This window comes from Camelus ferus, chromosome 5, assembly GCF_009834535.1.
Source record: "Camelus ferus isolate YT-003-E chromosome 5, BCGSAC_Cfer_1.0, whole genome shotgun sequence".
In the NCBI taxonomy this organism is placed as follows: domain Eukaryota; kingdom Metazoa; phylum Chordata; class Mammalia; order Artiodactyla; family Camelidae; genus Camelus; species Camelus ferus.
The window spans coordinates 88515980-88759772 of record NC_045700.1 but is presented as its reverse complement, the minus strand read 5'-3'; the positions used below and the strand labels follow the sequence as shown (position 1 = coordinate 88759772).

General features: G+C 41.5%; 1 protein-coding gene and 3 long non-coding RNA genes across 5 annotated transcripts; 1 reads left to right on the top strand and 3 right to left on the bottom strand.

The window, feature by feature from the left end:
- Positions 1–1174: 1174 nt before the first annotated feature.
- LOC116663787 lies at positions 1175–10444 on the bottom strand. Of its 2 annotated transcripts, none has more exons than XR_004320118.1 (3): positions 10355–10444; positions 8407–8575; positions 1175–2142 (listed from the first exon to the last, which is right to left on the bottom strand). It is a non-coding gene; the product is annotated as an uncharacterized LOC116663787 (long non-coding RNA). The 2 variants fall into 2 exon arrangements; XR_004320119.1 differs by lacking the exon at positions 1175–2142 and adding an exon at positions 7929–8101.
- Positions 10445–12852: 2408 nt separating this feature from the next.
- On the top strand, positions 12853–219296 carry PID1 (phosphotyrosine interaction domain containing 1). The gene is made up of 3 exons (XM_032480416.1): positions 12853–13217; positions 111390–111536; positions 217011–219296. The coding sequence occupies exons 1-3, from the start codon at positions 13188–13190 to the stop codon at positions 217485–217487; spliced, it is 654 nt and encodes a 217-aa protein (XP_032336307.1). The 5' UTR covers positions 12853–13187; the 3' UTR covers positions 217488–219296.
- On the bottom strand, positions 110112–133313 carry LOC116663786. The gene is made up of 3 exons (XR_004320117.1): positions 133176–133313; positions 127592–127596; positions 110112–110124 (listed from the first exon to the last, which is right to left on the bottom strand). It is a non-coding gene; the product is annotated as an uncharacterized LOC116663786 (long non-coding RNA).
- LOC116663785 lies at positions 156371–174361 on the bottom strand. The gene is made up of 3 exons (XR_004320116.1): positions 173858–174361; positions 160846–160851; positions 156371–156381 (listed from the first exon to the last, which is right to left on the bottom strand). It is a non-coding gene; the product is annotated as an uncharacterized LOC116663785 (long non-coding RNA).
- Positions 219297–243793: the final 24497 nt, after the last annotated feature.

The window sequence follows — 243793 nt, the reverse complement described above, 5'->3', positions numbered from 1 at the left end:
CATGTTGATATCCACCTTTCCAAGCCTATTGCTTGAGCCTGGATTGGAAGAAGTTTTCTGCATGGGAGCCACATGTGCAGTGGAAATCCCAGTCTAAATTCCCGTCTCCCATCCCCCACCCCACCATCCAAAACAAATTGGAGAGTGGGCCACGTAAGTCAGTCGCTTCAAATTCAGACAGAGTCAGTACATGCTTCAAGTCATCATTTATCCCATGGTTTCCACATGAATTAGCAACTAATAAAACCTCTGAACTGTCATGTCGACAAGGTGAGCCCACACTCACTGGCGCAGGAAAGCATCTAGCAGACACTTCCGTCTCGACCCTGACGATGCTCACTTCAACTCCAAGATCAAAAACTCTGGGGAATTGCTCTCAGAGAATGACGTAGGATACAATTTCTTCATGGGAAAATACTGTCCAGGAAAGGGGCACCTCCAATCATGGGGACCTCCCATGCCCACACCCCGCATCTTCCCCAGCCCTCCATCCTCATTCCCTTAGAATCTGTAGCCACTAGAAAAAGCAGAGGTCCCAAGGTGGCACTGCCCAGTACGGTAGGCACTAGCCACATGTGATGATTTAAATTTAAATTAATTAAAATTCACTAAAATGTAAAATTCAATTCTCTGCCATACTAGCCACATTCCAAGTGCCTAATTGCCACCTGTGGCTAGTGGCTACTCTACTGGACAGTGCAGATAAAAAACACTTCCATCACTGAGGAAAGTTCTATAGGTCAGCACTGTTCTAGAACAGTGGTTCTCAAATGTCACTGTGCATAAGGACTGCCCGGAAATCTTGTCAAAGATGCAGATTCTCAAATCTCATTCTCAGTAGGTCCCGGGGGTACCTAACAATTTAAACAATTACATTTCAGGCACAAGCAGTCTACTAATCAGATTTTTGATAAATACTGTCCACTAGGGTTAAAAATATTTGCTATTTTTTGGAACAGTGTTTCTCAAACTATGGTGAAACACTATTAAAAATTTTTTTTCTGGTCCTTCATGGACCAGTATAATAATAAGGAATTACTAGAAAAATAAAATTTAAAAATAAAACATACAAAATACAAAACCTATAAAATATAAAATTCCCTTTTATTATTAGATTGAAAGGACATAGAATTGCACTGCAAACATGTTCTACCAGTGTCTAAACGCTTCCTTCCAATTTCTGGACTTGTCTGTTCTCGGATCTCGGTTAGAGAAGCAGTGTGCAAACTAAACAAACTAAGGGATCTGCATTAATAAAGGAACAGACCCAGGCTTATTCACTTTTCCAATAAAGATGAGGGATAACTCAGGGATTCATATTTGCTTCTTGTAATCTCATATTTTTTCCATTAAAATTTTTAACTTCTGTTTCGATTTCTTACATCACTGAAAAGAAAAAAGTCTTGTATGTGTTTGTTTTTTCTAAGATGGAAAATAACCCGAATAGCTGAGTTTTATTATACAAAAGCCAAGAAAGAAATTGTAGGAGGAAGACTAGGTGGTGGATGCAGTGAAAGAGAACAAGACCCATACCTCGGGGACTTTGGAAAAAGGAAGAGGAGGAGAGGAAGAAAGATAAGAAGAAAAAGAAAGTGGGAAGCCACTAGGGAGTTGCTCCTGAATCTACCCAGGATACTGGTCCATTTGCTGGTAATTTCCCCAAGGCTCCAGGTGTTCACTTGAGCTTGAGTCCTCTGAGGATGCTTGTGGCTGATGGTGTCTCCTTCCCCTGGCACTTGCTGGGTAGGCTCTGTGCACCTCTGGAGGATAAAGATTCAGACATTTGTGATGATGCTTTTAAAAGCGCTCGCTTGTGGAAGTTACAGAGAGCAGAGCTGTCCGCCAAGCGGCCTGAGGGGAGGGAGGAGGCAGGAACAAAAGGAATGGTAATTTCTTAATGGCATCAAAAAACTAGTCAGTGTGCACATTTCCTGTGTGCGTCAAGCTTTCAAATCAGGGTCTAAAAAAGTCACACGTTGCATTTGATTGCTAATTTTCATAAGTCTCTTTTCATCTGTAGATTTCCTTGTTATGAATCTGTGGAAGAAACCTGGTCATGTGTCCTGTGGTTTCCACATTCTGGATTTTGCTGGCTGCATTCCACTTGTGTTGCTTAACATGTTCCCTTGTCTCCCACATCTCCTGCAAAACAGTGGTTAGATCTAGATCAGCACTATCCGATAGAAATGTAATGCGGGTCACATATGTAATTTTAAGTTTTCAAATAGTCCCTTAAAAAAAGACAAAAGAAACAGGTGAAATTAATTGTACAATAACTTTATTCAAGATAATTGACATGTAATAAGCTGCACGCATTTAGAGTGTGCAATTTGAAACCATCACCACAATTAAGATATTCAACATAGCCATCGTCCCCAAAAGATTTTTCATGTCACTTGGTAATCCCTTCCTTTTGTCCTATACTTTTTCACATTCACAGACAATGACTGAGCTGTCTTCTGTTACTGTAGATTACCTTGCCTTTTCTAGGATTTTATAGAAATAGAATCATACAATATGTATTCATCCTTATCTCTTTTCACTCCACATAATTATTTTGAGGCTCATCTGTATTGATGCATGTATCAACAATTCATTGCTTTTTTCCTGGAGAGTATTATTCCATTGTATAAATACACTGAAATATCACAATTTGTTTATCCATCAACCTGTTGATGGACATTTGAGGTCTTTCTAATTTTTAGCTATTGCAAATAAAGCTGCTGTGAATTTTTGTGCACAAGGATTTTATTGACAGATACTTTCTTTTCTGTTGGGTAAATTTCTAGGAGTGGAATGACTGGGTCATGTGGTAGATGTACGCTTAACTTTTTAGGAAACAGCTAAACTGTTTTCCAAAGTGGTTGTACCGTTTGACGTTGCCATCAGCAGCAAGTCAAATTAATTTTTATATTATATTTCATTTAACTCAATATATCAGAAACATTATCATTTCAATATATATCAGAATGTTATTAATGAAATATTTTACTTTCATAACACTGACTTTGAAATCCCATGTGTATCTTGAACTTACAACACATCCAAAGAAGAGAATAATACAATTTTAAAGCTGGAACAGAGCTTAGAGGTAAACTAACCCAAATAATTTATTTTACAGGTGAGAGAAGTGATTCCAGGAGAGGTGAAATGACTTTCTCAAAATCACACAGTGGCGGGGCTGGGGTTAGAACCCAGGCCTGGGCACTCTACACACGTTGGTGTGGAGGCTGAAGACCTTAAGCTTTTCTGCATTTCATGATGATATCATGGCGAAGGTTTTATTTTTCCTAATGACTTTCTAGGTCTTAGTGCTTCATGGCTCTTACAGTTTATAAGAAGAGGAAATCCTCACGATTAATCTTAAAGGCAGCTTTTAATGTCTTTGAAAGCCTGTGTTGGTCACAGGTTGAGGGTGGCAACTACTGTCTGGCCCTTCTGTGTTTGCAAAAAACAGTCTCATTACCTAAGGACAGTTCTGTCCTGGTATGTCCTCTGTCCCAAGGCCTGTGAGTTAGCCTGTGAAACAGTTGGCTTTTGATGATTTCTCAGTGTGATTGGACAACATTCTCATTATTTCTTTGCTTCTCTTAGGAGTGAGCTCCAGAAAGACTGTCTTTTGTAACTTGAATCTGCACAAGTACACCTATGTGGACCCACAAACGTTCCCATTAACAGAGCGGCCACTGCCCGAAAGCCTCTACCAGCAATAATGATACCCTTTGCTTCTTTGAAAGACTTTGAAAATTAATGTTTCTCACTATAATTAAATAACTGAGCTATTTCTTGTCATAAGGAGAAAAAAAAGCAAATAGTATAAATAGTTTTAAAACACAAAACAGGACAATGTTAGAGGCACATCATGTACAAATTTAAATTTCTGGAAGCTTCCAGGAACAGTCTCTGTGAAATACTGAATTGGGCCTTAGGGGCTGCTCGGGGTGGGAAGGATTGGGGCAGAAATAGTTGCCTTGTTCAGGAAAGGACGTGGTGATACCACCCCAGCAATAAGGGCTAATGCGGATGTAACAAGAGGGAATCAGTTCCATCAAATTCACATTTTTTACCCCTTTGTAGCTTCAAGGTTATCTCATATCTCAGGTTAGATTCTCTGGGAGACAGACTCTGAAGCAGAGACTTATGGGCAGGGGGTTTACTGGGGAGCTCTCTAGGGAGCCCACCTGCAGGGGGCAGAAGCAGGGAGGGGCAAAGGAAGAGGTTACACAGTGATAGAGTTGTAACAGAAGCCTGGCTGACCCTGGAGGGAGCTCTGGAACTGGATGGCTCTTTAGAGGTGCCCCTGCACTGAGATAGAGCTTTGTGTCCTTGCATTAGTCATTGTACAGGGACTGTCTCAGGAGACAGGACATGGCCTTGGACAAGTCAGCCTCCCTTGGCTGAGGACAGAGCCCAAAGCAGAACCCAGCTGTGAGCTATCAACAGTCATGGCGGCAGGAGCAACGTCGGGGCTTCTGAACTCAGCATCCACTACCAGCCACCCCTGCGTGGCTCAGCTCGACTTCCTTCATAGTCAGTTCAGCCCTTCCAGCTTTTTCCTAGGTCTCTTCCCCTGAAGAAGCCACCGGAGAAAGGTTAGTGGGACCAAGCACAGCCTCGTCAATGCAGCTGGAGTCAACGACCCACTGATGCTCATCACCTCCCTCCTCCACCACCTGCTCTAGATTCCATTCACCCTGGACCTGGCCACTCATCTGGTCTTAGCGGCTTACTTGGTGAGATGACCATCACGCCTGAGGGAATCTCAACTCCGGATCACCAAGTCCTTCTCAGGCCATGGCTGCTGCACTTATCTATTTACCCTAAAAACTGGGCAGAGGAGTGCTAAGAGACAGCCCAGTGCATCACACGGATGCCAAAATGTATCCTTCTCTGCCCCAACCTGTGAGAGCAGCCCCGCACCTGCTTGATGATGCAGGTTGGTTACCTCTGCAGCAGAGTGAATTCTTGCCTTGAGAGCTGATTTCTGGGCATGTAGAATCAGAGGTGACTGGGCAACAGCTCTCACTTAAATTAAAAAAAAAATTAAACTCTTTCGAGCTCCAGTTTATGCAGGATTAAATGCATGTGTATTAAAAAGTATACAGTTTGACAAGTTTGGACTCATCACCACCACAATCGAGAAATAGACTATTTCATGCCAGGAAACTTCCCTCCTATCCATTTGATTTCAATTACCTCCCCCCAAACTAGGAAACGACTGACCTTCTTTCTGTCATTACATGTCTGTAGGTAAGCTTTGCCTTTTCTAGAACTTGATGGAAATGGAGTTATATAATATATAGCCTTTGATGTCTGGCTTCTTTTGCTCAGCAGAACACTTTTAAGAGCCTCCGTGTTGCCCTAGCAGTCTGTTCCTTTTGAGTGCTGAGTATCCCACTGAAGGCCATACCACAGGGTGTTCAATCCTTTACCTGTTGATCGATATTTGGGTTGTTTCCGGCTTGATCTAGGATAAGCAATGTTGCTGTGAACCCTTATGTACAAGTTGATGTGTGGATGCAGGTCTTCATTTTCTTGGGTATCTCTTTAGACGTGCAATTGCTGGGTCCTATGATAAGCATCCGGTCAACCTCAAAAGACACTGTCCAGCTGTTTTCGGAAATGGTTGTGCCATTTTATCTCTCCAGCAGCCATGTCGGAGAGTCCCAGCAACTCTGCTCTTTTTTCCCCAGATTCTTAAGGTAGAAGCTTAGATAATTGAGTCTAGACATATTTTGTTCTCTAAATATAAGCCTTTAAGACTGTATACTCTTCTCTTAAGGTTGCTTTAGCATCATGCAATAATTTTGAGAGGCTGATTTTTATTGTTCTCTAATTAAAATATTAAAAAATATCCTTTGTGATTTCATCTTTGATTTACACATGATTTAACAGTGTGTAGTTTAATTTCCAAATATTTGTGGATATTCCAGGCATTTCTTTGTTAGTGATTTCCAAATTAATTCTGATTTGGCTAGACAACACATTCTGTATGATTTCAGTTCTTTTCAAGTTACCAAGGCTTACGTTCCAGAGCAGTATATGAGTATATGGTCTGTGTGTATGGGTGAATATTCATGTACACTTAAAAAGAATGTATATTCTGCCGTTGTTGCAGGCAGTATCATATGAAATCAATTACATTAAAATAGTTACTTTGCAAAGCAGAGTTCAATCCATCTTGATTGAGGAGGGCAGCTCTTCTCTTAGCTCAGGGGGCTCCCAGAATGTGGGAATTCAAGACTTCCAAAGGCATCCATCTGTGTTCCCCACCCAAGCCTCAGGGCCTCCCTTCTTCACAATCAGAGTCCTGAACTCTGCACAGCACTTTGTAGAGTGGAGAATTCAACCTTCTCCGGAGTTTCACTCCTCTTGTAACTAATTTCTGGGCCTGATCTCAGCCTTCTCCACCATTTAGGTGCAGGAGATGTGAGTCTCTTTATACATTGGAAAGGAGGCACCCGGGACGTAATCACCTGCTGCGTTTGTCTTTCTCCAGTGCATCCACAACACTCAGCAAGAACCACCTGATTCCATAATCCTCATAATTACTGTTTCCCCTAAAACTCTCTAGTGCCTGAGACACTGCATCCATCAGCGCATTCCCTTCCATTTGTATCCCATGTCATTCACCCCCAGTGACAGTTTTAACAATCACGCAGCCACCAGCATCCAGAAATGATCAGTACTGTATCTATTGCCATCTGGTCCTGCTCTCAAATCCTCACTTTGGAGGCTGTAAGCAAGTGAGGGAAACATGTCTGGACCAGAAGAGAGGTTGAACTGTGAAGCAGCGGCAACCAAGGCTTTGGATGATCCAGTCGGAGGTGCTGGGATAACTGCCTTCTGATGAGATCTTTGAACCCCACATTGATCGGTTATTGGAAGTGGCCTGCCCCCGGGGAGGGGACATATTGGGCAAGAAGACTCCGCAACGCCAGGAGACGGACTCAGCTGTGGACCATGTGCTCATCCTCCCGTCGGTGGCCAATACTCCTTGTTGCTAAGGCAACGAACACAGTGAGCCTGAGGCGGGTGTCCGGAAGGCACATCAGAACATCCACTGCACCATCACTGACAAATGGTTCCTGAATGTTGTCTACGCTTCAGAGAGGTCATCTCCTGCTCCTCTTCTCCGTCACATACAACCCGGCCAGTAAAAACAGAGCACGGAATATAGAGCCATTGTTTCTGTAGCTTCACCTGCAACCCCACGTAGAGTTTGTTAAAGATGAGTTTTCAGTTTCCTCTTTACCTCTCTCCCAGTTCTCCATCCATAAGGCCACCGACTTGACCTCTGCCACTCCCTGACACTCTCCGGATCTCTGGGGGAAGGGCCTCCCTGTCCAGCAGAGCAGGTTTTGCATTGCAGACATGTTCTTGGGCTTTGAGTTAAGCAAAGGCCAAGACAGACCAGGAAGCATCTTTCTTTTCATAGAGGTTCTTTTCTAGATAACCTCATTTCTACAAGTTAGGTCCGGCACATTTCCTGTAGGTTTCAGGATTGTAATTCTTGGCTTTGATGATGGAAGTGGGAGGAAAGAGAGAAAAAAATAGAAGCAAAGAAAGACTGGTTTTGTGTGAAATCAGCTCAGATGGAGAAGTGATGAGGTGGGAAGATAGCAGAAGGTGTGGTTTTGTACCAGGCCTGAGGAGAATGTATTCAGGATCACATTGCTAATCAGTTAGTCAGGACTGCAGCAGAGAGCGACAAGGACCCTTAGAAACCAGGTCACAAAGAACAGGAATAGTATAGCGGTGCCCCTTTCTGGGGAACAGATCCAAGCACCTGGTGGAAAGAGATCTAAGCCCCATTATCCACGCTCTCAACTTCCCCAGGCTCTAGTTGGAAAAGGAGCAGTAAAAAGATGGGCAGGTGGTGATTTATGAAGACAGGGTCTCAGAAAGAATGAGAAGGGCTGTAAAAAAGCAGGTACCTTCCTGTTCATTGCAAGTCGTGCTGGAGAAACTCTGCCCTGGCCATGATCTAGTTGGAGCCCAACTAGATTAACTGTCTTCCTTTTAGAGGGACTTGCTGGAAGAATTAGCAGGTGTGGCCTGGCAGCGTGGCTCACAATCTGAGAGAAGGGCAGAGGTGTGCCTGAGGGGATCAGAGAACAGGAGTGAAACAATAAAAAAAGGAAGTAAGTCTTCATGTGAGACTATTAGGCTTCATTTTTGTGCCAAATGTGATACATTGGTTGTTAGGAAAGATCGCAAAAGATGTGACGTTTAGCAGGAAAGACTAATATGTATTAGTGATGTTTTTGTGTCCATTTTCTACTACTACCTAAAAAGCTAACCCAAAACTTAGGGCTTAAAAAAATGACCATGTTATCTGCTCACGATTCTGTGGGTCAGCAATTTGGGCTGTTCTCCACCGAGGGGTTCTTCTGCGGGTCTCACCTGGGTCACCCACGTGGCCACTGTCTTCAAGTGGTGTGACAGAGTGGTCAGCTCATTCATGTGCTGTCGGCTTTGGCGTGGCCTCCCTCTACGTGGTCATGATCTCCAGGAGGCTGGTCTGGGCTTCTTTCTGCCATGATCTCAGGTTCCAAGAGGGTAACAACAAAAGCTGAAAGGTGTTTTGGGATCCAAGCTTAGACGTGCCACAAAGGCACTTGGGATTGATCTAAGTAAGTCCCACGTCCCACGCAGATTCAAAGGGTGCAGATAAATTCCAACCGATGATGGGAGAAATGGGCAAGCCACCGTGCAAAGGGCACAACTTCCGAGGGGGAGTGGAATGTTTGTGGGCGGCTTTGAAAATAAGCCACCACTTTTCTAAGACTGGTAGGGGTATGGGGAGGTCTGAGCAGGAGAAAGACAACACGCATCCTGGATATTAACTAGGGCCGGATCATTTGCCTTTTAACTAAGTTTGCAAAGGCAACTGTGAAGAATTCCTTTTAAGGGAGGGAAAGGGTTATCTGAACACCTTAATACATACCTATCACTGTGTAGGGACCAGAGCCAGTGGCCCCATCACTATAGGGAGGTTTAAATGGTTTAATGAATTTCCTCTACTGCTCATCTACAGCTGTTTTGATGATTTGCAAATAAAATTAATGATACCAGAAGGACATTCCAACACTTGCTCTGCTAAACATGAGACCACAGTAAATTTTGTTGACCATCTGATTAAATTCTTAATGTAAATAAGCTTTAATCTGGTTTATCACTTTTAGGTAAAAAACTAAATCAAATAATTGAAGTCCACAGACGTTTCAAACGGAAATGACTGAACCACAGGAAACATGGGCCCCTTTGTGAGAATTGGATCATTCAATAAGATAAAGGGGGACAAAGCATCAGGATGAAAACTAAAGTTCTCTGCACACCGACTGTGTGCCAGGCACGCTATTTTTGCACACATTGACTCATTCATGGCTCCCAATAAGTTTAATTATTAAGTAATATTATCACCCTTTTTAGATGAGAAATCTGAGATTCAGCGAGGGAAATGACTCGCCCAAAGTCATCACTTAAATAGTTTAAAGGCTGGGATTCAGCCTGTGCCCTCATTCTCCTACCTCCTTTCCAGTATTTATTTATTTAGGTTTTTCTGGGGGGGAGGAGTAATTAGGTTTATTTACTTATTTACTTTTAGAGGAGGTACTGGGGATCGAACCCAGGACCTCATGCATGCTAAGCATGCGCTCTGCCACTTGAGCTAGACCCTCCCCCACCTTTCCATTATTTATTGAAATTAACACATCTTTTTTACATGTGTTAAAATTATACACATTTTAGCTTACTTTAAATAAATCTATAATAAGCACTTTACAGCTGCAACCCAGCTTCATAATTATCCTCTTTAATGGCTGCATAATACTTCAGTATTTCTGTGGTATGCTGGACTGTAATTTAACTCACCATTCTCCATAACTTAGGGCTCAGTGTCATGAACTAGATTCAGTTGGCTTCCAAAAATTTCTAGGGATGATTGTACTTTTTATGGACAAAATGTTGTGTTTATAATTCATCTTGGCCTTGCCAATCTTTTTTTTTTGGGGGGGATCATTTTCCTTGAAATGGTATTTATTAAAAAGATTATAACTACTTAGATAATTACAGGAGATTAAATACATGAAATTATGCACGTACTTGTGTGTCTAATATTTCTACTCATTGCACCAAAACAACTCCTGCTAATTTTAGGAATGGTGGTTCCTTGCTCAGAGCAAACCTGTTTACACACCCAGACTCACTGGGCGGTTGGAGGTTGCCGTGTCCCAGAACGGAAGAGAGAGATCAGGATGCACGTCCTGACTCTAGCCAGTAGATGTCTCTGTTTCACTCACCCTCTACGGCGGGTTCCTCCAGAATGGGAAGACTTGGGAGCAAAACTGACCTGTGGGGAGGTTGTCCCATTCCTTCTGCCATCTTCCACCAGCCTCCACCTCCACTTCACTCCCCTGCCCTAGTTTCTTCACTCCTAGCCTAAAGACATAAAAACAGGACCGTCATTTGAGTTTAAACACATCCTCTAGTTTACCAAATCTGTTTGCAAAGTAGAACTGGTAACTGAAAGCAATCCGTGCAGAGCCCAAGCCTTTTCTCCTTAAATAGCACCATACTCTGAACTAAAAGCCGTATTACTGAGTCATAACAATTAATTACACTCGGAGGTGAGAAGACAGGATTTAACGCTCTAATGCGATTTGAATTTAGGCCGTTATCTCATCCCTCTGCTATTTAAAACAAAGTCACTTTTCCATGGAAGCATCTGCAACTAAGGATGGTTTCAGAGCTTAAGTCGGAAGACATCCCTGGCAACTGAATATTCCTGTTTTAGCTTCCTGAGAGGTTTAATATGCACATTTGGGTATTCTAGATTTTTGTAATAAAGTATATCTCCTTCTGCTTTGGGATTTTACAAAAGAAGAATTAGGAGGCTGAGAAGGTCTATTATGTTCATTGAGAATTTTCTAGGTGTGGGAAGTGTGCAGGATGAGTTATTGGAAAAGTAAAAATATCATCTCAAAACAGAGATCACATGAGCAAGCATCTGATACATGTTTCCATGTAGGGTGACGTACCGACGACTCATCAGAAGGGAGTTATTGACAGGTCCAGAGCAGGCAGCAGGGACTGGGGGAGTAGCTGAGAAAGCCTGTGGTTTTCAGGCAGGAGTGGGAGGGTCCTGTGGTCATCAGGGGAGATGTAGATCAGCTTCTCAGAAGCATCTCTGTGGCTTTGCCGGAGACTCCAAGGGCATTGGGGGTCTGGCCCGGCCTGGGTGGGTGGCACCCACCAGCAACTGTGTAGTCTGGAAGGAGATGCTGCCTGGAGCTCTGGAAAAGAGCTGTCAACAGGCATCGCCACTGGTGACTCTCCTCTGGGTGACTCCGTGAATCGAGTGCTCCCTAAGCCTTAGGAAATATGGGTTTCTGTCCCTCGGAGAGTTTCAGGGAGGACCTGGTGAGCTGAGGGCCAGATTCTGAGCTCTTTGATACCTGGAAATCATTCTGTCTATGCAGGATGATGCGCAGATCCTTCCAGATATGCGGTGTTGATTTTGCCAGTGCCCGAGCAGCTCAGGACCCGGGCTGTGCACGTGCAGTTTGGTGTGCCCTCAGACCCTGCCAGCCCACTGCCTCTCGGGCCCGCCTCTCAGCAGCTCTGGGCCCCCACATACACTGCGTTCTCCTTCCTTCCTCTCTGTTCCTCTGTCCCTTAGCATTTCCCACCGCCTTTCCTCCCCCATCTTCGTCAGTCCTCCAGACTCAGCTTAGCCTCCCCATCCTGCCGAGCTCCCCGATCTCCAGCCCCAGATGCTCTTTCCCCAGGACGTTTTCATAGTCAGAGCAGTTAGACGTGCAAGGTGAAGAGTTCCAGTTTCGAAGTCATCTGAGTGTGTACTCGCGAAGCCACTCACTGGCTGTGTGAGTGGACTGTCATCTCAGTTCTGCAAGCCTCGTTTGCTTCATCCCTGTAACAGGAATGTTAATACCTACCTGGGCCAGTTGTCAAGAGGGTGGGAGGAGCTGGGTTTGTTTAGGAAAGGTAGTTATTTCATGGGGGCCAACGCCACCCTCTGTGCTTGGGACCCAGGGTGGCCCTGGCTTATCTTTGGGTTCCCAGAGCCTCCTGAGGCTCCTGGCAGAGCTCAGGATGGATGAAAGATGGGAATTCTGTGCTGCCCTCCTCAGCCAGGTAGAGGAGCCCCAGTCCTTTGCCCACAGGTCACCCCTCACCTGGTCCAGCTTTCCCTCTTACTCCAGACATCCCCCAGGGCCCCCACCTAAGAAGCTCTCCTCTCTCTTCACACATCAACCCTGTTTTATTTTCTTCTCAACGTTTCTCACCCCTTGACCTAGCACCCTTTCAGGTGTTTTTCTGCCTTGTTGACCGTCTCCCCTGACTAGAACGGAGCTCAGGAGACGAGGAACATTCTCTTGTCTTCAGTTCTGAGCCACTGTATCCTCAGAATCCAGCACAGAGGCTGGAGCATAATAGATGCTCAGTTAACTCCAGTAGGAGGGATGCATGGAAGTCTGGGGCCCAGCATGGGGCCAGTCAAGTCCCAGGCCATTCAGAGATCCCCGCTGACTGGAAGCCTGAGACCCCAGGGAGCTACGGACGGCTTCTGGCTTCAGGAAGCCCCCTCTCCGGGTCCTTTCCTCCTCAGCCAGCCTGAGCCCTGTCCCGGACCCCATCCCACCCCCGGCTCTCTCGGGTAGCAGGGCCGCGGGTTCTGGCCTTCCCCACGCTCCCCTCGCGGGGATTCGGGGCTTGCCGCCGTGCGCCCCCAACCCTCGTGGCCCGGGATGCAGGCTCCCGGGCGGGCGCCGGCCCCGGGCATGCTCAGAGCGCGCAGGTCCGGGCGGCGGCGGCGGCGGCGGCGGCGGCGGCGGCGGGGGAGGAGGAGGAGGGAGCGGTCGCCGCCGCCGCCGCCGCCGCCGCCGTGCGCTCGCGGCCCCGGGCGGAGCTGCGCAGTCCTCTCGCAGCTGCGCCAGGACAGCCGGCTCACGGCCGTGCCCACAAGTTGCCGGCAGCCGAGCGCCGCGCCGCCGCCTCCCGCTCGCAGCCTCCTGCGCCCACCCAGCGGCCGTCGCGGGCTCCAGGACGCCCACCCCGCGGACCCCGACCCCAGATGTGAAGCGGGACCGCAGCACCTCGCCCCCCGGCGCGAACGACAGAGTCCCGCCGGCGTCTCCTCTACCAAACCCCGCGGCTGGAAGATGTGGCAGCCGGCCACGGAGCGCCTGCAGGTGAGGAGCACAGGGAGGCCGGGGGCCAGCCTGGAGGAGGAGGTGCGCAAACCCGAGGAGCAGAGCTGACGCCTCTGACCACTTGCAAGCATTTGCCCAAAGCGATCGTGTAAAACAGAAGGATTAGAACCTGATGCTGTCGGCATAGCCCAGCGCCGGGCACCCGGCCGGGGTGAGGGGGTGATGAAATTGACGAATGCATTGCTTCAGGCTTCACAACTTTTGGCTTGGGGGTTAGTGTGCTTGTTAGTATATACAAGGCTAGACTTTCTGACCAGCAATTTAAATTGCACTCCACACAGTTTACTGGTCTGGGGTTAGGATTTTTACATCCAGATTATTTTTTTCTTTTTGTCTCCAGGAAGGACAGAACAAATGATTTGTGAAAGCATCTGATGGCCAATATAATTTGGAAATATCAGGCTTCTTTTGGCTTGGTCATACTATGCCACTTATTTTATTTTTTCCTATTCGTTGGCTCTCTCCCCTCATCTGCTCTGAACCCCAAGTTCCCCCAGGTATTTGAAAATCAAAAGTTCAGTGCAGCCAGGAATAGTTATGCCCTGGGTCATCCCATCTGAAGTTTTTCACTGCTGTCTACTGAAATGCCAGACTGCCTTTAATTTGGATTCTGAAGCTAGCAAGATGGGAAGGGGGTCAAAGTAAGAAACGGGCGTTTTCAGAGAGGGGCTCATTCAGTGACAGTTGGGACCCTGGAATCACCCTGACTGCAGGATTTGCTGACTGCCTTCTCTCAGAAATATTCTAAGGAGGGAGGGCAGCTACTCTGCCAGATAAAATCCACGGAATCCTGCAGTTAAACTTTTGGCAGGCTCAGAGCCACATTGTTTCGTAGTAAACTTTGAAGAAGTGTTTAAGTAGTAAAATACAGCACTGTTGGAGGCTGAGTGCGTCTGAAGACTCAGGACTGTGGAGGCCAGGAGCCCTGGCTGGCTTGGGAGGTTTGTCAATGAAAATTCAAAGGGCCAAACACAGATTGTATCTCATGCTGGGAGAGGCTAACCTTTGCCCGTGAGTTTTCATACTGAGAACTAACCTACAGAGGGCATTGCTTTTAGCAGAAATAGACGCTCTACAGTCCCTTTCCAAGCCTCCCTGGGCCTGCAGTTTTGGGAAGTGGGTTCATAGTAAGAGCTTGAGACTCTAGGCCTATCCCTTAGGGTCTCAAACAGACTGATCAAGAAAAGAGATCTTTGGCTCTGAAGATAAGGAGGTGGGTGACCAGCCTCCCAACTCCCTCCTTTTCTTATTCAGAGGATCAACATCGGGCTCTGGATGATTGGCCACAAGTGATGTAAATGCATTTCAACAGTGGCATCCCATACCAGTCGTCCATGTGCATTTTTCCTTCAGTTCACGGCGTGAATTTATTCTAAAGGAAGGAGTAACTGAGCGGTGGGTAGAGAGTTCCTCGAACCAAGGGAAGGGGAGCTCTTGAGGTCCTTAGAGAGATGAGGCCAGAATTCCTGGCTGTGGCTTTTATGGCCTGGGAATCCGTGCCTCTGCAGAGTTTGTGGATTTTTGTCTCTTGAAGTTATTTCTACCGGCCTGTTTTATGTAGGGACTCCTGTGTGCTCCAGAGCACGTGACCCGTGGCAGGAGCTCGCTCTGGCTTGTGTTCAGCATGGCGATCGTTTCTTGCTAGAAACGTCTTCCTGGCTCTTCTGTGAAATGTGCACATGTGCATTTGGCATGCGCCTGGTTTATTACTGTATGCCTTTGCAATGCATTTTTAAAAATTTTTATTTAGCAATGTCATATTGAAAGAGCTGGGGTTTTTGGCTTTTGAAAGCTCAGGTAAACATGGCTTATCGTTGACTACCAGCCAAGTCACCGTTAGAAGGTACTTATCGACACAGGGCATAACTTCTTGCTCCCCAAATTTAAATTAGCAGACAGGCCTGGTTCTCTTTTAAAAGTATGCTTCGAGCTTTGTGATTTTAAAAGTGAGCCACAGGGAGAAAAATCTTCGTAGTCATGGCTTCTTCCCCAGTAATCAGTCGGCTCTTCTTTGAAACACAGTTTGTATGTTTTTACTTTTTTGCCCCTAAAGGAGCGAGTTGTTGAGGGTGAGGTGGTGAGTGAGTAGCTTGTAATAATATTTTATTTATATTCCTTGTGGTTGTTTTTGTCACGGGCTCTGTTTGCTGTCTGGGATTTTTTCCTTCCCTTTTTTGCCCTCAAGGCACCACCGTATAGGAAAGCTGTTTCCGACTCCTCCGTGAGTGAGGTGCTTTCCTGTGCCCAGATGCTGTGGCCATGGAGACGGGATGGAAAGGGTGTTCTGTGCGAAATAGTGATGACCTGCACACTTTAACTGAGTCCAGCCCCACCCTCCTCCTCACACAAATCCTTTTAACCTTCTCCTACAACCTCATTCATATTTTTTTCTCATTAACTTTTAATGCAGACATTCTAATTTAAATGAGCTTGAGTGAAGACAGTGCTTCAGGGAAATGTTCCAGAGCTTCGTAACAGGACTAAGGAGTCAATTTGTTGTACACATACCTAGAAACAAAACGGATGAGGGAAGAAAAGGACATTTTTCCTGAACTGACTTTATTTGTTCTAATTAGATGACACCCATTCAAAGGGTATGGGGCCCAGGGAGTGGGGCCGAAATTTGTTTAGACCCAGCAGTCACCCTCAAACTACTTTGAGTCCAGGGAAAAGTTCTCTTGCTCCGGAAATGGTACCTTTGATCAGGTTGGATGACCGGTATCAAAACCCACTTCTTTGCCAAACAAAATGATGCAGATATTTTCCGATTTGAAGTTTTGCTGTTTGACCCAAATCCAGTACAGGCGAAGCGACCTGTTGCCCCGAGCAGGGCTGAGCTGGGTCATTTCTCATTCAGTCACACAAACCGCGGCAAGTTCCTCTGCTCCCCTGAATGTTAAAACTTCTGTGGCATCCCACTCAAGCCCTCGCCGGGAGCTTCTGCCATTAAAAATATAATAGGATCAAAAAGGGTGTGAAGATTTAAATTACCACTCCAACTTTTAGAAATGAATAAATATGAATTCTTTCCTTTTTCCTTCTCCTTTGCACAGCAGTTTTTTTTTTTTTCCTTAGAGGGGATCCGGGGAATTACACATTTTTAAAGAAGCAGATTTGAAACATGCTCTTCTCAGAAAAGTGAAAGGGGACTCTTCAGTAGAAAAGAGGCTAAGTATTGGTTTTTTAAAATAGAGATGAGCTTACTTCTGGCCTTGTTAGTTTACAATTTGCATGGGTCGCCCAGTTGTCTGAATTATTGGTGCTGTACTAGAAGGGAAGGTTGATTCATGAGAAGTGCATTCCCCCAGCGTGTGTCTCAGGTGAGCTACCAGATACACTTTTCTGGAAACCTGGAAAGGAAGAGAGCAGGAGAAAGATGACTGGAGACTGAATTTGGAACAAAGGATCCAAATGCATCCTGGTGTGTGGTGTAGTTATTAGGAAAACGGAGGGGAATGTGGTGGTAGAAAGGTAAGGGAAACAAGTTCTAGAAAGTTCTAACCGTGGAGTCTGTGTGTAACCATCTTCTCATGAGGCTGTCTATAAAGGTTCCAGTCATTTGCCCATTTTCCCTGAGATTACAATATCTCTGTGGCAGATCCAGAAAACAGAACTTTTATGCATAAAGCTGGCTTCTGGCTTCTCAGCCTGGACCATGCGTTCTCCCTCATCATTTTCTTTTTCACTTGCATTTTGGTCAATGGCTGAACATTAGAACCTCTAAGAGGGGAGGGAGGAAGGGTAGAGAGGAAACCAGGTCCTGAAGAATCTTCTTTCGGTTTCTTGTTAAACTTTTGGCTGATAAATAGATTGACGTTTTTCATTAATTAATATTTGGAGATTTTAGGAGGTAAGAGTTCTTCTTCCTCTGAGACTCTCTTGCCCTTTCTCTGCCTGGTCACATCGGTCTGATCTTGCCTTGGCTTGGAGGGTGAACTGCTCTCGACTTATTCCTCTATTATTATCCACGTCTACTTTTCCCTTGGGAAGGGAGGTGGAAGAACCTTGTACAAGATTGGCTGGAGACTGTTAGACCAGACCCATGAGGCAGAGAGAAAACCTTGGCAAATCTGACACTTTTCCAGGCAGACAAAATTGATGGAAGGAAAACAGCCAGGCAGATCATGACAGTGGTGGCTTCACATGTGACCTGCGCTCGGAAGTCCTATTTGAATTGTCTAGCTCATGTACCACCCGTGACCATTTTTATCCCCATTTTATAGATGAAGAAACTGAAAGCCGGAGACTTTAATCTGGCCAGGGTCCAGCCGCCAGACGTGAACGGAGCTGGAGTTTGAACCAGGCGGTTTGGCTTCAGGTCCTCTTCACCCCTGTTCTGCCATTTGGAAGGGTCAGGGATGCAGGATGCTCCACAAGTTTTGGGTGATGTTGTTTCTAATAAAGAGAAGGGGGACAGAGCTGCGCTCATCAGCTCAGAGAGGCCACTGTCATATTGCTTGTTGAAGTGGTGTGGTTGCCTGTGCTGACTGAGGGCTACCCAGCTTTTGGTGGCCCGGATCTCTGGGGGAAGTGAGCTGCTCAGTCATCCTCAAGCTGAGATTCCCAAGAGCCATTTATTTGTCTTTTTGACTAAAGCGCATGACATTTATCCAAACTAGAGACCTTGAAAGCTGGCTGTACAGCCCGATCACATCTGCAGTCATTCCCCATTGAGACCAAAAATGAGGGGAAGGGAGGGAGGAGGTTGGAGAGTCCAAGAGCAATTGCTTAGAAATAAGCAATAGCTGCTCTTACAGACACACAGGTCTCTCACTCAGCCAGTTCTGCATTTTGCTGTTCTGTTCATGCCCCATAGTAGGTAAGCACAAAGTGTTAGGCCTTGGCCTTCATGAAGAAAATTTGCACTTCATCATTAATTTGAGGTCTCGTGGAAGCAAAATGCTATCTTACCCCATTGGTTCTCTCTCCGAGTTTGTCAGCAAAATCTCTACCAAATGACTTGCAAAATGCTAGCCTTCGGCCAGGACTCCCTGCCCCTTGGTTATCCATTGCCTAATGGGGCCGTTTCATGTTGTCTGTACTAGCTTATCTTGGAGCATTAGGCAACATCTGCATTTTGTTTGATGTTCCAGGTTAGCTCCCCTCCCCACCCCGCACTGACTCCATTCCATCATATAAATCTGTCCCAAAAATTGGATCCTGGAGCAGCTGGCCCTAGGCTGCCCCACGGCTACTGGATCGGGCTCCCTCGTGCAGGGCCATTTGAGTCCTCGAATAGCCGCAGTTCCGGGACTCGATAGCGGTCAGCAAATAAAGCCAGTCTAGAAACACTCAATGGCTGCAGTGTGCTTCGCTCAGCCCCCTTGGGCACAAATCTAAACGGCGGCTTTGTATGAGTAGAGCAAGAAGAAATAGCTGAGAGTTTGTCTAAGGACCTCCTTAGAGTCTAGTGGAATTAGTTACTATCATTTAATGTTAACTTAAAAAAAAAGTTTTGATCCCAGTTTAGCTGCTACCCAGTGATAAAGCATCAGAATATTCACCAGGTTCCAACTCTCAGGCCAAGAACTGGAAAAGGGTGGTGTCAAGGATAAAGCACAGACTTGCTTTGTGCCTGTGGCATATTTCAAGGCTACCAATGAGTCAGCGAGTTCTCTCACTTATTACTGACGCCATGTGGGTCCCTCATCTTGCTGAGGTGTTCTTTCCCACGTCTGATGGCCCAGGCCTCCTCCTCCTTGCCTCATTTGTTGTAACTGAGGTCTTAATTTGATAAGGGAGCTTCCAGCAGTGAGAAAAATATCACCTCCTTCTGCTCTTTGAAGCCCGTGCGTGAGTTGACTCTTATTATTTGTACTTCTTTTGGCTTTCCTAACTGGCGTGGCTCTGAAGGGACTAAGATTCAGATTCAACAGATTCAAACCCTGGTCTCTGTGTTACTCATTGCTGTGCGTTGAGTTGTTTCCTCCCAAAGATGTGTGGAACTCCTAACCCCGGGACCTATGAATGTAGCCTTATTTGGAAATTGGGTCTGTGCAGATGTGAGTGAGTTAAGGTGAGGTCATACTGACTAAGGGGACTCCCGTCCTTATAAAGAGAGACTTGAAGACACAAAGGAGACGAGAATGGAGAGAGGCTACCACAAGGTAAGGGAAGCCAAGAATTGCAACCACCAGGAGCTGGAAGAGTCTAGAACCTTTAGGGGGAGGATGGCCCTACCGGCACCTTGGTTTTGGAAGCCCCGCCTCCAGAACTCTCAGAGGAATCTGTTTCTCTTGTCGTAAGCCACCCCATCTGTGGTGATGCATTAGAGCAGCCCTTGGAAGCTAACACGCTGTGTGCGCTCGTGACACCTGTGGCCTTTGACTGTTCTGTCACTGTACTTCCAAAGGCTGGGTGTGCCTGGCTCTCCCGTCCTGGGACTAAATCAGTGTGTCTATGTGATATGCTTTTTTTGTGCTGAGTGTTTGGTTTATGGTGGATTTAAAAAAAAAAAAATGAAAACAGACTTTAGAGAACAATTAAATAGCTTCTTCTTTCTCCCTCGTTGAGTTGACTTCTGGTCAACTTCCTGGGAAAACAGAGCAAAGGCCCAGAGGAACGTATGCCCTGTGGCCAAGGGACGGCCTCTGGAAAACGCAGTAAATGGGCAGGCTGGTAGTTAAAACTATGGGCTGGGATGTAGAGGACAGTCACTGAGGGCAGATCTTAGTGCCACTTCTCCTGACAGGCAGGACCGAGGGAGGCCCAGGGTTCTGTTCTCAAACCAACCGGGGTTGCCAGCCTCTGGGATTTGCCTTTTCCCAGTTAGGACCGCGTGTAGAATGATGCTAAAATCCATTTCCATTCAGCCTCCAGGACAGCTTCAGAGTATGTCTGGTTGATTATTTGTAGCTGGTTGGGTATTTTGTTTGGTTTTTGTTTTTCACTTGGTAACTGTAGGAATTATTTTAATGAAGTACCTATTCCTATTCAGGAACTCAGTTTTAAGACAAAGCATAAGTGTCATTAGGAGTCATAAGACTCACTTTCCTGGGCCAGTTCTTCTTTTTATTTTATAAAGTAAAAATTTAAAAAACCTTTTTATTGAAAGTATAGTTGATTTCCAATGTTGTGTTAGTTTCAAGTGTACAGCAAAGTGATTCAGTTACAGAGATGCATATGTAGATATTCTTTTCAGATTCTTTTCCATGATAGGTCATTACGAGATATTGAATGTAGCTCCCTGTGCTATTCTTGTTGTCCTTGTTGAAGCTCCTCTGTTTGATACAGTAGCCAGGCTGGCACAGAAGTTTCCTCTCCTGGGGAAGGTAAGGAGGCTGGATCACTGCACAGCTGCTCTTGGCGTTTGCACTTCTTTGAGTGAAGAGTCACTCAAGGTTTGCAATGCTGTTTGACTTTTTCCTCTCTTCCTCAGTAGGGAGAGATGCTGCCTGGGCAGGGAAGGGGGGTGGAAAGTTGCCAAGAGAAAGGGGCTCCTTAATTGTTATCCTTTCTTAAGAGCAGATCCACCCTAAGCCTTTCATGACAAGCCCTTCCTCGTGGTTTCTCAGTAATTGTGGGTCTGAGGATAAACAGGCAGATTCCGTAGCCCCTCCTGCCCAGCACACGCTTTGATGCCTTTACATCAGGAACTGGCCTTTCTGCAGGTGTGCGCGACATCCTGGTGTTCGAGCCACCTACCGTGTGGGACAGTAGAAGCTGCTGTTTACTCTCTTTGTCTTCCAAGGATGTTCCCTCGGTGCTGAGCTGGGGCTGTGGGACCAGGTACTGATGAGTGGCTATGTGGCTTTGAACTTAACTTCTCGGTAGCTTAGTGTATTAGTTTCCTGGGGCTGTCGTGACAAAGGACAAGCAGGGAGGTGTACAAGCTGGAAGGCGTTGAGTAACAGGAATGTATTGTCTCACAGTTCCGGAGGATGGACGTCTCCAATCGAGGTGTTGGCAGGGTTGAATCCTTCCGAGGGCTGTGGGGGAGAATCTCTTCCAGCCTCCCTCTTCGCCTCCAGAGGTTGGCTGGCCATCTTTGACATTTCCTTGGCTTGTGGTAGCATCACTGCAGGCTTTGCATGGCGTTCTCCCTGTGGGTTTGTCTCTCTGTGTCCAAATTTCCTTTTTCCTAAGGACACCACTGGTCATCTCAGACTAGGGGTCCACTCTAGTCCAATATCATCTCTTTCTAACTTAACTGATTATATCTGCAATGACCTGTTTCCAAATAAGGTCACATCCTGAAGTGCTAGGGGTTAGGACTTCTACATATGAAGTTTTGTGGGACACGATTCAACCTATAACACTTCGTGTGGGAGTTTAAAATTTTTTTAGTATCCTTCATATATCAAAATAATTCTCTCTACCTGAATCAACTGCCAAAAGGAAAAAAAAAATGTATTTTCCAAGTGGTGGCCTAGATGTGTACTGGAGTGGAGTGGAGGTCTTCCACATGTCAATGTCATGGCTACTATTTTAGACTTGATTTGATTAAAAAAATTACCAAATAATTTCTGCTTAGGTAACAAACTAACACATTAGATAGTTTAAAAGTGTATAAAGAAGTTAATAATCTTGTCTCTCCCCTCATTCTCAATTCTGCCCTCGAAGGAACTTTCCCTAGGTTTTTTGCAAACACATAAAAATATATATATATACACACACTTAGGTTTTTCTCATGTATTTAAATCATATAATCATTATATGATTTTTTCTTCACTTTACAAAATGTTTCTTAGGTTATGTCTTCTGGTCAGTACATGTTGCTCCAACTCATTCCCTACTCCCTGCGTAGAATTCTGTGATGGAGCTGGATGGTAATTTATTCAGTCCTTTCTCTGAATATTTGGGCTGCATCCATCTTTTGTTTGTTTGTTTTTCTCCTGTAAATAATACTGCTATAAGGATCTGAGCACTGTCCTTGTGCTTGTATTTCTTTAGACAGAACTGGTAAAACTGGTGTTGCTGCCTCAAAGAGGATGCATGTTTTAAATTTTAGTGGCTGTCAATGAGGGCATTTTTGAGAGTTCATTAACGTGATCAAATGTTAATGTGGTTTTGACAAAAGTGCGAAGAAGAGTTTGCTGGAGAAAGGGTAGTCCTTTCAACAAAATGATGCTGGAACAATCTATTTGCAAAACAACAGAATCAACAGCATCAACAACAAACCCCAAACTTCAGCCCCTGCCTCGTACGTGTCCTACACAGAGATTCCCCCGAGATGCGTCCTAGACCCGCGTGCGCCATGAAACCATGAAACTTCTAGACAGAAACAGCAGAAAGTCTTTGTGACTTTGTATACATCTCTGTAAACATTACTACAATCAAAACTTTCTTTGGGTTGGGCAAAGATTTCTTAGAACAATGACAAAAACACATACAAAAAATAAAAATTGGGTAAATTGGACTTTATTGAAAATTGATAACTTCTGCTCTTTAAAAGATATTTATAAGAGAATGAAAAGATAAGACAGACTGGGAGTAAAATACATGCAGATTAGGTATTTATAATAAAGGACTTGTATCTAGGGTATATAAAGGACTCTCAAAACTCAATAATAAGATAAACAACTGGATTAAAAAAACAAGCAAATGATTTGAACAAAGAAGTTATATGGAGAGGAAATAAACACATGAAAAGATGTTCAACATCATTAGTCATCAGGAAAATGTAAATTAAAAGCACAATGAGGTACAGAAGAGCTAAAATTAAAAAGGCTTCCACCATATCAAGTGTTGGTGAGGATGTGGAGAAACTGGAACTGTCATACGCTGCTGGTGGGGATATAAAATGATTCAGAGCAGAACTGTAGCTGCCTGAGCCTGGAATAAAAAGAAGGGACTTGAAAAAGGCTTGAGGAAACTTGGGGGATGATGGATGTGTTCAACGTCTTGATTATGGTGATGGTTTCATGGGCTTACATATATGTCAAAACTTACGGAATTGTGCTGTGTATTGCATGCCAACATACCTATATAAAGCTGTTACAGTGCACGTGAGATTTTCACTGCATGCTGCACACAGTACTAGGTTTTGCGGAATTAAGTGATACATAGTTTTTTCTCTCATTTTTGCAGATTCTCTGTAGCTTTCATTTTCTTTTAACTGGAAATTAAAATTCTAACCCAGAATGTAAATAATAAACTCTTATGTTTTTCTTAGACTTGCATTCTCTCCTTTTCACACATTTCTTCATTTAGTTCTTGAGATAACATTTTCCATCAGCCTCAGTTTTCCCATGGATCTGAGTGAAGCTAGTAGTTGAGCAAGGGAAGAAATCTAAACCGAAAGATGGAACATTCAAGGTGATCCTTTGCTGATTCTTCCTCGTTCAGGTTGACCCTTCCTCCCATCCTCCCATCCGCCACCTCTTTCTAGCATGTTGGTTTTCCAACTGACGTTCTTAGTTGGCCCAGTCCTCTGTGGTTCTTTTTAGCTCTGTATCTCAGCTCCTGGCTCCTGCCCTAGTGGCTGGTCGATTCAAGAGATTTTGCTGTTGAAAAGGTGAATTTCTGGGATTGTGACCCCTGTGGCTGGCCGGGCCATCTTCCTGCCATTTTTCTTTCCCTGGTAGAAAACACAGAAAGGATACAGGTTGCAAAACTGGTAGTGGGTCTTGACTCTAGTTTGTGGGTGTAACATGCCTAGCAGATATAGGGTCTGGGGTTCTTATAAACAATTCCTTTTCTCAAAAAAATGGCAACTACAAAATTTAGATAAGATGGAACAACTTTACCAATGGCCACTGAACCTTAGTAAAAAGCTACTGAGAAACATTCATGAAAATAACTTCAGTTTAGAGAATGTTTTTTCCCTCGCAGGGAGGAAAACATGAGGAATTTGACTTAATCTCTTTTAAAGTAAAGAGCAAGGAATATAAGACTTTGTTCAATAAATACATAATGAGATCATGTGACCTATTTTCCAATCTGAGGTCCTGTTGGGGTGATGAGGACACTATTAATAATTAACTGGAACAGCAGGTGCGAACTGTGATTCAGTCTCCTGGCAAACCAGGATGCGTGGTCACCCCTAAGTGTGGCATGTGAAAATGCTAGACTTCTGTTCCTATGTTCACTTTGGGGGTGGCAGAAAGAAATGAAATGGATTGAGGTGTGAGGGATGGCAGATGGGCAAGAAAGCTAGGAAAAGGGGACACGGGGGAGTTGAGGGGGTAAAAGATGTGCAGACACAAAAAGAGGAAGAAAGGGGAGAAAGGAGGAAGTCACATGGGCACCTAGCGCCGTCCCTGGCGGGTATGCCTGCTCCAGAGAAGTTAGCTGTCTGTCGCGTGCTCAGTGCAGCTGCTGGCTATTGGCTCCTGATACATGATTCCTTTGAGCAGAGACATCAGATGCTCACACCTGCTCAGTGATGCTGAGTGCTTTAGTGGATTATTTGGCTCTATCGGAAAAACAATGCTTTTCAGATGAGCCTGGAAACTTCGCCGGGGGCTGGGGCGGGAAGGTAGATCCAAAGCCACAGGGGCGGGCAGTTAGGGAGAAATGGGAGGTAATGGGAGAATGCAGTGGGAGGGGGCATTTGTTCCAGGACCCACCGTGGACACCAAAATCCGCGGATGCTCAAGTCCCTAATATAAAATGGCACAGTACAGTCGGCCCTGTGTATCTGCTTATGCAGAACCTGCGGATACGGAACCCGCGGACATGGATGGATGGCCGACTGCCTTTAGGCTACAAGTCAGGCTGCCCGTGGCCCATAGAGGCTACTGAATAGTGGAAAGACCAGGGGTTTTTCAATCAAGTGCCTGTGGATACAAATCTTGGCTGCTTCACTTATTAGGGTTTACTGCAGGGCCTCTGATTTTTTGGTTTTTTTTTTTTTCAACTTTAAAGTGGGGATAATAACATTTAGCTCCTGACCATCTGTTGAGATGTGGAATACAGAGAGCCTAGCAGGTTGTTGGCAAATTACTGGGAGTCAGTAAAGACTAATTTCTTCCCCAACTTCAGATCCAAAGGCAAACTGAGAACAGCGGCATAGCATTTTGGAACCAGGAGGATGAGGAAGGTTTGATGTTTCCCAAAGTGTGTTCCGTGAAACACAGGCTCAGCGAGATGCTCACTGGAGTCTTGCCACAAAAGGTTCAGTCTTTGGATGGGTTTGGGAAGTGCTTGGTGAAGCCAGTGCTTCAGTTTGTCAGCTTTACGTTCAAGTTCTGTACCGAAGCACCCTGACAGCAGGTGCTCCTTTACAAAGGGACAGGGTTTACTTCCTCCCCTCGGTAGAAATGTATGGGGCATTGGCATCTTAAAGGTTACAAGCAGCCAGTGACTCAGACTCTCTTTGCTCGATACAGAACTTGAACTTAAAGTTGACAAATTGTGGGCCTGAGGTTTGGCTCTAGCCTGTAAAAATGTTTCCTTTGGCCCCCGTGGTGTGTATAAAACTTTACAAATTAGTCTCCAGGATTGAAAAATTAGAGGAATTTATAATGAAAGCTGGACTTTTCTCTCAAAAACTGGGAGGGTCAAACCACAGGGGGCCTGGATTCTCACAGTGACCAAACCCATCCAAAGACTGAACCCTTTGTGGCAAGACTCCATTGAGCATCTCACTGAGCCTGTGCTTCACGGAACACACTCTGGGAAACATCAACCCTCCCTCATCTGCCGGGTTCCAAAATACTATGCAGCTGTTCCCCGTTTGCCCTTGGGGACCCCAGTCTAGTTCAGCTCCTTCATTTGGCTGATGGGAGAACTGAATCCCAAGTTCACTTAGGATTGGAATCAGGACCAGATCCTTGGTCTCCTGATTCTTAAAGGCCAAGGCAATAAATATGTATGTGGCTAAGTTTATTGTTTTAGCACTGTCCAGGCTCTCCAAAGCTCACTCTGGGAGCCTGCCCTCAGCCCCAGAAGCATCCTTGCGCATCCCGTCTTCTGCCCTTGAGCATGTGGGAGGGCTTCCAAGAGGAGGTGGGAGGCTTCGTCGACTTTTTAACCAAAAGCAGATCATTGTTTCCTATGTACCCCACGCCAAGCAGCTAAAATTTCTCATTGTTACGGTGTTGGCTCTTTTGGGGCATTTTCACTGCCAAATATTGGAACAGATTGCCTCCAACAAAAGGGGTAAATTTAGAAGGTGGAGAGTAGTTTTAAATTGAATGGATTTCCACATTTCCCTCACAGATTATAGATCTACGAAGAACCATTCAAACACTAGTTTAGGAATCCCAAACTGAAAGGCATCCGTAATGGTGGCAACGCTTTTATGATTGAAGATCCCTGTTTCCACCCAGAACACACTCAAAAGCTTCTGGCAGGTGTTTTCTGATCATCCTGGAAGCAGATTGGCTGCTGCTGACAGATAACCTTTCCAGGTAGGGCACCGTTCTACTTAACTCTACCCATTTCCTGTAGAGTTACGGGATTCTGATGATTTTCATATGGAAAGTTCTTGGAATGAACTCAGACAGTGGCTTGAGCTATACACAATGAATTAGACCTCCCACCCTCCACGATCTACTGGGTTCATGAAAGCAGAAACGCTGTGCGCTTTCTGGTTCCCCAGATTTCCTTCATCCCTCAGAGTTAGGGTATAGGTTTGACACAGTTCTCTAGTACTCTTCCATTTGACCCCCTTCCAATAAAAGTTTATGAAGTTTATTGATAACTACTCTAATAATTATTACACACTCTAATCAGAGCCAGAGTTAGGTCTGTCTGTCTGTCTGTCTGTCTATCGATCTATCCATACATCCATCCTTCAAATTTATTCTAATAGAATCTAGGAAAAAAGGAAAGGATGAGGTTGACTGCAGAATACAAAAGTCCTGGCCCATCTACGAGCTCAGAAAATATAATTACATGTTAAATACTTATATAGTCTTGAAAAAGGTTGACTTTTGGTTAGCAAGGAAGACAGTTCAAATGCTTTCGAAGTACTTTTCGATGAAAGCTACTTATACCTTTGAAACATTAAAATAAGACTGAAGTAAAAGCCCTCAGATACTAGTCATATCATGAAGAGAGAGATTTAGTTGTATCTGAAAACCTAGACTATGGATAGCTACTGCTGAGCCTAAAACTCTTAGCTCTGAGCTTCCTGGCAGCCTGAATGAGAAGAGAAACATGATGAGTTACTTGGCCCTCATTACTTAATAGAAGAACATCAACTCATCTGGAGCCCCAAACTTTTTTCTAAATTGAAGACCCTGGACATTACCATGTGGGACATCATAACACAGACTATTGAGCAATAACATTTTTTTTGCCAAAGTCGCCCTTAGAAGTTGAAGAAATAAACAATTCAGTAGGAATACAAAGACTGTTTATGTGAGTTAATATCTGTGTCTTTTCCTGCCTGTCTTCATTTCTCATCTTCTGGAATCAGCGCCCCGATTCTGCCTTTGGGAACTCTTCTACCTCCTGTGCAGTGGAGGGACTCCACTCAGTTCAGAGGGGACAGTCAATCAATGTCTTTCTTTAGCTGTGAAGTTGAGGTGTACCCCAGATGTCCAGATTAATCAGACAATTTCTCCCAGGAGTGGGGATCCTGAGCAGGGTGGCAGAAAGGCTGAAAGTAGCCCCATACTAGTAATTCTGCTCCCCACGAGCTGAAGGACTCTAGTTCTCCTGCATTGACCCGGGAGCAAAGGGATCCCTGTCCTTTCTGAGCTTGGTTCTTCTGCCCTCCTTTTAATCCAGCATCACCGCAATCACTTATTATTATTTCTTTTTCTGCCTGAATGAGCCATAGTTGGTGCCAATTTCTTGCAGCCACAAAATGCTGATTGATACACAGGTGGATTTTTGTTTTTCTTGAGCGCATTGGTATTCAGTCTTCAAATTCTGTTTCACAAACTGTGATGTATGGAGCAGAGTGAGGGATCCATGCTTGAAGGATCTCCAGGATACCAACTGGAAACCCACGGATGCACTCAGGTCCCTCCTTATGGGGACACCTTATAAAAGGTGTGCCTGCTTAGTGAAGAAAGGATGCAAACATTTTGCCCCCTGGGATTTCTTCTGGACACACCCTTTCTTTAGTAAGCGCCACTGAACAAAAATACTCCTAATTATCCTGTAGTCCTGGCCCACCTCGTCCATGTTCTGGTCCATCGCTGGAGAAGAATTTTTGTCCTCATTGTTTATAAGGGCGTAGCCCTGCTATTTGGCATCTGCTATAAATCTGAAGGTTTTTTATAACTTGGATGTCATTTTCATCTTCCTGCCAAATCTCTGCACTGAAAAAGCGAAGTGTCATGTTAAGTAATGATCCTTTTGCTGCATCCAAAACAAATAAAGTAATTTTGGTACACATCGTAAAGTGAACCCCTCTTGTCTCTGAGTCTGGGGTAGAAATGGTGTCAGGGACGCAAACAGCTGTTTGGGCCAAAAGAACCAAAAAGAAATGGTCTCAGGCTGTCTGAACCTCAGTTCTTGAGAAACATTTGTAATCGTTGGTGAAAAATGTGAATGGCTCTGCTAAGTTCACTCTAGGACAATGTGGATTCTTTAGTGCAGAGAGTTAAATACCTCCAACTTTGACAGTCCTGACCTTCTGAGCAGAGAACGTAATTCCCTAGTTTTCAAGACCTGCTTTGCCGCTTTGATTTAATACAAGGCGGAAATCTTCAAAACAAAGCGCTCTGGATGCAGGAAAAGTTCATCTGACATCAGTTAGCTTGGGCCTCCCCCGCCCCCTTCCCCAGCCCAAGCCCACCCCCTGGTCTTTTCTCTAAGAGCTTGATGCTTTGTAGAAAATGAATGGCTTTGCAAAAGTGCAAATTTGGGAGAGTGTTTTACAACCAAAGAACATTCAAATCAGGATTCCCCCCTGTGGGAATCCTCTTGGGGAAACTGAAATTATATTTTAAATACTCATTAAAGAGCCAATATCTGTTTTAGGGTGTTGAGAGACTGTCTGAATGGTACAGCTCAGTGGTTTTCTGGAAGGAGGGCAGTCTAGAGAATGAAGAATACGGAATCTAAAAAGACTTCTAATTGATGTGTCCCGCTCTCTGCTCTGTGACTGGTAAACAGCACGGGCTCAGTGCCGATTTCGTTACTCCTTGGCCCAGAGAACTGGCGTTTTCCTTCCTGATGTAATTGAATGTCCTCGTTGAACAGAGGCTGACCTGTGAGATATGTGTGTGCTCTGAGGGGAGGGGATGCGTGCTGGCAGGGCACCCACGGACAGGGCAAGCATTCAGTGAAAACTTGGAGGGAGTGTTTGGGAAATAAAACTCGATTTGCAGGGACCTCCACTGTACCCGTGAGGTAGGCTTGCTCTGCGATTCGGGGCCACGTCTGTGTTTTCTCTCTTCTTCTCTTATTTCTCTCCTCCTCCTTTCCCTACAATTAATGAGAGTGGAGTTCTTTCAATTCCTGCGTTTCTCTGAACTCTTTGCTAACTGCTGAGTCTTTTAGACAGTTTTTTATAGCTTTCCCAAGGGGCGATCATCACCTGTCCTTTCTCCTATTTTCCTGTTTCAGCGATGATGGGCTTCTGATTGGCAGGAAGTCACAGCTGAAATGGACAGAACCAACTTTGGCTGTGGCTTCAATGCCATTATTTTGGGGGGTTCTTTTTTTTTTTCTTACTTTTCTTTCCTTTTTTTTTGCTTATGGTTAAGGGGCATTATCTTTGCATTAGATAGTCATCCAAATCCATTTCTTGGATTGTGGCTGAAGAGGACAAATGGGTTCATTTTGATATGAAAACAGGAAGAAATGGATATATTGTTGATTTCTTGTAAAATGCATTAAAAGTTCTCTCTTGGAACTCAGAAGATGCCTGCCTTCATCATGTTAAAGAACTGATGCTGTTGATATGTATATTTTTATTTCAACTCTTGGCCCCTCTTAATAGGAAATTTAACGTTGACGTGAAGCTCTTAATGCATAATGGTAAATAAGAAAATGTGTGCCAGAGAAAATTATTCTTTATCTCTTGGATTTCTGTGGGCCTGTCAGACTCCGGAGAAATTTTATGTAGCATAACAATTTCATAAGTGTTAACATTTTTTTAACTTCACATAAATAGGAGCAGAAGCCTGCTTCAGGAATTTAAAACTAGATTAAGGTTGGTCAAAGCAGAAGGCGAAGCCATGGTTCCGTTATAACTCATATCCTTGGGGTTCTGAGCAGCGGGCTTAATAGTGGAATAAACTCAACAAAAATACTCTTTCTGTGGATGAATAATTCTTGACCTGTGGATCTTGGAGCTCCAGAGGGTCATGGAATTATTTCAAGATATCTATGAACCTGATGTGAATTATGTGTTTCCTATAGACTCCAAAAATACACCGTGCCAAAAATCAACTACTTTTAATATCCTGCATGCTTTATTTAAAGCAATATTTATTTGAAATCATTATTGATTCGTAGTGGCTTGGCTTTTGGACTTTATGCATATTTTCAGTTAGTGGGTACACCAGAGTCAGTGCGAGTTAACAGCATGTTGGATTTCAAAAGGATAATGATATTTGAAAGAGTTGGGTGCTGTAGATTTGATGAATACCAAATACAGGGGTGAAAAATAGGCCGAGTGTCTGAGACTTGTCACCGTGCTTCTCTTCATGTCCCTTTCTTCCAGGTTTTACTTTCAACAAGTGTTTATTGACCTTTTATTTTGGGGTGAGGAGCCACATTAAGTTCTAAGGTGGATCTAAAAAGAGGGGCTCAAGAAGGTTGCAGTCAGTTAAATACTAATGAGACGGTTGTTATCACAGAGGAGACGTCCATCCTCCGATGCTGTGAGAGACAAAAGATGAGGGCCTTTGTTTCTTTTTTTTTTTTTTAAGATAGATCCATCTGTTTTTATTGAGTATAGTTGATATACAATGTTACATACATTACAGGTGTACAATACAGTGATTCACACTTTTAAAGGTTATACTCCACTTAAAGTTATTATAAAATATTGGCTCTACTCCCCGTGTTGTACGGTACATCCTTGTAGCTTATTTTATGCTTAATAGTTTGTACCTCTGACTCTCCTACCCGCTCCCTCTCCCCACTGGTAACCACTAGTTTGTTCTCGCTATCTGTGAATCTGCTTCTTTTTTGTTATATTCACTAGTCTGTTGTATTTTTTTAGGTTCCACATGTAAGTGATATCACCCAGTATTTGTCTTTCTCTGCCTGACTTATTTCACTTAGCATAATGTCCTCCAAGTCCATCATGTTGCTGCGGATGGCAAAAGTTTGTTCCTTTCTCTGGCTGAGTAGTATTCCATTGTATATGTATACATAGTCTTGATCCATTCATCTGCTGATGGGCACTTAGGTTGAGGGCCTTTGTAATGAGTCCTTTTTAAGGAATGTAAGCGCTTTCACTCAAGTTTTACTCAGGAGGATTCTGACATCTCAGGGACGAGGACTGTGGCACGTGGTCACACATTGCCAAGGGAAGAGCAGATATTTTAACTCGGCACATTTTTGCCCCAAACTGAGTTGGAGTTCTGTTGCTATGGCCAGAGGGAAGAATGGCAGGCAATGCGTCATCTCTACCACAGGTGCTAAATTCAAAATAACAGCGGACATGAACGATCTGGTACCCCAGACTCTGACTCTGTGCATTTCTTTATTTGCCTTAGAACATTCATGCTTTTCCTCCCTGTGGTTTGATGTAATCATACTGAAATCCGTGTAGCTCTCTGGCTTGAACACTCAGTTGCTGCTGGTCTAATACAGTATGAGATGGTTTTCTAGCCCATCTTTCAGTGAAAGCATTTTGTCCAATGGCTTGTGTTGAGAATTGCCAAGATACTAAGAAAGGAATGTGATTACAATGAAAATCACATCTGAGTGTTTCGAAGTTTAAAAGTTTTATGTTTGTTTGGACAGAAGCTATTTGGCTAATTTTATTTGGGAAAATGTCATTTGGTTGACATTGCATATCCTTTTTTTTTCCCTCCTCTTTCTACACACTGGTTGTGAAAAAATTGTATGGAATGTGGCCAAATGAACTCAAGTGTCAGGGATTAGGCAGAGCCTTTTCCTCCTTCCCTTCTGTGGTTAGTGTTTGAAAAGAAGTGTCCTTATCAGATGGTAAGGAGCTGCTTGGAGTCTTTGGTTCAAGTTCATATATGATCTTCATCTCTCTCTGCATCTTTTGATGCATCCTGGACCATTTTCCACAGTTTTGTATGTTTTGGTATCTGATGTCTTTGCTAATGTTGTTTCCTTAGTTTGAAATATCCTTCCCTGCCTCACCTTCTCGCTCTGCCTGGGGGATCACACTCCTGCGATACAGATGAAACGGACTCTCTCCTGCCTCCCCTGATCTCCAGTTGCCATGAATCTCTCTCTTCTGGGTGTCCACAGTTTGTTCTTGTGTCTCAGTTATCCTCCTTACCTCATTCTGGCTTTTCTTTTTATTAGATTTATGTGTGGACTTCCATCCTCTCAAAGCCTCCAAGCTCTAGAGGATGGGGACTAGGTCTTTGTTCCTCAGTCTGTGTCTGATTGTACCTGGTGTAACGCTTGGAATATGAATCTGGGAACACAGTACAAGCTCAGTAGGTATAATTTATTAAACAGTGCTTCAGTGAATTAAAGATATTTTGTAATTTACTTGCCATCTCTCTTAATTTCTGTGGGAGGAGAAGAGAGAGGTAGTATGTTACGTGTATCACTGTAAGTCAGTGAGGATCCTAAGGGTAGAGCCTGTCTTTTGTATTGAAAGAAGGGGGGGGGTGGAGAGACTCTCTCTTGTGTTTATCTTTACTGCCAGCTATTAATGGGGAGGCACGCGATTCTGTGTGCCTGTATTAAGCTCTTTGGAAAATGTCCTGGATCTCCTTGACATTTGAGTCAAAATGTCATACATACATTGTATCTCTCTTGTGACTAAGTTCTTGCCTGCTTACTGCCGGGATATTGTCTTTGTTATATTTAATCTCAGGAATGCAGGAGATGTCAGCAATCAGGGCTGTTCATAATAACCGATAATTAGTTGAAAATATAAAGAGTAGAACCTGCCTTGTTTAGAGTTCCGTCTGTTTCTTGGTAATCGACTTGGTGGAGGGTTAGATGGTAGGAATTTTCAGGTTGCTTTTCCTTAAGTAAGATACAGTGGACTCCAGTTGGGCATCTACATCGGGAAAATTGGAGGCATCTGGGCATGTGAAACACGTTATTTGTTGTGCTAGAAAATTCTCAAAGATAGTTATTTCCAAAGGATACGGAAGTGCAGAAACCAGCTTGGCTTCCATTGGCCAAATATGGTACCATGTTGAGCCTCAAAATAAATAACAGTTTCTGCGGATCATATATTCGTAAATAAAATTAGAATCTATGAAGCCATACTGATAGAAACAAACCAAAAAACAAAGAAAGAAATAGGTGATGAAAGAAAGTTCTTCCTTATAATAAAATACCAACTAATAAATAAAGCAGGAATGATAGAGTTGGAAAATCACGATTTTGGAACCATGATAGTAATAATCAGTCCAGGCAAGAATTGTTAGTGAATACCAAAACTAGCTGATGAAACAGGATATTTACATACTCTCAAAAATGTATCTCTCAACATTTATCAATTGAAAAAGAGAAACGAGTAACTTTTCAGCAGAGAAATAGGGGCGGGGAGGTATCACCTTAAACAAATAATCAAAGTTAGCGTCACCCAGAACGGGGCAAACCGTTACCACTTGCTTCTCGTGCGGTGCTCTGAGGAGGACCGCTTGCACACTCACTCTTCCTGTCCCAGGGGCATGTATTCTGCAAAATAACTGGCTTGCCCTCTTCAAAACTATCAATGCCAAGAAAGGCAAAGACAGACCAAGGTACTGTTGCAGATGTGACAACCAAATGCAGGGTGTGATCTTGAATTGGATCCTGAACCAGGAAAAAAAAATTTCTATGAAGGATTTCATTGAGATGGTGATACATAATTTTCCTATGGTCAGACAAGAGAATATTGTTGTTCTTGGGAACTATAACCTGAGGTTTTTGGAGGTGAAGGGGGAACGACTTCTGTGGTCTGTATCGTATTCTCAAATGCATGTGAGGGGGGGATGGGAGGAGGTAGGGAAGAGGGAGAGATAGAGAAAAGGGGGGAGAGGCAGAGTAGGAGGGAGAGAGAGGGAGGGAGAGAGGCAGGAGGACGTGGAGAAGGGGAAAAAGAAAGGAAGGAGGAATTGAATGAATGAAAATGAGAATATATTATACAGCAAATGTGGTTAAGTGTTGATGGTTGGGAGATCTGGTAAAAGATATAACTATCCTTTTTCCCCCTGGCTTTATTGAGCTATAACTGACACATAAACATTGCATAAGTTTAAGGTGGTAAAAACATGTTGATTTGACACATTTATAAATTGCAAAATTGTATTGCTGCCACCTCCATCCCTTCACATAGTGACCATTCCTTTCTTGTGGTGAGAGCATTTACGGTCTGCGCTCCCAGCGACATTCAAGCATGTGATACAGCATTGTTAGCTATCATCACCATGCTTGAATTAGCTCCCCAGACTTGCTAATCTCACCATTGAAAGTTTGACCTTGGACCACCAATCTCTCCCATTTCCCCCACCCCTCATCCCCTGGTAACCTCCACTCTACTCTCTGAAGGTGTGACTGATCTTGCTACGTCTAGCAAATTTGAAATGATTTTAATGTAAAATATTAAAGGAAAATGCATCTGTATATGTGCCCATGCATGTGGTTCCCAGTGGTTTTGGGGAGCAGGGGTCCCTGGACTGTCCAAGCACGAGGGCGGGGACTGTTCTGCTTTGCTTCTCACCGCGTATCCTGCGCAGAGCTGGGCAAAAGCAGGCAGCTCAGAAATATTTGTTCGACGGTTGCTTGTACCCAAGGGCCTCGAAGTCCCTCAGGCTGTGCAATATTGATCTTTGCATAATTGCAAATGCCAGTTGCAAATGCTTTTTTTTTTCTTCTATTTTCGGGTTCTTTTGGTTATATAGTTATATAGAGTTATGGTTATATATAGTCAGTCATGGCCATGGAACAAGTTAGTTATAGCCAGAGGGATGTAAGCAAAATGGATCGTAAAGGGAGGATTCCTCCTTCTCTGCCCTTTCTTCCTCTACTCTTGTGGGAATATGGATGTAATGGCCGCAGATTGGGAGGCCCTTTTGGATCATGTGAGGGGATCCCTGGGCTGAGGATGGGAGAAAGATAAGGGGCTGGATCCTTGATGCTGTGCTGGCCCGAGGCTGTTTCCTCCAGACCTCATTTCTGTGAGACAGAAGTAACGTCTGTCTTCTTGAAACCACTGCTGTTTTGCTTTTTCGTTCATTTGCAGCTGAGGCGAATCCTAAATGACACACTGTACTTTCTAAAAACCATCACTATGGAGTTTTTGTTCCTCTGTGGAGGTTCGTATTCAGTTCGTCCCATACATACATTCACTATGGAAATTCTCTGGCTTTCTTCTTCTTCTCCTCCCCTTCTTTTCCTTTCTGTTTTCCCTGAGTGGGCTTTTTCTCATTGTGGAAAGGATTCTCTTTCTGACTGAGTGGGTGGGTTAGTGTCTGTGGTTTGGGGCACTTTTCTGGCTGAGGGTGTCCTCCTTCTTCCTCGGTCATGACAAACCTTCTCCGTTTTGCAAATTGCTAACTGGGTCTGAGAAGATTGTGAGGACTGGCTTTCCTAGGAGATTTTTTGCCCCAGCAGACCCAGCTGGAGCCCCGATGTACAGAGGTAAGCACTTGGAATAATCAGAAAAAAAGAGGAAATTTTAACTATTTCCAGTTGCCAAAAACATTTTACTTCAGTTGAAGGATTCGGAGCAGGATTTTAAAATGCTCCTTCTGTCTGGTGAGTTTTGTTTAGCAAATCTTTGTCCTTTTTGGAATCCACTCATGTTTTGACTTGTTCAGTGGAGAGTTCTTCCTTTGAAACTGTTTATTGCCACTAAGGTTTGTGGTGTACTCATTCCCGCAGATAATAGTTGGGTGTGTGTACCCACAGCACAACGTGAACTGACGAGCTGACTTTCAGCTTGTTTTCTGTTAGACTGGTGTGTAAGCAGTGGGGCTTCACTCCTCAATTCCATGTAGGTGTTTCTGTGCACTGAAATTCAGGAACTTGAAAATGAACCTTGCAGGGATATTGCACAGTGTTCAGTTACTTCCTTTGAAGTATTTATTTTTTAAATCTTACATGAATGATGATTGTATTTACTTGCATAATTGCCATAATGTTATTTCATGACCTGGCGGCTCAGCTCTGTAGCTGGAAGCATACTCTCCTTCTGGTGGATGGTATTGACTGCAGGTGCCCTGGCTAATATAAATCTGAAAGATAATTGACAATCGCTTGAATGTGAAGGATTCTATTTGGCATTGCCACAGGAGAGGTTTTCCAGCTCCTTGAACTTCAGCTAGCCTGGGCAGGAATCAGTGATTGCTACTGTATGCAAATTTTTATTTTATTCCTAAAGAATAAAGGGAACATATCACTTACTTCTGTTACTCACATTTTGGTCTGCAGAACAAAACAAACAAAACAGCAAAGGAAATAACAACTAAACAAACTAAAAGCAAAATGCAGAGGGAGGCATGATAAAAATGACTTCAATACTCCCCCGGCTTAAGTGAGCCCAGTGTAATGGGAACATGGCAGGACTAGGAATTAGAACATTCTCATGTAGATTTCAGCCCCACTGGGTACTCGCTATATGACCTTGGGGAAGGACATGAACTTCTGAGGCTCAGTTTCCCCATTCAGTAAAATGAGTCCAATAATAGAATTCTTCTGAAGGTGAAATTAGATCACATATGTAGAAGTGTTTTGTAACCTGCGATATATTCCAGGACATTTCAGCAGTCAGCTAATTAAAGGAGGGGTTTACTTTTACCCAGACCTCCAAGGCTGATTTTCTTGGTCTGGAGTATCCCTAATTTGTGCTCCAGGTAATAGTAACTATTAAGAATTCATCAGAATTTTTATGCAATGTGCAAAAATATACTCAGATTAAAATGAGTAGCATTTCCGTACCTTCAGGGTTATTACTGTTAGTGAAAACTTATGGGAGGGAAATTCGGCAAATAAAATAAGCCTCCTTTTCCTCTTGCATTTAAGCGCATGGAGACAACTGTGGCATTTGCCAAAAGGCTTGGGGTGTCACAGGAAGCATCACTTCACCTTGGCCCTGCTTGGAATAGAGAGGCATTTGTCCAAGAGAGAAGCTTTACTAAGTGGTGTGTTCAGACAACACAGAGAAAGGTAGTGCGAGAGACTTGAGCAACCGGTGGATTTTCAAGTGTGTCCTGGAGAAGATGCAAATGCCATAATTAATCTGGACACCTCTTTTAAGGGTAAAGGAAAACATGCCTATTGGCAAAGATGGGCTTTGATACATGGCAGATCTATATGTGGGACCTTGATCATAGACAATTGAAAACAAGTAATGAACCAATTAAATTAACTGAAGCTTCCGGGTATAGAGCCTTGGAATTTGCCAGGACAGTTTCCCTGTTTCTCTAAGCGCCACAGTGGCTCATGGCCATGGCAGATGTCACACCTCATACTCCCAGAAGCAAAGCATGGGTTGGGGAGGACGTTGCAGGAAAGCTCTGATGGGAATTCAGAGAGCGAAGTTTGGGAGAGGAGGCACTTCTGAAGAAGTGAGAAAGGACGAGTACGTGATTTCACTTTTAAAAGAATGGAAATTGCTTTTGCTGATTAGACAGTACGTCGAGATTACGAGGATGGAAAGGGGTATTTTGTGTTTGTTATAAACACAGTATTTGGGGAATACAAACTGCAAACCAAAAGGAGGAGGAGATAATTGATCTTCTTAGGAGAGATTACATAATTTTGACTGACTTAAAATAAAGAAAAATGAAAGAATTTTGAGGGATTGACCTTTTTTTTAATGAGGTGTTCTGCGGAGTTTGAATTTTGGGAAAGAGGGTCATGAATATTTGTTGATGAAAACAGTCACGCGTGGTAGTTTTGAGGGGCTCCCTACAGACAGACTTCATCCCCAGTTGTAGTTTTCACAGCTGGTTGCAGTTGTTTGGATGATGGTAAGTCAGGGATACTTGGTTCTGTATCTGGAAAAAATGATGCCGGACTGCTTACGCATGTGATTGGAAAACGGCGACCGAGACTGAGGCTCCTTTGGGCTAGGCTGAACACGTGACAAGGAATTCCGATTCCCCTGACTTATATTAAAATCCCAAGTCTCATTGAAACAGTGGTTAAATGAAGTTGCACTGATTTTCTGTGGAGACCTAAAAAGTAACATATTTTGTTTACGCATTGCTGGTTTTTGCTTTACTTTTATGTTTGTATTAGAAATGAGCAATTCAGTCCCAGAGAAAGTACACGTGGGGCTTTCTGCCAAGTTCCAGTGCCAAACGTGCGTTTTGTGATTAAAGTATCCAGTGTTCATCTTTGCTTGACAAAAACCAAGTTAAGATTTTTTTTTTTTTAAACTTTACATGATCTGAGAAGAAAGCATTGTAAGTAAAATGTGTAAGACCCAGGACAAGGTGAGAGGTACTAAACTAGGCTTTGACCAGCATAGCCATAACTTTGATCTTGTAAAGAAAAGATTTTCATTCCTTTTGGTACTGGAGGAAGGCAGATAAAAAATGATTGTGATTAATACGAAATTCCCTTGTTTCTTATTTACTTCGATTGTTGTCCTGAGGTGGTGGGATTTGCTGTGAGGAAAATATTTTGTTCCATTCTTGTTTTTCATCTCTGGGTTTTAATATTCAAACACTACACATCTGTAGAATGCTAGCTACAGAAATGAAAAGATGATATTCATTGATTAGTAAACCAATGTTTATTGAGCACCTACTATGAGCCAGATACTATGCTGAGCTCAGAGTCTTGAGGATGTAACAGACATACAAATATGTCAATTATGGTACAGCGCATACGTGCTGTAATGCAGACAGAGGGCAGTTATGAACCTTGTGCTAGATGGGAGCCCTTCCCAGAGGAGGGGATGCAAGCTATTCAAGGATGAATAGGCATTTGCTAGGTTGAGAAGATGACCCTAGGCATAGGAAGGAATGTGCACAGAGCTGGAACTCAGGCTTGTCCAGACAAGGGAGAACACGGTAGGTGAGGCTGGTGGGGGGTGGGAGAGGGGCTGGGGTAAAAGAATGAAGAAGCCTAAAAGTAGCTGAGGCATGTTTGGAAAGGGTCTTATAAGGGATATTTATGAGCATAGACTTCATCTATTAGGCAATGGGGAACCCCTGATGGCATACAGGAGACTAAGGACTCAGATATGTTGGTCTTAGGAAGATTATTCTGTGTGTGGCATAGAAAATGAATCAAGAGCAGGGAAACGAAGACGCTGTTGGAAATGGTGCAGAAAAAAGGGGATGAAGATGTCAGTGACTGCCGGGGGTGAGCAGGTGGCAGAGGGTTTGAGGGAGAGTTAGGAGGTTGGATTGATAGCAGATTAGGGAGGAGAGGAAACGTGCTATTCAGGTACCTAGCCTGGGCAGCTGAGTGGAATGTCATGCTGCACGTGGAGCCCGCCAGGTCTTGTAGTGGAAGGAGCAGATTTCAGGCGGCGGTGGGATAGCATGGGGGTGGAATCACGAGTTTTTCTTCCAGACCTATAACCATTTTAGCATGTGGGTATGCACTTCCAGTTGTTATGTGCAGTATGCTGAGTCATAGCAAGTGGTGTGAGTTTTGATTTTAGCTGGTCTCTAATTAGGCAGAACAGAAAAACTGTATTTTAGTGGTTGGGTTAAAGTTTTTTTCCACCTCATGATCTAAAGGCAGAAGTCTGTGCCTTCAAAAATAACTACTGAGCAGTAGCTGTGTCTGCCGTTGTGCTTCAGAGGTTCCTGTTGTGAATTTTCACAGGCGAGGAAATGCAGAGGTTAAGAAGCATGCAAAAAGCAGTGAAGGTGGAATCTAATTGGGTGCGTATTACAGGCAAGCATGTTCTTATATTTGATTCCTGAACAATGATAAGCTTTTGGAAAATTTGTTCAAAAATAAAAAAAAGACTCTATTTGAACTGCAGCAGGTAAATTGTAAGGCATTTTGGTTCTTATATGGTCATTTAGGCTAGTCATTGAAACTTTTCTGCCCATGTGGTGAGAATAAAGCTTGACTTATGCCTGCCATGATTTGTGTTTTACTTAAAAGCTCACCAACTCTTTAGAAAAAAATATAGTTGGAATACCTTTCAGGATTATAATGGAAGAACTGGACACCTTGAAAACCTGTGCTCACATGAAGAATGCTCTCTTTCTGTTTTCCTTGTGCAACACTCAGTTTTCCTTTGACTAGGTGAAACAGTATTTTGTAGATTTTTTTTTCTTCTAGGTAAAATAATTTTTTTTTCTCTTGGATTGACGGCAAAACTGAAACAGATCCAACATACCAAAGTGTAAAAACCAAGCCTCCACAAGTTCAAGGCTATCAGCTAGTAACTTCACTGCTTTTTACAGCAAACATCAACATTCTTGTTACGACAGAATGACAACAGAATCCAGAGTCTTAAAATGTGTCATCCACCGTGTTCAGTGTAGAATAAAAAAATTCTGTCAGGAAAATGTAACAGATAGCCAAGGGAAATAGGAGTCAATAAAAACAGACCTCAAGAAGACACAGATGTTGGAATAGCAGGAAAAGACTTTAAAGCAGTTACTATAAATATGTTTAAGGAACTCAAGTTTTTGTTACAAGGAGTGAACAGATGGAATATCTCGATAGAGAAATGGAAACTTACCAAAAAAAAAAAAAAAAAAAAAAAAAGGAAACCCTAGCACTAAAAAGCAAAATATCTAAAATGGAAAATTTTGCCCTATGGACTTAATGGCAGTTGAAAAAGGAAGAGGAAAGGGCTGGTGAACTTGAAAACCGACCAACAGAAGTGACTCCACCTGAAAAACACAGAAGAAAAACATGACTGAAAAAAAAACTAACAGAGCCTCAGCAACTTGCGAGAGACATCAAGCAGTAAAAGATACATGTAATTGCAGTCCCAGGAAGAAGGAAGAAATAGACTGGGACAGAAAAAAAAATTTAACACATAATGTTTTAAAATTTCCCAATTTTAGTGAAAGATACTGACTTATGGATCCAAGAACCTTAGCAAATCCCAAGGAGGAGAAACTCAAAGAAAACGACACTCAGGCAGACTGACTACAAAGCGTTTCATAGTCAAAATGCTGGAAAAAACAAAGATGAGAGCAGTCATGAAAACTGCATACGTACATACAGAGGAACAGCGGTAGGAGTCATCACTTGACGTCTCATCAGAAATATTGGAGAGGAGACAGCTGAGAGTGACTTCTTTTAAGGACGGAAGGGAAAGAACAGCCTGTCAAACCAGAGCTCTGTATTTGGAGGAGATGACACCCTGTACCTGAAAACAGGAGTTTATGCTTCCTTGCTTAGTTTGGGAACTTTTGAATCAAAGTTAGACAGGTTTCAGTACTATATGACTTCTCAGTAAGTTGAGAATTCCCACAAAAAGCATAGCATCTTTGCCACCGTTTCCAAACTTTTTTTTTTTTAACCATAAATCATTAATTCACAGAATGTCTCAGGGGATTAGTTTTATTTGTGAAACACTTTGAGAAATACTAAACTTTGGGAATGGAATTTGATATTATTTACTCTTCATTTTTATAATCGTGATCTCTCTAGGATGAAGTGATCTGGGGAAGTAATTGGCAGTGTATCTGTTTGTGTCTCTAATAGTGAAAATGTGACATTTTACCCACCTTGCAAATTTTCTTCCTTCTAATAACACATTTTTGGGCGATTGAGTGGCTTGGGGCTGTTGCCAGGTGAAATATTTTCCAGCAGGGCTGAATTGTTCAGTGTTGCCTCCTTAGACTATTTAGCTATAGCTGCAAATCGAACTCCCCCTGGAGTTCTCCATGCATATTCTATGAGTATAACCGTGCCAGGAATATAGGTTGAGTTGGGGTGCAATGAAGTTGTCATCTTTCATGTCTCTGATGCGTATTTATGTGTAGTCTCATGTGGAGTTTAAACATTAAGTGTTGTAAACGAATGCTTCCAGAAAAGCAAGTTGTAAAGGAGATCCAGAACTACACTGTAAATGACTTAAGCCTTCTAGCTAAAATAAAGTTTCAGTTTCTTGAAATTATTCATTGAAAGACTAAGTGACAAATTTTGTTGCTGCTGAGTGACATGAACTTCTCTTTTAGGATAACTAGGAAATGGAGCTGAAGAGATCAGTCAAAAGGTGTGTTGTGAATTTGGTTGCTGTCCTCATCTTCCCTTCCTAAGCCTAGTCACAGCGACCCTAGAACTCGAACGTGTTCCCTGTCCATGGCTGACTCTGAGATCTCCACTTGGACCACTTGGAGGCTCCCATTGCATTGACATTGATTGACATATGGGATTTTGCTTGTCTTCTTGCTTGTGGCTGTCCAGGATGTGATGGAAATTTGTCTCTCTCTGGTTTCTCATTTCTTCCAGGAATTTGTGAATCTCAGTCTCTTTTCTTTCCAAATCAAAGAATCCTAACCAAAGACTATGAATTCTTCTTATACCAGTGATTCTCTCATGGGTGATCCCCAGATCTTAAGCATCAATCACTTGGAAACCTGTTAGAAATACAAATTCTTTCTTTCCCCTTCCACTATGTACTAAGTCTGAAACTCTGGGAGTGGGACCCAGCAATCTGTGCTTTAACAAGCTCTTCTGGTGAGTAGGTTTTCCATCCTGTTAGTTATTCAACAACAAAGGTAAAACAGAACTCAAATGTTCTTGGTGGTGGTTGTGGCAGGGTGTTGGCTGAACCTCTTTCAAATCAAGTGAAATATTTTAAACAGTAACAATAATAACAATTAGCAGTCATCAGAAAGAAATAACAGAACCTAATATTTACCGAATATTTTCAGTGTAGGTCAGACCCTCTGCGTGCCTTATCTCCATTAATTCTCATAATTTTTCTGAGGTCAGTACTCATGTGATTGCTGTTTTACAGTGAGGAAACAATTTAGGGAAAAGGTTGGCCAAGGTCAAGATGTTTAGTAGGACAGCCAGGATTATGATGCTGGCCAGACTAGTACTAGCAATAATGTCATGACCTGCTTGGTAAAGCTATCTGAGACTTCAGACAATGCCCGTCTCCTTCCATCCCTGCCCATACGTCCCATGTGATGCTAGAAACCTATTTGTAAACGCAAGAAGTGGAACCAACGTTCAAGTCTTTGCAAGCTTGTGTCTGTCTTGCTCATTTCTGACTTACCCCTTCTCCCAAGTTCATAGCCAAAGCTACTTTGGTCAAGTAGAGTCAATGTTATACTTTATTCCCTGTGCAAACAAATTTTTATAGCCTGTTTTCTTTCAGAAGTTTATCTCCTTCTGGAAGTAACCAATTCACTGACTTTTTATCTTTGGGCTCTAGTTTGTGGTTTTTGAAGCTTTCCAAGATCAACTGAGCAATGATGTGGTTTGGCAATTTAAACAGTTAATACAGTATCAAGCTGGATGATTTTGAAAGCAATTAATGCTTGAATGAAGTCCTTATCCTTCTGAGTTATGGTCCCCGCCCCCTCCCTTAAAAAAACTTTATTGGATGATTGGAGGCAGGTTTTCAAATTCCATTCCTGGTAATTGAGGGGTTTATTTTACCTCCAAGATATTTTTGCTTTCTGGATCAACAAGGAAATAGAATGTTTTAAAGAAGTAAGACAAACCATATTAAATGGAGAGAAAAGGGCTCTCTAAGATTGAAATTTAATGTCACCGTTTTTAAACATGAAAGTAGAAACAAATGAACCTTCAAAGGTACTAATTAATTTGATGCTGGCTCCCACCCCTCCCACCGTGTGGATTCCATTTAGTTGAGGACTCTAAAAGAAGGACATTAATTAAAATTGGAATGATTAATTTTATTATGTGTAAGTCAGAATAAATTAATTCCAATGTCAGTATAAATTAACTCCAGTGTTGATAATTCCATAGACTTCCTTTCCATGGTTTGCTTCAGTGATTGAGAGTTTGTCAGACATTCCTAAGAATTCAGAAATACTTGTGTGTTTGGCAGGGGTGGGAGGGGGAGGGGATGAAGGGCATAAAAATGCATAGTTACTCAAGAAATGTCAACTTACACTCCAGATTTTATTCATGTTAGGGTAGCCTTTAATTTTAAGCAAAAACATTTATTGGGAGTGAGCAAAGTTTCCCCTCATCCTCTTCCTCTGTGCCTGGATCCATTTCCCTCTCTTTTTTTTTTCACGTACTACATACAGGTTGAAACACATGAACAGCTTTGTACTTGCCTGAGATTCAAAGAATGTTCTTTTTTTCTGTTGCGCAGTGGGTCATTGCAAATTGTTGTTACCTCTCCAATCAAAACTGTGTGCTTTCTAGAGAATAATGCTTTCAACAGGCACTTTGCCAATATGTTTAGGGGGCACTCTTAAATGAACATAAATGGTAAGTGGAAGTGTTCATATGACATTTGTTTACTTTGTTCTTCTTTTCCGTCCAAGTCATTCAGACCTCAAGTGCTGATTTTATGGGTCGATTACATTCTGCAGCCCTGACTGGTGTTAATGACTTCCTGTTTTCTCCTAAGTCCTTCAGTGTAGTCACAGAATGAGTAAACATTTGGGTCAGATTTCCTTTTTCGTTCTCTGGATGTAAAAGGATTCCTTAGTTTCCGCTGAGGGTAATTCTCCTTGTACATGACCTGCCAGCGATTCTTCTGTTTGTTTTAATGTATTCATATTAGGTGAGATTTTAATAATATGCTAAAAACATTTAGATCATCATCTCTGTTGGGGGCAGCAGTTTGTGTGTGTGTTTGCAAAGGGTCAGGCAGTTAGTCTTCGGGGCTTTGTGGCCCACACTCTGCTGTAACTCTGCTCTGAGGCTGCGGGATGGAAACAGCTATAGACAATACGTGAACAAATGGACAGGATTGTGTTTTAATAAAACTTTATGCATAACAACAGTTGGTGGGTTGGTTTGCTCTGGACTGTAGTTTGCTGACCCCTGCTCCGTACTTGCAGCTGCAATTCATCCGTCCTCTGCCACTTGCCTCCCTTCCCGTTCAGCCTCTTGACTCTTTCCTTCTATTCACAGAGGATCCTGTATTTCCTTCCCTTCTTCCCTTTCTTTGCTCAAGCTCTTCCCCTCACCTTAGCCTGCCTTCTTATCTGCTCAAGGGGATTGCTGCTCCTTCAAGGTTCCTAGGATGTGACGGGGACCTGGCTGCATCCTCTCTTCCCCACTGATGACCAGGGTTTATTTAGTTGCTCTGACCATCAAGACCGGCTTCTCCTTCCTCCGTTACCATTCCAGGAGGGCCCCTGTGGAAGCTGCAGTCCCAGTGGAGAAGGGTGACCTTCTCAGATAAAGGCGACCGTTTCTTGGGAAGGGGGAGGGCAGTGGTTTTGCTCCCTGACACAGCGGGGCTTATGGGAGAACTCCCTCCAGGAAGCCCTGACTAACCGCTTCATCTGGAAGTGGCCTTTCCTGCCCCTCCGAATCCCCTAGAAGTTTTTGGACCTATCATCATGGGTGCCTCCTGCCTCCTTCCTCTACTTTCTGTTACTTGCTTCTCTTTGGGGTGAGTTTATGTTACAGAGACTCTGTTCTTAGAAGACGGCCTCTTTCGTAGGAGTTTGCACCTGAATTGACCCCGTCAGTGACTACCTACACGTATGTCATTTTCTTCAAGGTGGACACACATCACGAATATGCTGATAGAGTAAATTGTTTGCAGCCTTGTACAGGTCACCTTTGGGGTAATATATTGTCCCCAGCTGTCATGGAGTCTTGTTGTGAGATGCTATTCAGACTTTTCCTCCAAAATACAGACTTTGGCTTCTACTCCACTGAAGAATTATGAAGAACTGTCTTCATGCATTTTTCCTAGTTTGCTGTGAACTGCCTCTTGCGTCCAGCTGAGCTTGAGTTCCTTTCCCTCTTGCGCTGCAGATGCCTGGACACCATCACGTTGACTCTTTCTTCGTGGCGGTCCTTCTGGCCTAGGTTTCCCCACTGCAGTGACAATTACCCAGTTTCCTTGAATGGTTCTAATCCCGCATCCATCTGGGCCATCCATTTGACGTACCTGATAGGATTACAGTGTTACTGTCACGACCTCACGACCTTATCCCCTTGCTCAAGAACAATGCTAATACTGGTCAGTTACCACAACAGTGGAGGAAGGGGACAATGCCAGTGTTCTAATGGCTATTTCAAGGAGTAACATCAGCATTAAAAAAAGAAGTGTTCAGAAGCCAGGAAAAAAATCAGTGAAAATAAATCTTAAATGTCAAGTGAAAAAATTCTGAACGTATTAGAAAACATCCATGTGGCCACCGTTGGGCTTGCTGCCTCACTCCCTCCTACCCGGTCTCCGTGGAAGCTGCCGCCTGCAGACGTCTTGGGCGGCAGACTTCAGGACTTCCTGCAGAGCTGCTCCCCTGCGTGTGACTTTCAGAACCACAACCTCTGGGCAGCTCCTCCGCTCTGCCTGCTGCTCCGAGTGGGGCAGTGGCAGTTTTGATTTATTTCTCTTCCTGAACTCGGTCTTTTCCTTTAATCCAGTGGGAGACACACTGCTTCCAAGGGCTGCTCCTGCCACCAGTGTCAGTCTTTTGAGGACAAGGGGCTGGGGTTGGTGAAATGCACGTGTGAGCTGAGTGGTAAAGAGGAGCAGAGAAAGCTTAGAGGGGGTGTTGAGGATGGGAGGGAGGGCGAAAGCCTGGGGAGGGTCAGGTGTGTGTGGGAAGCTGTTGATCAGAGTATGAAATAACAGTATCATGACAGGCATTTCAGTACTTAAAGCATGGTGTCCTGGACGAGCAGGGTGCAGAAAGCTGGCTTGCAATCACTACTAATGTAAAAATAACCGTTAATGTTTGTTGAGGGTTGTTATACATCAGTCCTGTGGTAGGTACTCAAGATACCTAATCTGTTATAATAAAATGGCTTTTCAAAATAGGTCCAGTAATATGGCCATCAGAGATTCCAGGCTTGCCTACCTGGTCCTGTTCGTTTGCTACTCAGTAAAAGAGATAAACACACACCTGTCGAAGACCAAACGCTCCTCCTCCCCGAAATTCTACACCTTAGTACCTGAAACTTGATAATGTTGGATATGTTAGTTTCCTCTTATTGCTGTAATAAATTATTACACTAGTGGCTTAAAAGAACGAAGAGTTACTATCTTACCGTTCGAGATATCTGAAGTCCAAAATGGGTCTCAAAGTCACGTGTTTGCAAGGTTGACTTCCTTCTGGAGGCTCCAGGGGAGAATCTGTTTCCTTCTCTTTTGTGGCTTCTTGAGACTGCCTGCACCCCTTGGCTCGTGGCTCCTTGCTGCCTTCAGAGCTGGTCAAGACCTCCTCCTATCGCACCCCTCTGACACTAACTCTTCTTCCTCTCTCTTCCATGTTTAAAAGACCCTTGTGATTACTTTGAGCCCACCCGGATAACCCAGGCTACTCTTTCTGTCTTAAGGTCAGCTGATTAGCAACCTTCAGTCCACCTGCCACTTTAATTCCCCCTCGCACTGTAATACGATGTATCCACAGGTTCCGGGGACTAGGACATGGACACCTTGCGGGGGTTGGGGGACATTATTCTGCCTGTCACATTGCGAAAAAAGAACTTCGCAGATGTAATTAAGGTTATGACTCTTAAAACAGGGAGACTATTCTGGATGATCCAGATGGGGCCAGCTGAATCAAATGAGACCTTAAAAGCAGAGGACTTTCTCTAGCGGAGTCAGGAAGATGTGGTGTTAAATGACAAACACAGCTTCTGATTCAGCTCACACAGTGCTGCTGGATGGATCTTTCTGAGTTTTTAAAAATTCCGTCTCTTTTTTGTCCAAGAGCTGCCGTGGCTCTCTTTCATCCTTCCTGAAAGCTCAAAGTTCAGCTTCAAAACCTAGCAGTCAGAGCTCACCTATCCAGCTTTGGATTCTGTGCCTGTGGTCCAGCCAGCCTCCTCGTGGTGTTTCTTTTGGGGCTCTCATGGCTGTGTGCCCTTGCTGTGTTCCCTTGATTACCTACAAGATTGCCTGTCTTGTCTCAATGTCTCAAATTTTCTTTCAAAGTTAAATTCAAGTCATACCTTTCCCATGGCAGCTCCAGGCCATAGGCTCATTTCTCCTTGTAGCATTTATAATCGTTGACATCCAGTGTTCAGCTTCTTTATTAGGCACCATGCATTATTTTCTGGTCATTTCTTGCAGAAGTCTTAACCCTGCAAAGTATATGCTTCTTGAGAGTAAAGACATTTTTCTGGGTCTTCCAGCACCATGTGCCATAGCTAACACGAACTATGTGTTTGCTGATTGACTTAACTGTAAGTGATTCTGTAAAAATAATTGAGACATACGCTTGGTACTAGAGGTTTCCTCATTGCACAGTAGCCACCGCAAATCTCGCACCAGGGGTACTTTTGGTTCCCAAGACTTGAAGACCTTCCATTTCTAAGACTGTTTCTCATCTTGGTCCCCATGTCCATTGCCCCCCCACCCATTTTGCCCATGTACCTCCAGTAGCAGTAAGTGATTCAAAAGCCTTGTGATGGCAGGCTGGCTGGCCTGTCACCCTGCGAATTTTCCCATATTACACAATTTATGATTCTTATCCTCTCGCTCTTCCTGCACATCTAAAACGCCTCATTCTAGCTTCAAACAAGCAATCTGAGTAGGATAATTCCTATTATATTATGAACAACTGATAGGCAATTTTAATTCTGGTTTTTTTAATAACAAAAATTTTGTTTTAAAAATTTAAACTGAGGGATTGTGGCTTGTGACGAAATCCGCTGTCCCTCTTGCCCTTCTTGTTCGTGAGAGTGTCCTGGCCTTTCCCCTCTTACAGCTCCGCCTTATTGACAAACGGAGCACACATTTGTTTTAGTGGCCCTCTGAGGCTATTACAAAGTGGACTTGTAAAACGCATCCTCCAGTCTCAGTTCAGAGTGATTTTCTGCTGCGTTGGTTTGTGTTTCGTATTTCACATACATTTCTCAGCAATTTCTTTCCTATAAGCGTGAGTAGAGGAATATACACACGTGTGTATGCATATATTTCTGTTTTTTTGGTGGAGTCGGGGTGGGTGAGGTTGAGCGTGGGTGGGAGAGGGTGGGAGGGACTAAGTTCTGACTTCCACCCCCACGCGCATGGTTAAAGAGGGTTAAAGAAGAGCTGTGGGAAGCGGGTTATGTAACATGACACCCCGCATCTGGAACACTGAGATGCCTCGGTGTCAGTCTGCATCATGAAAACACGATGCTGGGGGAGAACTGACACAGGTCTGGGGACTCCTCTACAGCTGACGGTGTGCTGCTTGGAGCCACACACATCTGGGTTCATTCCTGGCTCTGCTGTTGACCAGCCGCATGACCTTGAGCTGGTGTCTCAGGGCACCTGGGCTCCTTGCCCTCACCCGACAGCCACAGCAATGCTTGCCTTGAAGGGTTAGAGAGCCCACAGGTTACACGCCTGCTGCATGGTGGATTTTAAGTCACTGGCAGGCATTGCTTTGTCTTGAAGGCCGATGTGATGTTTTTGTGTGAGCATCTATCCCAGGATGACTTAACGTGCAGAAGGGTCTGCGTGAAGGAGGACAGGAGCATCAGAATGCGAACATCACATAAGGTGGCCAAATACGGGGCATGGAGGGCAGTTCTCCACAGACCAGAGGGGCAGGCTGAGCCTGTTTTTTGGGTCTGGGGCTGTGTGCTTTGTTTGAATGGCTCTGGTCTGCTCACGATTCAGCCTCACTGGCTGCCCATGGACTGTGGGAGTTTGCCACAGTCCCCTGAGCCCTCTAATCCGCTCTTGAGCCAGACAGGTGAACGAGGGTGCGGATGTCTCGTGCTGTTCCTGACATATGGGGTTTGGGTTTCTGCAGGAACGTTGATGAGGGTAAGAACACAGTGCCTGGCACGGCTGTGATCCCCCACTGCCCGGCAGCCCTCGTAGCTAAAAAGAGAAGAGGAGTTGACTCATTTCCACAACTGTCTGATGAGACGGTATTGATGAGACTTTTCAGTTTAAGAAACATTGCTAAGTGTTACATAAAACAGAGGAACGGATCAAGGGAATTGACAGCACATGGCATATATGTATCTATACACAAGAGGGCCTGCATAGGTATTTATTTATGTTTGTAGAGTGTATATATTTGTGCAAGCAAAATACATCCCTTCGGAAATTATAGTGTGCTATATTTTGAAAAGTATTTGATTTGATATAAAAAATGAAAGAAATTCACTTTTTTCCTCCCCGGTAACTCCCACAAGCCTTCACAAGCAGATATTACAAAAGCCCCGAAGGCAGCAATAAATTCTTCTTGTTAATTGAAATCCCATTAGGGTCCAGGCTTGTGAAACAAATGTTGAAATCGTCCAGCTGACAAGCCAGACGACTTAAGGGGGCTTTAGACCAAAGGGGCTTATAGAAGTTATTCACAGAAAAACTGCCATTTGTGAAAGAGATAAACAAGCTTTGGATCTGAGTGGTGTTTAATCTGAGTGCGCAGTCGGGGCCAAGGAGGGTTCGTACTGCCAAACACAGGCCTTACTGAAGAATTTCAGCACTTTAAACCCCTAGTGGTCTCTGCTTCACTGACCGAGGTTTATTATTTTTGTCTTTCTCCCTTCTGTCCCTCTCTCTCTCTCCTTTCTTTCTAATGCTGGCGTGCATATAGTACCTGCTTTTAGCACCAAATTACAATTCCAAACATCTTTAGTTTACCTGCGGATATATCTAAAACTCCTCTACCATGTATTGGAAATAATTATTCTCTTTTAGTTTGACACCTTTCCCAGGCCAGGGTTAAACGTTGCAATTACTCAGAGAAGTGTATAAACAATGAATTAAGGTGTCAGAAAAATATCAAACGGTCGGGGGCATGGAGTTGTTTTCCTTCATAAAGTCCTAGAAGAACCTTCTCCCAGCAGCCCCATGTCTTTATAAAAGTCTTAGTATGTACTGTATGTGTAAATTGAAGAGCTAAATAAAACTGAATAGATCACCTGGGTCAAGTTATTGACTAAAGCATCTGCTTGAAGCCGAGTTCAGATGTGCTCTGTGTGGAATCAGCATATCATGATGTAGGGCACCCGAAGCAAAGAGGGCCTCTTCCTTATGAAATTCTGGAGGTTAGATGAACTCCTCCCGGAAAGAAGGCACCCGTGGGAGAAGTCAGATGGATGACAAGAGATGCCCGCCTGAAAATCTGTGGGTCTTGATCTGTAGGTATACATTTGATTCTACAGTGGAACATTTTGATATGAGGAAGATGCTACAGTAATTTATTTATCACCAGATATTGTCCTTAACATTGCTTTAAAATATTCCTTTTGTTTAGGACAATGCAAGGGCATGCGATCAACTTGTGAGTTGGGATAAAGTAAACATGATGCCGAGCTGCAGAGAGCGCAGTGTGACGCCTCAGAGACAGTGGCGCCTTCAAGGTTAGCTTGCTGGCAGCCTTCTGAGGCCAGGGGATACTGTTGGAGGAATTTTGTGTTTATTGCTGGTCATTCATTCATTTATTCATTCACTCACCAATCGTTACTCAGCTCCCACCATGAGCCACAGTTTTACCACCCCCAGAAACTTAGTGATGGCCCTCGGCTGTACTAGGGCACACTGGAGACACTGGGACTAGGTCGACAAGGAACTCAGTCAACCGTTTCTCCAGCATTCCATGTCGATGAGACTCCATGCCATTGCTTCCAGAGCGATATTCTGCTATTTCTTTGAGATAAGGTATATTTCCCACACCAAGTAATGTAAAACACCAATGAGGGATACGTTCTCTCCTAAAAGAAAATTATATTTTTAACAGGCTTCAAAGCTCCTGTTTTGCTTAAAGCCAAAGGTATTAGTGATGATGAGATTTAAGGCACCAACACATGGTATTTCTGTTAATAAAGGGACCATCCCATTAATCTCTAAGCTCATTTCGGGAAAACACTACCAACATGGCTTTTACAGATACCTTTTTGTTTAAATATGACAGAGTGTGAGAATCTCTATCCACATATGTTTCCTGAGTGTTTATAAACTGCACATATATACACACACAAGAAGAGTATGTGCTCATTAAAGAACATTTTTAAAACAGCAGACTTAGCCATATGCTTGCACTCAAAGAATTTGCAAAAACTCTTCAGGGTATTGCTATTTGATCTATAATTTCTCCTACTTTAAAAATAGGTCTACATATTTGCTATATATATGCACATATTAAATAGTAGTGTAGATTTTAATTAATCAAATTTTTGGTGATCATGTTATCTGCTGAAATTGATGTATGCCTTAACATGGAAGTAAATATAAACATTGTTATTAGCAGTTAGACTGCTCCAGACTTAATGATTCCAGCGACTTCGATGGTCTTAGACCTCAGGATACTTAGTTGACTGGACCTCATCACTGTAGACTGGTGACTGTGATAGGAATATGACTGCTTCTACTAGAAATGCTTCTAACAGTGGCTTAAACAAATAGGGATACAATTCCTCACATAACAAGTGTGGAGACGAGTGATTGGTGGTGGTGTTTTGATTAGCTCCTCAACTATGCCATGACAATTGCAGGTTCTTTCTGCCTTTCCATTCTCTTGAATTTGGTGTGTTGCCCTTTATCCTTATGCATTTGCCTTTTGGTTGCAAAATGGCTGCTGCAACTCCAGTCATCATATTGGTGTTCAAAGATGAAGAAGGAGCAAGTTACTTATCTGCCAGCATTAAAAATGTAGTTGTGCTTCGTGCATAGGATGAGGTCGTTTGACTCAGTGATGTCAGTAGAACCTCCTGTGATGATGAAAATGTTTAATAACCTGTGCTGTTCAGTGTGGTAGCTTCTGGCCACATGTGGCTGTCGAGCACTTGAAATGTGGCTCTTGCGATGGAAAGACTGGTTTTTAAATTGTGTTGAACTCTAATACGTTTAAATATAAATAGTCATATGTGGCTAGGCTAGTGGCTACCATGTTGGGTAACACAGTTTGTCCATTAAACCTATTCGAATAATTTTGAGGAGCAATGCTTACATTTGAAAGATCAAGCCCTTTTGTGGTTAAGTGTGTTTTTATAAAATTACATATTTCAAAAGGATTATTTCCTCGTGTGTCTGTATTTCGTATTTATTTTTGCTTTATAAAGGTAGCTCAATGATCAGTTTCTCTGATCTAGCACAGATTTCTTTAAAGGAAATTTCTATTCTGGAGATTGCTTTTTTATAGTTAAAAAAGTATGACACCATTGCAAATTAAAAGCCAAAATCTGAACACCCCACTTTTGTCCACATCAGCACGATGGCAGTAACAGCAGAACAAAATAACCCTTAAAGGGGGTCATTGTAACAGTTTAGCTCCTTGCCGTCTGCTGTTGTATGACCTGTAAATGTATTCCCCTTCCACCGTGAAGTGGTCCCAACTTAGGAAACATGTGAGTTTACTTTGGACTGAATTTTTCTCCTGGCGAGTTTCATGAGAAAGAAATGTTGAAGACCAGGGAGTTTTCAGGATTGGGAGTCCTCCCGGCTCTGGTTTCCTTGCACACATGGGTGTTGGTGGAGGTTCTGGCAGTGCTCTTTGACCAGAGCTCCGGTGGAGTGAAAGTGTCCAAGCTGGAAGACCTCATGTGTGCCAGTGGGAAACTGTCACGGGGGCTCGGAGGTCTGGAATCCTGGGTGAGTCACGTGGAATGGGGGGTGCCATCCATGCTAAGTCTGGTCAGGAGATGCAACAGCAGCTTGTCTGTTTAGCCTCCAGGTTAGAAGGTTCATGTGACTGCGGTTCAACAGCAACACGTCCTTTGCTTTCTGTGACATTCACAAGTGATGACATTCTCTGACATGACATTCTATACCCTTAAAACTATCATTAAACTAATTCTAGATAGTTGGGAAGCAGAAGAAGTGCTTGCTTTTTGACTGGGCCACACACTTCTCTGGGATGCGGACACTGCTGTGGACATGTCAGGCCTGCGGTACTGGAAGGGCTGTGACAAGCTTGCTCATCAGTGAAGATAAGGACTAAGATTTGTATCGGTGTCCTGGCTGAGAAAAAGACAGAGTACTCAAAGGATTCACTGTGGTGACATTAAGAACAGACTGTCTCCAGAAGGGCGGACCGGGTTAAGGGGATGTGGAGGAGATAATGAAGCACCAGAGACCACATCAGTGGGATGCTGGAAAGGGCCTTGTGGAGCCCGGGCTGCAGAAGAGGAGCTTGTCCCTGGGAGGACCAGCAGCCACTGCACAAAGCCTGCCCTGGAAGAGGGTGAGAGAAACAGTAACACACTGGATCTCTCTCCAGCTGCCTCGCGTCCCCTTCCGATGCTCCTCTGGGCCTGGCACCCCTCAGAAGCCCGAGGGCAAGTGAAGAACACAGTCCTGGGAGGGTGGAAAATGGCTCTTCAGGGTCAAGAAGAAGAACCAGCACGTGCCTATCGTGCAGCTGGGGCTGCACACACCTTAGCCAGCTCCATCCCCTACAGTCTCCTCTTTACTAAGAAGACTGAAGCTCAGGGAAGCGAGGAGAATTTCCTCAAACCCAACAGTGGGTTAATGACCAAGTCAGGAGTCCAAGCTCTTTAACTCCTCTGCCGTGGGCGGGGCCGTGGAGATGTAGCAGGAGGTGAAAAAATACGGAAACCAAACCTTCGGGTGACGGTCATAATCATAAAAGTGGCAGGAATGTCCCTGCTTTGTATTTCCAGACGTCATGGCATCTGACCCTCTTACTAATATTCTTGGGAGTTTAAAAGGTTGGGTATTATCATCCTGACTTTCCTAATGAAACATAGCAAAGGCTCAGCCAGATGACTTGCCACAAAACAGCAGCTCAGTCCTGGCACCTGAATATAGGTGTTTTTGATTCTGAATCCATGGGTGAGGCAAGTAGACAGCATTGCTAATTAGAACTTGCTGGCAACAGGACAGTTTAATTAAATTCAGTCAAAAAAAAAAAAAAAGCCCTCAAATGAAAGCCATGTTATATAGACTTTTTGCTTAAATATTAGTCTCCATTTTGCCTTATGGGTCACTAGTTAATTTTGCCTATATTGAAAAGCTCACAGTGAGGGGCCATTATAAAAAAAGTAGGGAAAATAACTAATGTGTGAATCAAAAACAAGAGGGAGAAAAATAATATTTGAATGATAAAGTAGCAATTTCTAAAAAAATTAAATTCATATTACATTCCAAATATCAAATTTAATTCCAGACAGGCTCCAGAGTCTGATATAAATGTTTAACGTGGAGCGACGGCCAGGGGATGATGTGGTGGGAGTGGGTACTGCTGTTGGGTGCTGTGCTTACTGGATGCCAGGTGCAGTGTAGGGACTTTCAAAGTGTTACTCCCCACTTCACAGATGAGAAAAATGAGGCCCAGAAACCTGCGTGTGACCCCTGGCAGACAGCATTGCAGCCCAGCGCCTTCCTCATTCTGACTCAGGTTCAGTGCAGTTAAACACCATGGGGGTCTTAGCATCACTTCCGTCCTCCCCACTAGGGTTTCGTGAAGGAAGGCATTAGCGGTTTCTTTTCCAGAAAACCTGTTAGATTTCCATGAAATGAACAACAATGTAGCTGAAAGCAAACAGTTAAAAGCAGCCGGGAAAATATCTGCATCATTTATGACAGTCAGAGGGTTATATTTTATAACAAAGAGTTTAACTGGTGCATAAAAAAACACTAGGCAGATAAATGGACAAGGGCTATGAATTAGAATGCGCACATTAGAATGTGCTTATGTAGACAAATTTGCAAAAAATTAAGCTTATTAATAATAAGAGAAGTGCAAATTAAAATGATAATGAAGTGGTATTTTACATGCTTCACATGAATAATAGTTTTTGTCTGTTTGTTTTTGTTTTTTAAGACCGAAGCTGGGGAAATAATGAGGTCACCGGTGTCATGGTGGTGGGTTTGATGGCCTCTTTGAAAAAGCAATTTGGCGACAATTATAAAGAATCATAAAATTTCCACACCCTTTGACCCAGCCATCCCACTCCTGGGGATTTATCTTGAGGCAGTTACTAAAAGGACAATGAAAGCCATGTGTGAAAAGGTATTCCTTGCAGTCATGTTTGTAATAGCAAAACATTAGAAGCCACCTAAAGGTCCCAAGGTTCAGTAAATTGTGAGTCTGCAGAGCCATCAAATTAACTATGGAAGCTATACAGTAATATCAGGACACTAATGATGTTAATTGAAGAAGGAATTGAAGAAGGAATGCCTTTAACTGCAGCAGATAGAGTCCATCTAGGGATCGGCATTCAGAGTAAATACAGAAAAAGAAAAATAGTGGCTGTAACACGATCGGGAGGTTAGAGGCTCATCTGAGCGCCTGAACGCATGAGTTGCTTGTGGCGCTGGTGCGTGGGGTTCTGGGTGTGTGCAGGGGAGTGTCCCAAGACCCGGCTGCGTGGGTGTGTTGAAACCAAGCTGGGGACGGTTTCAGACACCATCATAAGGAGCTCGAACTTTGTCCTTCGAGGCACTGAAAAGCCACTGAAAATGCCCTAACTCTGTGTTTTTGGGAGCTCTGACAGCACCGAGGGCTTCCAAGTGGTGAGGAGAGCCTCAGGGCAGGGCAGGATGAGAGGAGCAGAGGGAGCATCCTGAGAGCGTCTGTCAGCTGCTCAGACGCGGGAAAGTGGGAGAGAGAGGAGAGGCAGAGGATGCTGCTTTCCTAGCTCGGATGGGGATGCTGTTGAGAGGAGTGGGCAGAAGGGCAAGATGCCGGCTCCACTTTGAACATGTTGGGAATCTGGTCATTCTGAGGGGTCCTGTTGGGCAGTCCGGGGATACAGGTCTTGTCCTCAGTAGAGAGGGAAGGGTTGACAGTGGAACTTGGGCATGTTGGCTTGTGAGTGCAGTTGCAGTTGGAAGAGTGAAGGGTGCCCAGGGGACATTGGTCCCACGAGAAAAAGGGGTGGCTGAGGGCAGAACCCTGGGCAGGTCCGAGGTCTAGAGATGGATGAAGAGAGGAATGGAGGAAGCAGCTGGAGAAGGAGTAGTTGAAGAGACAGGTGGAAATGGAAAGAGGAGAGGGTCTTAAGGAGGGAGAGGGTGGCGGAGCTGAGTGGGACTGGGAATCCAAAAGGCTGAAGTCTCGTTGGAGGCCTTTGCTTGGGTTATTGGACCTTGCAGTTCAGGTTACAGTGGAACGTGGATGGTGAGGGACGGGGAAGAACCCAGATAACAGAGGTGAGAACTCAAGGGAGGTGACTTAGAAGTGTGACTCTAAGTTACGCAAGACTTTAAAAGGCTCAAAGGTAGAGTTTTCCTAGAGCTTGGAGCATTCTCGGGATGCAGAACTTTCAATGTCCCCATCGGGAAAGTCCCTGGGCCAACCGGGACAGGCTGGCCACCCAACTTACCCCAAAATGTGTAAGCTAAAACCTCTGTTCTCTGAGAGCAATTAGAGCTGGACAAGGGTGCCAGAGGGACGTACACAACGCAGTTAAGGAGCAACACCAGGGAACAAGGCTACACCGAGCTGCCAATTTAGTGGGATGGAGAGTTTGGGAATATTTTTGAAAATATTTTTGGGTTGAAGCAATCTGGTGCGATTCGAGGAGAAAGCAGTTGCTTTTCTTTTAAATTTTTAGTTCAGGACAGAAAGAAAAACAAACAAACAAACAAGTCAGAATGGCACAATAAACCCGTAGACAGTAAAGCACTGGCGTAAACATTGACAGTTTTACCCTAAATGGCTTCCTCATTTTCCAATTACCGTTTTATTTATTTAGTTTTGATTTTACACCAAGGGGAAGAAAAAAACCTATAAGCACGCCTCATTGATTTGCATTCATGGGGAAGTGGTGTGCTGTTTGGTAAGAGAAAGCACTGAGTTTAACAGCCCCTCAGTCCTAGGAAAGACCAGGTTGTCTAGTGGAGCTGACGGTACATGTGGATTTGCTGTTCCCCGGGCTGCGCCCTGACTGCCGCCACCTCCTGGGTGTTGGAGTCCCAGACCCCTGGTTCAGCTCCCAACGTCACTGCCTGCTGGTTCCCTGGAGAGCGTGGGCCATTGGAGTCCTGGCTTCCAAGCCCTGGGGGCTTGGGATCAACTTCTGGTTCTCTGTGACTCCTTTTCCTCATTCGTTGTACAATCTTTTCGTTAGAATTAGATACAGTGTTTGTGAAGCAAAGCTGCTGCTCCGTCTGGGGTTCTTTCGCCCGGCTCCTTGCCATTTGCCAGGGCTGTACGTGTCACCCGACATTTCTGGGCCTCAGCTTTCTCTGTACAAGAGGTTTCAAGACGCCGCGTGGGCAGTTCAATGCCGATCACGTGTACAGAGTGGCCCCTGCCTGGGCTAATTATCATCATTAGTTGTGTGCCAATCACTTGTTACCCACGTGGCCTGCGACAGTTCTCTCACCCTCCATTTCCTTTTCTACAAAAACAAGGTCTGAACTGGTGATCTCTGAGGTCCTGTCCAGTTCTTGAAGTCATTCATTTTTCCGAGTGTTGTTTGAAGCTTGGACTGAGATGAAGAATTGTGTTGTTTATGTGGTGACTTGAGAGACTGACTTTAAGAGAAGGTTTCAGTTGAACACATCCTGACGCTTGAAAATGAGAACTGAGTCGAGGGAAAGAGACTTGAAGAAGGCTGCGGAGAAGGGAGGGTGGATCCGATAAGTTAGTCAAACTGGAGGAAGATCTGTACAGCAAATCAATAAATCAGGCAAATGTGGGGCTTTTGGCCTGCGTCCCTGCTACCCACCTTTCTGTCTGTTACTGTGGCTCCTTCGCCCCCACTTCTCAGTCTGGCCTGTGCTTTGAACCTTGGCTGCCTGTCCACTCCTCTCTTCTCCCCAGAAGCTCAGGGCCTCAAACCTGGAATCTGCTTCCAGACGGGGCCCTTCCAGTCTGTCCCAAAGCCTGACTGTGCAGTCTGTCTGCTCCTCTGTCCTCCAAGACCCGTCTGCACTCTCCCGCCTTTGGGTGACATCTCTGCCCTCTAGGTCATTAAGGACCCTGACCTTGGCCTTTATGCTGCCCTGATCTGTCACTGCCTAAGCTGCTTTCTGTAATTGATTTTTAAAAGTATGTGCAGCCAGAGTTACCCTGTGAGTATAACTCACACCACTTAATCGTGTGTGGACATGGGAACAAAAGGAAATGAAACAGGGGAAGACCATCAGTGATTTCTGTTCTATTTTTCTGTTCTTGTTATGATTTCCCACCCCCCGCCCCGCCCCCTCCCCTCAGGGAGTTCATTGCCAGTATCAGCATTTTTGGATCAGAATCTATACAAGCGTATGTCATGAACTGTTGTATTCATTCATTTCTTTAAAAAATGAAATATAGTCAATTACAATGTGTCAATTTCTAGTGTACAGCACAATGTCCCGGTCATGCATATACATACATATATTCGTTTTCATATTTTTTTCATTAAAGGTTATTACAAGATATTGAACATAGTTCCCTGTGCTATACAAAAGAAACTTTTAAAAATTATTTTTATATCTAGTGGCTAACATTTGTAAATCTCAAACTCCCAAATGTTTTCCTTCCCACCCCTTTTCCCCAGTAACCATAAGATTGTTTGCTAAGTCTGAGTCTGTTTCTGTTTTGTAGATGAGTTCATGGTGTTAATCGTTTGTTTTTCAAGCATCTGCTCTATCCCAGATGTCTCAGGCCCCTTTTTGGCCACAGAGAAGGAATTAGGACTTGAGTCGAGGAGAGAATAATAATCAGGTAATGAAAATAAAGGGATATGACAGAGGTGTGGACAAAGATTTTGGAGTGCGCAGCAGAGGAGACAGCCAGCTGTCTGTAGTGAGGCTTGGGGAATATTCCCAGAGGGAGTGACATTGAGACCAAATCTTGAAGGACATTCTAGCTGCAGGAAACAGTATGGCCAACAGCTTGGAGGATTAAAAGCCTCCTTGGCATCTTAAGGAAATGGCCTGGCTTGGGGTGACTCCAGGGCTTGTGAGGAGCCGTGGGAGAGGAGGCGGTGGGGACAGAGCTGGACCAGGCTGAGAAGGGCCTGGGGATGCTGGGGTAAGGGCGGGTCTGGGGATGACCCAGCCTTATTGCAAAATCCGAACGAGTTAAGTCTAAAGTAATGAGAGTTGACTGTGAGGAGCTTGCGAAATAACTACTGAGAGGTTCACGTTGGATATTTCAGTCTGATTTGAAGCTTTCAGAGGTCTCGTTTATAAGCCCAGTCATCCGGCTCTTCTGCACAAGCCACAAGCTGCGACCGTGTCTTGACCTTCTCCGCCCTGCCCTGCGCTCAGGCTGGGTTTCATCGTTTCTTTGGCGGCCTCCCTGTCTCCAGGTGGCCTCACCTGCTGCCTCCTCCCTCACTTCTTTGACTCCCAGGGAGATGAACGAATCTTGTTCACATCAGAGCCAGGGCCGAAGGAGAGACTTTGGACAGATCAGTTCTGACTGTATTTCTTCTCTGTGCTGGTTTTCTCTCCAGAAAGGCCCTATAGTTTAATTAATTAGAGCAAAACAAACAAAGCTAATCCTAAACAGCTGAGCTTCATATTTTCAAAGACCCATAAACCTCATCAGCATAAAATAGATTAAATTTGGAGCTTAGCTGGTGCAGACGTTCATTTTGACGGAGTGCTCCCTGCTTTGCCTTCCTGTCTGGAACAGAGTTTTCTGGAGTCATCTCAGAGCTCTGATGGGTCACCCCGTAGATCCTGGGTAGAAATGGGCTCTGTCCCCAGAAGGCTGCTCCAGCAGAGAGGCTAATGGAAAGTGAAGGACACTTGTGACCAGCCTGTCCCAGGAGACTGGGGTATAGACCTCTGGGCTGTGGTTGAATCATGATTTTTATCTATTTGTCTGTTTAAAAGTTAAATCTGTTTGTACATTTCACTGTATGTAAATTATACCTCAATACAAATTCTAAGTAAAAAAAAAGTGTCTGTTTATTTAAAAAAAACTTCTTTTCTTTAATAAGAAATTTGAAGTGTCTTTTTCAGGAGAGGATCTTGAAAATCAAAGGGACAGTGACAATAATAATATTATTTGTGGCTTTGGATCAATTTCTTTTATTTTTTGTGTATCAGTTTCCTCCTTTGAATAGTTGCATGCTAGGTTTTTGGTTTTACTTCCAGGTCTTGTTTCTGGTTTATTTTTCCTCCATAGTGGAAATCATGTTTAATAAATACTTTGTAAGAAAAAGTTTGCAATGTCACAGCAGCAAGAGTTATAGTTATTTGTGTTGAAAGATTTGCCTGAGGATTACTCCCACATTTTTTGAAAGGTCAAAATTGAAGAGCTTCATCCTTAATTCATAGCATATCTGTCAGTTTTCTGTTCTCTTCTCCGGGTGATCATTTAGATGCTGGCCATCTTGATGGTGGGATAGTCTTCCACCCTGTGTTGCTTTCTTATCCACTCATTTTGGAGCTAAAGCCATAGAACCCATAAGCAACAAGGATGCTAAATGTTGGGGTTGAGAAGCAGACTGGCAGTATCACGCTTTGAACTTGGAGGAGGAACCCTCAGAAGAGCGTGAGCACCTGCTTCTCCTGCACAGGAGCGTGCATGGCCCCTGGGAATGGGAGCACATGACAGGCAGCATATTTGCTGTTAGCCGTTTTTAAAAGTTATCTTTGTATTTTGTTCTTTTGCTGCTTAGGATCTTGCAAGCAGGGTCACAAGGCCAAGCTTTAAAGATTTCACCTTTTGAGAGCTGTCAGCCGAGGAGGGCTGACTTGGGGTTCTAGTAGGTGAGCGGCCCAAATGAAAAAATGCTCAAGGAGTTGCCATACTGCTGGACAGACTTCTGCAGGAGAAACCATGGGGTTAACAACACTTTATTCTATTGCCACAGGGTGGAGCGTGCACCTGTGTTACACCTGTCCTGCTTTTATCTGTTCTCTGCCAGCACATGCGCATTGTGAACTTCTTTGTTCGTGAGGCTTACAAAATATCTCTAGCACATGTGTACTTCTATTTTCTTTGTTCTAAATCTTATATAATTGATGCATGCGTACAGTCATTATTTACTGCATACTACAAACATGCTCTGATCGTGGCCTTGGGTCCCACTGCCTTAACTCACCTCAAGGCCAGCTCACAAGAGCTCTTTTTATTAAAGCCACGTGTCTGGCTGTCAAAACTGAGAGACAACTGGTTATGGAGGCACATATCCTCTTCCACAGGAAAAGGGGTGTTCTGCTGGCTTCTTCCTGGTGTTCAGTGATTTCCAAACCACATTCAGCAGAGGTGATTCAGGGTTTATTTCCACTGCTTAGAAACCAAAGTAACAAGGCAGTACAAATGGTCGACTGTGTTACTGATTCCATTTTAACAGGTTGGAGACCACGAGTCTGTTGATTGGAGATCATGAATATAAGTTCAACTTTTTAATTTAATTTTTTTCTGTTTTTACAATAAAATTTCTCCTGTTATGTCTATGTACACATTTAGATTTAGGATAAAACTGCCCCTAGTTAGAAGTTAGCTCCACACAGTTCATTTTGGAACTCAAGCCTGCGCCTGTCCAGACTCATGACCTTGTCATGAGAACACCTGATGGTGACATGATTGAGTGCTCAATTCATGCCAGGAGGGCCCAGATGCCCCTGCTTGGTCCACACTTTGCTCACAGTCAGGTGGTTTTGTGAGAATAAAGAGACATGCTGTAATCTAGAGTATTGATTAAGTATTTCAGACTTTAAGGCGGAATTACCCTAAACATCACCAAAAGATAAATAACTCACTGGGGAAAAATGTGTGCAAAACATTTGACCAACAGTCTATTTTATTAATTTCAAAGCACTTTCACGATCAATAAGGAAAAGAGGAGCAATGCAGTAGAAAAATGGACAAAAGACTAATAAATAGGGTCGCAGAAAGGAAGTATAATTTCCAATAAACATGCAAGAAGATGGTCAGCCTCATTCAGTTAAAGAACTGGACAATGTAGCGGTAGTCAGAGTCTGTCTGCCCAAGAGTCAGGTTAGTGGTTTCAAAGTAAGATAAATCCCAGTGTATTTGGAGCAAGCTTAATCGTCTCTTTCATACCTCATTTCTGTTTGTAGGTCTGTAAATTGCTGCTGTGAGCTTTTTGTGGGGAGGGTTTGGGTGATGTGTCCAGAAAAGTAAGGCACCTTCTTTTGACAATAGCCATTTCCCATTTCCTTTCTATAAATTTAGTTCGCAGTTGCCCCAGATATGTGTACTTTTCTATGTTGTTTGTACACTGTTTGTAATAGTAACAACAATGTACCCAAACTGGGAGAAACAGCCTAAATCTCCATATGAGATTAGTGAAATTATGGTGCCATGATTTGATGTAATGGAACACTATAGAGCTTAGAGAAATGAGAGAGAGAGAGAGAAGGAGGAAGGGAGAGGAGAGTGGGAGAGAAAGATAGAGACGGATTAGATGTGCTATGTGCTGCTGTTGGGGATATGTTCAATATATAGTAAGAGAATAAAGTAAGCTATAAAATAATAATACAGTAAAATAAATAAGATTTTTACTTATATGAAAAAAGGAAACAGAAAAGAAAAAAATCTTCTTACGCTTATAACTGCATTGAAAACTGGAAAGAGATGCAGAAGAAAAACGAAAAGTGAAACAACAATAAAATTCTGATAGTGATTGACTCCAGGATTTGACATTGAAATTCAGAGACGGAGGTGGGGTCTTTCATGGTTCACTGTCTTCCCTTCTGTGTGAATTCAATTTCCTTTTTCATCCTGAGCGTGTGGATCTTTAGTGATAGGGAAACAACTTAATAAAAAAGCCCTCCATTCTTTCTCTGTCATTCTCTGGTAATGCCCTAATCCTTCCCAATATTTGGTTCTAGAATTCTTTCTTTTTAGAATCTGAATATTTGTAGATTTTTTTAATTGACCAAGGCTTCCATAGCCTTCAGATACACTTATTTATTATATTATTTAATTATTTTACTTTGATGGAGAGGAAGTTAATTAGGGTTATTTATTTTTAGAGGAGGTACTGGGGATTGAAACCAGGACCTCATGCATACTAAGCATATGCTCTACCGCTTGAGCTATACCGTCCCCCCTCAGATATACTTGTTTCTTAAGAAGTGATTACGTTTTAATTGACTTGTCCCAACAGCTCGCTGGCTCTGCAGGTGGACTGGGCCAGGTGTAAGAACACCAGGCTTACTCCCTGGTGAGGGAATCCACGCCACAGGTTCTCAGTCAAGAGGAAGGTCATGGAAGTGGACTCCGAGTCAGATGACTTGGGTTTGTCTTGGCCTAGCCGGCTGCTAGAGACATGCCATTGGGCCAACTCTTTAGCCTCTGTTCTGCATCTGTAAAATGGGGCTATTAATAATACCAACTGCATTGGGTTAAATGAATGAAAAGGCGTACCACCTACAAAACACTGAGAAGGGAGTCTGGAACATAGTCATAATCACATCAGCTATTGTTCTTTCATTTTATGTTTAGAGGCATGTTCACCTCTATGTTTCAGTTTTCTTATCTTTAATTTTAAGCTGGTTGGACAGAATAAAATGGAACAACTTTCCAGTTAAAAATTTGATGATTTAACACCTGCATTTCTGGTTTACCCCTTATGAAGGCCTACATGTCTTTCAGTTGTATATAGTTGTCGCCGTGTTTGATAGTAAATTTACTGGCTGGATTTTTTTCATCAAGAGTCTTTGGCTAGCTTAAGTGATGCCACATTATATGATTTCTGGTTTTTTTTTTTCCACTGATAAAAATCATATATGTTCTGTACCTAGTAGGGTCCAGAATTTGTTGTGCTGAGGACTAAGAATGGAGAGAAGACATAATGTCTGCCTTTGAGAGGCATGAGGGCGTGTGACTTGGAGAATCTGGAGGAGGGGCTGCCCATAAAATGGAGTTTGTCAGCTAACATGTTATTGGCTGAGAAGGTGATTGGAGGAAAATTGTGAGCAATTTGTTATTCTTTCGAGGGGCCCTAAGAGCTTAAGATGGGAAATTGCCCTTCCCTGAATCAACATGTTCTCTCCCTTTTTGGATTCTAAGTTTTGCCTTTGTGTTTGGCTCAGATGCTCTGAATTTAATTCTCCTAAGTGAAAAAAGCCAACTCTTGAGGCAGATGGATGGTGGGGACAGATGATCCCTTGAGAGCAATGAGCCCTGAAATGGTGAGAGAGCCTGATGAGTTGCAGGAGGGCTGTGGTTGGGTGGGGTGTTGAGGATGGAGAGGGGCTGCCCTCTGCATTCTGGGCACCCCAACTTGGCCTATTCATCTCACAGATCCCTTGGAAGCTGGGCATTTTACCCATGAAGAGTGGAGGCTTGGAGGGGTTAACTTGCTTGCCCACAGTTACAAAGTTGGAAAGTCACAGGACCTGGATTGGATGGGGTCCAGGTCTTATCTGCTTAACTCATATATATTTTTTTCTCTCTCCCTCTAGTCTCCTTGGTTTATTTTATTTCAAGAAGCACAGAGTAGGTACTTAATCTCTTCCCCTGGCGTCATTAATTTGTGTTGTTGGTTACAAAGGGGATTGGATTTGAGAGTGTTTGGAACAGGAGCTCAGGGTCACGAGGCCAGGGTGAGGGGAGAGCTTGTGTTTGCCGGTGGGTCAGCTGGGAAGCCCAGGTGAGGAGGATGACTGTGATCTGGGGGTTGGATACCCGGCTTCTGATTCTGTCTCTAACACTTGCCTTGCTGTGCTTTGGGTAAGTAACTAAGTCTCAGTTTTCTCATTTGTAAAAGGAAATTACATTACCTGTCTAGCAGGGTTTATGTGAACAGTAAATGGCAAAAGCCTATAAAATGCCCTACGTAGTTTTGGCCGATTGCATGTGCCCCTCCTCTACTTAATAGACCTTCAATGGCAGCAATAACCATGTGGTCCAGCCCTTGGAAGAGAAAGCTTCTGGAATATCTTTGTGGCCTCTTCCTATTAGCGTTTTTACGAGATCATCTTTGCATGGAAATAGCACATTGGAAAGCACCCCTCCCTGAATCGAGCCCCTTTTCCAGCTACAGGAGGCACAAGGAGTGCTGCTTAAGGCCCATCTCCAGTTCTTAGTCACATTCTCAAAGGAGCTTCTGCCATTTGGGGATCCGGGCCGTATTTCCTTTGACAGAGGAGGAAAAAATAAAGAAGTCATATAACATGTGACAGCTATACAACATCCCTCTGACGGCTCACTGCTTAATCTCTAGGTGAACTTCAAAAAGCTGTCCTTTGAAAGGGAATTATACATTTCTCCAGAAGAAACATTTGGACACCTGAGTCAAGGGTACTGAGGTCGAGTCTATTTTAAACATAACCTAGGAAGCACGCTGGTATAGGAAAGAAGAAACCAAATAGGTAGAACTCTTAACCAGGTATTTCTTCTTTGCTTTCTATTTTCCCCCCATAAAATACAAATTCTAAAAATAAAGAGGCCATGATAAAGGCTGGACTTTAAAACACAGACTTAGTGGGTCTGGGGTGGTGATGCACTTAACTAGTCTGGCACCTTCTATCCTTGAAAACCTGTAAAATTAAAATTGATTTCCAAAAGGAGACCCTGAGACCCACTAAGTTTCTTATTCATTAGAGAAATCATCAGTTACTTTCAGAATTGTATTCAACTTCAAGCTGACTAAAATTTTCATTTAATTAAAATGTATAATTTTCTTAAAATTCATATTAGCAAAAATGTGGTAATAGCGTCAACCACTGTGTGACCTTGCTGTTGGAGGGTGTGTATAAAACTGCACTGTGATGCTCTCTCTCTCTCAAAAAGTTACTTTTCTGACAACCTCATCCATCCAGAACACATCCAGAGTCTGGCCCTCAGGCATTACAGCCCAGGCATCATATTCTGTGGACGTGACAGAGCGCTCACAACTGTTTGTGGAAAATATAAATGTGGTACAATGTGCCTTAGGGACAGAGAATCGTACATTTCCCAATGGCCCATGGGAGCATTTCTCCCCTTTAGCCAAGCAGTATAATTTATGTCCACATCAGAAGTAAACGTTATCAATAAAGAACTGCATTTTACTTACACTTTGTTTAAGAAAACCACAAGCATGCAACTAAAGATGTTTTGTACATCACAGTCATCTAAAGATTTGGCACTTAGAGGCATCACTTTGGTATTTGGACCACTTTCCTCAGAGCAGTTCCCACCCATGAATGTAAGGAATGAGTAAATGGGTGCAAGACATAAGGAGTATCTCGATTATGCAGAAACTGCATTTCTCAGATGAAGGGTTACGGAATTTCGAATCTAGTAAATGCTCCTTTGCTCAACCCTCTGGTTTGTGGATTTCTACCCCCTCACCAACCAACCTGCCATATTTGTTCACATATCTCGTTGTGTCATCTCTTTTATGTAATCACGTCACCATCCCCTGCCCTGTCTCCTTCCCCAGCTTTTGAGGAGGGAATACAACATCACCGCCCTAAGTATTCCTTCTTTGTTAGGCAGCTTTATTTGCAAAGGGGTTTTAGAAAACCCTAGTTAATGAAATTTTCAGCAGGGGCTGTCTGCAGCCACAAAAAGCATGATTTAATTTTAATTAAAATATACTTAATTAAATCCTATTGGCTGAAAGTGCATGGAAAAAGTGATTAACCCTCTTTAACTGTTTTTGCCAAGCTTTTAGGTGCCCTGCCTGGAGGGGACTGCCTAGTAGCAACAAAGCCTGTCTGGAAGGATGGACCTTACTCCCTGGCCTGCCGTGGTTCACTGCTGGCTTCTAGTGCCATATTGGCCCATGGCCTTCAGCCTTTTTCTCACTTTCCCGACAAATTATCTGCACATAAAGAAATACAGTTATAACACCAAAGCTCCATTCTTTGAATTTTATTTCTACCTGTGTAGCAAAAGGTATTGGAAACAGTGCCTTGATGTCTTCTGGCTTCTCCCACTTCGAGTTTTTGTGGCGAACTCTTCCTTCTAATCTAGAATGCCCATCTTCCCAATGTCCTTCCATATTTTAACCATATTTCTTCCCTTAGTGATACTAAACTTTCTGGTGGGGTGGGTGGGCATCTCAATTGGAAGAAAGGGCAATAAGCAAAAATTTAGGGAAGGGGACTCTATAAAAGGTATTGGGAGATATTTTGTGGTTCAAAAGAAGTGTTTATTTGAGAAAATTTTCAAGGTGTTTGTACATTTCCGTCTGTAGTAACCTTTCCTTAATAGAAATGTTAAGATAATCCTATTTCTGAATCTGATCCTAAGAAATGTCGTGATAATCTTGTTTCTGAATTTGATCTGATTCTGCGGGCTCTGGAAAATCATAATTTCTGCCCTTAAGCAATTGGTCAGTAAAAATTCAACTAATCTTAATAGTCATGGAGGACCTAATGCAATCAGAATTAAAGACAAGCATGTCTATGAGAGAAAAATGAAAGCATTCCACTCACATTTGAAGTGAGGACATCTCAGGGATGACGAAGGCTCACTATTTTTCCAAGTTAAAGGTGAGACATACCGGAGTCTGTGTTAAATCAGTCAGGCCTGGCTGCAGTACCAGAGTCCCTAGAATAGAAAGTGCGTAAAACACTGTAGATGTTTGTTTTTCTAACCCACAATCGAAAGCCGGGCTCCTGGACAGTGGGTGGCTCCCTTCCACATGGTGATTCAGGGACCCCTGCCTCTTCCCTGTTTTGGTTCCACTGCCCTTTGGGCTGGCTTATTGTTGTTCGTGTGAAGTGGGAAGGTAGCATGAGGAGGCACAGCTGCCTCTTTATGGTCTCTGCTCATGAGAGGCACATACATTTCTGCTTAGATTCTATTGGCTAGAGCTCAGCCATCAGTTCATCCCTAATTCCAAGGAAGGCGGAGAAGTGTGGTCCAGTTTAGTCCCCAGGAAGGAGGGAAAAAACAGATTCTGGTGGCCAGCCAGCAACCCTGCCACAGAGACCATCTAGGTGGAGGTTTGCAAGTGGCTGGCCAGCAAGCCACCCTGGCCTCGCTGGTGTATCTCCCTTGGCCAACACAGTGCTTGTAGAAGTTTTAAATTGCAGCAAATGCCAAAAGATAAGGAGATTTCATATAAATATCTTGCCTTCTGGCTTCTCTTGGAAAATTTGACTCTTAGGCAGTGTTTACCTCCTCTTCTTGCTTCATTGTTGTCCAGAGTCGAGTGGAGGGCTCTGCATTTACAGCGGGCATGTGTCCTTTTGTTGCCGCAGTTCTTGCCACTCCCTGTTGTCCCCCAGAGGATGCTCAGCATCAGTTGCCTGCTTCTCCAATTCCTGCACAACTCTCTGGGATTGGAAACCAGAACACCGATTCACAGCCCCGATCTCTCTCTCTCTTTTTTAACCACTTACTTGTCTGTCTGTCTATGTATCTAATCGTCTACCTCTATTTCTCTATCTCTCTGATTGTATCTGTATTGTATCTGACTGTATCTGATCAGGCACTGTATTGTATCTGATTGTAAGAGACACTCACCCGTAATTTAGATAGGTCTAATAATATTATGTTTGGTGAGGAGTGGCTTCAGCGAGTTCATAGAATTGCAGATGCTGCAGAGAGGAAGGAAGACGGGGTTGGGGGAGGGAGGATGAGAAATGAATGAAACAGTGAAGGGGATGATTTCTATGATCTTGAAAAACAAAAAGCCAAATTCTAATTCTCTGCATAAAACTCAGCCGCCTTCTGCATAAATATGTTCTATTAGCTTTATTCTATCCTACCTGAGATTTGTAATTGGAAATGGAATCTTTATCCTCTAAAACTGGAGCGGAGGGGTATATGTTTCTTTTTGTGATATTGTTACTAGGATCACTTACAAGCACAGATGGGAAGTGGGCAAAGAGACAAGACACAGCCGTGAGCTGCGAGAAGATCCTTCTCTTCTGACTGAGAAGGTTCTTCGTGGGAATTCACGAGGCCACGCCCCAGGGATGCCAGTGGCTGGGTAGTGATGGGGCGTTTGTCGTTCTGCTTTACAAAGTCATGTTGGAGGAAGCCTGAGTCCGGAGGCCACCTGGCGGGGCTCACTCACTGAACTCAACAGGCAGGAAGACTCAGTGAAGGTATCTCCATCACAACCCAGTTTGTGGTGGTGATTAAAAGAGGAGAACACCAGGAACTGAAGCCTGCAATTGCTTTTGATCCAGATACAACTAGAGCTGTGAAATGGGGGCGCATGCAGGGAAGAGATGCTTACAGCCGAGGAGAGTCACTGTGAGTTCATTCTTTGAGCCTGTATATGAGGGTAGAAATGACAACCCGGACTTATACCTGGTAGCAGTTGGCTATTTACTAAGTAAGCTTTGTTTAAAAAACCCCAGCGATAGGTGGTCCGGCATCGTAATCCAGGTATCTGAGGCTCTGAAGATGAAGACTGTGGTTTCTAGTCCCTGCTATAGAGCAGAATCACTATAGAAGATTCTAAGTTTTTATCTCAGACTTGTCTGAAAACAGCTCTGCCTAGCTGGCAGGCAGAGGACTCTGAATTTTTATCAAGTGATTATTATACAGCCAACTTGGTGCGGGTCTGACAATCCACATCTGAGGACCGCTGGGTAAAGTGATTTGCCTGAGGATGGATAGCTCATAAAGAGCAGATCCAGGTCCAAATCCAGCTGCATCTTTTCCTCAAGACTGAGCTCATCTGCTGGAGCCAGCATTAAGCTGTTTGATGTGTTTGGTAATGTTTGATAATAATCGAAGGCAGCAAGAAGAGACACTCACATTGGCAAAGATCTCCTGTGCTCAGGCAGTATTCATGTGTTTTTATTTCATCCTGGGCTAAGACTACAAGGTGAATATTTTTCACTCACATTTTGCTGATCAGGAAACTGAGGCCAAGAGAAGTTCAGTTCTGCATTTATGGCCCCATGGTTTTGTTTAATGAAAGAGTGGAATAAAATTTAAATCCAGGTCATCAGCAGGGCAACCCCAGTCCAATGCTATATAAGTATTTCTATAGATTTCTGCACTTTAAATCTTACTGTAAATTAAACCATGGTTTTAAATTTTATATTTATTAATTTAGTTTAAGTTAATATATTAGTAACAGGAAAAGCAAAATTAAACAGAAGAGTTTCCATTTCATGTCTAAAAGAGGACCAAGCTATTGATCTCCCAAGCCATAGTCAAACATGGTCATCTCCCACCTTGCTTCTCCAAGGATGGGCCAAGGATGCAGTATTAGCATCACCTGGGAGCGCAATAGAAATGCAGACTATTATTAGGTGCCGCCCCACACCTGTTGATCCAACATCTGCATTTGAACAAAATCTCCAAGTGATTCTTCTACACATAAAGTTTAAGAAATTCTGAACAGTTGTTGGAAACCAGATACCTCGTGGAGACATGGTTAGACTCATGTCTTGTCCTTGCCAGTGCAAATGTGAGAAGTGATGGTTGACAGGGCACTAGATGGTCGGTAGGTTGAACTATGGGTACCAGTACGGACAGGAAAATGTTGGATTTGGTTGCTTTGGTAGAGTTGTCAGCATATTTATTTAACTTACAGTGTCAGGGTTAAAGAGCTAGAGTTGGATCCATTTACCCTAAAACATAAAATCATACAGCAGAGTACTCCTTATGTATGAGTGCGTATCCAATGCTTTTTGACCGTGAAGAGGTTTCTTGTTGAAATTCTGCTGGGATGTTGTATAGACTGAATTTAAGAGACTTGTCAGGACATGGGGGCTATTTAACTCAAATACATTTTTTATGCCCTGATTATCATTTTCTGTTACTCATATTCCTTTCCTGACTACTCTTGTATCGAATAGATTGAATATTGAAACACTAAAAAGCCGTATCAATCATTGCTATTATAGTTCTTAGGACCTTTGGTATTTTTTTTATAGTTGTACAAGCTATGACTTATCAACAATAATTGTTTCTTTAGGCAGTAATTTTTAATTTGTTTTTTATAAGGACTGTCCCCAGAGTGTGGCTTGCAGTGGAATCTAAGCAGTAAAAATCACCTTGGCAAATAATTTTGTATATACTTGTATTTTTCGGTCTGAGTAAGAAAAATCTACTTTTTACCCAAAGCACACAGGATCTATTTCGGCATGAGCCTGATAATGAGACAGTAATTGGTGTGTAAGCCGTTCATTCTCCAAGGTTTCTCACGGGGCATAATTTGTCTCTTATTTGTCAGGGATGGGTTCTGGGAAACAACAGTCCCATTCATGATGGGCAAAGCAAATGGACTAAAACATTATCATAGCTGGAATTAATGGGCCACTATGGATTTATGTCAAGAATGTTAATGATTTGTTTATGAATAATTGGGCCTGTCGCATGGTGAAACAGGAGCCTGCAGAACTGCTGAGTGGACAGTTTGCTTGCAGGGGATTCTTGGAGGAAATAAACGCTCTTGCCAGGCCCTTTGCATCTCTGAAATCACTGCTGTGAATTGACTTTGGGGTTTGAAATGGTGGCATTTACCTTACACGATCCCGGGCTCGCTGTTGCTGGTCTTGTGACTCTAAATTTTCCTGAAACAGCATGGAGAAGGATTACCTTCTTAGGATTGAACATAATTTGTTTCTGGTAAAATATTGTGAGAAAATAATGATTTAATTAAATCTCTCATTGAGTAAAATCTCTCCACTCCCCCTCTACCAGATAATGTGTTCTTTTTCGAAAAGCACGTTAATCTGGAAGACATGAATTTGCGGTAGATTTTAATTGGCAGATGAAAGTCAATGATTGCTAGGTAGAGTTTAGGAAATGAAAAATAAGCCAAGATTAATAGTGATTTGTATACACTCATATGTGTGTTTTCGTGTGTATAGTATGTGTGTGTGATGGGTGTGTGTGTGGCTTGCGGTGCAAGTGTTTATGATGTAATTTGATGATGTGTATGTTGGCTGCTTTTTAAACATCCGCCTTTTTACAAATGATGATATTGGCTTTCTCTTAAGAAGAAATTTAAAGTTAACTGTTATTCTATTTATGTTAAAGAGATTCATTTTTTTTTTTCTTTTTGCTTTGGGATAGAATTAGTATAGTCAAAATTTTCTTGACTTACGTTCAAAGAGTCTTAATAACTTAAGTACCAAAGTAACCGTATATACACTTCTAATTGCAATCTGAGAAGTTTCATACCCCAAATATGACCTAAAGGGTATTAACATACAGACTTCTATATCATTAGAAAAAAATGTGTAATATTTGTCTCATGAAAGTGCCTTCTGCATTTTCTAGCCAGAGGGCACCCATAATGGTTAATTTGCTTGATCCTTACAGCAGTCTTGGCTGTTCTGTGGTTATAAAGCCACGGAGTCAAGTCTCAAGTCAAAATTACTTGTGTCCAGGTCTCAGGTTCTTTCTGCTGTATGATATCGCAGAATCAAAACCCATGTGACCTCACTTCTTGTATCCCCTCTTCCTTCTGTGTTACCGTCGTGATTGTCTAGGTAGGCGGACGAACGTACCAAATGCTGTTGAAACAAGATGGTGGGCACAGATGGGCTTCCAGGGATCAGAGGACCCCTTGACACAGTGGGGAAGTTCTGTCTACATCTTGTGCTTCTTGGATTTTCTCTGACTCCTCAAGTGCTCCATGATCTCTCAAAAGATAATTTTTTTTTCTTCTAGAAAATTATTAACTTAGCCCATGTCTAACTGGAGAGCCCATGTCTAACTGTAGACCCCATGTCTAATGGGTTGGATGAACATGGGTTGTTTCTCATTCTCATTATCATTTTTTGTATAGTGAACGTGATTTGGAAATTAAGAAACTGGTCTTCCTAAGTACTCACTTATAAGTTGTTCTCATTCTTCTCTAATAGTAGTAATACTCTATGTGAATTATACTCCACTCCTAACTGGCAGCTTTGGCAATAAGCAGCAGATACATAGCTTTGACCTCTTCCAACCATTGGAAGGTCCATCTTAGAATGGACTGAGTGTAGACAAGTGTGTATTGATCAGGGCTCTTCCAGAATTAAGAGAAGAACAAGTACGGTTTGTCAAATTTCCAGCTTTATTCAATTCTATTTTAATATTATGATGGGCCTCCATGAAGTCTTTTATCATTAGGCACATGGTGGATGTGGAATAGAGTTGTTAGCAAAGACAGGGCAGACTTAAATTCAAAGGGTACTGTTGAACAGCCATTGTAAACAAGGCATTATTTTCCATGCTTGGGGATGAGAAGATGTGTGAGGGCTGGGCTGGATGCTGAAGGAGCTGGGTGTGTCCATCTACGTGTAGACTGTGGTCATGATTCACTCATGTGCAGGCTCCTTTGTGTTCCACTGCTCACATTTGCATCCGTTGACCGTTAGCATGTTAACCATTTCAAGGAAAGAACCCTTTACTGGAAATGCTACAGTATAGTTGTTTAGCATAGTATTTCCGGTATAGAAAGCATATGTAGTTACATGATTTATTTTTCTTATATGTGTACATCTTGGATTTAGGATTTCCTCCCTCATCCCCTCCACAGATGTGATGATAGTAAGACTGATTCTGCAGACAGCTAAAAACCCATCCCATTACCTTGCAGCCCCGCCTTCTCCATCTGGAATTTTTCACCTGGCTCTGTCAACTTCAAGGTCTGTCATCCTCTAGGACGCTGGCTCTCAAGTCCTCGTATTCATTACAATCACAAGGGCTTTTGTTAAAAATGGAGACGCCTTTCTCCTACTCAGAAATCTCCTACTATAACCAGCATTGCAAAGGATTCTGACGTAGGAAGGACTCTGTACATGGGCTTTCTAGAGGGATCATCAACAACCCTCTGAAACTATTTTCCACATTTGGATTCTGTCATTTTTCTGGGGACAAGATGCAAAATTTTGTGTAGATTTTCAAAAGGGTCTGAAATCCAAAAAGATTTTGTAAGACATTCTTGGGGCTGAAATGAGGACATTAATTGTAACCATACAGTTGTTACTTTTTAATTTTAATTCTCCCTTTCTGTGGGTGTGGGCTGTCTTTTCACTTTCTTAATGATGTCCTTCTTTATTGAACTATAGTTGATGTATAATATTATACTTTTTAAAAAAATCTTTTTTCCCCTTAATGGAGGCACTGGGGATTGAACCCAGGACCTCACGCACACCACGCACATGCTCTGCCACTGAGCTGTATTCCCCCTCCCCTACTTGTAACCTTTGAGCTTGGCAGGTAAATGGATTGAATTCATAGGCAGTGTGATGGAATCATATTATAATGAGAAAACTATTAGAATAATTCATTTTTATTTTCAAACTAAAAAAGTACTACTTCTGGAATACAGTTTTCTGTACTTTGTCAATAACACTTAAAACGCAATACTAGCTTTGATCAGGTGACTTTTATGGAAAGATAAAACTGATGTTTATAGGTGCAGAAGTACATTACTTACACCTTACCTGAGCCTAGTGTGATGGACTGCAGACACCTGACATTCTTTTAGTAGAACAGGCAACCTGAAACCCACTTCAATTAGCCATCCCAGCCCAGTACCCCTGGAAGTTCTGCAGTTACGCTGAACACCTCATCTACCATTCATTTTCACAAGGATGTGGTGGTAAGAAGGCATTAATAACTCAGAGCAGACGTGGTGTAGATGAAATAATCATGTTATCAAAGTAATTAACTTGAACTCCAAGAAAAGTCCCACTTTGAGGTTCAGAGAGAGATGTGAATAAAAGCCAAATTGATGCCTGCCCTGGATTCAGAGCTTCGTCAGTTCTCTGAAACTTCTGGGTAATGAGGACTCTTTGCAGAGTAGTGTTAAGAACCTCGTATTCTTCAGGCATGTTTCCTATGCTTCCAGACAGTCAAATTAATAGGTAGTTTTTCTTCAGGGATTAGATGTACTTTTCTTTTGAAGAAATATTTGACAATTATTCCCTGGGATTGTCAGGGTACTCTCTGTGAGTGAAGATACAAATAATTTAACTACCAGCTTCACTTCTCTGTCTCTTCACATAATAGCAGGTGGCAGAGAAGGAGCCCAGCTGAAAAATACCATGGGAACTGGAGTGGTGTGGCTTTGGCTGGTTAAGACAGGAAAGATTTTTCATCTTCAGAGTCAGAAAAAAATGCTTCTGAAGCAAAAATATCATTAGGGAAATGCAAATCCAAATGATGAGATACCTAACCCCTCAAACCCATAAGGATGGCTACTGTCAAAAAGAAGAGAAAAGAACAAGTGTTGGTGAGAAGGTGGAGAAATTGGAACACTCGTGCACCGTTTGTGGGACTGTCAAATGATACAACTGCTGTGGACGGCAGTAGAGCTGTTCCTCAGAAAATTAAAAATAGAATTGGTAATTATTATCCAGCAAATCCACTTCTGAGCCCATACCCAGTAGAACTGAAAGGAGAGTCTTGAAGAGATATTTGTGCATGCATTTTTATTGCAATGTAGTTTACAATAGCTAAAACGTGGATGCAACCCAAGTGTCCATCAACCCATGAGAGGATAAACAAAATGTGGCATGTACATATGGAATGACATTCAGCCTTAAAAAGGAAGGAAATTCTGTACATACTACAACAGAATGGATGGACCTTTAGGACAGCCTATGAAGTGGAGAAAGTCAGTCACACAAAGACAAATACTGTATGATTCCATCTACATGAAGTACTTGGAGTAGTTGAAATCACAGAGGCAAAACGTGGAAATGCTGGGGACAGGGAACAGTGGAGGAGTTAGTGAAAGGTCACAGAGCTTCAGTTGTGCGGGATGGCAGGAGTTCTGGGGATGCGTGGTGGTGGTGACGGCACAACAATGAGAATGTACTTAGCACCCCCGCACTGCATACTTAAAAGTGGTTGAGATATTACGTTTTATGTCACTATGTGGATTTTACTAGGATAAAAACGATTGGAAAAAAAAGAAAATGATTTAAAGATGTTTTCAAACAATTAAAAACTAAGAAAGATATTCTTTCTTAGTTGTCTGTCTCTTGTGGGCTGGAGACTAGTTTTATTTTTATTTTTTCAACATTTAATTAAATGTATTGTGGCAATCATTTTGCAAATATAGACATATTTCAAGTCATTACGCCGTACACCTTAAACTGGTACAGTGTTGTGCTATGCCAATTATATCTCAATACTGATGGAAAAAAATTCACTCCTTTTTATGGTGAAATAGTATGTGGAGACTAGTTTGAAGTGAAAATGCCAAGTGCAGAGATTTGGGTCAGGCTGAGGTCTGCCGGTGGAGACGCCTCAGTGAGCATTCGACATCGGGAAATGGTTAGCCCATTTATTTAACAAATGTTTGTTCAGGGTCCCTCCACGCAGGGTGTCGGGTGATGTGCGGGAGATGGAGCAGCGCTCACACGCACGTTTATTTCTTCTTCTTTTTGAACCTGATGGTTCTCCCAGGTTAAATATGCCTTTACCCAAATAATTGAAATAGTCTAAACATTTGTTTTTTGGTGTTTTTTTTTTTTGTTTTTTTTTGCTTTGACAACTGGTATTTTCATAGTAAGAAATTTATTTCATGGTATAGAAAAGTATGGAAAAGAGAGCCAGGTTCTTAAAGACTCTGCTGTTAATGCTTTGGCATCTGCTCTACATTCCTTTTTCTATATATACGTACTTAGGCGCACACATGTGCTTGCAAAACAGGAAACAGGTGATACATTCTGCTTTGTGACCCTCTCGTTTGGCTTAATATATGTCCTTTGACACGATTCCATAATGGTATGGTAAGTTTTCTGTTTGTATTTTCAATGGCCAGGAAGAAATTTAAGAGATTTTTGGATGTTTTGGTGAACATCATGTCATTATAATGGCGGAGGTAAAGTAAGTCATGAAAAAATACCAGCGTGGTTGACAGTCCTGAATGCAAGGAGATGTGGGTGCTGGACAGTCACCAGCAGAGTGGGAGCTGCGTGGTGGGTGTTGGAACTGAGACTGGTCATAGAGGCAGTGGCAGTTGATGACCACGGGAAGTTTGGGGCCAGGAGACATTTCAGCAGAAGCCTTGTGTTCTTCTTAGATGCTGAGCCTGGCGGAGTCTGATTCGGAATTGTTTATTCACTCCATAAGCATGCCTTGAGTGCCTTCCCTGGGCTAAAATGTGCTGGTTCCTGGTAATCTTGGGTTGAAAGGACCTATTCCTTTTCTCTGAGGAGCTGCTGGTGTGGTGGGGGAGGCAGATGCAGCCAGGCTACAGTGAGGGGTACAACATGTAGAGATTTGGACGAGCTTCTCAACAGGTAAACTCAACAGCCACCAGGCCTCAGAGAGGGGAGTGTTCCTTGACGGCGCCTTTGTGGGCGGGGACCATACTGATGTTACTTCAGCCATCTCCTCTTTTCTCAGAGCCTTTTTGGTAAAAAGAAAAAAGATTAAGTATCTTTGGGCTACACGTCCCTGGAGCAGCTCTCTGTATGTATGCAAGTGATTGTCTGGCCCCAGTAAAGCAGGGAGGTGCGGGCTGATGCTTGCCTGAGGAGTTACAATGGCTTCACCGGTGGCCGTGGCCTCTTTTCCCGCTGGACCCGGCATGAGGTGAGGGACTGAAGCCGCAGGGTTACCGCTCAGTTAATTAAATAACTTCACAAGTGAATCAATTTCCCTTCTCCAAGGTCTCCCTAGTGGTGGAATCCTTCCAGAATGAGGACAGGTGGGCATGAGTTTCAAGCTGACTTCCTAAAAGTGTTGATGGAAATTATGTTAGTGTGTAAATGAGTGTGTGTGTAGTGTATGCAGGAACGTTTTGCTATTTGATTTCAAAATTACATTTCTTTGATTATGATATGTGTTTCATTATACAGTCAAGCTCTGACTTGCAAAATACTGAGATACTGTTGGAATACTGCTTAGAATTGATTGGCTTTGATAGAGAGACATCCTTATTTTTATATTAATTTTTTTTACTTTGAAATTTTCCATTCATTTTAAAGAGATATATTCCATACAACCTTAGAGCAGCTTTTGAAAACTCAGTGATGGAAATAGCTTATAGATTTGATAAATCTAAAACTTCCCTGCTGAAGGAAGCTTACCCTAATTAACCTCAGGTGTACTTAATTTTATTATCTGTCTTTATTACTTGAAGAAATTAATTTCATTGTTTTGTTATAATCAACCACAAAAATGCATATTTATTAAAAGTCTTCTATGAGCCAGGCACTGTTCTTGGTACCAGAACAATGCTATCAATACAACTGTGATGGAAAACGAGAGAGTTCCTGCTTTCCAGGGGCTGCTGTTACCATGGTGGGAGACATACAATGCACCTGCCAACAAACAATGAAAATCTCAAATAACATAGTACAATAATATAATGTAACCCAATGTCAGGCCGTGCTAGTGCCGCACAGAGGATGAAGCGAGGTAATGTGATACTTGGCGGAGAGCTGCGTTAGCTCAGGGGGAGGAAGCCTCTCTGAGAAACTGCTCTTTGTAACTTGAATAGTGAAAAGGCAGTTGTCTCATGAATGTCTGGGGAGGGTATATCGTAGGCAGAAGCAACGGCACCTGCAAGGGCTTTAGGTTGGAAACAACCTTCGTCACAGTGGCTAGAACAATGTGAGGGAACAGGACAGAAGAGGACAATGAGATTGGAAAAGTAGTCAGGAGTTAGACCTTATAAGCCATGGTAGGGAGTTTGGAATGTCATCCTATGAGTGATGGGAAGCTGGTGGTGGACCTTAAACAGAGAGTTGACAGGTGATCTATTCTTAAAGAAAGAGGATGTCTGATGGTTGTTTTTTTGGAGGATGGATTTGCAGCAAACAAAAGTGGAGGCAGGGAGGCCAGTTATGAGGCTGTTGTACTAAGTCTAGAGAAAAGATAGTGCTGTATCAGTGGGGGTGAGCAATGGTCGGATTTGGGATCTATTTTGAGTAGACAGTAGAATTATCAATAAGTAAGGTGTAGACTTTCAGAGAAAGAGAGAAATCAAGAGTGTCTCCTAGGGTTTTAGCTTAAATAAATAGGTGAATTCACTGGGATGTGAGGGAGGAGAAGGTAGAAAATTTCTTTTTGGGGAAAGAGCTGTGTATTCTGTTTTGACCATAATAATTTTGAGATACGTTCAGACATCAAAGATACTAAGAAGGTAAGTGTATATATAAATCTAGATTACAGAGGAGCGGTCTCGTCTACGCATATGTTTGAGAGTTACTGGGTATAGCTGGGATGGAAAACCACAGAGCAGAGTGAGCTTGCCCAGGAGAGAATGCGGGGAGACACGGTTTGAGAGCAGAGCTCCTCTTCTGGCTTCTTCTGTACTAGACCTTGAAATGTTGTACTACCATATCAACTGCTGCTGAGGACAGATGTTGAGAACAGATTATTGCCATACACTCTGTGAATATTTGAAAGCTATTTATGTTGCATAAATGATCCTCTAATAAATTATGAAATTTTCATGGAAAAAAATCTCATGTGTTTTGCTTTGTATCTTTGTAGTACAATGGAAAGGATGATAGATTTGGAGAGGATTTGTGCAATAGTTTCCAAGAAATATTTGAAAATCTGAGATTGCTTTCTTAGTGTTCCAACATTTTATAGCCTTCTGTTACTTTAAAACCTGAAAGCTATCAGGATTTTTTATTTGTAATTGGTTGGGTTTGCACCAAGAACTCAGAAAAATTTCATTTCAGCTGTTCAGTGCTACCAACTCTTTATAACCTTGGATCTTAAGCCAGAGTACTAGAGGTTGAACTGAGTTTTTCAGAGTCGTCTTTTTGTTTTTTCAATAAAAGAAGGAAATGAACTTGAAATGGTAGTAAAACAGTCATAAAGGGAAAAACGATGATCCAATAAATATCAGTATTCCATTATTTGAAGAATTACAAAGAAAATATTCAGCTTGTGAGTCTCAGAAATCAAAGCAAGGTGAATTTTATTAGCTGTCCTCTGTTACAGGTAAGAAATTTTTACCGTGTCATGGTACCACGGTGTAACTGTTTACCATTCAATACTACATATTTACCATTAAATGTGCACTGTTTCTATAATTTTAATTATGTTGTATTTGACATGTCTAACGGCAAATTTTGTTTCATCTGTACATTAAAACATGATTTATAGTATGCAGTTACATAAGACAGGGTAAAGTGTAACTCCTAATTACTGTTGTTAAGTGGTGCCACATGCTTATAAATTATTTTTGAGTTTTTTAGAGTTGGATTAGTATATTAATGCCTAATAATTTTTCACTGGATAACGGGTATAATTTCTAGGAGGCTTTAAAACAAAAAATAATATCCAAAAAGTTTTTCCTTTCCTTAGTAATTTTATTATATATACTTTGCAAAGTTTCCATGTACCATGGAAAAATACCAATTCTGATTTATATCAATTAAATCAACATTATTATTGTTATTTTTTTAACTTTTTTTATTGAGTTATAGTCATTTTACAATGTTGTGTCAAATCAACGTTATTATTTATATAATTGAAATTCTTTGTGTGCCTTTTTTTTCTGCCTTGATTCCTCCGTTTCTGAAATTGGATTGTTAAAGTCTCATAGTATTATTTGTCTGTCATTTTTCTTTTGCATTCTAATGTATTTTGTGTTACATCTTTGGATTGTATATTATTTGACACATAAACGTATGTGATCATTCATTTAAAAACGGTGCTCTTTGTCAATATATAATAATAGCTTTTATGTTGTGTTCTACAGTTGATATTGTCTTACATTTTGTCTACTTGCCCATCCTCTTTATTTTTAACCCATTTGTATAAGAGTATATCAATGTTACTCAAAGTAAGGATTCAATAAAAGATCTTTGTCAGCCTTAAGAAAGAAAGCTTTTCCAATCCTCACAGAAACTTTGGGAGGTAGGTAGTCCATTGTAAGGGTGGAGGAAGTGGAACCTAAAGCATAAACATGACTTGCATGGTACTAAATAATTAATAATGGTAGAGCTGAGGTTTTAAACCTGGTCTGTGTGACCTAAAGTTTGCCTTGTATTGCCTGCAGGCAGTTTTATGAGCAGTATGACACTGCATTGTATGTAGCACAGTCTGAGAAACTGTAATAAGATAATTTGATTCATTTACATTTATCGTTATAACTGATCTACTCATGACCATTTTGATCATCTTGCTGGAGCTTTGTTTTTCATATGTTTCCATACCCTACATGTTTTACTTAATTTTGCTTAATTTTGTTTTCTCTAGTGATTTAGAAATGATAGATAGTTTTTTTTTTTATCTTTGAAGGTATATATCCTTTGGCTATGTTTGAAGAATGTTTTTGAAAAGCTTAACCTATACTTTTTTCTTATTAGCATTAACAGTGAAATCGTATGATTTTACTCCAAGGACAAAATAGAATTCAGCAAAATTCTATTTTCTTCTCTCCTTCTACTTTCCAGTCTTTGCAAATACAACCTAAAGGTTTTATACTCAGACTATTATTATTGAATTCTTATTTTTTACATTATTCACCTTCACTTTTGAGAAATAATTTTGACTTTTGTCTTCAGTGTTGTATCAATACATCAATAACTTTTTAGATTCTCCTTAATATTTAATTGTTTTAGTGATCAGTCTTCCTATATCACACCTTTACTATCCTTGGATTCTTAAGTTTGGTATTTCTCTCACTTTGCATCTTTCAGTACATTTATAAGAAAAGAAGGAAATCGGGGTATATTCCAAGCACTTGCAATCTATATAATTGACTTATTGAATGGATTCTTGTTTTTATCAAAATTCTGTATTGCTCTGGCTGAAAATATAAATTGCATAATCCCAGGGCTGTACATTGCAAGACTGTATTAGCAAAAGCCTGGAAATATCTCAAAATCCATAAGGAGGGGACCAGTTTAATAAACTATAGAACACACATGCTCTGAATACTATTCAGTTATGAAAAGAAGTTAAGAATTATCTCTAGGACATATTGCTAAGCTAAAAAAAAGTGGGGAAGATTGTGTGTAGTATCCTATTATTTAAGGAAGGAATGGAGAAATATGAATATATATGTATATATATGTAGTATATATTTATGTGTTTATATGTGTTGTGTGTACATATATACATGATAAATCAAAGAACTACAAAATGGGGTTATTATAGAGGAAGCAGGGACAGGATAGAGGGGCTAGATACAGAAACTAGAATTTTCTAAATATAGAAAAAAGTTGCAGAACTATATAAATATAGGTATAATAATACATAATTATACATAAAATTAAAGCAGATCAAAATCTGTATTCTCTAAAAACTGAGGGAAAAATATAAACAATGAAGGTTACTCTGTATCAAGTTGGTGATTTAACTTCATGGAGAAGAATTACTTCAAATGATTGTAAAACATTTTCATCTGTCCCCCCAACGCTGGTGAGATATAATCTAAAAACAAAGGAAAAATTTGCAAAGATATATTAAAATGTTTTTGTTAATCGTTTGTTTTACTGACCTTTTTAATGGTAATAATATTGGTATTGTTATTCTGATGTGATTACATGTATATATGTGTATGTATGATATATACATGTATTTTATGCATAGTATATATGTATATGCATATATTTATAACACATGTATAAATATGTATCTTATTTGCACAGTATCCTATACTGTATAACTAATTTACTTTATCCCATGTGTTCATACCCTCACACTCACATATGCTAACACACAAATAGTAGGGTATGTATTATATTTTGTTATATATATTCTATATACATCATAAAATGAACCAAATAAGTGATTATGTTCATGTCACTAAGGAACCAAGATTTTAGTAAGTATACATTCCAAGAATTAAGCATAGACCCTATAATTTAAAATTTGAATTGGAAATACCTCTGTATTTAATGTAATCTTATTTTTATTTTATTTTAAAAATTCATATTTTTCTTAGTTTTTAAAATCCTTTGTTTCTTAGGGGTGATGTCATTTTATATACTATTGAACTTGCAAAATGGTTTTCTAAAATTTTCTTCAAGTTTCTATAGTAAACAGTATGTGAAAGCCTGCCTCTTCATCATACTTTTTAGAATGACATCTTCTTTCTCTTGTTCTGGGATGTCTTTCAAAGGTTCTGTGTGGGTTTCTTCCTTTTTTAAGGGAAATGCCTAAATTCATAAAGATTGAGTTAGTAATAAATCTTAGGTCTTCTCTTGCTTTAATCCAATTATTTAAGTTTTTGTGTGTGTCTTTTTTTTTTTTTAAACTTCTTCTGAACTTGAGATTAACTAGTCATTTCAAAATAATTGTTTGAAGACTCAGAAAGTTCAGTATACCCTTGGAATAGCTGTGGGTCTGCTCAAAGCCCAGAACAACAAATTAAATTTAATTCCCTCTTAGAATTTTCCTTAGGTTTTCTGGACCATCTCTCGGTGGCGAGGGACTGGGGATTATGCTTCTTATGCATGGAGGTGATAAGTCCTCTTTGACAGTGTCTTTCCATTTTGCAGCTTCAATGCCTCTCCGCAACATTGCCTGCCCTCTTGGGAAGCCATTTTGAAAATAACATATGGCTCCCCTTTCATTTTGTGAAACCCAGTGTTTAATTTGGCTGGGAGCAAAATTGTACTTGACATCAACGTTACTTGTTTTTATTTCTGGAAAAATGACTCTGAAAGGTCATTTTCCAATGAGGCTACAATATAATTTTATTAAGTGCGTCGTATTTATTTATGACATGTTAAGTTCTTCACACACACATGCACACACATTCACACGACATGAGACGTAACAGGACAGAGCCCTTGTTTGTAATACCCCAGAGACCTGACTCACAAGAGCAGTAATGTCATCAATTGTATTTACACGAGGTCTGTGTGGTGGACGAACAATGGCTGCACATTTGTTCCTATTTCTCCCATGGGAACGAGGAGTCTAATTTCAGCCGCCTTTGAATCTGAGTCGGCTTTAGTAATGTCACCAACAGGATGTGGCAGCAGTGGCTTTCGGAGACTTCTGAGGCTGGGTCAGAAGAAGCCTTACTGCGGCAGCTTCCGCCCTGGCCTTTCAGAACATGCTTTCTGGGAGCTCTGAGCCACCAGCTAAGAAGTCTACCATGAGTTCATCCTGGAGAAGCCACATGCAAGGGTCTGGTCAACGGTCCCACTTGAACCCCGCCTTCTAAGCCATCCCTCCCAAGACACCAGACTGAGTGAGTGAAGCCTTCCTGACCGAACCTGTCCACCAGCTGAATGTCACTAAGCCACCCTACTCAGCAGCTTGTGGAGCCAGAGAATCACCCAGCTGAACCCTGCCCAGATTTCTGATCAACTAAATTATGAGATTTGCTTTAAAAATGACATTGTTTTAAACCACTAAATTTTGGACTAATTTGTTATGCAGTAAGAACAAGAGAACCAGAGTAGAATATATACACTGATCTCTTAAATGCAGTTTGAATGTAGTGAATAAACAGCACATGGAGGAAACAGCAAGGACAGAATGGAAGATGTCTCGGTTCCAGTTTCTTCCTAATAACCTATGAGCAAATCGACTGATCTCTTTGAGCTTTATTTCTTTTTTTCAGATATGAAACAATTACAATAAGAATAATAAATCTCAACATAATAAAAGCAAGCACTTACTGAATGCTATTGTACAAGACACTGAACTGAGTGTTTTAATGCATTGTTTCATTCAATTCCCACTCCAACCCTGTAAATTATAGTATTATTATTAGTATTTTATCATGAATACCATCTTACAGATGGAAAAAAGGGCTTAGAGAAATCAGGGAACTGCTCATATATGCTCTATAAAATGTATTTTTAACCCTAGTTTTCTATTATTCTGTTTCTAAGGTTCTTGTGAATTAGTTTCCCACTTGTTAGAGCTCAAGAATTTCTTTTTTATTGTACTGAAAGAAATTTCATAGTTTTAAAGTCAAATCAGTTATGAAAGGAGATCGCCAGAGTCTAGTGAGATTTCTCCCCATACTGTTTGTATATTGGGACAATGGAAAGAACTAGAAACGTCAAAAAGTTCCTCTTCTGGTCTTCGGTCGTGTTGTAAGGAAGTCACACTAGAAGGTAGGGGTGCTCCTTAGAAGTGGAAATACACACTGGTCACAGCAGTTGCCACAATCATAGTACTTAGCGATGGATCTTGGCAGAGAGCATGAAAAAGTTTCTTCAGTGAGAACTGGTGAGCTGTCTTGTGTATAAGGGACTATGTCTTCATCTTAATTATTAGCAAAATATCAATTACCCCTACATTTTTAATATTTTTTCTAGTTTTTGGTCTTCCATTTTCTTCCAGTAATTTTCTCTTTATTTTTATACTTGTTATAAAGAGTATGTGTTCATGCTCATTGAAAGAAGGAAGGAGGGAAAGAAGGAAGGAGATGAGTAACATCACTGGTCCCCGTTGGGTAACTGTGATTTGTTAGGCATTCTGCCAGGTGCCAGCATTTGTGCTGTTAGCGTAGCGCACACGTGCTATTTCAGATTTAAATTTTTAAACATTCAACGTTTAAATTTTGGGGATTGATTGGGTTGTTCAAAGCCACATGGCTAGTGAAAAGATGGAACTGGGTTTTGTATCCATCTCCTAAATCCCTGTTTCTGATACATAATATGTCTCACTATCTCTCCTCAGCCTACTCTTTAGTTGATGAGATTTATTTTACTTACGTTTGATTTACCAATTCTTATAAAAATCCTAATCCAATTTAGGAGTGCTGATTCCCATAGTGCCTAGCGTTTCCTGGTGCTCTGAACCTATTAACTTTGGTTGAAGTGTTAAAAGTGTCTAACTATAAGCTCATGAATGAACTTGCTGAGTGGATTGAAAAAATACGTCTAAACCTTTTCGGTCTTAGTTGCAGGGTGTGTATTAGCTGCTGGACTCCCATGTGTTCATGGTGAAGCCCTCTTTGGGGCACTGATGGCTGTGTCATTTTGTGTGATTCAGTGAGAGTTGCTGGGCTCTGCACCACGCCCAGTGAGCCCTGGGAGAGGAACCTGGACACATACAAATTTCCTTCCATTCTCTTGAGAGAGGATCTTCACATCCTTGGAAGCTCACACTTCTCAGAGCCCAGGGCCAGGTGTCTGAGTTGCTGGCTACTTGCATTTGATACCTGTCAACAGTTTCCTCTAGCCCAGCTGTTCAGTAATGGGGGCAGGTTTTGCCCTCCTCCCAGGAGATATTTGGCAAAGTTTGAAGACAGCTGGGAGATGCAACAATCATCTAGCGGGTGGAGGTCAGAGATGCTGCTAAACACCCAGCATCTCCAGGACAGCCGCCACGGCAAAGAATGAGGTGGTCCACATATCAGTAGTGCCGAGGTTGCAAAAGTGGAGTAGGGTTTCCCCACACTGTTTTTCATCATTGCCCCTCAGGAGCCTTTGTAGACATTTTCTTTGAATAACACCCTCCCCAGTGAATTTTAATATACTGTACTATGTAATGGTTTATATACTGTAGTTACATCTGAGCTTTATACATAAAATGTGTTATTTTTAGCCATCAAAACCAGTTTTTGCCCTCAGTTTTTGCAATGTGGCTCCCCATGAGAGTGCATGGCTCAGTGGACTACCTCGGGACGTGAAAGGCTTGTAAAGCACCCAGTTCACAATTCCTGAATGAGACAGGACAGAACAAAGCAAAACAAAAGACAAGCAAACCAAAAAGCCAGAAAGTCTTCGAATTGTTAGGAATGCTTGGAAGCAAAATGTCTGCTCAACGCGGTGTCATCAACAGTCAACTATGAATTGTAAATAGGTGGGCAAAACAGAACCTTAGTTTCTCTTTCCGAGACCTCTCGGTGGGCAGAAAAGCCCTCAAATTTTCCCTCCACACAAACAATCTACAGAAAACTCCATCTTCATAGCCTCTCAGGATGTGCCCATCTCCCCTGTAGTAGTTGGGGGATGAGTGAGCATCTCTGTTGTCCTTCGCTCGTCCTAGCAGGACCCAGCGACATCGGTTTTGTGTCTGCCAGTGTGCCAGATGCTGAGAGTGCCCTGGGGACAGACAGACGTGGGCCCATTGCTCCTGCAGCCTGGGGTGGAGCATTGCTTGCCCAACTCTTGTTATTTGCATAGTACAATTAACGGCATTTTGATACCTTATGCCACCTCCATAATTTTTACATAGCTATGCTAACTGAAGTATATACTCTCTGTTGTCATTAAACTGACACACCTTATTAGGTGATCCATTTAGCTTAAAAGAAATATTTATGTCATTGCCTTACATGGGAAACCAATAGCATTGCCATAAACAGACGGGGACAATAAAAATAAAGTGGGAAAAATCCTTGAGCTGTTATGTTGCTTCCTGAAGTCTCTGAGCTTGGATCCGGTATCCTTTGGGCTAAAAAGGAAGATTGGTGTGGAAGAAAAAAGGTGTTCAAGATACACCCACACCGAACTGAGACTTTCTCCCTGACGTCGTTTGAAAGAGAACTGAAGTGGGTACAACTTTCTCACGCGGTGATTGAATGCTGTGCAGTGCTGTATCCGTGTACTACCTAAAATCATCTCATCTCCTGTACGTCAGGGGTCTCACCTACATTTTGGTCACAGTGGTCAGGCTAAGCCCAGTTCATTTTCTGTCTTTCCCTTTTCTGCCCCTTGACTGTCCTGCCCCGTGCAGTATCATCAACAGCCAACTGGAACCGTTTGAGGTTTCTCATTTCCCGTTGTGTTCTAGTGCCTCCACGCAGAGCAGCAGCTCCATCTTTCTCTGCCACTTGCAGGATGGAATGAAGATGTGTCCCCATTGCCTGTGCACGGCCCCAGGTAGTCCACAGGTCAAGTCTGTGTGAAGTAGGGTTGGGTCCAGCTTCCTGGGTGTGTACCTGGTGAGCAGAGCTGCCAGTGGATTTCTGCCTCCACCCGTCCTTGGCTAAAGGCTGTTCTTGTATTCTTAGGCAACCACACCCAGCTGCTCTGTCTAAAGGGAAAGGAGATGCTGGTTGCTAGCTATGGAGAAGACTTCTGCAGGTTCTCTTCAAGACTTAGGGGTGAGCAGAGAAGCTCAGTTTTGTCAGGTGTGCCTTTGATGCTGTTCTCTGATCTGAGGAGCACTTGAGGAACAGTTACCAGTCATTGTCATGGAGGGAAATTTAAAATAGGAGAAAAATAGTCTTCACATAAATATTTAAAAGCGTGCTTACTAAAGTCCGAGGGGATTTAAAGAGCAGTTATTTCCTATGATCATCTTGTGTTCAAGGATATACAAATGACTATTTCTTTAGCAGAAGAGTGTTCTGAGTGGGGCTGCTTTCCTTCCTTCCCTTCTTTATTCCCTCCCCTTCTCTCTCCCCAACTCTTCCCTTCCTTCTCGTTTCTTTCAGGGGAGAAATAAATGCACCCCAAAATCTCCAATCGTGGAAATGTTTTCCTCATGGGTGAGGAACTGGGAGACCATAGCCAACCACCAGGGAATGAATGGAGGACGCTCATAGAACATTAAGTCAAGAAGGGTTCCGAGTCAAGTCTTAGCATCTCTGTTTGAAAGATGAAGAAACCTGGAGAGAATGAATGACTTACCTGAGGCACACTGCTTGGGGGTCGTGAGCACGTGTGTTTCATGACATGTAACGTGTGCTGTGTCTGAGGTCACATCCACAGGTCCCAGACATTAGGACTTCGCATCTCTTTTTGAGGGATGCAATTCAACCCATAGTAGGAACCAAGACCCTCAGCTGAGGATGAGGATGGTCAAGAGGAGAGACGGGGTCATATAAGAGAGTAGGAAAGTTGATGATTGATGAATTGCAGAGAGTGTTTTTCAGGCTGAAGTGCCTGCTTGTGGTTTGTGGTCATGAGCTGCGCGTGAGACCAGCCTGCTTGGATGTGTGGACTTTTCCAGCTGTGTGCTCTCTGTGTGTGTAACTTTGGTTTGAGCACAAAATTGACATTCTATCAGTGTTGGGTTTCCAAGGGAGTTTGATGAAGTTGTCATTAAGGTATATGAATGGGAATTATTATAATGTATGACCTTGGATATTAAGCTGGGGAAGGAAGGCAGGGAGGACATGAGATGTGGGTTTTGGGGAACAGGTGACAGATGAGTGTGTTGAAGTCCCTGTCTCACTGAAGATGGTGGGAGTCACAGGGACTAATAAGAGATCATGGTCAGAGGTTAGGTTGCTTAAAATGGAGCTGCGGGCTAGTGGCCTTTAAATACCTAAGATCTGAACTACGTTTCCTAAAAATCACCTAACTCTTGTTCTAAGGAGTGTCTTTTACTACTTTTAACTATGGCACTCAGTCTCCTTGCCCTTGGCAAATTCAGCGGGTTATTAATTTTCATTATGCAAAAGCAATCTATTCATACAGGTGATGCTTGCTATAATTCTTGCCTTCATCATGTAGGTGAGAAGTATCTCTGGTAATGTCTACCAGGAGAAGTCAGAGCATCATTTCTGAGCTGATCTATTATGGTTCAATGATCCAGGACTTCTAAATGCAAAATTAAGATGCTAAGGATACCGTAATTTATGAATTGGAATCCTTTGATTATCAATGGAGGTGTCTTCCTCAGAAGAATATTTGGAGTAAGTTAATGTCAGTGGAAGTTCTTGGCTTCACTGTCATCTTTTGTTGTTTTATAATGTGGTAGCAAATCTGACTTCCGCAGATATTTACTGAAGGGTAGCTTTGATCTTGTTATCCCCTCCCATCGGATTCTCATTGATGTCTCGTGGACAGCAGTATTTAATACAGTCTTTCCTGACATGACCCGTATCTATTTTTTGCAGTATCTTCTGCTGTTCACCTTTTTGGACCATATCTGTCGGCCAAAACAGACCATCTGCTAGTTCCCAGATACAAGATCTCCTTCCTTTGGGTTCTTTTTCATCCTGTCCTTGGGTCTGTTAACATCCTATTATCTCATCTGATATTCAAAGCCCTGATCAGAGGATGCCTCTGAGGAGGCTTCCCTTTAGTGTTGTAATTCTCAAACATTAGTGCCTATCAGGATCCCCTGGAGAAGTTGCTCGAAGGCAGATTACCCATCCCCATCCCCAGAGTTGGTGGCTCGACAACCCGCGATTCCAGTGACTTTCCAAGTGATGCCAATTCCAAATGAGTCTGGAATCTACACTTTGAGAACTGCCATGCTAAAGGTTTAAAGTCTGTTTCTTAGTAACATCGACATTTTCCCCCCTAACCATTTGTTCTGTCACACTGCAAACATAATATTAGCACATAGTTATTGAGCAATAATTATTTACCCCATGTCTTCCCTCACACAGATCATGCGCGTTGGCTAGATCACTCATTTCCAATAAACCACAATATTTACAATACTTGAAATGATATTGAACATGATTTAATCTTGGACGAATCAACCGGCACCTCTGTTTTGTGTATTGCGTAAGGTGTATCATTGTAAATGTCAGTCATAATTCTGTGGTCCTCTGGGAGAAATTAGGTCACTTAAACTTTCTGCAAAAGCTGATAAAGCAGAAATTTAAAAGAGGAAGGAGACTTCAGATTTGGAGCTCGTATGCTCAGTGCATGTGGATGTAATTACGGCCTTTGTGGGCGCTACAGGAGATTTCGCCAGACCCTTGGACCTCGCTCTTGTGTTTGGTGCAGATCTAGGCTTGTGCTCGGCTGGCAGGTGGGCGGGGCGTGTCCTGTGAGGGGCGCTCTTGAGGAGAAGAGGGACAGGGTGAGTCTGGGCAGGGCAGATGGGGCTGCTTCTGAGCAAAGGTCCTTGTAGTCAAGAAGGGGTCAGCTGCTTTTGTAGCTTTGTGCTGCTCCGTTCAGGGCTGAGTCCAGGACAAACAAATGACTTCCACGCAGCTGCCTTTGCTTAAATCCGCTCAGCTCACTGTGTTCTCCTACAGCCAGATCAAATCTGGCATTTACTTTGTATTTAGCAACCTTTGCTTTTAGGAGAGTTAAAGAAAAAAAAAAAAAAGAAGCTGGACTCTTGCATGATTGAGTTTTATAATAATGTCACATTAAAGGGAAACTATCATTTTTAGTAGATGAGTCACGAGAATGGTTCAGTTTTTTAAAAGGGATTCTGCCACCCGTGTATAAACGGTGTAAGGATGTCTTCCGCTTACAACTTCCTTTTGAGTCATTTTCTCCCCCAACTTCTCTCTTTGGTGGTTCCTCGTCATCACTCCGTTCGAACAGTTGGGCTTCATACTTTTGAATGAGACGCGTTTTCCTAGTGGGGCATAAGATCAGCAGCGCGGGGAGCCCAGCCTTCTGCTAATGCCATAGAAGGAGGGGTGGACGTGAATTTGTTCCATTTCTCAAGGCCAGGTGTAGTGCTATCAGTGTTAAGTAAAGATTTTGCAACTTGCGGGAATATAGGCTTTTGAATTTGTGGACCTGGTTGCCTAATAGAAACTGTGCATAGTACAAGCTGCATTGGGAATATGGGCTGAATCCAGAAGCCAAAGGTCACATGTCCCCAGACCAGAGTCTGCTGGGTGTGCGCCTGTAAGCTGAAGGGAACTCTGAGCCAAATGGAACCAATTAATATATGCTTGGGTGTGGACCTAGGTTGTTTACCAAGCCCATTCATTGGTGGAAGTCGAGTTTCTTTATCCTTCTTGTTTATAATTTAACTTGCTAATTGTCTTTAAGAAAAAAAAAAGGTTGTGGGAACTTTGGACGGCACTGCAAAAATCCAGATTCTATGAACATGTTGAAGGCAACTTAAGAAATACAAACTTACATGTTAAATACATACCTGCTTTGAATTTGTAGCTTTCATAGCTATTATTTTTTGGAAGAGGTACAGGGAGCTGTGTTGTAATTGAGGTGGCGGATGGAAGGCAGGGGGCACGGGGATAGTAAAAGCCATCTTAAGCAATCACAGAATTCCCTGTTCCCTCTCAAAGTCCAGTTGGCATCAGCAGGGGATTTTATGGGAAAAACTGCACCCAGCTTTCCCAAACTTACGTCTGGCAGCAAAAAATACAAAAGCCTAACTGAGTTTGTTTCCTGAGAGAGGAGATGAATGGAACGTGTGTCATTTGTATCTTGAGGTTGTGAGACTGTGATTATTCACGTTAGTGCTGTAAAAATATCTTTTCTGATTAACTCTGAATCATAGTATTGAGTGGCGCATGTTTAGGTCATTTTTTTTGTGTGTATATGTATATATTTATTGAAGTGCAGTCAGTTTACAATGTTGTGTTAATTTCTGGTGTACAGCATAATGCTTCAGTCATACATGAACGTACGTATATTCATTTTCATATTGCTTTTTACCATAAGTTATTATAAGGTATTGAATATAGTTCCCTGTGCTATACAGTATAAACTTGTTGTTTATCTATTTTATATATATTAGTTAGTATCTGCAAATCTCTAACTCCCAATTTGTCCCTTCCCACCCTCTCTCCCCTCTGGTAGCCATAAGTTTGTTTTCTATGTCAGTGGGTCTGTTTCTGGTTTATAAATAAATTCATTTGTGTGTCATTTTTTAAGATTCCACATATAAGTGATATCACATGGTATTTTTCTTTCCTTTTCTGACTTACTTCACTTATATTGAGAATCTTCAGGTCCATCCATGTTGCTGCAAATGGCATTATTTTATTCTTTTCTATGGCTGAGTAGTATTCCATTGTATAAATATACCACAGCTTCTTTATCCAGTCATTTGTCAATGGACATTTAGGTTGTTTCCAAGTCTTGGCTATTGTAAATAGTGCTGCTATGAACTTTGGGGTGTATGAATCTTTTTGAATTAAGATTCCCTCTGGATATATGACAAGGAGTGGGATGGCTGGATCATATGACAAGTCTATTTTTAGTCTTCTGAGGAATCTCCATACTGTTTTCCATAACGGCTGCACCAAATTACATTCCTGCCAACAGAGTAGGAGGGTTCCCTTAGGTCAATATTTGATAGAAGGTGGCAAATGGAAGCAATGATAAGAAATAGTCTTCTTTATTTTAGATCAAAAGATAATTTAAGACCAGCAGTCCTCAGAGAGGGATTAGCATGGCATGAGGGTGAGAGTGTGTTAGACTCCTGACTTTCTCCTTTCTTTCCTCCCTCATCCTGTTGTCCTCCAGGATGAGAGTGGGAACAGTTTGCCCACCATATATAGTTGAAAATATTTTCCACTTGATTCTGTCTTGTTCTGAACTACTCTTTTAGGGCTGGTAGTTTATTTCCTTTATTATTTGAAAGTATTTGTCTTCCTGGTTTTTGGAAATACAATAATTTTGTTGTTCACAGAGACTTGTGATAGTTTCTATTGACAAGCTAATTGACTGGTAAACAAGAACAGCCTTACTTAAAATTAAAAAAATATATGTATATTTGACAAGCACAGTACAACCTGTAACCATACTAATGAGTCAGTCACTTAACCCTGTTTGCCCAACTTCTTTACCCAGTGTTAGCTTGAGTCTCTCAGTCTGCAGCACAGTCAAAAGCAACGAATAAAGCCTGGTTAAGACTGTGGTGGGCGAATTTATGGTGACTTCGCTGTGAAATTTTGTAGCTTTGAGTCATGTTTACAAGCATCCTGCTCCGGTCCCATATCGCTGTATAACATACCATTGCCAAAATTAGCTGTGTGAAACAAGAACCACCAAGTATTTTGCTCACGTATCTGCAATTTGGACGGTGCTCTGCGGGGTCCGATGAGGCAGCTCGCCTGAGGCTAAAGGATGCTCTTCGAAATGGCTTATTTATATGGCTGGCGAGTTGGTGCCTGTTGTCAGCTGGGAGCTGAGCTGGGTGGTACTGTTTCCTCTCCACATGTCTCTGTCCTTAGGGCTGTTTGAGCTTCCTCATGGCATGCTGGCTGGATTCCAAGGCATGCTGTTGCAGGAGACAGCGGCTGGAAGCAACCAGTCTCTTAAAGTTTGAACTGGAAGGGACATAGACACTTCCTCTCGAGGTGGAAGGTGTCAAAAAAGACTTTGCAGGCGTTTTTAATTTACCACAGACCAGACTGGACTACTTACCTCTGCCTCTGTCAGCGATTCACATTTATATCTTTTGGCTCTTCTCAAGGATTTCTTTTCCTGTATTATCCTCCCTTCCTTTTTAAAAATTTAATGCATTTTTCAATGTGGGCAAAAATTGGCTCTTGTAAGGGGGAAAAACTTTAGATATTATAATGGGAGTATCTACCACAGAACATAAACGGATACCTAATATATTTGTGGTATTAAAATTATGGAGGTGAGAGAGGCAATTAGAGAAAAAAAAAAAGTCTAAAAATTCTCCTTAGTGGAGGTGATAATGTAAAAACCTTTGAGTAATGCTGCTTTACTTTCAACCTAGATGTGTTATCCTTTCTTCCACAAAGCCTATCCTAGTGCAATTCCAGCAGACTTAATTGTTCCCTTTTTTTGTATACTTACAGACATTTCATTTGTATATCTGCCATGCATTTAAGCTGGTTGTATGTAAACTTTTTCCCCCTTACCTGATTGTGAATTTCTTCAATGCATAATATCTATATACCAATAGAATGTCTGTAATCATATTTGATAAACTGAATAAAATAGACTGAGTGGCGGGGGAAGAGAGGTGGGAAGGCATAAAATGGGAGTTTGAGATTTGCAGATACTAACCACTATATATAAAATAAACAACTTTCTGCTGTATAGTACAGGAAGCTATATTCAATACCTTGGAGTAACCTATGATGAAAAGAATATGAAAAGGAATATATGTATGTTCAGGTATGACTGAAACATTGTGCTGTACACCAGAAGTTGACACGACATTGTAAACTGTTGATACGTCAATTAAAAAAAATGGACTTGGGGAATTAGGTCTTATAGTAGTTTGGGCTCTTCCGGAGATAGACCCTGAGATTTAAGTGCAAGCAGCCTTTTGGAAAGTTCAGGAAACATGGATGGAGAGCAGGGAAGTGGACAGGGAAGGAGAGGAGGCCAGCTACCACATGTGAATGGAGCTCAATACTGCGAGGAAATTCTCAGAAATGTAAAAAACCAAACTAAGAAAAAAAAACGTCCCCAGAACTCAGAGTTAAACCACTTGTGGGGATGAGGAGCTGGGTTTATTTATACTCTAACTCTCCGTTACTCACTGACTGAGGACTCCCAGGGATGTTCACCCAGTGCACGTACTTCTGTGGCTTTGGGAAGATCCCCAGGCAGAGAGAAGCAGGTACTGATGGTGGAAGTCACAGGGCATCCAGACATGGGAAGGTCTGAGGGCTGAGGGTGGGGCCCCAGTAGTGTCAGCTGTAGCCTTTCTTAGCACTTTGTGACTAAAATAATGGGAAGGAAGATGCTGAATGCTTTTGTCTGAAATGGGAGGACTCTTACTTTCTCAGTGTCAATCTCCCTGGTTGAAGTTCAGCTCCATGAAGACAGGAAACAGGCCTTTCAGATTCAACACTGTATACCCAGCAGAGACCCCGATTCAACAAATGAGAGGATTAAAGAAGAAATGGTAGAATAACCCAGCACCAGGGTTTTTGAGATGTGTTCTTTATCGGGTTCCAATTCAAGGGAGGTCAGAGCAGGTGAGACACAAGGTGGTAATGAAAGCTGACACGTGTCAGGTGCTGTTTGCCTTCAAGAACTCTTAGAAGACAGACTAACCGCAGGGTAGAATTGTTTCCGGTGGTGGCCAGAGCTGCGTATTAAGCCACTGGCTTTTCCGTGACTGTGCAGCTTAGAGTCAGATTCCGATCCACTGAAATCAGACAAGCCCAGTCCAGGTCCTGCCCTCTTTCTTTGTTTAATCATGAGGCATTTCACGTTATCTTGGGTTCAGGCACAGTGAAAACAAGGAATGTTGACTGGTTGTGGCCAGTGAATGGTCTGTGCCCAGATGAGCTGGAAAGCATGGGAAGTCCCTATGCAGAGTGCCTTCTTTTTCTGTTATGGGCTGAATTGTGCCCTCTACTCCCCCCAAAAAGAAATGTGGACGTCATCCCCCATTGCCGCAAGATGGGACCGTGTTTAGATATAGGGCCTTTGCAGAGGTAATCAGGCCGATCTCATTGGGATGGGACCTGATCCAATATGGTGTCCTTACAAAAAAGGGAAATGTGGCCTCAGAGACAGACATACACAGAGGGAACATGATGTGAGGACACCCAGAGAAAAGAAAACCATGTACATAGAGGCATCTACCACCTGTAAGCCAAGGGGTGCCAAGGCTTGCTGGCAGACCCCAGAAGCTGGAAGAAGCAAGGAAGGATTCTCCTCTGCAGCTGCCAAGGAGACTGTGGCTCTGCTGACACCTTGATTTTGGGCATCTAGACTCCAGAACTGACAGCCAATAAATGTCTGTTGTTTCAAATCACCCAGTTTTTGGTACTTTGTCATGGCCGTCCTGGGAAAGTAATGTGCTTTCCGTTCTTGTCTTTTTTCCTTTCCTTTTCTTTCTTTCTTTCTTTTTTTTTTTTTCTTTTTTTTTGGATAAAGACTTTTCTAAATAATTGTCCTCTCCCTCCCTCTCTTCTTCCTACTCTTTGCTTGTTTTCTTACTTATGCTTCATTGATTTAGAGTGGACATTTGCTTGTGGGTTCCCTTGGGTAAGGAAGGAGGTTCCATTCATAAACCATTTGGGGGACAGCAGCAAAGCCCTTCTTCAGATGTCTGGACAAATCGTGTTGTTTTCCTCTCCTCACTCAGTCATTGGTTTGTGCATTAAACATTCACTGTTATTACTCAAAGTGGAGTCAACCTCTTCATTGAAATGGTTTGCCATCTCTGCCAGGATTGGGTGTAGATGAGCCTTTTCTGCTGTTGTAGCTCGGTGAGACCAGCCCAGGAGATGGCCTGTGTCTCCCACATGTTGCTTCTTTCAGAGGAAATTCCTGTGATTTCAGTGGATCAAGTGTGGCCATCGGTCATGGTTCCCATGGCTGAGAGTTGACGGCATCCTAGTAGTGATGCTGGGCGATTATCTGGTTGAGGACATGGACCAGAGCTCGTTGCCCAGGTGACTTGCAGCAGTCTAGCTGATGGTAGCGCGCATTGGCATGGAGTCCAGGAATGGAAGAGAGTGAAGTGAGGTGAGAACAGGGTGACTCTGGCATGTGTGTAGTTCGATGGCATTGCTTTTAAAAATTCCAATAATGTTTATCTTTACTCACTTAATCGCTCATTTATTCAGTCAACATTCACTTAGTGACTACTCTGTGTCGGGTGCTTTGCAAGGGACTAGGGTTACAAAGAGGAGTCAGCATATAAACAGGACAGTCAGGTGTCCTAGGTGCTGTGACTGATTGTTGTATAAGGTACATGCCTGTTCAGGCATGAAGCAGGCGGAGAGGTTGGTTCTACCTGGGCTGGGAGGTGAGGAGTTGCAGAAAAGCCTTTAAAGATCGTAACTGAGAGGTGGGTCGACAAAATCTTAGAGTTGCTCTTGTGGATTAATTTGTATTATTTGTTTTTTTTTAACTCTCCTAAAGCTATCATGTATAGGAGGGAGGGTGTAGCTTAAGTGGTAGAGCACATGCTTAGCACACACAGGGTTGTGGGTTCAATCCCCAGTACCTCCTCTAAAAATAAGTAAATAAACTTAATTATCTCCCTCCCCCTGCCAAAAAAACAAAAACAAAAACAAAAACAAAATAAAGCTATCATGTATAGCAGATGACATCTCTGTCCTTTGTAGATGACTTTGTTGTGTAGTGATCTCCATGGCGTCCTGATCAAAGCTAACTCTGTCTCGCCAAAGCTCTGGCATGTCACCTTCCTGACCATTTGAAGCCTGGGGACGAAATTATTTTTAGTTTCCTTCCAACCTGCCAGGATAATGTGCAATCTTGTGTCAACCAAAAACATCGTCCTGTAGAGGAATTTTGTCCAGCAAAAGTGAAGTGAGAATAAACCTGAACGTGTCTGGACGTAAATGTGTGTCCATAGCATTTATCTGCTATGTCCTGAAGAGCTGGGTGTTCACTGACGCCACGAAGCCAAGCATTTCAAATGGGAACACGCAGGTGTCCCTGGGGCTACACACAGGGCCTGAATGAAGCCCTATGAGAAACAGTCTTTGGAATCCAAACCTGGAACATTTGGTTTGGTTTCCAAATCTTATATTATTTTGTCTGACTTCTTTTCATTCTTTTATAAGTGTCTCTGTGCTGTTTTGTTTTTATTCTCTGCTCCGTGCCCTCCTTTATCACTTGGGAGGAAGATAAGCCCTGAGGGTGTTTCTGGCTGTGCACTTGCTCTGGTCAGGTTTGTAAAGTCTGCCTGGTGTTTCCCTCACGTACTCATGCGCATCACAGAGGGACACGGATAGGTAGCCATTTGGTCCATGCCTCACCTGCTGTTTAATTACCAATAACTTGCAGTAAACGTTACATAAAATTAATACATGTTGACTTTTTAAATGGTAGAAAATGCAAATTAACAGGAAGAGAGTCAAGGAAAGAAAAAACATTACATGTGATTCAACAACCTGGAAATGGGTACTCTTAGCACTTTTGTATTTATGCTTCCAGATATTTTAAATGGTTGTCTGAATTTAAATGGCAGGAAATAAGGAAGGAAAATATAATTTGAGTCATGTTTAAAATCACAATAGAACCTTGGAATTTCTGATTCTAAAGTCTTCTGTTTCACTCTGTACCTTATCCTGTTTGTTACAGAATGAAGCCCATTGGGCAGTTCTAAAAGGTGATAGAACAGCTACCTTGTCGGTTCTGCTCAGGGTGCAGAAATGATCCGGGATGGCGTGATGGGCTGAGAACTGAGCCAGTCACCAGGTGACTGGACTTCCGGGCAGGCTGTCTTTGAAGCCTGTCACTCAGGGTGACCTTGGATGAGTTGGTTCACTTCTCTGGGCATTGTTTTTTTTTTAAATCTGTGAACTGAGGGAGTTGGTCTAGTTCATCTGGAAGATGTAGCCTGCATTTCCGTCTAGTTCCTCCCACAGAGTTTCACGGTTCATGTGTCCACATTTATTTATAAGGGAGGACAGGACCAGTATATCTGCTAGAAGAGGTGCCTGAGAAGGGAGATAGGAAACTGAGCACAATCAGGTGGCAGTCAGCATTGGCGAGACTAAATATCTGAGCTGGAAAGAAGCAAAGTCTGGAGGAGAGGACCTTTGGAAATGGTAGATAATGATAATATGCACATTGTGACATTTTATATATATCTTCCAAACACAAGGCATTCTTCAGTTCACTGATTAAAAATACGGATTTTCTTATGCCTGTGCCTAAGACGCAGATAGCTAGAAAGAGCATCACTTTCATTCCATCAACAAGAAAAAGCCAGATCGTTTACAAAACCATAGCATCTCTTGAGCTCATCAAAGGGCCAAGGTCATAGTACATCCAACTAGCATGAAATATAGAGAGAGTGAGGCCTCCAAAAACAGACATGTGAGTTGTGGCTCAACTGTGGCAGCATGAGGGGAGGATGGCCTATGATACAAGAGGGTGAGAAAAATTCAGCTAAAATTATGAATAATTTTCTAAAGGTCAAGTGTGGGCTAGCACAAGAGTACAGAACCCACGGTGGCTGTGTACCCAAGGGGAACTCACGCCAACTCAGAAACCTTCTAAACTGATCACCGTGAGGGCTTATGAGAAGGAATGAGAGCCAGGCTAGAGGCCAGGGCAAGCCTCCTTTTCTGGTACAAGCCTGGAGGAAGGGTGTGGTTATTATGCACAAAGCCCCACCTGGACTCTTCTCCCTAAGAAACATAGGATTTCACAGTGGAGGGAGGCTGACAAATCCTGTTGCTCAAAGGTAGCAGGTGAAGACCCATTGTACCTGTGGAAAGGAAAAGAAAAAAAATCCTCTACATCTGGGGGAAAGCCAGGAAACCACTCTGGATCCAAAATGGTAGAGGTCCCTTATAGCAAAGTCAAGATCACTGAGAGCATGACTTCCAAAATAAAGGACACAAGACATGCCCTAGAAAGCACCCACTCTCAAGCAATTGCAATCAACATTTGGGGGCAGGGAAAGATTGTCAAGGGAGACCCTCTCAGAATCCTAGGTCTACAGAGGAGTCTGAAAGCTGAGGGTGGAGCAGGAATATCGAGACATACTTCCCAGCGAACCAGACTCCACCCTGAAGACAAAGTAATACTAGTGGAGTTGAAATTTGTAGTACAGCAATTAAAGCCAAACTCAGACCAATCTCAGGCTAGACTGACTTGACACACCACATTGATGTTCACTAAACAGAAGGAATATAGTCCATTTCAGGTAAATGCTATTGCCTGCACATTCTACTGAAATGACATCGAGAATTCAGTGCAAAAAATCAGAAGAAACCATGCATCTCCTCCATTGTGTGGAGACAAAGCCATGAACAAAACCAGACTCAGCAGTGACTTGAGTATGGAGTTTAAAATAACTATGATTAATATATGAAAGGCTCTAGTAGAAAAAGTGGAGGGCACACATGAACATGTGGGGGAATTTCAGCAAAGAGAAACTGTAGGAAAGAAGGAAATGAAACTGCTAGGGAAGACAAGAACAAGAACAAAAACTGCAACAACAGAATAGTAGAGATGAAGTTGGCCTTTAATGAGTTCACCAGTAGACAACACAGCCAAAGAAAGAATGCGTGAACTTGAAGACTGGCCCTTGTGTTGATTGTATTGATTTCCTGTTTTATATTTCATTGATTTCTCCTCTGATCTTTATTATTTGGTTTCTTTTACTCACTCTCAAGTTTCATTTATTCTACCCTTTTTTCCCCCTTAAAGTTGGAGCTGAGTTTACTGAATAGAGAACTTTCTTCTGTATTTCTAATCTATTTCTAATATTGGCATTTGTGCTATAAAATTTCCCTTAAGTATTGTCTTAGTGGCATCCCAGAATTTTTGATATATTATGGTTTCATTTTCATTCAATTCAAAATAATTTCTATTTCACCTTTTGATTTGTTTCTTCATGCATTGGTTATTAGAAATGTGCTGTTTTGTTTCCATGTATTTGGAAAATGTACAGGGATTATTTTCTGTTATTACTTTGTATAACTTGAATCCTTAACTTACTGGACTTTTTCATGGCTCAGAATCTTGTCTGTCTTGGTAAATGTTTTATGTACTCCTGAATTCTGTTGTTTTTTAGTGAAGTGGTTTATAATTATCGATCATGTCAGGTTGATTGATGGTGTTATTCAAACCTTCTGTATTCTTACAGATTTTATATCTACTTGTTCTGTATCAGTTTTGGAGAGAGAAGTATTAAAATTGCTAACCATTTTTCTTTTTTGTCTATTTATCCTTGTGATCTATCATTTTTTTGGCTTCTTTATATTTAGAGTGAGTTTCTTATAGACAGAATAAAGCATAAATTTCACTATATTTTTTATTTGAGATATTTAGGCCATTTATATTTTATATAATTTTTGATATGTTTAATTTTAAATCTATCATCTTATTTATAAGTTTTCAATTTTTCTCATCTTTTCTTGGTTAACTTTTCCCTCTATTTCTGCCTTCTTTTTTTATGATTCCATTTTATCTTCTTATTATTACATATAAATCTTTGACTTGTTATTTTATTTATAAACTTATGGTTTACAGTATACACCTTTGACTTATCATAACCTATCTTCAAATGATATTAAACCATGTCACATATACTGTTAATCCTCACTTCCATTTTTACCTTTTCTAACCTTTGTACTACTATGGCAATACATCGTACTTCTATATATGCTAAAATCCCATTCCATATTGTTACTATTTTTAATAATTTTTAAATAGTCAATTATCTTTGATTGAATTTTAAATAAGAAAGAAACTTGTTAATCCATATGGTTAATTCTTCTATACTCTTCATTCACTTGTAGGTCTATATTTTCATCTCTTCTATCTGCCTGATTGACTTTCTTTAACATTTCTTATAGAAAATATCCACTAGCAATGAATTGTTTCAATTTTATTTCACCTTCATTCTATATCCAGAATTCTGGGAATCGAATTCTAGGCTTACATTTGAAATTATCATATTTTAAAGGTGTTATTCTCCCGTCTTCTCACTTGCATTATTTTCAATAAAAAATGAGCTATCATCTTTACCTTTGTTCTTTTGATTTTGATTATGATGTGCTGTTATTTAATTTTTTTCTATTTCTTACACTTGGGGCTTAATGGGATTCTTGTATATATGAGTTTGTAATTTTCTCAGATTTAGAAAATTTCTGGCTACTATTTCCTCAGAATTTTTTCTTGTTCCTCCTTACTTCTCTGGAAATTCAATTTTACATTGTAAATTTTACATTTACAATTTTACGTTAGGATATTTGAAGCTGTCCCTTCATTCCTTGATACACTTTTTCCCTCTTTTCTGTGTGTTTCATTTTGAATCGTTTCTATTATTATGTCTTCAAGTTCACCAATCTTTTCTTCTATAATGGAATAGCACACTTTGACATTGTATTTTTTATCTTTAGAAGTTAGATTTGGGTCTTTTTTATCTTCAATATCTCTACTTACTTTTTGGAATATATCAAATCCAGTTTTAATGCCATTGCCTGATCACTTTAACATCTGTGTCAGTTCTGGGAAGATTTAGATTAATTGATTTGTCTCTTTATTACAGGTTCTATTTTCCTGCCTTTTTGCATGTCTGGTGACTTTTGATTGTATGTTAGACATTTTGAATTTTACTGTGTTGGTTGCTGGATATTTTTGTATTCCTTTAAATATTTTTCAACTATTTTTGTGGAATTCAATTAAATTACTCTGAAGGACTGTGATCGTTTTAGATTGTCTTTTAAAGATTTACAAGTGGAATCAGAGTGGCATTTCGTTTAATGCTACCTTTTTTCTACCACTGAGACTAGACATTGAGTATTCTACCCAAGTGCCTTTTACTCATGAGTTTTTCCATTCATTGGTAGATACAGTTGACTTTGCACCAGTGTGTGCACCATGGTGTGAACACCAGCACAGTAACTAATTCTTTCCAGTGGTTCATTTCCAGCATTAGTTAATTTCCTTTCGTGTATACTCTGATTATTTAAGGGGACACTCTGCTGAATATTTAAGGGGACCATCTGCAGACTTCCAGAGTTCTCTCTCTGTGCAGATTTGTCCTTTTTTCTTGGTCTCCCTGGGCTTTCGTTTCTGTCTCCTTAGGCTCAGGGACTCTTCTAAGCCCTGCAGTTTCTCCTTCCTGCACGGCAGCCTGCAAACTCTTTCAAGCTAGCAAGTTGGGAAATTGTATAGCTTATCTCATTTGTATCGAATCTTTCAGGGATCACGGTCCTTCAGTTGCCTGATACCCAGTGTCTCCCAAATTGTTGTTTCATAATTTTTTTCCAGTTCGTTTGGTTATTTAAATGGCAGGGTCTATTTGGTTCCTGTTACTTCATCTTGATTGAAAATGAAGTGGAAGATACTGATCTTTAGCAGTTTAATTGTACTCAGTGCAATAAGACACTCACACCACCAGGGGCATGTGAAAATAACTTAGAGAACAGAGTTCTAAATGCTTATTCCTGTCCCATATGCATTGTGTGGAATGACCCGACAGATGATATCGCCCATTTATGTTATTGCTGCTCTCTCATTCACTCACTCACACTCTGTTAGTTCAATATTCATAATTTAAATATAGGTATGAGTTAATTCAGCTGTACTTTAAATATAGGTATGAGTTAATTCAGCTGTACTTGAATTTTTTCCAGGAGTGGGTGAAATGTTTGTTCTATGCTCCTACAATTTGTCATTTTATGTTGAGGGTTGCAAATTCCAATGCCTATAAGGGTCAAACAAGTCATGTATAGGAGTGAAGTCAGTAAGGCATAAAATGACGTAGTCACTGGCATTTAGTACAGAAGAGAGAGCTGGCACTGGGAGCAGGAGGGACCATGACGCATTGCAGAGGAAAATGCCTAAGTAAGTAAGGGCCACTGCAACAACCAGCAGGAAGTAATTGTTGCCCTAAGGGAATGCAAGTTGCTTTTGTAGATCTTCTGATCTTTCAAAATATGTGGAAATGCAAATTTTATCATATATACCTCAATTTTTAAAATACTATTTCAAATTTTAAGCATAAGGCAGTCTGTGAATCAAATAAAACATATTTATAAGCCAGATATGCCTTCAGGCTATAAGATTGCAACCTGTGTTCAACAATAAATTGTTTAACTGTTAACAGAAAAAGTTCAGAAAATTACAGAAACTACGTAAGCTAGGGAAATAGCACATATGTATTTGTGCGTGTGTGTGTGTGTACGTATATATTTCAGATCAGTAACAAAAGATAAATAAGTGGATACACACACACTCCAGACTCCCCTGAGTGAACCTTCACAAGCCTTGGGGCTGTTTGCATCCTCTGTGGCCATGGAGTTATTTTTATCCCACATAATCTCTTGAGAGAATCTGTGATGTTCAGAAGAAATGCTTCCAGAATTAAAACTGCATGAATAAATATGGGCGTGTGATCATGAGTATTTTCAGTTAGTTTAATAATAGCTATCACTTTAATAGATATAGACAGCCTTTTAAATTTATGAGTTTCTGGATGTAGGCCTTTAAAATTAAGCTGTAACTTTTTGGAATATGGCAGTTACTGGGATAATTTGCAGCAAGAAGGATCATGCCAAATTGTGTCAGTCTTTCTCTGAAATACCAGATCAACATAAATTGCATTAAAAATTAATTCTTGAAATAAAACAGTGCAATTTTGTATATGCCTGCTAGATTTGGGGAGATTATCCAACCCTGTGTCGACTGAAATAAATGCACAACCTAAAAGTTTAGTGTTATGTTTTATTTGGCGGATGTTTCTAAGGACTCGAACCCCTTCGGGCCCAGGATGACAGCCTCTCAGATCGCCCTAAGTGACTGCTTGAAGAGGCAGGGGAGGCGCTAGGATGTATAGGAGCTTTACAACAAAGACCAGGTAGTTGGAACATTAAAAGATTACTTGTTAACTAAAGAAAACCAGGCATCTCAAGTTAAAGAATTTAGGGCTTTTCTTTGTATGGGGGGGAAGCAAACATTTGGGCTCATTGAATTCATTCCTTTGACAAGCACCGAGCTATCTAGGGCCAGTATCCTGTCCTTTCTTATTCTGAGTCCCCTCAGGGTGCACCATTGTGAGTGGCTGCAGAGGCCGGGCTGCAGGCTTGTCTTCACTGGGGGGTGGCGGCAGCCGCTGATGACTTGATGGTTTCAGCATTCTTTGTTTACCCATATGGTTTGCAGTATTTTTCGTTCACACCTGCTTTACTTTGAAAAAGGACAAAAACGAACAGACAAACAAAACCTTTGCATGAAAACATGTTTAAATGAAAGTTGAGTTTAATTAATTAAAAATTTCCCTTTTTCATTCCTATAATTACTCTTAATCATATAACAAATCATTTGCTGTTTATTTAACAAAATATTTTTCTCGCTTTTATATTGTTTTTTTTTTTTTGGAAAATGTTAGAATAAGTATTTAAAAGCAGAAATCTAAGAATTTACATTAAAAATAAGCAAAGGATTATTCGATCATATTAAAGGACACAAAATAATATCACATTTGTTTCTTTTCTCATATGTGGGTCCAGAATACAATTTTATTTTAGAGACAAGTGGTGTACAATATAAGGGAAGTACAACGAGTTCCAGTCATTCTTCCAGAACCCCAAAGTAGTAAAATGAAACGTGATTATGTGTGGAATGTCCAAGCCCTCCTAATTTTTGCACACTTGTACAAATTAACATTTGTTTGGGGTACTGGGTTTTTCCATTAATTCGATTCACCCACTTGTTCTTTTTGGTTCTCATGAGAACATTTGCAATATTTTTGAAGCCTGATTAGGGCATTACTGAGTCAGTAATTTGCAAGTTAAAACTGACCATTATCATCAGCCTTCCAAATGCAAAGATGAACTAGGGATTAAAACTTTAATGCCTCCCCTCTCATTTGAGTGGAAGATAGGGTTCCAGTTATCTTAGAAGAAGAGGAGGCAGGATTTGCTTCGAAAGAAGTTTTATATTTTGGATACTGAATCAATACAAAGGTGAGATATACTCAATTTGAATTGGTAAAATATGTAAATCCTCGCCTGCTAAACTGTCAGAGATTAATGTCTGAATACGAGTAGGAAGCGCCAACTGTAAAATTATACAGGGCATGGCGATTACCCCATCTGCATGATGGGGCTTGATTTAGAGGCTCTATTTTAGGTTCGTACATAAAGCACCCAATGTAGAAAGCCCAGCTTTGTTTAATTTGTCCAGGGCAGTGCCCTCATTTTCTACTACACCACTCACTTCCCTTCTTCAAGAATGAATAACACATTTTCTTTGTGGAGCCCTGTGCATCTTGATTTGGGAACAGGAGCTTTTCCAAGCTATTCTATTCGATTCCTTTTGCGTTGCCTTTTGATAATGCTACTGGATGATGCTATTTGAGGCTGTATTATCTTTCCTGCGCTTGTTTGCCCAGGCAAAGAACAAATGATACCATTGTTGACAGGGTGTAAGAAGCATTTTGTTGATAGATGAGAAAACTGAGGCCCAGGAAGTACAAGGTCAGGCAGGTACAAGTTCCGGCAGAGCTGCTTGTAACAAATGGATCCTGATTGCTCAACAAGAGCTCTTGCCGCCCACATTGGGTGTCACTGCAGTACAGTGTTTGGCTATCTCTTGAGAAATGGGATTCAACTTGTTTTGGCAGTAGCTCTTAGACATGAAAAATCTGACTTTTATAAGACTTGCATTAGGTTAGTATTTGGTGCTTGATCATTAAGTCTCCACCTATTCAAATAACTAAGTGCAAGATTCACTTTATTTTTTTAACGATGATGTTACTGTTCAGTTCTGCAGATTAACATTTATGAAGCCCTTTTAACATTTTCATGTGTCTCCATTTTATTTTCACAGGTGATTGTTTATTAAAAAGTAGTTTGCATTGGTGAGACTCTGTGAGTTCCAAGGATCAGACACCTAACTCAAGCTCACTTAAGCATAAAAGGCAGTGTGTTGGTTCATACTGTGATTAAGTGGATAGATCCGAGTCAGACGCAGTTGGATCCAGGGATTCAGCGCTGTCAAGTCTGTGACTCTGCTTCTCAGCTCTCCTTGTCTGTGTGGTATTATCATTCACAGACATTTTGCCGGTCTTGTGTTTCCTCTGCATCAATGCCTTTGGTTAGGGATGTGGTGTACTCAGATGGTCAGAACTACTATGAGAAGTAGATGAAAAGATTTATTCAAGGAATGAGTTTATGCAATTGTGGGGGTCTGCTAGGCAAGCCTGAAATCCTTAGGGCAGGCTGTCAGGAATGGTGGGCTGGAACGCTGATACAGACTGGAATTGGTGTTCACAGGTAGAATTTCTTCTTCAGGGAAGTCTCAGCTCATTTGTTAAGGTCTTTGAATTGATTTAATCAGGCCACCTAGATTATCTAGGATAATTTGCCTTGTTTCAGTTCAATTGATTATGAACTTTAATTACATCCACAGAATACCTTCATGGCAATACTTAAGTGTTTGATTGAATAACCGAGCATGGCAGCCTAGCCAAGTTGACACGTAAACTGATCCTCAGAGTGGCCAACTGGCGTTCTAGTAGATTCTGTGTGGACTTGTGAAATGGAAGCCTTGTCCTGATATAAATTCCAAAACCCGTGCTGCCTTTGTATTGACTGATATGGGACCTGTGTCTGGTGATTCATATTTAGATGAGTGTATTTGTGGAGGCAGGTCATCCATCATTCACTTCTTTCAGTCTTGTGTTTGTTTCACAAGCCATCGCAGGTCCAGAAAGATCAAGTTGGATGAAGTAGTGAGCAGGTATATGCCATCTACCCTGGTTTAGAGATTATTATTTTTATATTTGTACTGCATACTTTTCTTTCATTTCATCACCTGCATTACCTTCCACAAATATTTGTTGGACTTCCGTTTCAGGTGACGTTTTAGGTCCTTGCGATACTTCATTGGTTAAAACAGTTTCTGTTTATATGGCATTTATATTCCAGTGGATGATGACAGACAATAAAATACATTTCTTAGTGGCGATAAGTAGTGATACGAGTAAGAAAGTGGGGAAGGGAATAGACAGTGATGAGCATTATACGGACCAAGCTTAGCTGTGTAATTTACGAGGCCAAGGGCAAAATGAAAATCAATGCCCTCTATTCAAAAAGTAGGAAAAAAGTGCCATTAAAAGTACTAAAATATAAACTTTTTCCTTTCTTCCGTAAATCTCTCTCTGGAATCATTATGGTGGTGTTTCTTTTTTGTTTAATTTTCTATTGAGTACTGTTCTAAGTAAAGAAAAGTTTTAAATTTAGGTTATTAAGATGAATTTATCATTCATCATTATATGGTGCAATGTCCAATTTAAATAAGAGCGGAATCACTCAAGTTACTCAATTTGCAAAAAAAAAAATTACCCAATTTGCATTTCCTGCTTCATGGGTGAACCTGAATTTGAACTCACGTGTATTTATTTCACTTCTAAAACGTGCACATTCCAGCGACACTTGACCTTTGGTTTACGGATGAGTAAGGAGGGGCTGTGGTGGCCCTGCCTCTCCCTTTCCCTCTACGTCATCATTTTCAGTGCAGGTGGTTGTCTCATGCCAGGGAGTCACGCAAACAAAAAGCGTAGGCTAGGGTTCCTTGATCGTTTGTTTCTTAGAATATAGCTGACTTCATTCCTCTATTGGAAGCAAATTCTCATTCTGAAGTGTGGCCTCCTGGCTTTCTGACTCATAGCCTTCATGTGCTTCCCGTGTGCAGGCAGACCTCAGATACACTGCGAGTTCAGCTCTAGACCTCTGCAATAAAGTGACTGTCGTAATACAGTCGGTGCATACGAATTTCTTGTTTCCTGGTGCATATGAAAGTTGCGTTTATACTCTCCTCTCATCTATTAAGTGTGCAAGAGCATTATGTCTAAAGAAACAATGTGCATACCTTAACTAAAAAAAACACTTTATTGCTAAAGAACGCTAACAGTCAATCTGAACCTTCAGTGTGTCATACTCTTTTTGCAATAGCCACATCAAAGATCACTGAACACAGGTGACCGCAGCAAACATAATAATAATGAAAAAGTTCGAAATATTGCAAGAATTTCTGAAATTTGATGCAGAGGCACAAAGTGAGAAAATGCTGTTGGAAAAATGGTGCTGATGGACTTGCTTGATGCAGGGTCTCTGCAAAATAAAACGAAACAAAAACACAGTATCTACAGACTGCAGTAAAAAGTAAAGAGCAATAAAACAAGGCATTCCTGGACTGATTTTGCATCTTGCAGAATTCCTACGTGTTGGGGGTGGGGAGAGGGGGACACATGTTGCACCTGTTTCCTCTGCTCAGACGTGTGCTCTACTGTCTCATCAGACTTAACAAAAAACTTACAGAAATAAAGTTATTAAGAATTTCAATGACATTAAACCAAGAGAATTAAACCAAGCATGGAGCCCTCCTGAGCACAGGGTCCTGTGTGACTGTACAGGATGCACGCCCATGAAACCAGCTGTGTGTGTGTGTGTGTGTGTGTGCACGCAAGCACTATTTTCGATAGTGTTAATAAAGACTGTCTCATAAGGCGACATTTACTCAGAGTCTTCAAAAAGGTGAGGAAGCAAAGCTTCAGATACCTGGGGCAAGAGCAGCGTGTTCAGAGGCTCCAGGGCACAAGTGTCTTTGGCTTATTCTTGGAGGTTAGGCAGCCATTGAGGCTGGACCCAAGCAAAGAAGAGAATGATGGGTGGGAGATGAGAGACTTTGGGTCCCTGAATCATGTGTGGGCTTTGAGGCCAAAGTCAGGACTTATGAGAAGAGAGGGAGACTCGGGAGAGTTCTGGAAGAAGGGTGCCAGCCATGGTTAGATTTTAGAAGGATTCCCTTTGGCTGCTCTGGCGAGGCTGGGAGTGGTAGGACCAGTTGGTTGGACTAAGACTCTGTCATGGGCCAACAGAGATGGGGCCTTGACTGGGTGTATGGATAGATAGTGGCGATTAAATATTTTTGGATTCCGGGCATATTTCAAAACTAGTGCCACCAGGAGTTGCATATAGAATGGACATTTACTTAGAACCCTGGCCTGGACAGTAGATAAAATGGTCCATTCAGAAGTAGTGAGTTTTCTAAAGTTCTACGGCCAAAGCAGGGCAGAACTGGGGAAGGCAGAGAACGGGAGACTTGTGTTTTGTTTTGTTTTTCATCCATTCTCCCTTTTCATTATCTCTCGACTTTCCCCCACGTAATCTCCTATCACACCCTCTTCCCAACACGGTCACGGACTTTGCTGAGTTCAGCATGGACTGCATGTCTAGAATCTCATCTACACGTCACCTTGGATGTGCCTCTCAGAACAAACAAGGTCCTGGAGACTCTGCCACCGCCTCATGTTGTCTCGGTGTTTGTGTAGGTGTTGGCTGTCTGCCACAGTTTCATTTTGGAGGTGTCCTGCCAATTTCTTTCTTTCTTTTTTTTTTTTCTTCTTGCATTTTCCTGAGCACCTTTCCACCTGCCCTAGTAAAAGAGAATGAAGGAAACAAAGATTTTGCTCCTGGGTTTGCAGTACAGTTGCATCCTGGACAATTCCAAATGATTTAACTCTGGCTTATTTTTTTCCTGCCTTTCAGCACTTTCAGACCATGCTGAAGTCTAAGTTGAATGTCCTAACACTGAAAAAGGAACCTCTCCCAGCTGTCATCTTCCATGAGCCTGAGGCCATCGAGCTGTGCACCACCACGCCCCTGATGAAGACCAGGACCCACAGTGGCTGCAAGGTAGGAGGCGCGTGGCCAGCAGGGGGCACTCTTGGTGGGAAAGGATGTGTAGCCTTAAGGCACTTTTCAAAGTGATAACTTTTCCGAAGAATGAGAATACTAAATGACTGTCAGAATAAGCTCATTGAGTGATGGGAATATGAAACCATACCCTGCTTTATTTTTCTTAGTGATACAGCTCTCTTCATCATTTTGGGGTACATATGAAAGCCCTAAGTTTTAGTCTGCGTGAATCAAATAGTAATCTTGCCATATTTTTCTGGAGCCCTGTGGAACTTTGGGCTTGACTGGAAAATTTCTGTCCTTGATGAGAATTCCTCCCTCTGTATTTGCAATCTGAATAAAATGGATATTGAAGGATAGAAAAAACAAAACAAGTTGCTCCACAGTTGTACTCTCAGAGTCCTTTGAGGGTAATTTTACATTTTTGTTTGGCTTACACTCTCAACGCTTATGCTAATGTCCATGCCTCAGAATCCATTTAACAAACGTTTTTCATTTATGTGAACGGTGATGCTGACATGGAAAGAAAACTGGAAATTCAGAGCATGATTTTGGTAAGCTTTGGGTTCTTTCTCACATGATATGCCCCCCCCCCCCCCTTTTTCTTTTTAACATGTGTTGATGACTATCATCATTGGTTTCGAGGTAACAAAGAAAATATGTCTTAACACATATTTCGTCATCAGAAATTAGTTTGAAGTCGTGCAAATGAAATAAGGGGCAGGGAAATGCAGGTTTGCCTGTGGATTTCTTTTATAACTTTGTAGATACACTTCTTTCCTTATTGCTTTCCAGGGTAGGGAAGCAAAGCAAAGATCCATTGATCTTTCTGGCCAGAGTATTCAGTCCCCCCTCCTAGTTCTTGCATAGCTGTGGTCAGATTGGTGCCTGCAGCAATCTTGAGCGGTGGTAGGGTGCACAGAACCTCACACACGCCCATTCATCCCACAAATGCTCGCGGGGTGCTCCCTGTCTGCCTGGCACTGGGGGCAGTGTGAGCGGGACCCCCCTTCCAGCATCTTTGTGGGGTTAAACTGCTAGTTGGAGGAGGAGGGAGGAAAAAAAAAACCAAGAAACGAGCACTGGCTGGTGAGAAAGCCAGTTTGTGGAGCCCTTGTGGAAGAATGTGCCAGGCAGGAAGAGCAGGGGTGCTAATTCCCCGGGGCGGCAGTGGGCATGTGCATTTTAGACCAGAAAACGATGGGCTGGGGAAACCGGGAAGGGGGAGAAAGTTGGGGTTAGTAGTGGAGTCGGGAGGAGGCCCAGGTCTAAGGAGACTTGAGGTCACGGCGGGGAGTTTAGATTTTGTTCTCCTTGCTGTGGGGAAGTGTCAGAGGGATTTAGACAAGCAAGTTCTATGACTGTTTGCAAAAGCGATTTGAAACTGTGTAATCCTGCTGAGGTGAACTTCTGGCTTCCAAAAAGCCGTTGCCGGTGACGGCGCCCCGGCGAGAGCGAGGGGACCCGAACTTCTGCGGGTCCCGTCGTGTGCAGTGCTTTGGGTGAACTGATGAGACAAAGGAACTGTGAAAATAGTCATTAAATTTGAAAGTGCTAAGAGAGCACATTGGGTTATGCTTCCTTTAGAGGTTTCCGGAAGTCATTTTGAATTCTGTTCCTGTTGGGAAAAATGATCCCTCGAAAGCGAGATGAAGTTGGTAGGGTCAAGTGTAAGAAGTTTAGTATAAAGTCTACAGAATATGTTTAAATGGAGGGGAAAATGCAGTTTCAGAATTAAAAGACCTAGAGATGCAATCCAGATATGAAAGAGTGGTGTTTGTGTGTGTGTGTCTGTGTGTGAGAGAGAGAAAGAGAGAGGGAGAGAGAAAAAGAGAGGGAGAGAGAGGGAGGAAGGGAGAGAGATACTGAAGGAGAAATATTTGCTAGGAGAATAAAAATCATGGTACTTCTGACAAGGGGTATAGGGTTCAAGATTCACAGAGTAATTTTCTTCTGGGCACTGCTTTAGGTCATGTTCATTTATTTTACTTCTAAAAGGATGTTGAAAAAAATAGAAGGAATTCAGAATATCATGCTAAGAGAGTAAGGGCTGCCCTGGCATGGGTCTGTGGGGCTGGTTAGACAAAGGGAAATCAGCGGTGGTTGCAGGTGGATACCCGGAAGACCTTCCGCATTCAAGGTGAAGAACACATTCCACCGGACTATGAAACATTGATGAATTTCTCCATCCCTAGAAATCTTGGGGAGGGGATTCCAGGCGTAGGTAATCATAAAGCTGGAATCAGAATCTGGGCCAACACCTATTGAAGTACTTAACCAGCTTTATGATTCTGATTCAGGGAAGAAAGCCTCTAATGTCGCATTCTTCAACCTGTGTACCCTCATACACTGCACACATTTACATTTTAACTGCAAATGGACTGGAGCTACACTCTTTAATTCACACGGACAATGTCACATTTGTGTTCAGAATCCTATTCTTTGGTTCAAAAACAAGAAAACAAAGTCAGATTTTTAAGCCTTGAAATCTCTGCTTAAAATCTTCAGACCTCCCCCAATTCTTTTTCCTTTTCTCAAATCATCCCGGGGAACAAAGTGCACTGTTTCCTCTCTGATTCTTGCGAGTAACTTAGCTCACAAAATGCCAGCTGCAGAAGGAACCCGCTCCCCGGCTGGGCTCAGGCCCTGCCCGGAATAATGAGCACAATGGAGGTGGGGGGGGGGCAGCTGCAGAGCTGGCATTGGGACCCTGCGTCTCCCCACAGTGCTGGGTCTTTTCGCCTGACAGCTCTCAAGTTGGGCTTGTCTGACGTTGGGTTTGGGGAGGGAGAGATGCAGGAGGGAGTGAAGGAGAGGGGAGTTGAAAACGGATTATGGTTAGCGAGGTCGCGGCCCTGGCGCCTCTCAGATTTCCCGTTTGCCTCTGATCTGTATTCTTCGTGGGTCCTGGTGGGATGGCCCTGTCAGGCTATTCATGTTGTGGGCAGCTGGCTCTTTGTGTGTCCCCCTCTACTGCTGCCACTTTTGTTTTCCCTGGAGTGGAGTTATTTAACTGTACAATCCACTGCATACCATTAGGATGCTTGTTGGAGTTGCTCGGAGTATCAGATGCTGTGTCTGATTTTACAGTGGAGATGGTGGCTTATCTTGGCCCATCTCCCCCTGCCTAGGACCGCGCGATCCTAGGTAGCTTTGGCTTGTTAGCAAACATTTATTTAATTGTCATTGAAAATCTACTATGTACACAGAATTTCAGAGAAAGAAATCAAAGTAGATGTCGTAGGAAAAGCAATTTATAGTCAAGTGGAAGGAATAAGAAGAGTGCCCAGATAAATCTCAAGGACTTCTGGTACTTCTGTGTGCATCAGAAGCATCCGAGGGCAGCTCTCTGGACCTTCTTCCCGGAGGTTTGGATTCAGGCACTCAGCTTACTGGTGGGGAACAAGAGCCTACACGTTAAAATGGACCATGTCATTTACATGAAAGGGACACCTGGACATGCTTTGTGCTTGAGGAACAGAGAGAAGTGTGTGATCAGAGCAGTGCAAGTGACATAAATGGAGACACACTGGGGGGTGTTGGGAGATGTGGGGGAAGATGGCGAGTGGGGGCAGCTGGCGCTGGTGTAGTTAGACCAGGTTTGCAACCCAGCTCAGCAGGAGGCTGACATCTAAGCCCTGTCATCTTCACATCAGATGTCCCCCCCCCCAAAGACTGCGTGGTGTGTGCTGCTGTACCCCACAGGCTGTGGAGTGCTGTCCTATCTCGGATCGACTCCCTTCCCGACCTACTCACCAAAGTTCTCAGAGCCTTCACACTGGTGCTGATGCTGCTGACGAAAAGTGGAGTAAAACGCCAGTCATACAGAGGTCGACCCCAAGGTGTATTACTACAGTGAGGAGGCACTGCCCTCTGTTCTTTTCTTGGTATCCAACCATTTGGTCCTCAGGGTGGCCCAGTGGTCCAAGGGCTACCTCTTGTCCCGTTTCACAGGTGAGCTAGCGGAGGCAAAGGGAGGCTCATTCGCCTGTCCCGGGGCACTCAGTGAGTAACGGGCAGGGCCTGGCCTTGAACTTCATCCATCTGACTCCACAGCCCGTGCTCATCCCCGCTAGAGGCCACTGCCTCTTAACGGCCAGGCGATGGCCCTTCCGGCTGGTTGCCCAGCTATGTCGTGTGCATCTGAGCAAACTGCTCGTCCGCAGGCTTCGGTTTCTGCGTCTTTCATAGGCCTGAACCAGAGTCGGCATATCTCTGGCATCCTCTTACCTCAAAGTCCAAGACTTAATGATTTACCTTGTTTAACTGAGTTCGAATTTTGTCTTTGCTCATGGAAACCAGAAGGCATGTGGAGAGTGTACTAAGAGCATCATGATTTTATCCCAGATAGACCACCTGGATTCTCAAATTTGATTTTGTTAAAAAAAACAAGACAGTCTATGATGAAAAGTCATACGCCTTGTGGAAAAAAAATATGGAACAAACCGTGAAATATCCAAAGAGTTCCTGCACAGCCATGTGGACACTGTACTTCGTCCATGCCACAGCGATGGTCCCTAGTTACATGGTGCTTACAGTGTAGTGTTTGTTTTTAATTTCTTTACCTTGGAGGCTGCTTATTATGCATTAAAATTTTTTTATGGAAGTATAGTCAGTTTACAGTGTTGTGTCAGTTTCTGGTGTACAGCACAATGCTTCAGCCCTACATGGACACACATACATTCCTTTCCATATTCTTTTTCATTATAGGTGACTACAAGGTATTGAATATAGTTCCCTGTCCTGTACCGTAGAAACTTGTTGTTTATCTATTTTATATATAGAAGTTAGTATCTGCAAATCTCGAACTCCCAATTTATCCCTTCCCACCCTCTTTCCCCCCCTGGTAGCCGTTAGCTTGTTTTCTATGTCTGTGAGTCTGTTTCTGTTTTGTAAATAAGCTCATTTGCTTATAGTTTTAAAGCAAAAATAGCAGAAATGCTGTAACAAATAAGCTAACAGCTAACGGGGGGGTTAGCACATCTTAGAATGTTTACCTTTTATTTAAAAAATTTTTTTGAAAGTTTGTGAGTAGTGGTACTTTCTGAGCGTAAGGATTTTAGTCAGTTGAAGATGGGAAGTAATGTGGAGGAGAAATGCCAGGGGAAGGTAAGTGGGGAAAGGTCCAAGGAAGTGAGAGGATACTGGCACAGGCCTCCTGTGTCTGGGTCTGAGTCTGTCGTCTGTCTGCCTTTGCTCTGGATGGACCTGGGGTCTTCCTCTACCCCTGCGCAGCACAGCCGGGTGGGGTCGGGATCCTGAGCGAGGTCCTGAGGGATGGTCTCCACAGGGGGTGCTTCTCTTGACCTCCAGGCAGCCTGTGGGGGTTGCTGGCGAGTAGGGCTCGTTAAGCATGTGACGTTTCCTTCCACTCACCTCTGTTTCTGCTCCCTGGTCGTTCACGCCGAGGGCGCCCTTGGCTTCATTCTGCAGCTTGGGAGGAGCTGCCTGGCTTCCTCTGTCCCTTCACCTTTCACCACAAGCCCCACCAGAATCTCACCTGGGCCTGCTGGCCAGGTGATGCTCTGGTTCCCAAATCTCACCTCCTCCTGAGTGAGGCCGTGGGCCTGGTATCATGAGAGGCCCCATCTAAAGCCTTGCTATCTTCTTGCCAAGTTTGAGGGCAGAAATCATCTACCTATTATTCATAACTTAGATGACTGATTTCTTAAATATGTGTAAGCACATTTGACTGTCCTTTATGATTGGGTTACTGCATTCTGTTGATTCTTATTTTGTGGTTGGCTTTATTCTTTTAATAACTATGTAAATTTAAAAAGCGAAAGCTCTAAACTATTCTTAGAAACAATGAATAGTATATATATATATATATATGTTTGTGTGTATATGTGTATATATATATATATATATTTATTTTTAAACAAACAAAAAAAATCACTGGACGAAAAGTAAAAAATTCTGTGTAATGGTATTCCCAGAGCTTCAATAATATTCTGAAGTTTTATTTTGTTTTCCCTTCTAGACAAGTCCATTTAAATTTTTTTCACATGAGGGACTTTTAACCCGGTACGTTGGGTGAAAGCAAAAACAGATCAAGTGCTAAATGGAACATGAGATAGATACTTGAAAAAAATATTTTAAACCTTAAAAAATTGATGATTTGTCCTCAAATGCCTGACAATTTGACATTAAAGATTATGTAGAGACATGAAAAAAAAAATCATCACGCAAACTAGTTTCCAAGAAGGAGTTAATGATTCATAAATCATGACCATTTTTACTTTACTCTCTTTGAGATTCTTTGTTTTCAGGAGAGGCAGGGATAGCCCCTTAAGTCTCAGAAAGGCTGTGGTTAATTTATAGTTTCGTGGGACAGAGAGGAGAGTTTCTGAACTGAAGGCTTAGAAGGCAATCCTCAGCGCCTACCATTTTGTGCACGTGTGCAATGGCCCGTCTTGGAAGTAGATTACAGCAATCTCACTTATCTCAAAGACCTTCTGATTTGAATTTAAATATATGTAAAATTAGCATCATGTGTATCTATTTTCCAAGTGTGTTTATTTGACCAGTTATATACTTAATTTGAGATAAAGTCATGTTTTCTCATTTTAGCTAAAGGCTCAGTGTTCCCTTGTTTTTACACATTAACAGAAGGGAGAAACGCTGACTGTACTATGCTGTCATCCTCCTTGAATGCGTTTGATGTTGGTCATTTTGGACATTGTGTGAATCCAGTTATGCCAGTTAGAGAGATTTTCTCCTGGCAAAATAAGTTTCTGGTTGTCATATGAAGACAGAATACAAATAAAATAAAGGACAGTGATATATAAAGTAAGATTTTTGGTTTTATGGATTATTTGCCTCTAAATTCAGAGTAGATGATCTCTTAATTCTAATTTGCTTTCTCTTCATTCTTTCTCAGACTTTCCTATAAACAAATCAAAGCAATCACTCCCGCGTGCATCCCCCAAATGTGGGAGGAGAAAAGTTGATAAGAGCTAACATCTGTTGTTTAAGAGACGAGCTTTTATTTTTCTGCAGTTTTTATTCTTTATTGACTTACACATTTTCTGACTTTCTCCTTCCCCCTCCCTTCCTTGCTGATTTTCTTCTTTAATTTCTTTCTTCATCCTCAAGAAAATATCGTACAGCTTCAGGATGTTCCAAGTGTCCACAGAGACACAAAGAACAAACAGTTTTGGAGGCTTTGGGTTGAAATACCAGAAAACCTCATTTAAATTGACTTAAGTCATTGAAATGTATTGGCTTTTGAATCGGCAAATTCCAGTAGGAGGGATGAGGGCAGAAAATACTAAAGAGGGAAGAAAAGAAGGTCCACTAGAGAAAAATTATATAGGCTTAATGACCAGGAGGGAGACACACATATCTTGCCTGAAGAGGCGCAGCCGGCAAGGAAAATGCAGTGTCCCCAGGGTTCGGAGCAAGGGCTGTGCCTCCTTCCATGTCACAGCCCCACCCCTCCCCTTGCTTTCTTACAGAGGGTGTTTCTGTGTGGATGGGATGAGCCTGAGCTTGAGCACAGGCCGCTTTCTCGGGCCCTTCTTGCCGACAGTCTTGAATGGCCACCAGCTGCCACAGGGTTCAGCCTTCTACTTTTAGGAACTTCCCTCTTCCTGGTGGTGAGGGTGTTCCCATTCCTGGAGAAAGGCTGAGAGCCTCTCTCTTGAGGTGTTTCAGTCCAGGTTTGTGACTTGGCAGCCCACGATTTAGGATTAGAATACAGAAAGAGGCAGCTGCTCACCTGTGCCTGCTCGCTCTCCCCTCAAGAGTATACTATCCACCCCTTAATAAATTCTCACTTTCCTTCATTAAAAAAAAAAAACCAAAAACAGAAAGAGAGGCAGGAGTCCAGAAGACATCGTAAGTTCAAGCTTGTGAAATTTGAGATGTCTGTGGGACCACCAGTGGCAGTACCCAAAGGGCACCTTGTTAAGTAGATGCAGAGCTTTGGGATGTCTGATCCGTCAAGGAGAACGGGGCGGGGAGATGAGGAAAGAGTGAGACAGGGATGCACACACACAAACTGACACACATGGTCATGTTCAGCCTCTCATTTTAAGAATGATGGAGAGAAAGGAGAATCTCTGGGGAAGGAGCATCGGGAACACGAGAGGAAGCCCTCCTCCCCACCAGCCTTGCTCCTCGCTCTTCATCCCCCACACAATGCCCCCCACCCCCGCTCAAGTCTCGTAAGCATCAGCAAGAAGCATGGATATAACTCGGGACAGGTGAAGCCCCCGTTATATTATTTTAGGATTGGTCTCTGTATATGCGTGTGTGTGTGTGTGTGTTTGGGATTCAGACTGCTCGTGCTACTGCTGTGGTACCTAGCGTGGAGGGAGAGTTTATTTATGGTTTTACTGAAAACTTCTTTGCCATGAGTGCCAAGTTAGAGCTTTGAATTCTATACTTTGGTCTCCCACCAACCGCTGTACAGGGTGGTGTCAGCAAAATTCTCCTTCATGAGCTCACTTTTGTTATGTGATGACTCAAATGTTTACATACTGAGGAATGCCTTTATTTCACTGGCAGAAGTGTTTAGAATATAGATGATTGTTCTGCCTGGACGCTCGTTGGATAGGATAGCAGACTTTGTTGTAAGGTCACCCTTTCTCGTGACTTTCTCTGGGGATCCCTGACAGCTTCAAACTGTTATTTCCTGCTGCCCCCGACACTGTGAGGGCTGTGGCTGAAAATGACCATTTTACTCTAGGGAACCAGATTTGGCATCAAAAGGTTAGCCTTTGTGTGGTGTCAAAGACTACATCTTCCCGTATCTCCAAATTTGTAATGTCACTGCCAACTTCTTGCCTTTAAAAACTCTTAGGAGATCAGCAAAGATTCATTAGTGAAAAATGGGAAAATAATCAAAATGTCTGAAAGAAATAATATTTTTGCTCTACAATACTATGGAAACAAGCAGCCATTAAAAATTTTGTTCTGGAAATTATACTGATGAAGAAAATGATCATAATGTATCAAATGAATGACAAATCTGTTATTAGGTCCTTTTAAAGTGTTATTAGATCCTATTTTTTATAAACTAAAATAAAAATAAAATAATTATATGCAAATATTCATAGTAAAAGGCTTACACTAAAATATGAACAGAAATCATCCCTAAATAATCAGATTATAGGTAAAACTTTTGATTTTCTTATTTTTTTTTACTTTTTATAAATTTTCAACAATGAACAAATATTACTTTTGTAATTTTTTTTTGCAATTAGTTTTTAAAAGTAATTATTAAAGAAAATATTCTTTGGATGAGAAATTTGCCTGGAAAGTTATCTGTAAGAAACTCCATTCTCCATGTAGCATTTGGAAAAAAGCTCTCTCTGTGTCACCAACTTAGACGTTTGTTTCTTCTCTTCGTCCAAATCAGAATTTCCATAACTGCAGGGAAAGTGACATTTTTCCATCTTACTTGTGCCTTGTCTGGTGGCAGACTAATCTGGTATGTTCAGTGTAATGATTGTAGTTCTCACATGCATTTGTGAGGATGATATATTGGTTTCCTCAGAGTTGCTTGGTGACAACCTTAGTGCTTAAAACAACAGAAATTTCTTCTCTCACAGATCTGGAGGCTGGAAGTCGAGCATCAGTACCACTGGGCAGAAATCACGATGTCAGCAGTTCCACACTCGCTCTGGAGGCTCTAGGGGAGAATTGCTCCCTTCCTCTTCCAGGTCACGGTGGCGGCAGGTGTTCCTTGACTTGTGGCCACATCACTCCAGTCTCTGCCTCTACAACCACACTGTCTTCTCTTCTGCTTACATCAAGTCTCGCTCTGCCTTTCCCTTCTAAGGACATAAGTGATCAGATTTAAAGCCCACCGGACAGTCCAGGATAATCCCCTCATCTCAAGATCCTTAATTTATTCAAATCTGCCAACGCCCTCTTTTCTTGTAAGGTAGCATTTACAGGTTCCAGCGATGAGGACCTAATATCTTTGGGTGGTCATTATTTCATCCACTATAGATTCTGCCCTTTTAAATGGGGGAATCGTACAAGTTAGGAACTTTCAGGCAGAAATACAACACTCATGGTTAATTAGTTGTTTAGGTTATGTTGATTATTTCTTTTTTAATTTTAGGGGGGAGGTAATTAGGTTTACTTATTTATTTATTTTTAGAGGAGGAACTGGGGGTTGAACCCAGGACCTTGTGTGTGCTAAGCATGTGCTCTACCACTGAGCTATACTCTCACCTCTAAGTTGATTATGTCTTGAACCTCAGAAAATTCTTTCATTGGAATTCAGAAAACTACTTAAAAAATAGAAAAATGAAGTGGGTTGGTCTGTAGAAGTATTTTGCTCCTTGATGGCACACATTTCTTTATTTTATTTACTTCTTTATAAATATTCCTGAAAAAGAAGAGATACCTCAAAATTTTAAACGGAATCAGATTTCTTACACAAAGTTGTGAGCATTTGTAGTTCGTTATGGTTCAGTGCAGTGAGCATAGTTAACAATGTTTGTAAAAAAAATCCACAGTTCTGCCATAGGAATGAGAATAATGTTTTCCCCCCATCCCCAACAAAGTTTTAAGGATAATTTTGAAAATGATTTGGAAACTATCATGAGTATAATGTGTGTGTCTAAGATAAGTATCTTGTTATAAAGTTATTTTTTCCTCATGATTTAATGATTAGTCATTTTGTCTATGAAACAGTTTGTTGGTTTAGTTCTGCAAATTTAGTTTAATCATCTGAATTGAGGGCTTATTTATTTAGAAAATCTTTTACTTTTCCTGCATCTTTTCCTGGATTGATTCTGTGGATAAAATATAGTTCCTCTGCAATAGAATTTATTTTTTAGGCAACCTACAGAAACACCACACCGAAAGCCAATTAATTTGGCAAAAACTCATTAATAATATGCTTTATGGTTTGTTTCCAGCAGGCATTGTACCACCGGTTAGAGATGGTTGCAAAGTTATGATAACTTCAAAGCTAAAATCTGGTTTATGCAAATATAATGCTTAAATATAAGTAGTTAATGTTTAAAAGACTTCTCGACTTTACATATATTTTTTCTACTTAACATTTTTTGTTAGACCATGTTTTGCCAGTGTCCTAGTCACCGCTTACAATAGAGGCGTCTGCAATGAGGAAGCGAACTATTTCAGCAACAGTCTGCCTGCTACTAAAGGGCTAGTTTCATTTGTTGTCAAATGGAAAAATGAGCATTAAATAAAGAAGGATTAGACCACACAGACTGCGAATATAATCTCATACAAGCCTGAACTGTCTTTGCAAGTGATTTTTCTGGCCTTCAATGAAAACTTTTTATCAAAGTGGTATCTGCCTAGATAAGAACTTGAACTAATAATGAAAAATGAAACAAACTATTTTTAGCTGCCCTCTTTATTGTTCCCTCACATCCCAATCCTGCTTGAAGCAGAAAGGATAATTATTTCAGTAGTTTCTTCTTATATTTACCTTCATATTTTAAATACGACGTTTTCACCCGTTTTAGGTATCTTCTGGCTCTTTTGGCAGATAAAGATTTAACCCTATAATAACCCTACCCACTTTCCTTCCTCTGTCTTCCTGATATAGTTACTTGGGAAATTTCAGTTTAGTCAATAATGTGTGTGATAGCTAAAGGGCCCATCATTACACCCTGATGGTATTTCTTTTTTGTTCATTTTTCTCTGAAATAATAGTTTATTAAGTTTAGAGTTAGTGTACTTTGATATACATTTGTACTTAATTTTCCCCAAATGCTGTGTCAGATTTGGCCTATACCTGTGAAAATGCTACCCAACTACTCAATTACAGAGCTGCTTTGAGTCTTTTTAATCTCCTCCTGGAAGTCTGTCACCCGGAGCCCTTTGTCCTCCTGCACTGGATGGGACTGGTAGTTCCTAGGCAATCTTCACTGCTATAACTCTGCTTTCTTTCTCTCTCTCTTTTTAAAATTATTTTTGAATTTACTCCTCTGTTTTGCAGGAGCGCATATTAAGAAATAAAAACTCTGTATCTTGTATGTCTAAAATTTTCTTTACTCTACCCTCGCTTTTTGGAAAGTTTGGCTGGGTATAGAAGCATAGATTAGAAATAATTTCTGCTTAAAACCATGGTAGCACTGCCCAGTGATTTCTGTGTCCTTTGTGTCTTGGTGTGAATCCCCATCTACCATTTATTTAAATGGAAGGTGGTAGATCTTTTCAACTTAGAGACTCTTATTTATTGGTATTTTAGGGAGCCTTAAGTAAAATTTCTACATCCCGTCCTAATTTTGGAACCATTTGAGAAATAAGACATAATATAGTTAGATTAGATAAAAAATACCCATTTTATTTAAACTTTCTTTGGAGGGTGTGGCTTAGATGGATATCCAGACCCATTGGGTTTTCTAAAGCTTTCTAATCTTTGTTGGAACCTCTAGTGTGTCACTGTGTCTTCTCCCATTCATTTTGTCCTTTTGTGCTTATGACTTAAAAATGTCCATTACGATCAATTTAGTGGGGTTTGGAGAGGAGATAAATATTTAAGGTCAACTTGCTATCTTTATCCAGAAATCCTCTCTGAATTGTTAAACCCTCTCTAAATTGCTAATTTTAGCTGTTTGAACTTTCCTTGTTTTATACTTTTATCTAAGATGGAAATGATGATCCTTAACTTACTCTCAAGTTTTAAGACATATTTATAAAGTACTTTGAACTTTTTTTGCAAGAGCAAAGCTGTATAAATGAAGTACTGTTGTTAGTCAAATACAGCTCTCCTTGGTTTAAATGGAAAAGTCAATGAACTGTAGACAAAATGGTGGCAAATGAGATCTAGATGTTAAAGTGGCAATAAATAACCCAGATCATAAAAAGGTCATAAACTGCTCTCTTAAATAGAAACAGCTATTTTTTTCTATGCCATCTTTGAGTATTTCAACTCCCGACTACCAGCAAGTAAATTATAAAAACCACTGCGACAAACAGGTGCAGATGTGTTCCTTGGTGTGCTGGCTGTTCATTTCTTTGTTTTTACTGAAAATATTATACATTCGTTTCTTGGCAGGAGAAATGACGTCTGGGCTTCTGTGCATACCGAGTCCTCGAAATGAGACGTTAGTCAGATTGGCGTTTATGAGTCACCAGTCATCTTCAGAAGCCAAATCCAGGAATTATAAAATAATTTACTCAGGAAGTAATGGGGATAAATGAAGTTTATCTTCCTGGGAAGCAGGAAAGCTACCTTGTGAGCTAATGATCCGAACTGAAATTAGGTTTTTTTTCTCCCACGTTGATGGATGAATCCATTCTCTTTGAAACTTGTTTTTGTGACACTTATGAGAAGTGCTCGAATTCTCATTTGTCACTATCTAGCTGTGCTATAATCTATCCTAGGGCAGGAAAGGTGCTGCCCATTATCACAAAGACATCTTATTGTCAGTCTGTTCATGGGAGAGTACAAAGCAGGTGGCTACTTTTCTCCTTACATAGCTCACCAGTTCATCCAGAGCCCACCTCACTTGTGTCCAAAAGTTCCTTCTCTGTTTTCCTTTCCTCATTCTCATTCCAGAGGTTTCCTAAAATCCCGTCACTCCGTCTCCCTCCCTTACAGCCCCACCCTACAAAGGGGCCTAGACTACCAGGGGCATTTGGCTTGGGGTTAGGGGACACCCACAGGGACTTCAGGGCTCTCAGCACACATCTGCCACCAGACAGACAAACTTTTATCTTGATGACAAAAATGGACTCTTTTTCTCTAGCAAAAACCCAGTTCATTCATAGTCAGTATGCCAACAGAATCTTGATTTCACGTCTCCTTTCAGAAAAGAGGCAAAGCAGGAAGGAGGGGAGCATCCTGCCACGTGCCGACCAGAGTCCTTCTGAGAAAAGAGGAGTCAGGGAGGGAATTTAGAGACCCACTAGGACAGAGGAAAAGTTAATTTATTCATTCAGTAAATGAATTATTTTGTCTGTCACCAAAATCGTCTACTAGGGACTTGGCACATTTTCTCTTTTATTTGTTTTAATTAATCATTTATTTTTTGTTTCATAGTTTTGTAAATCTCTTTATTTATTTATTTTTGCTTCTATCTGTATTTTTTTTTAATTGAAGTCCCGTCAGTTACAATGTTTAGTTTCTGGTGTACAGCACAATATCCCAGTCATGCGTATACGTACATATATTCAGTTTTTGTATTCTTTTCATTAAAGCTTATTATAAGATATTGAACATAGTTCCCTGTGCCATGCAACAGAAACTTTTTGTAAAGTCTATTTTTATGTATACTCACATTTTCCCTTTTAAATCACACATCCTTTTAAACAAAATAAACATTCACTACCGATAACTATAAATTTATTCATGTATAGGATAAATCCATGTACTGGTTATGATATATTTTGTATATTTTAAAAATACATAAAATGGAAATTTTTAGAAGAATGAGCTAAATCTGAAATAAACAAGATTATGTGTGTACCATGTTCATTGCAGTGGCTTCAGACTGTCATCAGCTTAGGTGAAGCTTCTTTAATTGTAGTGGATGTAAAACCAAATGTCAAATGGCTTCCAAGATTTCAGTATTATTTGGCTGGACTTTCAGATCCAATCAGATCATCAGTTTTCATCCCAGAAGGAAGCAGAAAAGATCGTGCACCAGCAGGAGCTGTATCGGCCCTGCCGTTTCCTTGTTGTTGCCTGGATGTGGGCACGTTCTCTTTATTGTCTTAAATCTGTTGTTTTTTGGCAGGAATCTCAGCTGGGTTTTGTTCAAACCTAGATTATGAAGCCCATCAGTCTATTGAGATGAGCAAATATGAAGGGTGATGCTCTGAGTGATTACGAGCATGAGGTACCAACTCCTTTCCACCGTAGACTCCCACCCCTGGAAACTTCTCATTCTGTATGTGACACTGATCATCTGACATATGGACTGGCTGACGTGCCAGTGTCAGTCTGTATACTGTGACTTGTTTTATCCCTAACTTAGGGGATTCTATTGCATAGCTCCTGGGCTGTACCTTGGAGGTGCAGGACCAGGAGTCCAGTGATAAAGACCTTGAGGCTGCTTCTTGGCTTTGCAGAAGATCATGCCAGGGTCATTCACTGATACCTGCAGTTGTTTCAAGAGGAAAAAAAATGATAGGCTGGTGCTGGAATTTTAGATGTAGACCAAGTTCCTTCTTGGGCCTGATGCAGCAGGCGAAAAAGCCGAGACCTGTCAGACTGAGTGATATTCTTAACTAAGAATGGAAAATCAGAATTACCATTTAGTTTTCTTTATTTCTGGACCAATCCAGTGACATTGCTCCTCCTTACTATATCACTAGGGAGATAAGGAAAGAAATCACGATCATTTGTGTGAATGTTAAAGAGATCAAATGAAATGCAGCTCAGCTAACGTCGGTCGAGCTCTGAAATTTACTGGCAACCAGCAGCCAGTTATTACAGCCAAGGTGGTTCATTAGCCGTTAGCACAGCAAACTCTACCTTTATAGATCAAGATGTCTTTGCAGAAAGTAGACGAGACTTTCTCAATGCTAAGGTGTTTAGACTTGGGAGTGTTTTGTTTTTCTTGTTCAAAAGGTCACAACACAGGTTTTCTGGAATAGAAAGATGCTGAGATCGGCACTCTCTGAAATAGGACACTCAAGGTTCTGTGAAAGAAGCAGAGTGTTATTTCCACGAGAACTGGATTCTTCACCTCGCTCATTAATCCATGGTGGTTTGTCTTTAGGCTTCAGTATTTGACTCATTAATGAATGATTATGCTGTCACTGTGGATAAGGAGGTATTTAGGATTCTGCATCCTTTTTTCTTTCTTTCAAGTGTGAATAAAGATAGGTTAAATGCCTTGACAATGATGCTGAAGCAAGATTAAACATATATGTATTCTGAGGGAGTGTGTGGTGTAATGACAGTGTCTTTTTCCCTTCTGCCTTCTTCTTGCCTTTCTCCTCTTTTTATTTCACCCTTTCTTTTGGTCTCTTTTCTCTTCTACCCCTTTCTTCCCTTTTCCCACTATCTCCCTTCCTGCTTCCTTTTCTGCTCTCACACCGTGCATCTCATCTGTCCAGAAAAACACCCAAGGGCCTCTGATTAGGTAAGTTCACATTACCTTCCCTGCCCAAACCAATCACTTTGGTCCAGGGGTGGAATGTACTAGCCTGGGAATTTTCTTCTGTGGCGGCGCTTACCCAGATGACCTGGACTTCCAAAGGGAAATCAGATATGTTGGGACCGTGGAAGGGGGAAATGGACACAATGGCACAAGAAGAATGTGTCTACAGCACATAGCTTCCTTTATACAATTATACGCAGCCAATGGCGACGTAGAACTTTAGACCTTCAACCACAGAGTGTCTGGTTTCTGCTCTTGTTTTGGTTCAGTGACCATCCAATACTCAAATGAGTATTTTAGTGAATGTGGAGACAATTGATATGCAGAGAACTGTGCAAGAGGCCCTTGGAATCCATTTGGAAGAGTAGGGGTGGAGTTGGGTTTTGATGCACAGATAGGGGAGCAAAACTGCATGAGAAATCTTGAGAAATTTGGGGCAGCATGGATGAGCCTGGAGGACATTATACTAAGTGATAAAAGCCAGACAGGAAGACAAATACTGCATGATCTCACTAATAAGTGAAGATTATTTAGTGACTACTCACTAAAGTGGTCAAACTCATCAAAGCAAAGAGAAGCATAGTGTTGGTGGCCAGGGTCTGGGGTTGGGGGAGGGGGGTGGGGAAAATGAGGACACGTTGGTCAAAGGGTACAAAGTTTCACTTTTGAAAGATGAATCAATTCTGGGGATCTAATGCCCAGCATGGGTAGCTATAGTTAACAATATTGTATTATATACTTGAAATTTGCTTAGAGGATACATCTTAAATGTTCTCACCACCCAAAAAAAAGGTAACCTATGTAAGGCAATGAATATATTAATTAGCATTGTTCTGGTGATCATTTCACATTGTCTGCATGTATCAAAGCATCAAGTTGTAAACCTTAAATAGATACAATTTTTATGTGTCAATTATATCTCAAGAAAGCAAACAAATGTTTTAAGCAAACATTTTTTAAGCACTGAGGTGTTTTAAAAGACGACGTGTACACCAGTCGCTCTAAGTCTTTGCACCTGCTGACTGGAACATCACTGTTTTCTTGCCTCTTTCCGAGGGTCCAGCAGAGTGGGTGGGAGCCGCTTTCTGATCTGATTTGACAGTGGAGGCAAAAAGCCATTTACTGCCAGTTGTCCTCTGGGTCTCCAAGAACTCATTTGCATTTCTCCAGGCACATGATTTCTCATTTCTACCGGCTGGGGGCCCAGTGCTTTCTGCAGGGTGCAGTGTGAGAGAGATTCATGCCCCTTTGTTTGCATCTGGCTCTCTTTAGACCTGTGAACAAAGGAGAAGCTTTGTCTGCTCTACGTGGGGAACAGCTGATGCCTTTACTTGTGCCCCGTCAAAGTCTCCCCTTCGCTCGATTCCAGTTTCTCAAAGAGAACAATGAGGAGCCCGTTCCGTGCAGCTTTTGGTGGCCTTGATGTGTACATATTTCTAAATTAGCCAAGCAAAGTGCTTCGTTTATAGAAAGCGTAACTCTTGGGGCCGGTAATGGAGATTCAGTTAGCCTGTGTAATTGATGCTGGTGCATTAGACCTAAGTCCACCTATTTCATTCGTCCCCGCATAGAGATGTCTTCATTCAGGAAATACTGTATTTAAGCCATTAGCATCTAATTGGAAACATCAGACTGAATTTAGTGCCCTTGATCTGAAACTCAGTCCTCTGGTGAGAGATAAATATCATCTTTCTTGTTAGAAATTAACTTAAGTATGTTTTATGGTAAAGAATGATAACAGGATAAATGATGATGCTTTATCTTCCACTCTCAGGGCCCCCTGTCCTTTTTATTAAAGTCCATATGTCACAATTAAGCTATTTACCCATACAAATATGCATGGTGCGTTTGACAGAAATCATTTCATTCCCCTCTACTCTTTTGTCCCTGGGACTTCCCAAATCTATTAAATAGAGTGACTCCTTGTGAAGCATCAGGAAAGGGCACTGCCTTGTGCAGTTTATTTTACTTGAAATTGATGACATATGCAAAGGTTTGTGATTAAGAAAAAGGATCGTGAACTTAATTTATTAAAGCTCTTAAATATAAAAAAAGGTCCCTCATTTTCCCTTTTCATTTTTTTCTTCACTATTATGAGCAAAGCTTAATGACAGGAAATAACCATTTGTCTTAAGGGAATTGGATTTTTCCCCTGCATAGAATTCAGTTTATGGCTCATTTCTCTAAGAAAAACATGTTTACCATAAAGATGCTTGATAAGTTCTGGAAGAGGATGTATGAAACTTCTACTTAATGTTTTCCATCACTGCATTATTGCAGTGTATCATTTTAGGTTACGGTGGAGCTGAGAATTTTGAGGGAATATTTGTCTGAATTTTCTCAGGGGTCAAATAGGACTAATAATTTTCCCAGTCTATTTAGGTCCCTGAAGTTCAGGATAATCAGCCACTAGATTTAAATCAAAGAGAAAGTGCCAATTTTTAATTGAGTTTTTAGTGGAGGGTAAATGGTCTATAATCCTTAATTCTCATATAGAGGCAGACTCAGCTGTTTTCATATGGAGGAAATATGTTTGGGGCCTTACCATCTGGCCAAATCCAAGAGGGAGGAATATTAAATTTGTGAATGATTCTCTTTGTTAACCAGGGAAATATCAGAAAACTCTGTTATACTGGTTTTCCAATGCTACGTAAAAATACCCCCAAATTAGTGGTGTACAGCAACAAACCTTTATTATCGCATGGCTTTGGAGGTTCAGGAATCGGGTGCAGGGTGGCTGGCTGCCTCTGCCTCGGGGCCTCTCCTGTGGCTGCCATGATCCAAGCTGCTGGTGGGGCTGCACTGTCAGGCTCCATTTCCAAGCTCACTCAGGTGGTTGTCCACAGGATTCGGTTCCTTACAGGTGGCTGGGCCCAGGGCCTCGGCCAGGGACCTCCTTATTTCCCTGCCCCAAGGACCTCCTCACAGGGCAGCGCTCCAGCATGGCGGCTGGCTTCCAGTCAGAACAGCCAGGGAGAGAGCAGGGGGCAAAGGGAGACAGAAGGCAGAGCCTTCTGTGACTAAAGCTTGGAAGTGGCATCTTCGAAGCCAGTCACAAGAAGATCCAGTCCACACTCAAGGGGAGAGGACCACACAAGGGCACAAATTCTAGGAAGTGAGCATTATTGGGAGCCGTCTGAGAAACTGCTCCCACATCTGCTGGCCAGCTCTTCAGACCTCATTCCGTTAATTAATCAACAAGCGTAAACTGAACTTGTTCACTGTCAATCTGAGTTCTGCATTTCACATGATTACTCTTCTCTGGCTTTAAAACATGTCCATCCTTAGCTTCAGGTCTTCTTCGCTGCTCTGAGCTTTCATTCCCTGCACCACTCCCCTGACTCCCTTGCTGTTCAGTGTTCCTTTGAAAAGCGGGATGTGCTGGTGACTGGTCTTTCTGTAGCCCCAAGTTTTGCTGTAATTAAATCCTAAGCATTTTGTGTAGAACTTTCATATCAGGTACTACCAAGGAGGATGCTACCTCTTCATGAGATAGTCTGTTTGGGCATAAATTTGCAGACCAGAGAGCTCACACTCTGAAGCTGTGATGGACTGGTTTTTCTGAAAGTGGAACTTTCATCCTCTCCATCAGGGTTGGAGGAAGGTGCCCGTGTATTTTGTGATTGACTGAGCCTAACAGGAACCACATTGGAGAGCCTGTCCAGATCATAAGAAGTTGATACTGGTGTATGTAAGACTAGCTAGTCCCTGCCAGAAGCATCAGCTAGATTTCTTTTTCTGTGTAACAGAGACAAAACATAGGCAATTGACTAAGCTGCTGACTCTTTATGAGCTGCTGAAATGTTCATGAAATGTTCATGAAAGTTCTGTACATGAGGTGCGTTGATTTATCAGCCATTCCTGTCTGTTTGCTGTTTGGCTATAAGCATCATGAAAAAATATGATTTCTTCATTACCTTGAAGAGATATCTACACTCCCACGTTCATTGCAATGCTGTTCACAATAGCTGAGACATGGAAGCAGTACTGGTGTCTGTTGACAGGTGAATAAATAAAATGTGGTATATATATCCAATGGAATATTATTCAGCTACAAAAAGAAATAAGTTCTCCATTTGTGATAACCTGAATGGACCCTGAGAGCCTTATGCTAAGTGACATAAATCAGACAGAGGAAGATAAGTGATCTCACTTATATACGGAGTCTAAAAACATGGAACTCAGAAACAAAGAGCAGACTGATGTTTATACCAGGGGCTGGAGGGTAGAAGAAATGGGGAGATGTTGGCCAAAGGTCCAAACTTTCAGCTATAAGACTAATAAGTTCCAGGGATATAATATACAGCACGGTGACTACAGTTAACAAACCTGTATTTATACTTGAAAGTTGTTGTATGAATAGATGTTAAATGTTCTCACCATAACAGCAACAAGATGGTAGTGAAGTGAGACAAAGGATGTGTTAACTGACCTTACTGTGGTGAACATTTCACAATCCATACCTGTATCAGATCACCACATGGTGCACCTTAAATTTACACAATGTTATATGTCAGTGATATCTCAGTGTAAGACTGGGGAAAAAAGAAAATGTGATTTCTGAAGTCAGTCATATATACATAAAACTTTCTAATTTTTCCATGATATTCCCTCCTGGCTTCAGTGATGTAGCTAATTTGGTTGATTATGTCTCATTTGGCAGAAATGGAAGATGAAGGCTTTACTGTGCTCATGAGATGGTTGTGGAAAAAGGAGTTAGAATTACATGTTCTGTGTTTTCATCCTGTTTCTTTTTCTGCTGAGAAATGGTACCACCTTTAAGATGTGAAATTTCAATGAGGCAACAAGGTAGGGACTTCTCTCCTTTCCTAAATGACTATGTGGGTGATTTGTATCTAGTTAATTCACTAGATTAATGCCTGTGTAAAGCCAGAGTCAAGGGTTTATCCACCTAGGTAACCTGGTCTTGTTCCCTGGTCACAGAGATTTGAAGTCAGAAGCAAATTCTAATTCCACCTCTCAGTAGTTGCCTATCCTTAAGTAACTTAATCTTCTTAGTCTCTCTCACAGCATCTGTTAAATGGGGCTAATACTCACCTGGCAAAGTTGCTGTGAAGTCCGAATAGGATAGTGACAGGTAGCAGGTGCGCCGTAAAATGGCAATTACTTTTCTCGCTTTTGTTTTTATTCATTTCTAAGTCCCCTCAACTTAACTCGAACGCTTTTTAAAAAGATTCTTTTATTAGCTGTTTCATTCATGATTTTTGTTTTAAACACAAATTATCCACTTTACCATTTTAACCATTTAAAGGTGTGTCATTCGGTGTGTTTGGTCTGTTAAGAGTGTTGTCAGCCATCACTACTGTCGAGTTCCAGAACATCTTCATATCCCAAAAAGATGTCTGAATTCCCACCGATTAAGCAGTCACTCTCCATTCCCTATGCCTCAGCCCCTGGCAACCACTCCTCTACCTTCTGTCTCGAGCAATTTGCGTTTTCTGCTTATTTCATATAAATGGAATCGTACATTATGTGGCCTTTTCTGTCTGGCTTCTTTTACTCGGCATCGTGTTTTCAAGGTTTCTCACATTTATTGTACATAGCCATTTCACCAGTGTACGCTGTGGATGAGGAAGAACAATTCAAAAGATGTGCTCTCTGAATGGTGGGCGAGAGCAGTGCTGTCTTTGTAGGAGGACAAACCCCAGGAACCAAACACAGGCTGAAAGGAAAGAACAGTGGGAAGGATGCCAGCAAATTCACTTCTTTTTCTTTTTTTAATTAATTAATTTATTTTTATTGAAGTATAGTTGGTTACAAAGTATCAATTTCTGGTGTACAGCACAATGTCCCAGTCATGCATATATATACATATATTCATTTTCATATTCTTTTTCATTAAAGGTCATTACAAGCTGTTGCATAGTTCCCTGTGCTATACAGAAGAAATTTGCTTTTTATCTATTTTTCTATATAGTGGTTAACATTTGCAAATCTCAAACTCCCAAATTTATTTCTTCTCACCCCCTTTCCCCAGTAATCATAAAATTGTTTACTATGTCTGCAAATCTGTTTCTTTGGTAGATGAGTTCATTAGTGTCCTCTTTTTTCTTTCTTTTTTTAGATTGATATCATATGGTATTTTTCTTTCTTTTTCTGGCTTCACTTAGAATGACAATCTCCAGGTCCATCCATGTTGCTGCAAATGGTATTATTATATTCTTTTTTATGGCTGAGTAGTATTCCACTATATATATATATATATATATATATATATATATATATATATATATATATATATATATATATATATATATATATATATATATATATATATATATATATCTTTATCCAGTCATCTGTTGATGGACATTTAGGTTGCTTCCATGTCTTGGCTGTTGTATACAGTGCTGCTGTGAACACTGGGGTGCGTGTGTGTTTTTGAATTAGAGTTCCCTCTGGATATACAGCAAATTCATTTCTAAATCATCTTCTGCTGAAACTGCCCCCCCTTCCCATTCCCCTTCTTCCTCCATCTTTCCTTCTTTACTGTCTTGTACTTCTTCACCCCTTTCTCCCCTCCCCTACCGTCTGTATTTTCCCTTCTCAATCTCTTTCTCTCTCTCCCTTTCTTTCCATTCTTTATTCCCTCCTCTTCCTTTCCTTTATCTTTGTATCTTCATTTCCCTCTTTTGTTCTCTTTGTGTAAAGGTAGAACTAAAATAGGTGAGTACTAAATATTTCTATTTGTGGAGATTTATCCCAACAGTAAAAGTAATTTACATTAATCTTTGCATCAGTAAAAAAAGGCCAGTACAAGAGCTTGGTTAAAAAAATGATCACATATCTCTTGGAAAGAATACTCTATAGCCATGGAAAATTGTGCTTAATTGAGTATTTCATGACAGAATACATATTTAAAGATAAAATGCCTTTGTTTACAAAATGATACTGCTACATGCTCCTGGGATTTTAACAAACCAAGTAATTATTGTACATGATCTATGTGCATCTTCACACAGAAACATTAAGGTGACATACTTACAGCTGTCACTGTCATTATCGTAGTATGGAACAGTTACTGGTGGCTTTTAGTTTTCCTCTGTGTGCTTTTACTAGCTTCAAAATATTCAACAATGTGTACACATCAACCTTTGGGATGAGATAAAAAAGGAGAATAAACGTTGTTATTGAAAGTGTGCTAGTGAAATAGCTCAGCTCTTGGCCATGAAGCCAGAGATCTGTCTTTGGTATAAAGGAAGAACCCTCACTGAGTGATGGCTTTCAAATGGGACGGTTTTGTCCCCAGGAACATTTGACAATATCTGGAGACATTTTTGTCACAACTAGGGAGGTGCTACTGGTATGTAGTGGGTAAAGGCCAGGAATGCTGCTAAGCATTCCAGAATGCACAGGGCATCTTTCCGCTACATCCTCACCAGTGAAAAATTGTCCAACCCACGTGTCAATAGTGCTGAAGATGAGAAACCTGCTCATTGGCTAGTTTAAATATTTTAAGTTAGCTCATTGAATAGTGTCAGTGGAAAAAGTCATCACTTGGGCTGTCTTTAGTGAGTATAATGAATTAATTTACTCCCAAATAACACTAATGTGATCTAATTATCTAAGGACTTGAGATGAAACCAGGCTGTTTCTGTCTTACACCTGCTGTCTGCACAATGTTTTTTTATCTGGACTGAGCATCTCAAAGAGAAGAAGACGGGCAATATACTTGAGGTTAGCATGTTGATACTGATTTAGGTCACAGAACCCCATGGAAGAAAGGAATCAAAATAACTCCCATATAGAGGGCATGCAAGTCACGTTTGATGACGAGTGCTGACTGGGGGAATAGTGCCACCTACTGAATTCTCTTTGTGTTTTCTACAGGTTCTGATTAATGCAGGTTTATGCCGGAAGTGTTACTTTCAATTATTGATCTGCGCATCTTCTTAAGTAGTTACTGCCAGAATGTTGAATGATATTTAGTTATTATTGGGTCAAGGTGTAATTAGAAACAGCTGTGAGCAATGGTAAGCCATCCAGCTCCCAAAGTAGCAAACTAAAGTGTACTTGAAGACCTCCGATTGATGAATAGAGATTGTATACAGCAGTTAAAACAAATCCATCTCCAGCTGAATATGACCAGCCAGTTCCCTTCTACCAAGATAATCAGGAAGATAAAAAATGTATTAAATGCACCATTTCCAAATATCACCAGGTTTTTTTTTTTTTAAGAAATTAAAGCACATAGTATTTTCTGCAACAACAACATCATTTTTTTCAGAATTTCAGCTTTGAGCTTTACTCTTTGTATATTTATAAGTGCACATTTAAAATCTTCACATCTTCTGCCCAAGTAATTAAAAAACTTTCTACAGTGTAGTGTATACATTCTGATATATCTCTTTAATAACTACATTGTTAGATAACCTGAAAAAATTATTTTTTTCATTGTATTTTGAGTTGGATGGATCAGATAATTTGTTCCCATGGTGACTTCTTTATTGAAATTAACTAGTTTGTCTCATAAAATTACATGCCTCTGTGTAATATGCTAATTCTTGCTCCCAATCAAACATTTAATTACATAATGAGCTTGGATTAATTTGTAACCTGAATCTAAAACTTCATTCATATGAAATTCAAAATGGTATGTATTAGAGAGAAACTAAGAATTTGTAGCATTTTGTTACAAAGTTTTAGCAATATATGCCAAAGTAAGCCTGAGAATTTGTGACAAGTTTCAAGTCCAGAAAAGCATACAGCGGTAATGACAGCTCCAAACTGGATTTCTTGTGTTTATTTATTTATTCTGACTTGCAGGTTTGAAAGCCAGTTTTATCTTTGACTGTTCACTTGATTTCTCTGGGATGGTGACTGCCTGCCACAGGAGCACAGAGGGGCCAGCGTGTGAAGGGGCCTCCTTTTCCTAATGTTGCTGGAAGTAGGGGGTTGTGGTCCTTAGAAGGCCACTGGGAGATGTGACCTAAAAAATGGGAAACGGCTTATTCATCTTCTAATCTCTTACTCTCTGAGCTAAGTGCGTGCATACTTCCATTCTTACAGCCACTTTTAAGCCTTCCTTCTCCCAGAAGTAAGCAGTGTGTTCACCTCTAAAAGGAGATGGTCCTACTAAGTGCCATTAAGGAAATGAAGAACCGGCACCATCTGGATTCCTGGGAAGCACAGAAGTGAACACTCAAGGGCTGGTTCCAAGAACAATACAGATGTCAGTGTCTGTATTGTTTTTTTTTTCTAAGATCGCTTAACATCCCCCAAAGAGGGCTTGCTCCCAGACCTAGAGATGGTGTTCCTGGATCATAACCTGCCTTCTCCCTACTCTCTCACTGAAACTGCTTGACAGTGTTTGATTCTGAGTTAGGTAAATATTTTGTATTCCTTTTCACCTAGGCTGAGTCTTGTTTCCTCTTTCAGAAAATGTCAAGCTCCTTTAAGAGCTGAATTTTGCTCGATTGACCTTTGCGATATTTTTTTCCCCCCAGAACTATGCTGACTCCTGAGACCTTGGTTTTTAATTGCTGAATAGGATTAATTAGTGGAATTCGTGTCTGGCAGAGTATTTGTAGTGCCTTTTGGGAAAATGGACATTTTGCCTGAGCTATAGTCTGATAGGAAGTAAATCACTCTTAAAATTTGGCTACCATGGTCATTTTGTGTGTGAATGGATAGTCTTTACTCTTTTTATATACACACACACACACACACACACACACACACACATATATGTGTATATTTTTTTCTTTAAGATATTTTTAAAGATTTCCATATATATGTGTGGAATATATATATATATATATATATATATATATATATATATATATATATATATATATATATATATTTTTTTTTTTTTTTAAAGAAGGAAACAAGAACTTTCCAAAAGGTTGACTTTTCTGGCCTCAGCATCACACAGGCCTTCTGTGTGGCTCCATGGCTTCTCTCCCAGGCGGTAAGTTCCGCCACCATGGGCACCCAGGCGCACACGTGGATCAGCAGCCTTCCCGTTGGGCTGAGGGCTCTAAAGCTATTGAGGCCACTCCTTATCCTGCCCTCGTGACACGGTTCTTCAGAGCTTCAGTTCACAGTTCAGCCATAACTAAGGTTCAAGTGCATTTTGTGTAACGACTTTTAACACCAGTCGGGAAAGGGGAGCTGACATTTATTTCGGTGCTAAAGCTGAACAGATGCAGGATCGCCGACCACTACTTACGAGCAAAGTGTCCTTGAGAAATATTCCCTTTGTGTGACGGCTTCAGTTTCCGGGTGGAGCCAGTCGCCGCTTCTCTGCTGTGATGTGTGTGAGTGATGGTGCTGGTGGGTTGCCATGGTTACCTGAGCCCGCTGGGCAGCAGGACGGATTTTCATTGTAATTAGTGTGAGCAGCACAGCCCAGCCTTGGGTGCTGCTCTTCTGAGGAGCCACCTCCCTCATTAGCTCATGCCATCCTGTCCCTGCACGGTGGTGGTGGAGGGAAAGGCAGGGCGAGGTGGAGGGAGGTGAGAGAGAGAAGCATTCTCCTTCCTTCCCTCTGCTCATCCTCTTAGGAAGACACCATGACTAACTTGGGGGATACAGACAAATCGGATCGTTGTTAGCAACGCACTTCTTAGTAATACCGTTTGCATAAACTACTCTTCCAAGGTAGTAATGAAAAAACACTTTCTAAATAGCTGAGATTCGATTTAATCTTCTTATGAAGAACCCAGCGTGCTATCTGGCTGAGGAGAACTGCTGGACAAGGAAATGGAATTAAAGTATCTATCACCATGGTGGCGTTTAGATTTTGGTGTGTAGACGGGCCTGTGATGGCCAATATGGAATTTTCAACAAATCCACTTGCTATAGTGCCACTTGGCTTGGTGGAAATAGTGCGAACGTGGAAGGCTTTGCAGTCAAGGGCACTTGTCTTGAAGTCTCAGTTCTGTATTTACCACGCTGTGCATTCCTGGGCAAATCACTTGCCTTCTCTAAGCTTCACTTTGTTCATCTTTTAAAAATATGGTATAAATATATATCTACAGGGCATTTGTAAGCATTAGAGATAATGAACGTAAGTGGTCGGGGGAATGATAGACACTCAATGCGTGGCAGTGATTTTTATTATTATTCTTTTTAGTTTCTAGTTCAAAACTTTAAATCTTAAAAAAAGGAAATAAAGGAAAGCTCACAGTCCTTGAGTGCATTGTTGGTGTAATATTCATTAAGTAGCTTGGGGTTTCCAAGCATTGTCATCCTAGAGTAAGCTTGCTCTAGTCAAATAAAAGCATTCTTTGACTTTGAACATTTTTTTCTTCTTATCAAAGATTCTCCTTTGAGCCATGAAGGTAATAAATAAGTCCCTTTGCACATTTCAACTTGAAACACTTGGAACTTTGTACAGTTACACCAACATCAGAGAGTCTTTATGTGCTGAGATGCAACAGCTAGTTGAAGGGAGAAAATGTAGTATCTCTATTTGGACCAAGATTTTAAAATATTTTTCTATTTTGAGTTTTTAGAGAAAATGTAAGGGAATGCATTTCTCTAAACTGGATTATGCTTGGAATGCATGCCCGCCCATGTTGAGTCTCTTTACTGCCTCCTTGGAAATACCTTTAGCCTTTGAGAATAAGTGATTAACATTTGGGGGGACTCTGGTGTAAAAGTCCCAATCAGCTTACCTGTGCTTGGAAGCCTGCTTAGTAATTTACTCTGGAACAAAATGTGGAACGCTGATGTCCTAGGGGAATGGGAGACACAGGCAGAGCCCCTGACAGCTCGCACTGTGTAGGAGAGACGTGGTCTCATGGATGGCCCCCACACATCTGAAGGAGGCGTGTGTCCCTTGAGGAAGAAGAGCTGCGTGGAGCCAGACAAAGGGGAACCAAAGAGGACGTACGTGGCAGTGTGTTCTCAGACTGTCTGAGAGATAGAGACAGAAAGACAGACAGAGACAGGCACTGGCATATAGGAGTTTTCCAGTCACATGGGGGGGCTGTGTTTGTTCATTAAACTTTTCTCATGATCTAGAACAGTGGTTCTCAAAAGTAAGGGGTGCTGATGTGTTTCCCAGGGAACGTTTCAGAATGTCTGGAGTCATTTTTGGTCCTCACACCTGGCGAAGATTAATGGCATCGAGTGAGCAGAGGGGACAGATGTTGCCAGACACCCTCCGATGTGTGTGGCAGCCTCATAACAAAGAACGTTCCGGCCCCAAATGCCCCTAGCGCCAGGGTGACAAATACCCGGTTTAGGAAAAGACACACCTTCAGACCGGTCTGTGTCCTTTTCGTTTATCCCTGCTCAGAATGTCACCTTCTGATGGCTTATTTTGCATTTTAGACACCTTGACTCGAGAAAGGGGTTGTCTTAATTAGCTTGCACTACCATAGCAAAGTACCATGAACTGAGTGGGTTATCCACAGTAGAAGTGTATTTCTTACAGCTCTGGAGGCCGAGAAATCTCAGATCAGGGTGCCTGTTGATCTGATGTCTGATGAGAGCTCTCTTCCTGGTTGCAGACAGCTGCCGTCTTGCTTGAGTCTTGAGTCTCCACTTGGTGGAAAGAGTCAGCTAGCTCCCTGGACTCCTCTTGTAAAGGTACTGGTCCTATTCATGAGGGCTCCAACCTCATGACCTAATTACCTCCCAAAGGCCCCACCTCTGCATACCATCACTTTGGGGACTAGATTTCAACATATAAATTTTGTGGGAAGCACAAATATTTAGTCCATAATAAGGTATCCTAGCTGGTGACTGGTAAGTTCTAGCCCCCAGTAGAAATAAGGTGGCCATCTTGCTCATTCATAAGTTTTCTAAAATTCAAGTCAGTTCTGAGTCTGGTTGGTTTTGGGAATCTGGGGGAACAAGGAGGTAGAATACTAATAAGTAGGTACAATTTCTTGCCCATTTTATAGAACAGAAAACAGAGAGGTTGTGTGTTAGTAAGCATGGGGGCAAAGGAGTCACCAAATCCTTTTCCTTCCCTTCCCGGACACACAGCTAGATTACATGTCCCAGTCTCCTTGGCAGGTAGGTATCCCGTATGACTGAGTCCTGACCACTGAAGGGTGGGAGGAGATGTACCCCTTGTCCAAGCCTAGCCCACTGAGTGTGAAGATGGTCTCCCATTCTCCAGCTTCTCTTCCTGCCGTCCAGATGGAGAGGGTCCAGGTTCCAAGAGGAGAGTGGAGCCACAGGCTTGGTTCTCCACCTGCTGCTTGGAGGAAAGCTGTCTGGCCGGGAAGCTCAGCCCTGGAGAGTTGCTGGAGCAAAAAGTAAACCTTCATTTTGTTAAGCCTCTAAAATGTTGGTTAAAGCAGTTGTTAGCCTGCTCGGACTAATACAGCAGTGAAGTGGGAATGTGGTTTGGTGTAGCCATTATGGAAAACAGTATGGCAATTCCTTTAAAAAATTGAAAATAAACTTACCCTGTGATCCAGCAATCCCACTCCTGGGCATATATCCAGAGGGAACCTTAATTCAAAAAGATACATGCACCCCAGTGTTCACAGCAGCACTATTTACAACAGCTAAGACATGGAAACAACCCAAATGTCCATCGACAGATGACTGGATAAAGAAGCTATGGTATATTTATACCATGGAATACTACTCAGCCATAAAAAAGAATAAAATATTGCCATTTGCAGCAACATGGACGGACCTCGAGATCATCATAGTAAGTGAAATAAGCCAAAAAGAGAAGGAAAAATACCATAAGACAATTGCAAATATGAGGGAACACTTGGTTTGTGGGCATCTTTTGGGGACTATGTGGAGAAATTCACCTTCACCAAATGTGGCAAGATAGAAAATGAATGGCATTTCTGAACATGCTGGTGTTTGTATTTGTATGTGCTCTTTTCTGACTCTTGTCTTAAAATCAAAGTACCCATTAAGACCTCTTTATCAGTATTTTACACAATGGGTGAAAGCTTATTTGTATCTCAGGCAGTCATTTTTGTGATTTCAGGTTCCTAAATCCTGCTTGAAGATTCATAAATTCACATATGAGCTCCTAAATGCTCAGTGTTGCATGTGAGTCTGGGATTCAGCTGAGAAATGTGGAATACAGAGTTTCTTTTGCCAGACCATTCCCAGTTGGTTATGCATCTCAGGAGCCAAAGCTTATTACTTTCCAAGTTGTAATTTAAACTTGTTCAATTGCCTGAAGACCCATCATTTTCATGTAGCACAATGGGAGAAACTCAGTGCTTTGGCTTCAAATGCATTTCTCTTTTAATTTTCTCTCCAAAATCCTACCTCCTATGGGGCTGCATCATCATTATTTCATAGGAACTTTGAGCAGGAGCATATTTTTATGAAACCTTTTTTTTTGTTTTTTATTTGTGTGTGTGTGTGTGTGTGTGTGTGTGTGTGTGTATGTGTTTTGAGGGGGAGACATTTGCTGTTGCATCTGGCTGGTGGTGTGGCTTTTTTTGGAGAATCTTTCGAACTCGTGATGTAGTCACATTTTAAGATCTTTGTGGGATGGCTGCAAGGAGCAATTAGGCTTTGTAACTATGCAGAAAATTGATCTGGTAAACATATTAGAGTTGGATTATCCTCCCTTGCTTCCTAAATATCACCCAAAGAATGTGCCGTCCATGACCTAGTCTCAGAGTTTTGTTGCTGAGAGACAGAAGGCTCAAATTTTGCTCAATATGCTCAACATACTTTGACAGAGAAAGCCTTCAATGGTCCGCTTGCTGCCTGTGCGAAGAGCAGCCCCCTCCAGGCATACAGCACACAGAGGGCAATGAGTCTGGCATGTGCCCACCAGGTACGGTCAATGCTCGATGTCCCGTATTTAAATATTTAAGGTATGGGATGATTTTCAGCAAAACTGTCTATTCTCAACTTTTGCTTGCATGGATATGAAGCTCCAAGCTATGTCTTTAGGGCATGGGGGGGAGAAGGAAAGGGGAAACTGCTTATGCCCTTCAGGATAGTAGGGCCTGTATTCTAGGCAGTTTTTTCTTGGGGTTTCCTTCATGTTCCAAGAAGCAGGTTCTGCCACCCAGTCAGATCAAGTTTGATTTGTGTTGTCAGTTATTTTCTCCATAATTGATAGACATTTTTTAAGTATGTGGAGGAAGAACTGGACCAAAAAGGAAGGCAGCTCTTTTTTGCTGCCTGTATTAGTCAGGATGGACTGTTAGGCTGTGATAACAAACATTCCCCAAGTGTCAGTAACCGAAACAATGCAGGTTTAGTTCTTGCTTATAGCACATACCCACTGGTGGAAGGTTCTGGTTCATGCTGGCTTTACTCTGAGGCCCCAGCTGCTGGAGGCTCCTGTGTGTGGAATTTCATGGATCTAAGTAGTGGCAATAGAGTGTGGAGAACCACACAGTGGGTTCTTCAGCACTTCAGCCAAGAAAAAAACAAAAAAGGAAAAAAGACACACACATCACTTTTGCTCAATTTTATTGGCCAGAACAAGTCTCAGAGCTGAAGCTAACCTCAGATCAGAGAGACAGGAAAGTGTGATTGTCCCAAATACCAGAAAGAGAAACTGGATAGCAGTAAATAGTGGTAATATTTTCTTCACCTTCACATCCCAACAGACACATGCTCACACGTATAGACCTTTAACTCCAAGCCCAATTGTGAAATTGGCCCCCAAGGCAAAATGAAGAAGTCTCATTAGGGGCAATTTAGAAATATTGTTCAGAATAAGAGATACACAAAGAGATTCTTTTCCCAACTCAGGAATCTTTCTTTTTAAATTGAAGTATAGTTGATGTATAATATTATAATACAGGCATACAATATAGCGAATTCAAAATTTTTAAAGATTATACTCCATTTATAGTTATTATAAAATATTGTCTATATTCCCATGTGTTGTACAATATATCCTTGTTGCTTATTTTATACCTAATAGCTTGTACCCCTTAATTCCCCTTACCCCTCTATTGCCCCACCCCCTTCCCTCTCCCTACTTGTAACAACTAATCTGTTCTGTATATCTGTGAGTCTGCTTTTTTTTGTTATATTCACTAGTTCATTGTATTTTTTTCAGATTCCACATATAAGTGATAGCATACAGTATTTGTCTTTCTCTGTCTGACTTATTTCACTTAGCATGACGCCCTCCAAGTCCATCCATGATGCCCTAGATGGCAAAATTTCATTCTTTTTTGTGGCTGAGTAGTATTCCATTGTCTATATCTTTAGTCGACAGGTAGTGGAAAAGCATTTTGTTTCAGGGGCTGTTCCTTCCCCCTAGACCCAGTTATGAATTAGCATAGTGTAATCTCTAAACAGAAGACATCTAATTTCATCATCTCATTTAAAAAATAAACTAAATGCAGCTCAGCCTGAATTTTGATTTTTCTTTTAATTTTCTTTTCTTCTTTCTTTTCCCCCCAAACAGCAGGTCAAATGTCAGTGAGAAATTTGTCCACAGATGTGAGACATAGTCATGAATCTCATTTTCAGGGCCTGTTGAACAGACTAAAGGCAAATATGAAGCGTGAGAAAAGGACTTTAACATGTGATTATAGCGCCTTAAAGGTGATGCTGTAAGAATTGACTGCCACAGATATAACTTCAGTTCTTTCTTGCTTTTAACTTTACAGTATTAAGATAATCTCTTATCAATTTTTTTCTTCTCCTTCTTTTGTTACAATTTTAAAAAATTTACCCAAAATAAGTAAAATACAGGTTGCATGGGAGAAGTCAAAAGCAACACCATGGCAGTGAAATGGAGCCCTCCCAAGGCAGACGGGGAGGCTATGATAGGAAAATAGACAGCCTAATATCCATCTGCCGCAGCCACCAACAAAAACTAAACTCCCGGCTTCTCTTTTGAAACGCCTCACTAGGCCAAAAAGAAAATAATAAAATTAACTCAGCATGATGCCTGAAGAGTAAACATTTCGTTTTATTTCATCTTTGCCCCAGGTTTTAGTTGAGCAAACACATACACAGAAAGTCTCTCATGTGATCCTCAAGTCTTCTTGTGTTTTATTGAACATGTGGCAGAGCCTGACAGAAATCCGACCTGCCAAGGCAGCGTTCCCTAAGGGAAGTTCATTACCTTGGCCATTGGTCTACTTTGTCCATTAGCATCTTGACGAAAATACTTGCAAATCATAAAGCCGATAACAGATTTGTACCCAGAGTATATAAAGAAATCTTACTACTCTAATAAAAAAGGACAAATACCCAATTTTAAAAATGGGCAGATAATTTAAATAGACATTTCTCCCAAGGAAAAAGTACAAATTATCAATATGCACATGAAATACAAGACACTCAAAGTCTTTTAACATAAGGGAAATGCAAATCAAAACTATTGCCCGCACTAGGATGGCTAGAATCAAAAAGACAGATAATAACAAGTGTCGGTGAGGATTTGGGGAAAGTGAAACCCTTATTCACAGCTGATGGGAATGGGAAATGATACAGCCACTTTGGAAAACACACTGGCAGTGCCTTAAAAAGTTAGACTAGAGTTATTTTAGCACCCAGAAATTCCATTCTTAGGAACAATATCTAAGAAAAGAATCCCCCAAAAAATGAAAATGTATGCCTCCCAAAAACTTGTACACAAAGATTCATAGTAGCATTATTCACATTAGCTGAAAAGTGCAAACAACCCAAATATCCACCAAGTGATGGTGGATAAACAAAATGTGGTATATCCATAAAATGGAAAATTATTTGGCAATAGAAAGAAATGAAGCACTGATACCTATTATAACATGAATAAACCTTGAAAACATGATGCTAAGTAAAAGAAGCCAGTCACAAAAGACCATAGATTGTATAATTCCATTTATATGAAATGTCCTAATGGACAAATCTATAGAGAAAGATAGTAGATTAGCATTTGCCTGGGGCTGGGCAAGGGTCATTGGGCAACGGGAGTGACTGATGATAGGTACAGGGTTCCTTTTTGGAGGGTTGAAAATGTTCTAAAATTAGGTTGTGGTTATGACTGCACAACTCTAAGTACCTAAGAACCATTGAGCTGTACATTTTAAATGAGTAAATTGTATGTTATATGAATTGTATCTCAATAAAGCTTTTCTTTTAAAGTAAGGTGGATTTCACCCAGCTCCAATACTGAAATATAACCCTGCCTTGGAGGGTTTGTTGGCTCGGTAGTTAATAATGCTGTACGTTTCTGATTCAAAGTCATCTGCTAAGGAACTGGTAACAGCTCCCAGCTGTTCCAGCGATCGCCTTCTCAGCACCTCGCTCTGCTCCCCTTCCGTAGCATCCACACTGAGATGTCTCACTTCTTGCTTCCGGGCAGAAGGCTGGCTAAAAGTTCATAATATTTGCTAGTAAACTTGCTTGAAATACGGTATGGAAGCCCTCAAGCCTTATTTCCAATAGTGACTATGGTGGACTCGCTTTCCTTCAATATCCTCTACACATGCCGGCTGCCCGCTTCACCAGTGAGCACTGCTGGCTGTGTGATGCTGGAACAGTCTAGAGCTTTCTCTCATCTGAGTGTCTTTGCTCTGGGTCTTGGCTTCACTGTAGGGTAGCACACACTCCAACGATCAACCAGAATTCTCCAGGCACAATGGCCGTGGGGAAAGGAGTTGATGCAAATCCCTTTTAGAGGAAAGAGTAACTTCCTGCTTGGGATTCCAGTGGAAAACCATTTAGTCTCACTGTGCCCCTTTTTTCACTATCTGTGTAATGCCATTGGACTTTCTTCATGTAGAACCTCGCTTAGATAAGACTGTTTAAGCCATTAAGCCTAATATATGGACTACACTTATTTAAATATTGTAGGCACATTATAGGTTTTGTTGAGCTAATTAATTAATAATTGTGTAGAAACCATCTCTCTACTACTTTATGCAAAAGACACCTGGACTGTTATAAATTATATAAAGGTTTTCACTAACTTTTCAGCTATAGAAACTATCTCAGTTTGGATCTACTGTAAACTATAAGGAAAGCAAATGTGATTCTATTAGAGATGTTTAAGAAAGCTGCATTTTTATTAGAAATGACAGTCCAGCTCTTTGTACAGTTCATTCTCTAACTTCATTCAGGTGTCTTCTTGATGAGACCGTTTTGTTGTCTCCTTCCCTGATCACCTGTCAAAAACCACGAAGTCTCTTATTACTCTCTATCCTCTCATACTCCTTTGTTTTCTCTACAGCCATAATCACTGCCTGTTTTCTACTAAATTTATTTCTATACTGTGTATCTCTTCTATAGGCTGTAAGCCTCATTAAGACAGGACCTTGTTCATCTTTCTTGCTTTTCTGTCCTTAGCACGTTGACCACTGTCTGGCTTCTTGCAGGCACTCAATAAGCGTTTACTGAATGAACAAACAAATGTCACACACATACACACTCACACACTTCTCTCCCCAGAATATAATTTGAGAAGAGAGCCCCACGGAGCATAGAATGAGTGAATACTCCCATTTCTCAATTGTAACTACTCATTACCCAGCTTCTAGAAACCTAGGATCATGCTGGCCAAGTAGAGGGAATGTCGAAGTTTGGGAGGACCTTATCCAGCTCCTTTTCCTGATGAGGAGACTGAGGGTCCAAGTGGTGAAGGGACTTGGTCTCTTGATCACAAAAAAGGGACAGAGCAAAAGCTATACCTCAGATGATGTGATTCCTAGGTTGCGTAGTTCTCGAAGTTAGAGTGTGTAGAAAAACTCTGAAGTCATAGTGGAATGTTTAGCCCTTCTAGTGTTTACTGATCATGAGGGTAACATATTTTAATTTCAACACAGATGTCAGCTAGGGAAACTTGCTCCTATGAGATTCAAATATAACTGGCTGAGACCCCATCTCCCATGTGGTACTCAGAGATTTACAGGTGAAGGGAGAGGAGAGATGGCTCTCTGTTCCTTCTCGGTCCCAATTAGTTCAAGGTCATTGACCTTCTTGTATTTGCTGCTCCTCTGCCACCTCGTCATGCCCCCAAGTGGCTGCTCTAGGAATTTTGTTAAATCAAAGGAGAAATGACACCATTCCTTTTTGGGGCAAGAGTGGCTTCCTGTCAGTGGTGGCTTTAAAAAAAGAATAAGTCACACGAAGTTAAGCATTTGAGTTATTCTCACCGACTGACTACTACTGTTTTAGGATGTTAACTATTTTAGGATGCTAAACTCTTCAGGCATTGTCCTGACGAAGTAATGCAGTGCTCTCGTAGAGATGGATGGTGCATTAGGGAGTACACCCACTTCGGTGGGGATCTTGATCTGGCCAGGTGTTAACAGTAGAGATTTACACAAATTCATTGATTTCTTTAAGCTATAGCTTCTGGACTATAAAATAGAGAAAATAGTACTTACTCTGTAGGGCAGTGAGAATTAAATGAGGTAATATATGTGAAAGCTTTGTTATAGAAAGTCCCATGCAAATAACATCACCATGGCCACAGCACACTCTTTTGTGGTAGTTTTATTTCTTTAGAAAATGACTACGTGAACTCCCCAAGCTTCCTGTCCAAAGGCATTGCTCCTTAGGAGCTGAAACTCTGAAAATAGTATTCCTTCTGGAGTGCAAAAGGTGGTTCATGTAAAGAAAACAAAATACGTGTAATAAGTTAGAAAGCAAGTTGACTATTGTGAGTCGTGCTGCTGTGAACGATGGGGTGCATGTATCTTTTCACAGCAGCACTATTTACAACAGCCAAGACATGGAAGCAACCTGAATGTTCATTGACAGACGACTGGATAAAGAAGTTGAGGTGTATGTGCACACACACACACACACACACAATGGAATACTACTCAGCCGTAAAAAGAATGAAATAATTTCGTTTGCAGCACCATGGATGGACCTAGAGATTATCATACTAAGTGAAGTAAGTCAGACACAGAAAGACAAATATCATATGATATCATTTCTATGTGGAATCTATAAAATGAACTTATTTACAAAACGGAAACATTCTCACCGACAACAAACTTATGGTCACTAGTGGGGGACGTCGGGGAGGGATAAATTAGGAATCTGAGATTGCAGATCCTAACTACTATATATAAAAAAGAAAAACACCAAAATCTTACTACTTAGCATGGGGAACTATATTCTCTGTGATGTTAAAGAATTTAAAAAATTATATGTATATAGCGGATCAAAGTGCTGCACACCAGAAACTAACACAACATTCTACATCAACTGTACTTCAATTTAAAAGAAAAAAGCAACTTGAGGAATAGTCTGCCCCAGATGGATTATTTTGAAAAGGTAAGCGTAGTTTCATAAAATTGGCTAAATACTTGTGTTCTAGACTCTTCTGCTGCTGAGATAGACAAGATTTCTTTTCATCGTTACACTGGTCAAGATCTCAGGTTTTTATTGACTTGGAAAAAAACCCCAACATTTCACTGGCAGAGATCCTACCCTTCTTAGGAGGATTAACATATTTTGCCTTCTGGATATATTTTACTTTAAATCCTTTTATGTTGAATACTTTCCTGCTAAGAAACAACATGTTAACACTACTTGAATGCCTATTCAAGTAGGCCAGCAGACATTTGATTGCTTTCTCATTTGTGTTCCTTTTGCCGTTACAAAGCTTTGCCATCGTAGCATCTCAAAATATGGGATCAGTAGGGTTGCCTTTGTCCTTCCTAGAAGAAAGACTGGGATGGGGAGCTATTAAATGACTCACTGTTGGTCTCAGGGCTGGTAAGTGATCGAGCTAGGATTTTTTCCTTCTCTGTTATAATACTAATGACATCCTCCCAGCATTCTCCTGACACACATGCATGGGAATAAGTAGAAATGAAGAACCCTTTGTTAAGCCCGGAGAAATGCACTAAAATATCGTGTAGTGCCACCAGTCCTGAGTGGGGGAGACTTTTCAGATAAAACACCACTTTTTTTTTTCTTTTGTTAATCTGTGTCTACATTTGGAGGACAATGTAGATGGATGGATGGGAAAAGAGATGGATGATGTGAACACAGAAGGAAATAGAAAAAGAAATTGACCAAATCTCATTTCCTTCCCATGTATTAATTTTCTCATTAAGTTTTTTTTTTTTTTTTTTTTTTAGTGCTGGCTATGTGCCAGGCTCTGTTTTAGTCATGGAAGATACAGGGGTGAAGAAAGTTGTTCTAGCCTCATGGAACTTCAGGTCTATTGAGAGAGCCAGGAAGGCAGTGGATTATTACCCACTCAATAACTATGATTGCAATGAGTACATGCTTAACAGGAAAATACAGGATACCATGAGCCCCTGTAACAGGTCATCTCAAGTGAGCATGGGAGTTGGGGAAGTCTCCTGAAGAAGTACTGTTAGCTAAGATGAGAAATCTGAGCACAGTGTGGCAGGTGGTGAAGCCTTTGTGGCAGAAAGGGCGGAAGGAGTCCAGGCAAAGACAAGAAAACGGGCAAAGATCCTGAGGTAGCAAGAATCTTGGCATCTCTAAGACACAGAGAGGCCGAAGTGAGAGAGCAAGTGGAGAGAGATGGCAGAGCTGAGTAAGTAACGATGCTCTTTGGCCCTGGTCTTGGAAGAGCCTCGGTGATGATGCAGAAGGCGCTCTATTGCAGAGCAGTGGGAAATGATGACAAAGCTTTGAGCAGACAGGAGGCATCAACACTGGCTGTAGAGAAAGGAAGGATGGAGAAAGGCAGGGCTGTATGAGAGACCTGTTTGGAGATTTTTGCAGTAACTCAGGGGAGCGATGATGTTGGCTTTGACTGGGGATGTGGCAGTAGAGGGAGGCACGTTAGATCTGAACTGTACTGCAGAGGCAGACTTGATTGGAGGTGAGGCCTGAGGGAGAGGAAAATTTCCGTGATGACTCCTTGGACTGGGGCATGGGAGAACGGTGGTACAACATGACTCCTTTACTGATAAGAAGATGACCAGAAGAACAAGTTTTTTTTTGTTTGTTTGTTGGTTGGTTGGTTGGTTGGTTTTTTGGTGGGCGAGCAACACAGGACTTATCTTTTGGACCAACCAAGTTTGATATGTGAGCCACTAAAATAGACATCAGTCTTGACTGTATTGATCCAAGGCTCAGAATAGAGACATAGCCAAATATACGTAGCCAAGCTATCCAATTAGAGATGGTGTGTAAATCCATGTGGGAGGGTGAGGTCATCAAAGAGAAAAGCCAGATGAGAGAAGAGGGCTCAGGCTGTGTCCCAAGGGATAGCTGCTTGATGTGTTAAGATGTACATTACAAGAGATCATGTCTGGTAAGGGTTAGGGGAGGCATGACAGAGTTGCAGGCAATATTTAGAGATTAGGAGAAGAACCTCACAGAGGAACCTGGAAACATGCATCCAGGGTGGCAGGTGAAAAGCCAGGAGAGTGTGATGTTGTGGAAAGCAAAGCAAGATGTGTGAGATGCTGCTGAGGGGGGTGGAGGGAGGATGTGATACCATTAGGATAGTGGGTACCCTAAGTCAAATTGGGCTCGACACTCAAGCGTAAGGTCTCAGGATCTGGTTTTTCTCTAACGTCTCAATGGCTCATTTCTAAGCTCTGCAGAATTCCCCCTACTGAATTTATCTAATGACTGAAATGATTTATTTTTTGGAATTTCATTTGCAAGCCAGTTGGAAGGTAGAATGAACCACATGAAGCAATGAAAAGCTGAACTCAGTTGACTTGCCTCTGGATTTGGAACCAGCAGAAATCCACGCAGTAACTTTTTCTAAATGCTGTTTTGGACTGTTAAATTGAAGGTCTTGACAAAATAAAATATTGAAACTAGCCTTTCCAGGATTACTAGATGAAGCGGGCCATGTCTGGTGTGTCATTTTTGTGAGCTGAGGTTCCCATAGTTCCCCAGCAGGCTTTTGAGTCCTGACTGAATAGGGCAGCGTTGAAAGAAAAAGATTTGGGTGAAAGATTTTTTTAAACAGAGATTAGGAAATAATACTACTCAAAGAATTCATACCGTGTATTTCCTCTTCTTGAATCCTCCTTGGAGATGGGTAACTTACAGTACATTTTTGAAAATGCTCAAATTTGGGGTTGGTTTTATAGAACCTCCTTTAACCTTAAGGACCTCTCACAGCTGAGTGAAGAGTGTAGCTGCTTTGTCTTGGTTGACTGGTTGAGTTTTTCACATAAAAGAGCAGCGTGAAATAAGAAACTGGAATCTCACTTGGCTCTAAATTGTAGATATTTATTATTCTTCCAAAAAATTAAGATGAATGCAAATCTAAACTCTTGACTTTTTAAACCTTTCAATAATAACATACGACAAATAAGGAAAGAAACAACAACCTTTTACCTTTCAAGTTAAATTAGGTCTGTAATTGACTAAGAGGCCAGGAGACTTGGTTTTTATAGCTCCAACAAAAATTTATGGAAAATACATTGTGCAGATTCTTAGAGATTCTTAAGACACAGATCCTGACTTCAGGGGTTTCACATTTCAATTAGAGAAGGCAAGTCCATAGAAATAATTATAGAACAAGGGGGTAATTTCTATTACAAAGATGTGTTTCAGGAATTCAGAGGAAGGACGTGGCATAGTATAGGGAAGGATTCACAGAAGATACAACAGTATGAGCTCCGTCACATTGAAGAGTCAATGTGACAAGTAAAAGGTCTCAGAGGGAGGTCATTTGGCACGAAGTTACATCTAGCAGGACGGAAGAGGATGTCAAAGTAGAGAGGGCCCAGACTGTGAAGGATCTGCAGGCCAAGTCAAGGAGCTACTGAAAAATTTCAGATAGTTGCTTAGCAGGTAATTTATGCATTAGGGGAGGACACCTGTGGCCAAGGTTAGAGTGAGGAGCAGGTCTGGAGGCAGGGAGACTGGAAAAGATACTATTGCAGTGGTCCAGGGGCGCTACGGAGAAAATGAGCAGTGGAAAGATGGCTGTACCTCTCAGAAGCACCTCTAAGGAATGAGACAAAAAAAAAAAGATCTGGGCTTTTATAATAAATTCAGTTTTGTCACTATCTTAGAGTTCTCCGGAGAAGACAGAGAAATTTATCTGAAGAAACTGGCCAACATAATTGTAGTGGCTGGCAAATCTAAAAGATACAGGGTGGGCCGGCAGGCTGCAGACCCAGGATGTGGTGATGTTGCAATTTCAAGTCCAAAGGCCATCTCCTGGCAGAATTCCTTCCTGATCAGGGAGGTCAGCTTTTTCCTATTCAGACGGTCACCTGATTGAATGAAGCCCATCCCGTCGTGGAGGGTAATCTGCTTTATTCAAAGTCTGCTGCTGGAAATGTTAATTTCACCTAAAAAATAATACCTTCCCAGCAACACCCAGAATAATGTTTGACCAAATATTTGGGTACTGTGGTCCAGCCAAATTGATTCATAAAATTAACCATCACAGTAGCTAAAGGCTTGGGTGAGTGAAAGCAAAAATTACTTTCAATTTCCGGGTCCTCTCCCAGCTCCCACACATAAAATTATGACATTGGACTAGGTACCATCTAAGATCCATTCTAGCTTTGAACAAAATACTTTTATTCTTTCTTTGCCACAAAGTCAAGAATGGATGTTGCCTAATTCATTCTGAGATTCTAGAATTTTAGATCCACAAGAGACCTTTGGTAGCTGTCAGTACGTTCATATTACGGCTGAGGAGGTAGGGTGACTTGCTCAGCTATGCAGATAGGTGATTCCATTGCTGTCACGTCAGCATGCCATGCCGTGTAGTGGCAATGTTCTGCCAAAGTGCACTGAATCAAATGTCTGTAGCTTAAATCATGTTTGAACTCTGCTAGGAAATTTTCCTACTTAAAAGACCCCTCACCTGGGTTCTGGTGGGAAGTCAGATATTAGCACGCATTATTGGATTTTGCTGTGGTAGAGATCCTCGGTATGGAGAGAGAATTTTTCAAGACCACAAAGTGAAACGTTCATGTTACGAGGCTGAATCAATCAATGCTAGGCAAAGGGAGTTTCATGAGCAGCGGCGGCATCTCTGAGCTGATTTTAGGGGCCCATGGCTCCCCTCCAGGTGCGAGGCTTTCAGAGATAAAATAGCTCATTTTAGAAACACTTTACTCCTTGTATTTAAGAGAAGCATTCCTAGATGCGAAGTGTACTGACGCAGCTAAGTGTATTACTAGAGACGTTTAGGAGTTTCAGTGGTGAACCCTAATACGGATGGAAAAATCAATCATCAGAAGTCCTTTCTTGTTGGCAGAGAAATTAGAAGAATGCCTAATTGATTCAAGGCTTTTTTGTTCTTTCTGACCTGCCTAGGGTGAGATTTTGTTTAATTTTGTTTTGCAGAAGGTTTATGTGGACCAGTGTGGGCTGAGAGCTTTGAAAGGATGAAATAGTTTTAGCATCGAAACAATAGTTGTGAAGCTCTTAACACGGCTAGTGGACATTTTTGAATCAGTTATCACATGCCATCCAATGGTTGGAGCAATGTACAATTTCCTGTCCTACAGCTCGAAAGATTTTAGGACCTTCAAGCTCTAATCTTCTCCCTCAATCATAGCAATTTGAGCAGGACATTCATCTTTGAAGCCTTTGGCTGGCTTTTCTCTTTTCTTGCTTAAGCTCACTAGAATTTTGTCTCTGACGTTGTGAGACAATTTTTGAAAGATGATTTACCAAGTTATTTCAAATTACGTTCCTTCTTATTTTGGTGTCATTTAATTTATCATATAATCGGGACTTTAGGCTCACTGCTGCCCGTGGATGGACTGTTTTAAATCTGTTTCATTTCTTAATAAGTATATCCCTTATTAAAAGGCTTAAAAGGATTTAAAATAAGTCCATTACAATTTTTAATCCTCTGTCTCATTTTGGAACATTATTTCTGTTGCTTTGTGGACATGGAGTATTCAATCTGTGCAGAAAAACAAAAGATAAGAAAAGGAATTCATTTTCTGTAACTTAAGTTGGGGTATTGGGAGGCAAAATGGGTCCAGTTTGAATTCCTTTGCCTTAACCCCATATCTTTTCTCCATCCTTTTAATTTTTTTAAAAGGCAGATTTCAAATAAATATATAATACTCTAATTCCTATGTTCTCAGGGCACCTCTCCTGCCTCCACCCACCTTACTCAATTTTGCCTTCCCCCAGCACAGACCTTTCCCTTTAGATGGGACCCTCATCCTTGTCCTGACCGCTCCTGAGTTTGGTTCCTGGTGGCTTGGCTTTCCCAGCAGTGGGTGCACTGCGGTCACTCCCACACCCAAATCTGGCTCTAGTCTCTCCAGTCCAGCTGAGTCCTCATCCACCCCCGTGGCCAGGCATCCCTGGCACGTGCCAGAGGACAAGGAACAAGGACGCAGAGCACATCAAACTGAAGGATCTGGTTACTGCTGTCAGAGGGCCTTTAACATCGACCTAAGAGTGTTGCCGTGTTCCAAAGGCACGGGGCTCTGGGCTTGTCTTGCGGGTGGGAATCCGGGCATCTTCCCGGTGGATGAGATTCTCACAGCAAACAGAGGCAGGTGGAGCCGCTCCTCCGGGTGTGGGGCAACTGATTGGAGTCCTTGTTAATATGTTTTGTATAATGAGGTGGAGTACCTTAAACTGCTCAGATATTGGAAGAAAACACTTTGGTTTGTAACATAGGGCAGCTGCAGTGACAGAATCTGTTGTCCCTGATGCGCGGCAGCCCTGGCTGGACAATACGTGCAGCTGCTGTTTACTCATCAGATACAGATCAGCTGGATCTGCCTTTTGCTTCACTTAACCCCGCGGGTCGCCAAGCCTCGCCTTGGTGTAGTGGATTCCAGGTATCACATCTGTGTTCTTTGGATGCGTGTGTTCTGATTAAACAAATAAAATACAATCATCTCAAATAATCATAAAAATAGATCACGTTTCCCTTTTCTATTCATGAGGATTATGCCACTGACGGCCCCCCTCCCATAACTCACCCCCCGGGGTGATTTTGGGGGTGATACTGATGGAGGTCCTAAATCACCCATTGTCTCCCGCCTGATGCCTCCTGGGATGGGGAATATGCATTCGCAGGAAGACTGCTGGGAGGTAACGATGCAGTTTGTGTCTCCCGGCTGGCCCACATGGGATGCGGCTCCACTGCCTTCGATACATTTACATGCCAACTAGTGTGTGGCGGACACACAGGCTTTGCTGCTTCCCTAACTGCCTGGAGAATTCCATGTTATTTTTCTGACTCCTTGCCACGAACACACAATTGCCACAAACACACAACACACGAACACACATGGACACTCCTTGCCACAGAACAGACTGTATTAGAACTCGAGAGTTCCTGTAGCCTGCAGAAACCGAGCTCGTGTGTGCCCCTAAAGGTCTCCAATGCCTTGTCTTAGAGAAGGTTCAAAAAAATCTCCTCAAATAGGTGATTTGGGTGCTAAATTACCGCCATGGCTTTCATGATGATTTTTTAGCGGAAAATGATTTTGAAATCCAACGTCTGCATTTATCCCTATTTAATCACCAAGACCTGCACGTCTTGGTGTTAGTGAGCCTCTTCTCAATATATTTAATGCACTGAATAATAATAATAATTATTATTGTTATTATTGCACTGAATTAATCATGTGATATGACCTAAGCATGTCCTATATACTTTGCCATTATACAGTTTAATTGATAGAATTGTCTCTTTCAGAAGTGACCCAGTTTTGTCTAATATAATAGTTTCAGTGCTCCATTATTGACTCTGATTTGTGAGATGCTCCAGGAAGGGAGAGTTCTGGCTTTCTATTTTCACCACCAGTAGCAGGAAGATGAACTGCCCATCACTCATAGAGCAAGATCCTTGCTCCTTAGCATGGACCACACAGCTCTCTTCCATGGACTGGTCCCTGCCTGCCCCTCCAGCTTCATTTTAATCACTCTCTAACTGCTCCTTTGTGCTCCATGGTTGCCAGACCCCAGATTCCTTCATGCCTCTGTGCCTTTGTTTGTGCTGTTCCCTCCCTCAGACTGCCTTTCCCTGTCTTCTTTGCCAAGACTCCTCTGACTCATTCTTTAAGACTCTGTGTAGACACCACTTCCTCCAGCAAATGTTCCCTGGCCCCCCAAGGTGGGCCCTTTTGCACCTGAGACCTCCCTTTAATACGGCACTTGCTGAAATCAACCATGTCACTGTCTCCTCTGCTCTGTGCAGGATGGGGTCGTCATTTGTCACCAGTGCCTTGGTGTCATCATCTGTCACCAAGGGCAGTGTGCTCACAAATGGTGGCTTCAGAGGGTGATCACCAGCTGAGCTGTCATGGGAGCATTGGGCTCTTCTAATAAACTGAGTTAATAATGGATCAGAGCCACAGCTGCAAAGATAATTAAAAAACGTGCTGCTTCTGATCCCTTGGATTTCTGGGTCTAACTCTTTCCTAGGAGTCTGACCCAGTTAGAAAATATTACACTCAATAAATACAGTGAAACACATAAAATATTCTTTTTCTTTTTTTTTCTTTCTTTCTTTCTTTTTTTCTTTTTAATTTCAAGACCATCTACGGTTCTCTTGCCAAAGTCAAGGGAGCTGAGAAGGGTAAAGCATGAGTGTGGGTGTGTATGTTTCATGAATTTCTGGCCTTCCTTGTTTCCAGGTGGCGTAGTTCCACAGCCACTGAAAACACTGTCAAGTAAATACTCCAGTGGAGGGCACCTCAGATTTTAACGTGCCAACCAAACACCTGGGGCTCTTACTAAGAATGCAGATTCTGACTCAGTAGGTCTGGCAAGGGGTCCACCGCTGTGCTTTTGTAGCAAGTGCCTAGGACACATCAATGCTGCCAGTCCATGGACCACATTTAGCGTACGAGGTGGTAGCATTCAGATGGTGTCTCAGTGTTTTCATCTGGTGAGACTTTTAAAGCAAAATTGTTTCCTTCTGTTTCAAAATGCTCCACTAAAGCACCACAGAAGATCTGACTGTCAGAGACCTGAGCAAAACGCACACTGCTGTCTTTCTGGGCTTGTGCAGGACGTATGGAGTCTAGGCAAGCTCATATCATGTAAACAGGATATCCGGCTTCCACTTTCAACTCTTTTTCCTGGTGGTCAGGCTTAGAGTGAAGGGAGGCATAGCTCACAGCTTGCCGTTCTCTATAATAAACTCTTACTAAGGTAGCCGGTCATTTGGTGGCATTCCCCAAACCAGCTGATGGCCTCCCATTCCTACTGGGTGAGGAGTAGACTCTCCTTGTAGGAGAATATCTTTGTATCTAGATCTTAGCAAACCTTTCCCACTGGTTCCAGAAAACCCTTATGTGATAGCTTCCTAGGGTTTCCATAAAAATGACCACACATTTGAGAGCTTCAAACAACGGAAGTTCACTGTGTCACGTTTCTCGAAGCCAGAAGTTGAAATCAAAGGGTTTGACCTGGCCATGGCCCCGTGAAGACTTCAGGAGAGAAAACTGCTTTACCTCGTCAAGCTTCTTGTGACTCTTGGAATTCCTCGGCTTACGGCCGCATCACTTCAGTCTTTGCCTCCATCCTCATGTGGCCTTCCTCCCTGTGTGTCTCTTATAAGGGCAGCAGTCCTTGGATTTAGGATACACCCTAAATCCAGGATGTCCCTAGATCCTTAATTCATCTGCACAGACTCTATTTCCAAATAAGGTCACATTCACAGGTTTTGGGGGTGGGGTCTTGGACATATTTTTGAGGGGGATACTATTCAACCTGCTGCACCTTAGTTCCCTGAGGCCATTGTCGAATGAGGATCTGAAGGTTGGTGCAGGGGAGTAAGACATGCGAACACCCTATTCTGTGCAGAGCAGCGTGGGACGTGCTTTGTACCTGTGTGTGTGAGGAGGGGGCTGGGAAGGTGCCCATGCACCTCGTTCCAGCCCGCCAAGGAACTTGAATGATGATTAAAGAGACAGAAATGAGCAGGTAGTAGATCTTTACATGTGACAGAGCCTGTGCACAGAACTTTTGAAAAGTTTTTATTTAAATTTTGCAACTATGAGATACCTGTTAATGGATGTGATTATAGATTGATTCCTTCATTTATGAGTTTTCTTTTAGATAACTGGCCTCTGTTTATTTATTTATATCTGCCTCTTTCCCCCTTTTTATTTATCTCTCTACCTCTGTACTAGCCACTTTAATTCCTCTTTTCTTCTTCTCTGATTATCCACTGACCGAGCTACCTAGCTGCCCAGCCAGCTATCTATTGATCTATTCAGTTATTTTTATTCTATCTTATTCCAGAAAGCACTGAGACATTTCTCAAGAATATAGATTACTAGTGCCTGTAAGTCTTGATTTGTCATTCATTAATTACTTAGATAATAAAAAGAATTTAGAAGCCAGTGAAGGTATTAATTCATGTGAAGGTATTTCTAAGGCAGTTGAGAAAGATCATTCAGTTGATCAAAAATTCAGTGTATACACAGCTTTTCTGTTGCCAGCTGATTACATAAAGCATGATGTATTCTCCTTGCATAAAGTTTCAAATTTCACAACCTATCTCCTTGGCCATCTAGTTTTACAAGGAACAAGATGGTGGAGGAAAACTAAATTCTTAATTTAAATTCTCTTGAAGATGTAAATGAGTTGTTCAGCTGTTTGACATTAGAGAGTAGGGAATTTGTCCTCATCTTTCAAAACAATGACTAGTTAACAAATGAGTTAACAAGCAGCTACTGGAAAATACACAGAGGGCAAAGTGCTTAGTGCCTTCTAGGATGGCTCACTGTGTCGCAATAGGCTGAGCCCCAGTTGGTCTTGAGCCATCCCACAGGATTTAGCTGTTTTATTTTAGGCTTCATTTCAGGATCTGGAATCAGTTAAAATCAAATTTTCCAGAAATCAATATTTGCCTAGATTGGATTCCAAGACTCTTAATTGTGTCCACAGAAAGGAATATACAATCTATTCGCTGGTGGACAATGAGAGCCAAGCCAGAACCCAATAATTTTAAGTGGCTGCCTTTAAAGATGATAATATGTATCTTATGCCAGACTTACTAGTCTTGAACTATTCCATCACCAAACTGTGCTACGTCGGGTTTTCAAATTATTTTGGTCCTAACGTATGAACTTGAATTTAGATCCTTTAGCAAAATAATGCACAGCCACTTATTTCTTTAGGTTCTTCCTTACATACCCAACCTACAGAAATTCCATCGCACAAAAAAGAGAGAACGCATTGTACAGTGTGGTGTTTTAGAGTGAGCTAGGCTTTGTCTGCCTGGAGCACATCCAGGCTCTACTTCTCACCAGCTCTGTGTTGTGGAGCAAAGTAATTCCATCCTCTGTGCCTCAGTTATCTCGTCTGTCAAATGGGGTTATTTAGAGTCTCCATGTTATAGGGTGGATGAGATGGTTAAATCCAGAAGTGCATGTGAAATGGTAAACAGAGACTTGCTTTAAGGCAGCTCCATCCATCAGAAATATAATATGAACCACATTGGTGATTTTAAATTCTGATAGCCTGACTAAAAAGTGAAAATAATTTTAGCAATGTATTTTATTTAACCTCATATAGTCAAAGTATTTTTTATTTCAATGTGTGACTAAAATTGTTTATATGGTATATTCCTTTATCTGCTTCTGGCTGCCACTCCTGATGATTCTAATTCACTTGGTCTGGGGTCCAGCCCTGGTCTGGGTGTGTGTGCAGAGCTCCCAGCTGATTCTCACGTACAGACCAAGAATCAGAGCAGTGTCTGAGGCAAATCACTTTCCCGTACCCACAAAATGGATCATGCTACTGGCTGTAACAACTTAACAAGGTTACTAAGAAGAATCCGATATGATCCTGATATTGAAATGTATTGTGAAATATAAAATGCCGCAGGAAGGGAAGAGCTTTTAGTTATCAATAATTATGTCAAAGCATTCCTAAATGGAATCTCCCTCTGGAGATATGCTCATTACCTAGGAAATCTTTCCTTTGATTCCAACTACTCCTGTCTTTTTCCTTGAAAGGAGGTGCATTTTTTCCCCCTGAAACTGATGTTTACTTACTAGCACTATCTTGGTGCCAGACTGGCTGGATGATGGGCAAAGCGTGTTATTAGAGGTGATATTTGCTAGAGGCACATGCCAGCTCCATCTGTTCCCTAGCATTCTCTGGATCTCGGTTTCCTTATCTGTCACTGGGATGATACATACATGGCTGGGCGCTAGTGAGGGCTGATATAAATCATGGACATAAAGCATTTAGCTCAGGGTCTGGCCTCCCTCCCAGGCGTTCTGCGGGGCAGTGGACGTGTGTGCAGTTCGGGGGACTCGGGGAACCAGCAATGCACGTAGCCGCTCAGTCACTAGCAGCACTTGAGCAATTACGGTAGCTGGTGAGCACACACTTATCAGCGCTCACACGCCATGGCCCTCCCCTTGCACATGTTTACATAAGAACTCTTTATGACTTCCCATAGATGCGATCTCAGGAGATTTGGCCTCATCCATGTTCAAATGAACGATTTCCTTCTGTCCTGAGGGGAGAGGTTGGGTTTAGCGTGGCTGAATTGGTTATTCAGCTTTTAACAGCCTGCAGCCGGAAGGAAGCCCTTTGTTACTGATTGAATCTCCCCTTTGGGGGTGAGGGGGAGGCGGGAAGCTGCCTTTCCATGCAGTGTGCTGTTTGAGTGAAGTGCGCCCAGATCAGATTGGAGTCTAGGCGAAGGGAAGTGCCCCCGCCCACCTTGGACTTACCGAAATTCCTTCCTATTATTCTAAAAATGAGATAAATTAAACAATAACTTGTTCCAACATTGTGGACTTTCTTGCACCAAGATGCTTTAAATGCTTGCTGACGAATAAAAACAAAACAAAAACCTTTGTTCTACAAAATGCACCCATGACAAAATTATCCAGTGGGTCCTGGTGGTCACCTGGCTGGTTTAGCACACATTCTGTTTAATTCTGTTTACAGTTTGAGAACTTGGAAAGAGCAGTGCATTTGGTTCTCTGATGCCTCTACTTTTCTAGGTGAAGAAATTCAGATTTATAGAGAGTTGGGGACCCACCTAAAGCCTGGCGCCCATCATATTCACAGCTGGCACCTGTGGATGGCCTACTTCGTTAGGTGGGGTGTGAAATGTTCATGTGGGGCTTCTCATTTCATCCCATCCCTGTGAGATTCAGCACTAATAGTATGCTCATTTTATAGGTAAGAGAATCAACTCAGAAAGGTAAGTCACTTCTCCCAGGTTCCATATCTAGGAAGCAACAGAGACCAGATGAGAACCTAAGAATCTCAGTAGGGCATTTCTGAATGAGCACTGCCTATTTTTGGCTTATGTAAGTTGGAAGTTCACTGTGATAATTAACAATTTACTGAGGGTTCAGAGCAACAGGGGAGGTGTCTTAAGATAGTGTATGATTAACTCCTAATGAGTGACACAGTCGATAATTGCTATATGAAGTCATATTAATTTGAATCCAGTGTATTTTTAAAAATCAGATAGAACATATAGTTGGCTAGTCACAGTTTCATAACCCTCTGCATTTTCTACCATGAATTGAATTCTTCATTTGTTCTGCGTTGTATTGTTGCATACGCTGCTCACATTAAACATCTTGAAGACACTTGCATTTACAGTGTTGTTTTGTCAGCTGTCACACAGAAGCACATGCAGAGGCCATTGAGGGACAGTTTATCTGAAAGGTTGTCTGTAACACAGGTTGAACCAAATAAGTGAGGGACTGTGGCAAGAGATGCAAACTCCTTCATTCATTCCTTCATTCGTTCATTCATGGATTGAGTCCTATGCATTTGGTAACATTATTTCAGAGGAGGAGGTGGAAGGACAAATTAAATAGCCTGCCTCTAGGAACCTGGAGTCTTGTAGAAAAGATAAATAAGTCAGTTAAGGTAGAATTTCTTGAACATGGAGGTAAAAGCCCTAATAATAAATGTTGGTCTGAAACAGGAGAGTGTCTTGTTTTCTTTGGTGAAGCAAGGGTGGGCAGTGTTTTTAGCAACTGCTGAATCATCAGTCTGGGAGGAGTTTCTTGGTTTGTAAAATCCAGCAAGTTAGTCCAGACGACTTCTGTATCCGGTAGCCTTGAAACCCTGGTAGCTTAACACAGTGAGCTTTTCTTGCACCAGCAAAGTCCAATATCGATCATCTGTAAGGGGCTCTTCTCCAGGGTCCAGGGTCTCAGTTCTTGCCATCTGGTCACTCCAGGCACCTGCACCCAGGGTCTATGGCTTCCTTCCCTGGATCTTTTGCATCTAGTTGACAAGGGAAGAGAATGTGGACCATGTGCATCCTCTTGAAGATGACCTACGTCAGCATCATGACCACACTTTGCTGCAGAGGGCTGGCCACTGTCATCTAGCAGAGTGCTCAGGTCCAAGAGAGGACTCTGATGTTGGTAGGCATCAGAAGTCTCTCCCACACTCGGAGTTTTTTTTAATAAAAATCTACTATCTCTGAAACATGTGCCACTGCATTCTTTTATGATGAACATAAGGAATCTTAGCCCTAAAGAGGTGAGACTCTGTTAACATTTAATGTCTGATGAACAAGATTCATTCTCCCTATCAGATCTGAAGTTTGAACTCTCAGGTAACCCCCTCTTTGCTGGGTTCCTTGGTGCCAAGGGACTGGATAACATCTTGGCTACAACTGCAAGGAACTCTGTGGCTCTAGTCGCTGGGAGATGCCATTTTTGCCAGTCCCTTATTGAAGGTGTCACCAGAAGCCGTCCTGTAGATAATCCAGGATAATCTTTCTATGTTAAGGTTGAATGATTAGCAACTTGTGAATCCAGAATCTGTCAATATATTATATTACACGGTCAAGGGGAGTTAATAGATGGAATTAAAGGTTTCAGAGAGTGAGATGTGGGCATCTTTGGAAGGCCATCATTCTGCCTGCCTCAGGCTCCACAAACCTCTTTGCTCGTGGTTTTAGAGCAGTAATTTGAGATTAAGTAGGAGGCATTTGAAGCTGGTGATGGAGAGCACAGTCACTACTATCAGAGGGTCTGGGGACATCTTGCTTCATATTGTAGAAATCTGAATCCTGTCGAGAGACCAAACGACACTCGGAGGGTTGGAGAATTCAGGTTTATTATGCAGGCAGGCCCAGGGGAGTTAACACTCCTAGCTCTGGACCCTGTCTGTAGGCTTATACAGGCTTTTATAGGGTTTTAGTTTTCAATTAAGTTTGTGGAGTATGCAGATGAGGTGTTAGAAATGGACCAATCAGGAGTGAGCTTTTGGGAACCAATGGAATTTTAGGAGTAAGTTTCATTTTCCTAGAAGCAAGCTGTTTTACAGACGCACAAAAGCGGGAAGGCAGTGGCCCTGCCTGGGAGGTCTTGCTAGTCCCTTTGTGGGTTTTGGCCTTTCAGAATCACTATCTTTGTGGCCTTGGGGAAACTCTAACTTCTCTGTGCCTCTGTTCCTCGAGTTATAAAACAGGCATGATAGTTGGACTGCCCTCCTAGAGTCATTGTGGGTTTAAATGAGATAACACACACACACACATTTTGCACAGTGTGTGGGCCATAGTTAAGAGCTAACAGACCAGCTATTAGTAATTATTGAATTACCATTGTTGATCACCCAGGGCAGGGCTGTGGCCTGTGCAACTAGCTTCTGCGTGCACCTGTGTTGGCTTTTGCATTCTCTGGGTGGAAGCAGAGTTGTTTTTCAACTTTCTTACAGAGAGGCATTAAAGCCCTTTTAGAAGTAGAAACTATGCATATAATTGTATACTGACCTGGCACTGGGTACTGATGTCTTTGCACCCTTGTCAATCAACTTCGCCAACTGCTTGGATTGTACAAAACACAAACTCTTTCTTGGGTGCCAGACCACTTGACAGTTTGTTCAGTAGGAACAGATTATCAGTATTCTCTGAGAAGTGTGGGATAGTGAAGCTGGTCTGTTTGATAGAACAAAGGGCTGTCTAGCTGCTAGACTTTATTCTGGGATGTCAGACTTCCCTGAGCATCTGTCTTGTCAAGGAGCAGGTAAGAGCACGGAAGGGTTTCTAACGTGGACCCTTTTATGGCTGATTATCCCTTGCAGAGAAGACCCAACTCTGCCTCCAATTTTAATAGTTGTCCACTACCAAAGCAGGTCTGGGGTAGATTTTATCTGAGTACCAAGGCTTTTAGTGGACTAAACCATCTTGGGGAGTCAAAGGATTATGGGTCTACTTCTTTATGAGTGGGCATGAGGAGTGATTTCTCTAAGTTCTCTAGAAGTAGTTGATGAAAGAGGAAGGAATCTGCTGTGTGTGTGTGAATGTGTGTCTTTAAATATTGTTAAATTGTTTCCTGTGCCAGAAGCAAGAAGGAGGCAATGATTTTATTTATTTACTATTTATTACCTGAGTTGCACTGTTGCTGTATGTGAGAAGCCTGGTTCTTATCCTCTGAAAAAAATGCCCTGGGTCATTAGGAACTCATTGTTCTCTTTGTAGTTTTCAAATTCCCTTTACTTGAAATGTTGTTTGATGTGATAAAAAGAACCTATTTTAAATTGTAAACTAGTACATATAAGTGTTTCATGAAACTGTTAATGTATATGATCTCACTGTAAACTATTATAGTCCTATTGAAATTGAATTTGGAGTATAAAATAGTTCTAAGAATCTGACGTTCTAGTCTTACAGTGTAAGAAGAAAGACTTCAATAGAAGAAGGGTGGGGGTGATTATACACCTTCAAATGTGGACGAGATCAAGGAAGTCCTTTCCCCCAATCATTGTATCCTTCCTTCAGTTTGATCCGTTTAGGTAGTGAGGCGATATCTTGACCAAGAGGCAAATCTTCTAGAAAGGAGCCCCAAATTTCATGCTTTGATCAAGTGTCACTTCCTTAGGCTGAATTTTAACTCACAGTTGGACATACATGTTCCATCAGAGTGCCGTTCTACAGTGGGGTTTAAATGTTACACTAACCTGTTTCCTCCAAGTTTCTAACCTAACGAACTCGCTCGCTTCTCTGAGTTTCTTATGTCTCTTTCTTTATATGTGTGTAGTTCAGTATTCATGGAATCCTGCAATAAGTTAAGCTCTTGGTGCCCTGCCTTCTGGTATTGAATTTCCTGCCTCAAAATGGTCTGTGTTGAAGCCAATGGGTGCAGATCTGCCCACGTTACATGGTTAATCGAAACCACATCTGCTGCCCAATGTGTGGGAAACTAGGAGCCAGTTCTGTGTTTCTACCCACCTTCCCAGCCTCGTCCGCTCCCTACTTCTCTCTGAATTAAAATTAAACTTTTCTTCTTTTGTAGATACATATTCAAAAACTTCTTCACCTGATTTCCAACTTTCTGATTATGCAGTGCAAGATTTGGGGTGAGGGTAGGGCAGAGGGTTGGGGGGAGATTGATCTTGTAAACTGTGCCCATGGCTGAAGGATGTGGAAATGGTTGGGCAAGAGTTCTCAGTCTCAGAGTTCCCAGGCATAAGGTGACTTCCCCAGGGCAGCCACAGTCGTGGGTGGGAACTGGTCCTCTAGCTTAGTTTGCTCTGGCAGAAAGAGAAAGTCCTCAGCGTCCCTTTAGCATCAGAGAGATGCAGTGGAGCAGAAAGCCAAAAAAGGGTGTTGGAAATTCAGTCAGGAAAAGGAGTAAAGAAAACTGGGAAAAGGCATCAACGTGGTGAGAGTGAATTGCCCCAGGCTGCCAAAGAGAACAGTCTGTTAACTCCTAAGTCACTTTAACTAGGAAGCCTGTGATGCAAATAGCAGGAGCGGGTGGAAGGTGATAGCTCAGTGGTAGAGCACGCGCTTAGCAAGCACGAGGTCCTGGGTTCAATCCCCAGTACTTCCACACGCAGAGGGGAAAATAGCAGAAGAGCTGCTCTCAGACAGAATGAAGACGTGGAGCTGTGGAGAGACCAAGTGAACTTGACCTCAGAAAGGGGAAGAATTGGGAGATCAAGGAGGTGGCTGTAGGAGTCATAAATGAATGAGGGTTAGGACTTCACTCTTGCACTTTAAATCTTACTTAGAATATATTATTATCCTCATTTCTTCTCCACCAACCTCAAGGAACAGCAGTTGCTGTATGTTTTAACTACAAAGAAGATGTTTCTTCTGAGAGAAATAGAAAATTCAGTGCCCGTAAAGGGCACCTACAGCTAACAGGTGGAAACCGCTTAAGAACGGTGTAATGTGGTCTAGATATGAATACATTGGACAAGTAGACTTTATTTAAAGGCTTTGAGAAGTGCCGTCATAAAGCAATGGTTCCCCTTTACAACTTCTTCCACATTTATTTAGCCATGATATACCTCTCCCTCCTTTCATCTTTCACTTTTGACAGAGGCATTGTTTGGTGAAAGCATTTAGAAGGAATGCTTGTCTATATCTTTCACTTTACAAATGAAGAACTGGGCCAGAAGAACACGTGACTGTCCGAGAGTCCTTATTCGGCCAGGACCGAGCTGAGATTAGACTCCCAGTGTTTTGTACAGAAGCCAACCATCGTGAGCTCTTGACCTCAAAGACTGGTGTGAGTCCCAGCCCCCCCGTAGGCGCCCTCTGGGTGTCCTACGATGTAGACTCATACTTTGATCAGTCCCTGAAGGATGGCTTTGCACTTTTGTTGGACCTCAAGCTCATGCCTGTGGTAAGAGAGCCAAGGAGCCCTGGCATTATAACAAGAGTTTGACCTCAGAGAATTCCTAGTTCTCATTTCAGAGGGATTCAGATCAATCTCATGTTCCATCTAACTTGTGGCAAAGGTTTTACTTATTGAAGGCAAATCTTCTGAGGACTTCCCGTCGCTTTTCTTTTCTAGAATCGCACCATTGTGGTTTCAATGCGAGTTCCATTTTCTTCAGTCAGAGTAGAGAGGAGAGCTCTAGGCTTCTGAGGTTAAGAAAGGAGGGAGGAATGTCTGTATGTTACTTACGAGGGAAAACGTGATTGGAAGGTGCTTCTGCAGAATGACTTGATACAGCCTAAGGAGCGATAGCAATTAGCTGCAATCTATTCCTAATTATGCTCCCTCTTTAGGCTGCTGTTTTATTTTTTCAGAAGAACTGTATCTGCCGTTGCCAACTAAATGAATCCTTTTAGGTGAAAAAGCTGTGCGGTTCATACACTATCTGATTCTCACGCTTTAGATGGAGATAATTGGGAGAGAGAGTTAGTGGCTTCTAATTAGAGGCATATACTTTCCCTTATAACTGCCAAGACACCCCGAGACGGCTATGTTAGCAGTGCTATCCCCAGTTAATTTGCTCAGGGCTTTCAAACTTTTCTAGACCCTTATTTAAAGCTCATCTGACTTTCTTCAATGTATTCAGAACTCAGCACTCGCATATGTGATGGGGAACGTTGGACATCACGTAAGACAGGGGTCGTTTGTTACTTCAGTGACACTTTCCCCGCAAGTCAAACTTCCTCAGCTTGAGAGTTTCGGTCAGGCACTTGCACACCAGCGAAAGTGAGATTTCACGCTGAAAGTCAACAGAACTTGATTTCCCTAAACACTTTATGTGTTTCTATCTTGAAAGTTTCTTAAAGGCTTCATTTTATCTTGGAGCAGTGGTGGACTTCAAACATGACTGTTTTTGTAGAAATGTTTTATTTTTTTAATCAAACACGAGGTGATTTTAACAAGCTATTTTCACAGCTGAGTTCCCGGCGCTGGAGGTTTATGGTGTGTTTCATATGTTCTTATTTTGCTCTCCACTTTTGACTTGTTTATTTTTCATGACACATCTGAATGCCTTCTTGTAAGCAGGACCCTCTGCTGGAGATCCAGCTGTGGGGGGTGATTAGTACAAAGGCACATTACAGGCATCCTTTGTGAGGGGTTAAGAGACACGCTTCAGAAGTTATTTTCTTTTCTGACCAAGCGTAGGCATGATGTTTTTCCTCCCCTGGAGATACAACCCAGACTTGAATTTCTGAAAGCTCTGAGTATGTAGGACTCCTGTGCTTTTGATATTACCCACCTGATCCTCTTGAGAGAGCCTCACAGTATTAGCTCCCGGTTGAACCACTAGGTGGGAAAGATGATTCTGAAGCTTAAGTCAAGAACGCTAAGGCAGGCATCAGTTTGGTGTGTGACTGTCACGCTCTCTTCTTTAGGTCATGTGGTCAACTTTCAGGGAAATTACCCCCTGACCTGGCCCTCAAGTGGGTGAAATTGAGATGTCTTTATTGATGACATGTTAAAGGAAAATTGCTGAGTGAAAAGTCTTTCTTTTGAGTGAAGACTGTAAACTGTCTTCACTCCGTTTAGCAGGGATATTGCCTCCAAAGCACATTATTTACACTAATGCTGACACTGTCCAAAAAGGGCCGTACCCCCTTTACTCAATAAAATGAGCATGTAAAGGAGGCTATTATCAAAGGCTAGCATTGTAATTATATTTCTTAATTCAAATTAATCACAGATTTTTTCTTTCTAAAGAGGAAGAAGGAAAAGCATGATACTGCCTTAGATCCAGCCTCTCAATGAACGTCTGCTTAAACTTGTAAGAGTAATTCCAATACAAGTTTGGCTACTTTGCTTATAGCCCATTAGACCATTTTGCTTATAGACGAAATTGTAGACTTTGCTTATAGACATTTCTTCATTACTTATATGACTCTTCTGTAACATTATTTGACCTGCTTCAGACTTCCCCTGTCTAAGCACATGAAAGGTACAGTTATTAGTAATTTACTTCCTCTTACATTGGACTGGTGCAGAGATGTCTTCTTCTTAACCTCAAAACTTGGAAATCAAATTGGGTAGAACCAAATAGATCGGAAAAATCCTATCGTTATCACACATTTAAGGGTGGGCAGTAACTTTATGGCTACAAATCAAAGACTTTTTATGACTGTGCCCATATCCAGAAGAAGCATTTTTCAGTGAAGGGCTGATAAAGCTATTTGAATTGGGTAAACGCTGGGTGCAGTTCGGGGTGTGCAGCACATGATACACTGACAGATTCTAATGTCTATAATGAGCATCTTTGTACGAACGGTTTCTGATATGAAAAGAAATTTGCTTATCAATGCAAGGAAAGCCATTGGTATGTTAATTTTATGCAAGCTTGTCTTCACTTTCTAATTCACTCCTCCCAATAATGGAATTGTAATTGGATTTCGGAAGGAACATGCATAGAAAGCAATTTAAAAGGAATTCGTTAATCAGAAATTACTCCAAATTAGTGCAATAAAAATGAAGACATGTAACCTTTGTCCAAAAATGCAAAATGGGCAATTTTCCCTAAATGTTATAATTTGAGAGAGGCTTGCCTACCACAACATGGAAACTTCAGCGATGCTTTGAATTTTTCCATTAGAAAACTGAAAGTTTTCTCTCTTTGTGCCAGGCATTTTTCTCTCACCTTGGCCTTGAGACGCAGACAACTAAGATAGAGGTAATACATCAAGTCACTGATACCTTAATTTTTCTAAATGTTTTCTGTTTTTCTGTCTCTAACAGGGGAAACCAGAGTCTCTCTGGGTTTGTGTGGTTTAGGGATTGGGGAAGAACACAGGAAGAGTCGCTGCCCTGTCGTTTGAAGTGGGAAATGGGAAGGAATCACAGCTTCATGACTCACTTGCTGTGTGGCTTTGGCATGTGACAATTACTCGGTCATCATTGCCTTCATCTCTAGGATGCCATTACATCAGGGTGTGGTGGGGATTTTATCAAGTAATACATGTAACATAATGTATATAGCATAGCACCTGGTCAGTAAAAAATGGTGAGTGACCTGACATCTTTTGTAAAAGACAGTACTTTGAAAAATTTGAAGAAAAAAGGTGACTTTTTCCCCATAATGCCAACAAATAATAATAATGTGACTTAAAAAATAATAGCAGCTTACACTTATTATCCATACGAGGCTCTTTGCCAGGGATGTCCAAGTGCCCTTTTATTTTATACTTAACAACAATCTGATGGAGCAGGTACAATTGAATAACCTCGAATAATCATCAGTCAAGACAGGCGGTTTCTGTGAGCAGGTAGTGAGCGCCTGGAGGCTGAGAAGGCTTCAAGAATGATAGCTCTTGATCTTCTCAAACTTGGTAACTAATTGGACCAAAATAAGCCCAAGGTTTCGTATTTCGGAAGGGACAATATTTACTGAATTTCACACTTCAGTTGACTTAATGCTTGTGGCAACCTGGGAGAGGTAATATTATAGGAGGAGCAACTAAGCTGAGGGAGGCAGAATGCGTGGCTGATGGCCACAAAGCGACTGACTGACACACAGTGGACTGTATCCAGGACCCGCTGACTCCAGACCCACATGCTTTCCTTAGGCCATGCTGAGGTGCCGCTCATGGAAACAAAACAACCAGTATCACGGACTTGGGTTTAGAGGTACATTCAGTTAGCTTGTTATTGTCATAGATTCGAGGAACCGTTATAGTGAGACTGGCAAGATGGCATTTGGATCAGCTCTGAGAGATGTGGATTTAGGGGCCATTTCCAGATCAGTGATCAAAATGGCAGGAGGAGTAGCCATGAATCACTGCAAAACGTGTAGGTAAATCTCTCTCATTCTCCCATTTCTTTGTGTGTGTGTGTGTGTGTGTGTGTGTGTGTGTGTGTGTGTGTGTGTGTGTATGCACACGTGTTTTAGGGCTTCTCCACTTTGGCACTAGAGACATTTTGGCCTGGATCATTCTTTGCTGGGTTGGCTGTCCTCTGCACTGTAGGATATTTACCAGCATCCCTGGCCTCTGCATATCAGGTACCAGTAGCACACTCCACCCCCATCACCCAAGGTCGTGACAACCAAAAATGTCTCTGGACATTGCCATATGTCCCCTGGTGGAGGGGGCAAAATTGCTCTGGGTTGAGTTTCACTGCTGTGTGTGTAAGAATAGGTACATGCATACGTCGGGGGGCACGCACACATCCATATCCATAAATACATACGCACATAGGAATTACTGGGGAGGAGAGCGGATAGACTGTGTTCATAGCTCTGATCTCCAGTTCTTCACACCTTCCTGTATCCATGCCCTCTGCCATGTAATCTTACTAAAGAGACAGAGTATACGATCCCATCCTTTGAATCTGGCCCCTCTGTGTAACTTGCTAGGTCAACACCGTGAGGTGGAGTTGATGATTGGTGGTTCAGCCCCTCAGCCTTGCCCTCCTACACTGTGGCCATTGTTGTGAGAAGGCTGTGACCGAACCAGCCCACTGGTCCCATGAAGAGGCGGAGAAACAAGACAAAGAGCAGCCAAGGTACCCTAGTCAAGCCTGTCTGAAGCAGAGCCCCCAGCCAGTGCGAAGACTCATGAATGAGCTTCACGGATCCACAGACCCTAGGCTCAACCCCAATGAGCAGATGCATGATAAATAAATAAATAAATACGTCTTGTGGCCGTCCACCAGCGCTTCTTACATTTTTGTTACACAGCAAAAGTGAACTGATACAGGGAGGGAGGGGAAAGAAAGACCAGAAAAGCAGAGGGAGAAACAGGATTTAGAAAGGAGGACCAGAGGAGAGACAGTATCACAAACCGAGAAGAGGGCTGATAGTGACAAGAAGACTGTTACTTGAGCATCATTCTTAACCTTGAGAGAGAGCAGTTGTAGCACTGGGATTGGAGCAAAAGTCAGGTTATAAGAGACTGGATGAATGGTGAAGAAGTTTAAACAGGATTTGTAGACTGTTCCTACCCAGAGATTGGCAAGGAAAAAAAGGGTTCAGAGAGACATACAAAGAGCTGTTCCTAAAAAATGGTGTTGTGAGCAGTGTATTGGACTTTTGTTATATTCGAGGACATTTTCTGGCATGTGTCTGAGTGATCTGGTTTCCTGGGCATCTCCAGGTGCACTGTTGGGACCAGTGTTAGCTCTGATACATAAGCAGAAGGTGAACGTGACCTCAGGAGCCCCCAGTCAGCACTGAGAGGAGAGAGATGCTGAACCCCTGCTTAACTGATGGCACCCTCGGGTCTTGCCCATCGCACACAGCCCCTAGGGGTTTCGCTGAGGGAGACTGGATACAGTGCTGCTCAGCTTGGACCATGGTGAGGGCACCACCATTCCTTGAGACCTAGAGAGAAGGCACGTGGGACTCTTCAAGGCAACTGAGCTGGCAGTGGCTCGCTCTCCCTTCAACTAATTTCGCCTGGTCACTGTTTTCCCTTTGTTTTCTCTTTGGCAGTAGGAACACACGAAGGCTGGTTAGTTAGTTGAATTGCCTAAGCCTCTCTCATGCTTGTTTTTCACTTGCTTCCAATAGACAGATACTCTCTGAGCCGGGCTGTCTGACTTTCTTACTAGAGTGCACACCTCTTAAGTCAGGGTTCTGCGCCGTTCCGTCCTCACTGCGTCGGTGTGCAGTGGAGACCCTTCGATGACTAAACGCTAAGTCAGTGCTTGAATATTAAGACATGTGCTCGAGGATTATAAACCCATACTTGAAACAAGTAGGAGACAACTTTCTGGTAAGCTTGTCAGATCGCTGTGTCTGTGAAGCAAGAGACATTCATAAGAACAAGAGATCTGTATACGCTGGGGTAACTGGCATTGGCTTCAAGAAGGCTGGTCGTGCCTGGGGCTGTCCAGGCTGGATGTGATTCAGCTACACGTGCAATAGCATTATGCATCTTCAGTGTTTGTTTGTACCAGGTTTGTGAAGGACAGAGCAAGTCAGCAGACACTTACTTCTCACTTGTGCCAAAAAAAATCCAAAAGGATTCCAGCTGAGTGTTCCCATTGCCACTCACTGTGAATATCAAAGCTGATTTGCAAGTTGTCTGATTAATGTGACTATCTGATAAATTTTGGAGAGTTGGTTGATATTTCCTGAAAATGTAGTAACTCATCAGCTTTTTTTTTTTTTAATCATGGGAAGTTTTTGTGATTCTTACTTTGAATAGATTTTCTTTTACTTCTCACATCACACTTGGCTATTTTTAAAGGCAACTGTATGTATGCCCTTTTTGCTAGTAAACATTTATATGGATTTTAGTGAACATGCTTTTAGAAAATAATATTTAATTCTTATATTCCAAGATAAAAGAATACATTTTATCCCTAAGAAATATTAAGTTAATTGTGTCTAATTGGGAATATGTTTATTTTTGTATTATAAGATACGTAGTAAAAACAGTTTTTCACAGGTAAGTCCTACACAGGTCTTTCTTCTGTGTAAAATGTTACTCAGGAGAAATTGTAGGAAACAGAGAGAATGAGTAAATGATACAAGGATGAAGGCATGTCAACCAATTATCGGAGCTTTCAAACTCAGAACACAGTAGAGGAGCCTTAGCAAGAGGGGGTGACGTTAATGGATGCTACTAGCTCTCTCTTACTCCCATTACTGCCCTAAATTCCTTGGGTACCAACAGTCAAAGCTATTTGGCGGTAACACGCTGCCTAGCACACAGCCCAGCACACAGCCCATGCTTGATGAATTTTGTGTGGGTGACTCACGTAATGAATGCATGCGTGAGGGAACGAGTGATGATGACTCACCAACTGACTTTCCTCCCACTTCTGGCCGGGCTTCCATTTCAGCCTTAGTTTCCCGAAGTACAGCACTGGTGCACTGATTAGGATTAATGGCAGAAAATAAAAAGCACTAAGTCTTTTAAGCAGGAAAGGGTTTAGTACAGGGGATGAAGTACCGCCAAGTTGCCAGAAGGGTTGGAAGAGTGGGATTCAGGAGGCCACTTGCATGTGGAGTTCAAGGACACTGATTTAGGGTCAGGAAGCTTGAAGCTACAAGCCACTGACACTATAATTGCCTCTTGACAACAGCCCACCTCCCATGAGGTGGAGACAAGGAGACACAGCCAAAGCAGCTGGGCCATGATCTCCATCCTCCTTCCACGTGTCACGAGAGGGTAGGGAGAGGTGCGACCCAGTTCTCATGGGTGCCTGACTCATTGCCTTGTATGTATTCAATAAAAGTTGGCTACAATGAATTTAATTAAATTAATCTGTTATCCCACCGATTCCAGTTTGTCTTACTTGAACGTTTTTCATAGATCCTGTTCTTTGACTTCTAAGTTGATTAACTTATTTGATTAGACACAAAATAACCAGGAGGAATACGTTACTCATGGTCTGATGTTCCGGTGTTCCGACTAGGGACCATGGGAGAAAGTTGTGTGGGGTCACTGACTTTGTTTTAGGGTGATTTGAGCTGAAGGGTCTGGATTGAGTTTGAGCTTTGCACGGTCATTATAGTTGAGATCAGATTTAACTGGGATAAATTAAATAATAATCTTTGACCAGGAAATAGCAGCAGGAACTGCTCATGTAGCTTGCAGATTTGGGGTGCAAAACTGTTTCAACCAAACGGGTCTTTTATTTACCTAGAGAACAGAGGCCGCAATCAATCTCAATTTCTGCCTCCCACTCTCATTTATTTCCCTCCTTTCTCCCCTCTGCCCCCGTTTATCCACCACGGAAGGCTTTATTGCGACCCACACCGAAACACACCTTTTAGTTGCCGATACTTGACATTTTCCAGCTGGCAAAACAGAAATCACCACTGCAGTCTCAAATCTACATTGCTTTTCTTTAGAAACAAAAGCTCCTTTTCTGGACAAATTACTGAGAATTGGCTCTTCAGTATTTCAAGGATTAAGTGCATCATATTTGGAAATTAATTATGGATTCCATATATGTTGAACATTGTGGCTGTAATTAATATGCCTCCTAGCATTTCACAGATTTCATAAAATACAGTCTGCAGGAAGACTTCCCTCGTGTAAAGCATTGGGAAAGCCTTTATGCTTTTACTTAATTAGCATGACAATAAGAATTGCTCACTCATGGGAAATGCCAGAGTCTCGGATCAAGGTTATTTCAATGCCTTGATTATTACCCTTTCTTTTCTCAAGGAGCTCGGTCTTTTCAAGGTTGATACAACAAAAATCTTAGTAGAGATTAACCCATAGGGTTTAAGTGATTGAGAGCTAAGTGTAATTTTGAGGAGTGGGTGCTACCAAAATACATTTTATCCAGTGCCTTTCAAAATGTATAAATAAGCCATTGCTCTCAGTCGTCCTTAACTAGGTAGAGCTTACTGGAATCAGCCAAGGAATAGCTGCAGGCAGCCGGCCAGGGTGAGAGTCACTGACTAGCTGTGGCTCCTGATGGAATAAAAAGACTGAGCAACCATGAAGTCTCCTCTCTCTTTCCTTCACTCCTTTATTTTACGTTTGTATGTCTTCTAGTATGAAAACCAAGGCTCTTTTTCCTATCTGTCTTCTGTATGCCAATCTGAAGTTAGATTTAAGACATTAAGTGGGGTTTTCAAGGGCAAAGATTGAGTCTCCAAGAAAATTATGAAATTTTATTATCACCAACAATTCTTTGATCCTAAAGGCAAAAGAATTTACTCTGTGGTGGTTCTAACATGATAAGTTACCACATGGCTGATAAATATAAACGGAAAGGAACCTGACAAAGGTAGATTTCTACAAAGACAAGAAAACAATCTCAGGTTGTATTCACGGGAAATGGTGAACTAGCTTTTGGTAATTACTCAGGGAGGTGAAAGCACAGGGCTCCAACGTATTTGTTGCCTCTTTTTTATTTTTGTTTTTGTTTTTTTCCTTTTGTAGTTGTTGATAACAGAGCAAATCGGAATTAAGGGTTGGGTGTAATTTTGAAAATTACTGTCCAGTCCTTGTGTATTCAGCCACTGGCACTATTATGTATTTAGGTTCCGTTGTAGCTCTGTGGTACCAAATTCCTTTCTTTAATGATGGAAAGTTGAGAAGGAGAGAGGGTTTCTTATCATTCAGAGGCTCTCATTTCTACTAGGAGGATGTCCTCCGTCCATACCTTTACTACATCACTAATACTGCGTTGTCTTATTTCCTTACATTCCTGCACCCTAGTCACTAAGGAGAATTCCTTGGGGCCAGGGAATCACCTCCTTCCACACTGTATCCTCGGGGCCAGGCATACAGTAGTTGGTCAAGAAATAGTTCAAAATGAAGGCATATGTAACAAAAAAAATCATTGCTGACTTTCTCCAGATGCTTTTCCTCTCATACAGACCCACCCACCTGTTTCATTAAGAATCTTTATAACCTTCAGAGGGGATGATGTTTAGAAACTCCCAGAACTGTTTACAAGAAGCTGTTAGTCAGAGCGGCTCGGTTCTGCCTCTTGGGGGTTAATTCCTGCTCTTGGTTGTTCTCATGGGCTTTGTGGTCCAGCAGCTTCTCCCGAGGGATTTCCGCACACAGCCAGGTTAGACCCTCGGCCGCAGAACCCTGCAGCGCTCTCCCGTGGGGCAGGCATTGACTTGCTCCCTGTGATTCCAGCGGGCTGTCGAATAAAGTGCTCCGAAGCAGAGGGCTTTGAGATCAGGGACGTCTGAGATCCAAAGCCTCATCCTCCCCTTGGCTACGAGGCCACAGCAGTGTTCCTAGACTCCCTGAGTCTGCCTTCCGTGGCTGCACAGCTATTGTTACGATACTTTTAAAATTTAAATAAGGAGTGAAAACTTGGCTTTTAAATGTATGTTCCCTGTCAGTGTTCAAGGTCATGACAAATTGAAAATCAAGGTATAAAGGACGAAACTCCTTTGTATTCATTTTCTTTAGTCTTTGTTCAACTAGAACATCCTGATTCTGTGTGTGTGTGTGTGTGTGTGTGTTAGAAACTTTAGAGATAAGTGCATTTGGTTACCCAAAGGTGACTGTTTTTAAGCAAAGTTGCATTGATACGTAACGTACGCACTGAAATGTCTGGAAATGGAATGTGTACAGCCTGATAGATTTTCACAAAGTGAACCCATTTGTGCTACCAGCACTGGGATCAAGACACAGACCACCACAACCTTCACCATTTCATGCTCCTTCTCGTCACTACTGGTCACTACTGCCCGAGCACGCGTGCACTGTCCTGATTGCTAACGGCATAGATTGGTATTCCTGTTTTTGAACTATATATAAATGGAACTACAAGCAAGTCTTTCATGTCTGTTTTTTTTTTTTTTTTTTTTTTTTTAATTTAGCATCATTTCCTTAACAGGGACTCTTAACATTTTTCTGAGTTCCACCACACCGGATCTGAAGAATGCATGCATTCTCTAGATAATGATAGATTTTTTTTTTGGTATCAAATATCTGATGTGATCAGATTTTTCCCACAGGGGGAAACCACCTAGTGTAATTTGATAAGCACTTACACAGTGAATTCGATCAACGTTGAGTGCGATGTGTGTGCCTCCAACTGTGAAATCTTAAATGCTTCCGCTGTCTTCTTCAGCTAATCTGGTATTCTAGTTATTTGAAAAAGCTAAAATGCAGCAAACCTTCTGACAGCGGTTTGTGGTTGGAAATTGCATGGTAGTCATTGTTGTCTTCTCAGTGTGCATTTGTGTGTGTGTGAATCCACACGTTTGCGTGTTAACAATGTTGTGATGGAAAGATTATCACATATCTACATATGCTCTGCAGATATGAAGTCTGCTACCCTTAAAGATGGTGTTTCCGTTTAAAAGAGTAAACTTTCCGATATTCTGTACAAATTACTGTCTCTGTCTCGCCACTCGCACCAGGGGACTTAAGTTGACATCTTGAGCGAGTGTATCTTTGTTTAAACTGTTACCTAGCCTCTGTCTCCCTCTCAGTAAGGCATCAGTTAAGTTTTTTACAAAAGTGAAATCTAAGTTTCTGCTGTATTTGCATTTATGTCACTTAAATTCTCTCTGTTTTACTTTTACGAAAACCTCTAATAATAATAGAAATGTCAGCTTTTGGAAAATGGAAATAAGCATTCGTCCAAAAAGAATTATCTTTTAAAAATAAACATATATTGCTTTTTCATATTCACTATATTTTTGAACAGGTCCTGAATTTAAATATAATTAAGCAGCTCAAAAATGTATGCAGATTATAGAGCCTAGAACATAATCTATAAAATATTGGCTCTTACTTTTAATGTTGCTGATCTGAATAAAACTGTATGATTTTTGAAGTAAAAGGCAATTTTCCCCTAAATTGATTTGGCAAAAGTTCTCAGTTTTCTTTTGAAGGCTTCCTCTCGCACCCAGTAATTTCAAATTTGCCCGACTCACAGTATCATAAGGATGAACAGGATTTGGTGATAATGCAGATCAACTGAAATTGAAATGAGTTTTCTGATCTGATGAACCAGGCATCTGACTGACTAAATGAAGGGCAAAGGGGCACGCGTGACCAGTGGGATTTGCTTTCCATTTACGTCACAGGTTCCTTGCGTTATTAAGACATCACAAATACAGATTTTTAAGCAGTGTTTCTTTCTGGCTATCCTACCATTTGGCTAATGTTCCCACAGTAGTCAGTCACATGATTCTAAAGCATCTAAATGTTCCAGAGCTTGAATACCTGATTGGTTGGCCAGTCCGTTCTCTTTTCAGTTCCTTTTAACACACCTTTATTAAACACCTCTTCAAAGCATGGAGCCTGAGATTGATGGCAAGAATGCAAAGATGAATGAGATAGCACTCCTGACTTTAAAGACTTATGCTCTCATGGCGGTCAGAGAAATCCAGAATCGATCTGTAAGATCTTTCATGAAATTTCTGAAGGACTGGAGAAGTCACATCCAAATCGTGTGACTAAATTTCCTTCATTTGCATGAAGACACTTGCTCTTTGTTTCCCCCAAAGATGTATAGTGTGAGGGTGAGAGATATGTGGATGCAGTAGGACTGTTGTGGTGTTTCTAAGCTATCTGATCATTACAATAATCACAGTAAAATAGATTGCAATCATCCTAGTTTATTTACAGAGGAAATCGGGTACATTATTTTATTTCATTTGACTAGTTAGGGAGCTTTGTCTTAAATTCTTAAAAGAGAGAGAGAGATTCAGAATCCAGAAAATATAAGGAAAGAGGAAAAATGGACGAAGGAAAAACATCTTTTTAAAAAGAAGTGACTTGATTTCCTACTGGCATGAACCATCTCCTTTGAACTACTAAGGAAAATAAAGCAATATTTTTCTTGGGCCATTTCCTAAGAGAGAAATGAACTGCTTGCTAGCTGTGAATTATGCAGCTTTAATGCACTGGAGAGAGAAAATGTGTGCCTTTCTCAAGCGACTTGAGAGTTAACGCCCTGCATTTCATCTGACGTGCGGTGTTATTTTAGACTTTGCCGCAAAGCCCCCATCTTGCTCTTTGTTCTTGAAAGGTTTGCCGTCTCAGCTCTGAATTTGTGAACCCTTCTTTTAATGGTTATAAAACAAACGGGATGCTGGTTGAGAATCAGTCGCCTTAGCCTTGCTTGGAAGTCTGAGTCTCCACATTCGTTATTAATCAGAAACATAATTATGTTTGGAGCAAGGAAAATAAATCATTTATCATGGCAGGCCAGGATGAGACAGTCCCAATTCATATGGTTGTAAACCTACCAGCTGAGTCAAACCGTGATTGCCAGCTCAATCGTTTTAGGTTGACCTGGAGGCAAAACGGCACTGTCAACACCATTACCAGTTAGAAAGAAAAGGTTTTATTTTTCCCCCTACTTATTGGCATGATGAACAGTGGAAATGTCCCATGTAAGTGTGCCAAGTGAATATTTCCAGTCTGTATGCAATGATGGCCGTGTGGGCACTGAATAAGTAATCATGATAAATAACACAGTAGACATGCAGTCGCAGGCAGGCGAGCATTCTCTGGCTTCAAGTCTCACCTTGTGCCCTGTTAACCCCCAGGCAGCCAGTGGCATGAGTGGGGAGGCCAGATACCCTCATCGTGTGTAGCTCTTGCTTGGAGCTTGCTTGGAGCAACTACAGTCATAAACACTGGGTCTGTGTCAGCCAGCAGAATGTAAATATTTAAAGGGTCCGATTGGCAGTGAGCTGTTTCAAGAGCCTTCTGTTTATAATCATTCACTGAAGTAAATGTTTCCTATTATTCAGTCAGCATGGAATAGGATGCTGTGTAAAAAGCTGGCAATCTGGAATTAGCTGCTATTTCTTCAATATTCAGCCAATCTTTCACTCACATCTTTCTGCCATGAGGGTTGCCTCCATGACAGGTCCCACATGGTGCTGCCTTTTTCAAGCTAAGGCATGTGATCTAGAGAGTTGCAATCTGAATGACCTCTGACTGCTTGGGGTTTTTTGTTTGTTTGTTTGTTTGTTTTTAAATTTTTTTCTTATTGGGGGGTAATTAGGTTTATCTATTTATTTAATAGAGGGACACTGGGAATTGAACCCAGGACCTCATGCATGCTAGGCACGCACTCTACCACTGAGCTATACCTTACCCCCTTGCTTGGGTTTTTAAGCGGTGATTATACTTGAAATAAGCATGTGAGCTCTGAACAGACAACATTCAGGTGCCAATAGCTTCCCCAGGTCAATTTCACTTTCACTGGACCAAAAGATCTTTTCCTAGTAGGACCATTTCTGACCATCAGCAAGGGATAATAAAACACCCGCATATTTTGATTGTCTAGCCAGAGGAATAGTTCTGAATCAGTCAAGTTTATTTGCTAGTGTCATGCTTTACACTTATATTTTAAATAATAAACCTTCTGTTCTTTATTTTAATTTTGATCGCCTCAAGTGCTCTGCCCTCATCCTAGTGTTTCTGTGAACACTGATTCAGCTATGGACAGAGACTCTGAGACGCCTTTCCCTTACCTAATTTAACATTCTATTTGCTGCTAACAGTGGATCTAATTTTTCTTTATGTAGTGTAGGCTAGCAAAGGAGGCTGCACTCTTGGTCTGGGTGTGGTGGCATTCCATCCCTTGGTCAAATGGATATTGGATGAATAAATGATTGAATGTGTGGGGCCCAAGGTATCAGAAAATAAAGTGTTAAATTGGATTACAGAAAGGGAAGGATTCTCTGATCATCAGGGCACATTTCCTCCAGGGTACCTTTAGTGAATTTACCATCCTCAATGCTCTTTTCTTCTCTTATCTTCTGGTTTTTGTTTCCTGTACCATTGCTTTATGAAATCACATTAGGGTGAAATGATCTGTTTAGTTTCAAGAACCTTCATGTATGCCAGTTAATACATAGCAACTGAATAATAATTATTCAAGGGCCTGTTCATTCTCTGCTGCTGCTATAACAAATTACCACAGACTTCATGGCTTGTAACAACACCCATTCATTATCTCAGAGTCTGTAGGTTAGAAGTTTTGGTGGGCTTGGCTGGGCCCTCTGCTTAGGGTTTACAGACCTGAAATCAAGATGTCAGCTCAGTTGCATTCTCATTTGGAAGACCTGAAGAAGAATTTACTTTCAAGGTTATTCAATTCAGAATTCAATTCCTTGTGGTTGAAGGATTGAGGTCCTTGTTGCTTCACTGGCTATCAGGCAGCAGTCACTCTCTGCTCCTAGAGGCCACCTACATCCGTCCTCGTAAAGCCCCCTCCGTCTTCAAACCAGCAGCAGTGTTGGAATCTTCCTCATGCTTCAGATCTCTCTGACTTCACCTCTGCTACAGCAGGAGAAAATTCTCTGCTAAAGGGCTCCTGTAGATTAGACCCACCTGGATAATTCCCCTTTCTGAAGGTCAACTGATAAGTAACCTTAATGACACTGGCAAAATCCCTTTTGCCTTGTAATGTGACATGATCTCTAGAGTGACTCCAGGGAATGAAGTCAGGGAGTCCGTCTTGGAATTAGAATGCTGCTTCCCACAGTGGGTGAAGCAGAGTAAATATCAAATTCACTGCAGAGAAGGTTTTTTTTTTCTTTTTAACTTTCTGGCAGGGGTGAACATTCCTCTACACAGTATCATTCCTCCTTTTCAGCATCATGGTCCACATTTCAGCCTCATCCTTTTTGCCTCTAGAGTCTAAAAGAGGCTCCAAATCTCTTACAGATGCGAGCGGTAACTCAGAGTGTCATGGCGACATTTCAGGAACTCCTAGTCTTGACTCCGGCAGCTCTAGACCTGGAACTACAATTTTGAGATGTACTGAAGAATACCGAGGTTTCACACACATTTTCTGTTAGGTTGAGCTTATAGTTTTGTGTTTTCTTCATTTGACTGAAGCATTGCTGAGAATTTGTTTCCCTGAAAAACCAGCTGGAAGGATAGACTGAAAGTGTCTTCTTGATGTGCTTCACTCCCACTGAACTCACCTGGCTTTGAGAATTTCTGTGGTATTTTTCCTGAGCTATTTGGCAAGTTTTTGTGCTTTCAGCTTCATGGCCCAGTAAATAAACCACACCTGCCATTTGTCCAGCATTTAACTTTGTGCAGCATGAAATTCTTGCCTTCCCTTGATGAAACAGACACCGTTCATGGCAGGAACTGAGATGGCTGTATAAAGCAGCAAGTCTTATTTTGTCATTCAGGCAAGGAGGCTGAGGGGATCTCATGTTGCACCTTCTCCCTGCTCCAGTGATTTCATCGCGCTGCTGCCAAATGGTTCTTCTTAAAATACCATTTGCATCTACATGCCATTCCTCTCCCAAGCTCTTTGGTGGCTCTCTGCTGGCTGCTAAATCAGCTCAGTGCCTCCTGGCCAAATTCATTTTTCCCTGTTTTCTAGATTAAAGCCTCTGCTGTAGTCAGGTTATACCTCAGTGTTTTCTTTCATGGACTGCTTCTGAATCCATTACATACCTTGGTGCTGTACACCTTACACTGCATGATAATTAGGCTTTACATATGTGTTCTTCCCTGCAAGACTCAAAGCTTCTTAATCATGGTAACCACGTCTTACCTCCCTTTGTAACTTTGCGGGTTGCCTAGGTCTGCCGTGTGGTAGGTACTCAAAAAACATTAGCTAACCTGATTTGAATGTACCTATCCAGTTTATTTATTTACTTCTTGAGTCCCTCTTGGGCTCCTGCACTGTGCTAATGCTTGAAAGATGCAAGATGAATAGAAGTGACTTCTGGCCTTGAAAAGATCCTGTTCCTGGAGAAAGACATGATTTAGATCATTCTATGACAAAAGCTCTAACTGAGGTGTATATGCAATATAAGCACAGAGATCAAAGTGCTTTATTCTGCCTGGTAGGACAGAGGAAGGCTGGATAAGTACCCTTGGAGGAGGTGGTATTCGAGTGCATCTTAGGATGAGAGGGTATTTCCAGAGTGAGACTTGGAGATAGGATTGGGGATGGGAGAGCCATTCCAGGATGAGAACACAAGATGCGTGAACACAGGTGTGTGTGTAAGGGGATGGTGACCAATAACGTAACGTGCCTAATGTGTTAGCGTCTGAGAGCCAGGGGTGAAAGGAGGGCCATTAGGATAGAGACAGAAGCCAGATTAGAAAAAGCCTCAAATGCCTTGAGCTTTGCCCAGTAGAGAATGAGCAGCCATGAAAGGGTTTTCAGGAAGTGACATGATGAGATTAGCATTTCATTCCTTTCTTTCATACAAGCTTTAGGAAGATGAGAATTTGCCAGGCAGTTCCCTGGAGGCACCTGCCTCCTTGGAGTCCCTGCAGCAATTCCCGGTGGCTGGGCTGCACAGCCGCCTGGATCTCAGCTCCCTCCCTCCATCCCTCCCTCTGGCAGTAGAATCCCAGGCAAGCCTTCTGCCCCAACCCCACATCATGGCTTCCGTGCTGTGCTGACTGCTCCTTATCCATCTCCTTGCTCTCTACCTCCTTGTGGCTTCAACCTCACTGCCCTGCTCTGGAAACTGATACCGTTTCTGCTTAAAAGTCCTCTTTTTTTCCCCCAGTACATTTAGGAAACAATAAATCCTTGATAGATTTAATCACTTGGTCCAGGGCTCTGTTCTTTCAACTTCTAAATTTATTGATTCTTGAAAGAACACAGAGAAGGAGTTGTCTCACCTTATTTCTCTACATGCCACTATTTTATCTCCTCAAATGGAACAACTTGAGATGCTAAAAATCTGGCTCTTGAACTTAAGGGAAGGACAGGAAACATTTAATACTCAGCTTTCTTTCATATGCCTTGAGTGCCACAGGTCCTCAGTAAGTACTTGAATGCAGAACTTAGGGAACAAGTGATAAAGGCCAGAATGGAACCAGAGAAGGTAAAACAATGGACTGCATGGTAAAAGGTGGTTTCATGAAACCCTTTTAGCACTTTGTCAACTTTTGTTCCTCAGAGGATATGTTCTTGGCAAGATGGAAAACTATTTAAGAGAAATTTTTTTATTAAAAAGCACCCTCCGATCCTTGAGAAGTCTTGTTATATAGGGCAAAATAGAAATAATGAATAAATACTTTTGATGAAATAAACTTTATAACAACCATGACAAATGAGAAATGTTCCAAATAGGCTTCTCTGGAGCTAAAACAATTTCAGAGCCAATACTGTGACCCCCCTCACTTAGGCTTCTGATCAACCTGGGCTTTGCTTTACAGATTTGCTTTGGTTTCTGATTTACAGTAACTTAAAAATAAAAACAGAAGTAGATCTTTTAAATAAACTCCTTCTGGTTCCTTTCAATTTAGTTTCTCCCTTTGTATATTAAACTGGTATTCCCAAAGGTCCTTGAGATTGTAAACAGTTCTACCTTGGAAACTTAACATTGCTTGTTTATGTAATCAATGTTATAAAAGCATTTTTATTTAAACTACACTTACATCAGGATTTTCCCCAGTTTTCTTCATTATTCTCTGCAAAGTGATATTTGTTTTTTTGGCAAAAAAGTTGGGGAATAAGAGTTAAAATTCATTATGACCTGAAAATCAGTGCAGATTGAATTTTGTAACCAGCCAATGAGAAAGATTTTCAAGTTCTTCTTGCCTGGAAAAGCTTAGGTTCAGTATTAGCACATTTCATATTATGTCACATGAAGGGGGACTGTTTGACTGGGTCTCCATCTATTTTACCTCTGAAACTCCTAGCATAGTGTTTGCACTAGTCTTAGAGCATGTACCACTATCTGTAGCTTATCTGCTACTCTAACCTGAGGTCTTCAAGGGCAAGCTCTAAGGCGCTTTGGGTACCTGGTTGCGCCCAGCATGGTTCTCTGTGTCCAGTATGGACTCAGGGATACTGCTTTGAGGAAGTCACAGATGTGTTTTCCTAGCGTTGCATATGTTGATCTCTCAACTGCAAAGGAGGAGGGAGCAGATCGGAGAAGAAGGGAGTTACAGTATATTTTGATCACAGAGAGTAGGAAGGGACAGCAGATAAACAAGGACAAGCAAAGGTCAAATAGATCATTTGGGATCTGGGCTAGAGTTTAAGGGAAAGAGATGCGTGTATTACAGATGTGCATTTGTGAGTTGACAGTGTGAAAATCTTGGAAGTCTCGAGAGGAGGAATTCTTTCAGAGAAAAGGTTTAGATGACAAAGAACAATGGGAGAGAGATAAAGGAAAAGCAGGATTCAGCCAGAGAGACCACCCACAGTGGGAGGACAAGTAGGAACCAAAGGCGGAACAAGAGAGGGTGTTATGAGAGGTGGGAAGTGAAACAGGGATGGTGTCATCTGTAAAATGAGAACAGGAGAGATTTCCTGAAGGGCAGCAGGGTGGTCCAGGAGAGTGAATGGGAAAAAAAGGCTTGAGATTTGACTGTGGGGAAGTTACTGAGGATTGAGGAAAAGAGCCAAAGGATTTTCAGGAGTGGAAGCCATACCTGGGAGGATTAAGGAGAGATTGGGTGTTGAGGAAAGAGAGCACTGGTTCTGAAATTTTACTTAAGACTCATGTAGGAAGCTTGTTAAAAGTATAGATTCCTGGGCCTTACCCAAAGAGACTCTGATTTAGGAGGCCTGGGCATGGGTTAATGGAGCTGCATTTTTAACTAGTCTCCCTCCTGATTTTGAATTATAGGTGGTCTGCTGGACCACTTTTTGAGAAATACCACGACAGAAGTGATCAGTGTATCCTGCTGTTTTTGGAAGTGAAGCAAGGAAAGGAAGCCAAGAGACAAAGCACTGGGGAGAAGTAATAGCAGGGTGATGCAGCCTTGGGAGAAGGGATTCTGATTCAAACCCAGAGAGGAAGGGACCAGTGGTAGAAAACAAGGAAGATACCAGGATGGACAGGGACATGTATGAGACCAATATCCGTAAGTGACTTCTCAGGAAAGAGGAAGGGCTCAGGAGTTGAGTTGATCTTTTGTGAGGGTTAGGTGCCTAGTTTGGGTGACCGTGAATGGAGAGGAGCATGAAAAAAGTACAGTGAATGGTGACTGACTTCCCTGTGACTGTTGTCTTTGTGACCTTGCTGTGTCCATAGCAGACGTTTAGTTGTTCTTTGCACCTTTTGCACAGTCATGTGGCCATCTTGACTGCAGACATAATTCAAGTCACTTTTTAGTATTTCATTGCATTTATGCTTCACAATGCAAACATTTAAAATTATGGGATTTTTTCCCTATAAAAACATCCGTCTATAAATCCATCAGCGTTCTCTAACATGTGGTGGCATGACAGATGGGCAAGGCTTTTGTGAGAAATACAAAAGTGACTAAGTAGTATATTAGTATATTTTACTAGAATACTAATATAGATAAAAATATCCCAATGCATATACATTATATAATTATAAATGCTATGTTTTTAGCTTCATGGAGCGAAAAAAAGTAAAAAAAAAAAACAATAGTGGTTGAATGTGTTTTGTCCCTGTCTTTGCTTAGATTTCCTCAATAGGCAAGTTGAAATCTCAGTGTATGTTTTGACATCTATTGACAGGCTATTTATAGGCATCTATAGAAAACAGATTATATATATTTTATAGATATGTTGTATTATATATATTTATTTTAAAGTCATTTATAGAAAATAGAGTTGTTAGTTTTTTCATAACTTATTTACATGGTTTATCATCAAAATTATTTCTTAAAAGCTATTTCATATCTTGGACAGCTTTTAGATCAAGCTAATCAGGTCCCTTCTACCCTAACTAATTAAAAAGAAACAAATGCCATCTGACCCCTGGTTAACTATCTAGGCACACTTAACTGAAGGATTATGGAGAATCATGAGATTGTATTCAATGTTGAAAATTAATCATCTCTTACATTCATTAGTTCTTTGCATGATACTTTTACTAATAAACAATACCGTATTTTAAAAAAAACTATGAAAAGCTCCCGTGTATGTTGATTTTGGGTCACTTGCTTCTCATTCTCCCCCCCCCCCCCCCGTTCCCTCCCTTCCTCTCTCCGGGTTTCCACTAGTCTCCAGTTCTAAGTCTATTTTATTGCTGCTTCTCCACCCTTCTTTCTTATCTAAGTAATATTTACCCCTTTGCTCTGGATTTTCAGAGATGGGTCTGTGTCCCAGAAAACCTAGAAGAGTGAGTAGCTGTTGACAGAAATCAAGTATCTTTAGCATCACTCACTGAACAGACCAGCACTTGCTGAAACTTCTTGTACTGTTTCTATAAACGGGTTTTACCATCAGACTTGCTATTTACAATTCCTATAAGATCTAGACATAAATCTCAGTTGGTCAGTCTGAGAGCTGCTGATTTATGTTTTAATGATGTCTATTTTGGAGGCCCCTTAAGAACAATGTATTTAATTTATGTGATGCAGGAAGATAGTATAGCCCCATCACAGGAAACGTGTGCTCACTCACAACAATGTGGAGATGATGCCATTTATATGTACTTACATATACTGATCCTCTGGGCTATTTTGCAGCCCCTAAGATGAGAAAATAAGGTTTGTTTTGATAAAAACTTACATGCCTTCAGCTCTGTTCCTAAGAGCCAAGGTCTTTAAGAATGCAAATACTCTACTTCCTTCAAAATTGCCTTAAATGCTAAAAGTGTATTCACCAGCTTGGGGCAAGTTACATTAACCTCAGTTTTGCTTAAATCCAGTAGAAACTTGTTTGGGAACTGAAATAGTGTTTGGTGATTTCTTTAAAAGGCGGTTCCGGTGCTGCTGTGCTGCGTGATGTGTAGACGCCCTACTGAATACGTACAAGTCAGGACGGAGCAAGTTGTCCATCTCCCTGCTGTAAAGGGATGGTGTTAAATTTACTGCAGATAGGAGCGTACTGCTCTTGTGAGAAGACAAGTTTACTCCAAACTCCGTCAGTACAGAGCAGGACAATGCAATGAAACCAGAAGCTAATCCTCTCATTTTTGGGTAAAGCTTAGTTTTATAATAATTTTTTTTTTTAAGCTGGCTGTAGTTATTTGGTCACATGCTAGCTTAAAGATGGCACCAGTTAGCCAGCTTGTGAAGCTAACCCCACTTTCGGCCGTGCAGCTCAGGTTAAGCTCCTTGCCAAGCCGTGCTGTCCGCATTGCAGCCCTGGGAAGGTGGCCCGGGCTTTTCTGCTTGGTTTCCAGGTTTGCAAGCACTCTGGTACCTTTTAGAGCTCCTTGGAAGATCTTTTTCCTGCTCTGTTGTAATCCTTCCTAGTGGATTATCTCCTGTCTCAGTGTTCACGGTGTGCTCAAAGCCTCCATCGTTTGCTGGGTACCTTGACTTGAAAACAGCAGAGGCACCATGGTCAAATCTACAAGGGTACATGGTTTTAATGTGGTGACTTTAAAGCCATAGCTAAAATCTCAGTGAACCTGAGTGTCCATCACACTAGATGTGAGGTGAACATTTATGGCTTTATACAAAGGTAGTGGACATCTGGATGTTAAAATGATAATAGTACAATTTGTAAGATTTAAAAAGAAAACATCTCCAATTTGATATTATTTTCTCTTAGCCTATTGTGGTTGACTAATTTTTAAAAAGTATAGAAAAATGTTTGGTCTATAATGAAATAGTGAGTTGTACTATTTGATTCTTTGACATTCGTAGAGCTAGATTGATGGACTCAGACATAGTTTGCCTTTGGAAATGCAAATTCAGCTGACAAGAGAAGATCGTAGCTGTTACTTGTGTAGATTTGTATATGATCCCATGGGTGTTCCAAACTATAAGGAGTGATCCTAGCCATTTTGGAATATCAAATACAAAATTTCAATATTATGGCTGTTAGATAAATTAAATTACTTTTGTAAGGATGGTGTGGAAAATGTTTCCATTTATTGAGAAATGATGTTCAGAAATAAAATGGGGAATTCTTTTTGGGGGGTAGGTGATTAGGTTTGTTTGTTTGTTTGTTTATTGTTATTTTTTAATGGAGGTACTGGGGCTTGAACCCAGGACCTCATGGATGCTAAGCACACACTCTACCACTGAGCTATACCCTCCCTGCTAAAACAGGGACTTCTTGTAATGGGCCATTACTTATTCTTCACCATAACATCTTTTGCCCTATGGATTGTAACAGTTTCAAAAAGTTGGCTGTGGTTATGAAGTAGGAGGTGCTGAAGAGTCTTCTTCTACTTTTCCTCCATAGCCTCTTCTTTTCTAGCTGTATTATTTCAAAAACAGAGCTACAGTTTCTTCCTGGAGGATTTAATCACATCCAATAGAACCTAACATGTCTGTCTTTCTGTGTATGCCAGAAAGGCATTTTAAAAACGAGACAAAATACCACTGGTTTTATATATATATATATAAAACATCATATATATATATGATGTTAAGGAATGCTCAGCTGAACTCCCTCTGTTCTCAGTTTTCCCCATCTGTCAAGTGGGACAGTAAGAGCATCCTCCCTCATTAGGCTTGTTACTAAGTGACTAAGGAATGTACAGCCATTCACAGAGAGCCTGGTACTTAGCAAGAGCTCAGAAAATATTAAACTAAAACCACAACCAAAAGCAACACCAACAGCAAGAACAACAAAACCTCAGCGAGGAAAACACCCTCCCACAGCCAATGTGATATGTCATTTCAACACGACGCTGCTTCAAGGACTTGAAGGGCTGGAACGGGCTGCTGCAGGTGGGAATTGTAACTGCACCCCCCCCCCAACCCCGGTCAGTTTACTGGATGAAGCTCTCCAACTCAGAGGTGCTTCTGACTGAGGTGTTTGTTTTTCAATCACAGTGAAGATGTATGTAAAGAACATAATTTTCTATGGTTCTTTAGTGTTAGTAATAGTTACTTGTTTTCCAAGAAAAGAACCCAGGGAAATAAAGCATTAATAGCCACACTTACTTCCCTTAATGGAATAGATGGGTCTAAACGTAGATGTCCATTTCTGGAAGTCACATCGTATGAAGAGTGAGGAGTTCTTTTCCCTGAGCAGTATATGGATTGTTCTGGAAGGTTTGTACACACCAGTAATGAAGAGTCTGATGCCAGTTTGTGATGTTTGACTGCTGACAGCTTTGTGGTCTTCTGCCAGCCTCTGGGTGAACTGATAAGAGAGCCTAGGTGCTCCCTCCTTTGGTGCCAGTAGGAAACCACACCCAGAATCCTCAGCCCTGCCCCAGCCCCTCACCAGTTTTGGAAACCTCAAGCCAGTGTCCTTTCCTTGCTGTCTTAAGCCGTTGTTGGACTTGCTTTTGAAGCCTGCCCTCCCCTCCCCACGAGGCCTCCTCATCCCCTCTTGGGGGTCGTGTGTGTGGCGTTTTCAGTCTCAACATTCTCACCAGAGTTGGAGTGGAGGTCCATCCTCTTCCTGCAGAGTGGCCACAACAGTATTGGATAGACGATGTCTTATCAGAGCTTCGTATCTGCATTTTATATGTTCTTTGTATGTTGTAAATATTGTCAGAATGGCTTTATTATTATTCTATTATTTCCTTCTGAAAATAATGACAGGCAGGTGGAATTACACCTGTTTGTGTGCCTGTATGCTTTCCCATCCAGGTTGTGAGGTCTGAGAATACAAAGCCAGCCTTTTGCTGAATTCTGCATCACTCCCTGCACTAGTGAACCTTCACACGTGGGCATTTCTCAGTAAATGTTGGTTGAGGTGTTAAATAATGATCAAACTATGTCTAAAATGCATAGATTGTACCTTGGAGAAATAGCTGCCAGGTGCCATTCTGTTGCCTTTGCTTTATGCCTGTCACCTCCAGTCCTGACAGTAGGGAAGGACTGTTTTCTCCATTGCCTTGAATTCCTTAGCTAGTGAGTTCTAGAATGCTGACTCTTTTCTCAAGGGGGAAATTATGATCTCAATGCACCTTGGAAAATTACCCTCAGGGTTTGAATTCTTTTAATTTAAGGATTAATGTGCACGTGTGTATCTGTGAGTGTGCGTCGTGTGTAAGTGTTTGTGTTTTACTTGGATAGGGAAAGTCAGGTGGGGAAGGATTTAAGAAATTGTGAGACAAATGGATCTCATGTTTCTGATGACGGTGGACACCTCCAACACACAGCAAAGCCAACCATTTCTATTGTTTACAGAATCCCTGTGCAAGATCTGCTTGGTCACAAGAGTGGGAAAAACAGTTACCAACATTGCTTATCATGTATGTTACATCTATTCTGCTTTGGGAAAAAAAATTCTTTTTTCTCTTTCACGAAAGATTGCTCTAGAACTTAACATTATTTGTCCGAGTAGGGCAACTCCAGAATCCTGAATTCTTTCGGAAGGTCAAGAGAGGAGTTCCCCTCAGGGTACTCAAGTGTGTAGTTTAAATTGAAGGCAAAGTTTCAATGCAAGTGCCGGGTACTTCCCACTCAGCAAAGGTCTTTCTTTCCAGGCATCTTACTCAAGAATGCGCTGTTAATCTGTGCAGGTTGTTAAAGTCAAAGGCAAGCTATCAGTGTGGGGCCAGTGACTGGCATCCGGTGACGGCTCTCTGGAGCCTGGCTCACTTAAAAGGCTACTCTAGGTTCATTACATTTCACAGTTTTCATAGCCACCATCTGCTCCCTCCACGGAATTGCTGTACCATTCCATGGCACCCGCACATTTTCCATTAGGCTCGCTTCAGAAAGTCTACATGATTAGACGGCTCTCTTTGGAATCAGCATCCAAGTAAAGTAGGTTTTATTTCTGTTTAATTATGTTTTTACTCGTAGAAGTAAAAAAAAAATAGAAGATTCTAGTATGCTCATGTGCCGTGATCATGACTCCAAAATTTCTCTTCATCAAATAGCTGCAGTTTAAATTATTTTAAGCCATTGATGGTAGTAGGGAGTCGCAGTGTGGCTCTTCAAAAACACCAAACAAGTAAGCTTTTTCTTTTTCCTTCTCTGACATGGTGACTTTGCTTTGTCAAAAATTGGAGAATGTACAGATTTAAAGAATTAATCCTGAGACAATTATGCTTTGAGGAAGTTGGAAGAAAGTTCAATGCTTACTGCCATTCAAAAGAGTTTCCTTAAAAGCATAATAATTTACAGGCATTCCAGACCATTCCCTTTCCTCTAGACTGCCTGGTAGATACCCAAACTCCGCTAAGTTCATTGTTTCCCTTCCCAAATTGTTTTTTTCTTCCACAACTGGCACTACCCTCTCCCGCAACTTGACTCACCCAATATCATCACCTCCATGATCACCAACATCTGGTCTAGCTTGATTTTACTTTCTATTAACTTCTTCTCGTCCCCATCTCCCTAATTTATACCAGTACCTTCTTTTACCCTAACTATTGCAGTAGACTTTTCACTTGCCTGCCTGCCACCCATCCCCCAATCCATTCTCTCCATTGCAATAAAAGGATCCTTCTCAAATAAAAGATCTGTGAATGCTCTTTGCCCATTTGAAACTCTTGAACGGCCACACCTTTGAGGTCAAGATGGCGTGGAAGCTTCTTCATGTGACTTACGCATCAATTCCTTCTCCAGCCTCAACATGTCCTCCTGTCTCCTTTAGTTCTTCAGGTCTCAGCTTCAAATCCCTTCCTTTGGGTTTCTTCCCTGCTCCCCTACGTTTGGGTTTGGAGTCCTCCTCTGAGCCTCAGGGTACCCATTGTTTCCCTGAACACAGGAGCTAGCGCACTGATGGTTAAGCGTATGTTTATATCTCTGTATCATCCACTGGACTGCAAGCTTCATGAGACCAGGGATTCTGCTCCCTGTGAGATCCCTAGCATCTAGGAAAATGCCTGGTGCAAGGTATTCAATGTTTGTTGAATAAAGGAGATTTCACCTTTGGGAAATGTTATAAGGTGAGATTAAAACGTCATTCAACAGAATTCACAATTGGTTTATTGAGTTGTATTTACTAGAATCCCCCTGTGAAGTAAAGACATCATGGCACTTTCCTAGTAAACTTATCAGCGGGGCTCATTGGGCTGATTCAGTGCTCAGTTCTTATGTCTTGTAGCATGGTTGAATATGAAGCACAGTGAAACTGGGTTCAATGTTTGGGTTCAAGCCCCAGCAATACCCCTTAGACAGGAGGACTGGACTGTTTGACCTCTCTGAGACTCAGTTTCCTCCTCTGAGGTGAGATGACCCTGAAGCTTACATGCGTGATCATATGTAAAAACTCCTAGCTTGGTGCCTAGCGCATGGCAGGTATTCAGTAAATGTTGGTTTCATGTGTTGTCACGAGTGAGAGCTAAGAGATACTGACATCTCATTTTGGTCAAGATGCTTCAATATTTATTACATGAATTCAAGTCACTGTGTTTGATATAATTTACCAATCCTGTCTTAGAGTCCTCCTTTTACTTTAAAAACTGATAATACAGTTTTAACCAACTTAACCAAACACACACACACAAACCCTCCATTTTCATCAGTTCTAGTCTGTTTCTCATCCGTTTCTCCCTTTGTATCTTATCTGTAGAAAATGCATAGTTTACTCAAGGAGAGCAATTACTGTGCTTCTAAGTTGGCTTTTTTGTTTTGTTCTGAGCTAAGGAATCTTGAAATAACTTCAAATTTATATTAAAAAAACCATTTTGATGCTGAAGAAAGATATTAGTGTTATGTCTTTACATTGTAATTTCACATGTAATTTCAATTTTGAAGTATGATCACCTTTTTGGTTTTTTGGCTACATCGCTTTCATGAATTTTTGAAGCTGTGGTAATGGAGCTTTTTTCCTCTGTAGGCATATGTCACGGTCAGCAAATGTATCTTAAGGACGTGATACAATCAATGGCAGAAGAAATCAGATTCAGTCCCTGCCCTCATGGAGCGCCCTTCCCTTTCTTCTTCTTTTTTGTTTTTTAAACTTACTCTCAATTTAATTAACGTAATGAATGTGATCCAAAGCACACCTACTGACTTGACATTCTTATCAAGTCTCACGGAAAGTGCAGTAACGCTGAGGTCGAATGAACATGAGTGACTGGCAAAGAGCTATCATTCTACAAATGTACTCGAGAAAAGTTCCCGGAAGAGTTCCCAGATGTGTGTCAGCAGGAGTGTCTGACATGTGGGCATCTTCATGGTGTAACCAGCTTATAAATGTGAACATTCATTTAACCAGAAGGGACTCCCTTTTTCTCCCCACTAGCACTCACATGAGTTGCAATCAGTAATGATACTGCTTGGTGTCTTCTCTGCTGGAAACCAAACAGCTGCTACGAGAAACCAAGACAAATGAACAAACCAAGGAGGACTGTTGAAGAGTTTCTTCTGTGAACTTATTTTTCTCTCTTTCCCAGAATCTGGTGTTGGCCACTAGTGAACTAGAATACTCTAAAGGTGGTGAGTAAGGATGCTGGGTGTGTTTTTGTTGATTTCCCAAGAAGATACTCAGCAATATTCTACTGTATATTTGCCCTGAGATGATATGGTGTAGAGTAGGACTGGGAAATAGTTCCCCAGTATTCAGGTGTCCATGCAGAGAAGCAGCTCTTGCAAGTCCATGGGGATGATGTTTATTCTGGTTACTCTTTACATTCAGCCGAGTGTAACTGACCTTGTGAATTGCATCCTGCCTCGGAGGAAGAAAGGCTCTGCATTTCTAATTGCCTTTTAATTCTTTTGTAAACATTTAGGTCAGCAAAATATCACTGTCCCATTTTCGATGTACACTGAAAAGTGATTTTAAGTATCTCCTGCTCCCATCTAGTTCTTAATGAATATGGGTAAAAAGCGCTGTGTCCATTCTCTGTGCATCAGTAATTTTGAGATAAGCATTATTCTATGTGTGAATTCTCAAATGCCTTCTCAGCCTCTCTCTGGAACATTGAAACAAAGCCCACAGATGGTTCTTAAGGCTGACCAGTTCCACTGACTAACGGAGTCTGTTGATAGCGTTTTAACCAGGCTCTCAGTCATTGGTGATAATTCTAACAGAATATTTAGGTATTTTACTTGCTAAATCCTGATATTTCATAAATGATTGTAGTTATTACGGTATAAGACATTTTTTCTCACTCAGATTTAATTCTGTTTTCGGTGTTTATATTTTGCTGAAACAAGAAAGTGAAGGCTTGTTTGCAGAAGGAAAGAGCACTTGGCAGAACCAAAAATTTATTTACAAAATGAGTCTTTCTATTAACTTTTGTGTTCTTCTGGGTTGTTTTTGTTTGTCTGTTGCTGGTTTAGCCTCGGTGGTATTCAGTACTTCCTGAGGTCAGAGAAAATAATAATTTCTGTCTGTTAATGTTAAAGTTGTGTCTGTTACTTTCCATGTGGAAAAAAACATCCTGGAAAAATACTGTGTCCAATGAAGGCAGTGATTCTTTGGCCAAATAGACAACTTTGCCTCTTGTTCCATCAAAGGAAGAGGCTTCTCTTCTGGTCGTGAACATTCAGGAAATATGGGTCTTTAATATTAGAGTGTATTAGAGGATGGACCCCTAGGGACCCTGATGTGAATTTATTTTAATCATGCCACAGTGTAACTTACTACCCTGGAAATTGATTTGAGCAAGAAGTGTGTGAGCATCTTTTGACTCTCAGATTGCTTGGTGGTTGTAATGGGAAAGGGAAAAAAAGAAGCAAACCAGGTGAAAAGGATTCATTTCATTCTGGGCTGTAGTCAGAGATAGATTTTGATTTTTTAAAGAGATTCATTTATATGTTTTTATGCTGAGGCCTTATTAATGTGCTACATCTACTATTTCAGAGTCCAGTTTCCTAACGAGAGATCAATTAATTATTCAGATGACTCTCCCCAGAGAGATATGTTCAGAGGTCAAAGACAAGTAGATAGTATGCCTCGCAGAAGACGAAGTGTATCAGTCATCAGTGGCCACAATGTTGCTATGTAACAAATCATCCTGAACTCAGTTGCTGGTTAAACAGCAGTGTTGTGAACATACATGGCCAAGGGTTTGGCCATTAGTTGAATCAGTCAGTCTCCCACATGGTAGGTCTTTCTCTGTGGCTTTCATTCCACTACATTCTTACCCTTTGATTCATCTGGATTTGGGAACTATGAGACAGATTCCTGAGAGCAACCACTGAGATTTCATTGTGAACGAGGAACAGTATCTCTGAATGGATGTGCTCTACCACTCAAAATAACTAGATTGTGTGCAAAATACAGATAACTTGCTTCTTCTGATTAATTAAGAGTTCACTGGAATTGGAGATTTTTCTGGATTTGAATTCCAGCTCTTAACAACAAATTGTGTCCACTTGGGCAAGCCACCCAGCTTCTTCAGCTTCTTAGCCTCAGCTTGCTCATATGTGAACTGAGAACCCTGACTCACAAGATTAGAGTTGAGTGTTATATCCTATGTGGAAATGCTTTGCATTCTTTTAACGGGCTCACAATGAGTTATCATTATTGCAACCAAGCTGTGCACCTATAAACGTTCTAACCCAGCATCTATGTCTATATTCTCAGGCCTTATTCTGGTTTTTAGTACAAAATGGGTAGATACAGTGATAAGTTTATTTGGTGAGGTATAAGCGTGGTGTTGTCTTCAGTTTATCACATGCTGTATTTTGAGTATTGAACCAAATATGTATTATATGTACAGACAACTTAAAAGACATCAGTATTTGGTTTCCTTTTAGTTTGATTCTATGAGCAGGAGAAACCATAGTTATGGTCAGAGTCGATTTCTAATTATCTGCATGTAGATTGTATCAGAAACAACACTACCTTTATCCATTTACTGACAATATTTTCTCCTCTGCTTATTTTTTACTTCCCTCTTTTCAATGGTGGCTTAGCAGGACCCATGGAAAGTCTTCTAAACATGTGGATTGACCTTTGTTTATCTTACCTTCCTCCTCCTCAGGGAAGGTTGAAGCAGAGAGATAAGTCACAGGTGGCCTGGTGTTTGGCATCCTTCTCAGGAGGGCACCTGTTCCTGCGGCGCAGGGAGGAGTTGCAAAAGGTAGCACATGTCAGCCAACGAAGTTGCTGGAGATGCTTTGCCTCTCTTCCTCCCTGTCCCAGGCGTCTGTGCAGGGTCTCACAGTTTACTGAAGATCTGTAAATTTTGTGGGTGTGAGCACCAATCATGAATGAGAAACATAAAAGAGCACGAGAGTGAGTTAGGAATTCTTTACAGCACGTATTCAGTCACCATGTCTGGTCCGTCATTTTCTCTGAAGAGTCTGGTTTCCTTCCTTCTCTCCACTGCACAGATGCTGACCTCTGTCCCACACAATGCCTTTGTCCTCCAGGGTAAGTTTCTGAAAAGGCAAAATCCTGACTTGCAGGCAGACATAAAATAAACAAATGTTCAGAATATATGATACTCATCAATCAGTGAGGGAACCAGGCAGAAGTTATAGCCAGTTCAAGAGAGAATGTGAAGACCAGGTTTACTGATAGATCAGGAATATTGAAATGAATGTACAAATGGAGCCAAAATCCGAGGGGGCAGTAGTGGGCATGGGAGTTACTCGGATCACTTCTGGACAGGACCGAATTTGTATATCTTTACACAAAAATTATTTTGCATTGCTATCACTTACCTACAACTCAGAGTCGTGAAATTCTCCCATAGACCCAGAGTCCAATAACTCAGAAGGCTGTTCTCTAGAGTCCGGACAGTGCATAGTTTTCCACTGAGGCACAGTGTTTTTCTCTGCGGCTGGCTGGTCCCATTGTGGTTGCCTTTGACCCCCTCCGTCAGATTAAACTTCCACGAGCATTGCTTCCATCATTTGACTCACCTCTGCCAAATTTTCTTTGGCTTACTGACATTGATTCTATCTAGTCTGAACTCTTACCAGTCATCAAGTTCTTTCATAATCTCTTACATCTCCAGCATTGCGTGCCATTTTTCTCCAAAACACAAACCCTGTTTTAGTTAGACAACCTTCTGCCCTCCACATGTGCTCGGGTTTAATTCCTCAGCCGAACCTTCTGCAGAATCTCTCTCTTTAAATCTGTTCAACCCTTTGTTCAGGGCCAGTTCACCTCAACTTTGTTAAACTTTGTCTCTTATGACCTATGTTAGGTATGTGGATGGTACCCAACAACCCATCAGTTAATGATCTGCTGTTTTGTATTATCAGGGATCACTTCCTGTTTATCAATTCCAACTTGACTGCAAACTCTTTTTCGGTCACATCTCACCTCGCCTAGAACTTTTATGACCATTTAAAACCCCCCATATATACTTTTTCATCTTGATTACCACCCATTTGTATTATTAAAACAAGAATTGAATAATTGGGAAGAGATGGAGAAATGTTTCATTTCTTAAAGTTATTCTAAGGTTCCGTGGACAATTTCTGAATCTTAATCTTAAAACCTTCCCCAAGAGATCCCCTTGGTATGGGTCTGCCTCAACTGATAGCATATTTTTTTTTTAAATACTGGTTTAACCTTGAAAAGAATGTATTTCTTGGGAGCAGACAGTTAACTAATGTTCTGTTAGACTTTTGTGGGACAGGTTTTTGTTGCTCCAAATCATAGTTGACTAAAATGCCATTTAAAATCATTTACTTACGGAAATATAGTTTTCATGATAATTATTGCTGGCACACATAGAAGAATAAAAGTTGTTTGAGACAAAGATGTATTTAAGTTGTAGAGCCCTTTATTAAACACAGTTTCTACTTATAAAGAAAACTTTTAAGTTGCATAAAGTAAAATGCTGCTCATTTCTTATTCTTAGTCCTTTTAGTCCATTATTATTCTCAGGGTCCCAGCTCCTGAAATGGTTACCGAATGCCTTTTCCCTGACGTCAGCTAGGTGCCGCATAACCTCCAGGTAGTTCTCAGTTCAATTTTTCTTCCTGTTTGAAACGAGCATTTCCCACAGGTCAAATCAGACAATGGATAACCAAGTAAATCTATTTCATGTACAAGGGCTTCTGGAGAAGAAAATGGCCCAACACATAAATCTGTCTTCAAAGCCTTAAGTGCTTTATTGATCTCCATTTGTTGAAAGAGAGGCTCTCGAAGCCAAATCCCAGCAATTAGGCAGGAAGGCCCTTGGTCATAAGCAGAAACAGTCAATCAGCTCTTCAGAAGAGTAGAATCTTATTACAGAATCTTATGGTATTTCTAAAGGTATTCGTTAAAATAGTACTATCTTTAAAACAGAAAATGTAGCTGGAGAGTTTCTCCCTATATCCAGCATTATATATATATATATATATTCATGTATGACTGAAGCATTGTGCTGTACACAGAAATTGACACAACATTGTAAACTGACTATACTTCTATAAAAAATACAAAAAATAAAAATAAAAAAAGAATAAAAATTATAGGGACTCAGAGAGTCCAGAAGAGTCAAAAAAAAAAAAAAAAAGACTAAAATCCCTTTGACAAAAACATTCTCACACATATGTGTGTATTTGTATGTCATCTTTTTCCAGCAGCCTCAAGAAGATGATTTCCTATCTGTCCATTTTTTCTGGGTAGTTGAAACCTTTGGAGCCACAAGGATTAACACATAGACATTAGGTTAATTCCTAGTACTGAATATTTTGACATTGTAATATTGTTAAATTGCTTTAGCAAAATGATCCTTTGCTAATGGAAGTGGAAACAGCCCGCATTCTCTGCGTGATCAGCAGTGGGAGCCTAAGCCAGGAAGACTCCAAGCTTTCGTGGGACTCTGAGCCCACACATTTCTTGTTGAGCTGGAGACTAAAGGATGCTCCTGACTATTGCTGGGCAGCGAGAGCCTTTCTGAAGGGAACTGTTTAGTTTAGCTCTATCTGTAGACAGGATGGGAAGGATTTCTGCCAGTGCTACAAGAGGGAAATGTTACCTACCAAATGGCCTAGAAAGCAGGGAGAAAGAGGATTTAGGAACTGGAGGAGAAGAATCCAAGCTGGACCAGCAAGCTGTGGTCACATCAGTTTGTAACGATCCTAAAGGCAACCTCCTCCAGGTCTGGGTTTTTTTTTTAAGGTGAGACTTTGCAATGTACTGGACATTTATTCTCATTTAACTTTCTCCTTGTCACAACCCAATACTGTAGGTATTATTTTTCGTATTACATAAAGGACTGTTAGTTTCGATTGTCTTTTTTATTGTCTTTTTTTTTCCCATAGCTTTGGTCTGAGCTTCTGACACAGCGTAAAAAGTGCAAACATTTGTTAAAGGAATCCTCACTTTGTAGATGAGGAAACCAAGATTGAGGAATTTCCCCAAGACCATGTACCAGTTAATTAGCCCAACTCCCTGCTATAAAATCCATAATTCAAATAACAATAAGGATTCAAATATCTTAGGATTCCAAAGCTGTTGTTTTATGCATATTTGTCTGTTTAAATGGTATAAAAATTTCTCTGTTTCCTTTTTTGTTGTTGTTGTTCCTTTTCTTTTTATAAAATTCTGCGGACAGTTTGAGCTTATTTCCTCCATGCAGGAGGAAGAAAGAAAGGAAGAGGCGTTTGCACATGAAATAGCCATTAAGTTGCACAAGAGTTCCTTCCAAGCCCAGGAACTGTGGTGATAGTCAGGAGTGTGTGTTGAGAACCCTAGAAGAAAGTTAGAAACTTGGGGACACTAGAGTCAGACCACTGTTTCAGTCGGCTCTCCTGCCTACCTTCTGTACCAGCTTTTCTCTTATATTGTATGCACTGCTGACCTGATGGGTTTCTAATCTATTGTGCAGAGCAAATGATTATTTTCTTCATAGAAAATGTTAACAGGTGCTCACAAAACTTATGATTTAAAGAGCAGTGATTGACATTTAAGCATGTGAATTTTTGTCTTCAGTTACGACCATTTAGACCACCGCCATGCTCGTCATGGTGTCATGGTCATGGCTCACGCCTGAGACAGACTTCAGTGACTTAGTTGCAGGCTCACTGCAAGTTTGAGATGGGACACTGAAGGGCTTGATGGATTGTGGCCAGACAGGAGTGTCTCTGAAAGGGTCCCGCACAAGGATATGCACACATTGATATTTACATGGCGCCAACATAGTGTGGCCTCAGCTTCATGGGACTTTTCCAAATCCACCATTATTTGGTAATCACCATGCTGAGACCTGAGAGTGTACTTTTCAAGCAAATATTTGGAAAGATGGTCTTTTTAGAAAGGAACTATTAAGGGCCAATGACTTGATTCAGCATAGTCCAAAAAACCGTCCAGATGTATTGTTGGTCTCACCCCAGGATGATGGATTTGCTGCCACAGTGGTTCTGAGCCCTTTATTTTCCAGTTTAGAGATTTTCCAGATTGATGCTGTGTTAGGACTGTGCTGGAGAGGCTCTGTGTTTTGACAGCGAGAGAACTCTCCAAGGTTTTCATCAGTCATGGCCCTCATTGTGCATTGTAATACGGGAGGAGGGAGACGTGGCGCTAACGGCTGCTGCTCTAATGGGGGATTTCACAGAGAGGGATGCCTGCCTTTTGTGCATTGAAACAATGTCTCTTATCTTGCTTCAGGGAACGCACTTCTGTCAAGATTCACAAAAATATAACCTAGAGAAACTGGAGGTGTCATCTTGGAGAAGTTCTATAGCCGGATGACTTACTGTTTTGGCATTCTTTCATATTTTCCCTTTTCCATAATTAACATTTATAGAATTTTGACTGTACAATTATACATGGATAGGTGCATGTAGGGGTATGAATATATATCAATACTTATATGTATACATGTATATATAGTATATATCTCAGCATGTAAATTATTTTCCTAAGATCATGATAAACTAAATTGATTGTTAGAGAATTAGAGAATTCTGGGAAATTCTGCTTCCAGGCAAAGGCTACTCATGTCATTGTAATGAAGCAAATTGTTCACAGAGTTATGCGTGTTCTTTGTAGATGATTTTTTTGCTTTCCCCTACTCTGATCAAATTTGAAAATGGAATGCATATAGTTAGAAAGTTTCTTAGGATCTTCTGAATTGTAGAAAATGAATTTTAGGATCTCTGAGATGTTAAACTTGGGAAATGAAATCAGAATATGCCTCGTATCATCTTTTCGTATAGGAAGCTCTTGGTTATCAGTTACCTGAGCTATTGATAATGGCTCCGTGGGCAACACAGAAGTTGTTGAAATGCGTTTGGCTGCTTATGTTTGCTCATGGGTGCGTTTCTGATGTTTTGGAATCAGCCTGCATTTTAAATAAATAACCTTGATTGCCGTTGTCAACAGTATTATTCATCATTGTTGTGGACATATTGGTCAGTGGAGAGAGATGTAAAACAAAGGGCGATACACATATTGAAAAGGAAATAAACCACCCTCTGTAGAAGCAAAAAGGAACAAGGAGAATTGAACATGTCATTCATCAAGGAAGAACTAAAGATTGCCAATAAACATACAAAAAATTAATCTTACTAACAATAAAAAAAACAGGATAGCATTTTTCATCTGCTAAATTGGCAAAGATGCTAAAAAGGATGATCATCAATGTTGAAAAATGTCTGGTATGTGGACGGAATCTCATACATAGCTATTGGGAATAAAAATTGGCAAGATGTTTCTAAAAGGTATTTAAAAATATATACCAAAATCTTAAAAACATTCATATTCATCACTGCCATAGCTCTACTACTAGGAATTTCCTATAGGCAGTGTGTCTTTTCTTCTTTTGCATTGCTTAATCCTTTTGAGAATCAGCTTACAGTGATGATTCCACTCCTGGGAAAATGCAAATGCACAATCAAGTTTGCATTTAATTTCTTGGGTCTTGTGGTGTTTGCCAAACTCCAGCCAAATGACAACACCCTATATTGCAATATTAATTTTGCATGACACCCAAAATACTGTTACTTTAAAAATGATAAAAAAAATCATAAAACAAAATCTGTAAGACATCATATTGAGTAGATTTCATGTATAAAACTGCAAAATGAAACATAAAGTAAAATCTGACATTTATAAAAATTAAAAACTAGCGTAGTGCACCTGAGCATTTCAGTATATGTCATCCGTCACTTGCTGCTTCTCTGCTTCCCTTGGAATCCGCGGAGCTGGTGGGGTTTCAGCCGCCTCCTGCCCTGGTTAGCAGTCCCTGCGCGGTGCTCTCTCAATCTGTCTTTGGGCTGCTGCTCTTCTTTACCCAGGGCTTTTGAGTGGCAAGTTTTGCTTTGTTCCCTCTTTCTTATCAAGGAGACGTGTTTATGAGAGAATAAATAAATGCCAGCCCAGGATGGATCTAACTGCCCTTTGCAATTGAGAGACCTGCCCCCTACAGGGGGTCCCTCCCACTAGGACCAAGGGCTGCAGGGTGGGATCCATGTGGGTAGGAACAAAGTCTGGTAGTAAAGAGGGCTGAGATGCATTCGTGGTCCTAGTCCAAAGGGACCCTTAGATCAGGGGCTCTCTAAGACTTAAGTCCATGAGGAGGGTTTTTTAAATGAGGGGAAAGTTGCTAGACCCTGTTCCCTCTAGCTTCAACAGTTCATTCACACCCAGAAAGAGACTATCTTAGAGGTATAAAATCCTCGCTCCTCATGTCATAGCAGAAGTAATCTGCCACTATAGGGCTCACCCTGAAAAGCAGAATCCGTTTAAATCACAGTATGTGTCATAAGGGGACCTGTTGGTTTCTTTATATCCCCAATCTTAGTATGTAGAGTCTAGTGCTTTTTTTTCCCCCCCTTTTGTGGTTATGCCATTTCTGGTTGAGATCTTGCACCAAGTAGAGCAGAGCCTTGAAATCAAGCCATTCACAAACCTTTGCTCAGGCACTTGAGAGGGAGAGTCTGAAGGCAGATCCCATTTTGATTCAAAGAGGTGGTAAGAGAGGCCCTGAACAGCTAAGCTTTGGATCCAGACTGCCTGTGTGACCTCTGCCCCAGTGACTGAACCTCTGTGTCTCAGTTCCCTGGAGAATGAGAACAAAATTGGGAATGAAAACAGGACTCATCTCCCAAGGCTGCTGTTAGTTACCACTCCATGGATGCTAGGCGGTATTTTTATTTTCATATTGTGGATGAGACCTGTACATAAATAATTAAAAGCCTTAACTAGTTCATTTTAACTTAATTTCCTGGTGGCATAAAACTGAATATTATCTTTTTTTTAAATTTCATTTTGTTTTTATTTCTTTTTTTTTCCTAATCAGATTATTACTTAGTGAAGTGTTGGCTTCAGTGAAGAGGTTTGAGCTTTGTTTTGTTTTTATCTTATCGTGGGGTCAGGAGGCCATCTGTACCTGGCTGAACTAGGGCCCAGAAGTAATTAGTACAGAAATGGCTTCCCTGCCCGCCCTCCCCCGGTGTCTGGGTGCTGCCAGTTTGGAACCAGAGTGAGGTGGGAAAGCCTTCTTTGGGTATGTTGTCCAGGAAGGAAGTGGAGGAGGATGGCTTGATCTGCTTCTGATTTGAATTCCTTTTGCTGGAAGAGTGTGGGTCAGATAGAAAGATCAACTCAAGAGAGACTGCACCGCTCTGGGTACAAAATGCAGCTGTGTAGGTCCCAGTGACCAAGGGTGGCCCAGAGTAGGACAGAGGCCCATTTCCCAGGTTGACTCTAATCCTGGATGGTTCTGGAAGCCCATGGTTGAAAGCTGGGCAGCGCTCTTGGCATGAACGTTGGTGGTCCCCTCGAGGACACGGAGGTGCTCCAGAGGCCTGCGCAGTGGTGAGTGGGAGCCAGTGAGATCAGAGCTGGGAGTAAGGATGCAGGGGTGCCACGTGGCTCATGGCACAGGTACGGGCTTTAAGCGGCCTCTCCTTGGGGACACCTCCAATCACTGACTGTTCTTTTATTGGGAGCTATTTTGCAGCGATCAAGGTCGTTGGAGATCTTGCCACCTTAATTTGGGCGTAAATAAGCTGAGTTCGTGTTTTTATACCTGCAGTCTGGGGAGGTGTGGGAAATTTAAGTCTCATGTGATATTGAGAGGAAGTAGACTGGACTGTAGATCAGGTTTAAGTTGGTGGATTTCCTATACATTTTGAAAGCAAGATGGCACCATCAAATTATAAATTTCTTGTCTAGACCAAAATAGAACAGAAGGATCAGATAGTTTGGAGGCTGAGTCTTTCCTTGAATCTAGGCTTCCTAGTTAGAAGAATAAAAATCTGACTTGTCTTCTGCTTTGGGAGGAAGATTGGAGGCAATGATGAAATTAATTACTTTAGGGGTAGTTTTTCATTACCTGGGGCTTAGATTATATTCTTATTTCATATTTTTTTCTGAAAGTCAATTAAGAAGAAATTAAGATTGGTTTCCATAAGATTTAGCCAGGTCTATTAATTTTCCCATGATAAACTGTCAACAAAAAGAAAAACTGCATCCTGTTTCCTTGTGCCACAAAGTGCATTTTCTCAGTCTCTTTCTCTCACAAGTGCATACACATGCATGTGCATTCTCACACACACGCACACACCACACATTTCTAATTTAATGATGCTGAAGTTTGTTTTATTGCTCAGCCACAAAAAAGAATGAAACCTTGCTGTTTGCAACAGCATGAATGGACTCGGAGGGTATTATGCTTAGTGAAATAAATCAGACAGAGACAGATGCTGTGCATTATTACATATACATAGAATCTAAAATCTAAAACAAACTGTGAATATAACCAAAAAGAAACAGATTCGCAGATATAGAGAGCAAACTGGTGGTCACCTACCAGTGGGGAGAGGGAAGGGGGCAGAGGCTGGATGGCATAGGGGATGAAGTGGTACAAACTCCTGTGTATAAAATAAATGAGCTACAAGGATATGTTGCACAGCACAGGGAATATCGCCGATGTTTTATAACTATAAATAAAGTATAGTCTTTAAAAATTGTGAATCAGCCTATTGTACACCTAAAGCATATAATATTGTAAATAAACCACATCTCAATAAAAAGTAAATTAAAAAAGAACTGAAGTTTCTTTTAGCATCCACACACAGAGAAAGCTTTGCAGGGAAGGAATTTTAGGCAGCTGGTGGAGTGTGTGTTTCTGTGTTAGGACTAAGGTCTGACGTTGGGGAAGGTAGCATTACTTCCGGCTTGCTTGGTTTTTAACTGAATCTGTTCAGTGGAGGGGAGCCTGGCCTTGCTGCAGTGTGGCTCCTGGTACGGTGGGGGCTCCTTTGACGGAATCAGTGAGAAGCTCCGGGAGCCATTTTTTTCCTTTAGCCCCTGAAGTGAATTGCCACCAGGCCGAGCAGGATGACTGGACAGAGATGGGCGATGCCGAGTTTGATCCAAGCTGCCGGCACTTGAAGCAGGCGGCAGAGGCCCTCCTGTCACAGCAGGGGCCCCATCTGTCAGTTCTGTGAGTGCACAAATTCGAGGCATGTTAAGTGACTGGTGCCGCAGTTTGCTGCTCTTGGCAGGGGACCCGGAGACTGGGACTGACGTGTCTGCTGGGGAGCAGGGCCGGCATCTTGGCTCGGACTTGGGACACTTGCCATTTAACTGAAATCTCCCTCCAGCTTCCTGAAACTCTTCATCGTAGCTGCGTTCAGAAAAGGAAGGCTTCCTTATCATCACACGTGCTCTCCATCCTTTTGTTTCCTTGTGCAGCCCGTCCAGGCGCGCTGGCGCTCACTGGTCCCCTTCTGAGCCTGTGCACAAGTTCTCTGAAAAGCACTGAGCATACAGAATAAGACATCACTGCCAAGGGTGGTAACAGAGGCCTGACAAAGAAACCTCGAGCTAATAATCGAGAGAACCACCAAAACAAACAAAAACACCACCCGCCTCTAAACTTTTCTGCCTGCTCCTGGTTTTTTTTTAAACTAGTAAGGAAAATTAATTTTAAAAATACTTTCAATATCAAGTTGAATATATTTCAGGGTTTTTTTGGATACTTTTATTATTTTTTCAGGATCTCAGTCATTCACTTTAGGAGCTGAATTACTATTATTGCTGTTGTTCATTAGCCATTATAAATAGACCAACGTCAAAAAGGAAGAGAAACTCTTCGCATGAATTATGCTGAATTTTAAGAGTTTGAAAATTATAACATTATTACGCCATTAAAATGTTGGAGGCTAAGGAGAATTGATTTTTTTTATTCCTTTAATATTTAATGGGCTCGAGCCATGTGCCATATGCTGTTAATAGGCCACAGGCCTCTGCGTTCTGGGAGTGTGCACTCTAGAATGGGCTGTTGTAATTGGTCGCTAGATATTGTTTACACAAGGTGACATGGAGGAACCTTGCAAGAAGCACAAAGAGAGAGTCCCAGGGACTCGGGAAGAGTGAGGCTACCTGCAGAAGAGAGGTGCCAGGACCCACTTAAGGCACGTCCTCTCTGCTCTGAGTTCCCTGACAGTTCAAGCCGGTGCACCTCCGTGCGAGGCTCCGTTGGCCTGTCGCCTTAGGAAATGACCAGCACACACTCATCTCATCTTCCCCCTAAGGGTGAGTTGGTGTCGAAGGGGAATCAGTCTACCTCCCTTCAGAGACTTCACAACTTCGATTCGTGAAATCACTGCTGTGGAATCCCTGGGTAGAGGTGGAGAGTTGGTGATAATTGGGGAACATTTGGGGCTCTCTCTAAGATAAGGAGATGGGCTCCACAATGGCAGGGACTGTATCTGTCTTGCCCCATGGCTGTATCTTCTGTGCCAGTGCTGTAGCTCCAGCCTGAGTCCACGTGCAAAGGCAGGAGAAGACAGACCAATGTCCCAGCTTAAAGACAGTCAGCCAGAGAGAGCAAATTCTCCCCTAGTCCACTTTTTATTCTGTTCAGGCCTCTGTAGGATGGGGCCCACCTACACTGGGGAGGACTATCAGCTTTACTCAGTCTAGAGATTCAAATGTTAATCTCCTCCAGAAACAAGCCCACAGACCAGATCTAGACTACACCCAGAAGAACATCTGACCAGTGTCTGGGCACTCCAGGACCCAGCTGAGCAGAAAATCAATGGTCACACCAGCTTCCTGGTAGACCGAGGAGGGATGAGCTGAACCAGCACCAGTGCTGTCAGTGATGGGACTTTGAGCTCCCGCGAGTCCACGGATTGTTCTTTAGGTGCCTGGAGATCTTGTCACATGAAGCATCGCAGCCTTCCTGTGGGGCTAGTGATGGAAGAACATGAGAACGTGGGCGCACACAGAAGCCACTGGAAGAGCAGAGCGAGTGCAACCAAAAAAGTCAATATGCGAAGACCCGCATGTAAGACCCAACGAATTTACAGGGAAAACTTTCACCTTTATAAGAAGCTACTAAAACAATGAAAATAAGTTCTTTGAAAAAAAAGTGTCATGCTTTCCTGGCCTGACTCTGTGCGTCGTAGTTTTTGTATCTTTGTTTTAGGTATGTGAGGTCTCCTTGACCTTGCAAAGAGTCAGTCACCTTGCAAAGAGCCTCAAAAATTATGGACGGGACGTCTTCTTTTTCTGCCTTGGCTGTCCACACAGACCTCCCTTCTGATGCGGTTCACGTGTCCTCCACCATGAGTTGTTGGGCTGCATTTTCTGTTGACCTGGGCTGATGGCCTCTGTGGCTTTGTGGTTCTGCTGAGCAGAGCAGAGCAGAAGGGAGCGATCCGAACCTGTCTGCTGGAGGGGGATTGCACCTGTTCATTGCTAGTACTGCTCCCCTGTGGCTGAAAATCAGACTCTCTTGACCACAGAGCAGGTGCTTCTTGAAAAGTGACAGACAACTTCTTCCTTTTCCTTAATCCGTGAAGATTTGAAACCTTTGCTCCAGTGCAAGTACACTCTTACTAAAAACAAACGTGCTTACTGAAGTGGTCGTTCATCTCACAAAGATCTTAGGACGCCCCTTCATTCTTATCTATCCTTTTCTCTATCTCTATCTATCTTTATATACATATATATTTATATATAAGGTTACTCTCTGATAAAACACCAGAATCAGAGAATTAACATTTATACAATACTGTTATATAATCTACAGACCTTATTCATATTAACAATTGTGAGCTAATGTACTCTTTACCCAAAGAAAAATAAATGATGGTCCAGGATCCAATCCAGGATTATGTGACTGGTCTCTTTAGTGTCCTTTAATCTATAGCAGATTCCTTTTTTTTTTCTGTCCTTTTTTTATTTTTAAAGTTTAAACAGTGCCTTCCGTTTGGGTTGGTCCAACATTTCCACATGAGCAGGTTCAGGTGACTGGCAGGGAGGTCACAGAAGGAATGCTGCGTCCTTCACAATGCACATTACTTTGTCCCTTGGTTGTGATGGGTTCTGCTAAGTTTCCCTCCTGAAAATTGATTACTCTCCGTTTGTAATTACTAGGTGTCTTGTGGGGAGACACCCTGAAGCTATATAAATATCCCATCTCTCAGCAAACCTGTAGCCCCCAGTTTCAGCATTCACTGATGCTGCTTCTTGCTGGAAACGTCTGTTACTACGGTGGTTGCCAAATTGTGGTTTCCTAATCATCTTTACCTTGATTAGCTTGTATCCTGTTAGAAGAACTTTTCTTTTCCCACCATTAATTTATTCCTTTATTTATATCAACATTGATTCATGGGTTCTTACTTTTTTGGGGGGCTGTAGTCATTACTATCACTACTTATTTTGATGGTCAAGTTGTCCTTGGTCTGGTTAACAGGAGCCCCTTTCAAAGCTGGTGCCCTGTCCTTTGGACATATTTCTGCCATTTTTAGTACTTTCTTACTTCCTGATTCAGCATGGTATTGCAGGATCATTTCATCCTTTTCATGTGCCAGCTCTGGAATCAACTGTTTCTCTAAGGAGGGCTGGCTCTTTTCAGTGAAGAATGATATTTAGAAACCAGGATTTGGGTTTCAGGTGTAGCTTTGCTACTGGCCTGTCACTGCTTGCAGTCTGTCAGTGGGCACTGCTGAGAAATAAGTGTGTGTGTGAATGCAGGCATTTGCACACAAGCATACCTCCGTCTCAATGTCAGGGTCTATCACATATGCAGCAATACACAAGAGTGTCTGTTTCTTCACAACATTGCTAGCATAATACGTGCTATACTTTTTAATCTTCACCAGTCTGATAGGTGAGAAAGGCATCTCAGTGTAGTTTTAGTTTGCATTTCTCTAATTATGAGATCTTTTACATAATAATCAGTCAGGTAAGACCTATTTTAGGGGTTACACTTCGTTTTTTACAAAATGCGTAAATATTCTAGTTGACCACACATTTTGAAGTACATAACAAATATTTCCATCATACATTTAAATAGTTACAAAAGATCTAATTTACATCATATTTTAAATGCGAGTTGACAAGGAGATTAGACCAGGCCATTTCTTTCTTGTTTAGGGTCATCTTCCCTTTCTCCCAAAAAGGGAGAGAATGGATTTCAGAACTGTTTTTTATATATTGATTTCACACTCTGTCATATTTCCCCTATAATGTAAAAATATTTGACATTTTCAAAAGTTATTTTCTGAAATATAATATGAGTTTAAGTTCAAATATTTCTCTGGTTTGAGTTATCCTTACAATAAATATGCATGTTCCATTGGTCAGAACAACATATGTTATAAATTTTGATAAATAATTATAAATAAAAAGTAGTAGACAAATTACTCAGTGCAATGGATGAGATGACATTTTTAAGTGAAATTTTTATTGAGAGAATTGATTCACATTAAATTGTAAGAAATGGTCCAGAGAAGTCCCATATACATTTTACCTACTAGTCTCCAATGATCACACTTTGCAAAACTATAATATAATATCACATTCATAGAATCCAGCAATTATTCAGGTTTTCCAGTTTTCCTTGTACTAGTTTGTGTGTATATGTGTATTTAGTCCTAGACAGTTTTTGCACTTGTGTAGATTCATTATCCTTCCCTGCAGTCAAGATAATGAACAAGTCCCTCACAACAGTAACCACTCGTGTTTCCCTTTTATAACCACATCCCCCATCTTCTGCCACTCACCTCCATCTCTAACCCCTGACAACCACTAGTCTGTTCTCTATTTCCCAAATTTTGTCATTTCAGAAATGATATATAAATGGAATCATAACAGTATGGAATCTTTTGGGATTGTTGTTGTTTTTTCACTCAGCAGAATTCCCTGGTGATTCAACCAAGTCGTTCCATGTATCAATAGTTCATTCTTTTTTCTCACTGAGTAGTATTCCAAGGAATGGATGTACCACAGTTTATTAACCTTTCACCTGCTGAAAGGCATCTGGACTGGTTCTGGTTTTTGGTTATTACAAATAAACCTACTCTGAACATTCATGTAAAGACTTTTGTTTGAACATAGGTCTTCACCTTTCTGGAATACTTTGTAATTCCATATTTAGTTAGCCTTGGCGTACCTGTCTTGTTTCAAACCTCCAATGGTTTTCTATTAAGAGCTCTAGACTTGTAGTCAGTAGACTGATGTGTTTATTTCATTACCTTCAATTGAATGCTGTCTCAACATTATTCTTTCTAAATGTTTGGGGCCTTTTCTGGTCCATTCCTAACAAGTTGTGTGCTAAAGAAAATGAATTGATAAAGCACTACAAGAACAGAAATTGGTGACATTTTTTACCTGCCACCAGTAGTTGTCCCTTTGATCCATTTGTCAGGATAACTGTCAAGCAGCGTGCTTGATACTGATTTATCATTTTGAGAATTTCTCATTGTGAACACTTTAGGGCCTAGAGAGCTCTCCTGAATTTTGCTCCCTTTCTGGTATATTCCACTGATTAGAAAGCAGAAGGGGAGACATCAGACTTGTCACAAAATAAATTGTTCTTGTGCCACTGAGTGGAACAGTGGTTTGACCATCCTTGGGCCAGCTCACCAGAAGGAAGCAGATGAGGGAATGTGTGTTTTAATGTGGTGTCATTTTTATTAAGTGACTTTGTCTTCTGAAGCACACTTCAGTGCCTTCTAGATAAATTGCTTCTGTCTTTGACAGTGACAATGACAATATTTCCAGGCTTCACATATCCAAGAGCCAATTGACAGGACAAATTGCACATGGGGACTGCTTGATAAATGCAAGATGGGACACAGCCTCTCAGATCACTCTGCATCATTGGAACTAAGTTGTAATATGAATAACAGAAGTAAATCTGTCACTTAAATACCTAATTGTGAGACATGCTATATTTAACAGCTGAAGCCATGTTCATCTCTTTGTTTGAGTGCAAAAATAGCACATAATTTTTCCTTGATGTTGGGTCTTAGTAAATTTGCTTTTTTCCCCATGATATACATTTATATAATAAAAAAGAAGCTATCTCTCCTAGTAAAAATTTCATTAATGTTTTTATAGTTTTTATCAACATAGCCCATGTGGATACTTGGGAACAACCGCTAAACAATAAAAAAAAAAATATTCCCAGTATGCATAACCTTAGGAAAATTACTGAAATAAATAAATAAATAAGTGGCACTAAGCAAAGGCACATGTATACACGTGCTCAGGGGAGATGCCTTTTAGAAAATCTCCATCCTACTGCCAGCATTATTACTACTACTGAAAAAAAGATTAAGAGTAAGTCTGTAAGCCTTTGTGGGTTGTCACCATCCCCTTTATAAAGTGTACTGTTAAAGTCAGAGGTAGGCTTACCCTACAGCCAGGCTCACCCCCCTGACTCTTAGTTAGCCGACCACACCTGGCCAAACAGATACAAAGCAAAAGACTTTGGAGGATGGCCTTGTGGGGAATGGCAACAGTTCCTCCTCATCCCTGTCCAGCCACAAGACAGCTGGGTCGACTCCTGCCCTGATAAGGGTGAGGTAGATCTGCCCAAAAAATAGGCACCGGAATGGTCCCCAAGGCTTACTCTGGAGAAGAAACCCTAGTATCTATCCAGACATCAGGGCAAATGTAGGGTATCTGACAGCATTCTAACTGCCAGCTCATCTTGTTTGGGAGGCAAAGTCAGCCTTATATCTTGTACATCTGTGTCTTCCTAGCTCCCATAAGGTTCCCCTCTCCCCTGGGACTCTTCCATTGGCCTACCTAGTCTTCTACCTTTGGGGATGTTTTTGGTCTCAGACCTTTTTGAACCCAAGAGAAGTTTTCAGATCCATCAAAAGCTCTCCCAGAAGCATAATGTTCATCTCCCTAAGGCCAGCCTTGCTTACGTAACACAACATTCTGTAAACTCACTCGTAAGCATCTTCCGCATCGTTGGAATGTAAGCCCCCAAGAGGGCAAAGACATTTATTGATGTTGTTCACTAATATACCTGGTTCCTAGTAGGTTCTCAGTGAACACTTATCAAATGAATGTACAGCTAAAGAAATGTAATTTTCAAGCCCAAAGCTTATATCATCACTTCCATTTTTTCTCACAACATCCTACATTTCACTGTGAACAACATTTATCCTTTAACATCTTCTTCGTGGCCTAAAGCATGTTATACCAGTTCAAGGTCATGGTTAGCATTACCGTTGTCTGCATTGTGGATTGTTAGGTACATTGGATCCATCCCCACTCTTCAAAGTGCCTAGTGGCTTGTAACTCCTCTGTGACCAGCAAGGAAGGACGAAATTCAAGCTGGGATCATAAATCTCAGGATTTTGTCCTTTTCCCTTTCTCTGAACATGCAGGTGAGAGTTAACGTGAGAAAAGAAGAGCTTGACTGGTATTTGGCTCTTGGGGAAGAGCGGCTCTTCTTTTTCTCATCTCTGCCTTGTAACCCAGAGGCTATGAGGATGCCCAGTTAAGTTTTCTCCATCCTGTGTTCATATCAAGTTATTCTGTGTCAGCTGGGGAAAGGAAGTCTCCTGCAGACGATGAAAGAACAGCAAGATCTTTTATACCCTGAGTAAGGCCTTTGGAGAATCTTTGTTCTTGGCGTGTCATCCTGGAGAAAACCTGTAGTAACCTGAACCAAAGCTGGGCTTCTCAAGTTGGTAGGCTGGGTTTACCCAGCCTGGAAAGTTGAAGGCCCCCAGGAGACCAGATGCTTGGGTTCTCACGTGCTCATCCGTTCCATTTCCCACCTTCATTAAGGGACCCCCGTCATTACCCTTTCCCATCCCTCTGTCTGGTCTAAGCTGAGATGAATCAGGTCCAAAATAAGGGTTTTTCAGGTCAGAATGAAAAATGGACTGGCTACCGAGAGGAAGGAACGGAATGGTGCCGGCTCTTCCAGAAGGAGGCACGCTGGGCAGCCAGGGTTTGTTTTGCCGCAGATGAGGAAGGAGTGGTGATTCATGAATGGAGAGCTGGCTGGGGTGTTGGAAAACTCATGGATGGGAAGGAGAGATTCTGAGGACACCAGTCTCTCCTGATCTGACACCATTAATGCTGCAGACACTCTCATGGGCCCCTTGGCTCCATGGACTCTGTGTGTTTTCACGCGCCGTGATTCTTCTCCAATACCTTCTTCAGCTAGGGTCAGGCAAACTCACTCATGCACAGTGCAGACGTCTGTGTCTGGGCATCCGAGTATGCCATTGAATGACACAGAGGGAAAAACTTTTCATTTTTTGCTCTGTTTGTTTATTTCTCTCAGAATGATTCATTCCTCATCTGTTTCTTGCCCAATGCCTGTTTCTGCAAGCGTGGCCAAGATGCCAGTATCTACTGCCTATTTCCAGCTGGTTGTAACTCCTCCTAAAGAAGCTTCTTGTCATCGTCCAAGTCTCTTTGTTCCAGCACCTTAGGAGGTGACATCTTGAAAAAAATCTGTCTACCGTTTTAGACCTTTAGTGAATAATTTTGTGACTCTGTTTCTCGTCTGCCCTGCGGCTCTGGGAGATGCAGGTATTAAGGATGAGGCTCAGAAGGGACTTATTCATGTAGGAAACATTCACCTCTTTCATAGACAGGGCGGATAACGGTCCTCATTCACAGACGCTGTATCTGTGCACAGTTGTGGAACCCCCGGGTCAGCCTTGCACACTGAGTCCTGTGTTCTTACTCACAGGGAGGAAGTGCCCACAGAGGGCCATGAGAGCAAATTTCCCACATGAGGAAGACTGGCACGAAGGGGTCTCTCTCTGTATATAGATTCAGAGTAAATCTCCGAAAGAGTATTGACATAAAAGGACACATGGATAATGAGACATGTGTACTCGTGGTCCCATATCCACAGGGGGCATGCCTGAGTGCATGGCATAACTGAATCTTGGGTACTTTGAGACAAATGAAAAATAAAGTTTTTACTGTTGCCCTTGAACAGCAAAGCCATCAGGCACATCTCTATTTAACTACTCATACAAAAATAAAGAGAGAAATTCACTTTTTTTTAAGCCTAAATATTTTTTTTCAGTAACTTAGAGTCAACAATATGGGTGAATGCCACACTCTGGAGACCTTAATTGGAGAATCAGGAAATGCGAGGCAGGCAGTAAATAACTGACTTATTAGGGGGGAATTGCACAGAGTCGGGGTTCCAGAACTCAGGCCGGTAACGATGATAGCAGGGCTGATTTTAAAGGGTCATTCTGAGAGGAGACGGTGTTGATACATCATTTCATCATTTTGCATTCCATTCTCAAGGACACTCTATTTAGAGAATTCTTTTGATTCCACGTCTAGGGAAACTATTCAGGTCATTTTTCCCCTGCATCTCTTTAAGAAGTGCCAACTTGTTAACGTTATTTTTTTGTATTAATGTAATCTTGTAGAATATCAGACCATGTTATCAACTCCCCAAAGGTAACAAAACAAAGTTTCATTGACTTCCCAAGGTTCACCAGTGACATAAGGTATTCTCTCCGACCCATGTTTTGTGTTGCCCAGGTCTTACGGGGACCAGAGAGTGGTTCTTTACTGGAACAGTTAAGGAAGGTTTGGACAGGGTTTTTTATCAAAGAGAAAGCTTGCATTGCCAAGGATGGAGGTGAGCAGGGCCCAGTAATCAAGTAGCAGGACTGGAGCTGTTACCACCAGAGAATCGGCTGTTTTCTCGCATTTCAGATGCATGTTTGTGAATTCTGTGCTCATCAAAAGGGCTTATCTGTCCATCACAGCCTTCGTGGCCTCCACTGCAAATCCCAGTAGAAGGCAGACATTAAGCTGCGTTGCTCGGGCGAACAGCCGGTGTGGTCGCTGGCCCTTGTCCGCATCACAGTTGAGAGTCGTCGTCACATAATCCACTCTCAGCCGTCCTCCATCTGCAGGCTTAGTGATGCTTTGCAAGATGAAGCTAATGGAATATTCAGGATTAGTCCTGGGAGAACATGTTTATGCCTCTCTTTTCACAGCAGACTTGTGGCAGGATGCCAAAAGCCTGCAGTTCTTTGGATGAAAAGTTTTATTTTCTTTGATTTCATTGTAAATAGATTATAATTTTTTTTCGTGTTTTAGAAAACAGATAATAGATGTGTTATGCACTGATGCTATACACAATGTGTCTTTATGTCAAGTAGATAAATACATGACCTTATTTTTTGTGTTCCATTTTACCTGAGAAGTTTAGGCTTTTGAATCTTACTTTCTGCAGTTATAAAACAAGAATGAATTTTGAAGACATGCCTGATCCTATACTGACATGGAAAAGAGTGTCATTACAAAAGCGCCAGACAACAGAATGCTGCTGTTTCTTTGGGAGGACCCACTGCATCTAGGGTGTTCATACAAATCTGAAATTTCTCTTATAGTCCAAAGATGGGGCAAATGAATAAATTGCTGAAAAGTGAAACTAAATGGAAATAGTTCTCATCAGATAGCAAAATGGTCTAGGAATTCAATCGGTGTCTTTTAAAATCTAACTCTATTATAGACATTTCAGTACCTTTGCCAAGTGGTCAACTTGTTAGGAAAAGTATAAATTCTAAAGATGGTCATTCTTCTAGGAAGAAGAAAGATGCCTCTCCATCCTTCTGGGGTGACCCTGTGACTGTTTGAGAACAGGAATGAACAACTAGAACCAAGAGCCTACCATTGATCTCTCTGATTTTCTTCTTTTCTTCCTTCTGCAGGTTACCTATCTGGGTAAAGTCCCCACCACAGGCATGCAGTTTTTGTCAGGCTGTACAGAAAAGCCAGTCATTGAGCTCTGGAAGAAGCACACACTAGCCCGAGAAGATGTCTTTCCAGCCAATGCCCTCCTGGAAATCCGGCCATTCCAAGTGTGGCTCCATCACCTCGACCACAAAGGTGAGGCCACGGTGCACATGGATACCTTCCAGGTGGCCCGCATTGCCTACTGCACTGCCGACCACAACGTGAGCCCCAACATCTTCGCCTGGGTTTACAGGGAGATCAATGACGACCTGTCCTATCAGATGGACTGCCACGCTGTTGAGTGCGAGAGCAAGCTGGAGGCCAAGAAGCTGGCCCACGCCATGATGGAGGCCTTCAAGAAGACTTTCCACAGTATGAAGAGTGACGGCCGGATCCACAGGAACAGCTCCTCTGAAGAGGCGTCCCAGGAATTGGAATCCGATGATGGTTGAATGAACTTAGGATGCTTCAGCAAAGGCAGCATTGGTCCAGGAATTCCAGGCGATTGATGAATAAGCAATGATTCAAATTTGGGATGACAAGACTGCCAAATTATTGGCCAACCAAGCTTTTTAAATTCAGAAGAGCAATTCTACATCTAAAGAAATGTATTATTAAAGTAATTACGTTACATTGAAATCTGCTGCTGCTGTAACTGTGAGGAGGCCGGGTGTGTGGATGGGGAGGAAAGTTCTAGACTCTCTTCTTCTTCTTCTTCTTCTTCTTTTTTTTTTTTTTTTTTTTTGGTTCTCATTTTCCAGTGCCTCCCTGTAGGAGATCTCCATGCCGATTTTCACCACTCTCAGGCAAATACTCTGCGGCTGTTATTTGATGGATCATTCCAACTTGCCTTATGAAACCCAACAAGAATGTTGAATGCACCTATAAGAGCCCTAGCTGTAGGGGGAGGTGGTGAGCGCCGATGCCGCCAGGAGGCCCCCAGGTTACAGGAACATCTCAGGCAGACCTGAGAGCTCCTCTCCCCTGGCTGGCTTCGGATTCTCTCCTCAGTGAGCAAGTCAGCACAGCCTTTACCGAGCTTTACAACTAACAACCTGATAGCTGGCAGTTAATTCACAGTTACAGATAATGCTTTTATTACATAAGTGTATCCAGTAGTACCTTCTTATTGTATTCACGTCATCTATTTTCTTAGCATACTTGCAACTACTAAGAGCCCCTTTCCTCCTCCCGCCCCATCCACCCACTTTGCCCGTCCAGCCCACGCCAACATCCCTCCAGGGATGGCGTCTCCACTGACACCGCAGGCCACCGAAAGGGAAGAAAATAACCAAGCAGGTGAAAGAAACAATCAAAGCAGGCATTTAGAACCACCACCACCACGACAGAAAGTCTGGCAAAAGGGAGTGAGTTATCAGCAAGCGAACGAACTCCATGTAGGCAGCCCTTTTTTTTCAACCTGGATTTATGGTCACTTGCATAGTTGATGGTGTTGTCTGAGGAATCTTCCACGGCAAGCTTCACATCTGATTTGGTATCACTAAGGAAGCCCTGCCCCATCACTCAGCGTGGCCCTCGTGTGGGGAGCAAGCTGTGCAAACTGGACTTACGTACAGAACCTCTGTCCGTTTGATTCTAAAGGGAAGTCTGACCTTCTGCTCTTACAATTGGATTGACATCTTAGGGTCAGTTTGGTGTTTCTAAGGAGAACGTCTCACCAGGAGAGCTTGCGTTTTCTCCCTTCCATGGATCTTTCAATCTCATAAATGCAAAGAGTCAACATTCAGTGATGTTGAAAATATTGGTTAAAATAATACATTTAAGGCCGAGAGCAGACGACTAGTTTTCCAGGTGATGCTGCTCCTTTCTTGAAGTCTCTTCTTAATCCTGGTACTAAGGTTAGGGGCTCGGGGACACCTTCCAGAAGCCTTAAAGGAGAGTCTATCAAATTCAGCGAGCAGTGGTGTCGGTGTTCCGGTCTGTGTATCTGTGTGTCCGTGTACGCGTTTGTGTGTGTGTACGTGTGCCCCCGAATGTGGGTTCAGTCTTAAGGCACGTAGAATAAGCATGGGGTCGAATCGAGGGGAACGCGCCTCTTGGAGATATGCTTGTTGCTTGACAACAAATGTAAACTACTCTTTAGCATAAATGCATTCATTCTTTAATAAAAAATATGTTTGCATTAATAAAGCTGAGGAGTTTCATACTTTATATGCTTTTCTTTTTTCAGGTAAAGGAAAAAAAAATCCCTGAAGGACAATACAGATCAAATTAAATAAATAGAGGATTATATCTAAAAATATATTAAAACTTGATCATCAATAACTCATTACTTGATTGTGCTTTAAAAAGTCTTGTTTTATTTTCTATTGGTCTATTTATGTTTAATTACTGCCCCTCCACTGAGATGGAAATGTCAACAATGGAAATTATTAGTTATTTAGTGTGATGGGCGTATTTCAGAGGAGAGTTTTCTGGAACATTTTGCAAATGATGATTATTTCTAAAATCTCAGGTACCTCTTTGGAGAAGCTGCACTGAAATCGTGGAAGGTAAACACGGAGTGATTCCCTTAAACCGCACTGATTAAAAATGTCTCCTCCATTTCTCAGAACAGCCCCATTAATCCAGCAAGGCAGGTGGCCAGGGAGCCTGGTGTCTTGAGCAAGGCTCTTTATGGAATCAGTAACAGATATAAAGGCTTCTAAAGTGAAAATAGAGGAACTGCTGCAGAGAGGAACTCAAGGAAGAATTACTGCCTCACTCCTCTGATGAAAATGGCGTTTTCTTTCAAGTCGAACTTTTCCCAATTTCAGATTCACTCCATTGTCCTTGAATATGCTTTGAAGATGAGGAGAGAAAAAAAGAAAGACCCCAGCCAGCATATATTTCAAAACAATGTTATTTTCCTCTCTCAGTGAAATTTGGATGGCAAGTGCACATATAGTTATTCACAGCAGAAAGCATTTGGTGGTATTTTTTCAAGGCACTAAGTGTGACGTGCTGAGTAATTGGCTCTGATAATATTGGCATGAGGTTTTTGCATAGTGCTTAGTAAGCAATTTAAAGATAAATGTGCAATGACATCTTTCAAGTAGTTAATGAAGTCTTTTGGGACAGCCAATACTAATTTCCCTAAGAGGGGTGATTCAGACTTGCACTATCATTTTTTAAGCTTTATTTCCTTGCTTTCTATACTATGCTTTTTATACTGATGCTCACAAAACACTTTTGTGGACATTAACTCCTAAGCCCCTCAGAAGGATCCTGTAGGTGAATGTGGCGGTTCCTTTAAGGACAAGGAAACTGAGGTTCAGAGATGTTGCATAACTTGGCCAAGGCAGCACAGCAAGGCAACAAGCACAGCTGGGGCATGTTTGATGGAGACTAAAACCCTCTGACTTCTGATCCAGGGCTGTTGCTCTGTTTTGGATATTTTGTTTCCATTCCTCTTAAAACCCTCTTGCTTATTTTATATTAGCATACTAAGCCACTGTAAATAAATATCCTTTGCTATTCATTTTTGAAGTATTTTTTATAGCAATAGAAAGGGTTTTAAAAGCAAACAAAGGCCCAAGTTTTATTTGAGCACACATAACAGAATGTGAGATTTTGCTTCAGTATTTGATTGGCTGTGGTCAATGGGCAAAATACTCTCTCCACCACTAAAGAACCAAGATGGCTATTTTGTTTTCTTTTTCTCAGGGCATGTTAAAACTTCGAATCAAATCTTTCTATCACCAGATTCTATAGCATCCTGTAATTTCCTTTCATGTCATTCACTGATGTTTTCAATAATGTATTTATTTCTATAATTGTGTAAATATCGGTTTAAGCATTCTGGGGTGGAAGTGTCTTTAAGATGGGGATTTTGTTCCTTTTGTTTACGTTTTATCCCCATCTTTTATCATGGGGCCAGGCACCTGGGGGAACTCAGCAAGTTCCTGTGAGCAGGATGGAGAGAGGGATAGACAGATGGAAGGGAAAAAATCACCATATGAGTCTTGGATTTTTAAGTTCCAGCACAGAATTCTGGAATCCTGGAATGAACCCTAGAGGTGCTCTTGCCCACTTTCTTCAAAGGTGAACAAATGTCTTTTTACTGAAGAAAAACACCATTCCTTACCTAATTCCAGAACGAATTTGTGGCTGCTTAGAGATAGAAATGTTCCACGCAAGCTGTATGATGGAAATAGAGCAAACGCTACCCCGACATAGATAATGCATTTTAAGTCACCTGCATTTAGTAGATTACAGAATTCTTGTCATTCATTTGATTTTGTTTATTCCTGTGGCTGAAAAAGAAGAAAGTGATGGAAGAGGGCGCTTTTATCTTGACAGGTGTGAAGCCTATGAATTTAACTGTTTCCCCCAAATTTATACTTCAGAGAACATTTTTTTTTCTTTGTCTTCTCTTCTGCTTTTTTCCACTTTGCCTTTCTCCCCTCCTCCCTTAACTATTTACTTATGTACATAATGCCATCCCAGACAATCTGTGATTCTAGCAGGGAAGAGCATGTATGCTCTGCATCTGAGATCCTATGTTTTGGTCCATGATCCATTGATGAAAAATTTGACAAGGTTGTTGAACCCTGTGGATTATCCTAAATTGCTCTTAATTTGTTATTATTTTTTCAGTCAAATAGAATATGATGAGACTTTAATTCTTCATAGCTTACTATTTCTTTCTTAGGTACGCCTACAGTGTGCTATCTCCTCACTCCTAGAAATGCCCTTGACTAAACTGCAGTGAAGGAAAAGATTCCCCTAACTGTCAGATTCTTATTGGTCTTCAAGAAATGTGCTTGTTAGATACTAAGACCTGGCTTTTGAAGTAATTTTATGGGATGCGTTGTTCAACTGAAGAACTTTAGCCGCTGCTTCTGAAGAGGTTCCAGCTGGTAATTGTCACCAGAAAAGAACTGTTTGTGGCATAAATTCAGTCTTAGAAAGAATAACAATGAATGGGTAAAGTGAATTGCTAAGAGGAGGAAAAATCTAAACCATCTCATTTTGCACATTTACAAATAAACTACTTTTGTTGAAAATGACTCTAAGATACGATCTTCTAAGCCTGAGCAAAGCTGACATTCACAGAGAGATTTGGGGGGCTCTTTCTTATGGAATGTCCTAGTAAGATTATCTTGGGTTTTGGTTTTACACCCAGAATTAGGTATTCCAACAGAATTCGGAATAGTTTTTGCCTAGGAAACTTACTGACTTTCACTTAGAAACAGTCTCAAGTTCCTACTTTTCAATTGCTTGGCTTAGAGGCTGCTAGAAGATGCTGAAATATTCTGAAAATGGAATTACTGAAGTGTTAACACACACTGTCAACCCCTTCATAAAAACTCCCAATAATTTGTCAGTGCTTTCATAACCACAGCTTCATTTAACAACTGTGTGGAGGGGGGGTAATTAGGTTTATTTATTTATTTTTAGAGAAGGTACTGGGACCTCATGTTTGCTGAGCATGCGCTCTACCCCTTGAGCTATGCCCTCCCGCTAACAACTGTTTTCTTAGTAAAAAGTGGTTTTAATCCTTTTATCTAAACATGCATATTAGATGTTGAATCCGTTGAAAACATGTGATTTGTGAAATAAATGTGATGCTACACAGCATGCTTGATTTCCAATCTGTCATTGTGTGGCAGTAGTTGCCTTTCCAGAGCATCCCTTATCCTTGGAGGGCAAAGCTTAGGAGAAACATTTAAGGAAATACCTACTTGCAAGGAAGAGCCAAGAGTTGACTCCATTCCAGGGTCACTTTTTTTTAAAAATAGATTTATTGAGATAATACTCACAGTCCATACAATTCACACACTTAAAGTATAAATTCAATTTTTTTTTACTATATTCACAGATATATGCAACCAACACTACAGTCAATTTTAGAGCATTTCTTGGGGGAGGAGATAACTAGGTTTATTTATTTTTTGATGGAGCTACTGGGGATTGAACTCAGGGCCTCGTGCAAGCTAGGCACACACTGTACCACTGAACTCTACTCTCCTTCCCTCCACGGTCACTTTTTAATGTCAGTTTGGGGCCAACTGAGACCAAGGCTCATCACAGTTTTGAGCATAGTTTTTCAGATACCAATTTTGCACAGAAAAAAAATCTAACAATAAAATTTTTTATGTTCATAATTGGATTACCCTCATATAGATGCTATTATGGGTATAAACACATTTTAATTGGGGAGCTTAGGATGGAATTAGACCTTTAGTTCAGCCTTTTGCCAAATTACCTTATTGCCTTTCTCCATTTTAATAGCAACAGCTTTTCCTAGAATTTAGAACCACACTCTTAGTACAGTAAAACCTCATTAATTTAGCTGGAACTAATTAGTAGTTTGTGCTTTTGGCCTTGAAAGCTTCACTTTTATGCTTATTTTTAATAAGCAAATAAATAGGATGAATTAACATTGTTATTGGAAATATTTGCCTACTTGGGGAAACACTGCTTCTGCATATTCTAATAACAATTTACTAGACATAATTTCAGCATAAGTAGAAGCTGGTACAATTGAAAGTAAGATTCTGATGTGCTGATTTCAAGCTATTCTTGATTTATTAAAGTGGGTTCTCCACAAAGCAACAGATGGTTAATGCAATTCTAGGATTCAGAGCCCTTGAAAGTTAAAAAAAAAAAAATCCTCTTTTAAAAAAATACGCGTTTACATACATCTTTACTTTCAGCCAGTATAAATGTTTGGTCTTATTAACCACAATCTCCCCATCCCACCAAAAAACTTAGAGTGACTGACTCTTCTTGTTTCTCATAGACACATTGCTATCAAAATAATTGAAATTGAAGATTTTTTTGAACATTAAACTAATAATTTTCTCTTTGCTACTAGTTTTTTTTTTCGAAATTATCAAGACGCTAAATCTTTGTGAATCACCTTAAGAAGCATAGTACCTCATCAAGATCACATAAAAAGTCAGTCATTACCAAATTACATTCAGTAGTCTGGTTTGTATGTAAAGTTTAACACTTAATAATTTTTCAGATCTGTGAATGGCTTGATGACTTGCAGTGGTCACCACCCATCTGATCATCATATTAGCTCTGTCTGAGTGATGTATGAGATTCCGAAGGTGACAGCACGTGGAATGGAGCCTGTGATTGGGGGCCGGTGGGCAGCATTGGAAACCAGCCCGTGTTCCCGTAGTGTGCTCTTTGGCATGAGGAGTGGTGTCAGTCCACAGCAAGAGGCACCTTTTTGCAATCCATCAGCCAAGAGAGGTGCTTTCATATAATTATATTCTCAGACAGGACATGATTTTTCTATCAGGGTAGAAACTTATTTTTTCCTTTCCATATTCTTTTTTTTCCTTTTCGTATTTTTTTTTTTATTGAAGTAGTGTCAGTTACAATGTGTCAATTTCTGGTGTGCAGCACAGTGTCCCAGTCATGCATATACGTGCACACATTCGTTTTCATATTGTTTTTCATTAAAGGTTATTACAATATATTGAATATAGTTCCCTGAATATAGAAGAAATTTGATTTTTTAAATCTATTTTTCTATATAGTGGCTAACATTTGCAAATCTCAAACTCCCAAATTTATCCCTTCTTTTTCATGGTTCACCTTAAAATAGCAGTCATGCGTTTTACCTGTATCTTGGTTTTTAATGTATTTTTTTTTCAGACACATGAAACATTGGACACATACTATACCACATGTTTCACAAACCAAAAGAAGGCACACAAGGACCACTGGCAACCTGAGGGACCATCAGTAACTCTTCACATCACATTTTGGAGAAGACCATCTAATCTGAAGGTGCCTAACTTTTAGACTTAGAATTAAAGCAATCGCAAGCTTTGCGTCATCACATTCTAAGTGTTATTGTATGAAAAATTGTGTTTTAAAGAATCAAAAGCATTGTTTCCTGAGAGCTGTTTCTTCTCTATTACTCTTGAAGGAAAGATGTGATGCATTGCACACATTAGGCAGCCTCAGAAAATGGGGGAAAAAAGTATCTGGGGGACCCAGGGATGCCAGAAAGCCCTGGCACCTGGAGGTAAACCCTGACGTCACTCTTGTCCTGAGGTGGACCTCCAGGGCAAAAGTCTTATTTATTTTTCCTATTATTGCAACCCTGTCCTTGACACAAGCCTTCCCCATGGCTGGAAGTGTCATGGAGGAAGTAGGCTGATGTCAAAAACCAGCAACTCCTTAAGAAGAGAGGAAAGAGCCCTGCATCACCCACAATTTGGTTTCAGTCAGACCAGCTCTGTGTCCTCAGAGTTTTGGTCTTCTGTTGGCCAAGTGCCTCCTGAGAGCACTATATGCCTGAAAGGCCATGGTGACAGGACGCTGTCTAGATGACTCATTTATCTCCGGGCGAGGAAGGACAACCAGCTTCTGATCTGAACACAGAATCTCCAGTCCCACCGCTCGTCACACCTCCAGAGCCACGAAGTTTATTGAACAAGTTTCTGTTCTAAAACTCAAATTTGATGATGCCAGACTTTTGCTTAAAATCTTTCCACGACCTCCTCATTGTCTGCAAGGTAACCTAGTTCACGTCCTCCGTCCCTCCTTCCCTTCCTGTGCTCTGGCCTTAATTTTATAGGTGAGCAGGATAAATGAGCTCCTTCATAAGCTGGTTGTCACCTGCTCTTCCAGCCTCAGATTGAAACCCTTGTTCTGCAGTTGCCCTGGGAAAAGAACTTAACATTTCAGGCCTCAGTTTCCTCATCTGTTAAGTGAGAATAATAGGTGCCTGACCCACGGAGTTGCCATGTGAGTTGAACTAGAGACCGTGTGTGAAGACCTTAGCCACGGGCTGCTGCCCTGCGGGCTGCTCAGTTAATGCTACTATTTGGAGGTTTTTATTTTCGCCTCTCACTCCTTCACAGGGACCTTTTGGATAACCTAAAGAATTCTTTGCAGTTCTCCCAAAGTATCCCGCTCCCCTCTTTGCCGATTCTGCTCCTTCCTCCAGGCTCCTACAGACTTGGGAAGGCACTTCTACAACCGCCTTCACACGAGGCTATTTACTCGCTTCTAAGTTGACTCCACCCCTGATCTGAGAGCTCTTGGAGCAATGCTGGCCTGTGGATCTAGCCTGACAAAAGCACATGCAATTTAAAACATTTTAATATTCAAATGAAAGCAACGGAAAATAAAGAAGAGATGTTAATTTTAATAATAACCTTTATTTAACCAAAATAGCTAAAATATTATCATTTCAACACCTAATCAATATAAAATGCATTAAAGAGATATTTCACATTCTTGTATACAAATCTTTGGTACTCAGTACACGTTTTCCCTCTACAGCACATCAGATGCGTGATTAGCCACATCTGACGGGTGCTATTTGAGACCACACAGTCCCAGAGGGTGAGGACTATGGCCTGAGCCTCTCTTTACCCACAGAGCCCATCTCAGTCGCTGACACACAGAAGGGCTTGTAAATGCTGGTTAAATGAATAAAGCAGTGAACACACACAACCCCATTAGGTATGTAAGGGTATTTGCTTGCCAATGAAGTAACACACACTGAGTGGTTTAAACAGCTGTGGCCTCACAATTCTGGAAGCTAGAAGGCTGAGATCAAGGTGTTGGCAAGGTTGGTTCCTTCTGAGGCTGTGAGGAAGAATCCGTGCCATGCCTCTCCTCTAACTTCTGGTTGTTGGCTGGCAGCCTTTGGCATTCCTTGACTGCCGCTCTGTCACCTTGCTGTGTGTCTTCGTGTTCACATGGCCTTTTCCCTCTGTGTCTGTGTGTGTGTGTCTACTTGTCTGTCTCCAAATCCCCCTTCTTTGATAAGGACACCAATCATACTGGATTAAGCCTTTATCATAACTAATTGCAACCGCAACGACCCTGTTTCCAAATAAGGGTACATTCTGAGGTCCTGGGGATGAGGATTTTGACATACGAATTTGAGAATTGGGCACAATTCAACCTATAACATTAAGGCAGGTAATAGCATTGTTTTCAGAGCTCATGGTCAGAGGAGTAGAGCAGGGCTCCACCTCAGATTGCTCTACTCTAACTCAACACTTTTCCTCCTCCTTGCCACTGTAGGGAGCCCTCTGTCTGACCTTGGTTTCTCTTGGTCAGCCAAGGTTGTGGTTGGGTTATCAAGGCCAAAGCAGGCAGTCCTTTGAAGTATGTTTTCATTTAAATGTTTTGTTTTCTTATGAAATAAAACTAACATGGTTCTCAAATACACAAGCATTTCAAGGAGATGAAATTCCCCTGAATTTGCCCTTTCCCATCTTCCATTTCTCTATCATAATTGTTTCCTTTTATCGTGTTGGTGTCTGATAATCACTGGTTTGGGTTGTCTGCTGAGGGAAATGAGGTTGTGAGCAAAAAGCAGTTTGAGGACTAAAAAAATAAGAACGTTTGAAACAGGCAGGATGGCTCTTTCTGTGTGTGACAACATGAGCCAACACTTATGGCCAAGTTTTCCAGGCCAACCTTGGTCTAAGCCAATGCCTTCATGGAGCTCCTGGTGTTTTTCATTGGGAATTGGTGTTTTCCAGGCATCACAGGGTGATCCAACTAAAATCCCCACATCACAAAAAGAAAAAGCCTTTGAAGGCCAGAATTTGTGATTTGCCAGTAACATGGGGGTTGTGGTGCCTGTCCACGCCTGCAGCTCCAGGTCACGTGGTTGTGCCTCACTTTTTCTTGTAAGCATGTGCTCCGTGCCATACTGAAGAGTCAGATTCCCCGGCTTTATTGTAGAACGTCTTTCCGCAGCATTTAAAGAGCTGTTTCAATGCCACCCTGTTAAGATAAGCCCATACCAGTATTCCACTGGCCAGCAACCAAAGAACTTCTGTGCAGCCGGGAGAATTTATTACAGAAAATTATTTTCCAGGCTGATTATTCAATTCTTTTTTTTTTAAAGGTCAGACTTTGTTCTATTATGATTAAAGTTTCCTTTTAATAAATTGCCTTTTTCTCCACAATGGGCTTTCCTCCGAGGACTTGGGAAACTTTTTTCTTTCTCCTTTTCTCTGAAAAATTAATGAGCCTTGCAATTCCTTTCAACATAATAGTATCGGTCGTGCTGAAGTTTCTCTTTGTTTTTAGGCAAATCCAGCTGACACTAGAATGTAGCTAGTCTCGGTGGCTCTCTTAGGAGACACTGAAGTGCTACGGCATGAGATTTGAAATGATGCAGTCTAGGTTTTCTTTTCTAGGCTCACAATATCCTAGAAAAGGGAAACACAGGAATGCACATTTGCAGGTTCTTCCTGAATGCGTTGGTGAAGTGAGAGTCACGTGCAAGATGGTGACTGACAAGTTATTTCATTCAGGCTCCATACTGTCCATGGGTCGCTCTGTGGACTCCACCAAAGGCTGAGGGGGCAGTTTAAAGAGAGAAGAGGATTTTGAAGGAAATAAAATAATAAGAGCTAATACTTTTGAGCACCTAAAATGTGCAAGATCTTTAAATACACCATCTTAGTCATAGAACCCCACATGGTCAGAATTCTTATTCCCTCATTATGGATAAAGAGTTGATTTTGAAAATGCCTTAGGAATTTGGCTGAAGCCCACAATTACTGGGAAGCAGGCTTAGGACTGAGATTGGGACCATCTGACCCCCAAACCTACAATTTACCTACATGCTTCAAAGACGCGCTCAAGTCACTTCCACCTGCAATGGTCCAACCACCTGGACTTTGGGTCGCCCAGATTGAGTCCCAAACTTCTCTGCCAGATCTGAGTGGCTCATGCTCAGACCTGAGGACCTAGTGGGTCAGTCTGGCCGTTAATGACTTCTCCAGCCTCACTTTCAACACTTGTGCAGCCAGCAAGCCCCCGCGATGGCTTGTCACCAATAGGGCCCCTTTTCACAAAACCAAAATGCTTAAATTCCCTTGGACAATTTTGATGGTTTTTTCTGGTCCCTTCCCTAACACCCAAGTGTATTTCCCTGTTCTAATTAGAAAATACATTTCAGTCCTCCCCTCCTTCTATACACTTCAGAATCTGATCCTTGAGCCTGAATCATGAGAGATTTAAATGAGATAAAAACAGAAGTGAACATTCTATTGAGGGCTTACCATTGATCAGGATTTAAACTCTTTATGGTCATTTTCTAATGTTAAGCCTCACAAAACCCATATGCAGAGGGGACTATTGTCCTTATTTTGTAGTTGAGGGAAGTTAAGTTTAGAGAGGTATTTGCTAAGTGTCACTATTCCAGGGAGCCAGTCTGAATCTTGAGTCCACATGGCTTATCCAGCCTCTCAGGTGAGTAAAAATCCTCAGCTCAGGGCCTGACACAGGGCATCCTCCAACCAGGTAAGTCACAAAGCTATTTCCGCAGCCTGGCTTTCCTGTAAATCCCTCTTCTCTGGTCAGCACCTTTCTTCCTGGTAAATTAAATTATACCTTGGAGCCAACTTCAAAGGTTTTAGTCCTCAAGGATGGAAGATTGAGAAGAAAGATCTTCCACTGTCTTGGGCATCTTTACATATTTACCTATTTCAATCCTTCATGACGTTAAATTTTTCTGAGACCTAAAGAGATGAAACGATTTCTCCCACTTGACACAAAGCTAGACTGAGACTCAAATCTTTGTACGGATGGCATCTTCCCAATTCTTTGTACAGAAGGCATCTTCCATAACATGGCAAAGATCTTCTCTAAATGGTCGAGGTTATAGGTGTCTATAAAAACACCATTCCTTTTATATTTCCTTTAAACGTTTCTTTTCTCATCCAGGAAGTTCAATAGAGGAAATGCAGAATCAATTGTGAATTAAGGACTCTAGTGTCTAGTGTTACTATCCAAATAATTAGAGTATACAAAAGGGAAAAATATACTGAGTATAGCTGGTTCTTAATAATTGGTACTTTGATCATTCCTCACCCATTATTATAAATGTGTCACTTAATGCACTGACGTTTAATCAAACATACCATTTACTCCAATGCATCTTGAATGGTGGAATGCTAATCTTCATGCCCACTTAAAAATGCAGGCCATTGTATCATAATTATTGCTCAGTTTTTAAAGCCATACAATTTTCAGCATCTATTATATGGATCTGCCGTCAGTGTTTTTGTGCAAATCAGCCTGAGAAGTCACTCCTGGTATTTAGTATCGTCTCGTCTTCATCATTTTACCTTTGATTTCCCAATTTTAAAAGAGACTGTTGATATTTACAACAAGCAGATTGTTATTTCCAGGGGAGATTTCATGGCTCTGGCTTTACTTAGTGGCATTCTCTTTTATAACTTCATTTCATGATCAAAGAAGACACGTTTATAATACAGAAGAAAGGATAGTCTCAATATATCATTGTGCAAGAGTGAATTTCTCATGCTGATGTGATTGGGGAATGGTTGTTCCTCTTGTTTGCCAATAAACGTGCAATGCCTTTCATAAACATACATAAATATATATTTGTATATGCATGTCATATATATGACTTAGATATGTGTATTCATATATATGAGTTATTTAAGAATTATTTTTGTTGCTTTCTAATTCTTTGATCTTGAGGGAAAAAATTATGAACACAGTATTGGTTTCCCTGGTGAAAATTCTTCCCAGAAGACACGGTATGGTCTGAGATATTTCACTAACAGCAGGCAGTACACAAAGCCATTTCTACTGGGAAAACATGCCATCTGGAATAAAACAATTTGTGGAAATGCATGTCGGTATGATTATGCTCTCCTAGGTGAATGATGATGATAACTGCATTATCAAAATAGTTTTTTAGTAGGAAATGGAAGACTATTTGGAAAGAACTGTTATGGATAGCTTTTGGTTAAATTTTCTGGCAAGTGCTTCATGCATTTCAAAGTAAGAGAGACTGAACCGACACCATGTGGCTGCTTTCATGTGCTGGATAAAATGCGGGAAGGACAGAGGGAGACTGGAGTATTAACATAATCGAGCAAACTGTTTTGTAGAGTTATCCTTAAGTAAACCCACGATCAGCTGACTCGCAGTCCTCTATGCCTCAGTGTCCTGGTCACCCTCTGGTTCCTTCTATACTCACACCAACGGCCTTTGCACATACTGCTCCCACTGCCTGGAGCAGATCACTACCTGTTCTCTGTCTCCCAGTCTTAAACCCATTCCTTATGACACAGATAAAACTTCTTTAGCCTGTAAAGGTGTGGTCAAAAGTCCCATACAGTCCTCTACCTGCGTAGCACCTTGGGTATGTTCTTTCTAGCACTTATCATCGTTGTAATCTTGCTTTTATTGGCATGACTCTCGGGATAACGGCAGTCGATTCCCCACTCGGTTTTAAGTTGGCCAAGCACCTACCACAACGTCTGCCGCTTAGACGGGGCCCATAAATACTTTCTGAATGAATTAATGCCTTGGCTTTAGAATGCGATGACTGTGACCTTGGACCACCTTGCTGAGGCTCACCGCTAGTTTCACTAAGCAGCCAAGGCTTGGCTGGTGGGGCAGCACACTTTGCCGGCTGCACTCAAGTGTGGTCGGTGAGTGCGGAGCGGAGATTGCATCTGTTTGAAACTATCTGGGCTGTGTGGGGATCGAAGTCTGCAGATTAGAGCAACTGATTCCTTAATCAACAGGGTCAAAATGACTTCAAAGAGATTTCTTCATGGGAGAGATTGGGCAAGAGGAGGGTCCAAGCCTGATGTAGGAAATGTTAAATCTTCTGTTCTGACTTTATGAGGCTGTTTCTACCAAATTGCAAATATTTCCAGTTTAGTTCCAGGTTTGTGCCCAAAGAGAACAGTAATGACTGGGATTACAAGTTGTAAGAACAATGAAAGGCCATGGGGATGGTTTATCAATTTTTCCTTGATTGGGACCTAGAGAAGTCCAGGGACTTGCCCATGATCCCTGGGCTAGTGGCAGGGTCAGGGCTGGAATCCAGCATTCTTATCCATCAGGCTCAGATCCTGCTTCTTACGATAGCACGTCTGCTGCATATAAACCCGGGTCCACTCACTCATACAGGTGGCTTGCCTTGTCACCTAGAAGAAAGGTGACCTGAACAAGCACTTAACTTTTTGGGATCTCAGGCTTTGATTTCCCACTTGTAAAATAATGGACCGTGCTAGATAATGCCTAAAGTAGCTTTGAATTAAAGATCATTTGTTATTCTACACCAACCCTCTGCTCTTCTCAAACTATGATTCTTTGGACATCATTTCTAAGCCCAAGCCCTGTACTGCAGAGTATAATATACAAGTTCAACATTAACCGTAAATAGCAGTTGTATTAGTTATCATACGTACACAGAACTAACACTTACAATATGCGAGACACAGTTCTGCGTTACATATAGTACCTAATTTAATCCCTACTGTGACTTACGGGAAACACTAATATTAATTTACTCCCATTCTACAGACAGGGAAACTGATACCCAAGGTCTCAGAGATTCTAAATGGCAGGGCTAGGATTTGAACCCAAGCAGTCTGGGTCCAGAGTTTGTGCTAACTTGGTTTAGAGACAAATGGACAAAGTGAATTTTGACTCTTATATTTAATTTGCTTATATATTTACTCTTATTCCAAAAGGGTTTGAAGTGCCTTACAGAGGTACACACTATACAACACACACAACATGAATAAATAAGGGGAAGGGAAAATTAATAAATAAGTTTTTCCAAATAACTATTTTTAAGTATCTCCTTGAGTTGTAGAAGTGTCATGTATTTTGCAGATTAAGCTGTTTTCAGTTATATGGTTTGCAAGTAATTTCTCCTGTTCCATAGGGTGCCTTTCCACTCTGTTGATGATTTCTTTTGCTGCTCACAAGCTTTTTAGTGTGATGCAATCCCACTTGTTTATTTTTGTTTTGTTGCCTGTGTTTTGAGTTTCATATTCATGAGGTTGTCGCCAAGACCGACATCACGAAGACTTTCCCCTAATGTTTTCTTCTAGGAGTTTTACAGTTTCAGTTCTTCCATGTAAGCCTTTTATCTACTTCGAGTTGATTTTTGTGTGTGGTGTAAGATAAGGGCTTAATGTCATCTTTTTGCTTGTGGATATAGAGTTTAACCAAGACCATCTGTTGAAGAGAGCATCCCTTCCCCATTGCGTATTCTTGGCGCCTTGGTCCAAGGCCATTTCCTCTCCTGATTCCCTCCCCAGCCTTGTCTGTAATGAAGAATTGCATCCATCTGGCTCACTTGCCCTCTGGCAGCATCTGGTTTTAGCTAATGGGGAGCACTGGCCAGAGACTGGAGGATGAGAGAGGGCGATGTCAGTGTACTCATTCCCCTGGCTTTTCCCCTGCAAGGCAATCTTGAGCCAAAATAATGAGAGAAAAATTCCCCAAGCTCTGTTTTAAGTACTATTGTTTTTTAAACATAAACTTTTTTGGTATCAGATTTCATTTTTGTACAAGACATGGGGTAGGGATTCATGTTAATTTTTTAATATGGCTACTAGTTGACCCACCGGCCTAAACCCAGTTCTTTACTACTAATTTGAAATGCTATCAGATATACACGACAACATTTAAAAAAAATTTTTATTTTTGTATTTTTTGTGATAGGATTATATTTTTTATCCTATTGGTTGCTTTATTAAATACAATATCTAACATACTTAATCATTTATTTTGTTACACATAATTTATTCCTTAATTTGAATGATAATGAACTTTGACAATATTTCATCCTTCCTCCTTTCCCTTCTCTTCCTCTTCAAAATTATCTAATTTTAATTGAATGTTTTATTTTCCTCAGTGTTTACCTTATATCTTTACACATGTACTTTTATCTCTATATACTTGATTTATTGGTTTTAAATACCCTTTTTTGACCACAAACTATAAATTAACTGGAAAGCAGCATATTCATATAACCTCCATCCCACATTCTCTCCAACTCCCTCTCTCAGCTTCTATCTAATCATTTTACAAACATTGTTGAGATTTATTACGTACAGATTGTTCTACACCCATAATTTATCTTTGACAAAGTCCTGTAGTTCAGAATATTTAAAGTTCACCTTGAATCATTTTTCTATTATCTTCCTTTCAAATTTATTATTTGCCCACGGGTATTTTTTATCAAGAAATTTATTTAAGAAGAGATAATAAGAATTTTATTCCTGAGTTCTAACATGTCCAGAATTTTTGTTATCTTTACTCTTGAATGGCAGTGTCTTGGTATAAAATTTGTGTTTAATGCTTTCTTTCCTGGAGGACTTTGTAGAGTACTCTACTCCGCTCTTGCACTGATTCTCTTCTAGATCTAACATGGAATGAGAAGATAATATATGACTAGTCAGATTTCTTCTCCAGTAGTGACTGGATTTTTTTCTTGGCTTCTTAAAGTTTCTTTATTGCAAAGATAGATAACTTGTCCTCAATACCCTTAAATTCAATGTTGACATTCTAGTCTAGTGTTTACTGGGACACAGTGTATGCCTTCAATCTGTGGAGACATATTTTATTTTATTTAGGAGATTTAACAAATATATCTTTTCAATATTGTTTCTCTTTCACCATATTGGTTTTCTTCTTTGGGGGCATCAATGAAACTTTTTAAACTCTGTCTCCAACTTAATTGTGTTTGATTATTTTTTCTTAGTTCTGTGTTCTATGCTTTACTGCATTTCCCTTTACGTTGTTCTAGAAAGGAATTCTATTTAGGATTAGTTTTGTTCTTTTGCTTCTCTCTTTAGTTCTATTTCATCTTTATTTTTTTTTTTAATTTTTTGTCCTTCCTATTTTTTTTCTTAAACTCTTTTATCTCAGCTTTGAGATCTTGTTTTATATAGGCAACAGCTTACACTTTTCTTTAAGTTCATGATGTTTAGTTAGTATTAATCTGATGCTTAGCAACATAATTCTGCTGAGTCTATTTTCATCTGCCATTTTTTTCTGTCCCTTTTTGTATTAGCTAAAGCTGCCATAACAAAATGCCATAGACTGGGTGGCTTAAACAGCAGAAGTTTATTTTCTCACAGTTTCTGGAGGCTAGAAGTCTGAGATCAGGGTGCTAACATAGTCAGGTTCTGGTGAGAGCTCTCTCTATGTCTTGCAGACGCCACCTCCTCACCATGTTCTCACATGACAGCATGGTAGAGAGAAAGAGAGAGAGAGAGAGCTCTGGTGTCTCTTCTTATAAGGGCGCTGATCTCATCATGAAGGCTCCATCCTCATAACCTCATCTAAACCTAATTACTCCCCAAATCCCCATGTTCAAATACCATCACACTGGAGGATAGGGCTTCAACATATAAATCTGAAGGGACACAAACAGTTAGTTCATAATACTTCCCTTCCTTTCTTTTGTAATATCTTTGTATATATGCTGTACCTTCATTTTTAACTTTATAGGGAGTATAATGTGTCTCAGTGTTTCTCTAAGTGTGGTTTGCAGAATCTTGGTGGTCCCTGAAAACTTCTTCAGGGGTTCTACAAAGTCAGAACTACTTTGCTAACAATGCTGAAACCCTATTTTCTTTTTCATCATTTTGACATTTGTACCACAGGTACCAAAGCAATGATGGCTGAAACTGTTTGTCCTGAACACGAACTAAGGCAGTGGCATCAAAATGCACTGTCAGTCACTGTCATTTTCACAGTGGTAATTTCACAATTAAAAAAAAAATTCCCAGTTTTAGTTTTCTGTAAGAATGTGTTTAATAAAAAGCAGAAATCATTGTTAATTCTATTAAATCTTGTCCTTTAAGTACATATCTTTAAAATATCCTGCACAATGAAATGAGAGTTACACATAGAGCTCTTCTGCTGAATATGAAAATATGATGGTTGGCTCAAAAAAAAAAAAAAAGAGTTCCTTATTCATGGAATAGCATCTTTACATGAAAGGATAACTGACAAAAAACCTAACATTATTCAGATTTGAGCATTTGGCAGATATTTTCTCAAAAACAAATCAAGTGAGACTGTCACTTCAAGGAAGATAAGTGACAATATTTGTTGCCAAAAGGAAAAAAAATCAGACTTTCAAGCAAAAACTAGAAGTTTGGAAATATTTTATTGTGCTATTCTGGGCCTGACATCTTCCCAACACTTAACAACTTTACTGATGAGTTTAGTAGTGATTTTAACGATTCGATTTCTCAATATTGCACAATAAAATGAGTCAACATTTAAAAGACAGATCTGCGTTACTCAGTGAACCAGACGACCAGTGCATGATGTTACAAAATCATGCATGAGTAAAGGAGTCATTCAAAGTACAAGTTAGAGCAATAGGTTTTAATACAATAGAGTAAGAAAATTTCGTTGTTGTGGTTTCACATTCCGCACTGCAACTACCCTTTAAGAAACTACAACTTTTCAAGTTCTGACATCTTAAAGGGGAATATCCACAATTGTTTAAATGCTGCTCCTTTTCCAAATGCACGTTGTTTAAAGCCAGATTTTCTTCATATATGTCAACCAAAGCAACATATCCCAACAGATTACATGCAGAAGCAGATATTAGGATCCAGATTTTTTTCTATTAAACCAGACATTAAAAGACTTTTTTAAAATGTAAAACAATACCATTCTTCTGACTGATTTTATTTTGGTTAGCAAAATATAGTTATACTGCATTAAAATCCTTGTTAAGAATGAACTTATTTAAAAAACGGAAACAGACTCACAGACATAGGAAACAAATTTACAGTGACCAAAGGAGAAAGGGCGGGGGAGGGATAAATTAGGAGTTTGAGGATTAGCAGATATAAACTCCTACCTATAAAATAGGTAAACAACAAAGTCCTACTGTACAGCACAGGGAACTATAGTCAACATTTTGCACTAACCTATAATGAAAAAGGATATGAAAAAATACATATATGTGTGTAACTAAATCACTATACTGTAAACCAGAAACTAGCACCACATTGTAAATCAATTATACTTGAATCATTTTTTTTAAATAGAAAAAAATCATGTTAAAATTTAATGGATTTGCTATGGTTGATTTTAAATAAGTTACAAAAACGAAAGTTCTTTGAAATCCTCGATAATTCTTAGAGCGTGATGAGGTACTGAGATCAAAGCATTGGAGCTGTGCTGGTATAGTGGTTAAGAGTGTGGAATCTATGCCCAGATTTTCTGGGTCCAAATTCTGACTATCATTTTCTAGTTATATGACCCTGGGCAACTTACTTAAACCCACTAGGTTATTTACCCTTTCTGTGCTTCAGTTTCCTCATCTGAAAAATGGGGACAATAGGAGCACCTGACTTACAGGGTTGTTATAAGGATTAAATACATGTAACATGCCTAGCACGTTGCCGGGCACACAGTATCGCCATATGTGCTACTGTGAGGTTCATGTTAGTAATAATCATGTCATCATTACTCAGGTTGGATTGACACAATTATTCTTGGACAGCTATTTTATGAAATTTAATTAATAAAGGAGCAAAGGCTGGGTCATAAGCTCTTGAGAATTCTCCTCCACATTCACGGTTGTGTATGTGCATTACCGTAGCCTTCGTTCCTTCCTAACTGACTGAGTTGAGATGCTGCAGGTTCCTCATGAGGTGAAGACCTGCCTCTTCTCCACCTGCCTCCCTGGCTGATAGCTTTGGGATTGTTTGACTTATCAGGTGGTTCTTCATTCGTATCTACTCTCCTGCTTCTCGAAACTTCATGCCATGAGGAGCCTCACCCAGCCACACCTCTTACTCTTCTTTGTCACTGAATCTAGAAGAATTTTTTTTTTTTTTGAGATTTAGAGAAGTTAAATTTGTTAAATGTTCTTAAAAATCATAGAGGAGGCCATTTGTTACATTATCAGCTACACAGATTTATGTGATACTTTATTCATAGCATTTAGATATATATTTTATAGCCCACTAAGTCCACCCTTATCCTTGAAGGAATTCAAATTTTGAAATTTTTGTAATTTATTTACCCTAAATAACTGAGAAATGCAGAGTTATAGCTCCTTTTTTTGAGATAAAAGAAATAAATTTACTATTTTTTCTATATTAATTACTGCCTTTCTTCACATGTTCTGATGAATCTCGAATCTTTTCTCCCCCCAGAATATGCCATTAAAGAAAATGATTGGCTAGAGGTGGAGTGGTGGGGGAAGAAAATCATCTATAAACTCTTATACTGTGTTGCAGAGTTACCAGTTTGATCTGGTTTCATCATGATGGAATTTGAATTTCACTTTAACACTCTTTCCCTCATTTTTCTTGCCACTTTAGGGACATTTTCAAGAAGAAAATGTGAAAGAAACAAACAAATCTTTACTCCACATGTAAGACTGGGCATGTGTTTTAACATTAGCAAACTGTGTTAACACAACTCGTGGAATCAAGCATTTTTATATTCTGAATGTGTGTTTGAACTTCTGAAAAGACAGAAACCATAGGGAAAGGGTCATATAAAGTTTTTCTCTTCCTAATAAATGATATCTGTGGCTTGATGCTGTTCCCTCACTGAGCCAAGAGGAGTGTATGACCTAAGGTGGTTTCAGCTATAAGGTCTAGCCACATGTATCCTATGGAAACAGCAAATCAAGGCAAATACTTTCTTCTGAAGAACTCATTTTTGGGACCTTTTCCTGATTCACACTCCAAGGTTACCAAGTGTAAGTTCCATGTTGTATGTCTCCTTTTCTTTCCCAGAAATAACATCATTTATTTGACCTCAGCCATGTCTCTCCCAGCAAGATATGTATCAAGGATGGAATAGAAATGATTTGGAAACATTTAAAAGGGAAAAGAAAAATTGGATGATTTTGAGAAGGGTATTTAATCGACGTAGCTTTACTCGATTATACACTTTTGCTTTTCTCTGGTGTTTTAGACTTAGCAAACATGGTTTTAATTTTGAATCCTACCTGTTATTAAATGATTTTCCACCAAACCAAAAAAAAAAAAAAAAAAAAAAAGAATATGTAATGGATTCCAGATTCAGTGCAGCTTCAAGAAACGTAAGATATTTCAGAACCCTGGGGGATAATGAAATGCTAGAAAAACTTCAAAGCAAACCCCCAAGAAGAAATGCTCAAATTCACATCTTGAGCTCTCTTGGCTATTTTTCTAACTGTGAAAGAGGTCAGCCTTACCCAGCCATGGAAACAGGTGAAAAGTGGATGGTTAACATAGCAGAACACTTTCCACTGCTACACTTGGGGTTGCTTTTTACCTCTTCTCCAACCAACTGAGAACTAGAACGTGATTAATGTCTGTTCTTCTCTACCAGATGCAGAATGAGAGCCAAACTGAGCTTCAGTCGTCTTGTTTAATCACTGTTCCCTTCATGTGGCAGTGACACGTGGTGGGAGGGGGTGTGCTGCGGGCCTGAGGGGACAGGCCAGGCGGGGCTGGCAGGCTTCTGTGGAGAGCCTTGTTCATGCTTCTTCCTCCTGATCCGTGGTGGGAGTTCAAGCTGACTATGGTGAGTCTGGGTTTAATTTCTTAATTGGAACAGATGTCAACTAGTCACAAATATGAGACTGGTGACCAACTCTATTGCTATAGGTGATAAATACATGATTGTTAGAACACTTAGGAGAGCTGAAAAGTGAGCATTCCCTGCCGGAGAAAGCCAGTTTGATTGGAAGGGTTAGATGTTGGTAAGAACCTGCTGGATCATTTCTCTAACAGGGTTTCACCCAAAGCTAGAACAGCCTCTATCCCTGCTTTAAAGTGACATGCCACATTCCTTCTCTGACAGATACTGGAGATTTTTGAATTTCCAGAAAGTAGGATTAAAGAATTCAACCCTCACTTTTAGATCCAAGGTCTGCTAATCACATTTTTAAGGACCTGGCCACTTCACATATTGGAATCCTGTGCTACCATGAAGGTAACTATGGAAAACAACACAAAACAAAACCTACAAAGGCAGGAGTGAAATAAGACAGAGCGGTATTAGGTGACGTAGGTGGAGGAGGAAGCTGAGTTATAGGAACCTCACTGACAACTAGATGGTCTGCAACATACCCTCCCAATACCCTTGGCCAGGAAGAAAATGGTGGTCCATCAATTTGTATGACAGTGAGTCTTGGGACCCCATACATTTGGGTTCAAATCCCAACTCATTAACTAGATATTAGGTATCTGAGATCTTTCTGTTACATCTTTACAATTTTTCTGCAAATATAAAACTATTCTACAATAAAATATTTATTTACAAATAGGGTACCTTTTGTTCAAAAAGCAGGGCAGGGTTAGGGGAATATGTAGACAAAAACCTGGCTCAGGCAGGCAGAAAGACAAAGGCATGGTGTAACATGGACTCAGCTCGAGCCAAGCCTCCACGTCCTTGGTGCATGTTTCATTCTCCCAGTGAACATCATTCACAAAAACAAAATTCAAAAACAAAACTATTAACAGTTTCAAGATGGTGACTGCAGAGCGTGAGCTTGGGGTCCTGTGTGATTGCACTTGTCACATGCCCATAATGCTGGCCCTGCTCCAGGTATGTCCTTGGCCTTGCCAGAACCTTCCATTAGCTCTCCAAAGAGAAGCACAGGACAAACCACTATCTGTGATTCAGGGCAGAAATTCTTAATCTTTTTTGTTTCATGGATTCTTTTGGGGAACTTGGAGAATACCACTGACCTCTTCTCAGAATAATATTAGCACATTAGTACATTATGCAGTGTCTTTAAAATATGTCCCTCCACAACGCATAATCACCATTTTTTCCTGCAGATTCTTGTACACTGCAGCTGGCCAACTATAATAATTCCATGCTCAGTAGTCCTTTTCTACCAAAGAGTTCAGCCATGTGTTATCATATTGATGATGTAAATGTCTACAATACATTCCAGTATATCCTATTTATAATTATGTGTTGGTCAATATTTGGGTAGAGTTTAGTCAAAGACCACTCCACAGTATAATGTTCTTATTTGAATTAAGCAATAAGAGCATTTACTCTGAAAGTTTTTTTTTTTTTTTTTTTTTTTTTTAAATGAACATGACTCTGATGCTTTGGAATTTCAGTTGTCTTAGAGAATGCAAAAAAGATCTGAATTCATAGCTGGCTGGGTCTCCTAAGTTTGGCTGAAATTACACGATTAAAAAAATGAGGAGAAAAAAAAGAGAGAATGCAAGAAAGAATGAAAAGAAAGTGGAGTAGAAGACATCATTTCATTTTCCAAAACTTCTAGAGCAATATTTTAAGGTTAAAAATAAAATTGAAGGAATTGCTAAATTTTAAACAGAAGTTAACAAAAAAATAAAGGGACAATTTTTGCCATCCAAATTGATGTAATTTTATTCTTAGTCCGTTGGGAGTTGAGAACCCTCCAATAGTGAGTGTGCATGAGTCTCACAATGAGCAGGCTTGGACAGTCCTACTCCAGTCCCCTCTTGCTCCGTGGGCAACGGAAAACTTGACTGACATCTCATCACAGAAGAATGAATGGCCTGTTAGGTCATTGACAGCTGGGCCTGTAATTCCAGGTGGTGATGGAAGTACCAAAATTGAATCCCAGCAAGGCTGTACAGAAGAATTGGGAGTAAGATGCTGTGAGTAAGGTGAGCACTGATAACAGTCTTGTGGAGAACCTGGTAAAGTGTGATTACTTGGCTGACGCAGAAGCACAAGCCCAGCTCATTAATGTGTGGGTTCTGCTGTTGAGGCCTGAGCCCATTTTGTCAGCCTTCAATAAGGACTGGAAAATACATCTAGGAAAGAAGATAAAAACTCATTTTCCAATCTTTTCATTCCTTGGAGGAACACAATCATTTCTCATTCATATCAATTCTTTCATCTAAGGAGCATGACGTGTGACCTCAGATGTTTTCCAGATGCCTAATGGAATGTGTGGAGGAGGAAAATAATTTTATTTTGTTTGGTGCGCAAATTCAACTGTGATACTTATATTGTGGAAGAAAACAAACAAATGGGATCTGAGAGCATCTTTTCTACAGTATGTCATTTTATATAAGAAATAAAAATAGAAGTTATACAATAACACATAGTCAAAGTAAAGATGCTATCCAGGAAAAAGTCTTTTTTATTTATAATTCTCTCTTTTGGGTTATTTTTTATCCTAAGCATGAACCACCTAGAAGCTTTTAGGAGTTCTTCAGCTAATTAGCTTATTTATGATTCAATGATAAAATTATATTTTTGTCCCCCTCCCAATCACATCCAGACCTTAATATAATTTAGTAATTTATTACTTAGCTGTGGTACTTAAAACATTTTGCCTTCTTAAAATATTAAAGATCTATATCCTACTTACTTCTAAAAGGGCTCAAGGTAGCTAGTAACCTTTATTAGTATAACCAGGCCATGGTAATTTTTCTCCTTGCCTATGACATGGAATTCTGTCAGTCTCCATGAATATAAATTACCTCACTTCCTGCTTATGCAGCTGATGAGGCGGTCATGAAATTCAAGAGAAAATCATTTCCCAGTTCTTCAAACTGACATCACTAATTCCCTGGCTTTTTGTGACTTGGCAGTCAAAGTGTAAGGTAATATCTTAAAGAGGAAAAAATCCCAAACTTACATAAAGTTGACTTTCTGTCCTGCCACAATATGACATGGTATCCTCCCAACTATAAAACACTTTGAGTCATCTGGACCCTTATTTACTCAATAATTCCATTATTTAATATGATGGGTTGTTAGAAAGATAATTTATGAAGTTGTTGGAAACACATTGACTTCAGGTCCTGAAAACGTTTTTATGCTGAATAAAATGAAAATACTACACGCGATAATGGTTCTGGTCAACACATGGAGGTGTTTCCTTGCTGGTTTCCCCTCAAATGTTCTAGCCCATTTCCACCTCTTTGGGGCCATATTTTAGTGGTAATATTACACGGAGTTCTTCAAAATAGAGAGCCCAATGTAAGAGCAGAAAATACAAGCAAGGTGAAGCAAGTAGAGAGAGCATGCTAAGAAATGTTTTCATCCTGGACCTTCCCATCAGGAGATCCCAGTCGGGTTACTAGTGGTTATAACCAACTTAGGTATTTGGTGGTAATAGAAGAACTATGGATGGATAACCATACAACGCCCACATTAACATCTATCTAATTTCTAAAGTGTCCTTGAGAATATCATAAGACAATGAATTTAAAAATTCAGGAATCAATATTACTGTTATTTTTCAATAGGATCTTAATTTCTTGAAAAAAGTCATTATTATTATTTTTTTTTTACCATCAATGTTATTATTGCTGGTTGTCCAGGAAAAGAAATTCTAAGTTATGGACTCCAATGAGTATGTCTGAAAGATCCACAGCTTTTTCCACCACTGTCACCATTATGATAAAAACAACAGTAGTATCAAAACAACAGCAATTCTGGTGAGAGTTGCTACCATTGAGTATCCCCCTCGTGTTAGGCTCTGAGCTGTAAGCAGTATTACTTCTTTTCATCCTATTATGGAAACAATGAAATAAATGATCAGATAATCTGAGTGCATTGCCAATGACACAGGTTATTTAATGGCCAAACATTTCAACCACAAGGATCTGGTCTGCTAGGCTGTACCTTTTTTTTTTTTTGGTAGTTTGTTCATGCATCAGTAGAAAAAACATTTTAACTAATGGTCAGGCCTCTCAGAAATTCTACTGACAACAAAAGCAATAGTAACAATAAGGCATGCTACAGACACACACACACACACACACACACACACACTCACAGTACCAACCTTAAGAAACTTCCTTGGATAGTCAGAGGTTAGGGAAAATGGAAAGTTATTTCTCCCTCTAGGAAAACCTTGTGGACCTAACCCCTCAAAATTAATTACAGCAAATAAAATAAAGACAAAAATAGCATACTCCACTTAAAGACAGGGCTAAGTTGTGAGAATCTGGATAAGAGAAGCAGTTAGAAAACTTAATAATAGGTTTTCAGATACTTGGGAAAGACCAGTTACTTC

Coding starts and splice junctions, on each gene's coding strand:
- PID1 (XM_032480416.1), top strand. CDS start 13,188: ATGTGGCAGCCGGCCACGGAGCGCCTGCAG. Junction 13,218..111,389: donor CGGCCACGGAGCGCCTGCAG/GTGAGGAGCACA, acceptor CCTGCCTTTCAG/CACTTTCAGACCATGCTGAA. Junction 111,537..217,010: donor GGACCCACAGTGGCTGCAAG/GTAGGAGGCGCG, acceptor TTCCTTCTGCAG/GTTACCTATCTGGGTAAAGT.